The following is a 239,531-nucleotide window of genomic DNA, read 5'->3' as shown; positions in this document are numbered from 1 at the left end:
TTCCTATACAGTGCATACCTTTTGCATTAGGAATGCATACACCCACCATTACAGGCAGGTGTTGGAACATTCTTTTCTGTGTGTGACAACTCAAAAATCAGGATTTCTAGCTTGTACAGACAACATAGGACAATGAAAGGACTTTTGGAGTGAATATTCTGTACCGCACCATTAGTTTTACAGCACCAACAATTAACATTCACTTTGCAAAATCAACAAAATACAAACAGCCTGGGTGATTTTAATTCGTTGGATTTCCTTCACATGCTGGCATTCTGGATTTTCTTTAGCCATTTACAACAGAGCACTTGCTCACAGGTTTTGCAATCTGCATGTTCCATCCTTCAAAGCTCCAAACGCCACTATGCAACATCCTGGATGCTTTACCTGTGAGACCTTAATCTTTATCCTTTCCACCTCTCTCATTCAATGCGTGCTCACCATTTCAAAATGCTGCTGAAGAAAAACTGCAAGCTAGAACTTCTCTATAATATTAAAATAACAGTATTTTCCCCACTTCAGGTTGTTTTTTTTTTTTTCAGAGAATCACCTGCCACAAAATGGCACATGCATTAATTGACAAGTCTGCAGGTGCCTCATATTGAAAATGCAAGATTATACAGATATATACAATCACCTCAATGACATGGGTAACAGTACTGAAGCAGAAGGGTCAGAGTTTATGACAGTCAACATGACATGAATCACAGTGGCCTGCGATGCTCTTTATAGAGGACTCCTGGATCACACTCAGCTGGCAGTACAGCTCTGTTCTCACACACCTCAGACTCATCAGCCAGGAACCCAGTGGATGGAGAAGAACACAGCACCACCCGAAGGCTCAGCTGGACCATTCTTCCTCCTCCAGCATGGGCACAAAACACCCAACCAAAACAGAAGTATTCTGCAGGAGGGCACCAGTTCTGAACCAAGCCCACCTCCAGTAGGTATTTCCTCCTGCCTATGTCCTGCCACTTGGCTACACCTTGGACTCTGGGCGTACTCGGAAGCTATACACCGTGACATATGCCTACAGATAAAGGCATTTTGTACTAAAGGGCGTGGACAAATAAAAAAAAGTAATAAAAAAGCTCTAACACAAGCTGCTCTTCAGCTCAGCGATTTGCCTTCCAGGGTTTATCCAGGCTACTACTTTGCCCTGTAAGAGAAACAGCTCCATTCCTCAAATCTCATGTACTTAATGCCTACCACAAATACTGTGTAACAGTACACACATAGCCACAAAACTAGCATGGTAGTTAGTGCCATGAATACTTTTCATACATGCCCAAGACTGTTGCCAACAGAACAGAAGTAACAGAAAACAACACTTACATGGCAGCTTAGTCACAGAATCACACAGAATCACAATGGTTGGAAAAGACCTGTAAGATCATCAAGTCCAACCTGAAAAACAAAAAAAAACAAAAAAAAAAAAAACAACACACAAACAACCCACGCAAGCCAAGCACCACACAACAACAACAAGGCACAACACACCAAAAACCAACCCACCCAACACCACACAGCACCATGTCCATCAAACTACATCCCACAATGCCACATCCACACGCTCCTTGAATACCTCCAGGGAGGGTGACTCTACCACGTCCCTGGGCAGCCTATTCCAATGTTTCACTACTCTCTCGGTAAAGAACTTTTTCCTAATATCCAGCCTGAACCTCCCCTGGTGCAACTTGAGGCCATTTCCTCTAGTCCTGTCACTAGTCACTTGGGAGAAGAGACCAACACCCACCTCTCTGCAACCCCCTTTCAGGTAGTTGTAGAGAGCGATAAGGTCTCCCCTCAGCCTCCTCTTCTCCAGGCTAAACAACCCCAGCTCCCTCAGCTGCTCCTCATAAGACTTGTGCTCCAGACCCCTCACCAGCTTCATCGCCCTTCTCTGGACACGCTCCAGCACCTCCATGTCTTTCTTGTAGTGAGGGGCCCAAAACTGAACACAGTATTCGAGGTGCGGCCTCACCAGCGCCGAGTACAGAGGCATGATTACCTCCCTGCTCCTGCTGGCCACACCATTTCTGATACAGGCCAGGATGCTGTTGGCCTTCTTGGCCACCTGGGCACACTGCTGGCTCATATTCAGCCGGCTGTCGATCAACACCCCCAGGTCCTTTTCTGCGGGGGAGCTTTCCAGCCACTCGTCCCCAAGCCTGTAGCATTGCATGGGGTTGTTGTGGCCAAAGTGTAGAGCCCGGCACTTGGCCTTATTGAACTTCATCCGGTTGGTCTCAGCCCATCGATCCAGCCTGTCCAGATCCCTCTGCAGAGCCTTCCTACCCTCCAGCAGATCAACACTCCCTCCCAACTTGGTGTCGTCTGCAAACTTGCTGAGGGTGCACTCTATCCCTTCATCCAGATCATCAATGAAGACATTAAACAAGACCGGTCCCAAAACTGAGCCCTGGGGGACTCCGCTTGTGACCGGCTGCCAACTGGATTTCACCCCATTCACTACAACTCTCTGGGCTCGGCCATCCAGCCAGTTTTTTACCCAGCGAAGAGTGTACCTGTCTAAACCACGGGCCGCCAGCTTCTCTAGGAGAATACTGTGGGGAACAGTGTCAAAGGCTTTGCTGAAGTCCAGGTAGACAACATCAACAGCCTTCCCCTCACCCACTAGGCGGGTCACCTGGTCATAGAAGGAGATCAGGTTGGTCAAGCAGGACCTGCCTTTCATGAACCCGTGCTGGCTTGGCCTGATCCCTTGGGTATTCTGCACGTGTCCCGTGAGCGCCCTCAAGATGAGCCTCTCCATAACCTTCCCCGGCACCGAGGTCAGGCTGACAGGCCTGTAGTTCCCCGGATAAATATCAATAAATATCACTCCACTCCCTTTCACTGTTTAAGTCACTAAGAAAGGATTTCTGCCCTTTTAAACATTCTGTTCAATCACCTGTAATTGCTAAACTACTTAAATATGCATTTTAAAACATATAAGAAGTATCTAATACACAAAAATACACTTGACTGGAGGGGCTTCCAAAGGGGCTTTCAAGCTTACGGATATGGTAACTGTTTCAGTGTCTCCATTTCCCTATTATCTGAGGAGTCACGGAGAACAGCTACAAGATCGAGAATGCCCTCCTTGCAGGATCCCCTGTACCCCTAAAAGTTACTTGCTCCGAGTACAAAACGCAGTAATGACTAAATTTGAGGGTTCAGGGGCTTGTGAAGATGGATTTGGGCTATGACACACAGGCAACTGAGGCGTTGGTGCATATTTCCTTCTGTTGACTTACTAACGCAGAGGTGAATTCTGACAGAGGAAAAGGATCAACAACACATTCCGCTTACGCGGCATGATTTTATTTCAAGGCCCCTGTGGTTAAAAACTATGCCAGCCCACAACATGTTTCCAAATGCCTAATAAAATGGCACCCTAGCCACGTGCAACCTATTAGAAATAAAAGACACCTATTACAATAGAATATACCACATAACTTCGGATACTTGGTTTTTTGTAAAAACCCCTTCCCAATAACACTATTAAACATGCATAAAAAGGTACCAATGCTGCATAAAACCAGACTGTACTGACAAATCCCCTCCCTCCATCCATTTTGCTTATTTCAGCCTTGTCTCAGCTATATGGGAGATTCTACATGAAAACTGGGATGAAAGCAACAATCCCTTGAGGGAACAAAGTGGGGGATAATTTTAGTAGCAAGGCTGTTAGATTCTTAAAAAAAAAAAAAAAAAATCAACCATTTGCTTACACAGCCCCTATTAGTGATTTTTTTTCCCCACTCTAACCATTAGTCATACTGTGTACCAATACAATCACAGCTGAGCTCTTACTGATGGGGTGAGACACTCAAGAGAAGGAATGACGGCAACTGTGTATCTTGAGTGCACTGGATAATTTTTGTTTTTTCCTTTTTACAACACTTTCAAACTCATTATCAGTTAAACCACTACACTTAAACACACCCACTTTCACCCACTGGATTCTATGGATATAGTTACCTGCACAATACATTATCTGATATGCAACAGTCTTAAACAGCAGTTTGAACAAAGACTATTAGCATAATTGTATTATAATCAGGGAAATGTAAATATTTATAATAATGTGCTAATTGATGTTGCTGCTTTAACATCAGGTATTAAGGCTTGATATCTCTACCTAAGAAATGAAAAGCAAGTTGAAGCCAGTCACCAGAACAGTCACCACGATGCCTATGTGCAGATTTACCTATGGGTAAATCTGACTATTTTCAAAGGCTGAACTCTAGATTTGCTATCTTCTTCCATTCACAGGATTGTTTCAGTCCCTGTAAACTATCCAGACATTACATGAACCTCATTACTGTGATTTAGAGTATCATGAGTTGCACATGATAAGTCCATGTTCTACAGCCACTGCCTTGTGGAGCACTCTGCCAGCCTGAACATACTGAGTGAACCTTTTTGCTCTTTCATAGGGGGGAGGGAAGACAAAAGGCAGTATTCAACACAAATTAGCTAGAAAGGAAAATCTTGTGAAGACAAGACAATTTGTATCTTTCACAAGAGTTGGCAGGCTGTGATAACTAAGACTGCGTATGTTTTCAAGAAAAAAAACCGCTTGATTTAAGATGGCTTCCAGTTAGTGTTACATCATTAGGCATGTCAGGTTACATTACAGAAAATCAAGCCAACTGAATGCAAGATCATACACTATTGCAAAAGGGGCAAAATAAATTTATAGACTAATCGCCCATGAAAAGCCCTGCAAACAGAAGCACTCATAAGATATTACTAAATCACAATATACAGATTTTTCCTCCAATTCCATGAGACACCTGTTGTATGTTCATCAAGCTACATTTTATAATAATGTCGTGTCTTTCTCCTGCTATTTGCTTAGGATAAGAGCAGCTAAAATACTTTTTTAAAAGAACACCATACCCAAAGAGCAAGCAACCAAGAAGTCAGGGTTTGACAGGGGACACCCCCCACCCCCCAAAAAAACCCAAAACAAACCCACAGAAAAACCCAAACACCAAAAAGCAAAAGAACCCAATCCCTCAACACTTCCACATCCAATAAGCTCTCAATCTTAACACAAACAAAAAAATCTACTGTCTGCCATTGTTGTGAAACCCAGATATGACCATCCACTGATTAGACCACTAGTTAACATCCGTCCTTCAAGCTCCCCTGCCTACCCACTGCCAGCCAGAGAGATTAAAAAAAAAGTTCAAGGCACAAATGCATCAAGCCAGTTTCAGAAGCCAGAGCAGCCTGCTCACCACTGCTCTTTCTGACACTTAAGCTCTCTGAAGCCTGAGGTAAGTTATAACCTCAGTTTCTCCACTTGTAAGACGGAATAAAACCTTCAGAAGTTTTCTTCTAAAAAAACTCATAGGTTCTTATAAAATACTCTTCTCTTAAAATAAGTTGTATGACCTTACTGTTGCAAGAGCTACTCAGCAACTATTCACCTATTGAAACAATAAAGAGAAGAAAAGTTTGGACTGTGAAAAGCACAAGCTTAAGAGAATGCTTTAGTGCTTTTAGAGCATTATCCACAATCCTTATCCTGTTCTTCAGTTTTTGGATAAAACTGCTAACAGGTGACATTCATTTTCTTGTAGGGTACAAAAAAAACCCAACCAAAACCCACCAACCAAAAAAAACCCGCAAACTTCAGACAGGTCTGAGTCACAGTATTTGTAAAGTAAAATAAACACTGTTCTACTTCTGCTCTTGGATGCTGATTCAAGGCCTTTTAATATAAAAGGAAAGCTTCCCCTCAAGTGCATTTTATATCAAGAATTAGATCAAGGCAATATATAATTTTAACATATGCTCCTTTCCAGATTGCCAATATTTCATTAAGTTATTTCTTATTTTCTGAGTACTGAGATGTTCAGGACAAGGTAGGTATCTACCTTATACAGTAGCATCAAGAAAGGATATGGCATTTTGCATTTATGGACATGTTTTCCCAGCATGAAACAATAGCATTCCGTTAGGAACTGGGTTCCAGTTGTTTCTTTCTTGGGAAGAAAGATCAAGAAAATCAAGGTACAGTTAAAAGCTCCCATCCTGTTCTGCAAAAACAGTACACCAGAAAACTTCATTGTACCTACCCATCAAAACACACCATCATATTTTGTATGAACATTTTCAACATTAATCATCTATGTCAAAAGCTTTTTTTAAGAACTCATTTAAAAATACTTAATATAGACAGTGCCAGATCATAGAATATCTCGAGTTGGAAGAGACCCGTAAGGATCAAGTACAACTCCCTACTCCTCACAAGACAATGTTGGAATACATGGACACTAACTAAACTCCAAACTCAAGTTTCTCCCTTATTTCCTTCAGGAGACTCATCTCTTTGCATTTACTTTCTGCTTCACTAGGCTTTAAATCAGGCCAAAAGAACCAAGGAAGTAGAGCCGCCTCCCCCCCCTCCCCCATGTGAGAAAACAGCTATTTACTCAGCAAAGGACTAGAAGCCTTCTTTTCCATGCCATGTAAATCTAGGACAGAGCAAAATAGCCTTAAGACAGACAGGATTCCCCCCACCCCCGTTTAAAAAAAAAAAAAAGGCAAAAGTTAAGTTGGAAATAGCAGAAATAGTCACTTAGTCACTTTTATCAGAAAAAATACTTGCTTCCATTAAGCCAACCACTGTCTCAAACATCACTGTCTCTCAACATTTTTTCCACTGCTGCTGTTGTATTCTCTCTTGCTTCTACCTCTTGCTATCAAAAAAGGACAGAGAATAACCTCGTCTTTACATCTTTTTGACTAATGAGAATCCTGCTGTCAAGAGTATAGATGCACTTCGAATAGCTTTAAATAAGCAATGAGGCAACTCACTTCTAGAAGTCGAGAGTATAAAACCACAGCAGTTTCATGAACTTCATTCATCCATTGAATTAGGTGCTTCAACTCAAGAAAGAGAACTGTTCAGCCTTTCTAAGCAAACATCCACTCAAATATGTGCTGGAGAAGCAGACAGGAGCAGCAGTTAAGGTTCTTCAGAAAGCAAACATGGAAAGGCAGGTTCAGCTCTTTTCACCTTTCTCTCCTGGAGTTTGAACAAATATGTCTTTCTTCAGGTTTCGTATCTCACTATCTCCCTTTCCAATAAATTGAATTCAGAATTATTATCCATATCTGCCTAAAAGACAATTAACTTTAAGTAAGCTAGGTCTGGAAACAAAAAGCAGACACCAGGTCTTTATTTTCCTATCATCTACTCTGACTACTTTGGCTCCTTTAGCTCACCCATCTGCTTACGGGTCCTACCATATGCGTTGCAAAGACCATGCACATTCTAGGTACTGCTTTGATCAAAACAGTAACATGACATTCTTCAGCTGCAGAACTGTAGGTGCTAAGAGCAGCCATGGCAATCCTCTCGCATGATGTGAGAGACTTGCTTCTCCAGTCCCTACCTCATCCTTACCCAACGCAGTCCTGGTGAATCACAGGCAGACAGCTGAGCCAGCAGCCACGCTGCTACAAGACCCTAGAGCAGGAGGCAGCTCCACCAGGAAACACGCCTCTACACACATGCTCAGGCACAGAAGCCTTCTCTGGGAGGTGACCTCTTCCCAGTTTCAGCTGTCCCTCTGACATGCGCAGTGCCACACATCGGACCAAGGGACATTAAAAGCGCCTCAGAAGTGACAAGACAGAAGGTAAGCATTAACTGTTTTCCCTTCTGTCAATTCAAACTGAACCTATGTGCATTCCCACACATAGGAAAATTGAGGAGAAGGCTGGGAGCCCTGCCCTGTTCTGACTCAAACTCACACGAAGGTGGAGGCAAAAGTCTCATCATCCACAAACACTCTGAACACATACACACCAATAAAACAGTCAAATACAAGATGTACATTAACAAGTCTTGTTACATTTTTTAATTAAATGGATTTGCATAGTATGACTACCTATAAAAATTGCACAATGCATACCGTGATGAATAAAAATATATTAGATCATCCTTAGCCAACACTTTTTATTATATTTAACAGAATGATATTGGATCAGGCCCTACAGTAGAGCATATCATGTAACTTCAGCCAATGCTCAGTAAATGCTTTTTCCTTTTTTAAATAAGGAAAGGCAGTGAGGAATTGGGACTTCACAGTGCAGTAGGAAACAGGAATTCAGTAGAAGACAGAAGTCATCAATGCTAATTACCCTACTAACTAACAGCCTGGCCAGCATTGCCACTGCTTCTATCTGAAAAAGAACTTATTTTTTAAATACCTGGTTTGTATACATGTCAAGAGAACTAACAACTTGTAAAGCACTCAAAATTAAGAGACTTATGTACATACTAAGCTTTTTGGTAGAAATGTGAACATACTTCAAAGAAAAGGCAATATGCCGAGACCAAATTAAAATTTTCTCCATTGTTGTATTACTGACAGTATCTGATGGATGGAATCCTGTGAGCTACTTTGTGCTGTGTTCATTACCAGTGCTCTCCCGACATCTTACTTCCCAACACGTTTCTTCAAAGGTGACCAAGAAGTCTGGACTTTTGGATTCCATTAACTTGAAGGGAGAACATATTAGAGTATCAAACTCAGACATGAGAAATATTTGGACACATCAGTACTTTATTTCTCCCCTCCATAATCTAGCCTCACAGTGACCATCAATCTAGAACGTAAATCATCCCATCACTTGCATCTCTGAAGAATCTCTAAGTCATCAGGAGTCAGGGTTGCTAACTCCATCCATTCGGACAGTGAGGCAGCCTATCCCCCATATGTCATCTTAACAGACAACTTAAGGTAATTTTCCTTGAACTCTGACAGATCTCCTAGGATACATATTTTCAAGATTTTTCTCCAAAGCCACAAAGGGTATAAATACACCTTCTACTTATTTTAATGAAAGCAAAGATCGATTTTAATGAAAGCAAATACAGCATGACTCCAGAATCAATACTCAAGAACAGCTGCAGAATTAAATCTGAACCAGTTTAACAACTGCAGCATCTTCTCTTAGTCTTTTTCACCTTAAACATGTGTAACATGCATGTAGCCTATACTGCCACAGTTCCTAGCAGGCCACCGCATTTGTTGAATAGAAGTCACATACAGGGGATCTCCTTCCTAAAGGAAAGGTGGGTGTGTAAAGACAGTTACCACAACAACATTAGCAGCACGCTGTGGCTTGTGTTGTGGGTCTAGACTTATACACATTTTTTTCAAGTGGAAAAGAAAATATGAAGTTGCAAGATTATACGGTATTTACATAATTGAGGCAATTATTGCACTGATCATATTTAATTACCTTTAATACCACAAATAATTTTCAGCTGAAAAGTATTAAACTTGTTTATCTGTGATAGTAATAAACCAGCCATCATACAAATAAAATGGCAGCCATCTCAGATTACTGTAAATTTACAACTTTTACAGTTTGAAATAACACATACAAAAGAACATTCATTTTCAATATGAAGCCCAAGTAAAATGACAATGCATACTACTTTAGCTAGATTAGTAGAAGCTCTGTTCCTATAAGGGAAGTAGGACATAAGCCAGCTGCTCAAGTAAAATGACAATGCATACTACTTTAGCTAGATTAGTAGAAGCTCTGTTCCTATAAGGGAAGTAGGACATAAGCCAGCTGCTCCAGCATCATTTAACAGGCCTGATTTTTCATGAACTCCAGAGGATTTTGTGGCAGTGTTTGGGGTTTTTTTAATTGGTTGGTTCCCCCCCGCCTTTTTTTTTTTTTTTTTTTTTTTACACTGGCAGTGCTGGGAATAGGTGGGAGGAGAAAGACAGCCTGACTCACGTAACACAATATGCATACAAAAAGGCTTGTTCAAACTTTTCCACGGTGTGCAGTCCTTGCACAAACACTACTTGACCAATGAAAGATCCCAAGAGACAGTACTTCAGCAGCTTTCTAAAGCTGAGGGATGGCTTCTATGAGGATTTTAACCCTCTGATCCACACTTTTAAATTTAGTTTAGTTGTATCATTTCCATTCTATAAGCTACTGATAAATCAGAGTCTCTATGCATTCAGAGCTACAGTACTAACTCAGGAAATTATTAATGTAGGACCAATTAAGTAACTGTGAGATCTAGTACAGAATTTCAAAGTTTGAATAGGTTTTAATCAGAGAGGGGTGGCAATAGAAGAATTACAGATCCTTAATTTATATATTACAAGATAGGAAATACTCACAATAGGGCTAACGTTTAAATACTTACAGATGGAAATTAGAGTACTCTAAGAACATGCACACTTCCAACACTTGTAGCGTTTGTAAGCATACACTACCACGGCAATGTAACGTTTTGCTTCAAATCACCGTTACCTTCGCGACGCCTTGCTCTCTGCCAATCGAGAGTTAAGTTATGGGTCCGAGCAAAGAGCAATTGACGAAGCACGGGTAACTCCCGGGCCGTGTGCCGCACAGCGCGGAGAGCCGGGCCGCCTCCCCCCGGTGCCGATAGCCGGGCACAGGCCGCGGCGAGGGCGGCGCCCGCAGGCGAGCCGAGCGCGCGGGACCCGCCTGGCAGCGGCACGCAGCCCCGAGACGCCGTGGGAGGGACACCCCCCCCACCCCCCCCGGACCCACACCGAGACGGGAACACCAGCGCCCAGCGGGGCCGGCAGCTCCCCCTGGAGGGAACGGGATCCGTCTGTGCGGGGCAGCGATAAATCCGTGTGTGAAGATGCCGTGTAAACCCTCTCCAGCAAAATACTTTATCACCGCTGGGAAGGAGCCGTGGGGAACCGGAGAACATTTTACACTCCTGCCTACTGTATGCCTTCTGTACCTTTGTGGTTTCCCCTGTAATTTAGCTATTTGTTAAAAAACCCCAATGTGATAAGCTAAAAGTTGATTTATTCTCAGAGGGAGAAAATACTAGGATAAACAAGCGATAGATGAAAAACACTCTCACCAGCTGTTACAGAGAGAACACCTCAGCATTTGGCTTTAACGAGCCACCTGGCACTGACACCACTTAAAATGCAGACTTGCTGCGCTGCAAAAAGAACAGAATTAACAATATTAACTCACTTAGAAGAGAACACTAACTAGAAGAGTATGCAAAATCATTACATGAAAGTTTCTTTGCAACAACCCAAGCACGTCGCTCTGTCTCCCAGAGCCCATGCAAATTGTTACCTCTGCACAGCACCGGCCAAGGCGGCCCAGAGCGCACGTGGGGAAGTCTCACGAGCAGAGGCATGCCTATGTTTGTGGGTGGGCAGCCACAAAATGAGGTGCCTTAGAAGCTTCTCTCTTTGGTATTCCCCACAAGAGGGCCCCTCTCATCTCAGGAATCGCTGGAAAGCTTTTTAGCACTGTACGGTGCTCAAGTAACTGATTAAAAATTCTTACTGGTATAAGTTAGAGTACCCCTTTAGCACTGTACTCATTTTGCCATCTATGCATTTACGAATAGCAGAGTAAAAAACCCTCCCCCTGGTAATTAAGCCATTTACCTGAAGAAAGCTACTTAAGTGCAGCAGACCTTCTGCCCAACAATAAAGGGATCCACTTGTGACATCTCTCTGCGAAACCCTTGCAGTGCTGTTAAAGCCTTCCCCAGGATCAGCTCTGAACGCCTGTATATCTAGCCACAGGAAGGAAAAAACCAACCAAACACACACGCACCACAACACACACAAGGCTATTTAGCTGGTTTGGTTTGTTTTTCAAACAGGAGCAATAAGTCAACCAGTAGGTAATTTCACCAAACCAGGATGGGAGGTTGACCTTCCTGAGGAGCCGGATACAGACACCAGCGTTCCGCTTGCAGAGCAGACTGCAGCCGAAGCCATCCACACAGCCCTCCCTGGGGACACACATCTGCTCTCTCACGGACAGACCAAAAAACCACAGAGCAGCTCCCTGACGTGCTACGAGGGTATTACTGTTTGTGGATGCCTGGAAAGCAGCCCCTGTGATAACTCGGAGACCTAAAAGAACCTCAGACAACAAACAGCTTCACAGAAGTTGTTTGGCATTTCATGCATGAGGAAGTTTTGAATGAACTTTGACAGCACAAACCCATTTTAAAGTCAAAATACTCGACAACTCATGCAAAGAGATCTACCACCTGCCTACAAATACATCCTAATGAATAAAAATTCAACACAATAACACAAAATGAAACCACAAAGCAAACTCAGAATAAATCTTTGGCAAGTAAGTCCTTTTAAAACTATACGTACGTAAAATACATTTCACCTTGCAGCTCATCTCCAGTTTGGTAAGTGATTAAAAATACCAATAATATAGTTTACCAATAAATAATAGTAGTAAGAAAAAAAAGGAATCACATCAACAAGGTAAGGTAGAGAACTTGAGAAGAGTTTGTTAAATCTGGCTTTAGAAATACATTGACAGGCAGTTCTTCCTGTAAAAAGTGAAATTAATGGGGCTGCAAACTCTGAAATACATAGGATAACAGATGCACATCCTTTCTGAAGCTGAACTTCAGAGTGATGGCTGGGAGTGATTTGTAAAAATGATTTCTGAGCAAAAGCACTATACTTCTAACTTTAGTAAAGAAGAACAGCATTTGGATGGGACTGCCCACAGTTGTTGCTTGTGACTGCATGCCCATGTTATATAAAATATGTATTAAAAATATTATACTTTGGAAACACAGTTAATCAACCAACAGCCATATGGCCTATTCATATGTTGTTTTGATGAAAAACCTCACTCCGTGATTCAGAGATAAACTTGGACATACGTTTGAGAAGTGAAGGACTGGCAAAGGGTAAGTGGAATTATACTGTGGAAGGAGGAAAAAAAAGAGGAAAAAAGGAGAGGATTGAAAGCTGGAGTGAGACTTCACAGTCCAGCAAGCAGCACTCCCAGTGAACATGCCAGAAAGGCAACCCCTCCACTGCCTGCAAAAGCAAACAGTATCTGCAAGTACAACAGTAATACAGTGGTCAATCCGCTTGCGTAAGCCAAAATTTCCTCCCTGCACCCTCCTCGCCCTAAGAACAAAATAAAAGGGTTTTAAAATACTCTTGCAGCGCACATCCCATCTTAGAGGAAATGTAAAGACACCTCCCTGCCTTCCCTATAGGAAGTATGGGCTTGCGGAAGCCCGTCGCTTGCACGCCTGTACGGGGCAGCCAAAACGCCGGGCTCCAGCAGACCGCCCGCCTGCGGGGCGCAGGCCCCGGCCTCGCTCGGAGGAGCGCCTGCCGCCGCCGAGGCGCAGATACCAGGTACCTTAACCCCGCCGAGACCTCCCTTCTCCCTCCCCGGGGCTTACCTCGTCCCCGTTAGCTGGATGTTGCAGGTATTCACCCTAACGGCAGGAGCTCGCCCCTACCCCAGCTCTCGTCCAAAACCCACTGCCCTGTACGCCGCAGGCTGCCGCGCCACAGCCCGGCGGCCGCCCCCGCGGGCCCCCTCCCCGCCGGCCGGGCCTCCCCCGCGCGGCTCGGCACCCCCGCGTTAGCCCCGTCGCGGTGAAGGCGCCCCGCAGCACACCGAGCCCTAAAAGCTAACGGTTTCCGAACAACAAAGGGTGCTCCGGACACGACGGCACGCACCCGCCGACGCCCCTCCGCGGGGGTCTCGCCCTTACAGCAGGGCACGGGCCGCACGCGCCGCCCCACCGGCACGGCTCTGCCCGCCGCACGGGCCGGGCCGCAGCGCCCCTGCGTGGGGCTGCCCCTCCGCCTGGCTCCGAGCCGGATCTGCAGGTGGCCGTTCGCAGTGGGCGCTACCCGGGGGAAGGGAGGAAAGCCCCCTCACAGCCCGGCGGGCACGGGCAGCCGCGGGTCGGCCCCGCACCTGTTGCGAGAGGAGGCCGCCGCCAGGCCCCGCTGCGCCCCCTCTCCTCACGGCCGCCCGTAGCCGGCCGGGTGCGCAGGGGCGCCCGCAGCCGCCGAGCCGTACCGCGCCCCCTCACCCCAACCGCCGACAGCGCCTCACCTGCGGGGCGCCGGCACCCGCCGCTCCTGCCCGCGGCCTCCGCCATGTCTCCTCCTCGCCAATCGCGGCTGCCCCGCCCCACGGATCCGCAGCCCCAGGCAGGTGAGAGCGCCACGTCCCCCCTCCCCCGGAGGCAGGATCTGCCCGGGAGCAGGTGAGGGCGGGCCCGGCGCGAGCGGCGCCCGCAGGCGAGTAACGGCAGCCCCTCACGGGCACGAGACGCCGTCACCCTCAGCAGCGGTTATGAGGCGGCAGGGCGGGGGCGGGCGGCGGCCAACGGCCAACCTGCCCGCACGGCCGGCTCCCTCGGCAGCCCCGCTCTAGTCGATACACCGGCGTTTCCCCAGGTGTGTGTTTTTCTATTCAGAGGGGCTCCCGCCGCATTGGCACAGCTCATTAGGCACCGGCGCGGAGAGAAACAACAGGTTTTTGGGATGAGTACCAATTCCCCGCAGGTGTCTCGACGGTAGGTGGGAGGAGCAGTGGCCACCTCGCAGGCCCAGGCAGTGCGCTGCACCGTTTGTGAAGAACTGTACTGCTGTAGTCTCGTTACTACATATGGCACGCACTTTTAAACAGCTGGGTGCATACCGTAAGCTGCCTGCAATGCCTGGCTTCTAAAACATGGCTCCGTGAAGAGTTGTCAATGTACCAGGCCTTTCTGTACAGGTCATGGTCTTACCATCTTTCCTGTGAGTTTGCCTAAACTTGCCCTAAGCTGCTTTCTGGGGATCCTTAAAAGTGTTTCTCTTAAAAGTGTTCTAGGTCTGGATTAAAACATCATTTCATTTTGCATCTGCTTACAGGTAGTACCAATAATTGTAATAACAGCTGCAACAGGGTGAATGAATTGGGGAACTCGGGGTACACAGCTGTGGCATGCATGCAGGCAAGCAGCTGGAGAGGTGCAGCTCCCTCAGTCTGGCACACTGGACAAAGCAAACTTCTGCCACCATGCAGAATGTCCTCTTTTCTCAAACAGCTAAGTTCAGGGCATGAGGTCTTCTTCCAGGGGAAAGCAGGATGAATGTTTTGTTGCACCAAGAGCCATTTGTGCTTCAAAACAGAAGAAGCTGGGGCTTGGGTGATAAACAGGCCCTGTGGTTTGTGGGCAGGGGAGTGAGTGTTTGTGATACAAGAACAGTCTGGGCTCTACACTGAAAGGTGCAAGACACTCCAAAATTAGCACTGCCTTGGTCAAGTTTTCACTTCACAGAGGTAGAAAGGTGTCTCTCAGTCAACCTGACTCCCGGATTGCAACAGCACTAGTCAAGGACCAAGAGGGTATCCAAGCTCAAAGGGAGGGGTGCGTTCTATAGTCAAAAGGTTGCCCTTGGCAAAATCCTGCACTAAAACATAACATGTCCTTACACCATAATCTCAAATCCCTCAGTTGTGGTCCATGCATATTCAGGGAACCAGGCTGAGGAATCCTAGGCTGAGCTGTCTGATGGACCCTGTCCCGAAACATTTCTTCAGGGTCTGTCCAAGGATATAAAAAGTAATGTGTCTGGCACAATCTGTATGCAGTAACCTGAAGCAGGGATATGGCGCAAGCTTTTGTGCGCAGATCTAGTACACAGATGGGTAAGCTGTGCTGTTCAGGGAACCACATCCAGACCAGTTAATGATCTCTCAAGTAGCATAACTATACATGGCCCAGCCTAGGCATGCATCAGACTTGATACAGTTCTGTGTTCTCCACTGTAAGACTTGCTGCTGAGCAGCTCTGCAGAAGCCACCTCAGGTCTGGTGAGGCCAGCAGTGAACTACAGGAATTAATTCCCAGCTGATGCCAGGCTAGGTCTCATGGAGACATTAAAATGATTCCTCGATCACACTCCCTTCTCTTACACATAGTTGGCATTAGTGAGCACCCTGAGTCATAGATAATAGCGAACAGGCTGCATGCTTTCAAAGTATTAAGACACAAACAAAGCAATGCAATTACATTCTTGTCTATTCATGCTGCATGAAATCAAAGGTTTTCAAGCTGCAGTCATGGACTGATACAGGATCATGTTTCACACACACAAAAAATCAAATTAGGGGAGTTCATTGTCCTAGGGTCACTTTTCTATGTGTAGAATTTTTAGTTGCTTTGGGTTTTGCAAGTCAACCTCCACCACTGGTCTTTCCAGTGCTTAAAACTACATTGAAATGGTACTGTTTTAAGCTGTAAGAGCAGTAGAAATTGTTAAACACTAGCTACGTTTCTCCTGAAATGTAGTTATGTTTTTAGAATGAGTTGAAACTATCTGTGCCCAGACATAAGTGGAACCACCTTCAGAGTAAAAATATCTGATTAAAATTATTTAATTAACTGTTCTTTGTTTAGCCTATTTTTTTTATACATAATTGTTGGGTTTTAGTCAGCAAAAGTTACTACATACGTGTTAGGACAACATGTTCATGTTTAGAAAAAAGTACTTACTTTTCTTTGAAAATACTTGCAAGACCAGAAAAATTCAGGGCATAAGCTGTTCACTGATTACCAAGGCTTATGAAGAAGCAAGTCTTATTCACAATGGAATTTTTTGCAGCTGCTCCATGAGAATCTGATGACACCCAGTGCTACAATGCTGGAGTGACAATGAGAGTGGATCGCCATGAAAAAAAGATGGTGGATATTTCCTTATATATGAGAAAAGACACATTGCATAAACAAAAGCAGAAGAAAACAACAGGCCGCAATGACTATCAGTGCATGGAGGCAGGACATTAATTTCTCAAGTCAAGTAGAGCACCCAGAGAAGAATTTTGTTTCGCCCTAGATTGTCAGTGCAGGAATTAGATGAAACAGGAAAAATAAGAAAATATTCAATGCTATGATTATCAAACTCAAATCACAGTAACTTTAATGTGTCAGAAAGGTTCCCTTATACTCAGTATGATTTTTCTCCTCTTTTTTTATTCCAATATTTTCCAGTTTTACACCTTTATTATTTTAAAAGTCCAAAAATATAGGAAAAAGTATGTCTTAGGTTCTTTTTATTTTCAACTATGTATGTCAGAGATAGCTTTAGAACAAGCTAACATTACTGTGGTTCAGGTGTATGCAACTGGTACAGTTCAGTAGTACATAAACAACTTAAACAAATGCACGATGGAACTTAAATTACCAAAAATAAACAATATTAAACTATGTAGGGCAGTAGGTAAAACCAATTACCTTTAGGTCTTGCACACTAAAAGAAAAATACCTAATTATGATTGAAATTATGACGTTCTACTACAGATTATTGAGATATATTACACAGAAAAAGAAACTTGAGAAGTTGTTGTCACATTTTGGTTTTGTTCCAGTGATGTACAGTCACATGAAATCTTACATCAGTTTTTCATGAAATTAACATCTGGTTACTTTAACTACAATATTTCATGAGTTTATAATGGTTTTGGTGGGTTTTTTTTAATTTTTGAAAAACTTGCATGTAAAAACATTTAAAAAGTAAAATAATGTTGCAGGTTGTTTACAGATTCCTTATGGATTATAGGTGTAAAAGCAGTCAGGAAGCTGCAGTGTTTTTAACATTGGTAAACAAATACTGGATTAAAGTGCAACAGTCCTTCTGACAGCACACCTGCTCTGTGCTGAAAGGAAATATTTTCCCCTCTGCAGAGAAACGAAGAAAAATTTCAGTGTCAGGCGTGTTTCTCTCGAAAGTCAGTGATGGCCTTCCAGAGCGTGCATAGCATTCCTCCTCTGTAAAGAAAAATCATAAAGATGCTCAGGTACAAAGACCCTCTCTAGTCTGTAAGCATTCCAATTTAGGTGCCTTCTGATGTTCTTGCTCTGGTTTTGACCAATGAAATTCAGTGGGAAGGCTGACCAAAGGTGAAATTTAACATGCAATACTCAAATAGAGAACAGAGTCCTTTTCTGATTACAGTACAGAGCAATCTTTCCACTTTTCAGATGCATGCTTTCTGGAATTCAGACTTCTGGTCCAAAGGACCTGCATAACCCACAGCAGACTTCCAACGTTATGAAAGTTTCAATTATGAAAAAATCTTAACACCTGCCATATTTTTGTTTTAAATTTTTATTTAGTTACTTATTTTTAAACTGAATGGGCACACACACAGAGTGTTTGATAGCTTCTATTGTTTCTACTCAAAATTGGTTCTGCAGTGACCTGGCACACCATGCCACACACCTGGCATGATCAGGTGAAATCTAGTGTTAATTGCAGTCCATGAGTAGTATTTCTCAAGTTTGATGATGATAAACTACAGAAAGATGATAAACTACCTTTTTTAATAAAAGCAAGGCTCTAATGGGATATCCAGTGTCTCCAGGTGTAAGGTAAAAGCTTTAAAATTTTCCCTTTGCTTTCCTTTAATACAAAAGCTTATTTTAAAATTTAAACAACATCTGCTGTTTATCAGGAATGCATCTATATACAAAGACATACTGGAAAGTGTTACTTATTTTGAATTAATACTGCACAAGCCAATAAACAGAGACTTAGTTATTTGTTCTTGTAACAAAACACAACTCCTGCTCAGCACAGTTCATTTAACTGCAAAGCATTACCTCAGTCTCAAACATTTCAGATCATCTCGTGTAACATAGCAGAGAACATCCATTAATGTATAGTCTTCAGCCAAGAACTATGAAAAGAAGTTTACATGAACATTTTGTTAGAAATATAATCTAAGTTTCTAAGCTTTATATACCATCTGCCCTTAAAAATGGAAGTTTAAGTTTAGAAGAAACGTAAAATTGCACCCAAATGTGGTACGTGTAACAGATTAATCCACATTGTTTCTAGAAATACAGTGAAACTACTTAATTTTTATACTGTATACTCTACATTGGCATACCAGGCACAACTTGAAAGGTGTCATGCTTTTACAGCTACTCAAAACTTTTGTCAACTGGCATTTCTATTGTTAGCACTGATATGTCAGAGTCGCAGACGGCTATGAACACAAATTAGAGCATAATTAATACAACATTTCACCCATGAGGAAATTAAAAACAACAGTTAAGACATACCTTTTCAAAAGTAGCATCTACATTTGATGTACTTGAATTTGATCTGATGTGTAGGAGTGATAACTACACACAGGTTTTCCTAAGTCGCCTGAAATTCTGAGATGCTCAACACCTCTAAAATTATATAATTTGCTGCAGAGCAGACCTGTCTACTTCAGGAGATTTCACTTCAACACAGTTAGCTAAGGGTGAACATGTACCTTGTATCCAAGGGTATAATCAGCAGGAACTGCTGCAATGTGTAAAGACACTGAAAAATTATGAACCAAAGCGATACTGTCTATTTACCAAGGCATTTTATTCCCTTATTCCTAGTCAGATACAGGAATTATTAACAATACTGTATTTTTATGAAGGCCTTCATATTCATGGTTTTTTCCTGTCCCCTGAAAACAAATTTCTCTCAAAATGTGCTAAAGTAATTAAAAAGGTTTGGCACCTTCTTGCGTGGAGTCACAAAACAGTATTGCAACTGTGTCAGCGAGTAAACAGAACCATCGCTACCTTGTTTATCGTGGCCTCATCAGCTCCTTGAACGCTCAGCCAGTTTATGAGATCAGGGTCTTCAGTCCCCGTGCCAGTGGAATGACGATGACAGACAGACAATCCAGGAATATCTAGAAAAAGCGTTTTTGAGAAGAGGTTTTGTGTTGCCAAACCAACCTCTTGTCTTTTTTGACTGCTGAAGCAGTTCCCTCAGTGAGCTTTCCCTTCAAGCTTTAAATACCAGTATCCCCACAGATAAAAATGAATGTCAATTCCCAAAGCACACACTTAATTACCCTTTATAGACAGTTATACACCAATTCCTTTACTTGGTTAGGGGTAGTGTTAAAGTAGCGTGAACATTGATACAGATAGATTTTCTGTCCTCTTTGGAAAATGACTTTACTAGTACAAGGCACATCAATTTCACTGTAACTGTTTCTACACTAACACTCTTGCATCAATTTAACTAAACTGTTCAGCATAACTCATACAATTGCTGCATATGCAAAGGATCAGCTGCTTTTGAAAAGCAACACTTCTTTGAAGCACATTACACAGAAACGTCAAACTGCATTAGCACTTCCACCCTCTTCAGGGCAGATACATAGAAAACTCAGCTTCCCTCAGTAAGCTTTAAGTTGTATTTACACCTCACCAATTAGACCCTCTTGAACTTTCAGTGTAACAATTGGAACCATCTGTAATTCAAAGAACACATACCTGAACATACTAGATTATCCTTTTCAGAAATAATATTTATTCTGTAGGATATGAGCCTTGTACTCTTCCATATAACCACAATCAAAAATATTTAAATCATACCATTCCTTGTACTGTGACTACCAAATCTAGTGATTTGTTTCCACAACATACATTCTTAGTTCAAAGCAAACCCTACCAGAGGTAATATAATAAAGCATCTTTGCTGAGACTGGCTCAATAAAAAGAAGTTTAGCTGCCGCTGTCTTCATCTGTAGCCAGTATGAAACTTTTCCTTGAAAGCTCTTCTCACTTACCTATTGGCTGTGACCTAAGCCGTAGGTTTCTGATCTCTTGATCTTTTTCTTCTATAGCTTGATGTAAGAGGACTTGAAATTCTCTCTCCTTTTGAACCAACTCCTCCAGTAACCTGTGAAGTAACAGGAAGGAAGCACACATTTCCTTAAATAGTTTCAAATTTTCAGGAAAGCAAAGATCTTACTACACTTAAACTGGAAACCTTCTTGACAGAGACAAGGACAGACTTCTTCAGCTTTCATAGAAATATCTTCTCACTATAGATTTATTATGACCTATATCAAGACATAAACATTCACTGGTTTCTAAAGCTATAGCTCTTTAAAAAAAAAAGCCCCCAACACACCAGCCTCCAAATACACATCCACCCACTAAACAGGTGGTATGGTACAAAATTTCAGTGAAATTTCTACAGCCAGCATTCTGTTTTAAACAAAACTGTGTAACTGAGAAGAACAAATATCAGTGTTTCATAAACCAAGGGCTAAACTTTGTGACATAATCCTTTGTAAGGAAAATGCCATTTCACATCTCTCCAGCAGTCTTTTTCAAAGATATGGCAAGGGTGGAGCTGTGATGAAAATGTGAAAACTTACGGTTGCATTTCTTAAATGGGGAAAAAATGTTCTCATCCATACAAGGGCTCTCTCTTCCTCACATACTAGGCACTTTGTGCCTACCCTCCTATGCTATATGAAGAGTGAGAAAAGAGGGGGCAAAAGACCTTGTGTCCTCTCCTAAGCAATTACTTTTGTGAATGTCAAGCAAAACCAAATTGGAAACCATGTTTGACTTCCTTCATAACACAAATCCAGAGAGTAACCCAGAGATACTCAGTGGTCAGCACCTTCCAAAATGATCAAAGGAAAATAATCAGAATACAATGGAAAATTAGTATGTGAAACTGCTGCAATTTGTTATTTTAGAAAAGCGTTTCAGTAAAAAGGAGGACTTGTGAACAATATGTATTCAGGAACTTGGTCAGAGAAATTGGACACTGAGAACATACTCATAAACCTATCACTGACTTCTGAGTCTTAAGAAGTTCTGCCTTGATAGAATTGCAGCACCTTCATCCCTTCCTTGAAGCCTTCGTCAGCCAGAGAACTATACAACAACTGTTCCATTTTCGTATGATTTTGTTTCCTTTTTTAAAAATTTTATTTATTTATACCAGTTGAGCACTGCAACTTTTTTTCTGAGACACTGAAAGATAGGGACATTCTGGAATTCAGCTGGAGGATGCACCACAAAAGCACGTTACCTGTCTTTGCACAGAAGTAAACTGCATCTCATATGATTGCTTTGTAAAAACATCTAGCCCTACTTCCAGCTTGCATGCAGGCCTACCAGCAGCATAGCTGCATTTGCATGCTTCCACACCTGAAATAACAATTCTTAACAAGTCCACCCTGCATGTGAACAGAGATGCTTTGTGCCTCTACGCACACCCACAGCTTGGTTAATCTTCATGCAGACTGATATTCTGTCCAGACAGGTGTGCAGTCACCTTTCAGTTCACCTCCTTTATCCATTCTGGTTGAAAAAGGCCTTCGGGGCCAATAAAATTATCAACTATTTTCTCTTGATAACTGCTTGCTGCTTATGCCAATAAAGCTTTAATTAATACTTAAACAACCATCCATGTTATTTACCTCAAAATTTCTGCATGAATGACAGGATGTGATTATTTGGCCAAACGCTTTCCATTTGAGAAATTTACAAAAGCAAAGTGCTAGAAAACAGTACCTCTACAAATTGATCACTTCTGATGCTACTGCCCATCATAAACTTGGGAAGTAAAGTGAGCCAATCAAAATGATTTATGTATTTAAGTGTATCAATAAGGCAATCAAAATATTTCTCAGTAGTCATGTTACAATTCATTTTTTGCTTGTGATAAGAACTCGAATACTGATAACTTTATTAAAAATAGTACAGTCTAATGAGTTACTCTAATTATGGCAAAATTCCTGGACACATTTAAAAGTAAAGTGCAATTTCACATTTTAATTTAAATTGGAACAATAACTACAAAGACTGTCCTAGCAGCATAACAACTGTCTTATTGAAGACATTCTCTTTCTATCAAGGTCATATTCAAAATTTACTGAGGTTAGTAAGAAATTCAATGTCATAAATCAGATGCTGCAAAAGCTAAAATATCTACTTTAAACAGACTATCTGGTATATTTTAATGAAAAGTAAACAAAATTATATAAAAAATTATTTGGATAAAATAATGGAGACAGAGATTTGTCTCTGATGTTTCTTAAACAAAAAAACCCAAAAGAACCACTTCTCAGGTTTAAAGTGGAATACATATATTTCTGAAAAGAATCCAATATCCAAATTTCTGGCTTATTTCTTCGTTTAAACAACACATCTATTTTCCCCATCTTTCTCTGATGAACAAAACTTATTTAATAAAAAGGTAATGCTTGCTGGTAAGCATAGATCCTGCTGCAGTGAATTCTGTGCACAAAACAAGTCTGAAGCAGTTTCCTTGTGGAGTTCATGTGTAGCTGTCGACTAGCTTGAGTTCATTCCCCAAGAATAACTACAGAAAAGAACAGCAAGTTCTGCCTTAATGGAAACAAAACATAACACCATTCATCAGCCGTACACAGCATATGAAGGAGAGAAAAAGCAGAAGCTTGGCAAGAAGCTCAGTTTTTTCAGATCTTCCTTGAAAGGGCACCTGAAATCAAGACTGACCTTAACTAGCATCAGTATTGTTCTGAAATGAATAAAGGTAATGTAAGTGATCAGTCACAGCTAAACAATGACCATCATTTAAATGAACAACTTGCAGTACTATGGAATTTTGATACTGTCACTAGTATTGTAGTACATATATTTTAAAAGCAAAACAACACATACTGTCACAAGCAGGCTAGTGTCTCCTGATGTCCAGACTTACCTGTTTGTCTCCAATTTTAGCCTGCCCAGCTGGACACTCAGTGATCTGTGAGCAGCCTGGGAATCATGGGATACCGTAGAGCTGAGCGTGCTGACACCTGAGGTAGCTACTGCATCTTCCATGACAATGCAAGGCTGTTGGATAGTTTGATTCTGAGGCTGTTCATCTTGATCTTCTTCAACTTCTATATCATCTTGATCTGCTGTATCACTTTCAGATGCAAGACTAAAATGTGGCCTTAATTCTATTTGTAACATTAAAATATAAGCAAAAGAAAAAACATTCAAGATGTTAAACATTAAACCAAAAGCAGACCTAAATGACTATTCACAGATCATCCTACAGCTTTGGTTAAAACAGACCCGAAATTTCTATAGCAAGAGAACAGATGATATTTTCTAGGGGTTTAAAACCACTCAGACCATAACAGCATCTTAGTTTATGCTGATTATTATTCAATCTATCAAATGTTCAAAAGCTCTAAAACCCAAAAATCTGGATGAATAGGATTCCAGATTTGGCTAGCACTTCACGTCAAATTGTGCTTAAGTACTATGTGCAGCAGAAGTACCTTCTTTTGCTTTATTCCATTCACAGTGGTTTGTAATTTCTTACATGTCCGACCTGAAATGTTTTATTAAACAAGTAACCATTATTTCTCTTATATTCAGTGATTCTTGTTGTTGCTATTCTAGCATATTTAGTATTCTCTCATTACAAGAATACAGCGTTTACCAAAAAATTGTATCCAAAGATATAGAGGAAATAACAAACAGACCCCTTTCCCAACATTAAAAGTAGCACACTTCCCTTCTACTTACCAGAGAGAACACTGCCTATTTTGTAATGATGTACATCCACAAAACAGCAGACAGAAAGCTATACGTGTAGTTTGGTTTCTGTTAGTCCCTGTTTAAACTATCTACCAGAGCTTACCAGGTATGCAAGATTATGTACACGAGATCTCGTACTCCTACAAAACCTATTATTGCAAAAACATCTGTTTGTTAATTCTAACCATTTAACATAAATCTATCTTCCTTCCTTCCTTCAATTGTGGCTTCTTACTGCTGAGCACTCCCTTTAGTCTCCTCACCAAAACATACTTTTTTTCTGAATAGCACTTGGGTTTTGTCCTTTCTGCTGAAGAACTAAGTAGTACATTTCTCTTCTTTACAAAAGGGACATGCGTTCCTTGATCCATTTCATCTCTTCATTTCAATGCTACGTACCTTTTTCAAGGCTGAACATACTAACATCAACAGAGCTGTGCTTCCTCTAAATTAAAGAAAGTAGATTTATTATATAGCAGTTACCCAAATATTGCTAGGCAAGTGTGTCTGAATTTGCTTTGAACTTCTGCATCACGCTAATAAGAACAGAAGTTCATTTTGCCATTGCTCACCACCAGGCAGTATAACTATACAACATCTGCCTCATACCAGTCCTAAAACATCCCATAACTTTTAGAAGTGTTAAGGCCAGAGATAAATCTTCACATCATTTGGGGGGGGCGGTAGGGTAAAAAAAACAAAGTCAGACAAAGGCAAGAGGAAGCAATCAGAAGTAGGGTGAGATAACCAAGGAAGAGGTAGATGATCAATGCTTGAAAGCTACTAGGGCACAGGCACTTTTGTTTAAGCTTGACCATGTACAATTAATGCTGATCCTGAGCTGCTGGGGGAAGAAGAGTCTATTAAGGAGGAATTCTACAGTACTCCTATAATACAGCAATAAAGTACATGCCTGTTAAAGGTGTTCAGCATTCTAATCAAAAGACAGATTTCCCTTATGACTCAAAAGTAACACAGAAGCCCTATTTATGCCTTGCTGGTTGTTCTGGGGATACGGAAAATACCAAGAACAGGAAGAGCTGTAACTTTTGTTGGAATTTTCACATCCCCTTGTTGATAATTTAAGACTTAACCCACTGTAGAAAACAGGAACATAAGTATGCTGACTTCAAACTTAAAGCATTAAATCATATATTTGAAAATTTCACCATTATTTCCAGTGTAGGGAATGGTGGAATCAAAAGTTTAGAAGTTAAGAAGCAGCAGAGAAACTAACTCTGTAAATAGGTAGAGTAATAACAGAATGGGCTAGAGTTTCTTCTACACAGGCTCCTTCCCTCAGCTAAGCCATGCATTCTACTTCTACAACATTCAAAATACTATATTCAAACTGCAGATTTTTTTTTTTTTTTTTTTTTTTTGCTTTAGACAGCTTCTGACCAGGAGCCAGAGACATTTTTGAGTGCTCCAAAAAGCACATCATTAATCTGCACTGTGTAAAACACCTTCCAAAATCAGCATGTGCTGGCAAGTGGTCTGTCCAAGAGGCAGCTTTGTGCACCTCAAAAAAAATTAAGCCCCAGAGCACCTTAACCTACTACAGCTCACTGCGTTGCAGAATTGTTTAGATGATGCATCTTGGAAAAGTGGTTTCCGAAATAACTTGGACAATACACTGATTAGTTTTTGAGTTGCAAAACAGACAGTGAACAGGAAAAAGGCCACTGCTGGTTTCAAAAATCTTAAGTGAAGCATCATAATCACAGCTCTAAAGCACACTTGAAGAGATCAGCCAACAAATATTTGCTGAGTATTAAGAAATGACTCACCTGGGACCAGAATAGTAATAGCAGTCTGCACAGCTTTTCTGATTATGCTATCCAATGCAAACATCCAATGGGGCTTGATGTTATGATTTCGGAGAACTTTATTGACCTAGCAACAAAGAAGTCAGTTCAGACATTATATTATAGTTTTAAGTGGGGGGGAAATATATGTCAGTATTATATAAAGTGTTTGAACTTACAGATGCTGTATCAAAGCAGGTGATTAAAACTATTTCATATTGTCACTAAACGAAGAAAACAGCAACACTGCCAACTTCCACCATTTTATTACAAGTCATGCACTATTCTGTATTTCTTATCAAGTACTAGTTCCTGTGTTAGGTGATTTTTGATGACTGCGATACTGAAGTTTATTTAACCTTCATGGGTGTGGAGAGAAACTTGAAAAGAATGCGAGCAAGACAAATACCAGGGACTATATTATGAAAGACTTGTAACTTAAGCTAGTTAATCTTGTTATTTTTTTGGCATAATTTTCACTGCTTACTCTGAGCAATACTTACCTATTTTAAAGTACAATTGTAGGAAATATCAAAGAACTAATGTAACAACGGTCCTTCTTGATTCAGAAAATAGTTAATTAACATTAGTTTAAATAGTCAGGGGACTTCATTTGTATACTGTGCCATTTTCTCTTTCCTTCCACTTTTTCCTTCGTACAATGAGATAGTTTTCTACACTGGGTTGCTCCTAATTGCCTACAGGCCTGCCTTCAAACTGCTTTTAGCCATATTCCCAGGTGCCTCTATGGATGCCTCATGCCACATGCAAGAATGTCTCTACCTTGGGGGAATTGTTTTCCAACTCCCAAATGACAGAGAAGAAGCAGGTGGGGTGATAGTGCTACAACAAAACACCTAGCCACAGTAAGCAGCAATAGCACAAAACAGACTTGGTGCTGTTTTCCAGGCACAGAAGTAGTCCAAAGCAACAGACTCTGTAGGAGTAGAACTTGAAGTTGCAGGAAGATACAAACGTAACTGTATTTAGAAGATTATGAAGTAACTCAAAGCCTTATAAAAAAACCTAACAACCACTGTTTACTAAAACATGTGGCAAAAAGATACTTCACTCAGGTCTTCCTAAAAAGGGGATTAGTTTAATGCTCTCACATTGTGATAACGTCTCTGTAAAAAAATGACCTAAGTTACACCAATGATGCATTCAGAAGATATGTCAGAGTTAATAAATGTTATTAATCATATTATCACTGCCCCAAAGCAACACTATTCAGTAATGCAGCAATTTATGTAGGCACCTGTACTGGGTTTGGCTGGGATGGAGTTAATTACAGCAGCCCATATGGTGCTATGTTTCAGACTGGCAACTAAAACAGCCTTGATAACACACCGATGTTTTAGCTATTGCTGAGCAGAGCTTACACAGTGTTGAGGTCTTCTCTGTTTCTTACGCTGCCCCACCAGTGAGCAGGCTGGGGGTGGACTAAAGGCCAGGACAGCTGACTTTAACTGACTGAAGAAATACTCCCTTCCATGCTCAGCAATAAAACAAAGAGGGTAGTTTTTCCAACGGACCCATTGCTCAGGGACTGGCTGGGCATTAGTCTACTGGTGGTGAGTGATTGCTTTTGCACCACATGAAGGGTTTGGGTGTTTTTTGGGCTTTTTTCCCTTCACTTATTAAACAGTCTTTATCTTGACCCACAAGTTGTCGCTTTTTGCCCTTCTGATTCCCTCCCCATCCCGCTGGTAGGGGCTTTCCTGTACCTGCCAGTCAGGGTCAACCCACCACCGTATCTGTCTCCTCAGGTCTGTTGCCAATGGCCACAAGATGGCACTTGGACACTGTGCTTGGACTTGGAGAGCTGTCAGCAGCACCAGGGGAGCCTGCCCTGTGCCTGACACCTGGGCAGCAGCTGCCTAAGGGCCCCGAAGGCTTGCCCATGGCCCTCCAAGGGAGCACAACTCCAGCTTGCAAACACTCTGCACCTTCTCATACTAACTCCTAGCTAAACACGTCAATGTCTTGCTAAGTGCAGCCTATTTAAGTACTGAAGAAGCACGACGTAACTTTGTCAAGAACACAACAATCCACAGTAATGTGATTTAGCTATTTAGATTACAGCACAAAACTACTTTTTCTTGGTTGCTCCAATGAGGATATTGTGATTATTAAACCTTGTTACCTGAGATTACCTTGTTAAGTACTGAGAACAAGGGACTACTTCCCCTCACTTTAAGCAATATCCCAGTCTCTGCAGTATCTGAGGTCTTGATACTGATCTAGATTTCAGTGTTCGACTATAGAAATCTAATTGATGTCCAAAAAATTTAAGACTGGGCACATATAAAACCAAGTTTTTCTTTGAACTTTCTGTGGGCTATCTTAGCTAAATAAGAGAGACAGTAATGAAAGAGACATTTATCAGTTAAAAAACAGCAACTTGTAACTAAGTTAACAGAAGAGGGTAAAATTTTTATTGAAAAGAACATGAGTCTGGCAATTACCACTGAACAACTGATGCCCAGCAACATCTCCATCAGAAAACCAACCCAGATATTTGTGCTTTTCTCCCCTCAATTTTTTTCTTGACCTTGTTTGTTTGGGTTTCTTTATTCCAAGTGTCAAAACAGTAGTAGTATGAGGTTAAGTAGAATGGAGAGCTGAAGTGTACTTAAAGTGAAGACTCAAAGAGAAAACTTTCATTTGTGGAAACCTCTCTTTTACAGATACATTTCACACTTTAGGGTTTTTTTTTTGTAAACAGCATCTTGTCAGTGTAGTCTATGCAACAAACAGTTTACATGCTATGCAATCCTTCCTGACAGCTCCTTTACTTGTCAGAGTGCCCCAGGTTTAAATGCTTATAGAATCATCCACCTCAAATGCCTTCTTGGATTGTAATTTCATTTTTACTACATGACTTCAGTCTGGACAAGTGACGCCCAGGACAGCTGCACCCGCCCATGCTGGTTATTCATCTTAATCATTAAACCTAATTGCTTATGAACTAATATTTAAATACATAGCTTAAGAAAAAACATTTGCTTTCGGTAAACTAGCTATTTAAAGGGTATCCCATGTGTGTGTTTGGTTGCTCACTGTTGGAAATCATAAATTTTGCATTAATTATTGACAGAAAAGCAACCTATTTTTCTTCCTTCTTATCTTGCTTATTATAAATTGAAATGAAAATGTCCAGTTTGGCAGAAATCTGCAGCTAACCAAAAATACTAGAATAAGAAGTCAAGAAAATGTTATGAGGTAGACAGACAACTATTGGGGGTATAGAGTGATTTAATATATTAGTTTATAAAAGAAGTCAAGTTCAAGAGATCTGCATTTATGTAGGACAAGTCTGACATTCAGTGTTGGTCTTATTTACCAGAAAACCCTCCAAAAAAGGCTTTCCTGCTTTAGTATTATGACATAATGTTTACACAACTATGCTGAACCTTCTAGATCTTTAATCAGCAAAATCTCAACAGTTGTATTCATGGTGTGTGTCTTGCTAAAGGATCACATGACAACCCAACCAAGTCATGGCTGTGGGTTGGCTTTTTGTTATTACAGGTTCAAAGCCCTCAAATATTATAGTTTCAGTAACTCCGGATGAAAGTTAATGAAGTTCTGTTTGCTTCTGGCTTCTAGCTTCCCCCCCCCAGTTTTGGTGCTGAAAGTTCTTAGTAAAAACGACAACTTACAGCATCTTGAAAACCAAAGAGCACGAGCTGCACTTGACTAATACCATGGCTGTCAAAGTCTAACTCCAGTTTCAGTTTTGAAAGAGTGGTTGCGATGATTTTACGATCAGTGGACCGCACAAACTCTCTGAGGCTGGAAACGAGTGTCGTGATATGTTCCCATTTTAGCTTGGGTTCTTCAGTTCCCTGGTAGAAGAGAGAGGAAAAGAAATAGTTTTGATAGCCATCTTTTGAAACATACACCCAGAGGGACTTTAGCCAATAAAGTCAGTTGGCAATACGGATTTTCAGAAACTCTACTGCTACCGTTAAGGGAAAGGTGCAGCTGCAGGTCAGGTAATGGTAGCAGTGCAAGTACCACAGCAGAGTTCTATCGCTGAGCTCCCTGCTAATGCAGATTACTTGATGAGCAAGTAGCCAACTTTATTTTATATCAGTTGCTGAAGTATATGTGCATGCTATAGTCTGTATGTATCATTGTACAGGAAGTGAAAAGAGATGAATAAATGGACTGTGCACTGAATACTACAAATTACTCTTAATTGCAAGCAAACACGTACTTTGCAGTGCCTCTAATTTCAGAGTGCCTCTGAGAGACAACATGCAAACTCCCCCATTACCATTTAAAAGAAGGGATTAGTCAAAGTTACACAGAAGGCTTAGAGAGTAGTTCTTTCCTACATAATTTCCTTTGATATAGAACTTTCACACTTACCTATTCTTAGAGCAGGTATACAAATCTGTCACCCTTCTATTATAAATATTCATATCCCTATTTTTAAAAGCTTTTGTGTTTTTGCATGAGCTACCAGAGTAGCAAAAAGCTCAAAGGCATTCATGAGAATAACCAGCATAAGCAACTAGGAAGTAGAGGACTGTATTTACTCTCTAAAGTCATGTCAACTGAATACAAATTTCAACTCCAAATCTTAAAATTAAGCCAGAGATAGAAAACCATACTACTTGTTCAACAGGAAGTATTAGATACTTATTCTGAAGGAAGTAATTATTTATATAGACTAAAGATATCCAATACTGGTTTCCGTATCAGAAGGACATACGGTGTTTGGTTCTATTGTATTTGCCCATTTTATGCCATGAATGTTACAGCTGGCCAGACATCAAAAACTCTGTTTGCCAATAACATTGAGGTTTTAACTATAGTTAATTAATTCTGATCAGGATGAAATAAAGATAATTTGATTATTTGAGTCCCATTTGAAAATCACTGGCAAAATATAATATCATGAAACCATGTTTTCTGTTGTCTGGCCAGCACTAATATCCACGTATACATGTCGTATTTACAAACCACACAAAAGGCATATGTAATGCAGTATAAACAATTTTAAAGCCTATTTTTAATAGCCCCAATAAAACGATAAACTGTGAAAGCTTACATGGTGTATGCTTTCAAGTTTAATCAAACTTTATATTTTAATTGCTTTACTACGTGTAATTTCAAAAGTTCCAGGTAACTGCAGATAAATCTTCAAATTGCATAAGATTTTTGCTGCATTCTGAAATTACTTTACCTGAGCCAAAGCTTCCATCAAGTTCCTCACCACCTTCTCTTGGTCCTCAGTTAATATCCTGTGAAGGGTGGCTCTCCTTTCACTATCCTTCTTCAGCATGAAAAACCCAGAATCTTTCTCTTCAGGTGAAGGAGGTGCACTGTGATCCTCAAAATTTTCATCTGGGATGCTGAATAAAAGACACTCAGTGAAAAGAAACTTTATAAAAACCACCCCAATGCACACATTCCTAATCTACTGTGTAACATAAAAGCCAGACAGCTCTTTACCTCAAAAAAAGGGACCGGATTCCCTTCCCATCTTTTTCTCCACAGGATTTGGCTCTTGTTTTGAAAGAGAATGGATCAATTTTTAATTCTGTATCAGGTGAGACAGAACCATATTCACTGCTACTACTTGTATCTTCCACCAGAACAGGGACAGGTAAGGATATACTCCGAAGATACTCTATTTGTATAGGAATATTCAGAAATTAGAATTTAATAGTGCTATCACCGTTCTGAAGTGAAAAGGTTATTCTTTCAGAGGAAACAGAAAGACTCCAGTCTTCCCCCACACCAATACAAAATGTTAAAACAAAATTGACAAAAAACTCCTAAAGCTTATTCTTCTGGAATAGAGTTATCTTTCAGTTATGTTTTTATTCAAAAGCTTCCTGAGATATGGAAATGCTGGGCTCTTTGCAAGCTCACTTACAGAACTTCACCACTGAAGTGAATGTGCATCTCATCTCATCAGTACACACTTTAAACAGTAGCAAAATGTTTCTACACGGTAAGTCATCCAAGCACCTTTCGAGATCTTAATTGTATGTGTGTATTTAAATATATATATTGATATATACAATACGTATATGTACTATAACACATATAAGATACATTTCTTTAGACTGTTTTGTACAAGTTTAATTAGTTCATAGTCTTTGATTAATAATAAACATGCATGTTAAGTCAGAACTTTTGTTTTTAAATCCAGAGTTTGTTTTTAAATCCGGAGCACACATTACTGCTGCAAGAAACTATTCATACCTATTTCACACGTGCACATTTCAAAATGTACTTTGATAGCAACTCAGCATGAAGGTAACTATGTGTTTGTTCATTCCCTCCCCCCCACTTTCCCCAGTTCATTTCCTGAAAGAGATGAGTATCCTGCACCCAGGCCTGACAAGGGGTCTCAAATGCATTCTACTTTTTTCAATTATAGAATTTAGCTAATAAAAATCTGTGTTATCTTTCTCCACAAACCTTGGCTCTGTTGCTACTATAAAACAGCCATTTGGTTTCCTGTTCAGATTTCCACTAAATGACCCTATAACAACAACGCAGCTCTTCAAGTCTGTATTAGCCACCTGCCTAGACAATTAAGCCATAGTCTTGGAGGATTACAAATAGTAGTTTAAAATTGCACAATGAATTAGAGGTTCCTAATAGAGAAAAGTCACTGATTTTCATAATCGTGCCCATTTTTCTTTGCAGCATTTTACTGTGACAAATTATACCAGAATAAGTGATAACCATAGTATCTACACAGTTATGTTTTGATAGAGAAGTATGTTAAAACTCACCATTTGTGTTAGCTGAAAGAACTGTGGGAGAAAAGCAAAGAAAAAAGAAAGTTACATGTGCTGAAATTAACTGAGAAAATAAACGTAGTCTGAAGGATAACTCTCTTCCCATTTTTATGGACTATCTGGACTCTTCTGTCTGTAATCTCTGAAAGTGTAATTTATTCTGAAAGTGTAATTTTATTCTTTTAGGTATTATGCTAAAAATACACAGAAGATATTTTCATATGTATACATGCACACACATAGAATATGCCATTCATACACTCAAAACTCCTTTGTTACTTTCTGTAATTTAGGACACTACAGGAAATGAGTACGTGAAATAAAAATAATGCAGCGCATGCACATTTGCTATGGGACAAAGATTATTTTGCTCATGTAGAAAACTCCCCTTAGGCTCAATAGCATGTTCTAACCTTACGCAGAACGTACTCTATGCAAACATTCTTTGAATGAAAACATTTGCAAATTAACGAAAACCACAAAAGCTGCACAAAACCATAAACAGACTTTTAGAAACCTTATTAGAAATATTATATAAATCACCTCTGTGACAACATAACAGAATTCTGCTACAACAGTGTTTCTGCAGCAAGCTGCTAGAACAGAAGATTACAACTGAATGTTCACCTGGGAGGGAGATCTACTGTGTTCATCTTAAAGCCTAAATCAGCAGTTTCAGGAAACAGTATCATTGACAAGAGAAACATTCCAGATTGAGTTTAGCAACGCTTACCTGAGAGCTTTGATGGGGACTTCCTTTTTTTGCTTGAAACCTTCAAGAATTCATCTATAAGTAGCTCATGAGCAAAAGCTCGTTTATCAGGATCTGGTTCAAAGCAACGCAATATGAAAGCTTTGGCTTCTGCAGACATGGATTCAGGAATCTCTGGGTGTATTTTAAACATTCCCACCTGAGAAAAATAAAGGGAGAAACAATGGCCTACACTGTTCTTTTCCCAAACACTACATAGCATCAAAAAAGTGTTTAGATAGTAGAAGTGGTATATTGTTCTCAAGTTTTGGTATTATCTTTCTGTAACTAGTTTATTAATTCAGAGGAAAAAAATGCTATTACAAACCGTATAAATAATTACGTTAAAAACCTCACAACTGCAAGTAGAGGCTCTTGCAAAGCAGAAAACGGCTTCTTTTCTTGGGTGGTTTTTTCTGGTTTTTTTTTTTTTTTTTTTTAAAAAAAACCCAGGCTGCTGAATAGCTGCTATTGCTCCATTACTCTCTTCAAAACTACACAGCACTCCCACTCAGTTGAATCAGCTCATTCTTCTTAACATCCTCACTAACCAAGCATTTCCTTTATCTTCTTTTCCTGCAATCTCTAATTCTATCTCCTCCGAAACAGTCATAAGATTTCCTGTGTTTGCAAATACTGGTCTGAGTTGTACAAGGAAGATGTCTGACCTTAAACATAGCTGCTTGTGGTTCTCCCAGTTCATAAAACGGGGGCTTCCCTGTAGCCATCTCAATGATTGTGCATCCCAAAGACCAGATGTCTGCAGCCTTCCCATAGCCACGTGGCCCTTTGTCTATGATTTCTGGTGCCATATACTGAAGGGTACCTGTTTAAAACATACTCATTTTTTTACCTAGGTGCACTAATGATGCAAATACATAGCTAAAGGAAAAAAAACACTCTTTATTATTCAAAAATTTCCATATGCTTTCTACATAAAACTCAAAATACTATTCAAAGTATTACTTGTGCTAAAAGCATCCAGTATCATCTACTGAACTGATTATACCACGTTTCAGACTCAATGACAATTATTAAGAGGCTTCAATGAGCTTTGGATCAGACATAATTTTCATTTACTGTATATAAAATAAGGAAGATCACTCTGAATTGCATCCAGAGAGGAAAAGAAAGTGAAACCTGAAATCTGAACAGCAGGTGATCTGAACACTTTTTCTGAAGTAAAGGAATCAACCTGACACATCATTTTGCGTTCTGTTCCATTTAGAGCAGAAATTGAAGAGCAGAGGATAGAATTAAAGTAACAGTCACTCCTCATTGTGCATAATTATTTAATGCGGTGCCACTGCATGATTTAACATCCAAATCAAATTATCAAGCAGAATGAGGATCAAGTTAATGACAGGCTCTGTAGCTAAGCAATTCTGGAGATGAAGCCAGGATGTCCAAGCCAGTCATGAAAGAAAAGAAAAAAGGTTAGCCTTCAATCAGCAAGATGAAAAAGCCATGCACACAGAAGAGACAGACTCAAATACAACATAGGAAAGACACAGCTCTTCTGTTGTAGAGGACTTTCATGTCTCAAGTGGAACTTCCAATACAACATTCTGTTTGAACAGTGCATACAAGTACAGTGTATAGCTTAAGATTAGGCATACAAAAAGTTATTCTTGCAGCAGCCTTTTATATTGATTTGAAGTCAATGAACGTTCAGCAGCTGTGGATTCTGACCCTACAAGCACAGTTTGAGTGAGGAAAGAAAGCCTCCCCTGGGAACATACCAGTGAAAGTTTCAGTACATGGGTTGATTCCTGCAAGTCTCTTTGAAGTTCCAAAGTCTGAAATCTTTAACACTCCACTGTACGTGTTGATAAGCACGTTATCACCCTGAGGAACAGAACATTCAGAGCAATTATTTTTCTCTGCTGACTCTTCATCTAAGACTTCTTGCATAGCCTGTTTCTACAATGCACTCTTTAGAAATAATTACTTCCTAAGGCTCTTAAAAGGGGAGATGAAAGAGTAATCAATAGTGTTCCTGCCTTAAGTAATCCCATTATCAGAAACTTCATCTCAAAGTGAACTTCCCCTACTACCGGAATACTACAGGAATTCAGTTAAAGAATACTAAGAGGGAAAAAGGCCTTTTTTTTTTTTAAAGGGAACTTTTTCATCTGCAATCTCCTTGGCAAAGAACCTGCTAATATCCCATCTACAATCTTCTTCACTTCTAATAAGCTTTTATGAAAGTTCAATCATGTCATTGAAAACGGAAATAAAAATATCACCTTTATCACATCTTAAGTGGCTATGTATCAATCCTTCTAAAGTACCCACCCTCCCATATTTTGTTGGTGCAAATTCCAAATCAACGATGGTTCACTTACCTAACCCACAGTTCAGAATAGCAGAGAGGGTATGTGACAATGAAGAACTTTTGTGAAAAAAAGTTTTTAAATTACAGGACAAATAAATGGTTATGCAGTTACATAACACCACCAGGCTTAATTCTGCAAATTCTTACCTTTATGTCTCGATGCACTATTTGATTATCATGGAGGTATTTTAGTCCTTCAAGAATCTGCTTGGTGTAAAAGCCAATCGTCTGCTCATTATTTTTTAATGGTCCCCACTTTGATCGTAGAAGAGCAGAAAGGCTGCCTGTAATTTTGGAGAGCAAAAAAGTGAGAGTAAAAATCTAATTAAATTCTGCCTTCTCCCCCAAAGGAAAAAAAAGTAACAACAAACATCAATCCCAAACCAAGCGTAGGCACCTCTTCCATAACCAAAGGCCTCTCCAGGCAAATGCTTACTCGCATCGTCACCAGCTTGCGTAATTATAAAGAGAGTCTCAGTATCTCCACTGGCCTCAGCTGCAGCAGAGAAGCATATGCTTTCTCAAGCAGGCAGATCAGAACCCATTTCATCAATGTGCTCACCTCTCTCCGATGCCTGGAGAGAAGCTGCCCCAGAGGAATGTTGCAAAAGACTGAAAAAAGGTGGATGTGCATATGCATCTCTTTGTACATACACCAACTCCACAGTTTCTCGAAAAGCTAGGCTCAAGAAGCGGGATTTTTGTTGCATCTGGCTGCTGTAAGTTCTTTGGTCTCAAACAGAAACAACAATCACCAATTGCCTTTCTCTTGTGTTGAGTACATGAGGAGAGCTCAGCCATCTGAGACTAGCTACAGTCTGTCTAGTAGGATGACCACAGATCATCTCTGATCTGTAGCTAAAAGGAGCTCGCCTGCCACAGCAATGAGCTGAGCTGTATCTGTAAGCACATCCTATCTAAATACTGAATGTGAGGACGCAAGCAGTTTGAAGATACAGTTTCCTCCATTAATTTAGGAAAGAGATATTAAAGAATATTACATTTGCATGAAATGTATCTTGTTGCAGTACTATAAGTTTTTATACTTTTAAAATGTTAAAAAACAAACCAACCAACCACCAAACCAGTCTCCCCCACAACTTACCACCTGGCACCTGTTCCATGAATATCTTAATGAAGCCATTCTCACTAAGAGAACCTAAATACTGGACAATGTTCTTATGTTTGAGATGCTTATGCAAAGCTATTTCTTCATGCAGAGGTTGGGAGTACCTAGAAAGAAAAGAAGCAGTTTATTCAATATTGACCTTTGGGAAGAAAGTCTTGTGTTTACTGTTGTAGCTGAAGTTCTATTTTAGGCCCCATGAAACACATTTACACTGAAAATTACTATGTCTTAGATACATTTAACAACAGTGGTTGTGATCACCACATAACAAAAAATTATGTAATCACATATAAATACACATAACATATATAAAATATATATAATATTGTGTATATGTACACACACAAAATGTTATAAATGTACATAGATAGACAGAGCAAAACAAAATTTGTGGAAAATGAACTCCTCTCCAGCCTAATTCAAAGAGAATAAACAGTTGGGCAAGCAGCTGGATTCAGACTAGTGCCAAAGTGAACCAGTAAACCACAAAGTTAGTGTATAATTAAAAATCATCTCAATAATGAAAACAAATCACCATTTAAATTTTAATTAATTAAAGTAGGAGTCTTATCTGAAAGCAGGAGTGGCTAGCTATCAGAGTAAGAAAACAGGAATCATTTCATGGGGAGATATTCAGAAGAACTGATCAAAACAATTTCATCAAATGTAATTTAGCCCAAGGTAAAATATTTTTCAGAGATGTAAGCTTTTCAGCAGTCTTTTTGCCAAGAAGGTTTCTGGAGTCTGGATGCTTCTCCAGTGTGGAAAACCACCAGAGCTCAGCAGCTGATGTGCTCCCTGGGCCAGCCCTAATGCTCTTGTGCCGACCATGGGTGAGTTGGAAGCAGGTCAGCTGCCAGATTCTGTGTATTGTCTGGCACAACGTAGACAATATGCTGAGAGTCTAGTGGCTATTTTCACTAAAGCACTAACATCTGCAGTCAGACTCTCAGGGTAGCTAAAATAGATGAAGGACACAGACCTCCTTCTGTCAGTCCAGATGCGAGAAGGAGCTGTAGAGTCTTGAGCAAGTGGAAGACATATTCAGATGCTTATACTGAGGGAGTACTAAACAACTGCAAACTCAACCTTGCAGCTACTTGCCACAAAAAGGAATAGTTTTACTGCCACCTTCAGCAGGTTGCTCTCAGCATAGACTTTGCACCAGCTCTGGTACATTCCTGTCCCCTAATGAACTGGCAGAAAATTTTATTTATTTACTGGGAGGAGGGGTAGCTTCCTGCTGCTTCAAGTCCAGGAGTAAGCTCTCCCTGGACCCAGTGGAGTGCCAGTGCCAGGAATGCAATCAAAGCACAAATGCAGTTGAAGTTGTTAGGGAAAAAGTGCCTGTGAGCTCCACTCCCTTTTGGGGCAGGTAGTTACCAGCTCACGCTAACAACAGCATCAAGCTACAAGTCGAGGTTGAACGCTTAAACAAGTGGAGGGAAAAGAAAAAAAAAGCGGGCATCTGACAATCCCTCTGGAAAACAACTGTTGCAGAAAATAAGGAAAGTATTTGGTATAATGAAAAGTGTGATTATGCAACTCCAAGCCTATTTACTAAAAACTAATTTGAGTTTTGGCTTGCCTCTTCACACATGACTGTAAAGATTCTGACTACACTGTTAGTCATTCAGAAATGCAAAATCAGAGATTATATTCCTGAGTTCTATTAATGGGATATTCAGGCAGAGCAGCAACAGAAAGACCATTATAATTCTTCCCCCTGCACTTTTAAACTGCACACTTAATTGAGTCTTGAGCAACTAAAATAATTTAGCAAATAAAATAAAGCCATAAGAAAATTCTCCAGTGGGATGAAGCATTTATTATTTTACATCTTAGTCATTAGGAGACTTTAAATGGTACAAAGAAAGAAAAAATTCTAAATCCTAGAAAGCTAGATCTTATTATCTACCTAACATGATTTTACTTTAACCTGGAAAGTTGATATGGCCACTGGCGCTATTTTGTAGTACTAGAAATGCATTTGAGGGCAATGGCATTGCAGGAATGTTTCTTTTTCATTCAGAACGTGTCTCCATAGTCTAACATTTCCTGACAATTAAGTAAATTATTCAGTAGCTTACATTTAACATATAGCAGTATCAAAGACTCACTGCTTTTTGCACAGAAGTCGCTGCATTTCTGGCCATGCTCTGACTTGGAACTTAATTATTTCTTATGAATCCAAAAAGTCTTTTTTACTTTGAAAATGGTAAGAATTCACTTCAGAGATTAATCCTTTTCTTTCTATAGATTTCTTTCGAAGTGCTAAAAGATAAGGTTATAACTAATCAGAAATCAATTAATAATTTTTCTTACTTTGCCATTAAAAGATTAATACTTGAAATTTGTCCTGGAAGCCTGTAAATACTTTTGGAAGTCTAGATGAAAGACTAACAGCTTCTTAATAATCTCTTTTCCAGTATGCTTTGCACATTGAACCTGAAACCTTTGCCAACGAAAATTCTTTTAAAATGTGTATTGGAGAAGAAAAAGCTGGATTTTTTTTTTTTCCTTTAAAGTAGATACTGGTCTTTTCAGGTTATATTTCTATCAACTATTGTTGTTACAAACAACAAATTTCTTCTTAGCACATACAAAACTTGCCACTCTATTTTGAGTCAAGAGATTGTTTCATGTAGTGAGGCCATACTTTCTGAGAAATTATAACACATCTTGAAGTTAAATTTACAATGCAATATAGAGGATGGAAGGATTCCCCTTTCCATAATCCAAGTTCTAGTATCCTTAAAATATCACGAGTATGGAAAAATTATTAGACCACGCACGTATCCATACTGAACAGGCAATATATACATGGATTAAAAAAGATTTAGAAGGATTCATTATTTAAACGTTAAATAAAAGAACAACTAAGTGAGGGTAGGGTAACCGAAGGAAGGCCCACAAGAGAGACCCAGGAAAAAGAAACTGAGCTAGGGCACCAGGTGGCATTACTGACCTTCCAGTCTGTGAACTACACAAATAAAACTTTATAAGAGTTATCACACAGTGTCCTGTCAACATCTAGACTCCAATACAATTTAAACAACAGTATTTGATGCTGGATAGGTTATAGAGAATAATGTTCCTTTTCTAGAAATGGTGGTTTTATCCCCAGGGACATACATTCTAGATAAAAGTGAGAAGAGTAACAGCCACTGTGGTGGGTTAGAATGGCCTCTTATATCTACTGTTCCGAATACTAGCACTCTAAGATTTCTGCTATGTAGGGATGGGTAAAACCAGCTTCCTTCCTGATATCAGTTGTAGATTAAACACTGCACAAACAAGGATACAGTCATTTCCTCCTACGGAGGAAATGCAGTATGCCAAAATATGGGAAATCCTGCTGAAGGACAAGCTATCCGTTAGATCATAATAGTAAACCAAAAAAGCCAAATGGGGAAAAGAGGACAAGAAACTTGGAAATATGGATTCCACTCCCAACTGAAATGATGAACAAAAATTCACCAGTTGGTACACTTGATATTTTACCTCCATTCATTTAGTATACAATTCTTCCTGCTACCAAGCAGCGTTCTGTCTATCAGAAGAGCTTCCTTCATAAAAAAAATATTTCTTTAACCATTGGGAAAGGAGGGATTTATCTTTGTTACCAACCATGGCAATGACTTTATTTCCTACCTATCATAGCTCTTCTGAACATAAGCCTGAGTTACAGTCTTTGATAATATTTTATAGTCTGTCTGAGAGGCACTTTAAAGATCCAGGCAATCAAGTCACATGTTAAGAAGCAGCTTGTACAACACTTGACTACAAAAACCAAAGGCTAATATAGAATTTAAGAATAACTTGACAGTTTAATAGTCAGTTTCATTTGAAAAATCTTATCTTTAGACTTGCTATCACTTTTATCACAATACTTGTGGAAAGCTATGTATTCAAAACAGCATACACTGCCAGCCTCCAGATATGCAAGTACAAAGGACATCAAGTGTCTGGTCTTTACATGGCAACCTTTATAAATGAGAGAGGGCAACACATATATAGAGACTCTGCATTAAAAAAACAGTGGCCAAAAAGATCACTCCACATGATTCATTCTAATGTTAAGGGGCTTCATAATAAATGATGCACAAACAGGAAGGGAAAATGTCTGTATCAACAATTATGGCTCAGCATTTTGAAGGACTCTGCGAATCATGAATTTCAGTAGTTCTTTTATAAGGACATGCCTGAACATGCCTAAGTAGATAGGGCTAGGTGTTTGAGTGACATTCTGCACTTCGGCAATATTCCTTTTGGAAGGAAAAAGTATTATAAACTACTGGTACCAAACCCAGTAAACATGTAAATTCTCAGTTGTGATCAGAATCACAGAATCACAGAATCACAGAATCACAGAATCACAGAATCACAGAATCACAGAATCACAGAATCACAGAATCACAGAATCACAGAATCACAGAATCACAGAATCACAGAATCACAGAATCACAGAATCACAGAATCACAGAATCACAGAATCACAGAATCACAGAATCACAGAATCACAGAATCACAGAATCACAGAATCACAGAATCACAGAATCACAGAATCACAGAATCACAGAATCACAGAATCACAGAATCACAGAATCACAGAATCACAGAATCACAACGGTTGGAAAAGACCTGTAAGATCATCAAGTCCAACCTGGACTTCCACAACTTGGAAACGTCTAGTTACAAAGGTAGGGAACACCATTATATACCACAGACAGGTAATTTCTTAGCAGCTTTGGAGAAGAGGCAAACCTTTGATCAGCAAACTGGTTGATCACATTACTGATGAAATTACGTAACGCACAAAATTTGGAATCAGCCACAGTTACTATACCTGCTATCTCTCTCTGGGATTTCTTTAATAGCAATTCTGACTTGATTGCTCAAATCTCGTCCTGCATATACAATGCCGTAAGTTCCTTTCCCCAGAATGACTCGCTCACCATTTTCATCATATTCATAATCATACTGCAAAGCAAACAACAACATGAAATGAAACAGAGAGATAAGATTGATTCCATCTGACCTTGTGCTCATAACTGAGATGCTAGTTGCTTTCTGCAGACCATGGAGAGGGAAAGAAAAACACTTCAAGATGACAATTTGGATACTATGCAGACATGTCTGTATTTCTTCACTGACTGTACGGGAAGCACTAGCTTCTAAGGTAGCCATTTCGGACAAGTGCATAAAGCCAAGGTAGTCTTTACCTGTTCTGTGTAGTTACACTTGCATGTCTTACTCAACAGCATCTGCAATTCTGCTGGCAGGTGCTGTAAAAACGAGAGAAGGCGACAGAGGGCACCCTGCACCAAGCTGGGAACTTCGGCTCCCACACAGACACAGAAAGCAAGGCAGGATACACTTAATTCGTTCCAGATGCTCTCCTGTCCTGACCACATCTTCCAAAACCAGCACAACCTCAATTTTGCCAGTGCCAGGTCAGCCAGCAGAGCATGCCGATGGAGGTTAGTCAGGATTGCAGTGTATTAAGCCTGGTTTCAGCTGAATTTGAATTTCAAAGAGTTTAAGGTCAGTCCAGAAACAGTCATTAGATAGATCATCTGATCTGTCCTCTTGTGTAACACAGCCATATAGTTTCACACACTCACTCCCATGATAAACCCAGTAGCTTATGACTACATGAAGTATTTTTTATTTTCCTCCAAACAGAGACTGCTATCTTTTCAATAAAAGAGAGAATCCACTACTTCTTTTAGTACTTTGTTTCAGCAATTAGTTATTCTCATGGTGAAGTCATACCTCTTAAAAAAATTTCTTTGGTGTCACTATTTCATTACATTTTTCTTCAACAAATTAAAGATACCATTAGCACTTCGTAATTTTCCCTGTAAAAATACCTACCCGCTGTAATGAAATCACCTACTGCTTTTCCTTTTGCTAAAATAAACAAATTAGGCACCCTAAGGTTCTCATTATAGGGTATTTTTTTATCCCACAAGTCACTCTAGTGGTTTCTCTTTGTCCCATCTTCGATTTCAGATGTATTATAAAATGCCAACATCAAAACTGGGACAGAGGACTGTCTGTATTCATTACACAGCACTGACTCTCTCTGTTAGTTCTGGATATCTCTAGAGCTTCGGGACGACAGCTTTTCATGTGATAGGACATGGGCTTAGATATTCTATCCTGTTCCCTGCCACCTAAAAGAAAGCCTAAACACCCTAAGTACTGCATTGCACCCAATGGCCCTGTACTCACTTTTCAAATATGTGTATGTTCAGATAGAAACCCAAGGTGAGAATACAGTGTGTAATGGCGTACCCAAGCAAGGTATCACTTAGCTAACAGCGGTGGTAGCAGAAGTAGGGCATCCTAAGCTTCAGTGTGAGTTAGTGGGCTAAGGGTATAAACAGACTTCCAGCTGGACCATCATCATCTGAGTTCACTGTTCATTGCTGTGCTTGCCTACAGAAGGTAACTAGCAAGGACAAGCCTTCCCCTATTACAACTATATCCTTACTTGCTGTGCAGATGACCTGCCAATAATGTAAGTGCACACAATTCCAGTGATGCATGAAAAAGACAACAAGCAGTCTTTAAAATTTAAATATATGCTAAAGCTGCTTGACTATGATTACACTCTGAAGTAATTGTTACAACAGTCACTCTGTAATAAGCACAACTGGAGAATTCCAGAGGTGACTACCTTCTCAAACGAGTATGCTAACTGAAATACAAGAGATTTAGCTATGCTGGTTATAAAAACTACATGAGGACCATTAAAAAGCATCATTATTTTATAAACAGTAGAGGGTAAAATTTTGTAAACAATAACTTGTCTAACTTCTTCCAGAGAAGGGATGAAAAATTTACTGCCTTCAGTGAAATGCTACACTAGAAGCCCAAAATTCTTAGTATGTTGGGGGGGGGGGGGGGGTGTAAAAATACCTCTAGAGAGTCTCCATCACATTCCCCTTCCTCTGTAGTCTTCCCTATTTCCTCAGTGATACTGTTCACCATGTCAAAAAACCTGTTAAAAGGAAAAAAAAAGAAAAGCAAATACACACTTGAGACAGTACGGGGACAAAGAGAATACTTCTTCCTAAAGTAATGAATGAACCAAAAGAGGACTTAAATATAGTAAGTACAAACTCAGTGTAAAAATTTGTTGCTTGGCAAAAAGTAAAAAATACTTTTATTACATGGAGAATTAACAGTCAAAATCTGCAGTTTTCCTACTTATTTTATGTAATCCTTTTATACATGCAAGACATCCATGATGCCTGAAATTATTAATGGAATTCATATTTAAAAATCTATCTATCAGGTGAAATTATCATCCTATACCACCATTTCTTTATGCCCAACAAAAGCACTGAAGCATCACGAGAAGTACCTAGAAGTCTTGCCTACGTTTGGAGGAGTTTTTGTAGTGCAGGAAGGCTAGCTTCAAGTTTTTGCTTGAATGAAAAGGGGCTCTATTTTACAACTTCCCATCAAAAAAATATACTATTACATATGACTTCTACCCCTTTGAAAGAATGCAAGTACAAATACTATGTCATGCTAAGGTATTGCTTCTCGTCTTCTAAGACGCACTCAGATACAAAGGGGAATGAACATGGTAAAAGAACCTATATGAACTAGAATGGATCAGAGAGCAAGCTAGGGTTTGGGCTGGGAGTTGGCCACAGCCATTAATATGGAGTACTGCGGTGATTTTTGATAAAGTTGCAGCCTTTTTTAGCACAAGAAGACGTGAGAGTTCCTCTGGGAATGCCTTCTGGATCAATTCAAGACTACAGCCCTCAAGCTTATGGAGCAGAAACACAGCTTAGAGAAACTGAGACACCCCTAATTTTGTGCAACAAACGCTTGCCAAGTTCCCTGTAGGGATACTGGTACAATCTTACTTACGTAAACATGATGCTAATGTAAAGGAAATCAGGTGTGCTTCTTAGTAATTGTAAATAAAATTCTAGTTACAGTAAAAGAGAAATCTTGACCAGACCTTATTGTTAACCCAGAAAGTTGTTAACTTCAGAAAGTCCATTTTAAATTTAGGATGCTTTGTTGGATTGGGGGCATCAAAAACTTCCAGTAAGCCTTAACATGGTAAGTATTACAAAAATAATCCCACAAAGTGTGGAAAAGAAACAATTAAATTTGTAATCATATTTGTTTCTAATGTTTGTCTGAGCTTGCACTTTGACCCTTCAAACCGTATACATCTCCAGGATCACTAAGGATGCTCAGATCAACTTTCACCATAGTTCTGAAAGAGTCAGTCCCTGCTGTGCATGTAGACACCATCTACCCCATCACAAGCCATGTTTTTTCTGAAATAAGTGACACACCTCCTGCAATGAAGTTCTGTGCAGAAATAGATTTGAAAGTCATCAGAGTTGTGCAGCACGTATAGGAAACAGCATCGTTCTTCAAACTTCGAAATGCTGAAAGAACAGCCAAGCAGAAAATGTTATTGAAAGATGCATTTGGACTTCTACCAGCTATGTCAAACCATACAGATTAACCCATTTAATATGGGAAAGCAGCAGATTAAACCTAAGAAGCCATAGTTTTTCCTTATTGTAAAATTACACTCTTGTATCCTCCAAAGTTCACATTCTGCTGTTCGCTATCATTCAGCTTGCCCCCCTTGTCCACACATTGCCTAAGAAAGAGTAGGAGCAAAGAAGTTAATACGATTATTTCCATTGACCTGAGTCATTTTTGTCTACAGTCCATTTAGGTAAAGCCCTTGATTTCCACTCCTGCAGCCAGGATGAAACATCCTTTCACGATCACATTAGAAAGCTGGACTTCGAACTCAAATCATGAGTTCTTCCTGCTTTAGAAATCAGCCACAGCTCAATCCTGAACACAAAAACTTCTGATCAGCTCCTTATGAATAGGTACATTGATAATATGTTGGAAAAATATTTTAGAATTAAGTCAGCATCAAAAAAAGTGAGGTGAATGACTTTAACACCCTTGCCCACCCATACCTTTCTTCAATTTTGCTTTTATCTACTGTAAGAGGAGAACAAAGATAATCAAGTAATGAATAATGCCATAATGAAGAATGCCATTTTCTTATGGATGCATAGATGTCTCAACAGAAGAGCAGAAGAGGTGCAAACTCTGGTACAGTTTTCTACCTCAAGTAGGCTGCAGCTCTTGCAGAGATATTCATCTACCAGAACTGTTTTATATGCCCGTCATTACTGTGCTCCTCATAGAAAATATTAAACATTATTTTAAATAGCTGTTTCTGCAACTTTGTCACATGTTGAGTGCCAGGTGTCAAGCTGATGCAGTATAATTTATTGTTACTATATTAAAGAAGGGGAAAAAAAAGGACTAGAGGTGTTACAAGGGAATATAATGCAGTATTTGAGAAACCAAGACAAGTTAAGTCTTCTTATTAACATTCTTAAGATACTGGACAAAATCCACAGTCCTAGTGAAATCAATCTATTTTAGCTGGATCAAGATAGCCATCATGTTTTTACTTAATTTACAGCACAATAAAGTAGAATGATATTCTATGTTGTGCCAAAGGATTGATGATTTGATTAACATAACAGTTTTTCTTAAAATATCAGGAAATGCTTGTAATTTTCAACCTTTAATAGGTGTCTAAGTTTGTCTGATCCTTGCTTCCTGTTATGATTCCTCTATTATAAAGCCCTGTAACTTTTGATAAACAAATGGCTCTTTAGACAAGCTGGGGGGCCTGCCTTTCATGAAGCTACTTATGAGAAGAACGAGCTGCATTGTAAGAATATTTGTCTTTGGGTATGGTGACTCATTTTACGTTAGGAAAAATTCGTAAATGCTAAGTAATGTACACACCTGGGAAGACAGTCACTGTCCCCAGTTTATAAACTAACTTTTAATTCAAGTTTTTCAAGCATATAAGTAAACTCTCCAGATATAGAATAACTGATATTAACAGAATTACTCATTCAAGTTCCATGTGATTTTAAACATTTTACTGAATAAACTGTCAGTTTAAACCTGACGTGCACAGAAGCCACTGACTAACACAGCAGGGAATAAAAGGGTAAGAATGTGGCATGTTCACAGAGGGCCGGCAAATTCATAAATATTTAAGGCCTTTAAGTGAGCATTTACATTGCTTATACGTTGCTTTCCTCCCTAAAAAAGTTGTTAAAGTGCAAAAAAGAAAGACTAAAAAATACCAAGTTATAAAAAGAGACGGGATAATTTGCTCAGGAAATGCCACATTCTGGCAGTTCCCAAGCACACTTAGTACCCACTGACTTCTACAACAGCAGAATTGGGGCTGAATTTGCAAAACTCCAAAGACAAACAGGGAAGCACGATGCAGTGTGGCCTTGTGCCCAGCTCACGTGCATCCAGAACTCCCCTTAGTCAATGAGAAATTACTGCAAATGCTGCAACTACTGCTTACTAATACTTCCAGAAGAAGCAGCAGATAACAAACACTTGAGCATTGGCAGCAACCACAGAGAAGCAGCTCCGTGGAACTTTTGTCTCTTTTTTAGAAGTGTAGCAGTATAGACACCTCTCCCTGTCATAACTAACTAGTCTGACGAGATTCCAAGTTCCAAGAACTTGGGATGGAAGACGAACATCCTCGTTGTCAAGTCTTAAGCTATGAAGAAAACGAGATGCAGATCTGAATCACTGTTTCTAACAAGACATTCATCAGCATGACCTCTGAGGCACTCTCCCACGGAAACAACACAAGTAGCAGTTACTTCATAATCCAGGGCTTGTCCCGAACACTGAAAAAAGCCAATTTGTAGTCTAGTAACTTCAGTCCACTACTTTATTTTTTATTTTTAAATTGGAAAAATAAAGATGGTATCTTCTTGCTCATATGATATGATGTCAGCTCTGCAGAACACTGGAGACTTTTCTGGATAACCTAAGATGCAAAGCACCTTGGGGTAGCAGCCATGTTTCAAAAGCTCTGACGAAGCCTTTAAGGTTAACAGTACTTTTTGGCCTGATTCAATAGTAAACATCTGTGTTTAAGAGGTCAATAAGGCATATGACAAAAGCAGAGTTATTTACATTGGCACACAAACTGCTAATCAATGAGTTTGTTAAGCTAAACCCAATTACTGTGACTCCCTGCATACAGAGTGTGATTTAGCACTGTGCTGCTCAGAGAGCTCTATATACTTTCCAAGTCCCTTTGCAATTCTTGAAAGCTGAACTCTACTACTCATGAAATAAAACATTGATTACACCGGCTGATACATAGCACACAGAAGAAATGACCCCTCAGTAACATCCTTGAAGTATTACCAAAAACATTAGCCATTTCAATGCTAGATGTCTCTTCAGACCTGCTGTCTCCTTATGTAACGCAGTAAGTATTTATGGAAGCCTTTGCTGAAAAAGCCTCCAAGATGTACAAAGACCTGCCTTGTACGTTAAGGCTGCACCTCTAAAGCTGGCTCTTACTAGTCTAGAAAGGCTGAGAAACCTCATAAAGCTGGGAACACCCACTTCCTAGACTGCTTTAAGTCTAGGAGCTTCAAAGGAGCCAGAAATAGTCCGGATACAAAAATAGATTAGAAGCAGGCCTGGTTCTGAAAGCTGTCCCACTCCAAAGAATACCTACTTTCATAAAAAAACCTGAAAAACACTGAAAAACTAAGTGATCACAACCTTGTATATATTTGGAAGGAAAAAAAAAAAAGGAAAAAGAAAAGGCTTATTCAGTTTTATTTTTGCATAAGATAAGGATTTCCCCCTGCAGCTCCTCATGGAGGCAGCCAGACAGTTTTCTAAGAATTCACAGTGACTCTTGGCTCACTGTAAAGTCTTCCAAGTTGTTTTGGACATCTGTCCAGATGAACAGATTGGAAATCTAATTGACAAATTAAACTACAATTGACAGTTTAAACAACAAATGCAGGAGGGTACACCAGAAACAGTACTGACAACATGGTTTAATAAGGGGGAGGGTAAGGAAAAAAAAAACCCGCCGACAAATAAATACTTTTTTTTCTTTTTAGAAGCACACAAAAACATACTGTAACCAAAACCCAAACCAGACTGAACTAAGCATATCACTGCAATTTTTGCCTAAAAATAAGCTGAATCCCACAGGATTGAATTTCTGTGCACCTATTGATAGTTTGGTTTTTTAAATTACTTTTTGGAAGGAAAAAGAATCATCCATCTGTGCAAAAACATACTGCAGACATAGCAACAGCTTTGTGTGTATGGAACAGTTATTATTAGAACAGAGAAATGACTATTTAAAAAAACTGTAAGATTTCTGGACTTTTTTTTTTAAATTACACTAAAAGCAAACACCAAAGTGGAAAGTTGCAGGATGCTGAAGTATAGATAAATCCTAGAAACAAAGAGACTAAGATGAATAATTGATCCAAAGAAGTCACAGCAGTGGTAGAACACTACTTTCTTACTATCAGAAGATACAAATTGCAAGGCTGGACCCTTCCAAACAAGATGCACACTATGTTCAACCTGGGCTAGCAGAGCAGACCCACTAGCTCAGATTTGGCTGTTCTCTACTGACAATATGGCACACAGCCTGGACTAAACCCACCCTCCAGTAAAGAATTCTCCCTAAAGAAGTCTCCCTAGAAGACAGAAAACATTTTGCTCAAATCAAGTAAATAGATGGAAAAGTTTCCTCCTTTGTGATTATCTCACAAGCCCTGTCCCAAAGAGGGAAGCGTGCTGAAGAAAGGTGGCCTTGAACATATAACATCGTTCTCTTCTAATCCCGTCAAGCCAGTCTTGCATGTGTCATTCCTGATCCTATGATTTATTAATCCCTGTTAACCTAGTCCACATGAATCTTTGGGAGGTTTGGGGTTGTTTTTTCTGGGTTTTTTTGTTTGTTTGTTTGTCTGTTTGGGGTTTTTTTCCTTTCCCCCCCCCCCTTCTATTGACTCCCTTTTCTGTTCTCTCAAACAATCGTCAGTATTTTACTTTGTGGTCTAACCACCACACTGCCATTCTGCATTGACAGACTCCTCTCCTACGGGCCTTCTCTGAAACAGTTTTGCTGTCATACCAATAAACAGACACAGAAACAAACAAACAAAAAAAACCCCAAACGTACACACTCACACCAAAACCCAACAACAGGTAAGCAATTAGGATACTGCAAGACACCCTGATCTTGTCAGTTCCTCATATCCTCCTGCTCCACATCCACATGTTACTTCTTGGCTTACATACTCTGTGTGCCAGGCAGCTCCTAGCTATAACAGAACTCAGGTAAGATGACATGAAACATTGGCAGTTATTTTAATTCAATCTTAATTAGCATAAAGTGACTACCAACTTTTAGAAAATGTTAGGGTTTTTTATTTAACAGGCTGTGTTTGCTAATTTTTACATAATGAACCCTGCGAGCAGTCATTTCTGAATCCGGAGTAAGACTCCTGGGGCTTCACTTAGAGCAAGGCACCTGTGAAAGTACCTGCAATACTCTGCTCCAATTCTGTGTCTGCTACTCCACCAAGGTCTGGAGCAGCAGCTTAATATAATATTCATTCAATTACTCTTTTCATTTCAAAACATGAAAGGGAAAAAACTTACCTTACTCCCCTGATAGAAGCAGCACTGAAGTTCCACTCGTGGATACCTTTCTGTAACATGCAGAAGAAAATAAATAAATAAAACATTCCTTCTTACAAATGAAGTGCCAGTAGGCATGTCTTCTAGCCTGGAACTCAAGAGATGGAAAGAGAAATACTTGAATTATAATAGCCTATTATCTTTGAACAGTTGTTCTTAAGGGCATTTTTTTTCCACCCAAAACCAAAGGGACAGAAGTTCTAGATAGAAGTTTTGTGTTGTTTCTTCACTGTTTATTCTGCAAACACAATATACTATTTTAGAAAATATGCAAAACAGCAGATCAAAAGGGCTGCCAGTATAGCCTGGTCTGAGTGCTGAACTTGGGGTCACATGCAACCCTCTGGAAAGTGGGAGAAGAAAATTCCACCTCTGAGAATAACAAGAGCCTTCTCCGCATGCCCCATGTCCAAATGTGTGGGAAGACCAGGTGGAGCACGCTACAAGCAGGAAGTCTGACGCTGGAGAGCAAAGCGGGAAATTCTTGGAAAGTAGGAAGAATTGCCCAGGGAAGGAGCAAATCTGAAGGCCAAGCATCCAAAGAAACAGAAAGGAGACTATTTCCCTAGGAATCCAGAAGAGAGCAGTAAGAATGTACCAAAACCCCTAAGGGCTGCTGGAGTAATAAACAAGGCTGGAAGGAAGAAGCCACCCTATGAAAACACAAAGGGTCAGGACACACTTATTTATTTTCAGATCTTTGAAATTTATGCCTGTCACATTCAGCAGAACTGAGTTCTCTCCGTAGACAGTCATATTGCTCTATGTTAATGTTCTAATAAAACTTTACTGTAGGAAACAGAAGCCTTTTGTATCTTCTAATGAAAACATTCTCCTTTCAGGAAAAGGTGGAACTACACCACCTCAAAGTCCTGGCAACCTTGGGATACCACCACAATGAGCAACACATTTGAAGAACCTCTGCTTTCTAGAGCTGAATTTCATTTGGCATTTTAGTGACCTGAGCAATTAAAAGGCATGGAGACATTTCTTGCTGAGAGGTAATTTATAGCAGGCATAGTGTCAAACACAAACAAAATCAAAAAATTCCAAAAGACGACATGAAAATGTGTGGCTTATAAAACATTTCTGTAATATTTCATTATTCATGAAGTCGGAACAGATACATTGCCAAAATAGTTGCACAATGTGCAGGAAATGATACAGGAAATTGTTCTCCCAGCTATAACAGCTTTCTATAAGGCTTCCTACATCAATTTTCTCCTCCTCTGTAATTCTTTCCTTCCTGCTCAAATCATATTAAAGGTTGTGATGCTAATATAAAATGCCTATCATAACGTACCAAAAATACAGGCAAACATCTTTCTTGAAGCACAAGCTTCACACTATTATAATTGTAAAGTACAAAGCAGTAACTCCAGTATCTCTGCAATGTTAAATGGGGGGAAGGGTTCCTCCAGTGGGGTACAGGGACAGGAGAATAGCCCAGTATTAAGAAAAGGTGGGACTGCATCTTGAAGTAGGGGTACTAACTGATGCTAGTATGAAGTGTTTGTGAAACTACTATTCGAGTTGCCTGGTTCTCTTGCACGAATAAAGATCAACTCAATCCCTCTGCTAATAAGGAGGGTGTATCTGCACTGTCTTTTATTCCTCCCTCCATCTACAAACTCTGCCACTTTCCAATTTTCCATGCTTGAAAACTCTCTTCAGAGCTTAATTAGTGGTACTTGTCCAATTCCCACTATTGGGAATAATTGAAAATGTAAATAAGTTAAAATATACGTCCTGACAGGCAGAAATGCTCAAGAAGTATAACAAGAGGCATAAGTATTGTGGGTTTTACCTGCCATCTATGTGCAACTAATCTCTCACGGATTCATATCTCTTCTATTTACCACACAAAATTCTCAGCCAATGAAATAATATAAAAGTTATGTCCCTCACGATCTTGCCAAGTTTTGAATACACTGGAGTAAATATATCAGGCGTGCTATCCAAATTCAGCATCTGTTCTTTGGTTAGGCAAAAAAAACCCACCAATCATCCAAAACAAAACTCAAAATGGATTCAGAAGCCAATGCGAAACAGAGACAGGCTGTTCTTTTTCAAACTTGCAAACAGCACTGCTGCATTCCTCTAACCCCATGCGGAAAGGGCTGCTAAAATTAGGGAACTGCAAGGCAAAGGTAATGCGCATTCTAAAAAATACAACGCTATCTGATTTTTATAGGCAGTTGTTTATGTTAAACTTGGCATTATTAAAGGCATAAATGTTAAGATATGCTGCTAAAAGCCACGGAAAAAGAAAAGACCACATTATTTATCCTGGTATTGACTGTCATTTGCCTATTTGCTACAAAATTGCCGGCTGCAGGCTCCACTGAGTTCCAGTTTGGTTTTGAAACAGAAGTTCAGTTTCTTTGTGCATGAAAGGAAGTTCATACACTTCATAACCCACAATTCTTATTCTTAGAGCACTGGCTGAATTTTGGAAAGTAAATAGAACCATTAATTTATGAGCCAAAATGAACAGAAATCTGAAGCGCGACCTGGTAAAGTTCTGACAGACCTATGGTAGGTAGATTGAAATAGGTTAGTTGAAGAAGTTGAAGAAGTTTCCAAACCCAGCTGTCTAACCTGCCCTTGCAGGTGGTCTTTGCTCATTAACCAGCCCCTAAAAATGCCTGTTTTCAGCCCTGTAAGGTTTAAACCAAGAGTCTTCCTCTTTGCAGTGCGCTGGCAGATAATACATCAATTTCCTTCATGAAATCTCTTCTCAAAGACAAATATTACACTGGTTATATTCAACTGAAAAGGAAGCTGGTGCCTCCAAATTTTTCTAGTCCCTTTGCTCCCTGTAAGGTTTCTGATGGATTCTAAGGACTCTGACAAACTTGCAACAACAGAATATAATTGTTCAGCTGAAGGGGTAACTACCAAATTGCCCACTGCATTCTTTTGAGGGGTATTATGGCTCACAGGGCAAGGATGCCTGCACTGAGTATCAATCAGATCCCAGGCTACTGAATAAGCTCACCACAGTAAGGATTCTGACCAGAGCAAAAGTACTAGGGAGTGCATTTAAAACTGACCTTGTCTAATGCTATTGATTAACACTAGGGCAGCAAAAATAGGAAAACACTAATCTGCAGAAAATAGAAAAATACACTCTGCAAATCAGGAAGGAGGGAGGAAAAAAAAGAAAAAAGGTATACTATAAAGAAACTTTAAAAACTTAGTAAAAGAATTATAATAACAGAAAACGCTACAAAGCAAAGGTTATAACTCTGGAAGGCCAAAATACCTGCCTACTGAACACCAAACAGGTACAGATTAATACATCCAAATCTTTCTCCCAGTCACAGAATGACTGGGCAGTCAAGTGACACAGCTATGAAAAAGGCCATTGCTGAAAGTATCAAGCAAAATATCCCAGTAGATAAAAGATACATGAACGCACCACGAAATACCATTTTTGGAATATGAGTGCACATGCTTAATATTAACTCAAACTGGAACAAAAGAAATCATGGCAATGAGACACCATGTGTGGCCAGTACACCAAGCCTGCTTGTTTTGCCTAAAAAAAAAAAAGAAAAACCACACAACGAAAAACCAAACCCAAACAACCACTAAGAGATACTAGGATTCTCCTTAAAAATACTGTAAGGTAAACATCAGAGAGAGAAATGAACCAGTTAACATAAACACCATGTTAGCAAAAGAACAAGTAAGTATGAAATGGCAACAAACAAATTCAGACTGAAAGCTAGAAGACTTAAAGTAACACTTTTCTACTTCACCAGCACCCTAGGTGTTCTAGAGGTGCAGTGGCACTCTCAAACCACTTTCCAGCACAAACTGTCATCTGTGAAACCTACGCTAGTATTCAGATGGAGCTTGGTCACTTTACGTGAAACATTATATGGCAAGAGTGTCTGCAACAGAGGTGAACAGGACTCAGTAGTTCAGAAAATTCCTTCTAGTCCTATGTTCCTCCTTATACTATAGATAAGCCACTTAACAGAATAGAAAGTATTGTGTGGAGGTGAACTACATACACACAAAAAAAGCCTAAAAAACCCAAAACAAAACAAAAAGCATGTATAAGTAGTTTCTAAATAGACTAAGTTCTGAATACTGAACTTGCAGAACAGATATTTTACAATAGCAAGGTTTACTCTGTAGTACTGACAAATCATTATTTACTGTGTGGTAAATTTTGGTTTTGTCCAAGAATTGCATAAATTTATTTTTTATATTATTCTCAGAGACTGACCCTACTTGGAGAAGCATCAGTCAGAACAAACCACAAATAAACAGAAATTCATTGGTCTAGGCAAACATTTCAGTTTGTGCTTTAAATATGCTATTTCAGCCACTGTCGGTTTACATTTTCTCATGAACTTACAATAAAAATTCTAAGCAGTACAGTGTACCATATTCTGCATGCAAAAATGTGTCTCCTTTTACAGACTACAAGTACGAAAGCTGAAGGATGGATTACATGAAAAATAGGTCTTCACTGTCCTATCCTGCAGGCAAACAAAATGCTGCCACAGAAGAATGAACAGTGCTAGTTCTCACAAATCGCTTGTGTTGTGCCTCCAGGTGACTCGGCCTCCACTCACTCTTCATATACTCCCTCCATGTTCCCGTGCTCTCGTCCTTCTCCAAGGTTCTACGGTGTCCTTCCTGTCTTCACTCTTACCAACATTTTGCTTCCTAAGCATCCCAGAATGTAATAACCATTCTAGGTTTTCCTCTCCCCTTGCACCTCCAGATTTTCTAAGCTCCTTTCCAAATACGTCTGGCTATCTCACACCTTGACATATGGACTTCCCAGCCTTTTCAACTTCTAGACCCTCTGAGCATCTATCTGTCTATCCTTCTGTGAAATACTTCTTTTGATTGATTCCGCTCCTATTTTAAGACACCAGTCTCTACTACTTTCATATTAAAGGAGTATTTAACCCAGCTGACAAGCAATACTGCAAGTACAAGAAGAAGATAGTTCTGTTTGTATAAGTAATTTTATGCTACATTATTTGTATGATGACAGTATATTGTAAATTACTTATGAAATCTCAAGCAACAGACTTGTTGTATATTATACATTGGTTTAAAACAACCTGAAAGGAGTTGCAAGTTATTTTAAAAAATTATGGAGACAAAAAAGTTCCATTGAACAACAGGACAACGAAAAAATTAAGAATGCCATATTAAAAATAAAAAATAAAAAAATGCATGGCAACATATGTCCACAGCATCTTCCTATGTGTTACTAAAACACTTTTTTCCTTTGCAGAATCCATCATTAGATGCAACTGTTTACATGTTATATGCTTTATGTACCATGCATACTTGTAAATTGTGAAAAAAGTTACAGCTACAAACAACATCATGGTATACCTTGTCATCAGGCAGCACATGCCAGATAGATACAGTCTTTTCCTCAGCTTCACTGTTGATGGAGAGATATGAGGGCTGATAGATTTTTGTTGGTTCTAATATTAAAACCTTGTAGGAAAAAATTTTTAAGAGTTAGTACAAAATATGTAGAACTTTAAAAAGTATTAAATTCTGTTAAAACTATTTCTGTAGTCATACCATAGCAGGAAAAACAAGGGAAACAGAATGAAAAGAAAAATTTTAGGTACTGGGCTAGTTTAGTATGGCTGACAGTAACTTACGATAAAAAAATAAATTAAAATTGACTCTTTTTTTAATGTAAGGCTATTACGTGTCACTTGTTAGCACATATCATAATTTTCCAAATTACTTCTCTGCCAACTATCAGATTTCGAAATCTTTCTGTCACAATTCATTCTCTTGCAATGCCATTCAAGATCATGCATCTCCTGTGTGGACAGGATTCATGGTATACCTTTATCGTCTTTTGGTGGAAGTGCATTTCAGTAAATCAGAAAAACACATCAACCTAGAGCTAGACTGAACTGCTTTTGATTTAGACCACTGTGAACTGTAGCCACCAGATAAAATTATTTTCTGAAAAGCAACAAGCACCACTGCAAGAGGCTGACAGCTAAAGATTACAGAAAATTTCCTGGAATAAGTGAAACAAAAACTAGAACCATCACGTAAAAGAGATGGGATGCAATGCAGCAAGATTTAGTCTAACATAACCACTTAGCAAATTAAGCCAGCCACTCTGCCACTTTAACAGTGTTCTGCCAGAATTAATTCCAGACGTTTAAAGCTTCCAGCATGCTCTAAAGGAAGAAGTCAACAAAGTTTGGATATTTGAACAAGTGTGGTTTCTCATTAGAACTATTTATCTATTTTATATTTTCAGTGGCTAAAATCTGATGTCTAAAACACCAAATCAATATTGCCTGTGTTGAAAGTATTCTCATTCTTCAGAATGTAAATTATTGTTATTAATTCAAGAAAAAGCTATGCTCTTCCACTGCAGCATGCAGAAGATTTCCAGCCCTCAGTTGAAAAGACATTCTAGCCCTCAGCTGAAAGGCATTTATAAAATAGGACTAAGTTAAAGAAAGTTAACAAACTGATAATCTTCCTTCTTTCTTCTGCCCTTCCCTCTCCCATAAAAGCTCCAATCAAACATCATCTTCAAAATATCCAAGATACAGAATTGCTCATTTGAAAATTTTTGGAGTTCAAACAATTGCTTTAGGAAATAATGACTGACTGGGGCAATTTGGTCTACATCTATTTAAAAAAAATAATACATAGACACCTATGCAGAAAGTCTTGGAAAGAGCCATGGCTTAGAGTCAAATCTAAGCCACATCACCTCCTACAGAGTCAATGAGCACACATATACACTGGCAGAAGAGCAAGGCCAAATTTTGAAAAGTATCTAGGCATTTAACTCCATAAATGATGACCAGTGGGATTTCAAATGTGTTGCTTGGCATCTCCAGAGACTTACAATTTCTAAAATCTGGATTAGACCATTTCACAAATTGGGGTCAAGTTACCCACAAGCTATGTCACTTCTTCCTCTAAAGGCCAAAAAGAGGGTAATGACACTGATGCTACCAGATAAGAGAGTAACTGACAACTAAGCTAGTACCGATGGACAGTGAAGTCCGTAAGTTCAAGCTCTGAGAACAATTCACAATAAGGAAATCTGCAAAAAACTTTTTAGAATGAATTATTTGCAAGAATCCGGGAGAAGGGAGGGAAAAGAAAATTACTATGTTTCATTTCGTTGACTTTTTGAACGGTATGATTCTCCCTCTGAATAGGTACAAATAGAACTTTTGTATTATGACAGATCATGTATGTCTGTCTGCAACACCAGAATAGTTTCCTGTACAAGACAATCAAATTATGTGGTCACTGGGTTTATATTTTGGCTCATGCTATCGCAATGATCAGTTTCAGTTTGTCTCTTAATATTAATAAAAATCCAAACCATTTGACTTTGACAGTTTTGTAAGCCAGAGCCTATTTTAAGTATCTAATTGCTCCATTTCATCATCAAAAAAATCTAAGAACATGGCCATGTCTTTTACAAAAAACAGAGTATTCAAAATATTTTTTACTTCCCTGCAAAACTTTACGCCCATTCTCCTAAGAAGGAGAACCAGACTCCCTAGGGAGTCTCATGTTGGTTTCACTTTACTGCCTCAAGCTGTTGCTGTTCAACACCAGAGTCTTCCTTATGGTTTATTATCCTGTCTACACATGGAAGCCAGAAGAACTGTACAAAGCAACTAGTATGCACTTCAAGTATCTAGGAGGCAATAGCAACTGCTATTTAAAACAGAAAGCTGTATTTGCTAATGGTTAGCTAAAAGGAATACCCAAGACATTATTTCCTGTACATATGTAGTTAATAGGTTCAGGGAACAAAGATCTTTTTTACAGTATACTTTCAGGACATTGTACAACACCAGGGTATCTAATAAAAATTCTCAGCAAAATGTCTGTGGAAGAAATCAGAAAAGTATATATATTCTTATAGGGCAGTGTTGTTGACATTGTCTATTAGCTGGAACAATGGATTTCTGACTGCTTGGGCTGATTTTTAACCTCTAACAGAGCACAAGCTTAATTGGCAGTAGGCTATGCAAAGCCTGCTGAGCTAGAAAGAGACCGAAATTACGTATCTTTTCTTCAAAACATGATATAGTTAATATAGTATCACCTGGAATACACTGCAAAGGTTTGCTTTAGAAGTATACCCATTGGTAGCAAACACTAAATAGCAAAGTTCTATCTTGACTTTTTTCCTCATTACTTTCATATGGAACACACTGTGCAATCCCATTGTAGCCACGTGCAATCAATTAAAACCAATCTAATATGCAGACCAAATACATTTCTTCTAGACAAGCAGTTTATTGTCTGGCAATCTAGAAACAAGCAGCATTTTTGTTCATTTCCTTCATGTCACAATTTATTAAAACAAGCACCCCAACAACAAAACAACCACTTACTGGAAATCGAACTACAGACACATCTGTCTTTGTGGCTTCAACAAGGAAGTCCATCCAGAAGTCCACAAGTTCCTGTTTGGCCATATGTTGTTCTGGAGTCAGTTTCTTAAAATGCTGATATATCAAAATAGTCTCTACAATAGACTTCAGGTACCTGTGATCATCCAAGCATATATAGATAGTAAATTTAATACCATTTGTAAATAATAATGTCTCTACCTCTAATCACAACTGAAGCATTCACCACTACAACACCAAGGCAGCCAGTAAGATTTTGGTTCTCTAGGATTGCTTTTAGTAATAGCAATTCTCCATTTAGAACTGGAAACATAGCTACTATATTAGTAACCTGAAATACAAATGAGTTCTGGGACACTCCTTCCTGCATATATTCCTGATCCCATATACTGTCTTCTATCCTAAACCATGAAAGCTTCATGAAATAGCTAAATCCTCAGCCTATGGAACACGCTGAGCCCATGTCAAACTTGTTTCAGTAGTGATCAACCTCAAATAAAAGCTCAGGTGAAAAGTCCACTAGTTTAACTTTCTACACTGTTCTGTCTTCTGTATTATATCTGCACAGGCAGTTGTTTAACACAGATTTCTAAAACATGACACTTCTGGAATTGATTATCCTACAAAGATGACAACAGCTACGCTAAGCAGCCTTTTGGCATTGCTATGGAAGGACAACAGCAGTGCTGAATGTCTCCCCCAAATGCAGCTCATCCCTCTCTCTGATGTTCTACTTTCTGGGGCTGGTTTATGGGGCTCCTCATAACATTGCTTTCTCTTGGCACTTTTGAAAAAAGTTGTAAAAATAATCTTATGCAATTTTTATGAATACTACTGCAATTAGACACACATGCCTAAAGAGGATATATCACAGCTACCACCTTATCACAATTAGACTATTCATGGAAACTTTGTTTTCAGGCTTATGACAAGAAGGTACAATATAAACTCAGAGGGCCTTTTGGGAACAGTTCCATAGCTACGCATTTTCCAATCATCCTTCTTAGGCCATGGGGATATCTGGCTTAAGGTACCATACCTATTCTTCTTCGCACCAAGCGCGAACAGCAGGCAACAGACTAGTAAGGAATTGCTCACAGGAGAAACCCTTCCTGACGCACAAATGAGTGTGCTGTATTTTCAGAGTTTAATCCACAGACTTAAACTCCAAAGGGGCACGGGTACATAAAAACCTGACAACCAGACATTCATAAACTCCAGAAAACTCTACCAGGAGCCTTCCAGACAGTGCTATCCAGCTTCTCAGTAAAACATGCACATAGTAAAAATGGAAAACCTTGCACATAAATACACTGTAAACAACATTTATAAAATATTTGGTCAGAAAATTAGAGTTCCTAATTTTGACAGTTTCCTATGTTATATCATTATAGAAGCTTAGCATTTCCATATTTTAGCACACATACATACATTCCCCTCTGATCAGCTTTTGGAGACAGACCTTCCAGCCTTTATAAAAAGGCAAGAATACATAGGCTGCAACATATAGACTCTTTCAATTGGCAGAGTGACAACTTTTTTAGTCAGAAAGGAGTTTTGGTTCTCCCCAGCTAACAGGATCCCAGCCCTTGATGAACAGATGACTGGTCCTTACTTGCTGCCTATATCCAAAGCAGAACAGGTGCTGGGATCCTGCTGTCAGAGCACACATCTCTTGGCCTTTGCATAACAGATGTTGGAGTGGTCAGGCATTGGAACAGGGTGCCGAGGGAGGTGGTGGAGTCACCGTGACTGGAGGTGTTCAAAAAACACGTAGACGTGGCACTGTGGGACATGGTTTAGTGGGCATGGTGGTGTTGGGTTGATGGTTAAACTTGATGATCTTACAGGTCTTTTCCAACCTTAATGATTTTGTGATTCTGAGTCTACAGTGTTGTCTTTAACCCTAAGATTTATAACCTTCCTGTCAATTGGACTTTAATCTGCATTCTTCTCAATCGTAATGAGATGCACTCGCACCATGCAGCTCATTTGTGTTCAAGTTCCTAAAACAGCTGGTACATGCAATAACCATCACAGTATTCCAAGGTATATCCGTGCCTCTCTAGCCAAGCTGTCTGCACTCCCAAAAACTTTCAGGCAGTTATGACTAAACCCACCTGCCACTACCACTTCTCTTCAGCAGTGCAACCACTGAAGTACAGTGCCTACAAGCAACTCCTTTCCCCCCTTGCCCTCAGAAGGGCCTGGAGCCAGTGGTGACTCTGCCCTTCTCAGACGTCAAATTAAAGACCCATATCAAATCTATTCCTGAATAAAGGCAAAAGGGAAAGAGAGTCCCTTGTCTGGGTAAAAGTGCAGTGAAATAATACACAGCAAAATTTGTTAACAAACCAAAACCAATCTTCTGCCAGCTAAATACACTGCCGAATGTGAAAGCTGAAGGAGTCCAATGTTTTAATACATAGCAATGTATGTGACACATTTATCACCTTACCATGCTGGTGCCTTTAGCTTAAACAGCTTTTCTGAAGCCTGGATCACTCTTATATGGTCATTAGCCAACATACTGGCCCCCAAGAAAGATCCCACTTCCCAATAGCTCTGCAGTTTCTCCAAGCTCCCCTTTTTACCAAGCAGGCTGCTGATCTTTACTCCTGTAGTAAAAAGAACAATAGGTCACAGCAATGTATTAATGCAGTTTTAAAATAACCATTTCCCTGATTTGAAATCCATTGATTGCTTAAATTACTTCATTGAAATGGAAAGGCTACAGTAAGATGGAAATCATACTCACCAGTTAATGTTATATGCCTTCCAAACACCCTTAGCAGTAGCAGATTTTTTTTTTCCCCTCCCCCTCTTCCTAAAGGTTTCTCAGGAAAGGAACTTTAAGACATCACTGTCAGGACAAGGCCACAGTCAGATTACCTATGTTCTTGCATGGACCTCATCTGTAAAGGTAAATTGGGGCCTTAGGCTACACAACATAGCTGTAAAAACTTAACAGATGCTGAATAAGGCACCTATTATGTTTTTTTCTGCTTTGTTTTTTTGATTTACAAGCCCCAAGCCCCAAACTTACCTTTATAGACAAGGTCCCATGCAGAAGGAACAGATGATCCACTGGGCCTCTTCCAGCAGTGATGTTCTTTTAATTGCCGCAAGTCCTACCCCAATGAAAGACATCTATTAATATTAGTAAGTCCCTCAGCAACTCAAGACTATGGAGAGCCTCAGGTTTTATTTTGACTTGCTCAGTTTTCTGAGAACTACAAGTTCCCTGTGGCCTTCAGGATGATTTTTAGTTCATATTAGCTGCTACATATTTATAGCAAACGAGATATGCTACACCATTCCCCGCAGATGATGAAGTCTCTTCACCACCATAGTCTTTTATTCACTTTTCCCACACTACTCCACTATAGCAGTTTCCCTCCCACATCACTTTCCATTGTCCTTGATATCAAGGCTGAGTATTCACAAGAAATTTTGATGCAACTGTTGATCTTCATTTTTTCCTCAACCTTCTGTAAGTAGCTAGCAGACTAAACTTCATGCTGGAAGCTGCAATAAATCTTATCGAAATGGGTAACACGACATTAGCTACACTTCAGTCTACAAAATTAATCTTGTTTTCTCATATTGCTCACATTTTTATGTTACCAACATCAGACAATAAACATTTTTAAAATGTGAAATGGTATCCAAGTGGTCTATAGCCTATTTCACATCTATATTTCACACTTTGCGCTCTCTTGCTAACAAGAAATTGTCATGCTTGAGTAACATACAGAACAAAATAATACTTAAGTCATATAAAAACATTATTTGTTTGCTTCTTGGGAAAGAAGTTTGTTTAGTTATTCCTGAAGAGAAAAAATGCAACAGATTTTACAAAATATCTCAGATCTACCCGAGACATGATGCAATGCACATCACCTCCATCAACTCCACAATGTACAGTGGTGACCATCTCTATGCATATCAGCTCTGCAAGGCTTTAAGCCAGGGTGCTATATACATGCACATTGTCAAGAGACCACTTCAGGATGTACACGTACACTTGTTGGGAAAGGAGAGGAAGGCGGAATTTGCATTAAATGTGTTCAAGAAACCAAAACCTACATGCTATCCACACAACACAGAAAACAGAAAAAAATTTAATCTCCTCCAGGACCCTAGAGTAACACTATTCAGCAATATCCTCAAAGGCTGAAGGGCTCTGCCAGAACGTCTAAAACATTTGCATGCACATGACAGCAGCATACAAGAGCAGATAGACACCTACCAACTTCCACAGGCTTTGAACATGACCTTATCACAAGGGAAATAAGGAATTGGTATCACAGGGATACATGAATCATTCCAGACCTTCGCTGGGAAGAAGGGAAAAGGGAGCAATTTAACTGTGGGGAGGGCCTTCACTAAGTACTGGGTGATGGCACTCATAGCTGCAGTGACCACTGACAAGCTACCACAAGCTATTTGTCACAGCAAGCAGCAGAACTGGTCTCTGGTTCACAGGCTTATATACTCCACCATGCTTCATTGTGCCTGCAGGAACCCACCCCTCACAACCCTCCAGTGTTCCAGGTGTGCGATCAGAGCCAAAGCAAGGTACAAACTAGTGTGTGGTTTTGAAGACAAGTACAACTCACAAGTTGTGAGGGGAAGGGATTGGGATTACCATCATGGCAGGGAGAAGTGTTTGTTAGGAGGGTAAGTGATAGCAAGGATTTTGAGTCCCAGCTCACAGAATAAGGGAGAGCTATAGGAAGATGGTGGGAGAAAGGATGAACATGTAGCAGCAACGGTATCTGAGGACACCAAATTTGGTAATCATTACTGTTATGTAGCCTGGATGAATGGGAGGTTTTACCCAAGTATTCTGGGAAGTGGATCCTATTACCTCGGAGAAGACAACATCAGCCTCTCACCAAATTCTTCTGAGAAAGAAAAGGTACTCAGTGCTAAAACTCACCCTACTTTGCTGACTTTCCTCTACAGAGCTCATCTACAAACTTACTTAACCCTGAAAGGCAAGTTGGAAAAATGCAATTGCAGTGTGGAGACATTAGTGATAGGCTCAAAAGACTGTAACTCTAATTTATAGAGGTGGGGTGGTTTTGTTTTCCAGTGGGTTTGGTCTTTTTTTCGGGGTGGAGGAACAAAAACCTTTCTATGCAAATGTGCAAAGTGAACAACTTTATGAATTTCACTGAGTTTGTGGTCTCCTTGTAAAATTTCTCTTATCTAGTTTATTTTGATTTCACCATCTTTAAAAGTTTTTTGAAAGTATAAGAAAATCCAAGCAATGTCAAGACATTCTCTCCTTCCATGATAAACTTGGCATTCACAGGGGAAGAAAAAAAGGCAGCAGCTGAATTCCAGTATATTTTATCAAAAATATTTTGCCTTAAAAATAAACGAGCCAAAAAGAGGAACCATTAATGTCAGAAAAGCCATTGTTTTTATAAACGCCAAGAATATACCCACAGCTTGTGAAGAAAATAAGATATGGTAAGTATATATTACCAGTAAAATATTACTATAAAGGCTTTATTAATAAACTGCTTTCCTTGCTCAAATATTGACAGAACAATTCATATTACAGGATCCTTTGTGTGTCAAAGTTGCACAGCCTGCAGAAATCATTACTGTCAATGCAAAGCACTGCATTTCTGTTTTGGTCTCAAAGTTGTGCTATTTTGTACAGTTAAGAAAGCAATACTATTCAGAACTATCCTACTCTACTTAGCGCTTCTCAGGCCACACCTGGAATACTGTGTTCAGTTTTGGACCCTGCTATACAAAAAATATGTGGACAGGCTGGAGAGCATCCAGAAAAGGGCCACAAAGATGATCAAAGGACTGGGAAGCCTGCCATATGAGGAAAGGCTGAGAGAACTGGGTTTGTTCAGCCTTGAGAAAAGAAGGCTTAGGGTAGACCTTATCACCGTGTTCCAGTATTTAAAGGGTGGCTACAAAGAAGATGGAGACTCCCTTTTTACAAGGAGTCACATGGAAAAGATGAGGGGTAATGGGTACAAGTTACTCCTGGGGAGATTCCAATTGGACACGAGAGGAAATTTCTTCACAAGGAGAACAATCAGCCATTGGAATAATCTCCCCGGGGAAGTGGTGGATTCCCCAACAACGGCCACTTTTTAAGATTCAGCTGGACAGGGTACTGGGCCATCTGGTCTAGACTGTACTTTTGCCATGAAAGGCTAGACCAGATGATCCTTGAGGTCCCTTCCAACCTGGCATTCTCTGATTCTATGAACAGTGACCACAGTCTTATCAACAAGAAATCAATGACCAATGACACACATAGGGTCTATATTACAGATGAATTCGAAAACTTGTTTCAAAAAATAGCTAAGTCAGTCTGTGGCTTAAAGTATTTTGACAATATTTCCCAGAACAAAATAAGACAGATAGACACTAGTAGATAACAGAAGGGGTTGCTATATGGGTTTTCGGCAGACACCAAGTAAATGTTTACATAAGAGAGAGGCGCACCAACAGCTCAAAAAACCCCACCACCTTCCACCAAATAGCTACCAACTATTTCTCCACTAAATCATTCATCAGCTGTGGATGGAACCTTAAGTAATAAGGAACCTTAATTTCTGTAATTTTGTCCATACAAACAATAGGGAAAACAACACTGGACAAACTCACGAGAAGATGATACCAAACATCTGATCCCTACAAACACCCAGATTTCATCAGTACAATTCATTTGTCCAAATTTAGTTGGCTGTAGCCTCTATGCTATTGAGAAGTTTCTTCAAAATGGAGGGATTCACATTAAACTACACAATAAATATAGCCCAGCTTTGCTAAACTATCTAATTTAAAATTCAGCCAGCTGAGTGAATATTTGCAAATGCTATGTAGAAAGCAAAACATGTATTTTTACCTCCTACACTGGCACAAGAATTTGAATTTCAGTGTAGGAGATGAAAGTATTCTATCCAACCCAAAAAGCAAAATCTCACCCACTCACAGAAGGGCAAACACAGTAGTTGAGGCAACTCACAGAATCACACAGAATCACTAAGGTTGTAAAAGACCTATAAGATCATCAAGTCCAACCATCAACCAACACCACCATGCCCACTAAATCATGTCCCACAATGCCTCATCCACACGTTCCTTCAACACCTCCAGTGAGGGTGACTCCACCACTTCCCTGGGCAGAACGTTCCAGTGTTTCACCACTCTCTCAGTAAAGAAATTTTTCCTAATATCCAGCCTGAACCTCCCCTGGCGCAACTTGAGACCGTTTCCTCTTGTCCTGTCACTTGGGAGAAGAGACCATCACCCACCTCTCTGCAACCTCCTTTCAGGCAGTTGTAGAGAGCAATGAGGTCTCCCCTCAGCCTCCTCTTCTCCAGGCTGAACAACCCCAGCTCCCTCAGCTGCTCCTCATAAGACTTGTGCTCCAGACCCCTCACCAGCTTCGTCGCCCTTCTCTGGACACACTCCAGCACCTCAATGTCCTTCTTGTAGTGAGGGGCCCAAAACTGAACACAGGATTCGAGGTGCGGCCTCACCAGAGCCGAGTACAGGGGCACGATCACCTCCCTACTCCTGCTGGCCACACTGTTTCTGATACAGGCCAGGATGCTGTTGGCCTTCTTGGCCACCTGGGCACACTGCTGGCTCATCTTCAGCTGGCTGTCAATCAACACCCCCAGGTCCTTTTCTGCGGGGGAGCTTTCCAGCCACTCATCCCCAAGCCTGTAGCATTGCATGGGGTTGTGACCCAAGTGCAGGACCCGGCACTTGGCCTTGTTGAACCTCACACAATTGGCCTGGGCCCATCGATCCAGCCTGTCCAGATCCCTCTGCAGAGCCTTCCTACCCTCAAGCAGATCAACACTCCCGCCCAGCTTGGTGTCATCTGCAAACTTGCTGAGGGTGCACTCAATCCCCTCATCCAGATCATCGATAAATATATTAAACAAGACCGGCCCCAAAACTGAGCCCTGGGGGACTCCGCTTGTGACTGGCTGCCAACTGGATTTCACTCCATTCACCACAACTCTCTGGGCTCGGCCGTCCAGCCGGTTTTTTACCCAGCGAAGAGTGCACCTGTCTGAGCCACGAGTCGCCAGCTTCTCCAGGAGAGAACTCTACGCAGCCTATCAATTTCACTTCCATTATCTACGCAAAAGTAACCATCTCACTCTGACCTTCACACTCAAAAAAACCTCTCTATCTAGAAAATCACTTCAATATACAGTGCACACCTAACTTCTAAACTAGATCAGTGGCTCATTACAGACACATACTGTGTAGTGAAAAACATTGTTTCTTTCTCACTTGAGAACCTCCTCAGAAGACAGAAGGATAAAAAAAGACTTTACAGTAAGTCAAGAATTATACAAAATCATGGAGAAAAAATGACAGTTGCAAAGGATACATTACTACATATTACAACATTCAGTGCTTTCTCCCATACCTTCTCTGAAAGTATTACTGACTAATCTTGACTTTGCATTCTCCTCAGATCGAGCAAAATCACAAACAAAATGGACACCCGAATTCTTCTTTCTTAAGCAAGAAAGTTGTTATGACGAGGGTGGCGAGACATTGGACCAGGTTGCCCAGGGAAGTTGTGAATGCCGCATCTTTGGAAGTGTTCAAGGTCAGGATGAGCAACCTGATCTAGTGAAAGGTGTCCCTTCCCATGGCACAGGGGTTGGACTAGATGGTATTTAAAAGGCCCTTCCAACTCAAACTACTCTGATTCTATGAATACAGACATTCAGGAAACCTCAAAGAAAGCGTCAGAAGAGAAACATTCTCCTCTCAGCCCATCCCAAGCTCAAGTCAAGTGCATTTTCCCCACTCTTAGGATGGACTATTTGTCCATATTCCCTACAGTTCTACAGGGGGTTTTGTTTGTTTGTTTTATAGAATGCTAGCTGGAACTGGATTCCCCCTTCAGGTGTTTCCGTTTCACACAAACGATGCCATTGCAAAGAAGGGCTGTCTGTTCTCACTGAACTCCGGTAACCAGTTAAGACTTGAACCAGGTCTTCATGAAAGTGCTCACCTGCAATCAGGTGGGATCCGTGGTGGGGGGGGAGACCAAATTAAATGTTGGCATGCTCACTATCAAAGCATTAGTATATAACCATCAGATTTTTTCCCCCCTATGACAGTGGGTGGTGTCATACTTTCACTAGAATGCGATTTCACTGTGAATTTGCAAGCTATAATTACCAACTTTCCGCAGCTCAAAAGAAGTATCAAAGCAATGTCCGGCTGCCAGGAGGAGTACTGCATAATTAATTCCTGACTGTAATGTTGGCTCTGACTCAAATGCCTTCTTGAACCTAGAAAAAACAAACATACAAGTTTGCTTTCTAAATAATGCAATCTAATAGGAACATAGTTATACTTTTAGGTACTTTAAGTGCTTATCTTCTGTTTACACAGCAGGAATCCATGGAAGCAAAAATATTTTACCGTTTTCCACACATGCTTTGTGGGGTTTTTTTTAGGAGTCCATTATTTATACATCCTCCTCCCACTTCCCTTCCCCTCACACAACAAACACAGACCCTACTCATCCATCCCAGAAAAGTTATAGTATCTTACTAGATTTGGTATTTTTCATTGAGATTAAAGAAAAAAATACTACTATCAGCTTGTAAGAGACCTGTTTCACAGTTATGTTTATTAATGGATTCTTTAATTTACTCTTAAATATATGAATTTTCACAGACTTGAAACCTTAGATTCTATTGTGGACCTGCTACAGTGACATATAAACATATCAAAATGCATAAGCACAAAAGCAAGCAACACAAGAACACATTTCACATTTAGCTATGCATTCAGCTACTCCAAATTTTATGTCTTTACTGGGTGTCTCATTGGTATTGTCCTTGTGAGCCTATTCACATTAGAACAGGATTTGATTCTCCTCAAGGGGAAGTGAGTGAGCAAGAGGAACAGCAGTGGTATTCCCCTAGCCTAAATACTGTCTTAAAAGTCCAGGGGCTTCACCCAAACACAGCATGCACTATTCTCGTGCTAGCAATGAAAGTTGTGGTGACAACAGTGACAGCAAATCTACAGTGCTTTAAACTTGTTCTACAGAGTAAGAATATGTTTGGTTGCATATATATATATATGTATACACACAGACACACACTCCCCTGTAAGGAGAAGGCAAACAAGACTATCGTATGTGAGTTAAGGAGCACAAGAGATTCAGTCAACGTAACTCCACTACATTAAAAGCAATGGAGTTTAAAATTACTTTCAAAAGGATGGGAAAAATCCAGGCAAACAAATGGATTATACAAAAAAAAAGTGAAGCAGGTAGTGAGATTAAAACATAAGGAAGGAAAGAAAAATAATCTATGCAAAAACTAAGGGTTTAGCTTCCAGACCACACTTTGACATGTAAGCAAAGCTAAGACATTTTGATCCTAGCAGGCCAGATATATGGCTGCTTTTCAAATTTTTGTTTTATTCTGTTTGTTGTTTTTCCTGCTCTAATGATTCAGGACTTTGCACCCTTTACATAAGCTCTGTTTTCCAAAACTGCAAGACAGGCTCCTCTTCCATCTCCTACGTATGTACTCCTTCTATACTCCAGTTGCCCACCTCCAAAGAACTTAATAATTAGACAAGAGCCTAGCCCTCAAAAAAAACCAAACATGATGAGCAGAGAAGACTCAATCTCTTCTTTTCTTTCACCATTTGCCTTTCCTTTTGTACTGTGAGTTACAACAAAACAAGGAAGAAAGTACACAGAAACCATTTTCATTCACTAAAAAAACAAACAAAAACACAACAGAAAAACAAATCCCATAAAAACCCACCTAACCAAAGAGGATGACACTCTCATCAATTCTAAGCATACAAAGCTAGAAGAGACCCCTTGGCTGGCGTAATTTGTTTGGAGACATAGCAACATTGGGAACCGGACTTCCTTTTTTGCCCTAGAGATCTTTCATGCTGTAACCCTCATGCAATTATCAGGAAAAGGAGAGAGGAAAGATTGATGGAAGAAGAAAGAAAACCTTGACAATAAGTCTTTTTTGTTCCAATATAGAAAAGTCCGTACCTTCACTTCTTTGTTTTGCTCCAAAATGCCTAATTTCGGACATGACCACCTAAATTTCTCTAGGTCTTGGACAGATACATACAAAACTTCAAAATTTGAAGATAAAATAAGCATCTTTTATGCGTATCAACAGGTGGGCACATTTGTGCTGTAAACAATGTTAATCATACAGGCAATGGAGGTGGAGATGAGTTTAAGTTTACAAATTAGTTTCTGCTTGCAGAACCAATTGGCAAAACAGCCCCCAAAAAACCTTTAAATATGTTATCGCAAAGGCACCACCAGCATTGCTGACGGGCTCAGTTTTGGCTAGTGATGAGTCCATTGGAGCTAGCTGGAACTGGCTGTGTCCAACATAGGGCAGCTCCTGGTCTCTCCTCACGGAGGCCATCCCTACAGCCCGCTGCAGCCAAGACCTTGCCACCTACCCCCAGTAGACCAGACAGGACATCCATGAACTTCTCTTCCTGGGTTCTGCCCTTTTTTTCCAAGTTGCTTCCAAATCTCCCTTCCCCACAGCAGAAATTCATTTTTCTAGCCATCTTTACATGCTACTCGCACCAAGAAATACTAGTATCTTGGACCTCTGTAGTCCTATTTAACTCTCCTAAATTGTTACAACCAAAAGTGTAGTTTTATGTTTGGTGCAATCCTGTGCTAACATCCTTAAACCTGCCTTATATCCACATAGCCTGGACAGCAAAAATTTACAGACAAAAAAAAATTAAAATATAACCTGTAATAATCAATATTGAACAGATTAAAATATTCACAGTGTCCCAAACAACTCACAAGTCACATCTGTTGACTGAACTGATTTAAATTCAACTGATGCAATTACTGTACATTGTCATGCCCCAAATATCACTGCAGGAACCTGCGCAGTATCGTAGAAAGGTGGTAAGGTTTAAAAGTCTGCCTATAAAGTATAGACTGGCTTAGCTGATGCTACTATAAATGCCATCAAGAAATTGAAAGCTGACATCTGGGAAAATGTTGCAGTACAGACACCGAATTAGGAAGGTAGCAGTGAAAAGTCTTTTAATAAAGACTTGATAGCTTTGGTAAGTCTGATTTACACTGTCAGTATGCAACAAGAAAGTGACAGTTAATAATTAATCTTTCATCTCTTCTCTCATATTTATATGAAAGATGTCTTTTATTCTGCTTTTTAATTGTCATGAAAGCACACTGCCTGCCTTTTTTTTTTGGAACAGACCAAAGTACCTTGACATCACTAGTTGTTGCAAAACCAATGCTTTGGTTCTGCTACCAAATTCTCACTATCTTATGCAATTCGCTATACTTCTCTTACATCCTCGTTTCTCTAAGACTGAGATAATAACCTTTATCTCAACATAAAGTAACGCTATCACAGAGGCATTGTTCCTGCACACACCTTCCCCCGTCGTGGCCTGCTGTAGCTCTCGAGTAGGTCTCCTCCCTCCCAAGAGCCTTCCACTGAGTTATGAGTCAACCCTTCACTCACGTCAAGCCTGCTGTTTGACTAACACTAGAATTCAAATCAATATCCAGCATAAAGTACAAACCAAAAGCAACTGGCCCATCCGGTACAGCTTCCGGCCAAACTCCAGCTTGACTCAACAGAGATCAATCACCTTCTTCCTCTATGGCAGCAGGCACACGGAGCAGTCTGTATGGGGTCTTACTTGCCAGAGACTTCAGGGCTTATCTAGGGGCTGGCCGGTCAGCATCCAACCTTGCTGCAGTAGCTGCCAGCCTGCTGTCCTTTCCCAAACTAGTATGCCTGACTGCAATCACTTCCCCTCATCAAATGTACGAGTATCATGATTGCTAAGATGCCTCTATTAAAGTGTATTAAAATGGCTACATGAAATATCCCCGAAGTAATTATCACTATTATAGATTTAATCGTTCTTAGTTCAATTATGCTTGAAAATATCAACATTTATCTGTTCATAAGGCACTATGAATGAGGAAAAAGCAAGATGTACAATAGCGAAAGCAACTTCTATTTATTCTATTTAGCCTGTGATAATGACTAGTATTTGTATAGAGGACTGCAGTTTTCTTTTTATATTAGTCCATGATATTAGCAAAATATTTGGTTTTAAACAGAATCTTGGAAATTTGTTATGGGCTTTGCCTTGGAGGAAATGAGATTTTTCTTTAATCCAAAATTATGAAGGGGGGACGACGACGACGACAATATGCTGCATTCCTGTTATTTCAACATCTTTAAAAAATCCAGTAAGCATTGCAAAACTGTAAAGCATGACCAGCAATTATAAACTGTACTGGTGTTCTGAGGCCATACATGGTAAACAGTTGTATCTTATCTTTTACCAAAGACAGTTCTAATCTGAAGTTTACTGAAAACAAGCGATAAATGATGAAGGGAGAAGGTTTCCATTCTAAGCATTTACTTCAGTTGGCAGCTGATGAGCACAAGACCAGAACTAGGATCTGATAAGCAGTATACGTAAACGCAGATTGTCTGTGTCCTCATCCGAATCATAATGGAGACAGAAGTCTAGGATGGCGCCCCGTGCCTCCATTTTTTAACTTATTCCACATAACAGCATTTTAGTGCATTTCAAAAGCAATAAAAAACATAATATTTGCCTCTAAAATTAAGATAAGGTTTTGTCTAGCCTATTGTGTGCTGCTTTGACTATCGATGGTACTGTAGTCCACTGTAATATGAATATACTATATGGTGACAAGGAGGTGATAAAACTTTTGCCAGTATGAGTTTGGAACAGTCATATTTCTTGTGAGCATGGAAGCCAAGAAAAGACAGAATGGTCCATCCTAAGCATCAGTGCAAGGTTAAACCTCAGCACCTTTAAGCCTAGCTACATAATATCTATCAGATTGCAGATATGCCAATTAATTCACAGCTGATTATTGTCTGGCCCAGATTCCTAGGAATAATATAGTAAACAGGAGACTTCACATTTGGGAAAAAGGAGGAAAAGACACTCTGATGAGAGCTACTTCCAAATCTTTGAGGCACTTCAAGAACTTTGCAGAACCAGATCTGTGAACAACATAAATCTCTCATTCTTAACAAATAAGCAAAGAAGGTTAGAAGATTCAGTGTATCCCTTAAGGATGCCAAATATTTGGAATGAAAAACAGTTGAAATATATTCTTGTTTAAGGAACATTTTCCCAAAGCTAGCAAAAGGACATAGACCAGGAAAACAGTACTCACCAGAATGTCCCTTTGTCCCTGCTTTCTGTATCTATGAACCCAGATTCCAAAAACATGTCTTTGTAAATCCGACCAACTAGGCAGTACATATCTGAAGCTACTTGGTCTTCCTGTTCTACCAGGGGAATCATAATTTCTAGAGCTTTCTGTCTGTCTCCAGGCAGATTTCGCCTATTAAAAAATAAAGATTTTTATTAAAAACACAATAAAGTTAACAAGGAATACTTTTTCATGACCATGTTTGAATACACATGTATGACTTCATCCACGTCAAATGTACTTCTAGACACAATGGACTATATTATATATACACGCTTCCCCTCCCCCCCCCTTTTTTTCTTTTCTTAATATCATGGGACACCTTTATAAAAGCCCCCAAACACGTTTTCTCTCTCATGAAGCATCAGCTAGAGCAAAGCACTGATGGCAGCAACAAGAGCCTCAAGAGCAATTCTTAGAAAGATGACACATTACTTTCTTACAAAATAGAAAGGTATGAACCTCGGTTTCATAGCTAATATTTCTTTCATAGTAATTCATGCTTTAAAGGAAAAAAGATTCCATCTTCTCTTTGTGATTTTTTTTTTTTAAAAAAAGTATATACATTTTTGAATGTGAAGCAAAAAACCCAAAAAGCACAAACCAGACTGAATTCCCATGATAGGGAAGGTTAGGGAGTGAGGCCAATAAAGTAATATTAACAAAAGTACTTCAGACAAATAAACCACATAATTGCAAGCATTAGACACTTCCTGGTGACTCACAGTTTGGATACATACATCACTCAGTATCAAGAGTTTAGAATTTTTTATGTATGTGTGTACTGAACAAGCAAATGACTCCTTTCTCAGAAAAAACTACTCTTCAGTGGTTTGGGGAAAGTATTACATTCTTTTGGAGAAATTGCTTGTAATATTTAAGTAGCTACAATGGGAACATATAAAAGTGGTTTTGTATCTGTCTTGCAAGCTTTGCACTGAAGAAGCCTGAAAGAGAAGGCTACCTCAGGAAGAAAAAAAACACATCAAAAGCCACAGCCATCTTAAATCAGATACTACTTGATCAGAGGTTCCATAATGGATTTTTTTATTCCCCCTCTACAAGCACATACCAAAGTTTTGATGCAAGTGCACAGGCAGTGTCAATGTCAAACCTGAGAGATCAGAGCAAGTGATGCCTGACCTCATGAGCTCTGAGCTCATGTATGCAGCTCCAGAAGGGAGTGATGTTGAAGAAAAGGTTTAAATCAAGTAGAACGGGCAACAGAGGACAAATGAGCACTTACATCATAACAAAAATAATAAAGAAAACGGAGCAAAAGCACTTGTTTGAGCAAACAGTATAAATTGCTTTCCTGAGCAAAAAACTAAATACAGAGTGCAAGTCTATGTGCTGGGCAAACCTCTATTGATGTCTCAGCCTGATGAGAAAGACAAATGAAGCCCAGTGCTGTCTCTTCCAGTCCAGTCAAATTCTAACAAATTAGGAAAAGTCCCCTCAGACTACAGAGCTGCAGTAGGCTCCCAAAGTACTTCTAGAGTGGCACAGGAAGGCTGGTGTACTCATTTGAGATGAACAAGTGCTCCCACTCTCAGGCCCCAGGGAGAGAAATCAAGTGCTCCTGGCTGAGCAAGTAACAGTCTCCTTCAGGTCTGTGTTACTTTAGTTCCCCAGCCAACTGATCACTTGCCCAGTTGTTGAAGGTTTGCTTCCTTTTGTTTTCTCTTCTCATATTGACCACTCAAGTAAAGCAGCAAGGGTAAGTCTGCAGCTTATGTTTTTCAGCTGACGCATTACAGAAGGGCAATTTTCAGAACGGAGTTTCAGGTGGATAATTCTTCCACATCTTGTATCAACTATCACTAATCCAGATCAATAGCCAGCTGAACAAAACCAGTAAGGCACAACAGTGTTTTGTAGTATAAGCCATCTACACATTGCTGGTCTCCGGAGACAGAGGTCCCTACTTTTCTTTCTGCTTACTTTTCTACCACCAATACCCTCGCACACTTTCTTGATTTAGGTCAGACTAATCCTGACTAACTGAGCTGCTCCATCCTTCCGTACTAGCAACCTGGATTAGAAGCAAGAGGGACAGCTTCTTCCATGGCAAACATTCAGATGTGCAAAGTATTCCAGATCTGCCTTAGCCCAGGAAACATCCTCTATATTCCCAGTAAGGAGAAAGCTACAATTAGCCCAAGCAATTCCTTCTTGGCATACACCAAATCATGGATATTTTCATGGCTATTGTGGATTCCAGTTGAATGTACCATCTGGAGAAGGGAGGGAGAGGAAAATCTGATCTGAACTCCTTTGGAGGTACTGTGTAAACATTTTGTATGACAGATACCCTCAAAGGCTACATCTTACAGTCACATCGAGAAAAACAGACTTCTCAGTCTGCAAGAAGTCCCAGCAGAACCAGTGAAGTATCAGGATCTGCCTGAAAAGATTAAACTGCAGTTTTGCAGGTTTTTTAGTGCCCCAGTAAACTAGTCAAGTCCTGTTTTCAAAGGTGACTTTGGTTTAGAAAATAGTGACCTTGAGGTCTAAGTAACTTGTTAAAACTCCAAGGCATACCTAGTGACCTTTGTGAAGACTATGTAGAAGTGGCAGATACATGCTGGATTATTTAATCTGCAAAGCTCCACATATTTATGGCAAAGCAGACACCAAAAGGGCACAATATTTATATCTTCATTTACCTAGTATAAAGGAACAAGAAAGGATCTGGACATTTTATTCAGACAAAACAATGCCAGATAGCTGGTTTTTATTTTTGTTTCATTTTTTGTTTCAAAAACAGGTTTATTTTTTCAACTATTTACCTGTGACATATTTTGACATCACTTTCACATGATATGCAGTTTTGAGCTTCCTCAGCGAACCTGAATTACAGTATTCAAATCTGTGAGAAGCAGAAAGATCTGTAGACATTTTCTATATTTGAGAATTTCAATGCCTGCTGACACTTGGTCTACTCCTCTAAACGTCAATAGCAAAATGGTCATTGTGATAACAGCAAGGGAGCAGAAAACCTCTGTAATTTCCTCTGAAAACCTCCCCTTCTAGTGCCTTGTCCAATTACCAGTATCCTAGAAAAAAATCTAGGCTTGGGTCTCATTTAACCCAAGAAAGTAGCACATGTTGCTCTATGTGGTATGTTTCATGCATGTTATCATAGAACATGAAAAATTAGTTCATTGTTATAATAAAATCTCCTGACGGACATTTGAGGAAAGTTCTCCTCCTGCCTCCTGACACTACCAGAACTCAGACTTGAATGAGATGATGTCTAAATTCGCAATGCTGCAGCACTGCCACTCACACAGCAACATTAAAAGTGTATTTTACATAAGTAAAATACTGCTAGGTATTTATTCACTCCGATTTAGGTACTGAAGCGAAGAAATGATGCATACCTATGGAAAGACAAATCAAACACTCACACTAAAGGAAAAGGAATGGAATTTGACAATATGAGAGAAAAAGAAAGTTTCGGTTGATCACAAAGCTCAGAGTTCCCAAAGTTGCTTCGGTGAGAACCCTAGACCTGCATATGAAGATTCTAGCAGGGAACTTCACCCAGGATTACCAAGCCTGTGTGAAGTTTGCAGTTCCGATTTACTGTTCAACAGTGGAAGGAAGGGTAGATTCTTACCTGTTCAGCGCAAATGCATAATGAAACCTCACATGGTGGTGGGAAGCCAAGTCAAAAGTAGGCAGTTTTTCTAAAGTTTTCACCAGTTTCACAATGGAATCGTAATCCTTCCAAAAGAAGGCAATAATGAAGTTTTAAGTGGCTGTACTGAGGTATGCCTATATAAACTCCCCTTTGAACTAAGCACCTTTTATCTCATACTAAGAAGTATTTTCAGTTCATTGTAAGTTTTATGGATTTCAGTTTCTTCAGTCTCAAATTGTAAACAGCCTGGCACTCATCAGAAATGTGAATATGGACAGTATTTAGCAGGGAAACACAATTTGGTCTCCTGTACTGCTTCAACGTGGACCTGTAAAAATTTTAACACATCTCTTTCATGACTATAGTTAGCTTCAGGGGCTGGACACATACCAGAGTTCATATTGTACAGACATTACAATACTAACTGCATCTGAATTAAGGCATCCCAAAACTCTGAAGTAGGCATGAGGCACAAAAAAGAATGTTTCAATACCACACTTGTTAGAGTAGCTTACTCGCTGACATATTTAAAAAAAAAAAACAAAACCAAAACCAAACCACTTAAAAATGTTTAAGGAGTAACAGTTGAAATTATGTATAACAAAGTAAGCAATTACTAGCACCATTCCAGAAGCTGAAATGCATATGAATGTTATGTTTCCATGAGAAATGTCACAAGCATGGTGAAGAAGAATACATACAAATATCAATAGCAGAATGCTGCCATAGCCTTTAAGTAGGACACACTACAGGCTGTTCATCACATAGTAATGCTGAGATGGAAAAGAGTTATATGTCGTGTACTTTTTTGGTGCTGTTACAAAATAAGAACACTTTTCTGCTATGTAAAGGCACACTATAAACAGCGTAACTACGAAATAAAGTAAAAACCATCAGTGAAGATACTGTAAAATATTTTTACTAGTGTGCATTATTCGTATAGTTTGTTAGCAAATCTGTGCAAAAAACACTAAAAATTTCACTGAGAATGTAAATTAATTTACTATGTTTTAGATGATCTTAGAGCATAGGATTCATACCTGGATGTCTCTGTAGGACAGCAGCAAGTTTATTACAATGTCAGCAGACAAGACTTCAACATTATCCACTCGCTGTCGAATCCTTGCCAGCTCTGCTGCAAGCTCTTTGCCTGTGTAGAGGGTACGGGCCTTCCTGATGTCATTCAGAATGGATTCCCGGAAATACTGGCTGGAGAGGAACAACTTCACGTCAGCAATTTGGGACAGGCCCCTTGCATTTGTTTTTCTGGTGCTGCAGCTCTCCCACAATGTATACGTGGAACATTTATTGATAGAGCAGTGTTAACAGAGGGATTTGGTCAAGCTAAACTATTAATTATCAATTTGTCTCAACAGAAGGCAAAACATCACATCACCCCGAAGCAAGAGTCTGACATTTATATTACCAGCAGGAATATTTGAATTTTACACAGGGGTACTAAAAGACAACTCACCTTGAACTGGCCTGTGCCACCTTCAAGAGCTGAATAAATCGATCCACCAAAGGCAAGCATATAGGCCCAAGCAGCGACTCAAAACTGGGCTGCATCAGTTCTGTTAGTCCCTTCATAAAACTGCTATCACAGCAGTACACCTTGTTATGTGGAGTTATCATATAAGGAACAAATATGTAGTTACCAGTGCACATCTGTAGGGAAACAAGGTGCAACATTTAGGACAGTTATGGTTTGAGAAGTCTAAGCATAGAACAACTGCATATACTAGCTGCAGAATTTCACCTGCTAAAGTCAAAGGGAGATCTGCTGCTTACTTCAGCAAGACCAAGATTTTACCTATGAAGCCTAGGATTACATAAATTCAATTTTCATCTCAAATAAGATATACACCTGAAATGTATTCTTTCAGATATCTGAACTGCTTCCTGTAAGATGACTCTTTTTCGAATAAAATAGTCAGAACATTGGCTCAATAGCGAAACAATTCTGAGGACACACCTAGTCACCCCAACGCAGCATGCGGACTCAAGTGAAGCTGATGTACACTCTTTTCAAGGTGACTGATGTTCAGAAGAGAGCAAGCATTCTGCAATTTAGTATAGTTAGGCTCACAGATGTTGAAAACAATAACACAAGCTAGTTGCCTCACAACAGGAATACTGTAGAGACAAAATAATCCTCATATGAACTGCAAAATGACTCAAATAGTTCAGCATAACAAAGACGAATTAAATTCCCTGCTATGTAGCAAACCTTCCTGGCTAGTGGGACTTAAAACCACACATATTTCAGAATAATCACTTATGGAATGTCTTAGCATTGCTAAACTGTATTGAATTCTATATATCAATGTATGACAGATACTTTGCAAAAAAAAAAAAAATCATTAATCGCCCAGGAAAGAGGGAGGCAAGATGTCTGGTGCCTGTGGTATGTGTGTGAGTACAGATTTACACATATAGAAAGCTTGCTGAGTATTTGCAGTTCTGAAGGGTCTTAACTATGAGACAGCACACCATCAAAATCAGGAGGAGTTCTGCCATTTGGGTCTCAAAGCTCAGACTCCACTACTGAAGCGGCTAGCAGCCCAGGAAGAAAAGCCTTAAGGCAGCAGTTCTTGAGCCCCATCATTTTGGTACCCCTAAATTACTTCCAAGGTTAATTACTTTTGGGTCAGCTGCTTCTGCTCTCCCAGAAGTCAACACAGCAATGAGGACATCACTTCAGAGACTCCCCTGGCAAGCTGAGCTCCATGAGACAGCAGTGACTGAATAGTTTTCAAACACACAATAACAGCTGTGTGCTTAAAACATGCGTTTTAACATGCATTATTAGATTTTAAAAACATGGAAGGATTGAGGTACTCTAGTCAGTATAAATGTATGTGTACAGATATGTCAGTAAACGTTTGTGTACAGATCAGAGATTGACTATGAAAAGCACAGGAATTACTTTTTTTGTTACACCTATTATACTATGAAACTGTAAGACCTCACTATAAAGGCAATCCCACCCCCACACTTCTGAGGGATATAAACAAACTCTGTCAAATTTAAAAGTAATTGATGCAGGCATTTACATGAGATCTATTGAGCTCAACTAATCCAGAACTTGGTTGGAGATTATTGCATACACAAATTTGCACAAGGATGAATTTAGCCTTCCTCCCCCGACGACTGCAAACTATTACAGCTGAATAGCTAGGACACATTTTTCTGTGCATAAATGTAGCAATTCCAAAGGAAACTTGAGAACCGGGAAGTGTACGACAATATTTTTAACGAGCAATTAAGGAGTGTGATGCTAGAACCCAAACTGCTCGTCTTCACAATGGAGAACCGAAAGACACTTCTGCTCAAGAATATGCTAGCATGCAAGGTGACCACAGACTTTCAAGAGTGAATGGATGAACCTTTGATCCTGCTAAAACCTAGTGAGACCCACAGCCAAAAGCAGAGAGGAAATTATGAATTTGCTGGAAGTGGTTTCAGCAGTTACAGGACAAGGGTGGGCAGTGACTGGCACAGGAGCCACTATTAAGCATAGGCTGACTATTGTCCAACTTTAATTTCTTAAATAAAGGAGAAAAAGTTTGGGATGTCAGAGCCAAGAGAAAGAGTGGAGTAGCTACAGATGTCCTGGGGCAAGCATTTTACTTCCTAATGTTTATTCAGTGCATTAAAAATAAATTCAAAACTGCTTGCAAGAAGGCCTTCTCAGACCTCTGGCACACTGTTCCCAAAGCTCAAGTCTTAATTAAAAAATCAACTCTGAAAAAGGATATTTCCAGCTTTTGAAATCCACGGAACTCAACGCTTATCCTGGCATAATGGTCAGGCCACCTACAGAGACAGTACTGGAGTCTTAATAAATAATCGTACAAGCAGGAAAACTACTTTTCCTGCAGAGGTGCCTGAGTCCATTACTGAGCAAGAGCTCTTAGAAACTGATCCTGAGTGCACCTTCTGTAGGAAGTATCTATTTCAGTGGAACAAGACAGTCAGCAGAAATTAGTTTACATGCATTTTTCCTGTTACCTGAGGGGGAAAAGCAGCTGGTTATACTATAGAGCCTGCTACAGAAGACATGCAGACCCAGTAGCCTTTGGAAGCAGGGGACAAGGAAGAAATTAACAGTAAAACACAGGAGAAACCACTACATGGTAAGAAAACAGAAGAAAAATCAATTTACAGTTGTTCAGAGGACCCCCAGGGTTCTCAGGGAACTGTCTCAAGGTAGAATCTCACCTTGAACCTCGGTGGCAAGTAGTGTGGGAACACAGTGGCCTTTCCCTCAGCCAGGGCATTAATTTGGTTAACTTAATCTAGACAGTTATGTTTTGTGGGGAGCTCTGTATCTCTGAAACCTCTCAAATTTGGGTGAAACTCACCAGGCAGACAAAAGAGGCAGATGCAGAAAGACGGTGGAAGATGAAAAAAAAGTACAAGCTCTTAAGTTTCATTTCCTTAGGAAATAGGCTTTAAAAAAAAACAACAGAAAAAAGCCACATGCAGTGAAGTTAAGAAACGCAAGAAATATTGACCTAAATTTCACTTTCCTAGCTAAAGAGTACATTAGATATTTAACAACTGAACCTGACAAACGCAGACATGCAATAGCTCTGATGACAAAAGAAAAAAAAAGAAGAATCTAAAGTTACATATTATTTACTAAAGGTGGTGGCGGAAGAAAGATAACAGTGACAGCAAGACTGCTCTTGTATAATACAGTTTACTGTCTCCCACTATAGGGAAACACATTTTGTCACCATCACAAATTCTAACTACAAAGAGCCCAACCCCGACTGCATTTGGGCAACGACTGGGATGGGATCCTGAGAGGACCAGGCTGTGGGGGCTGCAGCTGAGGAGCTGCTCCAGTGTCAGACAGCTCTAAACGTTCTTCCCCAAAGCAGAGTGCATGACTGAATTCTTTCCTCATTCCCAGGCTATGCAACCTCTGCCTCAGCTGCTTGTACTTCCTTTCTCACCTTTTTTTCCTCAAAATATAAGCTACACTAACTTAAGTCAGAAAGGATCAGGTGGTCTTTCTGACACACACTTCCTATCTGCTGACACATTGCTTTGCATTTTGACTTAGTGCACATTATTCCACTTGGAAGTTTAAACATATTCCATGTATCCTATTAAATCCCTCCATCCCAACTCTGATCTCAAACTCTGATGTTCTTTCCTAACTCTAATTGCTTCACTCTAGATTCCAAGTTTGCTGAGCACCCAAGACAAAATTGTTTTCTTTTCATCCGTTCCTCTGACTCACCACACTATATACAATGAAAGTAAGAGAATCAAGCCATTCAAGAAAAATGGGCAATTTTTTTAAGGAGTAACACTTTAATGCCAATTGCAATATTCTCAGTTACATCAACATCCCTTAAAAAAGTGAGTAGCATAAAGGGGCTTCAAAAGTAGGTGGGAATAGATCCCCCTCAAATCAATAACAGGTGCTAGAAGTTTAATTTTTCAACCCTCTTTCTTTATAAATCCCTCATTATTTAAGGTTCAAAAGCCCAAATTACACTAATGAAAGTTACAAAGTGATTGCAGGTCACCTGAGTTGTAAACTGTAAGGCATTACTGAAAACATCAGGGGCTGGGACAGGCCATGAGTGTGCACACAGATAGTTACTATGGTTCAGCCTGATGCACAAGAACTCAGGACATTAGATAAGGTAAACTTGGCCTGAGCTCTCAGATCAGCTGAACTAGTTCTATCTAGGAGATATGAACACACGTATCTTTGAAGGCTTTGGGCCAGCACACTCAGTACCTGGTAACAGCAGGCCACCTTCTGAAAGATTGTCTGTGTCATAGCTCATTTCATCAAATCAGTCAGACTAATCAGAAGACAGAAGAACTGGCTGGAGCCAGCTACACATGCATAAATGCTTACCACTAAGTGATGAAATCTGCAACTCATTTTTGCAAATGTTTTAATTGGTTTATATTTTTCTAATATCCCTTCCTCACTTACTGAGCAAAATTAAACAATCCCAGAGTGTGCGTAATTTCAGTTTAAATACAGCCATAAGATTGTCTTAATAGCTCTACAGTTAGGGAGTTTAAGACTATGCTCCTCCTAGCTAGGTCTACTGGTCACTGGAACATTAAGCACTTCTTTCTTGTTCGATATCCTTTCCCAGCTTCTGAAAAGAAATTAATATAGCGACTATTTGTATTTAAGAGATAATAAAAATGCATAACAGTTATATTTTAATGATCACAATAAGAATATAAAACAGCCCTTCTTTCAATATCCCTCTCTAATACAGAACTGTTGCTTGTGAAAGGGGCAGCCTTTTGGAAATTCAATTTGGAGGCTATGTCTTATTAGAAAGAACATCCTGCAATAAGGTAAACACTATTCTCTCCCCCACAAATACATCTGAGATAGTACAGAAGATTTTTCTCTGAAAGTTGTACAGATAAAGACGACACTGTGCTATGCGAATGAGTATTTGAGTTCTGCCCAATTAATTCTCAGATCTTGAATTTTACTTCAAAAGGAGGGAGAAAATCTGCAAAATCCCAGGGAATCAATGGTGTGCAGTCCTCTTGATTCCCTGAGGCTCTTTACTGCCACTGCTCTGTTGGAATCATTTAACAGTCAAATATCCACAAACAGAAGAAAGCTGCCTTCAAAGACAAGATGTGTCAAAGAAAACAAAAATCCCTCAAAACATAACTCATGGATGGGAGAATCTAGCAGAATGTAACTTTTTTTTTAAAATAAATAAAATCAGCTGAGGTAATAAAAACAGCCAGTGTCTCTCACAGTAGGAACTGTTCTTCCTGCTGACTTTCCTCTAATTAAAGATCAGCTTTTTTGCATTTCTCCTACTAGTTCTTTGAGAAATATCTGCTCTTATTTCAATTCTTCTGATGAGATTGTTCTTAAAGGTAATTCTCTGACTGCACATAGTGTTACATGTAGCAGATGGCAAAATCCTAAACCAATTTATTAAATCTATTCCCTCCACCCCCCAAACACACAGTAAATCAACATGTGCTGATGTTTTAATGAATACAGACTCAGTCTGGGTTCACTTCAAATCCCACTCACATGAATGACAGCCTTACTATTGATTTGAAAAGGAACATAAGTAAGCCTCACACCTCAAATCAACTGAGGCACAGAGACTGGGTCTACTCTTAAATATTTCCTATTTTCTTTAGGAGTATATTCTTTCTTTATAGGCCCAGCAGTAATATTCTATTGCAACCGTGCCACATCCTAAATGCTTGTTAAAAATCAACATACACTCTATATGGTTCTTTCATTATATCCACATAGGAAAAAAAGTCCTAACTTTTTCCAAGGAAAGTATGTGCCAAATATAATAGTCAAAGAATTCAAAAAATGAAAGAACGAGCAAGAGATAGTGATGTATCATAAATAAGAATAAATACCACAGTTGTCATTATCAACAAAATATTTACTGAAGGTTACCACATAGCATTTTTACATACTTGGATACCAAAAATCAAACCACCCCCAAATAATTTGTCAGCTGGGTGAGGAGTATTAAAAATATTTCCCCCTATGGTGAAAGAGACCAATATCTAAAAGACATCCTATGAGATCTACAGTCTTCTAGCAGTACCTATACAGAGGCTCCAAGCTTGCAGATGCCTCTGGCATGCCTCATTCAGGGTCACTCATTCTCCCGCTCCTTCTGAAGGAGCACTACACCAAACTGTCTCCCAAGCTCCACCTTAAACAGGAGGCAGTTAGGAAGGGCTGTGGAAAATCAGTAAAAATTACAAACTCTGACACCCCCCCCAAATGTCAGAAAAGGAAGACTCTAATAAATGTCCCTAGCCATATAACATTGTTAACTGTTGCTTAACCGCTATTGCCTGCGAGTCAGCTGCCTAGCAGAACAGTTCCCATCCATTGCCTCCTGATTGCCCTTCCAATCAGGCCAGCAGCTGTACCATGGTCTCACACCCCGGGCAGCTCCCGAAGCTACCTATGACTCCAACCTGGTGCAAGCAAGCACCCTGAACTGAAAAGTGAGCACTGTGTCGAGGTGTTACTTGCTGCAATGGATTGCAAACCATATGTATAATGCATGCACATTAAGCTTCCTCAAATTCAGCAAGAAGTGAAATTAAAAAAAAAATAAAAAAAATTCGCATAAATGGCCACTTGGAACCTGACCTGCAACTTTTCCCTAAAGTTGATAAGATTCAAACTGGGGAGAACTAGGGTGAAATAAAAATTGGTGAGCTAAAACAAGCAAAGTACAGCCCCGTGCTGTAACCTTTATATCAATACCTTCTTGTGACTGAAACTCTTTACTAGTAATTTCTAGAATGCCTCTGCTGCTTGGTTGACCTCAAAAAAAAATAATCAGATAACAGCAAAAACTAAAGCTTTCAAATATCAAAGTAACTGCCTCCTGATGAAGTATCACTCCCTGTAAAAATGTATGTGTTCGGTATTACTGCAACATTTGGAAAAGGTCCAACTAAATAGCTATAAAACCACATATAACAGGAAATAAGCCTACGTTATCTTTCACTGCTCTGCCCTGACAGGCTCCAGGGAGCTTATCCTAGCTATGCAACATTGTATTGACTATTATTAGGGAAGCACAAAAATCCAGTCAGAACAAAGAACAAAACAGTTGGTAACGGTTTTTTTTTTTTCTCCCCACTAGTTCTAGGGATACAAGGTTCAGGAAAAGTAAACACAAGGCATTTCAGTTAGACAGATATATATAGATACACACACTTGTTTTGCAGCCTTTTTAATCCCCTGGTGCCAGGGATACCATTGTCCTGTTACCGCTGATGTTTGCATGCTATTAAAAAACATGTTCTAGAACAGATGGACTAGACTCCTGTTTTTTTCATATGTGAATTTCATTTTTTCATATTTGCAACCTCACACAATCATTCATGTAACTATTTTTGGTACGGGTGGGCATCAGAGTCACAGCCTCTCAAGAACAGCACCTTTGCCATACCCATTTATCCAAGAGTTTTACCATTTATGAAAGAACATGATTTTTGTGAAGCCGGAATTATATTCAATAGCTGGCATGCACCAACGTTGCAAAAAGTCTACTTCCAGGTAATTTGGCTGACATCATGCCAAAAAACGAGGAAAAAGGAGGAAAAAAAAAAATCAGTTGCAGAGTTGTTAAGCCAGTTTTACTGACTTCCCTGTTCTAATCCCTGGGAAAATACTTCCTCCCAGAAAAGATGTTATGTGGGTGTGCTTGAAAACATCTGAGACTCTCAAGGAACACATTCTTTTTGTGGCACACATTGAAACATTTCTACAAAGTGATAAATGACAGTTTCACAGCCACCTATCCAAATTTAAATGGAAAACAGAACAAGCCTTTCTCAAACAGATGAAGGCCAAGTTATCACACCTCTCCTTGAGCTTCAGGGACTGTCATTTAAAAACAGGACAAGATGACAACATCTCCCCTTTATTCTACTGTACAAGTCATCTCCTGCTGGTTTCCTGCTGACAGAGCTCTTCCCCCTAACCTCCCAGGGACATTACATTAGTCACACATCATTCTCCCTAGATCCTGGGTGACCAGAACGAAAATACAGAATGCAATACATTCATTTACAAGAAAGGCCTTACTGTTCTCTTTCTTTTTTTGTAAAGGACTAACTGATCATTTACCTCACTTTCATTAGAGAAAGGCGAGAGGTTTTTAGTCTAACACATCATTCGCAGTGTTCTGTGGGTCTCTGAAAAGCACTTTTTGATTATACAGAAATTCTATACGGAACCCTCCTTGCTTTTTTTTTAATTAAAAAATAATATGTAACAAAATGCAGTGTTAGGGCCAAAGCTTGCACTGTTTTTTAAGCCACCTTTAGAAACTCTATCAACCATAGTAGATAACTGCATCCTTTCCAAAGAATCATGTTTCATACTGGCAGAAGTCAGTACTTAAAATCCATGAATTTCACTGTTAAATAAAAAAGTAAAACCAGGAATACTGCAGTTTTTATGGCCGTTTTAACACTGTGGGAAATAAAACCTGACCAATTTCTAAAATTAAATATCTCATATGCCCATTAGAAAAGTTTATTCAAATATATGGAATTGTACAGCATACACATAGCACATCAAGATATCTGCACACCACTGACTAACTGCTATAAAATTATATCTTAGCATATATGGCTACCAGCAAGTCCCCAGTTGAAGCCAAGAGCAACTCAACGTGCCAGATAATATATTCTGACATGACTGGCCCTGCTGCTCCAGAACAAACCACACTGAAAAAGCAGTGTTCTCACAGTGACAGGTCTGCCTCCCTTGAACTTGGGAGTGAAAAAGGGAAGGGGGATTTGCAAGGCCAACCTCAGAAACCAGAGAGATGCCAAGGTGCAGAAACCTACATTTTAATGACTGGCAGTCACAGACAGACTACCGGGATCTGCACTGCACTAGGACTAACAGGCTCCAGGATGCAACTTCCAGAAATAAAAACACACACACTCTCTCTTTATAAATATATATATTTTCATAGCTCTAGCCATAGATTTCTAAAATGAGCATCAGTTTCCAAATAACTCTCCTTTTCAATAGGCTATTTTTCAAAAACACTAAAGAGCACTGTACAGAAAAAGGCAACAGAAAAAAAAGCCCAAAGTGACAGATGTAAATGGGCTGTGAAAAAATATGACAGACAAGTAACAGCAGCAAGGAAAATACCACTGATAGATGGAGGCAAGGTAAGAAGTGAGCCCGGTACCTAGCAACAAAGTGATATACACAGATTTGCCACTAGGATTTCCAGAATTCTACATTAACTCTGTAAAATACAGTAGGAGAGTGTTAAATGATTCCAGTGGAAAACATAAGATAAACAACATTAAATGGAACAGAAGTTTGGAATGCCTAGAATTCAACTGGCACCCAGAAATCATACTTACATTATTCTTCTGGCAAATAATTTCCTGAAATACAAAAAAGAAAAAAAAAAAATCACTGAACAACTGCTAGGAAAGATAACTGATCAGTATGACTTGCTAGTATTAATGTTTACAGACACGTGACAGGAAAAGGCTGATTGGTAGCTGTTGTCTATGCCTGTCAAATCAATATAAATCAAGTATTGTTCCAGGAGAGGCGAAACGACCATGGAACCAAGTAAATAGGTACATCCTCTGTATACACAGAAGCATATGTAGTATGTGCATCTGTATATACATATATATACATGCAAACATGTATATACGCCTCCTTATATAAATTTTCGAAGAGCGATGCTGTCCAAAAGTCGACTATTAATACACACCTATTCATATTTGAGAAGTTAAATATAGTAAGTAACGTTTTGCTGCCAAGCAGAAGAAACTGTGAAGAATAGTAAAAGCAGTATTCCCAAATACTGCAAAATTGGTTGAAATTCCCATTACTCTAGTAAGTCTGATGCAAAGAATGTATCTTCACATCTTAAATGTAAAGTTTCAGAGAACAAGAAGCCAGAGCACACACGGATGGAAAGAGCTGGTTCTTGCACACTAATCTGGGTAGTACAGCCCAAGTGTGGACCGCTTGTGGACAGTGACCTCACTTTCAGCAAGATTTGTCAGCAAGTTCTGATCCCAGCAACCGATAACCCTGCCAAATTTTTCAAACAGCTGCTCTACACCTCTGCCACTGGGACCGCTGAGCACCTTCACCTACACCACAGCAGGAAAAACAAACACAGCGTCAAACCAAGGCACCTCATATTTTCCACGTTGCATAAGTTAGGCTTCCAGAAAAATGTTCTCCCCTCTGTTGAGGGCGCATGTTTCACATATGACTGTTGCTAGCTTTTGAAGTGTGGGACATAAACATGTTTATATATATAAACATACAAACCTATATATGTACATATATAAAACCATAGGATGGTTCGGGGTGGAAGGGACCTTTAAAGGTCTTCTAGTCAAACCCCCCAGCATGAGCAGGGACATCTTTCACTAGATCAGATTGCTCAGAGCCCCATCCACTTGACCTGAATGTTCATATAGAGGAATATTCCACCAGCAAAAGTTTATCTACATTGTTTGGTACCCCAGTTAAATCATATGCTGCAGTTTTGTGTTTCCTGCATTCCCATGATAATTTTCAGTTTTTGAATTCACCACCTTCTATAGAGGATTAAAACTGCACACACACTCCTGCATTGCTTCTACTCTATATGCTGGCTGTAACAAATACAGGAACAAACATGGCCTCAAAAGATGCTCAGGCATGCCCACAACTACTTTTTTCAGGCAGTCACTAAATAAGATGGAAAAGGTCTTGCTCTCTGACAACTTTCCTGCAAACAATCAAAAGCACAAACATGAGCCCAGCTCAAAGCTAAAGGAAACCGAAGAGAGTCTTTCAGTGGGCACTGTACCGGTGGCAACTGGGACATCCAAGTCTCCCTGTGCAGAATTGGGCTTCCACTGATGTCAGTGGGAACCCTGCATGTGACACATTTGCAAAGTCCAGCTCCTAAACTAGTAAAAAGTTCTCCTAAGTGCCCAAGGAAGCCTGGTACCTCACTCCAAGTGATTTTTAGTGGGAGTTGGGTATTTGGCTCCTTACCCAGTACAATGAAATTCTGCTCATACTGTAGATCATTGTACTTGCATAATTGAATTCAATCCACAGAGACGTCTTTTGTCATTACCAGTTTTATTTTTAGGGCTTTTATTTCTATACTCTTTGTGTTGCAAAAAGAAAGGAAATAATTGGATTGCAACCAATCCAGTTGGCCGAGCAAATCTGGAGGGAAGAAACTAAGTTCATCAAGGTATGTCCCTCCCAATAGAGGGCCAAGCTGCAAATAATGGGACAGAATCAAAAACAAGTATCCTGCACTAGCCAGAAGCAGTGGAAGCAAACCCTTCATGAGAGAGGTGGCAGTGCCCAGATTGCAGTCTGACTCACCAAGCTGCTTACTAAAATGCTTCTTTTCAGCAATGCCTAGAATGAAAGCGTAATAGCGCAAAACACCTCCTGATCAGAGCCAATGAATTTGAGGGAAGTAATTGAAAAGACTGCCATCCAAGTTGTCTGCCCTCCCCCATCCCCATGGAAGTTACTAAACCTTTAGTAGAGTTAGCAGGAGGAAGCAACTATCAACTCCTTGGCTGACACAATTCACAGCCCCATAGGTTATCTTAAACCACCATCTTGCCTTAAAACACCCTACTGTACTGTGAACTGTGGTCCTGAGAACCAGGCACAAGTTTTGATTTTACTAACTCTGCTACACTGCTGGTAATCTCCAGCACAGCAATCCTGCAGGTACCTGATGTAAACACCTGTAACTCAGCAAGACATACCAGAGGCCATCTGGGGCCCCATCAGCTTTGGCCAGAAAACTGCTACTTAACATAGGAGCTAAAATGTAAGGATTATTTTGCTGTTCTTTACACACTACCATTCTCACCTGATTGTTACTACTGTAACAATTTACTCCAAACAACCGTAATGCCCTTGATTGACGAAACCATGTATTTTAACCATTAATAATATAAAACCATTAATTTCTCATCTGAAATTTGTCAAACTTCTGTTTCCATAAAATGCCATTTAACACCTAGGTATTTAACAGACTGTGATAAAGTCATCTAAATCTTTCTCTTGGGACAACTCAACTGAGTTTTTCAGCATTTCACTGTGGCCAGGTTTTCCAGGTCTCAGAATATTTTTGCTATACTTTCGTGAACCACAAGTGGCATCTGTATTTCCTACAGAAACAGAGAACCCATTTCAAGAGTTGGGCCAGCTGTGACTTCCCCCCAACACACCCTGTTCTTCCATTCAAAGCTACCTTCAGTGACTGCAGAGACTCCGCATTTGTATCACAGTAGAGGATAATGTTGTTAGCCATGCTGAAGCTCTCCCTGACTCCCAGGTGGTAGAACAGGGAAGGCTGACGGAAGGCGTCACTCATCTCTACGACAGCAATATCTGCAGAAAGAAATGAAAAATTGTCAATGCCACACACTTCTGACAGCCAAATACTTCTACGCCATGTCTCTTCACACAATTAGCTTTGATAAGAAGACCCGATTTTAAGTAGGAAATAAGAAATCTAGAGGGATTTCCCCATTTTAGCTGCTGTGTCTGAATTTTGAGTATAGTCAGCAGGATGTGGTTTAATTTTTTCCCTTTTCTTTCTTCCTTCCCCAACCCCCTTTCTTTTCTTTAAATGAGACCTTTATTTCCTCAGGTAAAAAGGGGTAAAACGTCACTAATCAAGAAAAGGCTAAAAGTTCATTTAGTGCCTTGGAGAATAAAATCTGTTTGGTTAATCTACACTTGATGATTGAGGACCTCATGGAAAAAAAAAGTTACATTTCAAGTGTATTTTCACCCTCTTTTCAAGTTGCAATAAAAATTAATGCAATATACAGTATGTTCTGCAGTGATGGACATATAGATTCTGTATTAGAACTTTTGAAGAAAACAGATGTGAATTGGAAGAAAGGCAAAAGTAAAGTTCCAATATAAATTACCATTCAGATCTATTTTGATTCATATAGAAAGACTAGAGAGAGAAAAGGACAAGGTACAGCAGAAGAGAAGGAAAGAGGGAGTGAATATGTGAAGCCATAGAAACTCCCATATAAGTAAGAACTTTATTGTGCAGAGAATTCTGTTGATAATAAATTTTACCTGCATGAAAAAATTAAGGACATGCACAAATGCTTACAGAACAAGGAATGTAGGCCACAATTTCTCTTAAAACTTGTGTTCCACTTGCCCAGATTCACATCAATGTAGAAGTAAACCCAGGCAATTACAAAGTATCAGCAGAAATAGTTAAGGGTTCTACTATAACAGGCAGCATGTCTCCTCTGCAGAAGTCTTGTGGGATCAAGAGAGCAAAACAAGAAAACTGACTCATCTCCACCTCTCCTGCAAACACCCTTCTGTCTCTTCACCCAATACAGTTTTTTCTTTTCTTTCAGGAAAAAAAAAAAACCAAACCCAGAACTGTATTTCTCTGAATTTTAAGAGCAGAAGGAAAAAAAAAAAAGCAGCCTGGTTTCCAGTCTCTCTCCCTGATTTCCCCTTCCTGTGGATGCATTTATGACAGAAAAGACAGATAGCAAGACAAGCTCTGTAGGCAAAAAGTTTACGTACCCTCAAATTTCCCTACTCTAATCGAGCTAATAAGAGATTCTACCTCTAACCACAACTTTCACCTTGCCTATTTCCTTAGATCATCAAAACTGTAATGAAGACCTTCAATAAAAGATAAGCCTTGTGGCCATGCTCTCAACTGCAAAGGCAGCAAGGATGTTTCTCCAACTTGTTGAAAAGTAACATCCCTGAGACATCTACTCTTCAGTCATATTTTACTGTAACTGGTCTACAGGCTTAGAAATTATTAAAAAGCTGAAAAAAGGATACATACACACAGGGGGATGAAGAGGCAACATTTGCCTATACAAGCTTAGGCTCTTCAAGAAACAAGATTAAAAGAGAGGAGACTAACATGATATAAAGAGAACATTTTTTTCCTCTCAAAAATAAAACATTCAATTGTGTTCTCTAAAAGTTTCATAACTGTGTTCTAAGAATCTCCCTCTGTCCAATTTCACATAAACATCTGCAGTATGGATTCCATCAAACACATTTTATTGAAGTATAAAAGGCAGTGCATTGCTAAGATCATACACATGCTGATTTTCAACTGAGACATCACAAAAGCCAAACAAGAATGACAATATTGCTACTATATTTTGTTTGGGTGAGATTAGGGCTTGTTTATTTTCTTTAGAATGTTGCCATAACACAAGCTCTATTTTTAGCTACTCTTATTCATACAGAAGTCTAATCTTGAGCAACTGTAAGTCTGTGGTACACTTCTGCTACATTGAACAGGAGGAAAACTTGTGCAACTTGACATGACTTGATTCTCAAATTTTGCAAGATAACGTGCTCTCACTAGAGTTGCAAAACTAAGATTAAAAGAGAAATAAAAAGAAATTGAAGTGATAGAGTGTGATCAAACTCAGAATACAGAAAATACTAGAGAAATCCTGTATTAAAATGGCAAGTTCCCAGGACCATGAAGGAGGAAAGAATAACCCTTTCAAAAATTTAAAAAACCCAAACCTCTCTCTATATAAATATATATAAAATATATAAATAGATATAAAAATATATATATAACCCTTTCAAAAATTAAAAAACTTTATATATATATATAAACATATACATTATGTATATATAAAATGTGGGTTTTTTTCTGTGTGTATATATTACCATCAAGATCAGCTGGTCAAATCCATTTAACATAATTGTTAGAACAGATCTGACCTAGGGCCACACTGCAAGAAATGTTCTTGGGTCCTGTCCTATACCTATCATAGCAATACAAAAAACAAACAAAAGCCTTGAGTTACTTAAACAGAGGAGGGAAGGATCACATGAATAAGGAAATGTTTGTAAGAAAAATTACACTAAGATACTGCTATAAACTCTGTCTTGGTACTTATATTTCTTAAGTAACTAAAGGGGATCTCTTTCCTTTACATTTTAAGACTTCTGTGAAATCTACATCTTCTGGATAATCTCATTTAATAAAGCAGTCTCTTCCTTAGAATAGGTCCAATTTCTGTGAAATTTTCCTTCTCACTCCAGCAGTTATATATTTTAACATTAAGTTGTCATTCACAACAAAGAGAGAAGACTTCTAAAGTCCGGGCTAGCCCTCAGGGCTGGTATCACAGTTTCCAAGGGGAACAGCCCAATTCTTACCTGCAGTTCCAACAAGCCACAAGAAGTATGTGCACTTTTGGTACCAGGTGTCTATCCAATTAAAAAACCCTATACCCTAAACCAACTCTTCTGACAGACCCATTTCTGACTATCTTCTTTCACAACATCAGGATAGAAACAACTCTGACCAAAGGAGGGATCGGTTTCTGGATGACCGATAAGAAATTCACAAGGCAAATACAAATCAGCAAATGGAAGCTCAGAAAAAAAAAAGGGTAGTGGTTATGATTCCTATAAAGCACCTGAAATGTACTGTCAATTGCACCATAAAGCAACTAAATACTCTAGTAAGTTACATAAAGTATGATGAGAAGTTTAGCAAAGCTGAGCAAGACTGATGGTTTTCAAGGCAAATCCACCTCAAGTAAACATACATCAAAATTCTCACTAGTTCAGAAGAGCCAGGATTTAGCTAAGCCTGAAAGAATTGTTTGGTCATCAATACATAAACTGTCAGAATCCCATTTATCAGGCTCTCACTCTCATTTCTCCCAAATGAAATTAATCTAACAGCCTGCTGCAATGAAAGGTATGTTTTCCATTGAATGAAAAGTACAATCTCAGAAGTGGCTAAACGGTATTTCAATGAAGGTGGAAGAATTATCTCTACAGTTACACTGGAATAAAACCCACTTATCAAAGTATTTGCAGTTTCATTTTCAAGGCAAGTAAAACACTAACTGACCAAGTGCAGGAATCAGAGTAGAGCCCTCTCAACACCTAAGCCCTCAGGATGAAGCACTATGATAGACCAGGGACTAACAATTCACTGCAAATGTTCTTGCACATCATCTTCGTCGCAGCAAAGACAGTCTGTTCAGGCTCCAGCAGACTAATGAGCAGGGTGGGTATGGAAGGACACTGCACAAAAACAGGAGCAAGAGACAGGGAAGTGGAAGAACAGAAATTTTTGCAATCCCACAGGTTGGGGGAAAGCATAAATTTTATCCCTTACTTTCGTCTTGGGCACAAGATTAAATTTCACTTTCTCTACCTTATGAAAGTGGACCTGGTTACAGATCACTGATACTATTTAAAGAAAACAGGGATAGTATGGTCTTCGCCTTTTGTAGTCATCTTTGACATCACAGCTAAAAGGTCTTATAATAAATCTTACAGTAAATTATTGCATCTTATTAGTTTACAAACCATAAAGTCAGTCTAGCCATTACCTTCTGTCCCATCTCCTTAAACAACTGACATGCCTACACAGATGTGACTTAAGCGTACCATAAGCATGAGACTAGAACTTAGCTCTGGCCTAGGTAGCAGAAGCAGCATAAATGTAGCAGCAGACAGTTCCGTAAGCTCTTGGTGTCCATTTCCCAAACCACCCCGAGCTCTACCTGCCTGCTGACAGCAACCAAGCTGCCTGTAATGAAGCTGCCTACCTACACATTAGATGGGTAATCACACAGTGAGCTGCAGACATAGCAACAACCACAGAGCAGACACACTCTATGTTATTAGGCTAAGTAACATTTATACCAACAACAGCTTGAAACACACCATCCACACATTTAAGAGAACAAAATACCGCAACACTGGGAATCGGCTTCTTATTATCCTGGCAAACCAGATTCATGTGATGGAATTGGAGGCAGTCAACTTGACCCTTCTTGCCTGAGAAGCAGTGGAACATCTCTGAAGCTTGGCATGTATTACAACAGTGTTAGCAACAATTCTTACCTGCAGTGTAAATCCACTTAGCTCTTTTGACGCTTTCTGTGCAAAGACCAAGAACTTCATACGTAAAATCTCTACTAATTAACCTTTCTTAAGAAATGGTAAAAACTTAAGTTTATACATGGTAACATGGTCAAGAAAGCTAAGTGTCCATTAGTGGATATAAAGCCCTTTGCTCTTGGCTATTACCAATGCCTTTAGTCACCAAGAAAGTGATAACTGAAATGCAGTGATCAAAGTTCATCTCCTACTCATTGTTTAAAATGTAACAGGGCAAAGAAGAATGTTTAAATAAATGCTCTGAGATATCATACGCGTACACCCTACTTTTTGATACTACCTGCTTACTACAGTGCTGCCAGGAAAAATAATGAATACAAACAGAGCAGCTATAAAACTAATGAATGTTTATGTTTGCTATTATCTTCTGATTAACTGGTATTAAACACACAGCCACTGCCTTACATTCATTGTCCCACAATTAATCAGGGCAAAAGGAAAGCTGATAACGGCAACTTCTGAGACAGACCAGTATTGAGGGTTCTTTTCCATTTGGGGGTTAAAAGCCATGGTAAGATAACTCTTCTGACAGACATACAGGAAGAAAAGGGCTTGTGACAAAATTTACTTCCGTGCAAGTATGAACACCAAGCATTTTTCACACTGCAGTAGCAGCTCTCCATTCAGAATTATAACAATGGTTTTGACAAGCCATGATGACATTTACTATTGGGTAAGCTTTCAGAAACAGGCAAACAACATCCTTACCTACTTCAGCTTCTTCATGGTTCTCTATGCTTGGCACAGATATCTTCCTCTTTACCCAGAAACTGCCTGCATGAGATAGGAAACCTGCTTTGGAAATCCCAGCACCATGTCAGTACAGCTTGGTATTTCTGGTTCAGCCATGCAAACCACAGCGTCACTGACTCGTCAGCACCACTGGAATCAGACATTTCCTGTCAAGAGCGTTTCCTACATCTCCAAGACAGGAAACAATTGATGGGAGCCACTGGGGTGAGAAGACCTAAACACAGGGGAATGGCTGACCTCCCAGGAAACCCATCCAGCTGAGCTAGTCTGTTGGGAGAGGCTAGCCAGAAAAAGGTGCCTGAGGCTTGGATATGGGGAAGGAAAAGCAGGTAATGACCATACAGGCAAGTTAAATATGCCATATATTACGGGAAAAGCATGATAATTGTAGAAGCTCCAACCGATGTGCAAAGTATGCACAAGGGCACTAAGACAGAGACATGCGATGGACACATGCTAATTCTTATCTAGCCTAAAGCATTATGGTTCAGGATCCTGATAGTAATCCTGGCTCAAGTAGTGTAATTTTTATGAAATGGAAGCAGAGACCCTGCACCGCTTAAGTAAAAACTGCAGCCAGTCCCCTCAAAGGGGAATTTCTGAGCACACATTCCCAGCAGATGTAACGCAAGCCCAACAGTCTGGTGGGTGTTCACTTCTGGATGCTGTGTAGCACAAAGTAGAGATAGAAATAACTAGGGCACCTAATACTTACCCAAAACCCAACAAGTTACTTTCAAATACAACAGTATCATGTTGCCCTCAGACTGGTATTAAGCCCACTGCTCCCTGAATAGTTAAACTGAGTTGAACTTCTCTTGAATTTAAAAGTGACCTTCTACACCTAGACTCACAAGCAAAAGGTACGATTTCATTTCAGATAAACTCTTCTAACAGCTAGCTGGAGTGGTCCTGACCCTCCCCCACATGTTTGTATCAGATCTAGCGTGGCTAATACTCAGTGAGACAACTGAGTAAATCTCTATTTGTTGGCTTGGAGGGTGGGGTGAGTGCGCATGATCAGTTGCCTCCCAGGTCAGTTAGATGATCTCACTTTCCATCTACACAATCACTAGGTCCTATATAAAGAATGCACCAGACACCACAATATCTGCAGGGATACAACAGAATACCTCCCTACTTCAGCTTAAAATTGAGAGCCATGTATTGTTCCAGTAGGTAAGGAAATTTTATCCTCCATACAGACATGGATGCAACATCCACTTGTTCAGGAACCCTAGATACAACATCATCACAGAAGGAAGAAAGTACAGAAAACAAACAAACACACATACACACACACCCCAATCCACCTCATTACAGATACAAATTAAGCATCTATACCCATACTGACAGACTCTGTATGTGATCCAATTTAGATCTCCGGGAATCTGCTCAATAACAAAAATAAATTAGTTAATCACTTAAAAAGAAACCTCTCCTCTTTCTAAAACATTGATAGTTGCTGATTTCTTGATAGATAAGGTAGGGAAGAAGAACTACTTAAGCTAAAGGATGACAGCGTGGCACAAGAGCAAATATAAGCTTCCCCTGTATAACTTTAAACCAGAAATCACGAGAAAGTTCATAACCCACAAATCATGATATTCCGGAGCACCTCCCCAAATGTTTAACTGATCCGTGGTGTTTCCTCTGCTGTCACACAGGAGCATTGCAAAACTTGTACTCTCTCCCACAATGCATCAAGGTGCTTCTTAGAAAAAATTGTGTGAATCAATTCCTGCCAACTTTTGTAGCTAATTGGCTCAGATCATTCTCATAAAAGCAAGTGCAAGACTTCACCAAGCAGAACCATTCAGACAAGGAGGAGGGAAAAAACAACCGATCCCTCAGTATTCTAGACAGAGAGCCTCTGAGTGAAACCCCAGCCTTGTTGACTGCACTATGCTTCAAGAATATGAAGGAAAAAGAACCTCTTGCTTCTGTAATCCAAGGCTGATGGGAGCAAAGCAGAGAACACTTACCGAAATAAAACAGCAGAAGCTGGCAACTAACTGGTAACACAAAGGAAGTTCATACAGATGTTAGAAAAGGAATGAGAAGGGGGAAGAATGTAGATGACAAACATAAAAGACTGTGTAGGCATTAACACAGCAAACTACATGGCAAAATCTAAATGACTGTATCAATTATCTGAAGACAACTGGAACAATATAGAAAGGCTTTCTGCTGAAGAAAAAAAAAGAAGAAAGCTTGAGATTCAAAAAATCCACTCTCTCTTGGTCCAAGACAAAGGACTGTGTGATGTTATCACATGATTCCAACCCCCAACAATTGGGAAAAAAACACTCTCAGCTTGATGCATGTGGGAGGAACTCATGATTAGGCAAGAATAAAAGATGACAAGCAAACAAAGAGCCATTTATTTAAAAATAACCTCAATACGTTCAGGCTCACTGCATCTGTATCAATCCCAGTGAAACAGGCTCCCCAGTGCCAAGAACACCAAAAACTAATATCTCAACTCCCAACTTTGCATCAGAAAAAATACTCAAGAGCCTAAAGAGATAACTAATGAGGCTCAGCTGAAGGCTTGAGCACATTGCAGGGCATGTAAGTGTTTTTCAACAATCTACAAACACAACAGCAGAAAAAGTCAAGGAAAACAAGGCAAGCTGTAGCAACTCAGTACATCTACATTTAAAAGTTTTGTCCAGAGGATCTACATCACTGGAAATTTTTTTCATAGAATCACTACGGTTGGAAAAGACCTGTAAGATCATCAAGTCCAACTGTAAACCTAACCCTGCCAAGTCCACCACTAAATCATGTCCCTAAGCGCCTCATCTGCACATCTTTTAAAAACGTCCATAGATGGCAACTCAACCACTTCCCTGGGCAGCCTGTTCCAATGCTTGATAACACTTTCAGTGAAGAAGTTTTTCCTAATATCCAGCCTGAACCTCCCCTGGCGCAACTTGAGGCCATTTCCTCTTGTCCTGTCACTCGTCACTTGGGAGAAGAGACCAACACCCACCTCTCTGCAACCTCCTTTCAGGTAATCGTAAGAGCAATGAGGTCTCCCCTCAGCCTCCCCTTCTCCAGGCTGAACAACCCCAGCTCCCTCAGCCGCTCCTCATAAGACTTGTGCTCCAGACCCCTCACCAGCTTCGTCACCCTTCTCTGGACACGCTCCAGCACCTCAATGTCCTCCTTGTCATGAGGGGCCCAAAACTGAACACAGCATTCGAGGTGCGGCCTCACCAGAGCCGAGTACAGGGGCACGATCACCTCCCTACTCCTGCTGGCCACACTGTTTCTGATACAGGCCAGGATGCCGTTGGCCTTCTTGGCCACCTGGGCACACTGCTGGCTCATATTCAGCCGGCTGTCGACCAACACCCCCAGGTCCTTTTCTGTGGGGGAGCTTTCCAGCCACTCTTCCCCAAGCCTGTAGCATTGCATGGGGTTGTTGTGACCCAAGAGTAGGACACGGCACTTGGCCTTGTTGAACTTCATCCAATTGGCCTGGGCCCATCAATCCAGCCCATCAATCCTCTGCAGAGCCTTCCTACCCTCGAACAGATCAACACTCCCGCCCAGCTTGGTGTCGTCTGCAAACTTGCTCAGGGAGCACTCAATCCCCTCATCCAGATCATCGATAAATATATTAAACAAGACTGGTCCCAAAACTGAGCCCTGGGGGACTCTGCTTGTGACTGGCTGCCAACTGGATTTCACTCCATTCACCACAACTCTCTGGGCTCCGCCATCCAGCCAGTTTTTTTACCCAGCTAAGAGTACGCCCGTCCAAGGCATGAGCAGCCAGTTTCTCCAGGAGAATGCTGTGGGAAACAGTGTCAAAGGCTTTACTAAAGTCCAGGTAGACAACATCCACAGCCTTTCCCTCATCCACTAAGGGGGTCACCTTGTCATAGAAGGAGATCAGGTTAGTCAGGCAGGACCTGCCTTTCATAAACCCACACTGAGTGGGCCTGATCGCCTGGTTGTCCTGTACATGCCGTGTGATGGCACTCAAGATGATCTGCTCCATAATCTTTTCAATGAAGACCAAGTACTCCTTTGGCCTGGTCAGGATCTTAAGTAGAAAAAAACCCAAATAAATAAAAGCAAAGAAATAAGTAAGAGATGTGATGGTATCTGTGTGATTATTTTGGTTTATGTTTTCAAGTTATGTGCCTTTAAGACAGGAAATGAAGGAGTGATTATTCATTCTCTGGAGAAGTGACTGAGACTACCCAAGAAGAAAGTACTTGTGGGACCACAGGTATGCTAACAGAAGAGCTCAGAGAAGAAAGAGTCCTACAAAAAGCAAACAGCCTGGCCTCAGAGGTGATGGAAAGATTTCCTAAAGTCTAAAGGAACTGTAGAGAGTTTGCTACAGCTCCAAAGGTGCAGAGTTCATTAAAACCAAGGCAGGAAACAAGAATCCACCTCAAGGACAGGATGGGCAGGAGGAAAGTTGATCAAAAGTTCTTTTTATTTCTGTTTATTCTGTTCTGTTTATTTATGCCTTAGTGACCTGAAGTTTTCTGCACCTAAGAAGAGAAGTATTCTGATTTTTATTCTAATAAAATCTTACTATTTTCATTTATAACATGGTCATATATTTGGCTTCTTTGAGCAGCTCACTGTGACAAGAATGTCTAGGCAGATCCACCTCCAAGGTTCAAAAACCAACTCTGGACTTCATCACAGCAGCTAGAGGGATCAGATCAAAGCTCTGTTTAGCTCAACGTCTCCTCTCTGCCAAGAAGCCCGCAGGCAATGTTGCAGAGATTGTAAGAATGAGGCAAATAAATACTGACCTTTCTCAGTCAGCAATCCAGAGACATTTTCAGAAAACTCTGAGCTAACTAGAAAACTGAATAGCAACAACTAATTTAGCGCTTAATATTGTCTGAATAATTACAGCTGCTTCTCTTCATATATGTTACTTTGCATTCACTACCACTGAACTTCAGCTGTCCTTTACCTGCCCATTTGCCTGGTACCATAAGAGTTTCTGCAATTCTTTACAGTTTTGACTAGCCTGCAAATCAGCCAACATTGCCATCATGCTGTTCACCAGCAGGAAGTTTCCAGATCAGCCACGAATCCTCTGAAAAGCTCAATTCAAAAAGAAAGTACAGAGCAATCCTTTCACCAGCACATTCTTCTACTGGCAACCTTGATTCACTGCAAAACCGATATTCTGTTCCATTCCTTTAAGAACATATTCATCTGAAGGGAGTAAAGATGTCATCTCCAGTCATTTTGTCTCTTAAAGAGTCTTCAGTAAGGTACGCTGTCAAAAGCTTTTAGACATCCCAATACACTGTCTCGAATGGACCACCCTTAAGTACAGGCTTATAAAAAAAAGTGCGATTTCCCTCTATAAAAAAGCCATGTCAACTATTCCCTACTGCCAGATGTTATCCATGTGTCTATGCAATGTATTCTTTATTTATATTTTCAGCCCATTTGTCCTATTGGTATTACATTATCATCTCCCTTTCCTATGCTGCCAACATCAACTGAAGCCAGAAGTCGTACACCATAATTAACAGCTCAGCTTGTTTCAGTTGGAGCTCCTTGAGAACTTTTGAGTCATCACTACATAGTTCCTCTGAGTTGCTACTGTTCATTTTATCAGCTTATTTTAAAATTATTTTAAAATACCTGGCAATTTAAATCTGAGTCAGGTCCTCAGCCTTATCCGTTTAAAGAAAGTCTTTCTTAAGTTCATAACAGGAAAGCTGCATCTTTCTCAAGTCCTCCTTTTCCATCTTGACTGCATAGGATCCCTACCTTGCTACCTGTTGGTGAAGCATTTGACAATGCTTTTTTTTGTAGACTGTCTTCAGCAAGTACTGCTGAAACTCTTCTGGAAACTGTCTTACTAAGGCTTACATTTATTTTGCCATAGTTCATGGGTTTTTTAACTTGTTTCCTCATCTGGACAAAAGTTCTCCCTTCAAAGAGCATCATTCCATGCCTCCATCCTCTTGGCAATGTCACTTTCTGTGTGTTACTTTAAAATCTCTTTTAATAAGTAGCATGCATTTCCTGGGAGCAATTTTCCTTAAGATGTCTTCATGCTATCTGAAAGCTTTTCTTCATTTTAGTTACTCCTTTCAATTTCTTGTTAAGAAGCTTGGTCATTTTTACACAGGTTCTAGTAGAAATGTGATCTGCACCAAGCCAGACTAAAAGGGTAAGACAGACCAAGGCAGAGTGCGTATACCCTTCTGTAGAAGGCCAGAGCCATGCCCATTAAGATGCTGAAAAAAATCCAGAAGCATTTCTAATCCGACGATGTAGAATTATTTCTTATGACATTTTCAAGTCATGGGAGTTAACAATTCCCAATCCAGTGATACCAAAACCAATTTAAATATAGAAGATTCATAAACAGCGAGCACAGACTGAAAAATATATAGTATTTCAAGAATATGATGAACAGCAGCTGGAATGCCTGTACAAAAATGGAGATCTTCCCAGGCTTCTGAAAATTTGGAAGGAGAAGTATTCTAAGAGATGCAAACAAACACACTTGTGGAATGTCTTCACTTAGTCAAGAAAATATTTCTATCCTGAGAAGAAAATACCTCTCATAAATAATACAGTATTTGAGAATTTTACGCCCCAAGACTCATCATAACCAAAGGTACAAAACACATCTGCCATCCCTGGTTCTTACCACCCTCTCCACAAAAATCTCTACACTGTAGCATTTTCACTGCTGTGTCCAATGTTTTCCCAGGAATAGAAAGACACTGAGAAAACTAAACGCTCAAGGGCTTAGGAGTCTCACATACTTAAAAGGTGCACAATCTTTATTCATTAGGCTTGATGCAGAAAGGAGTACATTCTTAGTAGCTCTGCTGCAAAGTAATCATAACAATTCATATTCTGTTAAAAAACTGGTATGAGAAGTTTCATCTAAGGTATCCGATCATAACTATCAAGCTGGCAATATACTGTGTTGCTTAAACTTAAGGCTGGATCCAGGACTCAGGAATTTAAACTGCTCATTCCTACTTTTTGCAGTTTTCTCTTGAATATTTTAAGATAAACTCCAAGTTCTGTAAAAACCACACAATTTTTCCTTACAGGATGAGAGTACTTACCCATGGTTCACTGTCAAGCTGCAGCACAATTATCACAAGGAACCGTGCAAAGTCATACTTGCATTCCTGACTTGTATCGGCTAGATATGGCTAGAACTTGTCTAAGGCACCCATTTGGGAAGCACCCTGAAGGACAGGAGGGGAACTTGCTCTGAAGTGAGACTGACAACATTCAGTAAACATATTTATTATCCCCTATGCTTAGGGGTGCTAAAATAAAAATGTAAAACTGTAAAGACAGCATACAGGAAAGAAGAAAAAAAACACTTTTGCACATACTAGCAGTCACAGAACGAATGAACCAGCACTGTAGGCTACCACAAAAAAAAAAACCCCACATTCTGTACTGTGTGAAGGGGAGTTTCATATGAAAAACACAAGATGTCATTATCCTCCTCACAAGGCATCAAATGAAATGCTGTGCACAATCTGGGGCATAACTGAAGGAAGAAAGTCAAACTGGCACAGTATCTAGAAGAAAGGAGCAAAACATCAGAGTGAGAAGAGCTTTAAAGACACATGATTAAGGAGGAATGACTGAACACACTAGAGTTCTTTCATCTATGAGAAAAAAAATTATTGCTGGACATGTCATATGACAACTCAGTGCATAAAAAGTTGCTGCCAAGCACAAAAGCAATTAAATTTCCCTGTGTTTGTGAACAGTGAAAGAACAATAGGACTAAATAAAAATTTACTTAAAATATAGAATAACATTGTAGGTATTTTTAAACATCTCTTAGAATACATTTGCTTCCAAAGTACAGGAAACTTAGAGCAGATTTTGGGGAAAACCAGTCTATCTTTAAAGGGAACTGTCTCCACGCAGGGTTTTAGGGAGGTTGAAGACTTCTTGCTACTGGAAATTTCCAATAACAGATTGGATTCCTCATGGTGGGGTGAGGACATCAATACCTGATCCATCCCTGGAGTTCAAGGTGGATTAGTGACTACATGGACTCCCTGCCAACCCTACATTCTTCAATGATTTGCATTGCGCTTTTTGTATTTGCAAGCCACACTATTCTCATTTAACAAAAACCATACTGCACTGCTGCTTCTGATGTCACGTGATTAGGACGCTAACTTTGTCAGTTTTCTTCATGTTTAAAATGCATTCACAACAGTTTAATTAAACCTAAATAAAATAAAATAGGAATGCTTTTATGCCAATATCTACACTGCAGGTATTCCAAACAGTCTGTGTGCACAGGTCTGATCTAGTACATTTTGATTATGTATCAGAGGAGCTCTCATGAAATATAGAAATTAATATTTACAATAAAGAAGCAGACAACAAACACCTTCAGCAGCCTGAGACACGATTTTATTGACTCTTTACAAGAATGCTCTTATCTGGATCGGATGAATGAAAAGGGGTAGAGAACCCTCCTTTCAAATTTCTGTGAAATGAAAAGACAAAATGGAAAATTTGCTCAGACCATGTTCAACTGCATTGTAATTTGTTTCAGCAAATTGCACAAGAGTAAACCAAGTTGTCCCATGGAAAGTGCTTCTTTTACTCCAGCATGTTCTAGATGTCTCTGATGTACTTTTAGTGTTTCTGCACAAATTAAGGGTTGCATAATACCCTCCACACACATCCCAACCAAAAGAAGTTCCTAGAGGTACCTTCTACAAAACCTTCCTCATGTGTCCAAGTTACAGAACAGTTACACTCTAGGAGGTGTAATGAAGTATATTACTTTCAGAAGTACTCCATAGTAACCAAACTTTTTCTTCCACTTAAGTCAAAAGGTAGTTACTGAAGGGCAAAGGCATTAAGTTACTGATAAGAACTTTTAAAAACAAACAACCCCTTCCCACTGGCAGAAATTTGTCCTGGGGCAAAATATCCAGAGATTTATTGCCCTTCAAAGAGCCATGATTAGTTTGTATTCTTTACTAACAACAGCTACATCAACAGAAATCCTTTTCACTGCTTTTATCCACCTCCAAGACATCTACAGGCACCACTTTAACCACGAAGAGAAAAATATAGTTGTCAGAAACTAGACTGTGGAAAGCGTGTGCTAAAGCATCCCTAGGGATAACCCCACCATTACAGAGCCTAGTCACCAAGAGGAAATCAAGTCAAGATAAGCTTCCATTTCACCAGAACCCAGGTTGCCTCAAGTACCTACAAGGTCTCAGCACATCCTAGGGAGGTCCTCTCAGATACACTCAGCAGTGGATCCTAGTCCCCCTCCTCCTGACTCTGCTCTACAGGTCTCAATTCCAGGTTGCTGGAATCCACGCTTCAAAAAACATGAGCTTAAACACTGAATTCCCCAGCTTCACTTTGAAGGTGACCCACAAATTAAAGATGCAGACCTACTGCCAGAGAAAAGCATCCTGACAGGATAGCTCCTGGAGCTCTGCTGTGATGAAGCTAAGGAGGCCATCCAGGTGGCCGTGCAACAGTGCACAGAAAACACATCCCAAAGCCAATCTGGCACTACACTCATGGACAGTCTTCCTGCTATTTCAGATGCCAGACTGATGGCAGATCTTCACTCAATGTAAACCACTGTGCTTCTGTGAACCAGGTTGTAGTAGCTGACAATCTGTCCCCACCTGGCATTAAATACATCAGCCTTGTTTATCATCATCATTTGCATCTACTTCTGGAAAACATTTACAATTTCATTTGTCTAGCAAATTAGTTAGAAAATTTACATCATCTGTTAAGGAACTGTGTCAGTTTGGTCTTAAGGGTAGCAGCATTAAGTCAGATCAAAAAGTCCATCTAGTCCAGTATCTTATCTCTGCCACTGCCAACAGCAGTTATTACGGAAAAGAAAAGAAACAGAGCAACTGCAGAGCCACCTGGTACATCCTCAAAGCTTCTGGAAGAGCTCCTGAGTTATTTCATGTGTCCACCACACATAATAGGTCTCAGCAAACCCATCCCTCATGAATTTTCGTCCTTTTGAAGACTATGTCCTTCTACGGAAAAGTGTTTCCTTTATCTTCTTGCAGATAAGAGTTAGAAGGCCAAAAATTTAAAATGAGTAATTGTTCCTTAATCATTCTTTCCTTCCCATTACTGATTTTAAATTATGTCACCTTTCCCTTTGTTTTCCTTCTGAAGAGACTGTATCTATTCATGCTCCATCTGCATGGAAACAATTCCATGAATGCTTCTGATAATCCTTTTTTCCCCCTTGTCTGTGTCTCCCACCAAGTTACAAATTCAATTTTTGAAATGAGATGAGCAGAGATGCATGCAATAATAAAGATAAGACAAATCACAGATTTATACAGCAAGTGACTTTTCTAGTTTTTCCCATTTCTTTCCTCGTAACTCCTGACATTTTTATTTATTTATTACTCCCATGAGGTTTTCAGGAATTTAGTCACAATAGCTCTAACTTCTGTTAGGCATCCTAATAGATCAGAAAATAAGCATGCCCAGCAGCATTTAGTCCTTTTGTGTCTCTGTCTATTAATTTGCTTTTAAAATTAGTCTAGTGACCACACTGACCAATATTTCTCAAAATAAACCTATATAAACACCAGTTTATCAATTGCTTCATTGCTCACAGGTTTCTAGGTAGCAAAGCATGTTCTTTCCCTACAGGCACAACAATAAATTCACCATCTCTAGCACACCAATTTATTGTCATTTATTGTTTATGTGCAATGTCCTAAATATTCATTGTTTAAATTCAAAAGATGATTTCTAGTTTTTCCTACTCATCTGCACCTTACAAAGCCTATTTATGTCCCATTCAAAGAAATCCTTGAAAAACAGAAAGATATATCCATCTCTGGTCCCATACCTCATATACCTTATTCATTTCCAGCTGTTCCTTTTAAACAGAAAAAATAAAAATAAAAAAAGAGAAACCACCACCACTTTCTTTCATCAACAAAAGCAAGCTACAGAATTACAGTTAAGTTGCTTTGTCCACTTAACACCAGTACTAAGGCTTCACAAGTCAAACACAATTTGTAAGCAGGTAGGACAATCCTCCCAGGGTTTGGTCAGACCTTATTGATCCCTAAGTCATAAGCACAAATTTTGCACACAGCCCTCCTTGCAATTTAGCAGGGAAAAAATCTGAATCCTTTGTGCCACCTGCAGCACTCAACCACACAAATCAATCTACTTCAGTCAACACAGGGAAAGTGCAGTGTAAACACTACAGACCTGATTAAACTTAATTTGAAAGCTCCCCTGGGCTCCACCAAAAACACTGCATAAAAGTATGTGCTTCACACAGAAAATAAATTCTTAAATTTAAAGATGAGACTATAGTTTGGAATATTCAAAAATTAAAAAAAGCCCTCCATCGGAACCTGACAGGTGTCACTAATGCAGCACATGCATTATTACTTCTATCACAACAATTCACAAAAGATTTAGCTGGAATCAGTGTCCCACTTAGCAAAGCATACCATGGTGTGGACTTAAGTAATCTTGCCCTGTGACACAAAAGCCTCAAATACTTTTAAAAATTTGAAGGGCCTTGTTAGAAGCTAACAAGGACAAGGGAGTTTACCTCCAGCAGAAAGAAGCAAAGTTGCAGCCTTGTATACAGTTGCAGACCTACAAGTTCAACTACAGTGCAAGTATTATTGCTAGCTACCAGAAAGTTTGTAATGTCTGTCCTTTTGTAAACCTCATCTCTCACCAGTTCCCAAGGGCAATAATTACAAAAGTTTTGGATAAAATAAAATGTAGCCCTCATCTAGGAAAAACTGGAAAATCTGAACTTTCAAGAATATTAGGCTAACAAAATATAAATTATTTTAGAAAACATATTCGAAGCTGAAGTATACCAGTTTTTCCTGCAAGTTGTGATTCTGATCCAGCTTCTTAATATAGGCACACAGTGCACAATCACTGGATGTTTGGAACTGGTAGCACAGCAGCTTTATTAGAACCAGAACATCTTTAAGTTCAGACAGACACAGATTCATCCAGACTGCTTTATTCAGCTTAAGTTCATCTCCCTTTTACATAGATCAAGTTTGTAATTAATTTCAGAATCTGAGATATGACTCTGCTTTAGCCAAGCGGAGCATGGGTCCACAGATCACATAGCTATCCCTCATGTTTTAAGCCTGTCAGGGTAAGAGTGAGAGTATCAGTAAAGGGGAGAGGAGATACATGCCTTATTCTTATTAAGGAGGACAAAACTTTACACTAGTTGCTCTACCAAAATAACCTCATGTGTGCACATAAGCAGCTACTTAGTATTTACGCTCCTGGATTTTCACACTCAAATTTCCTGAGAAGCAACTACTAATTTGCAAACCAACACAGAAAATGCTATATACCTAAAATTACTACTGCTCACACCACCCCACCATCTGCCACTTAAGGCAGCTCCGATGCCCAGCCTCACAAGTAACTGCACTATTGCATCCCACAACAGAAACGGATATGACTCACCCAAGTTAAATTCTTAACGCTTGACATGATGGCTGCTAATTCTGCAAAACAAGATTAAACAGGTCTGATAAGCAGGTCTGCATTTGGCTTTGTCAATGGTAACTGCAGGTGGCCTGCGACAGCTATGATTTCTTTCTCATTCATTCTGTTTCACAGCAAAAAAGCATAGTCTTGACTTACTCTTGCTTGTCACTCTCTGTATGAATACACGAATGCTCAAACTTTACTTCCAAAGGCAAACCATTTTTGCATATGATTCCAGTACCAAAAGCTGCTTTTATTTTGCTACAGCACTGATTTAGAATTACCCCAGCAGAATCTAATATCCAACCACTGTGTAAGAGTTTTTAAAACTTTTCTTCTGATTTGCTGTTAAGGATCATTGACGTTCTTGTCTCCTTAACAGAAATGAGCCATATCTAAATCATCAATGATCACAGCAGCAGCACATCTGATCTAGCTGGCAGCTCACCAACTCAGGAAACCTGACTTCTCTCCTAAGCTCTAGGTAAACTCTACTGCCAAACCTCAGGCAAGTCACTTTACTCAATATCTTTCTGGTTTCACTATCCTTAAAATGTTGTTCCCTCTATTTATTCCGTCTATAAAGTGCTTTAAGACCTATAAAAGAAGTAGACATATTACAAGTCGACATATTACCCACAAACAGGAATAGCCTGTATCGTTGCTAGTAGAGGCAACTTCAAGATAAAACACTTAGAGTGCTCCAAGTGTTGAATTTGATTCTGAAGCATTTATATATGGATATTCACCAAGCTAGCACAGTGCCGAACTTCATGTTTAAAAAAAAATATTGTTCCAGTAGCAGTTTTTGAAACATTTTAAGTGTCTTGCATAGCATCATATTTTTGAGTAAGAACAAGGGCCAAAAGAATAGGAACACAGTCAAACATTTTACTTGAGAAAATAGATTACGAACTAATCCATCACCTAGATTTCTTGAATCACAGCAGACCGCAAAAACGCAGGCTAGCTAGCCCACAACTGAACCAAGGAAATGAGACTAGAAGCAGCTTACTGATTCATCAATTCCAACTGGCTAAATCAGTAGTCCAAGAGAAAGTTTGATGACTGGCATAGGTTAGTAGAGCCAAAAGGGTAGGGATGATCATTTGCACATTTAACAAGTGATTTATTTAATATTCTATTTCTATTCCTTCCATATTCTATGTATGGGTAAAAATGTTTTCATTAGAAATAATTTCTGTAATTCAATTAGTATTCCAAGTGGCCTGCTACAAATTAACTAAAATAATTCAGTATGCAAGATCTAACTGCAAGATTCAACGTAGGCTTCAAGGTCCATTCAAGCTGAAGTGATGAAATGGTAAGATAACAGTCATTTATGCTAAAAATAGAATTTTTTTTTTCCTACAACAATTACTGATGTGAATAGGAAAGCTACACAGATGCAAGTCTTTGAATAATTGCCAGCGAAATAGATATTCAGCTTTATACAAACTGAATAACCAACACAACTGGTAAGAAATGCACCTCAGTGTGCATTTGCTCAGTATTAACACTTGAATTCTCATGCTTCAGCTTCTTCTTCAACTTCTAAAGAGGGGAAAGAGAATCATTTAGGATTAAGAAACGTTTTGAGATATTGCAGAAAAAAAAGTGACAGTCACCACCTACTCACACATTCCTTTTCAGCAGAGTAACCCTCTTTCACTTTGAGGAATACTGAGATTTGTTCAAAAATACCTGGATACAAAGGCCAGCACATTAAACCATGAAACGTAGGAACCAATTTTGTCAGCATTGAACAAATCATTTACAATAGTATGAGTCCAAATTTTCTTTTTTTTGAGTCCAAAGTTTCTTTTGCAGTCAACCTTCATTTTCCACAATGAGGCTTTTCAGTATAACTGCAGTAATGCAGAGCAGTTGTATTATGCTGAAATTAATCACTGAAAAATATTACATCTTTCATCAAAACAGGAACTGAGAGGTGCTCTCTCAGTTATGCCTTACAGTTGGACTGAAAGTCCAAATGTACTAAAATGGAAAATAAATTTTTTACATCACATTCAGTCATGACTTTTTGCATGTTACATGCAGATACAAAGGAACTGATGATCCATGCTGGAGAAGATTCATAAATGCTGTACTTGCAATCTAGTTCTATAAGGTATTTTTTAGAAAGATTCCTTTTTAACAGACAGCACATTAGCAGATTATTTGCTTGATGACTATTGAGGTCTAAGACTTGCAATAGCTACCCACTGCCCTTCATTCAGTTTAAGGGCTCCAAGAAAGACTGTGAATTTGGAAGCTAAGATAGCTGCTGGAATTGTGCATTCACAGATGCAATATCTTTAACCCACCTCGCTGAACAGATATGGCACTGCAACTCTGCAAATCCTCAGCTGTCAAACCAAGCTTCAAATCTCTTCAAAGAAGCACACTTGTTACACCTAAACTAGGAAACCAGTAAAGCAATGCTGATTGATTAAACATACCCCAGGCCCCACTTCTGCATGAGGACCAAGTGGCCTGGAATGCCTTACATCCATCTTAAATTCTCCTAGCCTTGGGTTGCTTCCTTCAGACTGGCCACTGGGAATGCTACTGAGACTGCACTAGTTGGCAGAGGCAAAAAGCATGCCAGAAGTGATAACAGCAGCACAGGCAACTGAACTCTGGTATCCATGAATGCTAGCAGAGGTGCAGTCACAAATTTCAATTCAAGTGGCAGAATCTTTGAACTTTCAGCTGATGAGATGTCCTGAAGTTTTTGTTCCAATCCACAGCAAAACCCAAACAATGTTTTCAAACCTTCCCGTAAACAGAAAGTTTCTGAAAAACATCAGGCTGAGAGCACAAACAGCTGGCACAGCCAACATGAAATACACTCCTTAGCCACCGTTACCGGAAGAGGAAAGGATATGAGGCAACCCACAACGAGACAGGATCAAGAATAACATGAAACCACACCTTTAGGCAATCTCAACTCAGGTTGCTACAGTCCTGCTTTTGGTCCGTCCTCTGGAACATGTGCTCAGCTCGGAGAACTTACTCAACAGAAAGCTAACCAGAAAGAAACAAAGGGGTCAGGTAGCAATCAGGTTGGCTCCCTGACCAACCTCATTGTGTAACTCTGAACACTGAAAGTGGCACCAGGGAGAAGTGTGTTACTCCACTTTTTCATCTACTTAAGCTTATCCTCAAAGGAATACAATATACTCAACTCCTCCAGCAGTCCTACTTCTTGAGAGTAAGTGCACACAAAAACTGATTTTATCATCTTCTTACCCTACTTAGAACTGCAGCTAGAGAGAGGCAGCAGTATACCCTTAGCAGGAGGATAATTCTCTTTTCCGATACTGATATGCATATTGCAGTAACTGTCACCTTACTCACATTTATCAGCACTAAAGATTATCTGAAAACATGCCATGTCAACTAGGCCTTTTAGTGTTGGAAGTCTGAGACCATTCTACTGCAAAAGTACAGCTAGGAATTACTGTGACAGTAGCTCTAAATCAATAGTTTCAATTCATAATGGATAAGGAATAAATAATTTCTTATGAACTGAATTAAATTCTGAAGACAGGCATCTGCCAGTTTGCAACCAGCCACAGCATAAACGGCAATCCACTAAGGGTTGGGAAGTCTGCCTATCAGAAATTTTTTTTCCACTGGAGCTACTATTAAAGTACTTGAACAGAAAAGAAAGAGAGACAAAATATCAGGTTGTCAACACAGTGATCATTCAAAGCAGAGACACTTCTGGGACACTGCAGAAAACAGACCAAAATGCAAACAGTTAAGCAACAAAAGGGACTGGAAGTTTTCCAGTTACACACCCACCTGGCAGGGTTTGCTACAGAAGCTCTTACTTTAGATTAGCCCATTTTCCTAGAGCTTTTATTGCATTTTGGCTTTCTTGCATCAGCTGGAAAAGGAAGATCATGGGTTCTGGTAATAGAATTACTGGCAAGAATCCTTATTTTCTTGCTTCTTTTATGGGACACTTTTAGAATGCATACTTTTAACACCTTCTCCATTTTCCTCAAAATTGTGAAATACATCCAAGTGTGTTGAGATATTTAAACCAAGTTAAAACCACTTATCACTTAATGACCTCCACAAAGTTCTTATTAAGCCTCAAAAAAATAAATGCATCTGAGTAAAGCTTCAATACAAGCTCTTTGAGTGCCAGCTAAATCCAGCCCATGAGACACTTGAAAACTCATCTACAGAGAGTTCTGCAATACACCCCAAGCCTGGTCCAGCAAAAAGCTGCTAGCACAGCTGGGCTGGGCTGCATCGTGCAGTCTTGACCCTGGACAGTGCTGCCCATCTGGGGTCCAGCCTAGGAGAAGGCTTGTCCAGAACCCAGCGTACACCACCCATCCCCAGCTCTAGCCCAGGCCAGAGGGCTTCCTCCCTCATGCTGAGAGGCTGAGGAAGCACTTTCTGTCCAGCTACAGACCTAGACTCAGTAATGTCACGTGAAGCTCAGACTACACCACCGGAGATGGCCTTCTATGGCTGTAGTAAGTCAGGGTACCCACATGCTGCCCCTGGTCTGCAAGAGCAAGCAGAAGAGGAAAAAACACCAGTCCTTTGCTCACTGAGACCTATAAGTAGGAAAGAACATAATCCCTCAAGAACAGACCAGAAGCAAGTAGTGCTGCAAGGTCCCAGCACTTCCTCAAAGATAACAGCACCGGCCACATCAGCCTGCTCTTACAAGGGTAATGCCTTTTCTCCCCTCCTCCCTTTAGAGCTGCAACACCAGGGAACATGTTCTTTCCCCCCCTCTACCAGCGCCCTTTCAAAAAAATATTAAATCCTGCTTTGTACAGCAATGCTATAACTGTACAGGTTGTTTTGGAAGTGCCACTTTTTTTCTGGTTTGCCCTGGAATGTCTTCTATGCTTCATATGTGCAACACTCACTATACCCAGAGTTGTTACTCCTGGTTAATAAATCAGGAAAATCTCCAAATTCATTGACAACCCCAGAAGACATAAAAGGAATAAGAACTCCAGCAGAAATAAAATGAAACTAGAACCACCAAGATTGAGTTACACAGTTTCAAAAAAAATAAACAAGTCTAAGAAGTTCTGTTCCTCTCCTAATTTACCCTCCACAACTGTTTTTATGTGCATATGTTGAGTCCTATAGGCTTCACAGTCTTAAAATGTAAATAATACACAAATATTGAATGAATTAATCAGGGAAGTTTACCTCCTGAAATAAGTTTCATCATCATAAGCAAAGAAAATAGTTTCTGCACAGCAGTTTGCATCATTTGCAAGGTCACTGAAAACCCTCGTAGGAAACTACATGTTAAAGTACTCCAAGTATCATATGAAGTACATTTATTATTATATTAAGTACCAGTGGAGTTCAGCTCTGCAGAAAATGAAAATTGAAACTGACCTCAAGGAAAAAGAGAACATAAATAAACGGGACTTCAGTTTATTTACACAGGTAACAACCACCTCTTTGCTAGTGAAAGTGATTGGGACAGCGTCACTGAGCCTTTTGCAATTCCACTTGACCCAGGAATGGTGACAGTGTTCGGAACTGACCAAATTCTGCTCCCAAGGAGACTTGGAAGGATTCCCAGCTCTTCACACCAACCGCCTGGCAAAAACTTCTCATTTCCAACTGCGATCTGGAAGACAACATTATGTTCAGGAGGCAAATAGCTTCTGCCCTTCTCCACAGATGCCACACATCACTGCCACTGATGGCAGAAGCTGCAAAGAAGAACTGAAGACAGGATGCAGCACACAACCAAAAACCTGGCTTTGCCCAGCATGCCACATTATTGCCAGCATGTGGAAGCAGGATCAGTGGTCAGCACACATACATTCAGATTAAAGTCAATCCTTTTCCATATGAATCACCTGTAAGGCTCCTGGAGGAATGCTAAGAAACCTTATCTTGGTACCACATTGAAAGGCAGTAATAAACCACTAAAACACAAGGTTATGGCATACATCTAGCATGTTTCCCCTCAGAGATAGTTTTCTAGAGGGGGAAAAACAGTACTGTCATGCTTTTAAAAGCATGTGTAGCTGTAAAAATCATACTGAAGGTGGACATAGGAGCTTTTAATCTTATGGGTGTGCCTCTATGGTGGAGTTAAATGAAGCACTTGGCTACTGTGTCAACATAACTGGATAAATTTATACCAAGCACGAGGGGCCCCACTTCAGAACCATAAATAAATTCCTGCAGCATTACAAGTGTTCCTTTCATCTTGGTACATCACTAGTCTCCCTTGTTCACACCCAGGGCTTTCTGTGCTTTGGTCAGACGACTAACTTGGTGCACTCTTGCACACTGCAGAACACACTTCTGTTGGAAGCACTTAAGTCCATGGGAAGGTGCTGGAGGACTTTCAACTCTTGACAATTCTTTAACCTGAATCTTCACACTTCACAGACTGCAGGTTTCAGTCTATAGTCCCTAGTAAGCCAGAAAGACTGCACTGAAAGCAGCATTATACCTGTATCAGACAGGTATTGTGTAAAGGGAAAGAATATCAGATAAAACTCTCTGCAAGAGCTGCAGGTAGCTCTTCTGTGAAGACATCACTGAAAAGCTGTCTTCACCACTGAAAGCACCAGCTGCTTACTCACCCCGACTGCACTCTCTGCAAGAGACATCCACTGATGCCATCAGCAAGCAAGTCCCAGAGCAACTCATTTACTTTATTACAATAAGGGAGAAATGCAGAGCCAAGTTTTTGCAAGGGCATCTAGTTCCTAAATCAAAACATATGTTTCTGTGGGATTTGAAAGAGTGCCTATTCCCACTGACTTTAAACAAGTTGGTCTGTGGGAAATCTTTAAGCCCCATGCTACATCTAAATGCATCCCAAAGGTTATGAATAAAGGCAGATATGATTTAGAAGAAAATTCAACTCTGGCATGCCGTTGTTAGTAGAGAATCAGCAGCTCTTCATAACTGAAAGAAGGATTATATCTGCTCCAGTCAAAGAATAAGTTTGGTCTCAGAGAGAAAAAAGTAATATACACTAAAAAGCAGCAGCCTGTGCTTGTGTGTCAAGCTCATCATGAGCTTCATTTTCTCTTGGAATACAAACAATTACAAACTTCTTACAGAAATCTACCCATCACTGATTACCAGAAAATTCCCCAATTGTCAAAACAGATTTTGCTGTCATCTGTCACACACACGTTCTGCTGTACAAGATGACTTCACTGACTGCTTCATATGCCTGCCTCATTCTAACAAATGCTGTACTTCTGAGTATGTCTGTATCTTTGAATATAAACCCCCAGAGAAGCCATACAATATAAGCAGTAGGAGACTACTGTGGACAGTGGATGTTCAGGGACAATCTGAAGCAGGGAGCCTACGATGAAAGACGGGAATCCTAGCAATAATTTCCATTTTATTAAACACAAATGTGGAAAATCCCTATCATTGTTGAGCCACTGAGTTTTTTTTAGTTTCTTTGGGTATAACTTACAAATACAACTTGCAAGTTACCTATGCAAATCCAGCAATTCTAAATAGCGACTGTTCCAAAGGGCTGGGGAAAAAAAGGAACAAGTTTTAAATGACCAGCACTACAGAAGATGCTTAAAACTCAGCTTTTCTCTACTGAGAGACAAAAGAAAATGAACTGCCATAGAACTGAAGCTTTCACTTGCTTAACTTAATTTTATTTAAGACCATAACAAACAGGAAAAATTACTGAGGATAACGGTGCTAAATGATGTATTAAGGCCTTTTTACTTTTCACTTGATCCTTTAGGCTTTAACACAATTTGTTCCATTCTGTTGTCACTTGCTACATTTACAGCTTTTTGTATTATGCTTTTTTACTTTAGAAAGTGACTAAAAACAGAAGTCAAATTCTTACCGTGGCTGCGGTAAATTCAGGAGTCATTTCTGTACGACACATCCTCTTCAGAGCCACAGAAATGCAAACTGCAGGAAAATCAGTCACAGACTTTCTTTTGCATTACTCAGAAAGCATTTATCTAGCTCTATTCAGCCTTCTCTCCATTGGGGAATATATTTTCATTAGTTCTGCTCATACAGGTGCCTTATGATGAGTTTTCCATCTTCACTGTATTTTATAACCTGCATTTCTCCCACCACTTCAAATGCTATGCAGCACATAGTATTTGAAAACTAGCTCTAACACCCTGATGCACCTAACAGAGAAGGTAGCATTTCAAAAGCCTGTAACTTCTAATAATACAACAAAAGCCTGGATGTGGACTGTGTGTCCAGGTGTCTCACTGATATCACTGGGAGATTTAGTAAATAAGCACTGCAAGAGCATAGCCTTAATATTATTACATTATAGAAATGGCTGGAAAGTCACACTGGCATCAGGGCTTCTATGCCCAGGGCACCCATGCTATATGTTCTACAAGCCTCTCAGCTGGGGGAGAGGCCTAAGGAAGCTCTTGCTGCACAGCAGAGCCACAAACTGCTATGACAGGCCAGTGACTAAGTTTGAAAGAGAACCCAGGTCTCACAGCCCACATATATAGAAGGCATGTTTGGAGAGGATGTATCTTCTGTGCTCCTCCTACTTCATACAGAAACTGATGGGATATCAATCTTCCAGTCACCTATTGACAAGTAGCCTGATACATACAGTACCAGTATTGGAATCTGGTTCTAAAATTTACAGCTGATCCAGCAATGGAAATATTTGTGAATATGTTATTTCAAATCCCGTAATTTCTTCATAAATTCAGAAGTTCTCCACTAGCACTAACTATGACCAGACAAAAGAAACTTTAGATCAGGATTATATTTTCTCCCAGACTCATCATCATTTTTGTTGTAGATCATGTTCAGGTGCTTCAGAATGAAATACTGTTTTATACTGAAGACGTACCATGCATTTGTTTTAGGTTCCTAATGCTGCCTTCTATTAGAGTCTGGAATCAATATCCAGAGTCAAAAGGAGCTTTAAAACCCATCCCATTTAAATGTTACAATATACACTACGCATTCAGACACAGAGATTCTGTACTCATAATACCTCACATCCCTGACATGTCTATCTTGAGAGTATGGCTATAATCATCAACTCTATTATGCGCACCATCTGCATTATTAAGTTACTCAGCATTTCTTGCTCCAGCTCATCACTTGCAACACAGTGCTGCTGAAATGCAAAGCTCTTTCAGCACGTGTTCCACTGACATTGAAACTAGACTTTATTTCAGTAGTTGCCCTTGGCTCTGAAACTGGACAAGAATAATGCATCAGGATAACTACTTCTGCTACATAACAAGAACTATCATTTAGAACAGGGATTCTCCAGTCATGATGCTATAGAAACAGCAGTGGTTATTCAGCAGCACCTGGGGGATTGGGGGTGGTGGTGGTGTCAAAAAAATAAAATAAGTGATGGATGCAAGTGCTGCATAATCACAGAAAGCATGTGCAGTATTTCAAGTGTCTGACAAAACTCTGTTAGTGAAATGAAAAAATAATAATCAGGAAATACAGAGAAAAAGGTGGTAAAAAACCTAATCATTCTGAGAGACACTGTGGAATAAAGCTTGCAGTTTCTCTCTGGTAGTGTTTTTTTTTCTCCTACAAACAGCTAATATGGTAGGAAGCATGCTTTTTTTTTTTAACCAGGGAAAACATTTACATCAACTGCTAGAATCAAGAACATCAGTTTTGATAAGAACATCACCTCCTTTGGGCTTAAGAGGAGAGTCTGCATTAGTGTACAGAACTTCCAGGAAATTTATATAAAGGCATAAATCACTTCAAAAAACAATTTAGCATCATAGAATTCAGCATATTTCAAGAAAAATAGGAAAAAACTGCAAGAATGCAGTTGAACCCTGGTACTGCTTTACTGCATTTCTGTGTGCCTGTAAATGTTTATAAATGCACAATCCACAAACACTCTGTAAAGTCTGCAGCAACAGTTTAGCTGTAGAACACCTTCCAAGCAAAGTTCACTCTCACACAAGTGACTGTACAGGTTCTCTGAAGATTTTGTATGCCAAGATTCTCCCCAAGCACATTACACAACATGTTTCTAAGCCCAGTAAGACACTAACAATTTCTGGCCCAAACCTGCATAGATTCTAAAAGCAACGATGCTGAATTCTAGAAACAAAGAGGCTAAACCCACTTTATTATCTGTTATTTGATGAACTCTATTTTAGTCAATCATTGCTGTTATAGGGAATTCCCTCAATAGCCCCACACAACAGTGTTAGTACAAAATAATATCATGAGGGCCATTTACTCATAAAACTTGAGCATAAGAAGCTGAAGAAAAAAAATTCCCTAGTATAACACAACATTAAAGTTACAAGGAGAGTTTTGTATGACAAGCACACCAGTCAAGCTGTTTAGCTTGAGAACCATCCTAAAACAAGTGACTGTACAGATTAGAGAACCCAGATCCTCCTCAATCACCAATACAAAAGTCAGAATGCTTGATACTGTGCTTCTGACAAATTACCATTCTTCAAAAAAATTTATTTTGGAAGCTTAATCTTGCAAGGCAGACCAGCAGCAGGAATACACACCTGAAAATACTAAACAAATGACCCCTCTATCCATGCACCGTAAGTCAACAGAAGTTTCTCCAAAAGATGGTGCAAGGTGCTCCAGAGTAGGACAAAATTCCGATAAGGTTTCTCTAATGCCTTAAGATTTATCTCCCCAAAATATGATACTACTAACCTCTTCAAGAAGAAAGAGCACAACTTTTACCTTTACAGTACTGTACTCTACAAGTCATTCCAAAATCCTCTCTTCATTATTTACCCTGGTTTTGACACTAGTACATCACTTGTCTTGCTAGTCAACTGAACACTTACCCCTAACCTACCCTGCCTTTTAAAATCAATACAACTTAAAAGCAAATGCCAGATTACAAGTCAAATGAGTTATTTCTTTGATCAACAAAAATCTAACTAATCCTGAAAGCCTGTGTGAAGAAATTAGCTTGACTTAGAGCACCTCCCTCCCATGAAGAGCTGACCCAGATTACCAATTCATGCTGGTTTTTCCTTCTATGGTACTTTTACCTTTTTTCTTTTTCTAAAACATTCTATTCAGCTAGTCCTTGATGCATCTGTGTAATACAAAATTACTGTGTGAAGATCTGCACAGAAAGCAAATCATCCTAATTTCGATTGCCTAAAAAACAATGGGAAAGGAAAAAAAAAAATGAATGTTTACCTAAACCAAACAAACTCTGAAGTACTCCATACACATTTATGGCTGTTTTCATAAGAAACCGAGCAATTAAAGAAAAAAGTCACAAGGATATGCTGATCTGGTCATTACAATGTAGAGAAAATAGCATTTAATTACAAATATCAATGGTTATAGTCATGGTGTTTTAAAAGTCACTGTCTACTGCACTGTAGAAGGGTTTCCCTGCTATATTTTGGCATGTCTCTAATTGCCTGACTCTTCAAACATTCCTGAACTGTTTAGAAATTAAGCTGAATTTAACAGAGCCCTGCAATTTACCTGCAGCAGCTTACTACAACTGGAGGGGGGCAGGGCAGGGAAAAACTCTGTATCCTCTTCATGAAGGAAAAAAAAGCCCTTGAGACAGCTGATCAAACCCAGATACACTGAGTTTTGCAATAAATGAGAAATGCTAGAATAGGCTCATTCTTAATATTTCGTGCCTGAATGGTTCAGTTATACACAGCCGAGACCTACTCACTAATCATATGCATTGCTAATTATGTCTCAGCATTTAAGGACCATCAGTTGACTGAAGCTGGCAGAAGAAGATTATTAGTAGGCTAATCTACATTTAGAGCGGATGATGAGTATTTACATCTGAGATTAGATTTTATTTAACACTCCTTGAAGTTCTCTTTGAAGCAGTGAAAGGCATGAAGTGAACCTACCTCAGAGATCACCAAGAGTTCAGACCATGTTATACAAAGCAGAAACAAGATATTAAAAAGGGAAGTCTTGATGATGGACAGATACATCATACTGTAGCTCTTCCCCCACCCCAAATCAGTTGATTTACATGCATTACAAGAGTTGAGAGGTTTATTGGTTTATGTCATTCAAACACAGTTAGAAGCTTGATTTCCCAAACCTTCATGAAATCACATCACTCCGTACTCTTCATACCTTGAATAAGATCAATTAACCATTACTTAATTTGAAAGTACTTTTACTGCTAAATTCTTATTTGACATTCAGTCATGCTGTACTATTTTCATACACTGTATTATTCAAATATAGTGTGCAGACATTCTTCATCATTATTACTAATACCGTCTTTGATCACTGAAAGAACACAGGAAGAAAGAGGACAAGAAGGGGACTAGGGAAGGAGTTTAGGTCACCTACAAATGCACCCATCCCTCCCCCTTAAAGCAGTTTAAAAAAAAATAATCTATACAATAGTTACACCCTCCATGACCATTTTGGCTTTGTTCCCTACACTGCTCCCCATTTGCATTCTTCAGCTTAAACAGCTTCTACTCTTTAATGCTGTTCTGTTCCCAACCTGAGAGCCATTTTTTCGCTAGCTTAAAGTTCCTGGAGAACAACTAGTTCTTAAAAAGAGAGAGTGTGTGTAAAATGCAACAGGAATAAAGAAACAAGTATGGAAACTCACAGATCCTTCTAGACCTAAGTTAAGCCTTAGAGTCAGCAGCACAACGTAGTTTTGGGATGGTAGCTTGTTTATGACTCGTCAGCTCAGACAGTAGAGAATATTAGTGGAGCAGACACAAGCTTTTACATCCTGCTCTCTTCAGTCCAGGAGCTGGATGTTTCTCTCCTAGTTCTTTATACATTTATGGGCTTTGCAACTAAAGCAGAATGGCAAAGCACTTTTCCTGTTTTGCAATACTTTGACTAAATTCCCATAGCCAAACAGTACTGAAAGAAAAAGCAGTGTTTTCACATTTACACAATTTGCTCAGAAGCCATTGAAATAAGCAAATTATATTACATAAGTGTGCAGTTATGTAGCACTATGCGCCAGACGCCTACTGCCAGATTTAAAAGGGGCCCACTTCAAGTCAAATCTCCCATTACAAGAAAAGCCTCTGTGAACTACCGAGACCCAGCCTACCGCACAGCTCGGAGTCTAAAAATTAACCAATGTAAGAGGCACAAAACCATGGATAATTCAACTCTGTGAGCCTCACTACGTGGCAGCTTCCACAACAGAACCAAAAGAGACTCTCAGGTTTCACCTGTCCTGGAAAGGAGGGGTGTCAGGGTGCTTGAAATCTGAAGTCCCTCTTATCTGTGTGTGGAGAGTATAGGATCTATAATGAAGCTCTCTACAGCCTTCCTATTTCCACCTGTGAGAACAGCCCCTCTGACTTCTGAGAACATTACCTCTAAGGCCACAGCTCTGCGAGAATTGCAAGGAATCAGCTGCAACTGCACGCTTCAGAACGGCCCACCTCACTGAACTGCAAGCAGCAGTCCATGAGGAAAAGCTTGGGGAGTTTCAAAGAGATGACGTGCATACACATGTCCACACTGAAGAGTCTTTTGTGGAAACTGCCTACAATACCATCAGGGTTTTTTTTTTTCCCCTCCCCCCTGCCCCAGGGGAGTAGGGAGCTACACTACCAGGCAAAACTTTAAATGCTCATTTTTTGTGTGTATTTCACATCAGCAAAACCCATGCCACACGACAAGCTGAAAACTGTAGGTCAGGTCAATTTCCTGCTTCCAATTTTTTAAGGCAAAAACCACATTAAATTCAGTACTATAATTTTAGTTGTGTGATGTCTTTACAAGGCTAGTAAGCAGGCTTTTTAATGCTACATTCACGCCACGTATCTGTCAATAAAATAAAAAAAAAGACAGGGGGAAGATATTTGTTATTTTTTTTAAAAACGGGGCCAGGTAAATCACAACACACAACCTTGGGTCACCACATCTTCAAATGAAGGTGTTACAAGTTTATTGCTGGGAAAGCTGGCAAACTGGGGTGAGAGGATGCAGCACAGGGCACTCATGCCGACTAACCGAACCGGTGCACGTAGCTCTTCGTTCAAGCCCGTGCATCATAAATGTTTTATGCAACCAGTACGTGAAGCACAAACTTCCAAGCACAAACACACGGAGCATCCCAGATACTGTGTCAGCACAAAGACATTGTCGAGCTACACGGCTGGTGGCAAATCTACTTTTCAAAGCTCGTGGGGCCTCGCAGCTCCTGCCCGTTTCAGCCAGAGCTCCGTGCATTAGCAAAAACTTACACCCCTGCACACTGTTGGGACCTTAGGAGAAAAAAAGCCAGGTCACGTTTAACCCACAGGTAAGAAATCACCAGTGCCGATTCACAGCACGCTTGCTGACAGAGTTCCTTCTCCAAAACACGGGGCGGGGGACGGGACGGGGACGGACACACAAGAGCAGGCTCTGACGCACTTTTGCCTCTCCACGTAACCGCCGCGGCCGCCCGAAGGGTGTCACCGACGCCCGGGGCCAGCGGGGGCACGCCGGGGCTCAGCCCCCGGAGGGGGCCACGGCCGGAGCTGACCCCGCAGCGGGGGAGGGCCACGCCTGCTCCCGCCGCCCCACGGTGAACCCAGGGCGGCCCGGGCCAGGGAGCTGACGGCGAGCCCGGGCCGAGCGGCTCCCGCGGGGGCGGTCAGCCCCGGCAGGTCGCTCTCACCTGCGTTGTAGAAGCGGTCCAGCACCGCCGTCTCGCCGAAGTCCAGCTTGCCGAAGTGCAGGGTCTCCAGCGCGGCCCCCACCACCTCGCACGCCTCCCGCAGGCTCTGCAGGGCGCCGCTCTCCGCCGCCAGCAGCGGCCCCTGGCTCGCCTCGTTGATCACGTAGGTGACGGCGGTCCGCCTGCCGCCACCCTTGGCCCGCGCCGCGATGCCCGGGCCGGCGGCGGCGCCGTCCTCAGCCCAGAGCGGGCCGGCCGGCGGCGCGGCCAAGTCGGGCAGGAGGCTGCGGGCGCCAGCGTCGGCCCCTTGCGCCCGCCTGCCGAGCACCTCCTCGCAGGGGGGGCCGCCGCCGGGAGGGCTGGGCACCGGCAAGCTGATGATCCCCTCGCTGCTGTCGCTCATCCCGGCGGAGGAGCAGCCGCCGCCGCGGCGCGTCCCGGGCTCTGCCGCGCTGGCCGGGGTTAGGCGGATGCCATGCTGCGCCGCCCGCCCCGGAACGGTCCCGCCGAGCTGCTGGAGGGGAGAGGCGGCCGGGCTGACGCGACGGGCTCCCCTTCGGGCGCTAGCGAAGGCTACCGGAGGTGGGGAGACGAGCTCAGCCTCCTTCGGCGTCTGCCGCCGGCACCATGGCGCGCCGCTCTCTTCTCCCCCGCACCTGCAGAGACTGCCCGGCGAGCCGACCGCGGCAACCCGGCCTCCTTCTCCTGCCGCCCCCGGGACCTGGCTCTTCCTCCGGCCCCTTCGCTCCCCGGGCGAAATTACTCGCCGGCGGGGAGGAACCACTTGTGGGAGCGCTCTTCGGCGCCCCCGCTTTAGCCGAGCGACAGCTGCGGAGCCACTGGCGGCGCGGGCTGAGGCGGCCCCAGCGCCGGGCGCCTCCCTCCGGCCCCGCCCCCGGGCAGAAATAACCACCCCCCGCCTCGCCGTCCCGCCGCCTCGCGTCCCGCGCGGGAGCCCTCGGGGCGGCTGAGCCACGCCGCGTCCCCGCGGGGAGCCCTCCTTTCCCCTCGGGGCCGGCCGTGGGCCCCAGGGGCTTTTCCGCCTGACGCGCCTGTCCTAACTAGCTGGTCATGAGTAAGTGCTTTGGGCGTTTGCGCTGAGTTGAGAGCGCTGGCAGGATTTAGTAATCATTAGCCCTTGTCTTCTACTATTATTCCCACCTAAACCTCCCTCTGTGTTCCCAAACGGCTTCAAGTTCACTGAAGGTTCTGTGGCTGCTTTCAGCAGTATCAGCCTCATGCTTTTCAAGTGCTGTGCCTGGAAACTGGAGAACTACCCCTGCATGCTGATAAAATACATCGGTTTCTTACATTCACCTGGAATTTACCTGTCAAGAACACTCGAGTGCTTGATAATTAACAAAAATATTTCTTCATGGAAAAGGAAACTAGTTGGAATAACTAGCATATAGCCGAAAGCTGTGCTAACTTTCTACGGTCAGCCACCCAGTCGAGGAAAAGATCCTTTGACATTGGAAATAATACATAATGTGAAGGGTGAACACCCTAAACTTTCAGATTATTTGCAGGCCCAGAGTGAATCTCTAAGGAATTCAAAATGGATTGGAAAAGGAAATGACAATGAGACTTCTGCAGTCCGTTTTTGAACAGAAATACCGTGAAATTGGATGATTTAATCAATTTTTTATTTTAGTAGAGGTTTCTATTAAATAGGTACAGGAGAAAAGGAAGAAAAACAGTATTCCACATATTTATGTTTATATGTCATATCAATAGGTCCATCCATTGATCTCGTTAAGGCTAATCAGCTTGTTGGCACAAAGCCTGCTCCTGTGTCATTGTTTTCCATTACCTCTGTAGGCAGAGGATCAATTCTGGAATAATTAGAAAAATTAGTCACCGCAGGACCTTTAGTAGCTCTGTTTGCTTTCGCGTTGAGCAGTCCCTTTTTTTGATGAGGTATGCCTGGCATTTGCTTCTGCTGATAAGAAATGGGTACATGGGGTAGGAAGATGACGAGCAAACTAAAGACTAATTTACAGGGAAAAGTTAATATTTGCTAATCTGCCAGATACAGTAGGTTATTGTTTCTTGCTACAGTCTGAATGGCAATCAGTGTTTTCCTAAATAATGTCGTTTTCCACAAAATGCAGAATCAGTGTTAATCCATTCAGCATTGCAGTTACATCACCTTACAGGAAGCAAGAACAATATGTCTCTGTTGCTCTCCAGAACAGCCCGTGTTTGTCAAGTGCAGAAGGAAGTCTCAGGCTGAAAGGAGGCGGAAGCAGCATGCTATTCCACTTAGCATTACTGACTTGTGAGGCTTGCTTCATTATTAGCACTGCGTCTATTCCAAATTCAAGTTAGTTTTTCTATTGATTTGGCTGGGAGTGAGGTTGGGCCCTAAACCAGAAAAATAAAATTATCAAAATGCTGTTGAATCTGGAATAACAAACACAAATTGCCCACATTTTTATACAGTGAAAACATACCTCTTAATCTGTTAACTCTTCGAAGTGAGCGATCAGACATTTGGAGCTCTTCTGTTTTAATGTTTGATTAGGAGATAATAATTCAAAGGATTGTTTTAAAATCAAAATAACACCTCATTTTTTATAAGAAGTACGCTTACCTTGTTCACTTGTTTCTCAAGTGCTAGAAAATCAGCATCTTTAGCACCAGATGGTTTGCATATAATCACGATTCAGTATCGCCCTGTTCCAGCTCTGTTTTTTCTGATGACAAAAACTTGTAACAAGCAGTTAGCAGTAAATTTGTTGAAAAAATGACCCTCGGTTCTTTATATGTTTTTACAGCTATACATCATTGGCCTCTAGGTTTAACCATACTTACAATTTTAACATCCAAGAATTTGCCAACTTTATTAGTTGCAAATATAAACGCAATTTTTGATGAGTGACAAACAGCATATAACAGATGCCACAGGCTTGATTTAGCCACTCAAACTAGTGTAAACAAGATGCAAGACCAAAAAAGGCAGTTTGAATGTATCCTGCTTTACAGAGATGAAATCTAAAACATACGTGCATTTAACATAACTCTGTCCAACTTACATTTTTCATGTATTACGGCCATCAGCATCTGGTGGAGGGAGAAAAAAGATTCTAGACTAACCTGCATTTTGAATTTTTTTATGGTAGTGCTGATGGAATTGACAGAATGGACTAAAATACATCGCTACAGATACTGGGTTTAAAATGGATGCTAAATTTCATCCATACTTCAAGGTCCTCTTACTTAACTACAGAATAATACATAGGAATGAGAGATTGGAGATACACTGTAAACTCTTCACTGATAAGCAGGAGTAAAGTCCAGTATGCTTCAATTATGGGTGTAAAAAAAAAGAATGTAAAGAAATTTGCAGGTACAAAAATCCGAATGAGATACTGGAAGTACATAAACTAATGCAATTTCTGTAAGCTTTAGACCAGAACTCTCACAAGCAGTAGAAATTATTAAAGTGAAATAAAAAACTTGTTTCTAAAAATTGTCATAGAAAGTTAGACTAAGTATATCACTGTAGACAATCAGAAGTAGCCTTTATGTTCAATATATAGAGGGCAGTATTTTATTATGAGGCAGACAGCTGCCAATCTTTAAAAAGTGGTGAATCTGTGATTACACTGAACATTTAAAGCAATATTTATGTACAAAGGGGCAGGTGAATAGAGACTGGTGGCCATTGTGTAGGGATCCAGCTGATCACAGAACAGTAATAACATGAGGAATCCACTTACAAAATTATGGCATGGTGCACATAAATGGCAGTCAGCAAAAACTGATGGAGCAATGTGGATGCATCGTTGGGGATGGGTATTTCATCAGTCAGGACTGTCCTTGGAGCTCTTGTCTTGTGAGCGTGGTGAAGAATATGCACTGTTCTTGCTTCATACCCTGTTTCCCCACAACAACTCTCACGCTTCTTTCTAAATCTCCTAGTCCAAATCTTCCTCTGCTCCAGCATCTTTCCCTCCTCTCACTTCTGTTCTTTTAAGCTTCCAGAAAAGTCTCCACGCTAACTGCCTCTTCCTTCCAACTTGAACAACCCTCACTTACCCCATATGAGGGGGGCCTTTTCCCTTTGCTTTCATTCCTGCAACCCCACTTGGGTCACCTTTATTTTCACTATTGCCAGTTTTGCAATCTTATCAGGAACCTTGGGACACTAAATGCTTTTCTTAAAGCTTCAACTCGTAGAGCTTTATGACTGTATGGGAATTTCAGCTGGGAACATCTCTCCATTTCTAGTAGTCAATAAGCATTCACTGTTGTAGAAGAAAATCTTGATAGCATGAAGCCTAATGAATGGCTCGATAACTGAAAGACAGAAAAAAGTTTACTGCAGTCCCCGAGTATTTTCAGTGTTTTAAGCTACCTTAGCTGTCCTTGCACGTGGGGGAATAGCTCACAATCTACTTTCTCTGGTAGAAAAGATCTTCTCACAACTTCTTGTAACACTTGGACTCGAGCCTTCCTGATAACTGTTTCTGCTGACCGGCAAGGGTTTTGTAAGGATTTGTGTATACAGCAGCGATGGTTACCAGCCCAACTCGGACCTAAGCTAGCTGTCAGCCAGCAAGCTGAGGAAACGACAGACATGTTTCTAGCAGAACAGAGCTCAGTGGGCTGAAAAGGTGGTGAACTGGACGCAGAGATATTGCTGCAAGCATCTCAACTGGCTGTTCCAATGCTAACGAGGAGTATGACTGTGAGCTGAGCTCAGAGAAGTGACTGCAGGATAAATACAGCCTAAGTTACATAGTAAGCAACTTCCATTTTTTTGATTCATGTTGGGTTAGGAAAACAAATCTCCGCGTAGTTGGGGAATTTTTAACGGTCGGCTCCCAGTTTTTACGTGGAACGTGGCTGCCACCTACCGCTGCGCGCGGCAGAGGGCTGTTCGCTGTTCGTCGGTGGAAAGAGCAGGCTGACAGACCGTTCGGTTTCCACAGCTGCATATAAAATGCTACGGAGACCGCTGGTCCTTCATGTTTCCTGAATTTACCCAGCTGCTCAGGGGCTGAGGAGGAAATACAGTCATGCTTAAGAGTTTTGGGGTTTGGGCCCTTCTCTCTTTGCTTGTAAAATAGCTTTCGTGTCTTTAGTTGTTACTCTACCTTGAAATCTTCTGTGCAAATACTTTCACTCGCCGTATTATTTTGCTTCCTACTTCCAAGGAACTTCAAAACCTCAACTCACAGCTTTTCTGTGGAAAAAAATATTTGTGAACTAGTCCTTCTCTCAGGACTTCCTTGTAACCTTTTATCCACTTCTTGATCTTTATGTCTACGAAAATTCTTTTAATCTGTCTCTAAAACAAAGCTGGGCCACTGATAAGAACTGCTTCCTGTTTGCGTAACCTCTGTGGAATTTCACTCATTACAAAAGAACAACTAGATTTGAAAATGCACTCGGTGAGATCTTTCCAATACTGAGATCTATCAGTGAAAAATTGTCTATAGAGTAACTGGACTTTACACCATCAAGCACCTGACTCCAAAACACCACCGCGCAAATGGCCGTGTCCAAATTTACTTACTGCACCACTGTGGTGGCTGTACATCTTTTCAAATGTTGCTACTGACATCTCAGTCACAAAGGGCAATTACTTTAAAAACACTTGCTAAGAGAATTGTCTTGTAACTTGCATTTTGAAAAGATACACTGATTTAAAAAAATTCCACAGAATCTTTTTAAAAAATTCCACCAAATTGGTGGCACCAATTTGGGCTGGAGCAGCCAATTCAGTAAGATATTCCTTTGCCCCATGGTTAAAAAATCTGATCTCATATGATGTCTGTCAATACTTGCACTGAATTTGGACTTATTTTATTCTAAAATCCTGGAGGCTGTTTGATAAATGTATTTGTTTTCATTTTTACCACAAGATCAAAGAATTAGTAGAACTGCCTAATTCAGTGATCTGCATTTGAGTGCCAGTTTAAGCAATTAGATATTTGTGTGGCTTTACAATAGATTTTGTAGTCAATGTTTTGTTTTAAATATAAGGCTGAGCAGCAGGAGTACATGACTTTCCTCCAAGCTCCATGAAGTAATCTTGATTAAATAATCTAATTGGCCTTTGCTGTACCTTCCTAATGTATAAAATAGTATGTCTGTATTTTTATCTCTACACACATAGATGGGTCATTATAACTAATTAGGGTAGTCTGTGTCCAACTAGAATAACCTCTGTATCTGTATTTTAAAGTCCTGTATATCACACACAGGATAGAATATAACAAAAGTGGCAGCTGCTGTTCTGCCAGAATATTTCTTTTCTAAGCCTGAACTGCTCCCCCGCTTCCTTTCAAAGGCAAAATTCCCACTGACTTACAGAGAATTTGTCACGGGTGTAAGGAAACTTGAGTTTGTTCATAAAAGGACTTTGGTAAAGCATAATTGCATCACAAGAAGAATGTTAAAATACACAGATCTATTCAAGAAATTAGAGAATGAGATAGCTTAGAAGAGCTTTTTAAGAGGAAAAATGACAAGTAACATGCATACTTGTACTATGATTGAAACATTTCATGTATTCAAGCTGATGCACACACAATGAGATGATGTATATGTCTTTGAAGTTTGGTCTCCTTCTCACCAGAAGGTGATTTTGCAGAGTTATCATGAGAAACAGGCAGCGAGGGGTTGGATGCCTCGTCTGGGCCAGATGACCTTTAATTACGAATCACACTGGGGTATGTAGGAAAGCCTAACAAGTGATAAATTTCGCAGTAGGCCCCCCTAAGTTTACAGCTTTCCTCCAAAGAGGTCAGAGGACAAGGCTGCACCGGAGGGATAAGCCACCGAGGCCCGAAGCTGCAGCTACCACCTCTGCAGAGTCGGTCGGAGCAGGACCCGGCAGCCGCTGCGGCCGGTCAGCGCTGCGAGGCAGAGCGGGACGGACCCCAGGACCAGCAGCAGTTGCCCCGGAGCCCAGGGGGCCCTCGGAGGCGGCAGCGGTGCCCTCTCCAGCCGGGCCTGCTGGTGCAGCCTCGGCGGACGGGGCTGTGCCGGCCGGGCTCGCCACGCTGACAGCGACCCGGCCAGCCCTCTGCCATCGCCAAAGATGGCGGCGGCGCCGCCGCAGCCTCAGCACCGCCCGGCGGGCGGGACGCTTCCGGCGGGGCCGTGCGCGCGGCGGGGGCGCGACGGCTCCTCCACGCCTCAGCCGGGGCCCAGGCGGGGGCCATGGGGACGGCGGGCGGTGGCGCCGGCACGCTGCGGCTGCCCGGGCTGCACGGCTACGCGGCAGAGTTCTCGCCCTACTGGCCGGGGCGTGTGGCCTGCGCCGCCGCGCAGCACTACGGCATCGCAGGTGCGGGCGAGGCCTCCGCGGCGCCGGGCGGCGGGCGGGCGGGTAACCGTTAACGTACGTTCGCGGTGGCGGCTCCTCCCGGGGCTCGTGGCTGGAAGTCGGGGTGTCCGGAACGACCCTCAGCGTCTGCAAAAGCGTTCGGGGATTTCCCTTTCCGTTGCTTTTGCTTTGCTTGGGTACAACGTATCTTCTCCGTGAGCGGGCCGGGCTGGTGCTTGCCTCGGAGGTCCCCGCCCGGCCGGGTGCTCCGCCGGACGAAAATACCAACCCCCTGTTCCGGTGGTGGTGTTCACAAGACCCTCCCGCAAGACGACTGGTTTTATAGGGTCGAGAATAAATATAGGGGTGGAGACATACACAATGTGAATGAAATGTCGGAAAATGTTTTCTCCTTGAAATGTTAACTCTTCCAGTCTCAGTCACCGAGTGTCCAGACAGGCCCTGGTGACTCCGCGGTCGCGCTGAAGAGGCAAGCTGAGCTTTTCTCAGCGTTAGGACCTTTTTCGTTTCCAGTGGGAGTATTGCTCCTGAAAGCATTCATTTTAAATAAAGTCTCTAAATGTGGAATTACTTCGACAATATCCCAGCCATATGGGAAAGCAGTACCCGTGTGTGTTTTCTCGGAACTGAATTATTTGTTTCTTTTTTGGTGGGCTGTGTTTGTATTACTAGATTCAGGGAGAAAAAAAGTGTTCTGTCTTCTGTGTTATCAAAAAGGAACCCTGTGCTTCTATGTCTGTAACATGAGGCTCATGGGGAAAATGCACTTTTCTGCTTTATAAGCGAGTTGTTTCTTTTCCGACCTCACCTGCAGGTATACTGGAGTGAAAAAAAAAACCAAAAAACTATCTGATGTAAATTAAATACTGCTCTAGAGAACATGAGACAAGGAAATGTTTATTTGCAACTAATTGTTTGGCCTCTTAAACTTCAGATGTACTTTGTATTTGCACACTGGACCTGCCTCAGAACAACATTAGTTTACTTTGGCATGGGGGAGCTGGTTGCAATGTTTTGTTTTATTTTGCTGGTTTAGGTTGTGGAACTCTGGCAGTGCTGGAACAAAATGAAGCTGGGATTGTTCTGCTCAGGAGGTAAGATAGGTTTATATTTTATTTTTGCAAGAGAAAAACTTATGTACCTGTGAGTACAAGACACAACCCAAATATTTTGGGTTATTGTTAGGGATAAAAAGTATTGTATCCATGCTATTGTATCTACTGAATACACGTCTTTGTATTTACGTACAAATGGATGTTTTTGTATTTACATAAAAATGATAGGTTGCATAAATTGCATAGATTTTGTTATAGGAAGTAATCTGGATTGCATCCTTTCTATAGTGTAAACCATTTTATAGAAAACTGACAATGTAAATTAAAAGCAGCCTCTCTGCCCTACCTTGAAATTAAAAGTTTTAGCTTTTTAGGAACAGTGCATTGCCACCTAAATCTATGCCCTTGTGATTGACTTATACTGAAAATAGAGCAGGAAGCTGCATAAAGTCATGGAGGTCCTTCCTAGGAGATGCAGTATTCTAAGGGTTTGAGAGGAGTCTGGTTTGTGTTCTGGATGGGAGGAGGAGAAAGGTTAGCATGGAGGGGCTTTAATACTTGACCATCATTGACCTAAAATTTTTTTAAAGAAAGTTTTGAAACAGCAATTGTTTAGATTGAGGGAGCTGAAATAGAAATGCTTAACAAGTAGTTAATCATATTCAGAGAAACTGGTTTTAATTCATAATTATAAAGCAAGACTCTTTGAAGCTGTTCAACACTGTTAGTTCTGCTAAGTGCTCTGCTTTAGTACTGTTCACTTCTATGTTTCCATGGACTCCACTTATTTTGTTGTAGAAAGTCCTGTAACCATGAGCCATAACAAGCTGTGTCGTTTTCTCTATCAAAACTTTCTCTGTGTGTGCCTTTTCCTCTTCATTACTGCAGGGTGCCATGAAGTTTAACCCGAGCTTAGCTGAACCTTTGGTGAAAAGGGGGTGAATAAATTCATATTCACCATCAGATAACAGCATGGTCACTGATAGTTGTTGCAGAGTAGCTAATATATGGTATCAGATCCCATATGATGAATTGTTGTTGTTGTCTTGAAAACCCTTTTAAGGGAGTGTAGAAATGTTTAACATGTTCATGACTGTCTTTCTGTTGGTCTTTCATTGTGACTCAGCTTCCTAATGGTGTTGTGAATTGGATAGAGCCTTCCCAACACAGTTTTATTTCTTTGTTTAGCACAGTTGTTAGAGACAAAGGGCTCCTACCTCTGTAGCAACATCCTGGAGAAATGGTAGATCAGACTGAGATGTGTAGTACCTCTGTCTGTTTGCCTGGCAAGTTTAAGACTGAAATCAGATTTCATTCTCTGTGTGTGGAAGGTCCTTGGCTTATTTATGCTTTAACTTAATCAACCTATTCTGGCATACAGCTGTAAAAGTTGGCATTATAACAAGTAAGTTACTTGTAAGATATACTGGAAACTCAAATACATGAAAATGCTGTTTAGAATGGTAAAGAGGGTGATTTAAAGAAATACTGTCTTTGCATGTAACTAGTCCAGACTTTTATGTCATGTTTTCTTACGGACAAATATCTTCTTTGTTCTGATTTAGTTTTGACTGGAATGATGGCCTGTTTGATGTGACCTGGAGTGAGAATAATGAACATGTGTTAATCACTTCTAGCGGAGATGGATCTCTGCAAATCTGGGATACAGCTAAAGCCAAAGGTCTGCTGCAAGTCTATAAAGAGCACACTCAGGAGGTAAACCAGGCAAACTTGAAAAATTTAATGGACGATCTGATGTTTGAATTATTAAAAGATTTATTTGTGGACTTATAATCAACAGTGGGTTTTATTGTCTATTTTTTAACTTTGGGTCCGTGGTTTGAATTTATAACAACATTATTTTTGACTCTAAAGTGAGTTACCTATTGTACATATTCGTATCTACATTCATACGCTGTAGTAGGTACCACTTAATTACACAGATCTAATATATTCAGAAATAGCATTTGTGGTTTCTTATAGGCTACGTAATCATTGTGTTGTATGAAAGTACAGCAGCCATTCTGTGACTTTTAGAGAGCATTATTGGATAGATCAGACAGCTGATGTATAGAGCAGTGTTATTATCCGTGAGGATATAGAGTGATACACATTATGCAGATCCTTAGGACTTCTGTTATATCCAGGAAGTGCTTATCCTTTTCCATCCTAGCATCTGTGAGATCCTACTCAAATAACAGTAGTCAAATATTGGGACAGCATGTATTTTTTTAGCCTTCGTTTGATACTGTTGCATTTGTTTTTCTTAAAATGTCAGTTTCTTTATGCAGTGCAATATGGGTAGAGAAAAATGTTATACTCATGTTCATAAATGTATTTGCATATTTTTAAGGACATTTATGCTTTAGTATATTTATCTTCCCCCAAGTGATTTTTCTACCCTTTTTTTTTTTTTTTTTCATGCTTTCCTTCTAACTCTGCACTCACTTCTGTCAAGTCTTTGAACTTTAGATGCAATCAGTTTTAGCCTGGATTACTGACGCTTTATCTAAATGACATAAATCTGAATAAAATAACCTAGTGGATAAGTGGTCAATAAAAAATGATGGAGGAAATCCAGTTTTGTATTCACAAAGACCTCAAGATTTTTTTCAGATATGAAGCACAAAGCTAAAAGCTGAGTGACTGCAGTTATGTGACAGTCCATCTTCTGTACCTAATTTCTTTGTAATTTTGCTACTTTGGTTTAATACATATACTATGTAAATAAAGAATTTTGAGAGATGAGTTTGTAGTTGTGATCAGAATTTTATGATAGTGTTCAAAGGCTGATGGTAGTAACAGAAAGATGTCGGCAAAGCATAATACCAAATTTTTTTTTTGTGTGTCTATCATTTTCTCATTGAAATTCTGTCCGTAAGTTTTATTTTTGTTCTGCTACACCATCTGTTGTTTGTGAAGTAAACATTTTTGTGTCCAAGTCTTAGCTTAGCAGGTAGCATGGGGAGGTGGATGCATTCAACCATGAGTTAGAAAGACAGTATAGGAAACATGGGCTGAGTGTTTATGGTGTGATATGTAAGGTTTGTATTGATTCTTTACAAACATGCATTAAAAGGATAGATCTCAGAGGGAATATACCTAATAGTTTGTGGTAAACAGTGGCAGACAGTGCTCTTCAAAATGATTGACTAACTTCCTAATCCTTAATCCCTGTCTGACATGTCTAATGACAATTTTGTCACTGCATTTTATAATATTTCTAATGCAAGATTGACAGGGATCTGTTTCTTGTTTTCTAAATGAGATCATTGTCTGTCCTTAAAAAGAATGTGCATTTTTAATTTAAAAGCACACCTTTATTATCAAAGGACAATGAGTTTTATTCCAGCAATAACCAACTGCTGAATCTCATGAATAAGTTAGTCTAATTTACTTTGGTTTTGATGAAGTCTCACTGGAATGTGAGACAACAGAATGCTTGAATTGAATTTTTCTTGTAAAGTGAACTGGAACATTTATTTTGAACTATTTTTTATGTTTTTACATTTTTTTTCATCATCTTTTCATCTTGCCTGAGGCATTTCTTGCTGCTGTTTAGGCATAAACTAGTATTGATGTATTTTATGATTGAAAATAAAGCACTAGAAGATGAACAGCTAAGGTTTATGCTGTGTTACTAGTCTTTCCCAGTTGCTCAACACAGCTTCTATTGAAATGTCTGTAAATATATGTTGGATGACAGCATGAAAAGGAAAGAAGAATAAAAGTGAACCGTACTTGGTTCTCCACACCTTCTTCTCTTCATTCTCTTTCCATTACCTGGACCTGTCACATGCCAAATGGAAAATAGCTCTTTCTTTTTCTGAGCCTGTTGTCTATTCTGTTTGTAATTCTTGCCTGAAGGAGAATTTGCCCAGGTCCCATTGCCTCCGATGCAGCTGCAGAGTGCTGGGCAGTCCCAACCGTGTCTGCCAGATGTACACAGATCTGTGTCACAACACGTGTTCAACAGATCTATGTGCTGATAGCTTGTGAGCAAGCTGTAAGCCATATGTGCGCCTTGCCTTATCTGTGCAGTAGATCTGATACATCCCAAATATGTGGGGCTAGGTGAGTTGTGTGACACAGGTGCATATTTCTCAGAGACTTGTTTCTTTCTGGAAAATCTTGGACATGAATATGAGAGCCAAACACTTAACTGAGCTGATTTCATAGGGCTGTTGTGTGAAAGAGGCATACTACGTAGTGATACATTTAGGGGCATTTCCAAACAGCAACAGGTTAGGAGTTGAACACAGGCCATCACACAGATTCAGGGGGAAGGAGAGGGGCTAATGTTTGTGAGGAGCTGGGGAGCCACTTCGGAGAACCGGGATGTCTTTCATTCTTAAAATATGAGCAGGTACTTGTGTGTCTCTTCTGTTATTATTTTAATAGGAGGAGTCAGGTTGAAAGGGAGGGTGTTTTAATGAGCTGTAGTACTGGTAGTTAGCTGACAGAAGTAGAAAAGCCAAGAGGTCTAAAGTCATGGTTTGGGAAAACAAACGAAAGAATTACCTCTCAGTTTGTTATTTGGCTTTTGTCAAGTACAGTCTGAGTGTCTTGTACATTTGGATTATAAACTCCACACGGAAGGGAGCTAGCACAAAGTGGTGCCAGAGCAATATGCCTTTCAGTATATGGGAAGTAGGACATTGTAAAATAAAAAAGGAAAATTGCAGATAATGCACTTTGTCTTTTTGTGGGCAGTGGTTGCCTTCAACTTATGGGAAATAAGCAAATAGATGAAAAACAGTTCATTTAAGCTGGATCTAGCATAGATTGAAATATTTCTTAGGAAGGAAAATGTTCAGAAGTAGCTAAATGATACCTCGATTTCCTTTTTCATACAGGACACTTTCCATAGAAGACTTTGGCTTTTGTTGGATTTTTTTCCAGTCCACCTTCTCTGCTTTTTTGTCTGGTGACACAGGTCCAAACATTTTCACCTTCAAAGCAGGGTTTCTGTCATTTAGTGTACAATTCCATCTATTAAAGACAAACACAGCATCTAGTATGTTGACTTGCAGATTAGATCCAGTGCTGTGCTAGAACTAGATTGTCCCAGCTGGAGTACAAATCCTTGGTGGTTAGTGGCCCGACTGTTGAGAATTGTCACCTACTACTGGTAGGTAGTGGCCACATTTCTGAGAAGTGTCATGGAAGGTCTGATTGGGTCAGGAGGCAAAGCAAATAAACTGTTTCAGCTAATACTTATCCACCTTAGCACTGAAATGGTTCGTGTTGCACTGCAGCTTATTGAGCCATTTTGGTGTGAGGTAAAACTAGACAGAATAGAATGCACCTTCCTTCATATACGTAAAGATACAGTGCATTTGAAGGTGGAAGTTGTACATGTTCTTGAAACTTTCAGATTTGAAGATTTGAAGTAATTTGAGAACTGCCTTAGAGCAATCAGCAGTGAAGGATGGAGTTAAGGCATCCTCTGTAAAGGTGGGGACCAACGTTAGAATAAACTCTCAGAGAAGAGGGAGCTTATTTCAACTACACAGTGAAAAGCAATTTTCTTAATAGCTGAAATGATTAGTCACGAGGGAAGCTGAGTTTTTTATTTTGTTTTATTTGTTTGAGGATATAAATAGTAAAAGAGTGTCATAGAACCTGGAAAAGATGAAAATTGGGAGTATTTTATGGCATGTATTTCTTATGAGAATTAAATATCATTAAAAAGCATTTCTTGTTAGTCAGCTAAAACCTCAAATCAACTCTGTAGTCTGCTCTAAAGAGAGATGGCATTTACATTGCTAGCAATTAGAAACTGTAGATATTTGAATAAAATTGGATCAGAGATAAGAAATCAGTCTGAATTGTGGCTTTTTACAGTGGTAGCAACTTCTAGTCATGGTCGGTGTATGTGGATTTTGTTAGAACTTTTTTTTTTTCCTTCATTTTGGCCCGTCTTTATTTTTCTGGATACTTTTCTGAGCCTATGTGTACCTTTAATGCCAGACTCAGATGTTAAATTTAATTTTTGTTCAGGTAGATGGCATTGTTGGCAGTTTTGTGGTGCTTGACTGGTGTGGTTTTTTAGCTGATTATGATACAATCTGCAAATCCAAGTCTGTTTTGTGAATCTTTGGCTAACTGGAGTTTCAAACTTGTATTCTAATACTCTATCTAAACTAGGCTGTTATATCATTTATAGGCATATAGTGTTGACTGGAGCCAAACTAGAGGAGAGCAGCTAGTGGTGTCTGGTTCATGGGATCAAACAGCCAAGCTGGTATGTTGGTTTTCTGCTGAAGGTGAAAAATGTGATTTGTTTTGGATCTGATAGTTCTTTGTTAAGAAACAGCATTGATTCACTTTTCCTCTTTATTTTTACACTGAGACTGAAATTCTGTTTTAACTGAGATGTTGCTTTATCCCTCAGTTAGTATCAGTTGAAGTATACAAATGCTTTTCATGATACGTGGTAAAAATAAGTTAATTTAGTCCTTTCTGTATGTATAAAGCTTTTTTATGTATGAAACCCTTTCCTTTCTTATTGAATGTGTACCTCAACAGTTTTCTTTTTACTTTATTCAGTGGGATCCAGCTGTGGGGAAGTCATTATGCACTTTTAAAGGCCACGAAGGGGTCATTTACAGCACTATATGGTCTCCACACATCCCAGGTTGTTTTGCATCTGCCTCAGGTAAACATGATGGTAAAGGGGTTCCTCACAACAAAAAGCCCTTGTATGTTATTGGATTAGTTCAGCACTTTGTCCAGCAGATGGTAGTGTGTGTCATACATAAAAATGGAAGAAGAAAAGATAAGGTATTGCTGCAGCTGGATATGTAGGTTCTGTTACGATCTGTAAATCATCCTCTTGGCCATTTAAACAGGGATCAACAAGTTTTCTAGCAGTCACTTCAGTGACCTTGTGGCAATTGTTTCTGTTATTTTATGTAGCTCTCTTCCATTCACCTCATTCTTGTTATTGATCACTGAATCATGTTATATGCTTTATTTTGTGTTCTGGCTTACATTTTTGTTCAAATTATCTCAAGTGTCAGTAGACTGTTAGCTCTGTGAGAAACACGGTCAGTTCCTGTTCAACTGTTTCAAGTACTGCTGGAGATCTCTGTGCCTTGTTCTTTGGGAAAGGTAATCATCAATTTTACTTTGCTGCTTTGGCCAGTGCTATGAATCTTGCTGGTCAATACAATCATAATTGAGTTAAGTGTACCTAGAGGCAAAGAGACTGTATGATGAGGTGGCAGTGTTTTCCAAACACTGCTGCTGCTCCAGAGGTACAAGGAGAGCTCTGGCGTGAGACCTGGAGCCTAACTGCTAACTAACTGGGTGAGCGGTGCTGTGAGCCATGGAGTTTGCTTGGGAAATAGAGGGGCAGTAAGACACTGCCTTAATAGAAATATTGGTGGATTAACTCCAGTGGCCTAAATTTCTCTGATTCCAAGTCTGTTGGACTTCTGTACTGGTTTAAATAGAGGTTGTTCAGCTCTTACATCAAGAGGGTAAGCAAGTATAAATATGTTTTCCTGTCACTGAAGTTAAAGCGAGACAGTGAGTACACACAGATACAGGTCTTCCCTATTCTGTGGGAAGTTTGATGAAAAAGTGCACATGGCTTTCATAAAATTTCAGTCTGGCTATTTCCATTCGAGACTGCTTGCAGAGTTGAACTAGAATAACTAACAAGTTACATGTATTTGTTGTAATGTAGTAGTGCTTGGAAGCCAGATGCTGGTGCACAGATATTTCCAACCTATTTGAAGATTTACTGAGGTAACACTTAGTGAGGTGCTTATCTAATAGGATGTGCAGAAACTTACAGGATTGAGCCCTGTACGCTGTATGAACAGTTCTACTGAAATGCAGCTATATACTACAAAATACTAGCGAAGTACCATTTGGCCAAAGTTAAGTGGAGAAAACAGTGCTTAGTGTTTTTTGCAAATTCTGGGGGATGTTATGATCTCTTTAAAGTCCTGCTCAGAAGCCTTCCCTCCATGGTAGTCTCACTCACACAAAATTTCTGACATTCTAGGTGAACAAAAGGGCTGCACTAATGCAGCTAGTTATTTCAAATTTGATTCTCTAGGCTATGAAGCCAAACTCTCTTCTAATACATTGCCACTTGAACAATTTTGGGAAACATTGATTGTTACATAGTCTATGTGGTGGTACTTAAATTGCGTACAGCAACGTACAATTGATCTGTTCTTTGAGTGACTCAGTGGGTGCAGCTGTTGGAAGTTTTGACTAAAACACTGAAGAGTTCCTATTCTTTTGTGAATTTTACTTTGACTCTTGAAAGGGACTAGCATACACTGCTGGAGCCTGAAGCTAATCTCAGTCAGTTTTCACCGATTGATGACTCCATAGTATTTTATAGGAAAAACAACACGCACAAAAGACACAATATTTTTCTTCTGTAAGTACTACTCAGGTGTGAAATAAAAATCTTATAGTGTAATGCTAGGTGTAAAATCATTAGATAAGAGAAAACTAAGTCTTCAAAATGATGGTGAACTTTCTTACAGTTTCTGAAATAAAACATCTGGTGTGCTTCTAAATGAAATAACTTCAAACAAAAGATCTTGCATAAAAATCGTGACATGCTGATGTGGAAAAGGTTTCTTAGTTTGCTTTTGGTTTTAATTTACATTGGAATTTTCCCATGGTTTAATTAGATTACTTCACTATAGAAAATGCATATTGGGAATTTTCTCTTTGGTCAGCAGGACTGTGGGTAGTAGAATACTCATGACCCTCTAGCTCTGGGTATAAATGCCATTTCCTTATTGTAGGAAACGTATATCAGACAGTTTATGTTCAGAGAGTTTACTTCACTGTTTAGCATTTAATGGCATTCTACTCTGTCAGTCAAGACACGTGAAAGTCAAGTGGAAATGTTCAGGAGGCTGGACCTCCTCATTTCAAACTTGCTATGGTCCACACACTTTATAAGGATGACAGAAAGCTTAATTTCACTGATGACTGATCTTCTATTGAGCTAAAGTTGGAGTTGGAGAAAAGCTGCAATCTCAACATGATAGTACTATGTTGAATTTACAGCTGTTCCCTTCTTTGATACACTTGCTGAAAGGGTTGACTTGAAGTTTTGTGGGCTCTTCTTTTGCAACTTTGTGTTGTCTTGAAAATTAGTAACTGAAAATGTGTCTGGGGGGAAACATTTTGTACTTCCTTTCATCTCCCCTCGTTTTTTAAACTTTTTTAAACAATAGCTTGTTGAAGGGTATTGAAACATTCCCTTTTTGAAGGAGGCTGTGCTGCTTTAGGATTGTAGCGTGTGTGTTTTCTTTCTCTCTTGTCCCTCCTGTCCCCTTTCTCTCATCCCACCTCACACATACCTACTCACAACCACATACTTACTCATATCTGAATAGTATAAAGTCTTAGCACTTCAGACCAGAAATGAACTGTTTCATGTTGCAACATCTTCAATTTTGCATGTGTTAGTAAAATAAGTTAGGTATGTTGTTAACCATAGATGGGAAAAAATGTTGGTCTTGAAATGCGTACGATTTAACTAAATTTAAGTAAAGCAATGCACTTTTTTTTTTTTATTTTAAAGAAAATAAGCAAGAGGGAAGGAGGTTTAGGAACCTTTCGCATGCCTCACCCCTGCCCTTTTTCTGCCTTTATTTGAATTCACATAGATGCCAGCGGAAGTTAGATTTCCACTTAACTAATTAGTTTGTGAACACTGAAACAGAAAACCAAACAAAACTGCGAGCCACAGTAAAATAGCTGCGCAGAAGGACCATTCTGTGCCTAGACAACTTTTGCCTGAAGCTAATAAGGTTGAGTCTTTGCTTTTAGAATATGGCTTTTTCTCAAACTATTATGACACTAGAAAAATAATATGAGTGAAGAAAATGAGAAATCTAAGACTGTAATATAAAGCAGTTGAAAGAGAATTTGATACTAAGTGTGGTTATTTTGCTTCGTTAAGTCTCTGATCTGAATACATACAGGAAAACTAAGTTTGTCTGCAGTGAACAATAAAATGCAATTGAATTACTGAAGATAAATATGTCTGATGCTTCAGTTAAATGCTGAATGAAAGCTAATTTAATACACTTCTATTTAACACTTACAGGGATGTGTGAGGTACTTTACACTCCTGTTGTGTTCATGTACAATCATTGGTACTCTCAAAAAGCAAGTAAATGTCTTATCTTTTTTTTGTTTGAAATTGGGAGATAACAGTAACAGAACAAACTGTTAATTCTGTATAGGTAAATAACTGTTGTTGTGATGTCAGTAACAATTTCTGAGCTGATAAGATAAGCAGCATGTTCAGGTGTACGTGTGGCACCAAACCAGAGCCCTGGTAAATGTCTGCCTTACACTGAAAAAACAGTGATGTGGAAAATGTCATTAAATAATTGACATAAATGTTAAACAGCATCTTCATGGCTAAAAGGTTTTAATGAGTCATTGTGTCATTTGCCCATAAGGTCTCTTTTTTCTTTCTTTTTTTTTAACCTAGAGAGCAAATTGGTGAGCACATAAAGAGTCAAATGCACACATTAGTATATAGTCAAACGTAAATCAATTCTACTAAATGATTCTCCGTAACTGCAGAGTAGTAGGCCTTGCTCAGTCCTGTGGTTTATAAAGAAAGCATCCTTTATAGTATCAACTGTTTTTATTGCCCTTTAAATTTAACAGTGGGAATTAATTAATGAGTACCATTTTACCTTTATCTGCATAACTGTAGTATTCTTCGATGCAGATGTGACACTGGCAAATGAAAATATGAATGTTTTGGATTTGTCGTGGTTTAGTCCCAGCCGGCAGCTAAGCACCACACAGCCGCTCGCTCACTCCGCCCAGCTGGGATGGGGGAGAGAATCGAAAGAGTAAAAGTGAGAAGACTCGTGGGTTGAGATAAAGACAGTTTAATAGGTAAAGCAAAAGCCACACGCGCAAGCAAAGCAAAACAAGGAATTCATTCACTACTTCCCATGGGCAGGCAGGTGTTCAGCCATCTCCAGGAAAGCAGGGCTCCATCATGTGTAATGGTTGCTTGGGAAGACAAACGCCATTATTCCAAATGTCCCCCCCTTCCTTCTTCTTCCCCCTAGTTTATATACCGAGCATGACACCATATGGTATGGAATATCCCTTTAGTTAGTTGGGGTCAGCTGTCCCGGCTGTGTCCCCTCCCAAGTTCTTGTGCACCCCAGCCCACTCGCTGGTGGGGCGGTGTGAGAAGCCGAAAAGGCCTCGACTCTGTGTAAGCCCTGCTCAGCAGTAACTAAAACATCCCTGCTTTATCAACACTGTTTCCAGCACAAATCCAAAACACAGCCCCATACTAGCTGCTATGAAGAAAATTAACTCTGTCCCAGCCAAAACCAGCACAGATTTGGAATGACTGCTAGCTTTTATCTTAGCTACTGGGACCTCAGTTTTAGTGCTGCATTAATTTTTAAATCATTACTACACTCCTTAAGTTTACTGATCAGGGCATACACATAGTTTTTATAACATCTTAAACAAATCATGAATAAGGGAAAGAAGTGTTTCTTAAATCTGCAATATTATGCCTGTATTCAGATTTAGATCAATTTATTGTATTCTTTGCTCAAAGACTTATTTTTCAGATGGAAAGCCCAGGGTGAAAAATTTTCTCATACCACAAGGTGTGATCATTTCTGAGAAATTTGTATTATGTTGACAAAAGTGTTGGAACTGTAGCTTTGCTGGTTTACAAATGAACTTGTAAATCCAGCCTCCACTCTTTGTAAGCCCTTGCATTCAGTGCTAGACTTTAAGGTTAAAATTAAAAAACATTGTTTGTCTCATATTTTGTTTTATTGCCAGCCCTGACGTAGTGAGTTGCCTTTTAGAAAGTTTGTCTTCTTGCCTACTGGTCTCTTAGTGACAAATGTGTGTAGTTAAGGGGTTGTCAAGCTGTAGTTTCATAAATCAGTCTGGCGTGTAGTCTTGGCACACCTTTCTGTGTTTAGGATCCAAACTGTGAAAGAAAACTAAAAATAAACAAATTATTTTGCATGAAATAATGAGCTGGGGCAGGTGTACATCTACTAAGAGGATGGTTACTGAATTAGTTGGAAAGGAATAGCCTTGAATGCAGCTCCTCAGTAAAGGGGTGTTTTCCATGTGTAAGTTCCTGAACCAAATTCGGGGTTGTCAGGTCTTTGACTTTGGTTTTCTGAAGCTTCAGCTTACATTCCTGCTTCAGAAGTAGCACAGGGCAAAACAAGGAGCTGTTGGGGAGTGGGGCTTGCAGACAAGTAATTCCAAAGATGTTTGTGTTTGTTCAGGTTCCTAAAAAACTGAAGCAAATAATCTTCTGTTCTGGTATGACAGCGGTTTGTCATGAGTTCCAAAACACTTTACTAGAGGTTTGTATTCCATTAGTCTGTGTGTGGTGTGGGTCCGCTCTTTGCTTCCTATGAGTTCTTTCCTGGTTATTTGCTTGTTGAACGTGCTAGAAGAAGTGCCATCATGAACAAGGTTCAAGGCTTTGCAAAACTTGGTCATTTTTGGAATGCAAATCCTCGAGGCATAAAAGAATGAGAGGCTTCAATTTACTGCGTGGTACCTTGTTGTAGAAATCAAGCATCTAGAGAGCAAACTGACTACAAAGTTACCGTGTTTTGTTGCAGTTTAGCTAAACTGCTGTTTATGCTAGAAGCTATTAAAATACAATTTACTTGCTTACTTTGTTGTGTCAAATCTACATAATGAAGTGAGGTGGGTGTTTTCATTTGCAATCTATTGCTTCAAGACATACTAGCACAGTATTGAATTCATCCAAGTCTTGTGCTCAGTAAGCTTTACTAAATCATCCTCTAATGTGCAAGCTGAAATATTTCTCAGGAAATTAGTTTGGCCCTCAATTTATAGTACATGCTAACCATAGTAAAGTATTGTATGCAGCACATGCTAGAATATAAAGCACTTTCAGGTTATAATATTTTGTATTAGAATCTCATATTGTAAAATATTGCTTTAGTGTTGAGAAGAAAAATACAGTAACAGTTTTTTACAGTGAATTAGTATGGTTTGGGTCATTTGGGTTAGAGTTAGCTATCTAGCCAATATTGCCATTTGCTGAAGAATGGTTTAATAATAAGTCATAAGTTGGGACAAATTTTTTATTTCAAAATTGACCTAAGATTTATGTTTAATCATCTTGGAAAACACTGAAATAAAAATTTGCACTGTTGGCTTTTTTTTTTTTTTTAGAACAATTTACTCTTTTCAGAAAAAGACAAGACTCTGTTGAGGTCTTCTCTGAAATAACTTACAGCTCTTTTGATTTTCAGCTTTACAGTATTTTATATCAGGACCAGTTGGAAAGGACGTTTCCGCTGATAATTATGTTTACTTGATATCTAGGTTGTACTACATGGAAATAAATTCAGTAGAGTCCTGTTGGGTGATCTGAATAAAGCTGCTGTTTGTGTCACTCTATTTCTGTCTCTTTGTGTGGAATCTCATGAGCTTTATCAATCCTTTTCTAGGTTCACTATATACTCTCTATGATAGAAACGGACAGCATGATCATTTTAACATGCCTAAAAAGATTGTTTTTGAGAGTCATGAGAGAGATTTGGGTTCTGCTCTTTATTCTCACACATATTTTCTATTTGATTCTGGCTAAATAATTTAATCTGGTTCAGTATTTAAAAAATACATACAAGTAAGCAAGTAATGTTAACTTGTAATCATTCAATGGCACTGCAGAAGTAGTTACTTTAACCAGGATTTCTTTGATGTTATACCGTATATGCGAATACTTGTGTCTTCTATGTTGAATTCTTTTCCTACAGTAAATGAAAGATATGTTATTTAGGTTTTTTTTCTCTTGATGAGGGAACAGTGTCAGAAGATCAGATTTATTGCTTTAGAACTTAAAAAAACCCAAACCAAAACAGATTAATCTTTTTAAGTAAAACTTGAAGCTAACTACTTCGGTTCTTGAAAAACTTTGTATCTGTCCTGGTTAGAATCCTTTTTGCCTTCAGGTAGTGTTTAAGGTTTCTTGGGTTTTTGTTAATCTCCTAAATACCTCACTATTTGTTATAGTTAATGTTGTACCTCTGCACTGTCTGGCAATGATTGCTTACCTGGTTGTTGTCACAGGATTTAGGAGATTATGATTTATGGATTTGGGTAAAATACATCTGTGAGTAAAAAGCCAGTATAAAACCTAAATTAAATTTAAATCTTAAATAAACTGTATCTTTTCACTATCGTACATTGTCATTCACATTAGCAGTCTTTATCCCATATAGGGCGATGATGTACTTGTAGATTAGCATCTCTTTCAAAAATTTTGAATAGATGAGTATATATTGTGTAGTTCTATTGATTTGTCCAAGATTTCACAAGTATTCATTAAAATGAAAGAAAGCAAGTACAATATACAAACAAATCTGGAATCATAATTATCTAACAGACCAGCAAAAATCTGTTGCCATAGAGAAATTGCTTCTTACAAAAATAGAAATATTTTGTGGGGGAAATGTTGGCCACTTTTGTGGTTTCTTACTTTGGGATGCCAACTGGAAGTGGCTGTTAGCGAATATGATTGTACTAGGTGTGCTTTACTTGTACTTTCTATTATTATTATCCTACTTCTGCTTTACCATACGGAAGAAATGCATCCTTTGTAATGCAGATTTGAAGGAATCATGGAAATGTGGAAATTCCAAAGTTTTTAACAGCAATTTTTGTTGAAATGAAATGTAAAAATATATATACACACACACAGAGTGAGGTCATGGAAAGATGTTTGAGGTAAAAAAAAAAGTTTGTTAAAATGTGTAATGTGTCAGGATTACACTGTTTATCAGCTTTTTTTATTAGTCTGATTCTTCCACTTACAGCTTAAATGGAAAAATGGGATTTGCCTTTGGCTTTAATTCAGTCTGTTTTGTTCACAGAAAGGTTCACTTGTGTGTTACGTTACTCCATTAAAAACATTTCACAAATAGTGCCAGCCAGAATTAATAACAGCTAAGTATAGCGTTTTCAAAGAAATAAAAAAAAAAAAAAGGGAAAATAACTCTTTTTCTCATGCATCAGCATTTTCTAATAAAAAAAGAAGTAATTGGGGCAATTGTATATTTAGTGTCAAAATTGTTATTGGCTGAGTAGCTTACTTTTCCAAATGTTTTTGGCCCTCATAATGCTACTGTGGCCCATCTCTGTAGCAGTTCATTCTAGTTCACCTGATTTTATATATTTATTTGCTTGGGAAAAATGATCCTGTCTGTAGTGAAATATGTGTTTCCCCTTCAAGTCTATGTTATCTGATGAAATTAAAATAAGAGCTTTTTAAGAAGTCCATTATAATATCTCTGAAAGACTTAAGACTCAGACTGAAATCTGTCCTCTGCAGCAAGCAGATTAGCAAGACTAATGGTGGGTGGATGGGCATAGTACCTTTTTTTTGCCAAGACCCTGCTGGTCATGTTTCTTCCTCTCCATATGTTGCCCTGTTCTTATAAGCACTGTAGTGATGTTTGGGGCTTCAGCTGACTGCAGGGTGCCATTGTCAGGAGTGCTATACATATACTAAGCAGCAGTCTTGCTCTTGACAGTATTAAAATAGGCAAGGGCAGTGAAAACCATGAAAAATCATGTGTTGTTCCCAGCTTACTGATAGGGAGTTTACCCACCAGAAGTACAGTATCTGTCACAATCATGGAGTCGCTGAGGAAAAGCCAACAAACCATCAGAGCAAAGCTTCCTGTGATCTGTGTCGTACCACAGTCATAAGGCCAGTTTTGTGTCATGTAATGGAACCAAGCTCTCTCCAGCTTCATTTTTTGTATTCAAACTTTCCAAACATTTTATGTCTTTTTGCAAAGTCTACAGGGCCTGGTAGTTCGTGCAATAGGAATATTGTTGTTGTGGCTCTAGGGATGAATTTGTTTGAACTGTACCAGTTCCTCGAAAAAAGCTATGATTTTGTGTGCCCAGCTGTACATTTTAAGGCCAGTGACCAACTGGGCACTAAAACCATCAAAATGCTTGTGTCTAAACAGCATAAAAATCATAATTATTGACGATAACCAATTTGAGGATTTCCAGAAGTGTTTCTGGTAAAGAAACAGCAGTGGTTTCTTCAGTAGCAAGGTAAAACAGTGTTTTTTTAATTTAGGTAGTATTGATACAGGCTTTCTGTAGAAATCATGGGTGTTTGGATACAGCTTCTGGTGATTTCATTTGTCTCTTGAATGAACACAGACATAATAATGAATTCTAATTAATTTTCTCTCTCTGTAAACAGATGAGCTGGAGAATCTCTTTTTGCTGATACAAAGCTAAATATTCAGGGTTAATGGGAGAATCATGATTAAAAAAAATTGAAAAGCGTGGTTGTCTTGTCAGCTGATGCCATTTTCCATGTCTTTGTAAGCCATCAGGAACTGAATTTGTAAGAAGGATATACACAAATGCTAAACATCTTTAGGGGTAGAAGACAATTTATGGCTGGAGGTAAAGAGGGAAGCTCAGGTGATTCACAGCTCTGAAGTTAAGCTAGATTCCCTTCATTGCTCTCTGAAGACCTCTGTGCGTGTGTGCGTGTACATGTGCAGGTGTGTGTAAGTGCTCTGAGGGTAAAGCAGACGTTGCCTTTAGTATGTGTAACAGTTACAGCAGAATAACTTTATCTTTTGGTATTTCAATAAGTGAGAGTAACTGTGCAGGTTTTGCACATGATGAGTACAGGTAATGCATCTTAAATTTTCCTTTCATTGAAAGAATCTGGACAGAAGTCGCATTTTAAATACTGTTCCCTTTTCTGCATGCCAAAAGCATAAGTCTAGGTACTTTTTCTCAGCTGGGTTGCAGAGAAAGTTTTTTCATGATTCTGGTCTTCTAAGTCCATTTTTAAACGGACCTTAAGCTCCTACTTTAATTAAATGTTATTTAAGTGTTTTACCCTATCTCATTTTAATCAAATCAGAATTTAAAAAATAATGAAAGTGTTAGTAATAAAATCAAGTTGTGTTTTTTTTTTTTCTAATGAAAGTAAGTTATGATTCCCTTTGTGCATCAGTCTAACTTCTGTGTCTATAATGTGCTTGCTTTATTTGGCATTAGTGTCCTCATATAATAGTTTGTATTTCATACAGCTAAGAAACAGTTGTCTACTAAGTACTAGTGGATTAACTGTATCCCATAGCTGATTCAACAATGTTGAATCAATTTCTCTTCATTTCAGGTGACCAGACTTTAAGAGTTTGGGATGTGAAAGCCCCAGGAGTCAAACTTGTGATACCGGCCCATGAGGCTGAGATCTTGAGCTGTGACTGGTGCAAATATGATGAGGTATATAAACCTGTTCATCAAACTGTTTTCCTAGTTGAACCACTCTCATTAAATTGCGGGTTTTTTTACTGCAACATTAATGCATCTTCTCTCTATAAAAATATGTCTAGTTGCTTTGTTGCTCCTATTCACTACTACATTTTTAGAAGAGCATTGTTCCAACAGATAGACGGCCCAAGTAGATCAGAGGGTTTGCTTATTCTTTTGTATGGTGGACAGAATAGTCCATAGTGGAGAAACAGTTTGTATTTCTCTGTTCTCTTTCATTTACACACTGGAGGCCTCATTTATGATTTATTCATCTGTGTTGTTTGATTTATCTAACTTTTGTAGCCAACATACGCATCACTGCAATTTAATAATTAAATTGTCCTGATATATCTGTGTTTTATCAAATCATCAGAACTTGCTGGTAACTGGTGCAGTTGACTGTAGCTTGAAAGGCTGGGATTTGCGGAACATCCAGCAACCGGTGTTCATCTTGCTTGGTCATACCTATGCTATCAGAAGAGTAAAAGTAAGTTATATTTTATTCCCCATTGACCACCACTGAATTGGTACACAGATTTTTCTGGAAAGCAGTAATATTTTTTTATTATCTAATAACTAGGAAAAAACCAATAGGTGTTGAAGATTTTAGGTGCTACAGTGACTGTTCTTGGAAACCTTCAGTTTAGCACTGTAAAACATTTTGATGTTTAGCAGATTGCTGGCATTTCAAAGTAAATGATATCTTCAAAATCAATATATTTCCATGAGGAGTGTTTGGGAGCTTGAGAGAGAGCTGGGAGGTTATATGGGAAGCTAAGTTATATGGGAAATTTGAGAGAGAGAAAATAACCTTCCCTTATTCATTTTTTAAATGGTGCTGTGCCTTTTCCTTTCCATACAAAGGGTCAATATTCACATAAGGCAAGGTATAGAACTTGTTGTGAATATGTATTTTTGTGTATACAAAGAAAATGTTAATAAGTTCAAAGAGATTTTGAAACTTTATGCATGAAAGGCTACAGATGACTATACTGGATTTGTGTACTACTAGATCACCCACCGATAGGAATTTGTTCTAGATGCATGATGACATTTTTTTCATATTAGTCAGTGCTTATTTTTTTTTTTTATGTTAGCCAGATAATACCTGATCCTTTTAAAGCCTTTCAGGAACATGTTTGTTTAGTAATATTTTATAGCAAGTCTAAACTGTCAGAAAAAAATTATCCTGGGTTAGTGTTTTGCTTCACATGCCCTTGGAATTTTTGATGTGTTTTTAACAACTTTAAAAGTTACTGCGCTTAGGTTGTAATTTGTCAGAAAAGGGTGTGACTCAGCGAGTGGTTCCGTATCACAAATCCTGTTTGTGGCCAGACAGCCTGAGAAGCTCCTGCTCCTCCTCATCCCAGCTACCCTTGCCTGCTCTCCCCACTGGTGGTGGCTGTCCAGTCTTTTTTTCTAATTTAATTCCTGCACGACCATGCTCTAATCTGGCTCTGTGAAATGTTCTTCATAACAGAAGAACGTTTAGCAGTGGTGTTCGAGTTTGTTTTTTCTTGTTTTTTCAAACAAGATCGTTTTGCAACTCCAGTTTGACAGCCATTAAGACAGATGAATCAATACAGCATCAATCAATACAGACTGTCATATTCTTACTCTCTGACAGTTAGTGGGACCTTTTAAAAACAGCTCAGCCAGTAAGGGATTCATAGCACGTTGTCTTCATAATAAAATGGAGAAAGTGAATGCAGAATTGTTCCTCACCATGACATGTGATAATAGAACTAAAGGACAGTTGATGAAACTAGTAGAAGATGGGTTTACAAACAGATGGAATTACTTCTTTTACACATCAGATGGTAAACTTTTTGAATTAGCTCTCTGCACAAGAGGTTGCATAGGCAGGCAGTGTCATCAGGTTCATGGATAGGACAAGAGGTAACAGGCACAAACTCGGTCTTAGGAAGTTCTGTCTAAACATGACGAGGAACTTCTTTACTTTGAGGGTGGTAGAGCACTGGAACAAGCTGCCCAGAGAGGTTGTGGAGTCTCCTTCTCTGGAGATATTCAAAACTCGCCTAGACGCATTCCTGTGCAATCTGCTCTAGGTGAACCTGCTCTGGTGGGGGGGTTGGACTAGATGATCTCCAGAGGTCCCTTCCAACCCCTGTCATTCTGTGGTTCTGTGATAGCAGCTGGTCGATAAACAGATACTAGAAGAGCTAGACAGGGATAGCATCTCTAATTTCTCTACTCTCTATCATCCTGGGCTGCATTAGTGTTACCAGCAGGCTGAGGGAAGTGATCCTTCCCCACTACTCACCACACCAGTGAGACCATGCATGGAGTGCTGGTCCAGTTCTGGGCTTCCCAATACAAGGACACACTGGAGTAAATCCAGCAAAGGGCCACAAAGAAAATTAAGAGACTGGACCCTCTGTCCTACTAGGAGAAGGCTGAGAGAGCTGGGATTTGTTTAGTGTGGAGAAGAGAAGGCTTAGGGATGATAAAAGAAAGCCTGACTTTTTCTCAGTGGTATCTAGTGATAGGACCAGAGGTGATTGTTACAAACTGAAATACAGAAGATGCCATGTAAACATAGAGCACTGGGCTCAAAGACTGTTGGCCTGACCAGGTAGAGTATTTTTTATATTCTTACTCCATCTCATCTGAGTTTCCATTTTATGGCCCATCATGCTCCCTGTTTTCTTAAAATGCCTTGAAATGATTATTAGGAGTTGGCCAGCAGTAGAACTTTCTTTGCACCAACCTCTGAGATTCACTAAGTGGCTTCACTAAGGAGATGGTGGGGAGACTTTATATGCATACACGTGCAAAGGAGAGGTATGTGAGAGTCCATGACTTCTGTTCTGTCTTAGCAGGCTTTTATAGCTTCCATGTCAAGATAGACAAGGTCCCTGTGGAATAAGATACGAGAATGTGGACCTGCACTTGAATCCCTCAATTCTGCCATAGTAAAGAGAACTCTGTCAGCAGAGTTCAGCAGGCAACAACATACACTGCTCTCTTGGCAACTTAAGCAGTTGTGGCAATAGCCCAGGCTTGACTTTTGATTTTGTAGTGGCTGTGAATAATATTGGAAGTCTTGCAGGAAGAATCTTACCTATGAATCGTGATGTGGAGGACCTGCATTTTAAACTGAAGTCATGTCAATGACTTGTGTATTTCCTGTTGAAAAATACAGAACTTAAAATAGTTGGAAACTGAGGGTTGCCAAAAAGCAGGAGCTGAGGTGAACAATTTTCGCCTGCCTGCATCCTTATTGCTGCAGTTCTTAGACCTGTCTGCAAGAGTCCATAGAAAAGTGTGTCCCGTAAAATGCCCTGCAGGAGAGGGGGAAATTATGAAGTGACGTTATAATGCCTTCAGTTTTTCAACTTATCTCCAATTTTCCCATTTCTTTAAATAATTTCAAAATTTTAGGACATGGAACTGATGACAGTAATATATCTTACATTCACTGCAGTATGGCACAAATTCTCTCTCTCTGAAAATAATAAACTGGTCACAAAGCTTTTCTGAAACTCGCTTTATATAATGAGATGATAGTTGGCTTATCAGCCAAAAGCAGAATTTAATGACTGTTTTATATGACTGTCCTAAAACTTCTTAACTTTACAGCAGGGTTGTTTGGCACTGCTGTAATGAAATCAAACCAAACCAAACCAGGATCCCATAGACCATTCCTTGTAATTACAAGCATGGTGGGGAAATTTGTTGATGTAGTCTGTTTTGTTGCAGCATGATGTGGTACCTACCAAGACAATTTAAATAGTTAAACTTCGGTAACTTTCTACTTATAGTAAGTCTGTATATGTTCACAATGTTTTTACTTTAAAAGTTGTTCTGTTTTCTTGCAGTTTTCACCATTCCATGCAACCTTATTGGCCTCTTGCTCCTATGATTTTACTGTGAGGTACAGCATTTTTTTTTTACTAGATAAAAATGAAAATATAATCTATTTTAATGTGACTTGCAATAGAAAACAGTTCTAGAGTGGACATACTGAAGTGCAGTTAATGTTGCTATCGGATGTTTTCTCTCTTCATAAGCTCTGTTGAAAATGCATGGGTTCTTCAGTTAAAGGCTAGCTCAGTCACTCTTCTGCATGATATCTGCTTTGACAGATGCTTTCTGTAATCCTTTTCACATCATTATGCTGAACGTAGTTGTGTCCGGCTGTGATAGTGTCTGATAAGAAGGTAATAACCTCTTAAATGAATGTAGGTGGGTGACTTTGTATGTTTCTGTGATATATTTTTATTTAAGATTTTTATGAACAAAAGCTGATTAAAAGTCCTAAAGAAGTTTGACATCATATTAGGACTTCTCTAAGATACACAGTGTCATAAGTCAATACACTATAAAGTACATTCCAGAATATTTCAGTTGCATTCTTTGAGCTACATTTTAATTTTATAACATGGACTGAATATAGCAGGCAGTACATTTACAAATGGGAGAAGCCCTCTTGCCTCCACAAGTGACTGCAAAGCTATCCCACTTGCCCAAATCATCCCAATTAATGTCAGTTCTGGTTGTGTCCTAAGTGGTCTGACACCAGACATAGAAAGATTCTGTTTCCTAGGGAAACCTTGCTAACTCTCAGTGCCTGTACCTGTTTCTAAATCATAAATATATGATGTTATGGCACAAGACTATATAGAAAGTTGCATTGTGAAATTAGTGTGTTAAGCATTGTAGGAATTTTGTATATTTTCAAAAATCTTACTGGAAGAGTGGTATAGTTGGAATACTCTTTTCATCTAAGCTTTTGGTCGCAGCTCCTAGAACACAGCTAACAGAAACATGCAGGGGTGTAAAGGGGCTCTGAAGCTCTGCTATAGATGGTGTAGGACTGCTTGAGACTGTACAGTGACAGTGGTGATGTTCCACAGGGAGACAGTTGATGGAGCACTTGTCCTTGGCACATATGTGTCATCAACCTCGGTACCACTAGAGAAGATGTTGCCTTCCAGGTCTTAGGCTGCAGGGAGTGCCTGGTGCCTCTCCTGGGGCTGGGGGTGGTGATGGCCTCACCTGTAGGAGATACGTTTTCTTTGAGGTACCGAGGTGAAGGAGCTGCAGGAAGAGATGAGCAGACTGCGTACCGTCAAGGATAGTGAGTGCAAGATTGACAGGGTCTTCACAGATATCCTTCAGAGGTGAAAACCCAAATCCCACAGTGCAAGGAAGGGGAGGGACAGTTAGAGACTATGCTTCAAGCAGTAGAGAATAAGGATAAAGATTCCCATGATGGAGGAGCCTGGAAACTTGTGACTTCTGGCAACACAAGTTGGAGCTAGAGAACAGATTTAGTGCCCTGGAAATGGGTGAGCAAGAACAAGCTCAGTCTGGGGAGGTGTCAGAGTCAGCTGAGCCTGAATCAAGTGTCTGCACTAAAAGAGAAATGTGCATTATCACTGGAGACTGCCTCCTGTTGCATTCCCTCTTGAAGTATCTGTCTGCCAACACAGTTTGATGTCTTGGAAGGTTTTGTTGCCTCCCTTGGGTTGAGGTCCAGTAGGTTGTGGAGAGACTGCTAGGGTTTGTCCAGATTCAGAACCCTGCCTTTTCCCACTTGACCTGTATGGGTTCTCATGTTACTGAAAGAGGTGACCATGAGTATGTCAAGAGTGGCTACATGGCATTGGGGGCCCAGGTGTTCTCCTTGATCCTGACAGTGAAGGAGAAGGGTTCAGGTAGGAAAAGACATCTCCAGCAAGTCAGCACTTGGCTGCATAGCTGGTGTCACAAGCAGGGCTTTGTCTTTCACAATCACAGGGTCCTCTTTTAAGCGATTGGGTACTGCGAGGCAAGCATAAGATCCATCTGACAAAGTAGGGCAAGACTATCTTTGCCAACAGGCTTGCTAACCCAGTGAGGAGTGTTTTAAACTACAGATAGCAGGGCGGAGTGACCATAACCTGAAGAGCATTGAACGCATGAGGATCAGAGAAGAGTGTGGGGAATAGCGTAATGCCAGAGGCTTTTGCATTTCAGTGTGAAAGCAGCCTGACACCTGTATACAGCAGAGGAGACAAATGGGGAATTAGAAGTCCGTGTGCAGTGGCAGAGCTGTGGCCTCTTTGAGATTATAGAGAGATGGTGGGACCACTCACAAGACTGGAGTGCTGCAATGGATAAAGGCTCCTCAGGAAAGAGAGGCTGGGAAGGTGAGGCAGTGATAACGGTAAATCTGTGAGTTTAGTAGTCCGGTCACTCCTTAAATTTTCAGTCCCTGCATGGGCTTGTTACTTTCAAAAATTGTGCCTTCTTCTTGTAGATTAGAACTGGATGGTGAGTTTATATAATAATCCTGTCCCCCATAGGCATGTCATTATTTCAGTAAAGGACTTAAGTGCTTGAGAACCTTTCCTAAGTTTATGTTAATTGTTATTCTTTTGCTTACTGTAAGAAGGGGTACTGCCTTGCCAGTGATATCCACTGTTGTGTGGTTGGTGCCAGGAGCCTGACAGTGTAAGTGCCGTGATGTCCGTATGTATATAACTTTCTAGACTGCTGTACCAGCATTCTGTCTTATATAAAGTGCTTAGTTTTATTTATGTTTAAAATGCACTTCTCATAGAATACTGCACAGTGGTCTGTGGAAGGTTATTTATGGGATCTTACTTAACATCCTTTAGTGATGCAGTGCCAGCTGGTTTGCAGCGTATAGTTTCTCAAAAGGCTTCTAGGTCTAAAATAAAAAGTGGTAATTGGTTTCTTCCAGTGGCCTTGTCTGAGCAATAAGACTAATAATCAGCATGCTGATGCATTGAAGTGACTTGATTATATTGTCATGCTCTTCCCATTTTTGACACCAACTATATATCCTTCAGGTTTGGCACTAATGTGCTTCATGCAGTACTGAAATGTAGTGCAATTTCAGCTCTGACATTTTCATATGTGGAAACTGTCAGTAAATATAAGGAGAGCTCCTAGCTCATATACCAGGGTGTCTGTAAATGCAGAGCTTGGGGACCTTTTCACAAAATGCCACTGTCCAAACAATTAATTGTTGTGACTAAGGACAGAGGGCAGGGTTGAAGAGATGAAATACAGATTTTTAGCAGTTTTCTAAAACTATTGGTTGCTGGGTTTGGTATGAGTGAACAAACAACAGAGAAGGCCAGGTGAAAGTCTTTGGAAAAGGTGGCACGAAATACTCTGTATAACGGAGGAAACTTGTTACTGCAACACTTTGGGAATGTGTCTTTTAAAGAATATAACATGATGACTATATTGTATCTCTACCACATATCCTGTAGTGTCATTTACAGGAAGGAATGTAGCTCACACTAAGAAGTAGAGTTCACTTAGAAATGTTCAGAGTTTGACTGGATGCACCACACGCTCCACATGCACATACATGCACGTGTGCTGTCATGTATGCACATGCATACACACACGTGTATGTGTGGACATGACTATACACGCACATATCCATACGTTTCAATTTAAAATCAAAAATACTTAATAAATACATAAAAGGTGGAAGAGAAGTAGGAATTCCAGTACATGGTATCAATTTTGGATCTTGTTGAATCTACTCAAGGCCTGTGACTTTTTAGCCACATTTGATAGTAATTCATAGAACAGTATGGTATGGCAGTCCTTTCAAAACACATTAATTGATAAAAGCAGTATTATTTTAATAGCAGCTTAGTTATGATATTGTTCTTTTGTTTTCTTTAACATTCCTGTTTGAAGCTCAGTATTGTCTGTAGGCATTAGCATATAGTAGATAACCGGATACAGCATAGCTTACTGTTTAAGCTCTGTAATCTTAAATGTTACTGAAGTTTTATAGTTTAATCAAACGCATGCAAATCTTGGATAAGATTACCAAACTGCCATGCAAGAGGCAAGGTTTTTGTTTGTTTCAGGTAGAAGAGCTAGTTTGGCACATAATCACAACTGGCTATCTAAAAGCAAAAAATAGTAGGTTGAAACCAAAGTTAACAACGCTTAGCTTCACCCTTTGCAAATAGTATAATGATTGCACGTGTGCACTATAGTCAAGCTACTGAAAAGAAAACTAGTTCACATGCCAACTTCATACTGGTGGCTAAGAAAAACAGGGTGAGGATTTGAACTTGAGTTTTTACATACTAGGGTATAATGATTTGGATTTAACCCCTGTCTAGTAAATGCCTCATTGAGACAAATTTTTTCAATACCATTTCCTTACTCTTTGGAAGAGTTCAGGAAAAATGTAAGTTAATTAAAAAGCAGTTTCAACACAAATGAATCATTAAAATGCCAGGAAATGCACAAAGTACTGTAACATTTCCAGGACTTATTTAGGTCTGCATGCATGTTCTTAAACCTTATCTCTATCAAAATTCAGTTTGAAAGAACATCAGTGTCATCTCTTACTGGAATCACTGTTTTATATTTTTGGACTCTCTTCAGTGTAAAAAAAATCTTGGTGCATTAGGCACAGACAGTGCTCACCAAAATCTAAACAGAAGATCTGATAGATTATAGAGCTTCATTAAGCTGGTATCAGGCCAGATCTTGAAATGCCTCTGAGGCAAAAAGGCGATTTTTGTTGATAGTTGTACTATACTGGACATAATCTCTGCAAGACAATTCAAGGTAAAGCACTATCTCCAGCTCTCCATCACTATGTACAAGTTCAGTAACTTGGATCACAAAGAAATCTTGAGAACTTCTGGAATAATGCTGCTCATGAAAGAAACTTTTTCACTTCAGTTAACTATCCTTGTCTTTTTTGTTTCTCTTTTTTTTTTTTTTTCCTCCCCTTCAAGGTGAAAAGGTGGGTATTTGCTCATTTGGTCTCTTTTTTTCTTCTTTTTTCCAAATGGAAAATGTCTTCCTGCTGATCAAAATGCTTGTTACTGGTGGTTTTCAGTGTGAAAGTGAAAACTCTGCAGTAGAAGAACCTGTTAATTTGAATGTCTCAGCTGATGATAGCTCCTGCATCATTATAAAAAGTCTCCTTGATAGCAGAGTTGCTAGTAGTAGTCAGAGCTTTGGGCATTACATCTGGTGAAACTAACAAAATTCAAAACTGATTGTACTTTTCAATTACAATTTAACTGTTTGTTGCAACTATAGAGTTAGAATCACTCATACACCAGTGTAAAACACATCTGTTATCTTACGCTTCCTTTTGGATTAAAACAAGAATTACAATTTCATGGTAAATATTTTGACATATAAACCCATGCCCAGGTTCTTGTATTTTTTAAATTCACTGGCATTTTCCTGCCTGCACATGCTAGTTTTCTTTGAAGTAAGTATTATGAGATGGAATTTCTCTTAAAACTAGGAAAGTGTTGGCCACAGGAGCTATTCATTAAATGATTCAACCTCATAAATAGATTAGTATCTTTCATCTATGAAAACAAATTTTCTGGTGCTATGAATAGCATTGTATATATAAGCAAAGGGATATTTGTATTTTTTCTTTTTCATTTCTCTTAATAAACAGATTTGTATAAGTGTTAAACATTTGTAATTAAAACTTTCAAGTATTTATACTTGAATATTTAAGTATGGCAGCATCTGAATATTTTTTTCTTATGGAAAATGCATCTTTTCTTGTAAATGAACCCATTTTACTTTTTGGTTGTGAAACTATTATTTCTGATTGTCATACAAATACATTTAAATCTTTCTCTGCAAAATGTATATGGTCTGTCTGAAAGGCAAAGTTAGGGTTTTTTTGTGGACAGATGAGGAAACAGAAGTATTGAGAGAGACCACACATACCTACAGTATTATCTGTATGTTAGTGACAACCACTTCTGTATTTCTCAGGCATCTGACTTATGCATTTTTAGCCAGCCGACCTTTACCAGTGCTTGCTGAAGAGTGGTGCATGTGTCAAAGTGAACTGAAGCTCCAGTCTAGAATTATGGTACTAAAGGATGGGGAATATTTAGAAGCTCTGATGAAACCATATATGTCCCAAAGTTAGGGGTTTGTATGCCCTTTTAGTTAATTTGTGTTTTGGGGAGAAATCAAGGAACAAAGAGTAAGCTGGATAACTTCACTCTCATTACACTTAAATTACTGTATATCAGCAGCAATGAAGTTGTTACTCTTGTACACCAACCAGCCTGTATAGGCTCATGTCTTCATCCTTCAGCATTAGAGTAGCACATGATGCTGTATCTTGGGCTGCACCTTGTATTGATCTAAGCTAAAGGTACTAGAGAAGTCATGTACTTGCCTAAATGGAGTTTTTCACTTGGATTTCTTAAATCAGATTGAACTTTTTAGTGACAAGAAATATCTTCATTTTGTGAGCATGCCCTGTTTTTCAGGGCACTCTGTTTCTGGTTTAGGATCTTTGGTTGATACCTCAATCGAATGATGATACAAATACGTTCTCCAGTTGGCTTTAAGCACATGATGATGATGAGAATTATGCGCAAATCATTGTTTGGAGGAAAGTATTAAAGTTACTGGAAGTTTTGCAAATTTGAAGATCTTCAAAAGCAGAAGGGATATTACGAAGGCTAGTAACTAGTTGTTCTTAAAAGTTATTCTAGTATATCATGGCAGAAGAATTGAAACAAATATAACTTGCAATCTGCCATTTTACTTTATAGAAAAATGTTTGTATGGAATTTCATTGTCAGGACATCAACTCACATGTGTAATAAGAAACAACAGTGGTGCATATGCAGTTCTATTAGAGTAGGGTCATAAATGTGTAAGTGGTGTGCTTTGTTTTCCCATACACTACACAGGAAGTAAACTAAGAAGTTAGCATTTCAGCAAGAATTACTTCGAAATAAAGCATGTGAGTTGAGTCCGTCGGGAAGAATTATGCTACTGGAGCAAACTCAAAAGTAAAACCTATTTCACAATTACGTTTTTGGATCCTCTTCCATTTGATTTGGCTCTCAAGCAATTCTTCCTCTTTTCTTTGATGCTTACGGAAGATAATACTTTGAATAAAGGCTTTCTTCTATACCTGATCTGCTTCATAATGTTGATACTTTACTGGAACTGTAATGAAATAATCTCTTAAGGATATTATTGTGGAAATAGTTAGATGTCCCCAGTTAATGCCTGAAGTAACTACATTGCCCTGATTGGCCTGTATCCAAAAGTAGCTTGACACTAAGTTCTGCTAAGACAGAAGTTTTTCTAGTTTGCAGAAAGAACTTTTACAGGTAGCTATCTTTGCACAGGGATTAGAGAATGGGAGCAGGAGAATGAATTGTGTGATACACATACAGTAAACTAACACTGAGTTCTGGGTTGCTCTTGAAAACTTCTTGGTTTTATAAATCCATATGCTACTGTGACTTCTGCCTGATGTGGTTGCATGTGCATGGTGGCGTTAGTTGTTGAATGGGCTTTTATGGAAAGCAGCCTCCAAATAGCTGATTCACACCCACCTAAAAATACAATGTATGAAGACATCTTGTATTTGAAACCTAAGAGCAGTAGTAAAGCTTTCATGCATAAATATTTATCATAAATTTTTTTTGTTGTTCCCCAGAAGGAAATGGACTTGAGGGGTTGTGTTCTTTATGCTTCCATCTGTGCATTTTCCCTGAATAATTTCCTGAAGTAACTTTTTAACCTATTGAAAACTTAATTAGATTTGACAGGAAAGTTGTAGTCTAAATTTACTAAGCTTGTAGAAATTCAATGGAAACTCATGAACATAGAGAGGGAAATCCGAAGTATTACCTTAAGGAAGGCAAAAGATGTAGCGTGAATTCACCACCTGCCTAATCTGCTTGCTGATCTGGTAGCTCCTCAGTGTGCAGCAACAGGCTGCCACAACACGTGTGTTGTACTACCTTGTACAGACACTGGAACCTGAAATGATACTGCCTTTTTTACCCAGCCAGTGGTGAAGGTGCAGGGGCAGGAGGTAAGGGTAGAGTGGGGAGGAGGACATGGTAGGAGATAGGTAGGAGAAACTGTATTGGGGGTTGGTAAAAGTGTTTTGGTAGGGCAGCACAGGAGATGTATGTAGCAAGATAGATCTCTGTGATGTTGCTATGGGTGGTACAAAGTAAAAAATCCATAGGATGACAGGCTTTTTCTCTTCACATAATGGCTTGTTTAGAATAAGCAGTCCACTTGCAATGTATGTGCAGCTTATGAATTGCATGTGAAGTACATGTAAAACATGTAAGAAACTGTCAAGAAATGAGGGAAAAGGTGTACTTTCAACAGTTGCAGTGGAAAAAAGTTTAAGAAAATGCACTCATATAGGTTGCAGTGTGTCTATGGTCAGTGCCGATGTGACTGCAGTTTTGAGTGCTAGTTTGAATATGGGTAAAACCAGCAGTTCTGTCTAAGTGGCACACCTCTGATTGTACAGGCTGTACAAACCTGTAATGGACCCTAAAAGTGTATGTGGTTGTCTGGCCCACTGTTGAAGTTCATGCTGCCAACTGCGCATACGCCTACAATTAAAGTAATGCAAGCACACCTATTTGTGCTGTGAATGCATCTTCATTTTGCTGTACAGCTATCCTGCTGGAGTAAACACTGTCTTAGAAAACCTGCATTGCGCTTTAAGTCTTCGGAACATGACGGAAGTTCACCCTGAGCAAAATATTGTTGTCACCATTTTTGGAAGCTGGGCTATAGATAGTGTTTTTCACTTTGGACTGCAGAGTTGTTATGAGAGCCATCATTAACTTGTCCTCAATGGTTCTCAGTTCTGAGACTGTACATTTTTTTTGAGTTTCACTAGTAATTATTTTTGTATCAAAAAAAGATAGTCTGTGGAACTTGAACTAAGTTGCAGTACTCTTAAACTCTATACTGCTTCTGACTTTTTGCAAACAAGACTCTGTATGACAAACACCAAGTTGTCCTACTATTTTTAGAATTGATCAGAAAGTCTTTTCTAAGTTTTTGTCCATGTAGATCTGAAGTTGTCTCCTTTAAGCTTAGTTTTCAGTTATGAGCATCTGTCTTTCAAGAGTTAGTAGAGAGCTGATGTGGTAAGGAAGGCTACCACTACTACTTAGAAACAACAAGATTTGTTTCCTTACCTTCTTATGAACAAATGTGGGAGGGCGAAAATGCTGAGATGGTCTTTTGCTCCTCTCTCCTGCAAAATAAGTTGTTTATCTTAGATCTCAGGTACTAGGACAAAGTTAAGAGGGTTGTTGCTATGGCATAGCCATTGTGCTGATACCACTCTGCTCGTTTATGAAGGAAATAACATCTACACGTTAAACAAACTGACCCTGCTGGCTCCAGTGTTTGCTGTTTTACCTGAATTGGTTTGAACATACAGTGCTTTCAGTGTAGCTGGTCTGATAATGAACTGTTCTTATTAAGTATTATCACTTTCGCCAATAGGAGCAAGGCAGCGAGATCTCTGCGGTTGTTACAGAAGTAGTAAAGCATATGATTGACCACTGTGAGAAAATTCGAGCTGTAGAAAATTTGATTACAGCTGCCAGCCACAAAATGTGCTGTGCTTTGCAGCCTGTGGACTTTTCTAAGCAGTGTATACAACACAAGAAAGAAAAACAAATCTTTCTTTTGTGCCATCATATGGTGTCTTGTCAGTGTGTTATTATCTGAAAGTTCTATTCCTGAATCCTTTTTTCATGACTGAGATTTCTTGTACCTATGCTTTCATCCCATCTTCTCTTATACCTCTCTTATCCTTGCTGTTAACTGCATTGACGGACATTGCATCTAACAGGGCAGTAGCTGCGAGAAGTGGAACACTTCAGAAATCTATTTTCTAAGCATTTATATCAACCAAGGCTGGAAAGAAAAATTGCTTTTTGAACTATAAATTAGTAGAATTAACTGTGTGATGCAACTGGTCTTTGTAGTACAAATTTATTATTAAATTATAATATTAAATTCTGCTTTACAGTAACACAATCTCAAATTTGAGGCTGGGAATGACCAATATCTCTAAATGAAGGTGTAATTTTCAGTAAACAAAGACCTCATAGTGAACAATACCAAAAAATGAGAAAAATCATAAATTGTGCTGTTGTCTTTCAGGGATAAAATTCCCCAGCCATCAAGAAATATAACGAGTATTCCAGCCTACATTTTGTTCTGTTTTAATAATGTCCCAACAGCTGCTCTTTGGTGCCAACTTTGATCTCAGTTTCTGCAACAGGAGACAAAGATGTTTTTGCCCAGTGGGGTTTAATTTATGCAAATCAGCAGATGGCTTTGCAGGAATAGCATTTGTTATGTTTCCTAAGTGGATGAGTTTGCTTTTTTAAATACCCTGGCAGCAACAGATTTGTCAATATCTTGCATCATATTTTTGAAATGGCCTTTCAATTACTTTAATTGTGGTTTGTTTGATTCCCACCTCCCCTCCCCCGCCTCCACTTCCCTCTCTCTGTAGATTCTGGGACTTTTCCAAGCCTAACCCTTTGCTGGAAACAGTCGAGCATCATACTGAATTTACATGTGGACTGGATTTAAGTCTTCACAATCGTGGTCAGGTAAGAGCTGGGATGAATTTACTTTTCACTTGCCTATTATAGTCACTATGGTCTTGACTGCAGGACTCAGATCCTGAATAAGAGCCACCAGATTGCAGAAGGCTTCTGGAAGTGAGCCTGGCTAAATACTTATTAAATAAACCTCACTTCAGGTCCATTTTTTTTTTTTATAAAGCCGTTACTTGCGTTGGCTAGGAGAGGAGGGCAGGACAGACAGAATTGCAAAATCAGATAGCTGAAAGCCATGGTGAGCTCAAGGAAGATGAGGTAGGTTTGTTTCAGAAGGAAGGGCCTAGAACGCCAGGCAGAGATATAGAGCTCTCTTTCATCTGCCTAGAATGTCAAGTTAAAACATTGGTAGTGTCACACATGATACGTAGACCTGGTTTGTCATAATATTTGGCGTACTAGAAGAGGCTTAATATGTAGTTAGAATTCTAAAACCCTCAGCTATTGATGTGAATGAGTGGCATCCATTTTATCAGGGGCACTTATTTATGTACTAGTTGTGGTAAGATTCTCCTCTGTTTCTGTTGCTACAATCGTTTCTGTTTTGTAAACAGAGGATTGTTGTTTGTAGTATGACCTGTTTTTTCAGGCAAGAAAGGCAGAAAAACTAAAGTTAATTGTTTGCTTTAAAACGAGAAAGCCTATAGCTTTCACACAGAAATTACTGTCACTGAGTTAACTGTAACTAATGCACTATTTAATGTGCCACAGATACCATTTGCATCTAGATTCCTTTCAAATTCCCAGTGAAATTAAAATTTTACCCCAGATAAAAATGTAACATCTGAGTTGAAATTCTGATTGGACAAAGCAAATAAAACCATCGTAATTTCTGCTACTGATAAAAGGACACAGGAGAAAGGTGTAAGTTTGGCAAAATACTTAGCTTAATGCATGTGGAACTATTCTAACCAAATGCTAGCTTGAAGAGTTTCTTGCCTGGTTGCTTGTTCCCTTAATTCTGTTGCCTCAGAGGTGCTGCAGTAACTGTTCATGAGGCCATGCTGTGAACCACATAAGGGAATTTGTAAGGCTGAAAAGAAATTCTCAAGTTTCAGGTTACTTTTCATTGGGGCAGGGCAAGAATAGCTTAAAAGCCAGTTGCTGGGAATTAGAACTTCATTCCAAGTGAGCATAGGTACGATTCTGGCTGAATTGGGTCCAGAGGGAGCAGCAACCATAGCATAGTACATTAGAGCCTTAACATTGCTACATCACTGCATGCTCTGAGCACAGTTCAGCTCTCCATGAAGTTGGTGTGGGTTTTGCCATGGATCTGAATGAGGCAAGAAGATTTTTCTTTGTTTTGTATGGAGGATGTGATTACATCTTGATGGTAAGCTTGTCGCAAAGAGCCCTGCGTGTTACAGAATGGGTCTCAGTGGATGGTATTTCTGACTGTCTGGTAGGTATGACTTCTTTTTGTGTGATTTATCTGTCAGAGTTGGAGCTGCTGCTATGTGGATATTCTTTCTTTTGTAACTGCAATGTATGGAATAGCCTTCTTGGAACAAGGCCAAGTAAATGCTCATTGATGATAGATAATGAATTGAAAGCGAACAGCTGCACATGTACTTGTATGTTGGAAAAAGGAAAATGATGGTGTGCATACCCATCTACATTAGGGCATTCGTGCATCCTGGTATTTTTTTTCCACACAGAAATTCTACAAGTCCAATGTTGGGCATAATGCACAAAGTCTGTAAATGTGGGGTACATATCCATATACATTGCATTCCAATGTGCCTTCCAGACGGAAGTTTGGCATCTGCAACAGCTTTAATATTTCTCTGTTTTTTTCTATTGAGTTGATTTGATGTATTGTGAGGGTTGGATATCACAGCAGTGCAAAATGTAAACATTCTGTTTTTAAAAAGAAGTTTAAAAACCTGTGATAGAATTAAACTGTAACTGCAAGATAAAGAATGAACACTTACTGAATAGTTGCTTCCAGTATGAGCACTTGCAGCCTTTCCCTGGCTTCTACATCAATCCAACGAAGATTATTTGCTTAAATTTTATGCTGCTGTTCCCAATATGTAGGTTGCCTTCATGTCTGCTCTCTATCAGGACCTGATAATGAGCCCCATTCATTGTTGTTCTTCATGCATTTATATGATTTGTGATTTTCACTGTGTGCTTTATGAGAAGTTACGACTTGAGATTTGAACTGCTTCTCTCTTCCATGCATGCAGGGTATTTTATTCATAATGGACAAGCTATTCATTTATAGTCAAATTAAGTACCATTCTGGTCATTAACCTTTGCTTTCGTTCTTAATGATATTTTTGTTGTCTAGCCAGATGATATTTTCTCTGGCTCTGCCTGATGAACTCCAGCATTTTTGAAGTATCTTTTACATGCCAAGGAAAAAACAGTCTGTACTTTTGAAAAAGTGTTCAAAGTAGATACTGTGATTAAGTATCTGACCTAGGAATTACAAGCCATTCCTGTGGAACTGATCGAGCTTTGAACAGAGTCCACAGGCAGAGAGTAGGTACATGCAGGCAAGCTGGTTCTTGTACAGTATCCTGCTAAGGGGAGGCAACATGTGGGAGAGATATCTGGTCAAAAGGAATGGGTCCCAAGTTGTGAAGGTAAGTGTTAGCTAGATGAAATAGCAAACTCCTTTGTGCTTAATTAAGATTCTGATATCTCTTTTGGGGTATCTGCCTCTATGTAAAGTAAGCATTTGTGGAAAGCTTTGCATTTTAATAAAATCAACTGTTGTTTGGTTTGGGGTTTTTTCCCACCATAATGTTGGTGTCAGGTTCTTAGCAATTTCAGACAACTAACAAACTTTCAGGTGCATAGAAAAAAAAATGCATTTTACAGTGCAAAGCATTAACAGAAATGATCCACATAATATTCAGAGTATTTCTTTGTTAAACTGCAAGTGCTGATGTGAGACCTTGCAAGACAGGCTGTCTAGGAGAAAATACTCCCAACTCCAGCTTTCAGCAAATGTAGCTTTGGCACACACAAGAACAGTGACAAGACCCTAAGGACCAAAAACCTTTTAAATTTGTAGTGGTGTACAGTATTAAGAACTGAACAAATCCATTTACCTTGTCAGCAGTATGAAGAGTATGCAGCTTTTTAAACCAGACATGACAGTTCTTCCCAAAGTTTGGGGATAAGAAAAACAGTTAAAGCTTGCTCCTTTCTATATACACTAGATAGGCATAGGATGTATGTAGAGAATATGAAAATTGTAATCAGCTATATACTGTTCCTCGCTAGGGGCTGATAATGCTAGAGCACATATTGGAATTGTACTCTGTAGCTCATTGGATTTCTTATTTCTCTCCTAATACTTACTTTCCCTGTATGTGATCTGTGAATGTTCTGATGAATTAAAATATAATACTCCTTTAAGCCTAGCTCTTACTGGGATTTTGTTGTGCTTACCTACAGCATGTAAGCATGAACGTAACTCCTTTCGGTATTATTTGTGCAGCTTTATTTAAAAGCAGCCTTTTTCTTCTGTTGTAGGTTGAATGCGATATGGCAGTCATGAATTAATTTTAAATGTCTTTTAGGCAATCCATCAATGACACAGATAAAAAGTACAGATACTGTGAACATTCACTTCTTCTTGTCTTGATTCTGAAATTATTTCAATAAGTATATAAAGAATAGAAAATACATATATACCATGAATTTCTTTAAATTGTGGACAAAAAATACCCAACCCTTTCTGTTGTAGTTCCAAAGCTGTGTTTTGCTTAACACAAGTGTAAGAAAAACTGAAGCTCTGAATTTTGTCTGAAAACCTTTTTCAGCCTACGCCTCACGTCTGTTCTGAACTCTGTAAAGCAGCCAGTGGACAGTGTAAATTAATGCTTTCCGTTGAGCCAGGCTTTCTGTCTTGCTGCTGAGAACAGGATTAAGTATCTAATAGGAACAAGAGAGGAATCTTTCCATTTCTCTGTACTTTTACGCTATGAAAAATGACATTCCTAAATTGCAAGGATGCATGATTTTCAACGGAAGAGGTGGGAAGTAGTGTGGTGGCTTAGAACACTTGATACGTGAAGGAGAACATTAGACATCTGTGACATGCCAAGTCAGAACAGGACTTCAACGATGTACAATCCTGAGTTGTTCCCTTTGGAAATTAAAATTGTTCTGTACCAAATGAGGATAAACCAAATGCCAGCTCTCTCGTCCAAAATCATCTGTTATCTGAATGCATGTTAAACGCTAGGTTTTAGAATAACTCACGTTCAACACAAATATAGCAATCACTTACAATTTTCTTTTACTGTGGTTGTGTGTGTTTGGATGGTAATTACACTATAAATGGCAGCTAGCTGTCTAAATAGCTGTTTGTGCGAACATAGTTTGGGAGGCAAACTTGTTTTCTCTAGCGCTCTGTGTGGCTGCACCCCCTTGTGTAAATATTCCCCCGGAGTAGATCACATACAACTGGTTTCTCTTATTTCTTCAAAGCACCTGGAGCTCTGGGACGTATTGATGCAAGAAAGGGCCTGGCCACAATTCTTCTGTATTGCATTTGGAGACGGTGAGGGGTGATAATGGCAATATACACACATGATACCAAATAATACGGAAACAGTGATAATACCAGTGCAGTACCCATGAAAGTAGTCTTGTGCTCTGTGTTACACTGTCCTTGTGATCCAGCTTCCCTGAACCTCCAATTTCTTCTCCCTAAAGCTGCAGGTATCACCAGCATGTTGGGTCACACCACAGCCTGCTCCTTCTTTCCACCTGGCCAGAGGCAGTTACCACTGAGCAGAGGTGCTTGCTTTGTAGCATCAGTCTGCTGATCCCATGAAATGTTGCTGTACTGATGGTATCATGACTTTTCTTATGGCATCAGTATCACTAAAATTTTAAAAGCTGTAATTTCTTACTAGTTGGAGGGAGGTTGTAGCCAAACTGTATAGAGTTGAGCTGCATTCCCTGAAGGTAACTGAAATCTAGTTCGAAATTCTTCCAGCTTTATGGAGAGATTTTTGATGATCTGTCAAGTTTCGGTGTAGAGGTTTGTTCTGCTGCCTGTCTTCTATGTGCAGCTTCTGCAATGTGCTGCATCTGCTTGCTGTGCTGGCATAGCTAAACAGGCAGGAGAGGAGCTGCTGAAGTTGGCTTAACAGGTATAGCCAAATATAAATGCAGAAGATGTCTTCAGTGAGGCTGTTTTGCTATGTATTTTGCTGTTCATTTAAATTAATTGTGCACCCTCAACAGGGCCAGAAATGTTGACTGTTTCATACAAAAGTGGAGTTACATTTTGTGGAAATATACAGAAAAATAGAGACTGTCTCTGCTTTTTTCGTTTGATCGCTTGCTCTTATCTTTTACAGTTAATTGCCAAGGAACTGATAGCTTCCACCCAGCTGTTGTGGCTATCACACTGCTATAATTATATCACTATCTGTACTTCATTTTAATCTCTCCTTATGGTCCTTCTCCAGGATGCTACTAAAGTTATGCAGTTAGTGATCCTTTGAGATAAAAAGATCGTACAGCATCTGTTCTTTTACTTAATTTCAGAGTGGATTTTTGCATGGAAAGATCAAATTTAACCAGCTGCAAATGGTAAAACAATTTGAACTCCTTCACAGAGTTGGAGGGGTGAAAAGGAGGTGGCATTTCTTACTGGTGCTTATTTTATGTATTTCCCAAACTGTTGAACTTTCACTGCGTAAGTCAGAGTTAGCCATTCATGAGTAGTGGTCACTCTTTGCCATTATCAGCTGAAGCCTCATCCTAAGGTGTTTTGAAAACTTGCTGTCTGGCACGACAAGTCTGTAAAAGCTGTGTATTGGGTTTGCATGGCAAGGTTTTGGTAGCAGGGGGGCTACAGGGGTGGCTTCTGTGAGAAGCTGCTAGAAGCTTCTCCTATGTCCAACAGAGCCAATGCCAGCCAGCTCCAAGATGGACCTGCCACTGGCCAAGGCTGAGCTAATCAGCAACAGTGGTAACGCCTCTGTGATAACATATTTAAGAAGAGGGGGAAAAACTGGGAAATGGCAGCTGGGGAAGAGAGGAGTGCGAATATGTGAGAGAAACAACTCTGCAGACACCAAGGTCAGTGAAGAAGGAGGGGGAGGAGGTGCTCCAGGCGCCGGAGCAGAGATTCCCCTGCAGCCCCTGGTGAAGACCATGGTGAGGCAGGCTGTCCTCCTGCAGCCCATGGAGGTCCACGGTGGAGCAGATATCCACCTGCAGCCCGTGGAGGACCCCACACTGGAGCAGGTGGATGCCTGAAGGAGGCTGTGACCCCGTGGGGGGCCCACACTGGAGCAGTCTGTTCCTGAAGGACTGCACCCCGTGGAAAGGACCCACACTGGAGCAGTTTGTGAAGAACTGCAGCCTGTGGGAAGGACCCACATTGGAGAAGTCTGTGGAGAACTGTCTCCCATGGGAGGGACCCCACACTGGAGCCGGGGAAGAGCGTGAGGAGGAAGGAGCAGCAGAAACAACGTGTGATGAACTGACCGCAACCCCCATTCACCGTCCCCCTGTGTCCCTCGGGGGGGAGGAGGTAGAGAAAAATTGGGAGTTAAGTTGAGCCTGGGAAGAAGGGAGGGGTGGGGGGAAGGTGTTTTTAAGATTTGGTTTTATTTCTCATTATCCTACTCTGATTTGATTGGCAATAAATTAAACTAATTTCCCCAAGTCGAGTCTGTTTTGCCCGTGACAGTAATAGTGAGTGATCTCCCTGTCCTTATCTTGACCCGTGAGTCCTTTGTTATATTTTTCTCTCCCATTTGTAAGTGTACAAAGAGGAAAATGCACTTTAGTTTTGATTCTGAAGTACTGGGAAGAGGTGGGAGGCAGCAGGTTCTTACTCAATAAATGTGTTGCTTTTGCGTTGTATTTGATTCAGTGGCTTACAAATACTTGCTACTTCTGTGAGCCTTATCTTTTAGCCAATGATGTAGTGGATTTTGTTTCTTTTCTTCATGATCAATAAATCTGTTGGAGAAGTCCCAGTGAATTGCACTAGTGAAACTCAATGGATGACAACAGGATTTTGCAGCTGTTACCAGAAACATTGTTTGTGATTATATCCCAAAAGGATGGAACTTAGCTTAACTCTGAGCTGAAGGATGAGTTTGAAGATTGGGTAGGGTCATTAGAAAACACAGTTTCACTGCATGTAAATCAACTGCATTTGGGGTCACCAAGGTTAGCATCAGCACAGAAAGGCATTTTGCAGTTCCAGCGTATCTTCTACAGAACTTATGATTGACTTTACCAATTAAAAACAGTTCTTGAAAGACTGGGGAGATGTTTTTCCCCTTATCTGTAGAGTACAGAGGAATTGCCACATATTCTGTGGCGATTCCAAGGATTTCTCTCTGATCTGCCGCTCGCATCTCAATTTCCTTTACATCTTACTGATGAAATGCACTCTCAGAAGACTTGCGTTCAGAAATGTGTAGCACAGCTACCAAGTCATCTTCCTGTGGCCCATGTCCGAGCAATGAAACAAATGTTGAGACAGCTCCCTGTTTTTTAAATCTGTTCTTTGTGACATACCTTTGCAATCTGAAAAATAATGTCCTTTAAGTCTTCTATATTTTCTCTCCTTAAGTAAGAAATAGATTTCTTAAGCAGTATTTGGAACATCTGTTTCTGATAATTGTAGTTTGAACCTAGATCTTTATAAGAACTTCCGGTCCAGGGTCTGTTTTATTTTGCCTTACTGGAAATAATTACATCAATGTTTGTTTTTTCAAAAGTAAATTAAAAAATTATTGGTGTTATTGCACATTGAAAATAAAAAGTTTTAATCTACAAACTCCCATCACTTTCACTCTCATGTAAAGGTAGGTATCGCGGGCAGTTCACCCCAGCTACTGTTGACCAAACAAAAGGCCGTGGTAGTGGTTTGGATTTTCTAATACAAAATAGGTACTGAATGCATTTAAACTCATACATGATCCATTATGCACTTAACCAACCAGTTTTAATGATCACCTGTGAAAGTAATTTCATGAGTAGCAAACCTAATAGCTTGCTTTATCTCCACTTAATCTTCATCCCACACGCTTACAGAGGATGCTCAAGACTCCTCAAAAATACATAATAACGATATAAATAGACCATTGAATTACATATGAAAAGACATGGAAGATAAGAAACTAGAAGAGGAAGGGAAACACAACATTAATGGAAGTAAAGAACTGAATACTTCTTCCACTGTCTCTTCTACAGAAAAAAAGACAGGTCTTATTAGTTTTATTTGAAAATGGGATGGGATGAAGAAAAGCTGAGAAGAGAAATAGGTCACTCTCAGACACATTTGCGTATTATCCTATGATTTATTAGGAGCACTCTGGAGGCTGAGTGGCACCACCATACTTCTGGAGATACTAAGCTAGAGAGGGCTGTACTTTCTTCTGATTAAACCCGTTCATAAAGGGGTTACTGAACTCAAAGTTTTTAGTTGTTCTTTTGAATGTATTTAATCTTGGTTATGGCTTGGGGGTTTATTATGCCTTCAGATATTGAAAGAAGTTAGCTACTAATGGTAGATTTCTCTTGTTTTCTTGCTTCTTCTGAACAGTAAAGAGGTAGAATATCATCCAGGTAATTGCACTAGACTGAATGGATTGCCCTCAGGTGCTGGAAAAGGTCTAAGTCTATTGCAAAGCAAGACGATTGTGATGAATAGGAAACAAGAGGGCCTGTCAGAGGAGTAGATCAGTTACTGAGTCAATGGAAATGGCTTTGATAAATGCATGGATGTCAATATTAAATCAGTTGGTGGGAAACATTGTTATACTCTGGGACAAGGATAAACACTTCAATAAAATACAGGATAGCTGTTTCATTTGAGCTAAACTATGATTTTCTAGTCAAGCAATCGGCTTCTGTGATGACTGCAGTTTTTTGTTTGTTTGCTTGCTTTTTGGCTTTACTTGAAAGGAAATACAGTGATCCCCATTTTATGTGCTTCAAATAGACTTGCTTAAACCTCTACTGGCAGATAACTTGGCATGATGTTTATTTTGCAGTAATAACAGTACAGTACCCCTAGCATATATACTAGTACTGCAAATTTGCTACTGAAATAAAAGCATTAGAGACAAGTAGTAAATGTAACTTTGTTAAACTGCCTTTGTCCCATATAGCTTTAGTTATAATTAAAATGACCAGGTTTAGAATGCTTTTTCTATTTGCATTATTTCTTGAAGTAATTTACCAGTCAGTGTAAGGTAGAATATTCTTGTTTTACAATTAAGCTCCAGTTATTCTCCTTTTCCCTGCAATTTCTGATAGTTAAAAGTTGCTATAGTAGAATTTTATTCTATAGTTACAAGAGCAATTTAGTATTCATAAATGATAATGAAAATTGCATGGCATACAGGTGTCCAAAATATTCAATAGTATAAGGATATTACAATTTGTGCAGTTCTTTGCAACTGAAGTAAACTGTCTTCTACTCTGTTTGCATGTCAGCTTAAAATAATATCTAAATAGTGCACCCTCTAAATACTGGAATCAGTGAGATTGGTTTCAATCTCAGAGTAAAATTTGTCCCCAGGACAGTGGAAATTTTCACAGAAAGACAAACCTCCATGCCTTTGTGTTCCTAATGGCAAAGACTTTTATCAGATATGCAAATAATGTGTGAGTCCATTTTCATTTTTCCTTTGTCCTTCATTCTACCACAGGAGGATTTTCTCCACCTGTTAGTAAGATCATCTCATTGATCAAAATAGAAAGTCTAGAAACTTGCAGATTTTTTGATGCCATATTTATTTACTGTGGTGTGCTAGATCAGCCCTCATCCCAATGGAATTTCTGCTGCTATTTTAATATTTAAATTAAGTAGCATTTAGTTTATTTTTTAAAATTGGCTAAAGTGCTTTAAAGTATGTATTAAAAATGTTCATATGTCACATGAGAACTGACATTTCTAAATGCTTTTAAAGCACTTATATGCAATAGCCTATGTTCCCCTCTTCTGGGGAAAGGCATACAAGGGTCATAAGACCATTATATAAGACAGGTCATAAGAAAAAAAGCAAAATGAAAGGAGAAGACATTTTGTAAACTGATGAAGTAGTTGCATGAACAGGCCCTTTTCTTTATCCCAGGGTTCATTTTAGTCATTTGTATTTGTATTTGAGGCAGTGATAATCTATGAGATACGTGCAAAGGGGCATGGAGCAGCTGTCCGTCAGTTAATGCTGGCTGCCGTGCTGTTAGCTTACAGTTGTCCTCTTTCTCTTACATTATTTGGAGAAGTATTATGGAGAAATGGAAATGCTATTGCATTTTGTAATGCTGTTCCATGCTGTAGTGTCCCAGTTTCCCATATGTATCTGTTTGCTGTTCTCTGCATGTGTATTTTTATCAAGGTTTCTGATATCTGTATGCCATTATAGACTTTCTGCTGCACAGGAGAACTTGATACACTGTTATTTGCTTTAGCTTTTATTTTCCTTTGTTTGTTGGTCATGTTTTCATCTTTAATGTGCTATCATTAAGTCAATGAGTTGGGCAAATTAACACAAGTGATCCTTTTCAAACTCCCTTTTAATATCCCCTGTTTATTTTTAGTGTTGCTAGATTAAATGGTTCTGTAACTATATTTGTTCAGAGGCTACTTCAAGGATGCTAAATTACATTGATAACAGGTGGGAATTCCCATGGGATTTTTTCCAAATGTTATCTCTGTTTCCTGTTTATGAAAGTAGAAAGTGTCGCCTATAGAAATACAGATATTGATCCAGAGCTTTGGAGAATATTAAAAAAACCTGTGTTTTAGGTGATTGCCAGTTTCTACATAGCATTTAGTGGAGAACTCAAATTTTCTTTTCGGTATGATTTGGGGGACTGCAATGCAGCAGAGCATTATATTACACAAAGCCCTATTATGTGGTGTGAATAGACAGACATGTTGTCAAGAGATTTTTTGATCCATTTAGATTTATATGGAAAGCACTTCAAATAACTAAGTAGAACCAGCTAAGGAAGCAATAAAAATGAGTAATAGTGCAGTATAGTAAACACAAAATGGGCTAATTATAGTCTGAAATCAAATATTGAAGTTGGATTTCCAAATTTTTAGTGTGCAGCTGTTCATTCTGGCTCTAGAATGGAACAGGAATTGCAGTCTGCAGCAGAAGGAAGCTTGTTGTGCAGAGGATCCAATACTGTATCCTTTATGATCCCAATTGGAAAGGACATTGTAAAGATAATGCAAAATGGATTCAGCCAGATTTACTGGCATATATTTGTGGGGCTAATCAGCTTTTTCTCTTTAGCTCTCCTTTTTTTTTTTTCCCTGCGTCATTTTGGTCAACAACTTCTTTGTTTTTCCATTCCTCAGCTCTCCATTAGGAAAATGTCTACAACAATTTACCATACCTGCAAGTATAAGAAAGTTGTTCAGATTTGATCATGAAGTGTTTAGATACCATGGTAAAAGGGTCCTGAGGCCCTGTAAAGAGAAGAAACACCACAAGGTCTGGACTTCTGTGTGTCCTTCCTTCGTTTCATTCTCAGTTACATTCTTTAGCGTATTTGGAACAATCAGTTGAAACCCAAAGGTTTCCCTGCTTTCCTCATGGGGAGTATGAAAAATAGGAGATTATTAATTTTCATGCATCTCAGTAAAGTTAAGGCAAAGTTTTAAAAACGAAAACCAACTGCATTATTATATAATTTTGAAGCATTGTAAATCAGAGTGTCAACCAGCATTAACTCCACAATATGCATGAATTTCTTCTAAGTTCCTTCTGTTTTTCGTAAAAATGACACTTACGAAGGATCTAAATAGATTTTGTTTGCTTTGTAGGTGGTGGACTGTGCTTGGGACGAACTAGTTAAGATCTATACTCCGTCATGTCTGGCAGTTCCTGCCTAGAGAAAAAGTGAAGAAGACCTGACACACCAGGAAACTTTCTCTCTTCCCCCACAACCAGACTTGTGCTAAAATGTCAACTGTGTCACTAATTTTAGTGTCTCTTTTTAAGTAAAACTCTCCTTGAACGGAGTGTTGTGCACTTAAGCATGTGGAGATTTTAGGGCTTGGTTTACTGTACAGGTAGTACTTGAGCCAGCAAAACGTTGAACAGCTACTGCATGGCTGAAGAGTGGACATAGCTGATACAAGCTGGCATCTTTAGAGTAGAATCATCAACACAATTCTGTGAACTGTCTGGCTAATGATGAGAGCAGAGGCCTGAATCTTCTTGATCCTTATAAAGTAACTGGCAGTGTATTTTGAAAAAAGTCACTGTAGAAAAATAAAAAAAAAAAAACGTGGCTTTTCACTGTAAAGTACTGTAATGTCAGCTGAGGTTTGTATCACTCGGATGCATTTATATTTATGTTTTGCTGTGACTCACGTTGCATTATTTTCTTGTGCAATATGACAAATACTCTTGATAGACAGTAAATGTCATAGTTTATAGCCAGCTGATTTGTTTGACCTTTTTGATTGCCGCTTCACAAAGATGGTAGAGATTATTTTCATACATTTTTTTCCCGTTAGATCTCCTTGAGTAAAACAGTTGATGAAGTCATGCAGAAAGATACTGTGATGAGAAACACTTTGGAAAAAATTAAATATATACAACAGTAATGGATCACAGTCTTTGAGATTTAGAGATAGGACAACCATCTCTTCTATTAGACTTGTCTTCTGTTTTCACTTAGAAAGTTCTTCCAAGAGATAGAAGAGGAATGTGGCCATATATTCAGTGTTTCTGGACCTCTGACAGCCTGGCCAACGTGAGAGCTGATGTCCAGATCAGTGGAACCTACATATATGCAGATTAACTGCATGACATAAGCATGGCAGATCCAGTCTGGCCAAGCTATTACATTTACAAAAATATGCCCAACATCTTACAGGTATGTTGAGTACTTTGCATGCCCACTTTGACTTCTCAGCCCACATATTGGTATTTTCATCTGAGTTTTTCTGGGGCAATTAGAGATGTTCAGTTTTTATCCTTCTCCAGTCTCCTTTCAGGATCCAACTCTGATACTCCTGCAGTTCTCATTGGTATATGTTAGGCTTCTCTTCTGGTTTCCTGCTAGCCTTTTTTTTTTAACCTTCTTAAAGCTGTTTCCCTTCTGCTGTTACCCCATTTCAACAGTCTTTACCATCAAAAGACCCTTTGCAGATTGGGTCTTTGCAGATCTTTGGTCAGGTTTTCATAGTCTCCTGTTAATGAATGCTGCACACTTCTGGGTTGTGCCACTCATATTAAGCAATAGCAGACACTGCCAGATCTGCTGGATGCTTTGAAGAAATGAGAGGAAGAATTCAGCAGAGGTAAGGCCTGCAAGTTGCAAGGAAAGAATGATTGTGCTATCTTGGAGAAAGAGCCAGGGAACTAGCAGGTAGCCACAGGGAGATACACATATATTGATTTGGTGTTAGGGCAAGACGGAAAGAAACCCTCTTCTACAACATGAGAATTGGATTCCGATAGGATCTTACATTTTTCTGGGTCAGTGCAAACTGACCCCAGAATGCCATCTTCTCGAGCTGAATTAATAACAAAAAGTAGCTTTTCTTTTTTTCTGACACTGTGTTGCACCAAATTCCAAATGTTTACTGCACTTTAATTCTGTGTGCTGAGGAATAATGCAACAATAAAGCTGTGCTGCGTACAGCTTTCAGCAATACCATGGGCCATAAAATCTAATTTTAGGCATTAAAACTGATTATTTCAACCTCAATAGTTACTCCACTCTTCTGCTTTATCTCCCTTTTCTGCTTAGACTACAAGTTACTTGCCTGAGTGAGTGGAACATTTTGGTCGTGGGTATGTATTTTATATGTGTGTTTCTGGGGGCAGGGAAGGAGGGAGAATATTCCAGAATGCTGCCATAGCCTATTGGTTGGAAGGACAAATTTAGAAAACCTAGCATAGAGGGGGGAAAAAAAAAAGGAATTCTGAACATGCACACTTGACACGTGGATTAAACCTTCTCGTAACTGCCTTCTCTCCCCTCATGTCCTGGTTAACTTCAGTGCTGAGGGTTGCTGGGTCCAGATTTAATTCTCTTGAAAAATTGAGCACATCCAGAAGATGCACATAGTAAATAAAAACTGTGGCCTTTAATCTTCCTGCATGATCTTTGAATGGAGAGAATGTGCTGTAACATTTCTGCACTGTAACAGAAAAAACAGTCTGGCAATAGTTGTTGCTGATTCTTAATTCTCAGGGAATGTTTGCTATAATCGTTTTAAAGAAATACTTTTTATTTTATGACAATAATACTAGCTTCTAATCTTTTTTTTGTTTACTGAAACAGACCTTTAATGATAACAATCTTAAAGATGTAATGTGTTCTACTTTTAAACTTGCTACTGTGGAAGATTTTGTTTTATGGGAGCCCATAGATTTCTCCTTGGTTCAAGAAACTTACTGATTAATCATGTTCTAAAGGAGTGGATTTGCTGTTCTACAATGCTATTAAATTAATTGCACACAGTATTTTTTGGCTACACTCTTGTATTCACTTCCCCAACTAAGAAACATCGATCAAAAAGTAAATGCAGTGAAAGATACTGAGAGTATCTTATAAGTAAAGAGTATCGTAATCACCGTTTATGTCTTGTATGAATACTGGGTGATGGTTGCGTTTTTCCTCTGTACTTTTAGAGACCATACTTTATGCAACTTTGCCTAGCTGTACGTCCCATCAGGTCTGCATTTTGATAAAGGAAAGCTCTTTTAAATGGTTCTTCGTGCCTGCTTGTGCAGACTACATGTCAGTGATGAAGCGATCTCTTTCTTCTAGCCAAGTACAGTGCTGTATTGGGTTTGCGTGGCAGCGCTTTGGTAGTAGGGGGGGGCTACAGGGGTGGCTTCTGCGAGAAGCTGCTAGAAGCTTCTCCTATGTCCAACAGAGCCAATGCCAGCCGACTCCAAGACGGATCTGCCACTGGCTAAGGCTGAGCTAATCAGCAACAGTGGTAGCGCCTCTGTGATAACATATTTAAGAAGGGGGAAAAAAACCGGGAAGCGGCAGCCGGAGAAGAGAGGAGTGAGAATATGTGAGAGAAACAACTCTGCAGACACCAAGGTCAGTGAAGAAGGAGGGGGAGGAGAGGCTCCAGGCGCCGGAGCAGAGATTCCCCTGCAGCCCCTGGTGAAGACCATGGTGAGGCAGGTTGTCCCCCTGCAGCCCATGGAGGTCCACGGTGGAGCAGATATCCACCTGCAGCCCGTGGAGGACCCCACGCTGGAGCAGGTGGATGCCTGAAGGAGGCTGTGATCCTGTGGGAAGCCCACGCTGGAGCAGGCTCCTGGCAGAACCTGTGGAGCCGTGGAGAGAGGAGCCCACGCTGGAGCAGGTTTGCTGGCAGGACTTGCGATCCCGAGGGGGACCCACGCTGGAGCAGTCTGTTCCTGAAGGACTGAACCCCGTGGAATGCACCCATGCTGGAGCAGTTCGTGAAGAACTGCAGCCCGTGGGAAGAACCCACGTTGGAGAAGTTCGTGGAGAACTGTCTCCTGTGGGAGGGACCCCACGCTGGAGCAGGGGAAGAGCGTGAGGAGGAAGGAGCGGCAGAAACGTGTGATGAACTGACCGCAACCCCCATTCCCCGTCCCCCTGCGCCGCTCGGGGGGGGAAGAGGTTCAGGAGTGAAGTTGAGCCCGGGAAGAAGGGAGGGGTGGGGGGAAGGTGTTGGGTTTTTTTTAAGATTTGGTTTTACTTCTCATTATACTACTCTGATTTTGATTAGTAATAAATTAAACTAATTTCCCCAAGTCAAGTCTATTTTGCCCATGATGGTAATTGGTGAGTGATCTCCCTATGTCCTTATCTCGACCTACGAGCCTTTTCTTCATATTTTCTCTCTCCTGTCCAGCTGAGGAAGGGGAGTGAGTGAGCAGCTGTGTGGTGATTAGTCCGGCTGGGCTTAAACCACGACAAGTGCTGGCCTCAAATTTTGCTGCATAGGCATGGGGGTACTAAGCCTTTCAGTAGTACTGCTCAGTTTTGGATGTGCTCAGGGTCATGTGATGCGGAATGGATACAGCTCTGCACAACGCTTTCCCTATATACCTCATGGTTGCATTAGACTCTAATTAAAGCATACTGTCCATTAAACATTTTATATAGATCTTCACCATTTTCATCCAAGAAACCATTTTAAAAAATGATGCCCTTAGGAATTTGACACCAATGTGCTCCCCATGTTTTTTTTTCTCTCACCCATGTCATTGTACCTCGGTGAAATGCAGCACTGAGCATAATTTGCATCAAAGGATTAGAGTTACGGCATCATAATCATCTCATTACTGTAAAGAACCACAGAGCTATTCATTACTATGATCTGTGCCCCACTGATAGGTCAAAATTTTGTAACCGACTCAGCTTAGGAACTGAGCACCCACTGCTGTCTCTGGACACAAGAACAGCTAGTGTGAGGGAAGTACCTTCACTGCAGTGTTACCTCAAATGATGTCTCTCTGTTGCTTTATCCAATTCTTTCCCAGCGAAGTGCAGGAGATCCTCTTTTCTGAGTGTGGTGTGGTGGAGAGGCAGTGGGAGACTAGTACTGGGCCTGGCCTGAATCCATCTTGAGAAAGGGCTGGTTTGGCAAGGGACAGCCCTTTCCCCTCTGCCCCACCTTGCTGTGTATAGACAAGACTAAAATTAGGAGCACCGTGAGAGATCACATAGAATCACAGAATCATTAAGGTTGGAAAAGACCTTTAAGATCATCAAGTCCAACCATCAACTCACCACCACCATCCCCACTAAACCATGTCCCAAAGTGCCATGTCTACGCGTTTTTTGAATGCCTCCAGTGATGGTGGCTCCACCACCTCCCTGGGCAGCTTATTCCAATGCTTGACCACTCTCTCAGTAAAGAAATTTTTCCTAATATCCAGCCTAACCTTCCCCTGGCACAATTTGAGGCCATTTCCTCTCGTTCTGTCACTAGTTACATGGGAGAAGAGATGTTGCAAGACAACACCTTGGCCTTGCAACACAGGTGAGTTCCAAGAGATAGGATATGGTACTTGGCACACGGACGCTTGAGTTCCCAAATTTAGTCTTAGCGTGGCCTCACCTCGAGTACTGTGCGCAGTTCTGGGCCCCACTATTTAAGAAGGACGTGAAGGTCCTTGAACATGTCCTGAAGAGAACAACAAAGCTGGTGAAAGGGCTGGAAGGAATGTCCCGTGAGGAGCGGCGAAGGACTTTGGGCTAGTCTAGTTTGGAGAAAAGGAGGCTGAGGGGCAACCTCATTGCTCTCTGCAGCTCCCTGAGGAGGGGAAGTGAAGAGGGAGGTGCTGAGCTCTTCTCCCCGGGATCCAGTGACAGGATGTGTGGGAATGGTTCAAAGCTGCACCAGGGGAGGTTTAGACTGGACATGAGGAAGCACTTCTTTACCGAGAGGGTGGTCAAACACTGGAACAGGCCTCCTACAGAGGTGGTCGATGCCCCAAGCCTGTCAGTGTTTAAGAAGCATTTAGACAATGCCCTTAATAACATGCTTTAACTTTTGGTCAGCCCTGAAGCAGTCAGGCAGTTGGACTAGATGATTGTTGCAGCCCCTTCTAACTGAAATAGTCTAGTCTGTTCAAATTTTTATCTTTCCGATACACCTGGTTTTCTGTTTCAATCAGGGAAGTATTTAGCCCCCAATGCAGAATTGCAGCCTCATCCTCTGCAACGTCAGAGACTCTCTCTCTAGTGATAATTTCACTGGTGAGGGGACAAAGTTGTTTCTTCCAGAGGTTACACTTAGGTGGAGTCCCAATTACTACATTATTTCCGGAAAGCATGATTACATTTTTTTCTATCTGCACTTATTTGGCAGAAGGAGCTTTTTTTCCTCCCATGTGCAAACACTGTCACAGTGATCCACACGTTCCTTTAAATTGTGCTGCCTGTTGGCTTGGGATGAGTCCAAATGGAGGCTGATGTAAATGCATTGGCACAGTTCTTCAGTGGGTTTTGAAGCCACACTTGGTCTCCAGTAAGTTCAAATGAGAGTTTCAACCTTTATATGCCTTAATATTTCAGGCCACATACCTGCGAGTTTACATTTCATGCTGCAGCACAGCTGCTGAAGTGGGTGAAGGCCCCCGAGGTGGAGCGTCCCTTGACACCAGGGAGGTGACCACAACTGACATGTCATTTTGCCTGAAAACTTCTGGGTTTCGGTCCATGCTTTCTTCCCACCCTGAGTTAGCAAAGATTAAACTTCCAAGTATCCTGGTTGCACCCATGGCTTTTGTGACTGAGGTAACCCGAGAAATTCAGATAGGTGTTACTCTCACCTTTTAAAAGGAGGCATACACACAGAGTCCCGGGGTTTTTTTCCCCGTGTTTTAATATTTCCATCAGTGGAGTTTTTAATCAATCGAAATTTAAGTACTCAAATATTATTAAAACTAAAGATTTGCATGTAAAAAGAAGATGAAAATACACCTGCCTTGGTAAGAACCAGAGAGAGAACAAAATGGAAAATAAACTGTCGTGGAAAATAATTAGGGAACACTTAAAGTCAAAAGGGAAAAATCCAATTTAAAATTATAGGTATCAGGAGAATCCTCCCATCGATTCTGTAAAGATGAAGAAGAGAGGAGATGAAAGAGGAAAAGAGGCTGCAGTTTTGAGTCAGGTGAGTATTACAGTGGTCCTCACAAAGTCAGTCTTGTTCTTGCATTAATGTCAGGCTCTGTAATGGGAATGGGGAAAGGAAGGAAGGTGAGAAACTGCCAGGCAAGAAAGAGGGAGTGAGAACAGTAGCTTGATAAAAAATGAATAAATTGAAGATTGAAAAATAAAAAGCAGGCCAGCTGGAGACAGCCTCTGGTGAGAAAGAGTATTTATCCAGGAACACATGTCAAAAAGTAGAAGGAAGCACTGCTATGTCTGCCTCAGTGACAGGCAGGGTTGACAGCAGCTGTTGGCCCCCTGGACAAGCACGGCTGATGGCATTGAAGGGCAAGGTGGACTTGCACTCAGCTCCCGGCTTCTGGAAGCAGACTGCAGGTTAGACTTCCAAACATCGCTGCTGTCTCTATCCACATGTTTACCCCAAAGGCTGAAAAAAAGAAGTTCCTTTGCTTTTTGCTTAGAGAGTATTATTTCTCTTGTGGGTTACCCCTGTTTAATTTCAGCGGTACCCACCGTTTCCTTTCCCTCATTACCAATTTTCATCTTCACACACTCATACCTTAATGTGTACCTCTGTACCTTGCCCTGCCTCCTTTCCCTACCTGTACCAGCTCCTCTGCTAGCTGTAACCCAGGAAATTTCAAACACATCCCCTTTGGCGCAACTAATCCCCGTGACCACCGAGAGCCCCTTGCTGCACCCAGCAATAATCCTGGGCACACACGGCTTCTCTTGGTTCAGACGAAGAGCCCAGCGCTGTGGGTCCGGTGTGTTTTTCCTGCCGCTCCTCCATACTAGCGTGGTCATTTTGTGCACACTCGCTCGCCTGGCAGTCCTAATGCCTGCCCTGCTCTTGTTGAGAGCTGTTGGCATCAGCACCCCCTTCCTGCGATTGCTACCAGTCTCACCTGAACACTGAGCTGTACAAGAGTTTCCAGTGTAATGACTGGGAAGAAGTATAGCTGGCTTTGGAAGCTGGGTATGTCTAGTGAGGTCTATGAACGGAACTGAGCCTGAAATGTAACATTTTTGTGCAGAAATCTCTCAGAAAATAGTTGTCCCTTTTTGACACTGCTGAAATGCATGCTGTGCTTGTGCTAAAGTTCGTACAAGCCCACCAGACCTGGCAATCCTTGTCAGGATCTGGTCCACTCTTTTTATGGTAAGTCTTCCAAAAACAAGCTTCGGGTGTCAAGTGTGCCATTTTCCCCCCAGCTGGTTCTTTCTAATACTGTTCCTGTGGAGAGGGGAAAGGCTGGTTTTGTTCAAAATAAAGAATAACTTTGCTAATCTCATATTGATGGGTGACAGGTAGTCAGTCTTCCTGCTAATCGGGGAGAGCTAGCATGTACGATGTTACAAGGCAGCTCCGAATAAAAGGACAGTTTTTCCTTCCCTTACATTGCCTGACACTGCAGGAGACTGTCCGAGAGAACTGCCTTTGCTTTTCCTTAGAGTCGAGGTGATCTATTGCAGCCTCCTGTTAAAACCGTCATCTGACAAGTCGCGAGAAGGGATTAGCTTATTTAAACTTCACCAGGCTTTAAAACATCACTTTGGAAGACTCGGTGTGGTTAGCAATTTTCAGCGACTTTTCAAGGAAAGTCCCCCTGCTAGACACAGGTTCTCCCTGCTTTCTTAGCAGCGGTTCCCGTCTCCCCGCAGTTCCCCGCCCGAGAAGGGGTCCCTTCGCCGAGCCCAGGGGGGCTGTAGGCGGGATGCTGCCGGCAGGCTCCATGCATGCTTCTTCCTGGGGGGCCGTACGCTTTTGGGGAGAGAGAAGCGGTACTGTCCTGCTTGTGCACGCATAGCGGGGTTTGCACTGACCTCCCCGCTCCGGCAGACGTGGGGTTTCCTGCGGGTCTCCCACGTTATTTTCGGGCCGGTCGCGCTCCGCCGCGATGCTGCGGGCGCCCCACGTTTGTCCCCCCGGCTGAAAGCGCGGCGGTGCGCGCTGCCACCGCCCGCCCCTCCTGCGCCCGGTCGGGTTTGGGAGCGCTTGCGGGCGGCGGGGGGGGGGGGGGGGGGGGGGGGGCTTCCCACCCCCGCTGAGCCGGGCCCTGCTCCGGGGGACGCCGCAGGGCGAAGCTGGAGGGACACCGGGGGCGGCGGCGGCGGCATGGGGGGGGACACGGAAAGCGGCGGAGACACTTTGGGGACGGCGGGGGGACACATCGGGGACGGCGGCGGGGAGGGTGCAGGAGGGGCGGGAGCGCGGGGAGGAGGGGGCACACGTCGGGGGCGGCGCGGGGGGGACACGTCGGGGGCGGCGGCCGCCCTGCCGGGAGCGCGTCCTGCCTCCGCCCGCCCCCTGCCTCCGCCCGTCCCCGTCCCCCCCCGCCGCCGCCGCCGCCGCCGCGGCGGGTGGCCGGGCAGGTGGCCGGGCGGGCGGCAGTGCCGCGGGCCCCGGCGGCGGGGCCGGGCGCGGGCAGGATGGGCCGCTGGCGGGGCCGGGCGCGGGGCGTCGCGGTGGCGGTGGCACACGGGCTGTGCTCGGGCTCGCTGAACATCCTGCTGAAGTTCCTGCTGGCCCGCTACCACTTCGCCTTCCTGACGCTGCTGCAGTGCCTCAGCAGCGCGGCGGCGGCGCTGGGGCTGGAGGCGCTGCGGCGGCGGGGGCTGGCGGCGCTGCCGCCCTTCGGGCCCCGCCTGGCGCGCCCCTTCGCCGCCGTGGCCGCCCTGGCCACGCTGCAGTCCACCCTCACCCTCTGGTCGCTGCGCGGCCTCAGCCTCCCCATGTACGTCGTCTTCAAGCGCTGCCTGCCCCTCGTCACCCTCCTCACCGGCGCCCTGGTGCTCCGCGACGGCATGCCCTCGCCCGGCGTCCTGGTCGCCGTCCTCATCACCACCTGCGGCGCCGCGCTGGCCGGTGAGTGCGACCGCGACCGCACCGGAGGGTCGGCACGGGCCGGGGCGGGCGGGCGGCCGCGCCGCGGGGCGCCCCGACGGCGGCGCCGCCTCTGCACCGGCACCCCCGCCGCTCCGGCTAGGCTTCGCGGCGGGACGGGGCGGGCAGCGGCAGCCCGCGGGAAAGGTGCGAGGATACGGGGGGCGTGCAACCCCGGGGGGCAGCTGCAACCCCGCTGTGGCAGGCGCAGCCTTACGGGGGTAGGTGCGACCTTGCGGGCGTGGATGCAGCCCCGCTGTGCCGGGTACACTCTTACAGGGCTCAGTGCAACCTCACGGAGGTAGGTGCATCCTCATGGGGGGTCGGCGCAGCCCTGTAGGCTCCCTTTAGGTGTAAACCTACGGGAGTAGGTGCAGCCTTATGAGAGTAGATGCAACCTTATTGTAACCCTGTTGGGGAAGGTGCAACCCCATAGAGGGAGATGTGGTCTTATGGGGGATGGGTGCGACCTTGCAGGGGTAGATGTCATCTTCTGGGGGCAAATGCAACCCCATGGGGGCAACTGCAGCCCTGCTGGGCTGAGTGCAGTCTTACAGGTGTAGGTGCAACCTTTGGGGTCAGCTGCAGCCCTATGGGGCCAGGCGCCCTACCTGTGTTGATTTCCAGCTGAGGTGTAGGTGGGGTGGGAGGCAGAGCTGGCTCTGTGTGGCCCCGCAACACTCCTGGGTTGGGGGCTGCCGCAGGGAACAGCACATACACGGTGAGTAGCTTCATCTGCAAAGAAGCCCGATTGGGGGCTCAGCAGGGAGGGTCTTGCTGTGAGGGCCCCACACAGCTTGGCCTTGCTGGGGGGAGCAGGAGGGCAGAAGGACGGCCGGGGGGCTGGAGCCTGGCCAGCCGGAGCTGCCATGTGCCCGCACTGGCAAGAGGATGCCCAGCGTTGTGGGGTGTGTGTATGATTTCAGCTGCAAATCTCCTGTAGTGTCTTCACAAAAGGGAGAACGCAATCTGACTTTGGCTGCAGGATTTAGGGGGAGAGCTGATGACATTCAATAGGTTTGCAGCACACACGCACAAAAAAAAAAAAAAAGATTTATCTGTTGGGAGGTTAAGTGCATCCAGCCTTGGGAAAAGGAGGACAAATCTTAGGAGTTATGGAAAGGGCACTGGTGCCTGTTTCCTAAATATGTCCCCCAGCCCAAAACGGTGCTCTCTTTCTGCCTCACATGCAAAAGCCGTGCTTGTTCTTTTCTGTGACTCTCCCGACAGGAGCTGGTGACCTGACCGGGGATGCTATGGGCTATGTGACAGGTGTGCTGGCCGTGCTGATACATGCTGCCTACCTGGTGCTCATTCAGAAGACCAGTGTAGATAGTGAATACGGACCCCTGACAGCTCAGTACGCCATCGCTGTTTCAGCCACCCCTTTTCTCATCATCTGCTCCTTTGCCAGCATGGATTCCATCAACGTCTGGTCATTCCCAGGGTGGAAGGACCCTGCCATGGTATGCATCTTTGTCGCTTGCGTCCTGATTAGCTGTGCCATGAACTTTACCACCCTTCATTGCACTTACATTAACTCGGCCGTGACCACCAGCTTCGTAGGGGTGGTGAAGAGCATAGCAACCATCACGGTGGGCATGGTGGCATTCAATGATGTGGAGCCCACAAAGTTATTTATAGCTGGTGTTGTGGTCAACACCTTGGGGTCTGTCATTTACTGTGTGGCCAAGTACATTGAGACCAGACGGCAGAGCAATTACGAGGACTTGGAGAAAGAAGCTAGAGAAGACGAGGGGAAAAGGCAGGCTGGGGACCAAGCACTGCTTGCAATGGAGGTGATTTCCCAGGAGAAGGGGGCTGAGGAAGCAGCAGCAGAAGGATCAGCCACGGGGGACAGCCGGAGCGGAGAGGAAGAGAAGGACAGCACTGAGAAACCTGCCAAGGGACCAGCGCTCCAGGGGAAAGCCACCAGCACACAAGAAGTGAACAGGAGCTTGCTGAAGGATGCCTATCTTGGCGTATGGAGGTTGGTGAGGGGTGCAAATTATATAAAGAAGGATTATTTGATAGAAAATGAAGAGCTACCAAACCCTTAAAAAGCAGGTTTGAAAACCTATTGCTTGAGGACAGACACCTGGTTCTCTGTACAGGGGGAAAAGCAGAGCATACATTTCCACATCAGTGCTGACAAATCCAAATCATATAGGATGACTTTACCTCATTGTCAAAAAGCAAAAGGTTAGAGTTTGCTCATGGTCTGGGCTTGCTTTCAGCTGCTTTCAGTACATCAGTTTAGAGCCACCACAGCCAAAGGTGCTGAGTCCTCTGCTGTGGATACAGAGTTGGGTAACGGCAAGTCACGGGGCACTTGCCCAGCAGCCTGGGCCATGGGGGACACCAGTACCATTAAGTTAGTCGGCAGTGCCGGTGACACGGCGGCGGCGGCCTGTAGCTTAGCTTGTGCCTGGAGCCTTGTGATTTTAGCACCATTCGGAGGCTCTGTCAATGTGCTTCCGTATCTGTATCCATCCAATTATAGGTACTCAATATAAATATATTCCTGCAATATATAAGCTCCTATTAACTGTACTTTTATGTGCTCCTCTGTGTCAATGCAATTGCGACAGAGCTAGAGGTTGTGCCACTTCAATTATATTGGTGTAAAATCACCCTCTTAACTGAAGAATTGGAACTCTCCCTGATTTTATGGCCAGGCTGGGCCTTGGACCTGGTTTACATTGGGTGGTTTGTGTCTTCAGTAGAAATACGTTTGTCTTGTGGTGGTGTACATGAGAGCAGAACCAAATACGAACTTTGGAGAAGCGGTGGTCAGCAAAAGAAGGATGCTTTTCTATGAGCTTTAACTACATGTAGCATTGGAAATATTAGTTTGACCCAAATAAAAGGGATTGGAAATGTTGGACTGTATTGATTTGATTTGGGAGGGCTATAAAAAAATAGGGAGACAGCATGTGCCTTGTGCTATCCCCTCCTTGTACCCTAAAGCTGGGTGAATCAGAGCCTGGCCTGGAACCTCGGTGTCCTCTCCATCTCCCTCTCTCAGAAGTGCGGGCTGATAGGAGAACGGGGGACACCACCTCTGCCGGGGTTCCCAGGACAGTTTTGCTGTATCCTGGCCACTTGTTGGGACATGGCTTTGTGCGTATCAGCCCTCGCTGTCCCCGCGCTGCGGTGTCCAGTGGAATAAGGCGCAGGCAGGCGGGCGGGCAGGAGCTGCAGCATGCTTTGGCAGATCGCACGGCCGAGCGCTCGCGGGCCAGGATGCTTGGTGCACTCGGCATCGAGATGGCCGTGGCTTTGGTGGAAGCTGCTGCCCTGTGCTTAGACTGTCCCCGCTGCAGGGGCTGCGAGGGGCAGCGCTGCCAATCCACCCTGACCCTTCCAGCGCTCCTGTGGGAAGTGGGAAGCAGGCTCTCCAGCGGGGCCTCTACTGAACATGCTAATGTTTTGTACCACATGCATTTAACGGGAAAGACTGGGGAAACAAGCATTTGAGCATTTCTTAGCCTGGGCATACCCTTTCAGTAGGTGGGGGTCCTTGGGTCAAACCTTTGCTCAGAACTAGGCAGAGAAGAGATTTGACTGAGTCTTCCTCATCCCAAAAGGCTGCACTGGCCATGGGGCCGTCTTCACCACAGGCTGAAACAAGTTGTTATCATCTCCTGAAAAAATGAACCAAGTTGTTTATTGTTGTTGTTGTTTATTGTTATTATTTATTAAGTCACTGAACTGAAAATCAATTATTCCCACAGCCCTAATTAAGCAGTGCCTAGCCCAATGCCTTCTCAAGCCAAGCAGGCAGCATTAGCCTGACAGCGCGTTCAGCACTGAAATCCAGAATGAGCAATTTACCCAACAGGGTATATTTGCAAAACTGATCTCTGGGGGAGCTTTAGGTTCTTGTCAATAAATGCAGGCAGAAACATCGGAAGCGACAGTATGTTTTTTGAGTGAGTGCAGAAGTTGGTTGACCTGGCATCACCCATGAATTTTGAAAGATGTTCAGGCTAAAAGCCTGTAGCTGCTGAGCTGGGGGACGGGGCATGGAGATCCATACATCACATGTTATGTATAGCTTGTCAGTGTGGAGAGATACCGGCTATATGCTGAAATACGTTTACTTTCTGCTCAAGCTCCATACAGCATCTTTTGCAATAAAAGCACTATTTATTGTTTATAGACTAATGTAATAGGGGTTTTGTTAGTTTTTCAAATGCATCCTAGACTAAAGAAGTTTGTGCCTATGACTTATAGTTGCTGTATTACTGAACTCATTACGATATTGAACTGCATTGTAATTGTACAGATGGCTGAAGAGAAACCCACGTTTCTGATCTGTCCTCACTGTGCTCAGTGTTTTCTGTCCACAAGAAATGGGGATCTTTTTACCACCTGGATGCCAGTCTTAGATCCGTAGCGTACACTCCGTGTCTGGCACATGCTGTAGAAAGCTCTCCCCCTGGACTCTCATTGCAGGACTTCTTCCTGGGGGAGCTCAATGTTTTTCTGCTTACTGTTGTGAAGTATTAGTAGAAACTTGTGGAAATTCGAACAGTTTTGACTGTTAAAAAAGCTGCTGTTACACTGTTGTACATTTGCATGTATAGTCAAAATGTGATTATATTGTATTCTGTTTATACCTGTAAATTCCCTAAATTAAAACGGGAATTTGGCAAATGCAATCCACTTTTTCAGTAACAGAGACTGTCGCACAATAAAATAAAAATACTGCCTCGTGCTGAGGTATTTTAATAGCATCAGTGGAAGACTGCAGAATGAGATGTGGGAATAAAATGCACTGCTTTCCAAAAGCCTTCTGGTTTTCTTATTGTTACTACTCCAGGGTGCTCATTTTTGGTTCATTTATGGTTATTCTTGTGCCTTTATACTGTCCAAGTTTCCTCCGCATGTGACTGCACACTATAAATACTGTCATGGACAGAGGGACTGAGGACAGACAAAAGAACACAGGAATCTGAAGTGGCTGAGTCCTCTGTAAAGCTTGCAGTTTCTGTGGTTCTCAGCAGTGATTTTTTTGGTTACATATTTAAGATGATTTAGTGTCACTAGTGTAACTGCTGTAACTTTAGAATAAATAAAAATAAGAGGATGCTCATTATTAATAGTTATATTATAAAATCATTGCATTATTAAAGGACTTAATATTGATTTTATTTTACAATGTTAAGTATTTGTATTACCAGCTGTGTCACATGGTAGCCCTAAGAGATGACTTAAGTGTTATTTTTTACCTGTTTGCTTCGGATGAAAGGTACGTAACTTGCCTGTGGCTGAAACTGGGTTGTGCCAGACATTGGGGCTGGTGATTACTGCAGAATACATCTTAGAGCTCCACACAATTGTGCCTGCAGGGTGGTTTAGAGAAAGAAACTGTCCTTGTTCCAGGACAATGAATGAACCTGATGCACAATGACTGCTTTGAGAATAAACATTAATTTCAGTGTCAACACATCATCGAGTAACACCTGCTCTAGCACTACTATATACGCACGCACATGCACATGCACCCACACAAATACACGTGCAACAGGAAAATGAAAGCCAGACTGGCTATCTTTTCTAAAACACATTCTTTTCTCAAAGAAATTAAAGAGAGGCCAGAGTATTTGGAGGCAGGGACAGTTAAAATTTCTAAGGATAAGTAAAAATTCACATACATCACTGGCAAACCAATCCTGCATTTACTATCACTTCCAGAAGGAAAATGAACAGCAACCTACAAAAAAACAGGTGAGAGTGAAAGAAATTTTGCGGTTTATTAAGCAACACTCCATAGCCCTGTGTATGTCTGGGGATAGTTTATTGCCAGTGCTTAACAGCCTCCTGTAATTTGATTATGTCTGTTTGCTGCAGGCAAAGGCTTCAGTAGGCAGAAAGGTGCAAGCCCTTCAGCTCTGGGCTCTAAATTAACAGTTGAACATTTTGCTGCTTGTCGTGGTTAAGGTTTAACACCACAGATTCCCGTCTCCTTGCCCTCTCTGCCTGTGTCCCGTATAATTTCACCTATCGCTTTGAGGTTTATTCCGTGTTTTTTTTAACCTGAAGCCTCTAAGTGCAGTGCAGGCAATCAGCTCTGCCTCTCAATTAGCTGCTATATTCATGCTTCATCAGCTTGTTGGAGGTCATCAGGAAGCTTTTCACTTCAACCTCGCTCCTGTTGGGAATTGATGAGCGTGCACATGCCCTCCTTTCTCTTCCCTTGTTCCTGTTGTATTTCCTGTATCTTGTTTCCAGTGTCCAGCCTGAAAAGCTCTGCCGGTGGCAGAGGACTTGCCACAGAGGCTTCTGCCATATTACTATTTTTTTCCTTTTTCTAGAAGGGCAGGGAGGGGATGGACCAGCGGGGTCTTGTATGTCCAGATTGCTTCTTGCTACCTTTGTGCGTGTTTCTGCACACCAGCTCCCTGCTTACCAACTCCCTATATAGCTCAGCCATGGCTGCGTACCAGCTTCTTGTGGATCTGGGCCAGGGCTCCGTACCAGTATCCTGCAGAGCTGGGCTGTGCGCAGGATAGACGCAGGATTAAGGGCCCTCATTCTGCCAGCCAGCCAGTACCCAAATCTCCCGGTCATGCACTCCAGTGTGGATATTATACACGTAAAACCAGAAGGAGATTTTTTCACAGTAAGACCATTTTGAGTAATAAAGTGTAAACCTGAAAAGGGGTTGCCATCATTATTGCTGTTGAGCCAGGCTCATTTTTATTACAGGTGGAGACTAAGAGAGCCAGTCACACTTTAATGCTAGACATTGTGTTTGAATAGGAGAGAGACCGTGCGTGAGATGAAAGCCCGGGTAGAGAGCATGAAAACACTCCTCAAAGAGGTATGGGATTGGGTTTAGGATGGATGGGGAAAATATGAGTTACAGATTAGGACTGATGGGGAAAATGTGAGTGCAGAAAAGCAAAATGTTTCAGTTCGTATCCCTCTCGTACACCCGCATCCCTGGGGAGCTGGAAGCCAGCCCCTGCACCAAATTTCAGTTTGTCACTGTTCTTACACGGAAAGAAATAGTGACAGCATCAGAAACCCAGGACCAAACAGTGCAGTGAATCTGCAGTGAATGCACTTGAATTTGGGGCCCTGGAAGAGTGGTACACATGAAGGAGAGAGGCAGAGTGGGGGATGGATGGGGGAGGATGGGTGGATCTACTCTTTGTGGTCCTGTGATTTTTTTTTTTACTGGACAGACGTAAGGAATTCCGCTCTGGGCACATTAATTTTGTTGATAAGTTTGTCCTTTATCAAATAAAAGCAATGTCAGTTCTGTTCTCAAAATTACACCTTTTTTTTTTTTTTTATTAGGTGCTATTGATTTTGTTCCTGACAAAACAAGACAGATTTCAACAATTTTTTAACAGAATTCAGGATTTCTCTGAAAAAGAGCTATAACTGCTAAGGTCACAGACTGTTTCTTATCTGACATGTGAGGGAGTCAAATGAGAGAGAATAATGAGCTGGAACTGGTCATGATAGTAAACCAGTCAGGTTTACCAGCTGCTGTAAATATTGAGTATCATCAATAAATAAAAACAGCTACAGGGTGCTGTGTATATCACCATTAACTCCTTGCATCTTGAATTGGCTTAATTCTCTTGAGTGAATTTTTGGTCTTCAGAGTATCTCTGCAAATCTGTCCTTATGGTATGTCCAATTCCAAACCATGTACGCTTGGTTAAAATGTAAAATACCGATTTTCCCTTCTGATTATCACACCACTAGCCGACCCGGGCTCTGAAGAGGAGAGAGGTTCCCTCTGTCAATGTGTCTTCTTGAGTGAGTGAACATTCAGTGGCACAGAAAAGGTCTAACAACATACGTTATTACAAACATAAGAAAAGTGGTTAAATAAGTCCTTATCACATTCTTACAGAAAAAAAATTGCATTTCCTCAAGCATAGTGGCTGACAGGCCACTGGTCTGAATATTCGTTGAACAGCAGAAGGCTGATGCACACACGACACACCACAACTGACAGTGCACAGTCACACAATTTTGGTCCTGGGATTTACAATATTTTCTAAACCAAAAGAGGCTAGGTTGTGTTTGCCTAGCATCATGGAAGAAATTGCTTAACTTAGGAAAGCTGGGGTGCAGGTCTCTGTGAAGAGCTCCTCTCCAAAGAAGCATCACTGCCAAGCCCACAGCGTATTTCAAGGATTCCTGAGACAGGGTTGGACTTCCAAAATTGCTCAACTGTTTTTTTGGTTTTGTGGTTTTTTTTTTTTAATTGATAGCAGTTAAGCATGAGCAGAATGGTTTGTAATATCTGGTCATGTCCTGGGGTGCCTTCTGAGTGCTGAACTCTTCTGAACCACTTGACTGTTGCAGTGGCTTGATCAAACCAGGGCTAATCATGCTGCATCCAGCTCTGCCATCCAACATAACCAGCACAATTTCTTTTTCCGTTTGGAGGATCTACTTAACTGTGATTAAGTATACTTGTATACTCGTAAAGGTCTTTTATAGAATCAGCTGCTCCAAGTATTCAATGCTACAGTTCAGGAAGGATACTAAGCTACAGCTAGCTACTGAAGAGCAGTCTTGGCTTCATGTGTATGTATCACATGAAACTTCTTCCCTCGGGTTTATCATGTTTTCCTTTAAGATGTGGAAGATGAAAAAGACAGCCAGAACTGACTTTTTAACAGAAGATTTTGCAGGAGGAGTTTGGGTTATTTGCTATCCAAGCTTTAAACTTTCCCCAGCTTTATCTACTTCAGTGCCTATCCTCAAAACTAGCACATTTTGGTCTTGACTGAGCTTTGGTGTTGATTTGGCACCATTCATTTTTATTCTCTTTCTGCAAAACTTTACCTCTGCCTGTTCCCCTGTGACTGGTCAGGTAGGGCAGAACGTGGTCCCCAGCCTGGCATGCACCCCGTGAGTCCTCTTCAGGGTAATCAAAGTGGCAGCCAGCAGACAAAAAGCATCAGAACCCACTCTCCCAGGCAGAGGCACGGACACGCTGTTCTGTGATTGAGCTTCATTACTGATTTATACTGATTTATACTCATCATGAACAAGCACAGTGAGTAAGGCCTTCAAAGCCAAGGAGGCTTCACTGCATCCCTGCATTTAAAGCATTGGTTGAAACCGGGGGTTATTTCTTGATGGGGCTCCTCTTGGTGCGTTATATAGATCCAACATCCTGGCACATAAATTGGCGAGCTTTGAAGACTCGGGCAATGTAGAGCAGTCACTGCAACACCTTCCTGGTTGCCATCACGGATCCTCTCATTCAGTAGTCCTCACCTTTGTACCAAAACATTTAAGCATATGTTTATTTTGTGCCTTGACTGAGCCTTCATTCAGTAGAACACAAAACTCAATGAAAGCATTTTGCTGCATTAGGCGCTCAGTAGTGGCTGGTGTTTCAGCTCCCCAACCCCAGGAGAGGGTTAGAAGTGGGATTTGGGATTACCACCAAGCAGAGGTCTGTGCTTCAGGAGCTGACGCTAACAATTCCAGCAATGCAAAGTCAAAGAAACACCCCCTCCGCCCCAAATCTATTTACTCATATTGCTGTGGCAGGACAACCAATGGCAAAAGCACCTGCTGCAGGAGAAGGGAGTTTTTGCCGGCTCAGCGTGTGCCATTGGGTTGGGTGGCACAGCCATGCCACCGGGGAAGGGCCACAAGCCACTGGGGCAGTGCTGGTACCCTCGAACAAGCACAGCTGTAACTGCAGAGGCTTCAGAGAGCAGCTCTTTGCCACTAATGCTGTATGGGTGAGTGTTCTCCTGTGGGGTTAGGGGTTTGCTCCTTTCCCAAAGCACCTGAGAGGGAGCTGGCACGCGGCAGCTCTCCCAGCCCCTTTCCCGCGCAGGGTAACAGGTCAGCTCGGGTGTTCAGTGGCATCGTGGTGAGGGAGGGGAGTGGTACAAATTTTACCTGTGCAATCCAGGCAGTCTATTACTGGAGCAGAAACGGCTCCTTTATTACTTTTTTCCCCAGTCACAGCTCCCTTTATATTTCTGAAAGGAAAAATGCAAATCCGCTAATAGGTTTTTTAGAAGAAAAGATTTATTTAAGAAGCAAGTTTCTGCTGGCTGAGCTTGCAAAATAAGTCAATGTATGGAATGGATTAGGTTGTTGGCTGCCTTATTTTCATTGCCTTCGAAGTGGCTGGGAAAACGAAGATGTAAAAGTAAGGACTGTAATAAAGAATGAGTTCTGTAAAGTGGCTTTGCTACAGCAAACCTTCAAACCCATTTGAAAACGTCAGGGACTTAGCATTATTCTTGAGTTGACTTGACAAACAAAATCTGGCATCTTTAGAGTTGAGCCTTAGGATAAAAAATGCCATAAATTCAATCTCCTGCAAGATAAGGAGTAGCCAGCTGATTCCCAGGGCGCAGGCAGCACTGATATGCCCCTGCTATCAGTGCGCTCTGCTGCGATGGGCTATCTAATTTAGGTAAGTGCATTTCCAGCATTAGGGCGCGTGAAGTCTGACTATGGGTGGCTGCCAGTAGAGACACAGAAGATCAGTTTTGCAGATTCACCCAGAAAACTGCTCTCATTTTAACTAAAATCCTAAGCCTGAGTAATAATACAGGAGTATTATAAGCTATCAACAAAAGGAGGAAAGCCAAAGGAAGGCAAAAAACTAGAGTCCCAGAGACACATTTCCAAAGGTTTACAGTGCTGTTGCTCTGCAACTGTCAGTCAGAATAATGAATAAACATTTCAGTACTAACGAGATGGACGTAGATAATTTGGATTATTTTAAATCCAGCATCACTATCTGATCCAAATGTAGATGCAGGGAGCCCATGAGGTGCTTCAGCAGGAGCTACCTGGGTCTGAGCCACCAGCACCCCAGCGCACCACAGCACTTTTAGGAGCCCACAGCTGTCTGGAGCAGCCCCCGTCCATAGCACGCAGGGACCTGGGAGGCTGTAAATAAATACAGCTGCTGCCTCCTTCTGTCCAAGGATGCCTTTGTGTATCCAGCCAAAATTTAAAACTTCACAATCATTTCTGGTTGGTGGTCCTGTTTGCTGCCCTTTTTCTTCAGGGACAAATCTCTTCACACCCACATATTTTCTGTGACAGTGCCTAAACTGGCATTCACATTGCAGTATTGCCAGAAAAAAAAGCAAGCCAGAAGTGTTGATTTTTTTTGGACCACAGCTTTCAGGCTAATTTAGTCATCTTTGTTTCTGCTAACTTGCTTTCTTAAAGACTTGTGAGAATTTGGGTGAACTGCTCTATTCTCTTTTCGTCTGTTTGATATGTGAGATAAAGATTAGATGACCCACTGAAGCTAGCATTTTTCTTACACCAGTTGTGACAGGAGTTGCTGTGTTCCAGGACTGGTGTGTACATTTAAATAAAGTCCATTAGACGTGGACTATAGCCAGGTCTTTCATTGCTGGGCTCTTTTCAACTGTGAACAGAATTGCACTCCCTCTGAAATTGTGCTGTCACTTGCTTTTGCAAGAGGAGGCATGAGTATTTGGGGGTTTCAACCATTGATTTGTACTGTGGGTTAATTCTGTAGATTTGGTGAGATCAATGTGCTTCAAAAACAGTAAAGAGCCTGTTCTCTTCTGCTACACTGGCACGGTCCCATAATGCCAATGAAATTGATTGGGAAGAAGTTGGCTCAGGACAATAGGTCCTCATGAGTTATAAGCATCTCTCATGGTTAGGAAACAATGCACATAAAGCTGCAGAGATCTCTGCTGTGGCAGCAGAAAGGAGCGTAAAAAAGCTCCTGTGAGGGCAGTGTGTTTTGGTATACCTGTCACAGGGGCTGCTGAGGTGTTGCTCAGGATTTTTGCCTTGTTACAAATTCCCATGTTGTGGAGCAGTTTCCTGTGGGAATCGTTGTCTACTTGCATTTAGGGATGTTGAATGGAGACCTTTTTACTGACTATTATTTCTCTAAGCGCTACACAGTTTGCTGTCATTTTGTCATTAGTTAAGGTTTTCACCCTACTCCCTGTGTCCAACCACAAACTCTTTCTGGGAGATACTTGCCTCCTGAGCTCAGATGCAGTCTACAAGTTGTAGATCTGCTACTTGGCAAAATTCAGAGGGAGGAATGTCTGATGCAGGAAATGGGGAGTGGATGAACTCAGTGAGGGCTAAAAAATTCCTCCATCAATGGCAGATCCACTTGAGGCGATAACTGCTCTTCTCCTCCTTCCAACTGCTCATTGAAGGGCTCCTCATCTCAGTTGCAGGCTTCCTTGTAGCTGGTCCTGAACAAACAGTGTATGGGGCTGGGGGACAGAAACCGTCACTGCATGGTGGGCAGAGAAAAACTGTAACTTTAAAAAAAATATAAATTTCTTAAGTTTTAAATTTTTTTTTATTAAATATTTACTAAAATGAGCAAATGCTTACGCACTAAAATTAGCTTCCCTATTTGTACTGCAGCTATGTGTAGACATCATGATGTATCTCTACTGTGCTAGGTATGTCAATTCACTACCCTGTGAATTCCTGGACAGTGTTAGACACTGGTAGAAGCAACAGGAGCATTAGACCCTGAGATGCCACCAACCCTGAACTGCTCAGCTTCCCACATTACCTGACACACCATCTAGGTACACATTTAACTGTTCTGTCTGTTGCCACTCCTGCATGGTGATCAACAACAAATAAAACACACATGGCTAAAAGGATGCAGAAAGGAGCTGTCCTGCATTGACAGGAGGAAGCTGATGATCGCATTTCGGTAACCCTAGAAATGTTTGTGATTCAGAAATTACAGAAATCTAAGAATCCTGTTAGACCTTAGATGAGTAAAGCCGTTCTGCATTAGCAACCAGCAAGCTCAGCAGACCATGGGTAGCGTGGTTTTGTACAACAGCATTTGCTTCAGTTATCCAAATGGTCCTTTGGGTGACTGCACGTAGCTGTTAACTCCATCTGAAACAGCAAGGGGCTAAAAACACTAAATAATGCAATCCATAGACTGACTTTAAGGGCTTCTTCTTTTACTTGTCTGATCCCTGCTAAGAATGTCCAGTGGTACAGAACCGTTCCTTGGTTGAATTAATTCTGACCTGGTGGTTCAGTACCTTCAAAGTGAAGAATAGGACATGGGAAAGCTAACAGACTAAAGGCAGAGCATTAATATTGGCGTTAATTGGAATTAATTGGCTTTAAGTAGGAGCATCTCAAATTAAAATGATTTAGTTGAAGATCTGAAATGGTTAATCTTTAGTTTAGCCAAAAGTTACATTCTTCTATTCTTTACGGTTCTGCTGCATTTCACATTGTCAAATCTTGGGCCTGTCTTGCACCGTTGGCCCTTCTGGCCATATCTACACTGCAAGCAGTGCAGAGTGATTGTGTCCATGTTATATTCAGTGCCATCAAGGGCAGACTGGCCTTGTCAACATTTGGCCCTGAGTTTTCTTTGGGTTTCATTGCCTTCAGGCATAACCATCATTTTCATTGTGGCTTTTTTTCAAGTAGAATTAGCTGATGTAACGTGAGGACTGTGCTGTAGCTCTGGGTTCAAAAGAAATGGAAATGCCCTTCACACAGGAGGCAGTAGACTGCTGGCACTTGCTGCCAAAGGATGTAGTGGAAATTAAAAGTTTACTTTACAACATAGATACATGGAAGAGAACTCCACAGAGGGTTAATGAATATAGAAAACCACATATAGATCAGGAATTCCTTTGAGATGGAAATATGTTGAGTCTGGGAGAGTATTCAGAGGATGTACCATGCACAGCCTCTTGTTCTCATCCCGGGCACCTGCTTATGGTGCTGCTGAGGACAGGATACCAGGGAAGACGGACCTTCAGTTTGATGCAGTATGGTCATTTGTATGTTTTCTCTAATGCCTTCTCTAGGAAGAAAACCTGTAAAAGTTTCCTCAAAATATTCTCCATCTTCAAAGGTCTTAGAAAACTTGTCCTTCAGCAATTTACTTACTCCCTTCTGCCCCCGATCCTTATTTTAACAACTGTGCTTACCTACTGTTAATTTCTCTGTTGCATTCTCTGGCTTGGTTTTTACCCTCTGCTGTGCCAAACAGTGATTCAGCATGGTTAGAAGGAAAGAAAGATCCTTGCAAAGGTCATTAAAAGGTGAAAAAGTTCACCAGCACTGACTGCTTTTGAGTGTATGCCCTGCTGGAATCCCTCACCTCCTCAGCTATTAAACACCACAGTAATCACAAACAGACATACAATATTAAAAATTATAATGGGCAGTGCCCACTTACACCATGTTCCTAAGAGAATACCCTGTAAGTGAAAGATGTACCTGCTCCAACCCCCTCAAGGAGCTACTAGACAATCCCCAGTTTACAAGCAGAACATGGAGCTGTGTCAATAGATTGTCATCAAAACGTCCATTTTACTACTCCCACCTATCATGTCTGCAAAACACTTAACTGGAATGGGGCTGGTGACTTGCTGTGCAACACTGAGCAGTGGCTTGCAGCTGTAGGAGGTAATGGTCTTATACGCTTCCCCTTTGTTGTATCCACCATTTGCTTTCTGCTCCCACATCCTTTGCAGGCACCAGGTCTTTGCATTGCAGGATGGAAGAGATGTGCTAGGGCTTCAGGGTACTTTGTAACACAAAGAATACTCAAAAGTTGCTCAAAATAATGATCTGGATGATGGATCTAGCTGGATCCTACATGTGGCAGCAGACGACAGTTTTAAACCAGCGAAATCCTATAGCAAATTTTACATACATGAGCGTTTAATGACATTATACCCCAGAGCCAGATGCCTCCAATACTCTGTAAGTCCCTACACCCAGACTTTTGAAGGCCTAAAGTCAACAGAGAAGAACCTCGATCTAGCCAGGCTTAAGGCTGTACTAAATCAAAACTTCCTTCACTGTCCTTCTGCTCTGGTTTTCCCTAGTGATGAGCCTACACTTGACTCAAGGATGGTTTGGTCTCCAGTAAGACACACACAGCCCAGTACCAATCTACAAGTACTTCCTTTTCAGAAATTTCCCAGCTGGTGAGGCCTGTTTGTTGACCCAGCAGCAGAAAACATGTACGTGTCATGGGCTGCAGATGAATGTTCAGGCGTCAAATTTATGCTGTGTGTGTTCATCCCAGAAGTATGTGATCCAGATGAGCAACGGCCGTGTGTGTGTGCAGAAGGTAAGTGGAGGCATGGCTGTAGATTGAAAGATAGTCCTGCGCTCCGCAGTCAACCATAGCTGACTGAAATCTTCAACTGCATCTCTAAAACAATCCCAAGAGTGTAATAGTAAAATGCTTCCATTGATTTTTATATTTAACATTTTAATTTGAAGACTAACACTTGATCTGATTTGAAATGACTGGATTCAATGGCTGGAAGATCTATTAAAGCACTAAAAGCTGAACACATGCAGGGCTGAACTTTCCAGAGGCACAAAACAAAACAATGGTACAAAGACATGCGGCCATGGATGGCAAAAACTGATTTTAATTGTTCTTCCCCCTGTGGAGCTCTCCACCCCTACATTAAAGTGACCAGCCCCTCCCAGGGGCCAAAGGTATGTATATAGGCTGAGTAGATGAGATGCAGGCTTTCCTGAGCTACATGTAGCCAATACGGCTGCAACAAGCAGGACAGGGGCAGTCATGTGTTGCATCTAAGGCTCGGAGCTCACCAGTTGTCTCCTGTGCCTCGGAGAGAGCTGAAACAGTCACAGTCACCATGGTAATTTTCTAACTGCTGCAGCAAGGAGACCAGAGCCCACTCAAGAACACGCCAACACATGCTCCTTTGGTGCAGGACTGTAGGTTGTATCAGCAGCTGAGTAGGTACCTGTTCCCCCTGGGACTCTTTGTTCTGGTCCCTTTCCTGGAGCCAAGGATCTCAGCTGGTTCAGCTGCTCATCTTTCCATGTCTGCCCAAATTAGATACGCTACTACAGTGCTCAACAGAATGGGGTGATGGAGACACCTAGTCTGGGTCTTACTGGCAATGGTTGGATGTAGAGGTGGAAGCTGGTAGTAGAACTGAAGTGTTGTAGGTGGTTGGTGGTCTGACCAAAGCTATTTTGCGTTTGGCCAGTGGCAGAAGATTCAATGACTATGGACTTCAGAGATGGGCAGCAGCTGAGTATTATTTCTGTAAACACCTGGACATGTGTGTGTGTGTTTCTCCTTGGGCATATAGCTTTTATTTTTTCCTTGTGCTTTTGCAGTAAATGCACAAAGGTTTAATTTTGTAAAGCAATTGACACAACACCAAATGCAGTATACCAGCTTTATGCAGTGGAAGGACTCAGGAATAATTCAATCTTGTGGACTGATAATATTTAGAATTTGCATCCCAGAAGGGATGTGTCTGGAGGACACAGACAAAAATCACATCCCTATTGTGTTAGGCTCTGCTTATACAAGAGATGGTCTCTGCCCAAAGACTTTGCAATCAAAATAAAATGTTGAGTGAGCCTCTGCAATGGTATATGCTACTAGAAGATAAAACTGCATCAAGTGCATAGTAAAATTGCTCACCATTCGCAAACCTGTCAGGGCACGTAGATAGCATTGCCTCATCTAATATGGGTTTCCATCTGTGGGTAACCTCTTATTTGTAAAATATATTATGCAATGTTCCTTAACAATTCATAATAGCTTGTATCTGAAGAGAGGAAGAAGAACTAATGAAGAGGGCTCACAGGTGTAGAAGTGAGATAATGAAGGTGCAGCAAGTCATCCTGTAAAGCAGCTGCCCAGATGCTCTTTTCCTCTTTACAGAAAAGTCCTCTGAGCCCACAGTGTATTGTAGTGAAAGGCTCAGCTGAGCTGTCACTTGGGATTGTATAGTCTAGTGTTCTGTAGCAGTGAGCTGAGCATACATATGGCAGATAGAAAGTGTTGCTGTTACCTCTGACAACACTTTTCCCTCTTTGGTAGAAGAAAAAAAATTTCTGCCTCTGACTGTAAACCCAAGTAAGACAGAGTAAAGTGTGGGGTTTTTTTAACACTGTTTCTTGCTTCAGAGAAATACTCCTGCCTATTGAGTTACTGATCACATAGACTTGGGCATGTATGAGCATCACTTCCTTTAGAAGATACATGGAGTGTGAGTGGTAAACAGCTTTTCTTACGTGCTTGTTGTTTGGTTAATGTGAGTTTTACAGATGATTCCAATGGGACCAAACAGACCAATAATGAGTGGTCATTTGAAAAATGCTGAATTTTGTACTGTGACAAAAGATGTTTAATGCGTTTCACTAGAAAGTATTAGTAGTCTATGATATACTTCTGTACTATGAATCCCTCGTGTTTTGGAGGCTCTCTGCTAACTATGTTTTGGAGATGATACTTCTGTGGTAACATAACAAAGAGCGAGCAGTTACAGGATGTAGAGGACACAGGTTAGCCCTCATTAGCTATGCAAAAATTACCAAATGGCAAACTTCAAGCTATGGACAAAATACCATGGGCACCAAGCGAACAAAAGAACTGAAATACCTTGTCAACTGTGATCCTCAAGTGCACTGCCCTGTTTAGCATTTCCTATGCTAGCAGGTCCTGGCTGGCAGCATGAGTCTCTGACTCCCATGCTTTGGCACCCATCCCTGCCCTGAGCCACCTGCAGGCCTGCGTCCCTCCTCGGGGGCAGAGGACTCCACCAGGCAACAGGGAGCCTTGAAACCAGGCACCGCTGTTCCCAAAGCCTTCTGCAGGGCTTTGAAGTTCTTGTTCCTCCTCTGTAAAATGGGTTGTGACACTCCTGGGTTGGTCCGCTCTGGGGATTAGTGTATGAGTTACTCTCAACAATTCCTATTTGTTCATAGGAAGATTATCTAAAGTACAGATTGCCTCAGGTGCAGAGATGTCTGAGGTAGCTCGGTGTGACAGCATGGGATTACTTGGACTGATTTACATGGGTGTAGCACCATGTGAACAGAGCTGCACTGCTCCTGAGCTGCCCAACTCACACACATGTCTGGCCCCAAAAGCCCCGGTGAGGCAGCTTTCTGTGCCTCCGTAATGTTTTGTCTTTTTTGTTTTCTTTAAACCAGGCTATCTACTATTCCTGATAACAGAGACCATGCTATGGGACCTATAGAAGTAGCTACCCAGACATCTGTTACAGTGTACCTGCCATCCTTGTCACAGACAACTGCTTCTACAGCAAGGAACAATGTAGCCTCCAGAAGCAAATGAAAATGGATGTGAGCACCATATGCTGTAGATGGAGAGTGATGGGGTAGTGACTATCAGAAAGTTGCAGAAGAATGGGGAAAAACAAGTTTGTCTTCCCCAGAGACCCCCTGTGTGGCCCTCAGTCTGGGGCTGTCCATGAGAAAGGAAAAAACCCTCAGTGGGGTCAGGCTTCAGGCTACTATTTCCCTGTCCTTAGAGCCAGAGGGTTTGGGAATTTGAAGTTTGGAGCTAGAGCCCTCATGGGAGCGCTTGCGTTTCATGAGAGGCAGCAGATGGTTGCCCCGTGCCAGGGAAAGCAGCAGCAGCACTGCTCTGTCACGGCTGAGCATAGCAAATTCTTTTCTTCGGATCATGCTGTCACTGCCATGTTGCGCAGCAAATGCAGCTCCTGGCTCACGCCATCCCTTCCCAAAGTAACAAGCATGGCAAAGGCTTGAAATATGTTGAACAGCAAGTAGCTCTTCCACTTAATCTGGTATTTGCTGTAATACATTGCATCGCATTACAGTTCTGTGCTCCAGCCTCAGATTTTCCTATGGCCTCTACAGCTTTTCCAGTCTCTGATTCTTCCTGAGTGTTTATGTGAAGCCACTGAGCACTTGTGATTTCTCGAACAATGTGTCTCTGCAAAAGAATAGGCTCTAAAAATAAAATGAGATTTTAAAAGCGCTATAAAAAACTGAGTCATTGACTGGATCTGGATGATCTACATGAAAGAGAGAACAATGTTCAATTTGTGTAAAACCCCAAGTTCTTCTCAAAAGGCACTATAGAAAACTCTTCAGAGGCATAATGTAAATTAGAAAGCCACCAACACAGTTCATATTTGAATGAAACTAATTCACACAGGATGCAGCAAATACGGCATAACTACAGCACCACTATAATTTTTTTATACCACCAAAGCCTTTCTTTCCTTTGAAGACGGGTAATTGTAAGGAATACAGTACTTTTGACTTCCTATGTTGAATTATTCTCCCCAGTCTCTCTAGGTTGCACAGTGTATTAGCTACAAATGATTAAAGCTGGCCTCCTGCCCCTTTGGTTGTTTTTCAGAGACTGTCAGTGTCTCTGATGGGCTGAAGATACGTAGCAGAAGATTCTCCATATGAACATAAAAGCACACTATTCATCTTCAAAGAGAAAACCAATTGAGAAGTCTTGACAGATCTCTTGATTATCTGGGTTTCTCTGAAAAAGGGATTGCTTTTATTTAAATAAATTTTAAAAAGAAAGTAAACTCAAAGCAAAATACGAATTACCGGTATTATTACCTCTGTAGGATTGCTACCATGCCCACATTCTCAGTCTACCTATGGTGTTCATACTTCCTGAAAATTTGTGAATCTTGAGCCATTGATTCAAAGTAAGATCAGGTTGTTTACAGCAATCTGAAATTGTTCCAGGGAGCCTGGGCAGTATCAGCTTGATCTTCCAGGGCACTTGTTTGTAGCTTACCCTTCCAGGAACAGAGCCCCCATTTCCTAGCAGTTCCATGAGGAAAAAGATGCAAGCACTATAATTCATTCTTTCTGATGCACCAGCACAGAAACTAAGAGGACTCTATTGTGGCTACATGCCCAAATGTTAGTGCAAAGTGAACACTGTTTCCAGGCCTCAGATGCACTGTTGTGGCACTGCTCTAGCGGAAGGGGAAAACACTCATTGTAGAAGATGTAGCCTACCCATCACCATATGTGAGGTGTCGCCACTTCCCTGGCTTCACAGCCTCATGGTCTGGTACTACTGTCTCCTCGTTGTAAGAGTTGCAGGACATGGAGGATTGCTGTCAGCATCCATTTTTCAGTATGATGGTAACAAAATGTTCCCACTTATTTTGAGGACTCATGCCTGCATGTGACTATGCAGGAAACAAGGAGATGGTCCAGAATTTGTGTGAAACATATTAATTATAGACCACAGCCAGGAATGGGAACTTCACCCATATGTAACCTAAAATATGAAGAACTGGAAGCAAAATTTGACTTTGTCTGCATTATTATTTGCTCTGAATTAAATATTATTCTATTCTAACTATTTTTCATCTGCAGGGTGGTGATTGTGATTAGCCTCTCAGGGACTTTTTTGAGTCTCTGTTCCCTGGTTTATAAACATGAACCTATAACTGCTGAGGATATCTAGGGCCATTTTGGTCCAGTCTTAAGTATAATCCCCTTCACTGATTTATGAAGCTCTTAAAAATGCCCAGGTTTGGGCCCTTTGCTGCTATTGAAAGACCTTTCCAGAGCTTTAACTCTCCAATAGTGAGAAACTTTGTTCTCATTTCTAGCCCATTTTTTCTCTCTGTGATTACATGCTCTGTTTCCAAATCATGGATCGCAATTTGCAGTTTAGCATATCCATCCCCTTGAGCCATTTTGGCTATGTCATGTTCTACATCATCATATTCGTCATGCTCTACATCATCATATTTGTCATGTTCTACATCATCTTCACTAGTAACAGCTGAAGCAAAGGTTTGCCACCATCCTTGGATTATCCCTGAGTTTATGCCTGTTTGTCGAAGCCCTTCTACTCTCTCAAACTGTAATAGTATGGGATCTTTTCTTACATGGTCGCTATGAATCCTGCTTCCTTGAGACAACTTTTGCTGTGGAATGTCTCTGTCTTCTACGATTCCTATCCTTTGTTGAAAGAAAAAAGTACTTTGTTGAAAATATTTCTTCAACAGCTGGAGGTATGGTGTGTGTGGAACTGGGGTATTTAAGTAAGTGGTGAAAAAGATAGATAGCTTCAGATTTGGAAGCATCTGAGTCTTGGCAGGAGACATACTTCAATTATGTCTCAGCCTGACTAGGATCCAGAAATATTTTTTTTTCCTAAATCTCCCTACTGGCTCTATCAATTTGTTCTGAGAATGTCTCACACACTGACAAGTTTGGTCTTCCCATAAATTGTGTGCTAGCTGCTGTGTTCTCCTACAGGACATCCAGAGGAGTCGCCATTCTTTCCGTTGTAGGTAGAATTTACATTTATAAATAAAACAAATAAATAAATAACCAGTACTGAGAGCAGAGACGAGAACAGGTGATTTCTCGTTACTAACAAGAAATGACACAGTTGCTTCCTCTTGTGTTCTTCAAGAGAGATGGAAAGTTTTCCCCCTTGAATTGCTATATAGCCACAAAAGTTTCCAGTGTGAGGAGTGTTCAAATTGGTACAGATTTGGATCCCTCCTTGGGCAGAGGAAGAGCTTAAATTCTGCGACCCACTTCCTGGGTGAATGATCCAACCTTTCAAACATACTAGTGACACCATTAACACCCAGTGATCCTGCTTAAGAGAAGACTGAGCCCTTCTTGCTTTGAATACCTATTTTCAGAAGGTATTTCAGGGCTCAGGATACCGAGTGTAGGAGCTTCCTTTCTTTACACCTAGCACAAGGTGCTGCCATCTCAGAAAGGCATGAGATTACCCCTCGTGCATATTCCTGTTTGGTGACTTGGCTTGGTGACTTAAGATGGGCTCTCTGCCTCTTGCCATCGCTGTGGCACCCCGTGAGACACCTAACTGTCCCTATTCCTTAAATAGCAACTTTGGGCACCAAGTCAGAGTTCAGAGTCCACTCTGGGGCGTGTGCCTGCACTTAAGATATTTATTGGATTTTGCTTTGCTCTCACTGTTTCTTAGGAAATTGAGAAATACAATTCTCAGAAATAATGAAAAAATAGTGACAACCCACTGCATTTGGAGCTATTAAAAATCTCAGGCTACATCTCTGCTATCTGGAAGGAGGAAGCCAGTGACAACCCTCAAAAGGAGAGGAACCTGGTGAGGAGGTTCTAGACAGACAGATGTATTCCTTTCTGGGAACTGCTGTCCTCGACCTATGTGCAAGCACCTCGTGGGCCTCTCCTGCCTTTCCACGTGTTCGTCAGCCAGCGTGTTGGTGATTATTGTGTGTGATTTAGGGAAGAGATGGTGGCCCTTAAAGGAGCTGCATTTAATCTACTTCCCTTTCCAAAATCCTGCCGATGTGCAGACATTTGTCACAGATTCCTCCCTCTGAGAATAATAAAGAAAAAAATAACCCCTCCAAGGCTGTTTCAAACCTAGGCACACTTACGCAATTAGAATACCTGCCAGGGAGAGACTGTACTTCACTTGGAGGATACACAGCATAGCTGGCTTGAGCTGTATTCTTTCTGAGCAGATACTGGAGCTGTTTTCACCAGCTTAGGGGGAGACCTAAGCAATGTGTGTGTTTCTCTAAGGTGGTGGGAAGTGGAAGTCCTAACTACAGACAGTCTGTAGAGATGGTTCCGGAATTTAAGGAATCTTCATCTCAGAGGATTAGCCCCGAACCAGGTCAGGTAACGGCTAGAACCTGCCTGGTAAAATGGCTGCAGTTTCCTCCCGACCCCGTAGCAGTTGCCTTTCTTTACTGAATGAAGTGCCGATGTGTGGTGATGGCGGCACTCCACCTCACACACGGTTGTGTTTGTGTTGTGTGAACTCATTCCCCTGAAGCCCTCCTGGAGACAGGTGGGGATACCGAGGCTACGGGAACCTCACGAGAATTAGGCGGCTGGGGGTGCGGTGGGCCCCGCAGCACGGGGGGGTGCGCACACTCGCCCGCCGCCGGTGCAGCTCGTTACTGCGCGGCTTGAAGAACTTTCGAAGCGCTGAGGTGTTAAAAAATACACAAGAAACACGTACCTGAGGGGTTGGGGGGAAGAAAACGTGTTATTTTTTTTCCCCGCTGCACGGGTTGCCCCGCAGAAGGACAGGTACCGGTACCGGGCCAGGCCCCGTCGGCCCCGCTGCTGCCCGCCGCGACCGCCAGGTGGCGCCACGCGCCGCCGGGCCCCGCCACGCGGCCGCGTGGGGGGAAGCGGGGCTTGGCGGGGGGGCGGGGCTTGGCGGGGGGGCGGGGCTTGGCGGGGGGCGCGGCGGGCGGGGCGGGGCGGGGCTTGGCGGGGGGGCGGGGCGGGGCCGGGGGCGCCGCAGGCCGGTAAGCGGCCTCTCGGGGTGGTGAGGGATGTGCTCCGGGGGCGCTGGAGGAAATCCGTGTTTCTGGGTGGAACGGTCTTTTTAAAAATCCTTCTGTCTTGAAAATGTAAAGGAATGAGGGAACTGACCGGTTTCAGTTCAAAGACGACGACTGACTTCCGACAAAGAGTTGTCAATGGCAAGCGTTTTAGACAGGCACTGGAGGCCGCGGTTGTCTCTGCCAGGGCACCCTAAGCAAGCTGAATCTAAATAGAGTTTGGGTACGTGCTAAAATACCACCGTCATTTTTCAAAATTTGATCAAGGATAACATTCTCCACATAAAGACCGAGTACTTCAGCAGAAAATACTTTGAAACTTTTGTAGGTGTCTCTAAAAAGAATACCAAGGAAACTCCTTGGTATTTTTTCCATTTCCCACCCACCTGCCCGAGCTCTACAAGTGCAGGATGGCAGGAGCCACCCAACAGGCATTTCGGAGTCTCACAGCTGAGGCGTGGAGGGGACAACGAGCTTCAGGAGCCCAATGGGTTTCACTGTGCTAACCCGCTTCAAAATAACTGGCACACACAAAGTATCGCAATGGAAAAAGCTGTCGCCCCACCTACAAGCTTGTTAACAGCTGGCTTGCAGGAGGATGGATCCCAAGGGCAGTTTATTTACTTGTGGGTTTAAACAGGCAAGTCTACCTGCCAGTTACCTGGTTGAAAACAACTTCCCTTGGATGCTGGGGGGGAAAGTACAGACAAGCCTGGAGGCAGCTTCTCACCTAGGGGCCAAAAAGGAGAGGGAAAAAGGTCTGCGAGGAGTTCTTGTGGATCCCTGTGGTCACGTATGCCAGGTCTGTGAAGGTGTTTGAGTCCAGGTGTATAGTAGACATGTGTTCTTCTGAGGTTTTCAGGCTTTCCTGTGAAACTGCTAATATGTCAGTAATGAGTCCTGAAACTTTCCAGAACCCTCAATCCGTACCTTTCCATGTGCTGTGCCACACTTAGCAGGCGTTCTCATAAAAAGACCTTTTCAAGAAGCCCTGGGTGACATGATTTGCCTTTACGTCACGGGAAAGGTTTGTAGCTGAGGTCGTATCTTTACTACACTGATGAGCAGAATAGGGAAAAGTTTAAAACCTTGTGTGCAGAGAAGCCTGTCTTTCAGTCCCTTGGTGTTACCTACTCTGTGAGTGCAGAAATAGTCCTGGCAGTTCTGAATTTGTAAGTTACAAAGCAAAATGCATTTCAGAGATACCAGTGCCAAAGGCATGACTGTTTGGTGACTAGGACCATTGTAAGTATTGTTGTAGCAAGATGCTGGGCTAGCTAGTCTTGCAGAAAGGGTGTAGGTAGGGCAGGTGAGCTGTTTGTCCTGTGTCTGCAACAATGCTTCGAGCTGTGTTGTTTGGTGTTTGTCCCTGGAAGAGTTTCTAGCAGGTCTGTACTGGTTTTGGCTGGGATGGGGTTAATTTTCTTCATAGCAGCTGGGATGGTGCTATGTTTTGGATTAGTGACCAAAACAGTGTTGGTAACACAGGGATGTTTTAGTTCTTGCTGAACAGTGTCAAGGCCTTCTCTGTTTCACACCATCCCCCCCAGCAATTAGGCTGGGGGTGCACAAGAGATTGGGAAGGGACACAGCCGGGACACCTGACCCCAACTGACCAAAGGGATATCCCATACCATATGACATCGTGCTCAGCAATAAAAGCTCAGGTAAAGGAGGAGGTAGGAGGAACATTCATGGTTATGGCGTTTGTAACCATTACGTGTGTTGGAGCTCTGCTTTCCTGGAGATGGCTAAACACCTGCCTGCCGATGGGAAGTAGTGAGTGAATTCCTTGTTTTGCTTTGCTTGCACACAGAGCTTTGCTTTCCCTGTTGAACTGTCTTTTATCTTGGCCCACAAGTTTTCTCACTTTTAGCCTTCCGATTCTCCCCCCATCCCACTGGAGGGGTGCTGAGTGTGCAGCTGGGTGGGGCTGAGCTGCTGGCTGGGGTTAGCCCACAACAAGGTCTTGTAAGCACAAAACCTCAGATGGCACAGAGAAAAAAAATTAAAAGGAAAAGAAAATCCACACAGAAACAAATATATTTAGGAAAATGACACAGAGCATGTCTTGGCTGCTCTGCTTTCTGCTTTTGAGATACTGAAATACAGAGCAGTTGAGAAACGAATCTTTCCTTTACCTTCACCTCCCCTGAGATCCAAGCCTGCCCGTGTTCTGCACATGGCAGTGTGACCAGAGGCCCCCAGCTCAGTACTGCAGCAGACCTGGCAGGTGCTCGTACACTTCTCTTCCCCACCCCTCCACCCCCCCCCCAAAAGATGACTCTCCTTGCTGAATATGAATGTCTGTCTTCAGTCTCCAGTTTCTGCTGGCCTGCTTGTGGATGGATGAACTTCTGGATGCATAGCTGGATGAATGTGTCTGAGGTTTGCCTCAGCTGTGGTGAAGAGATGTTTCCTGTACAGGAAAATTCCTGGCAATGCTGAATGCCTCATAGATAAAACTACCCAGCTAGTTGAACCAGCTAAAACTATTTAGCTAGGCACACTAATTTTGATGACGGAAATCAGACAAGATTGTAAGCGGTCCTTAAGATTAGATGCAAAATTATAAGCTAGCCTTCCCAAAGGGGTCTCGTTTGGAAATGAATACAAATGTATGGATGAAAGTGAGTCCGAACAGTTTGTGTGCTCATTTGTGGTTAGTTACAGAGCCAAGACTGCTCCAGGTTTATGCAGTAGCCTCAATTACGTATCACACTCATGCTCCTTTGGAGCAGGCTGTCTGGTTTAGCCTTCTAACATTACTGTATATTGTAATGTATTCATCTGGGAGACATCCACTTGATTTACATTTTTAGATACTGAAATAGCATGTGGATTTCACCCACTGCAAGTTTTTGGCTCTGTAGATGTGCTTATTACACACCAGAAGGTTCATGTTGAATCTGCTATTCTGCCACTTTTGTCCTTTTTATGTAACTGAAAAGATGTGGAGGAGGTGAGATGGGTCTAAACTGTGCTCCGAAGCTCTTATAACCTGGACATAAATAACATAGAAATGGAGTAGCTGAGAAAAAAGGGAGTGAACAGTGGGATTCAGCGTAAGTCAGTGTGAGCAAATTCTCAGTCATCTGTTCTCCTTGAAACTCTGTCACTGATGAGTGTCTGGCTCTCTACTTCCTCCTGCGCTGCTGGCAGCAGCTTCAAAATGTCAAAAAGCAGTAGCGGATTTAGCCCATCCATTTAGTCCATCCATTTTGTGATTTTAACTTCCTATTCTGTTTGCAAAGAGCTTTTCATTCAATGGGCAACTTCCCTGGGTGTGCTGGCACCGCTCAGCAGCTGTCGCATGGGAAGACTCAAGCATCCTTGGTTTCGTTAACGTACAAACTGCTTGGACTTCCTTCCTCTCTCCCTGTGAGAAAGCGAGGGCTTTGAAAGGTGGGGATGTCACCTCATCTCGGGGCGTTCATGGACCTGGAGCCAGGCTCTCAGGTGCTGCCCTGAATCACAGAATCAGAATCCCTGGCCTCCCCACTCAGTATTATGACACATTTCTGCCAAGCAGCTTTTCTGGTTTAGAGAATGAATCAAAGGATTTCCCCTGCAGCTCCTAGTGTTTGTTGTAAGAAGCTGCAACGTGACTTGGCAGCTGAAATGCTCCTGTTTCCTTCAGTTCTGCTCCAGCTGAATGAAAACTGCCTGAGGCAGAAACTGAGTCCCTGCATGTCTTGCACTAGGCAGACGAAAGCTGAGAGAGGTTTGGGGAGCTTTCTAAATAATAAGCACAGAGTAACAGAGGCTGAAATAGAAAACAGGAAGAAATAATTTGGTTTGCCTGAAGTCCTAGCGAAGTGTGTTGCAAGCCTGAGGATTAAATGCTAAATCCCTGTTCTGGATCTGAACAGCTAACAGTTTTCCCATCCCTAACTGAAGCTACTTGTCCATGTTGGTATTTCTACTGTGCTTGTTGCTATGAGGTTTCTATTTTTAATAGATAAAATTCAGACTACCTAGTTCAGGTGCTTCATTTAACTGAATTTCAGCTGTGTACACTGGCTTTTGATGTTTCTTTACTACTAGGAGCAGTGGAGAGGGCACTGAATCAAGGAGTAACAAGATTACCTTGGTGAGACTGTTAGGACGAGGTCCTTCCCAGCTAACTCAGTGTGGAGTCTCATGTGCTGACTTGCAGAAGAGACCAAAACAAACAGTAATCAAATCAGACTGAAAGAAATCTAGCCATCTGCCCTGTGTCATGGTGACCAGAAGTTAGAAGATAAGCAAATTTACAAACCTAGTCTCAATGAGGTTGCTTGGTTTGGTCTTTATAGATGGCCTCACTATAGCAGATAGCTTGCTGATAAATGCTAACGAAGTTACGAGGAACAGATCTGCCTTCTCACTAATGAAAAACATAACAGTAAAAAGCTAGGGAAAAGAAGCCACAAGTGGTCCATCCACTTAATGGATTTTGATTATTGCCATTTACTGGAATATTTGGCTTTGGATCAGTCAGGAGCCTTGAAGGTGCATGTTTCATCTCTGTCGAGCACTTAAAACGCTAATTTTTAAGGGAGCCAGTAGTAACATGACCTGATCACTGCACAAACTACAGATGATAGGTGGGATGGTTTTGCTTTTACAGGATGGGCTTCAAAACAATTACAGGTATTAAGAAGACACCTAGTAATGAGAGATTCTGCATTGCTGAATGCTACAGAAATGTCAGGAAATTGACCGGTGTTAGAGTGCTCCAGGCATTCAATAACAAAACCTTCAGTTCCCATTTTCTGTCTTCATTGCATCTTCAGGACAAGAGGAAGTGGCCTCAAGTTGTGCCAGCGGAGGTTTAGGCTGGATATTAGGAAAAATTTCTTTACTGAGAGAGTGGTGAAACACTGGAACAGGCTGCCCAGGGAAGTGGTGGAGTCACCATCGCTGGAGGTGTTCAAGGAACGTGTGGACGAGGCATTGTGGGACATGGTTTAATGGGCATGGTGGTGTTTGTTGGTTGATGGTTGGACCTGGTGATCTTACAGGTCTTTTCCAACCTTAGTGATTCTGTGATTCCATCAAACGTAGGACTGAGCCCCCTTTCATGGAAGAAGGTGGTGTTTCTCTTCCAAATGCTCTAATCCCTGGCAGAAGCGTCCAGCGCTCAATGCAATCACTGAGGATCTCGGGTGCTCGCCACACTGCTTTTCAGACTCTTCAGCCCTGGCAGAAGCAAAGGATATTTCTCTCCTTTTTCATGTGGTGTTGAGAAGGAAGCTGGCAATTTGGCAATGGCTTCTAAATGTCCTACTTGCTCCGTTGGCCAGGATGCACACTGGATCTGAGAGAAGCACTAAAATGTCAAGATTTTGCTGAGATTTCCTTTGAGGTTAACTAGGAAAAGACAGCTGTTGTTAACCCTAACAGACTTGAGGAAACGTAGCATGACACAAGCAACAGGGTAAAACATCTACTGCTATAATAATGTACCACTGCCAGAAGAATGGAAAAAATAGAGCATATATTGTTTTCAGACCTAAGGCCAGCTGTGATGTAATGTCGTACAGCTGTTCTGCTCTAGAGGGAGGTTGTGGGTTGGCTGCTCTGTGTTACTTAATCTTGGGTCAGCTTCTTTTTATTAATGGTATTGATACAATCCTGGAAAACAGGAGTATTTTTTTACTCCATAAGCGTACCCTGCATTTTGAAAAATAAAAAGTTTTGATTTCTCTTTAGAAGCAGGCTTAGATCAAACTTGTGTTGATTATGGAAAGGTTTCTATTAAAGATAATGGTGTAAGTGGGGTAGAACTGGTCCCTCCTGAGAGACCTGTTTATGAGAAATTTATTAGTTGGCATAATGGAAGTAAGAGTCTTTTCTCTTTGCCACGCAAATCAATTGTGTTTACTAATTGGGTAAAAGGTGATAGTCTTGCCGCACCTCGGTGTGTGAGACTGGAATGTGTTTACAGAGACTTGGGACTGTTTTGACAAGGGCCGGGAGGCTGGGTAGTTCTGACACATGCGTTTTTGATAAACTAGGAGTACAGTTGTCCCAAAAGATTGTGATGAAATATTTGTGATGGCAATGAGAATTTAAGGATGTTGCAAATACAGGAAGGCCACAAATGCAAGTAAACTAATATTTAGCTAGTGGCATAAATTACCCCCAAAGTATTGTGGACTACCCATCAAATGATGAATACAGTAGATGGTTTGGAGGGCATGTTCAAAAATGTTTAGGTTTTTTTAGGTTCATGCTCACATTCATGTTTTAAAAGCCATGGGGTCAGTTTGCTGACAAACCTCTGCTTCCTTGGTAGGAGAGGAGCATACAGAGCAGCTCATTGCTGGTTCCAGTGGGTCAGCAGAGCAGGTGACATTGCTGCAGGTGACATTGCTGCAGGTGACATTGCTGCAGGTGACATTGCTGCAGGCCCTTTCTCAGCAGCTGCAATAAAGTCCCTTAGCGAGCAGGAGACTGAGAGAAAGGAGTGGGAGTCAGATTTCTTATCACTAGCCCTATCGTTCCCTAGAAGTATCTTTGCTTGTAATCCTTACAGAAACAGTTTGAGTGCCAGCTTCAGGCAGAGGCTAACCTTGTAGCTGTAATTAATTTCGAGCTCTTTGCCAAATGCTTTCATTACTACATGTTGAGAATCCTAGTAGGTCAGTGCTGGGATGTAGGCACTCCTATTTCCAGGTGGCAACAAGTTCCTACCAAAAAAGAAGAGGGTAGAAAGCTCCTGCCATTGCCCCAGGACAGGCACAGGGCTTCTCTGCTCATCTCCATCATGATTAAATTCCTGATCCAGTAGAACAGAAAACAACCCTTAAACAGCTTTTACTATTTTCCTTTGCTCTTTGGCAACTCATGCCATCTTTACCGCAACCAACTGCACTGCCTGATGTTAATTTTGCTGGTTATCCCTGAACAATTGCTGATTATCCCTTTGCAGTTGGTAACTGCTGCCTTACTCTCAGGCTGCTTTTTGGCTACAGCTTAAAAATGTGAGGCCCAGGAAAAGTGGCAGATCTTTAAGGATGCTTCCCGTAGAGTGTGAGAGCTCTCAATCCTCAGGTGTAAGAAATCAGGAAAGGAAGGCAAGAGACTGGCATGGCTGAGTTGAGACCTGCTGGTCAAACTAACGGGCAAGAAGGAAATGCACAGGCAGTGGAAGCAGGGACAAGTATCCTGGCAAGAGTATAGGGACGGTGCCTGGTTGTGTAGGGATGGGGTCAGGAAGGCCAAGGCGTGGCTGGAGCTGAAGTTGGCAAGGGATGCAAAGAATAATAAGGGCTTCTACAGGTATGTCAGCCAGAAAAGGAAGGTCAGAGAAAGCATACCCCCCTGATAAGCAGGACTGGCAAACTGCTAACAATGGAGGAGGAGAAGGCTGAGGTACTCAACAACTGTCTTGCCTCAGTTTTCACTGGCAACTTCTCTTCCCACATCTCTCGAGTGGATGGACCACAAGACGGGGACTGGGGGAGCAAAGTCCCTCCCACTGTAAGAGAAGTGATTTGAGACAGCCAGCAGAGCTTCACCAAGGGCAAGTCCTGCCTGGGCAACCTAATGGCCTTCCATGATGGAGTGTCTACATCAGTGGACAAGTGAAAAGCTACGGATGTCGTCTATCTGGACTTCTGTAAGGCCTTTGACATGATCCCCCACAACATCCGTCTCTCTAAATTGGAGAGATATGGATCTGATGGGTGGGCTGTTCGGTGGACGAGGAATTGGTTGGATGGTCACATCCAGAGTGTGGTGGTCAACGGCTCAATGTTCAGATGGAGATCGGTGATAAGCAGTGTCCCTCAGGGGTCTGTATTGGTACCAGTACTGTTTAGTATCTTCATCAATGACATAGACAGCAGGATCGAGTGCACACTGGCATGACTGAGAAACCCGAACACTGGTGGAGAGAGCCCCATCGCAGCCCAGACAGGGGTTTTGCGACAGCAGAACCACTTCCCTCAATCCATGCCTCATCTAAGGCCAAGAGCAAAGGAGAGGTGTAGAAGCAGTCCCACCGACAGCTTGACTGCATAGTGAGATTTTTCTTTGCTGTTTGTGTTGATGCAGCTTGCTGTAGAGTAGCATGGGCTGGCAACACTGATATAAAACAGGAGCAGTTCATTTGATCCTTACCCTGCCCCCTGGCAAGACCAACTGTATCTAAACCACCCCTGACTGATGTTTCTCTATTTTTTTTTTTTAATTCTTAAGGACTGTCCGCTCTTCCCAGGCTATCTACTCCACTGGTCTACTTGGAAGAAAGCAGTTGTTCAAAATAAACAAGCAAACAAACCACATCCAGCAGAACACTGTTAATGTAAGCATTAATGAGGTGGTGGGACAGAATGGGCCAGCATGGGGGCAATGGGGAGTTCACCCCACTCAGCACAGCAGAGATTAATGCCACATTAAGATGGCTGCTTGGCATGGCTTGTTATCTTGTCTTCCCCAGAGAGTAGTTTTCCTAGATCAGTTTGGTTGACTTTGCCCTGGGGGTTGCGTTTGCCAGACCTCTGATCTGCTTGTTGGTCATCTCTGGACTCTGCAGCTGGTTCACATACTAAATTTTCACCTTGAAATTTCACTTTTTTAATTTAAGCCAAACTGTGTGTGTGTATAGCCTTTGTACTTCCAACAACTCAGAGTAACCTGCACTATGGTGACATACTGGTGAGGGGAACTGTGACCTTAGCGGTTAATGCATGGCACTGGGGAAGGGGGATCTGTGTTTTGTCTTCTTCTGCCCTGCATCCCACACTTAGTGTATGATGGTTTTCAAGCCATTTTAGCCTTTCCATGTATCAGTTTCCCTGTCTGTAAAACGGGAATAGCAACTCCTCTTTCTTTGTATTTAATGACTGTAAAATGCTTGGAGGGCCTGAAATAGGAACAGAAATAAAAATCAAGGCCAAAATTAAAATACACAAATGATGTATTGAAGTGCTAACTTTCCTAAGCCGTAACAGTCAAAAACGCTTAAATCTTTCAATTTCTGTCACACTAAAGGTGTCTGGGTGTTTTTTTAGAGTTCCCTGCTGATTTCAGTACAGGGTTCTGCTGAACACTTTCCTCTACTCCCAGCTGCCTGCAATGACATGATCATTGACAATTTAGAAACCCAAAGCAATTTTCTGCCCTGATCTTGGGCCACGCTGCTGTCAGCGTGCCGACTCACTTTGGAGAGCTGGAAGACCTTGTTTCTTAATGCCAGTTTTTGGAAAGCAGAGCTGACGATGCACATTTACGGCACAGGCTGCTACTGCTAAAGCCACTACCTGGGAGAGTTTCTGTGAAATGAGAATGTTGCTGGCACAACAGGAGTAACTGCAGCTGAAGATGAGCCAGCAGTGTGCCCAGGTGGCCAAGAAGGCCAACAGCATCCTGGCCTGTATCAGAAACAGTGTGGCCAGCAGGAGCAGGGAGGTGATGGTGCCCCTGTACTCGGCCCTGGTGAGGCCGCACCTCGAATACTGTGTTCAGTTTTGGGCCCCTCATGACAAGGAGGACATTGAGGTTCTGGAGCGTGTCCAGAGAAGGGTGACGAAGCTGGTGAGGGGTCTGGAGCACAAGTCTTATGAGGAGCGGCTGAGGGAACTGGGGTTGTTCAGTCTGGAGAAGAGGAGGCTGAGGGGAGACCTCATCGCTCTCTACAACTACCTGAAAGGAGGTTGCAGAGAGGTGGGTGTTGGTCTCTTCTCCCAAGTGACTAGCGACAGGACAAGAGGAAATGGCCTCAAGTTGCGCCAGGGGAGGTTCAGGCTGGATATTAGGAAAAATTTCTTTACTGAGAGAGTGGTGAAACACTGGAATAAGCTGCCCAGGGAAGTGGTGGAGTCACCCTCACTGGAGGTATTCAAGGAACGTGTGGATGAGGCATTGCGGGACATGGTTTAATGGACATGGTGGTGTTAGTTGGTGGTTGGACTTGATGATCTTACAGGTCTTTTCCAACCTTAGTGATTCTGTGAATTTCGGATGCTGGCAGACAGCATTTGCTGAAGCTGCTGTCAGAGATGAGGAGCAGTGCTTTGTACTTGGATGAATAACTCCTTGTAACTTTGACAAGGTAATGAGGAAGGCAGAGTGAGATCTAGGAGGCTATCTTGCAAGTGATATAGAATTAGGACTGTTCCCTTTCTGCAGGTTTTTTAGCCTGCAGAGACCTTACAGAGTTGTAAAGAGCAGTGGCAAGCAACATGCATTCAGAGCAGGAACAGCATGATTGAAAAACATTGCTGTAATGCAGGATATTGTTCCCCCAGCAGAATGGATGCAAAAGCCGAGAGCTGAAGAAGCGCTACTGGAATGTGCGTCTTCTCTCAGCGAGCGAGGGTTTTCATAGCTATGTGGTGCTAAGGAGCAAGCCCTCTCTGAAAACCTAACTTAGTCCAGGAAAATCTGTCTCAGCTAAACTGATTCTGGAGGTTTTAAGAAACGGAAGTCTGTACTTTTAGTTCTCTTTTTTTTGTACCAGAAAGGGAAAAAACAGTGAGAAATTAAGGAGACCAGCTTAGCATTATTGCTGGTACAAATTACCAAAAATCTTTATGGTTTCTAGGTGACACTAAACATGAAAATGACTTCCTGCACTTGCTGCTATGTGATCCTGGGCTGATGAAGCTTGAAACCTATATGCAAAACCAAAGCAGAAAAATCTTGACTTATTGCTGTGTCTTCCTTTTATGGAGAACGTTGGTATTTTGAATGGACAATGGGAGACAGCTGAACAGGTTTAAATCTTTGACTTTGCAAGAATGAATCACGTCAGACATAGAAACTGCAATTGTTCAAAAATATGGTGCTTGGAAGAACTGGGTTTTTAACTCCACTGTATAGATAAGCCAACATTTCTTATTTAAAGGGGAAAAAAAGGATTAATGAGTTTTAAGACTTGACAGCGTATGAGCATCATTATACCATTCAGCGTATTCCAGGCAAGAAATGTCACCCACTTGTTAGCTTTATTGTTGAAGAAGGACACGCCAGTTTGAAAGACCTACAGGCATTGGAGAATTTTCACAGTCTTTGGTAAACGTCAATTGTTCTTGTTTTAAAATGTTCAAACCATGCTGCTGTTCCATTTTAAGTTTCACTTGCTTCCCATTCCAATCATTTTGACTGGTTAAGCCTGTATTTGGAGGTTAGACCTTATGGAAGTCATGACTTAACTCTCTTTTGATAAACTTTGATAGATTTTGTCAGTTCCAAATTCAGGAATTCTTTCCTCTTTAGGGAAATGCTAAAGTATAAGCTTAACTTAGAATTTAATTTTAATTCAGTAGAAATTGAGCATGTTTCTGTGCAGTCATTTATTAATAATGCCATTTGAAGTATTTCCTTGCTCAGGATGTTTTCATATTTTGCATTTTCTAGACCCCGAGAATGTTTTTCAGAGCACTTGCTGGACCTACCTTAACATCCATAGGAAAATATATGCTACCTGATTAACAGTGTTGTTAGCTACTCTTTCCAGAGCCCACCTCTCCTTCTAACTGCTGCACTACTGGTGTGTTGTAAATTACAGCGGGTCACTCCAGGAACTCCTTCTGATCCCACTTTCACAGAGAACACCCTCATCTCAGCCTTGTCCAGCCACCCATGTTCCATTAATAGTCCTCTGGTGAGGTGATCAGAGAGCCCCGTGAAGTCCAAGCAATCCAGCTATTTGCATCCAGTGGCTGTGCTATTTGGTTTTCCTTCTAACAATTTGATCATTTCCCTATGCTTCCTTCACGTTACAGGTTATCCTGCGTCATGTATTATGTATTCCTCACCTGGCTAACTTCATGCACTGGGCGGGCATTCCAGCTGCAGTCCTTATCGTGCCAGGCACACAGCTCATACTGCATTTTTGCCTGCCATATTTGGACTTGTCCATCTGCTCGTTCACATTGTGCAGTAGTTTTTCCGAGGCCACTGTAAGTCAGACCACAGGTATCCTGCACTCAGCTGCCTGTTTCAGTCTCTCCTTCAAGAACCCTGTCACTCTCTCTGCATTGTAGGCAGCAAAACCACACTTAAAAATTATAGTTCCTTTTCCAAAACAGTGTCTGCCCACACCTAGCTATCAGTTTCATCACCATTAGATTTCATTTTGATAGCTAGGCTTCCTGTTTTTCAAGCTCGAAAGAGCATTGCCTTAGCCTTTTATAGTAGTATTTGCCTTCTATCTTCATAGCTTGGCTTATTTTGTAAATGGGATGCAGTTTTTCCAGTAGTGGTCACAACAGCCCTGCAGACACAGGTGAAATTCTATTTTCATTGCCATTGTAGTCAAGAAATATACATTCTTTTGTCCTCAACATACCACTACTTAGTTCTATTAATCTCCCACATAATTTGCAAAATAATTGATTTGAAGGCTGCAAGTAGCCTTATGTTTGAGTATAGTCTTTGCTTCTAGATATATGACCTTGCTTTTGGCTGCATTAGGTCTATTAAATGTGGCTAACCAAAGTTTAGTAAAGTGTAATAAAGACTAGGAACATGTCAGCTCTCTTATTGCTTGGATCTTCTGTGTAATTAATAGTTGCCTCTTGTCTGAAATCTTGTAGGTAGAATTGCAATTTTACATGGAATTATTTTGCCCCTTGCTGACTGTTTGGCTTGCTGAAGATACCATGTCGAATCAGTTTCATTTGTTTAATATCATTAGAAGATTTTAAGGCAAAATAGGAGTAACTTTGAGGATATTAAAAAAGTCATCAACAATTTACTGGTATTGTATTGATGGGCATAGGCACTATTTTTTTTGCCTCATCAACTCCAGAACTTGACTAGCTAACCTGAAAAATTCTTTTGCATATAAAAGAAAGTTCTTAGCTTCATTTACTTTTTTTTTCCCCCCAGCCTTTTTTGCTGTGATTATACTGAGAACACTTTGAAAGTACATCTTATGAATATGAAGGACTGTTTGCATAATCTAGTATCAGTTCCGAATTTAATGCAAATGCAGATCAAAAGGAAGCAACAGTGAAAGTGCTGCAAACTTCTATTACAAATATTTTGATCCAAAAATTAAGTACTATTTCAAAGCATAAATTTGCCATGCAAATTCATCTGTGATTGCAAGAATCTCAGTATCTCATGCCCTGATCACAAGTAATGTTAACTAGGAAGGTGATGCCTTTTCAAGTACAAGAGAGGAAATAAATGCTATACAACTTAATTGTAACTGAAAAGTAAAAAACTGGGGTAAGATGCAGAGAAAGGAGATTACAATGACCAAAGCACTGAATGAAGTGAGATTCTATGGTTTAGTTATCAAGTTTTCAAATTTTAATCAGCAATGACTTGATTACACTATTTAAGTGTCCTTGCATGTAGTAACTGTTGGGGCAAGGCTTGTTTATCTACAAAATAAGCAGCAGCAGACACCAGCAGCTGGCAAATAAGGCCAGAGGAAATATAAACCAAACATAAGGGATACCTTCCTCTTCAAGGAAGGTTGGTTGGCAGCTGGACCAAACTACTGAGGGAGCTGGAGCATCCTCATCCTTCCGTATGGAAGATAGACACTAAACACAAGCGATAGATCTTAGCGCAGCAGTAACTGGGTAAAATTCAATGGACTACAGAAAAAAAGTAAATACTTTTTTCCTGCCAATCGGTTAGACCCCCACATTGCAAAACACAATTATGAGACTATGTGCAAAGAGGTTAGTTAAGAAAACTTTGGGAAATACTGGGAATGATTTTGGATGGCTTAAATGAGGCTCATCTATAATAGTGGAAATTTTGCCCTTCTCACATCTGTTCAGGTGACCCTCTCCAATTATTTTCGTCTTTGACACTGAGCTATAAGCCTCCTCTGTAAACGTCCCAATGCACAAATGTATGGATGTAAGTATTTAGGTATAACATTGCTACATGATCTATATCTTTATTATAAAAAGTTGAGGACATTTTTTATATGAGATAAGGAGTCATCAGCATGAAATATTTTGTTGTCATTTCTGGTTTTAAACTCATGACTGTAACTGAAATATTTCAGAGGATGAATAGCCACAGAAAATGCCAAGGTCATGCAACAAAAACATTACCCGAGAGAAAAGATATTGGTAAAGGTCATCTTTCAAAAATACACCTAACCATGTACGTAGTTTGGAGGGTACAAGTTTTAAACACCATGGAAAATTTTTTTTCTCTTTTTTTGCGTCTCTTCTTCAAAACCAAACAAATCATTACTGTGATTTTTTTTTTTTTTGGTGTTCAAAAAAAGGTCCATTAAGTAGAAAAGTGACAGATAGGCTTTGAAAAGAAAAGTATCACCTGCCCTAGTAAGTAATTTCTAGAATATCCTGTAATTTTACTATCTTAAATGAATATCACATGATATGAAGAAAAAGTGAACTTGTATCAGAAGTCCTGGTCAGGACATCAGATAAGAAAAGAAAACCCATGGGTACACTTTCTGGGTCTGCCATGGCAAGTGGGTTGTGTCTGAAGAAGCAGCGGTGTGTCTGGGGCAGACTTCTCCGTCTCAGCTAGTCACGCCAGCCTGCCATTCAAGTCATCAGAGAGGAACAGCCACTTGCAGGACATGAGTCATACAGATGCTGTACTGCGAGTGTCTAAGGCTGAGTGAGATGTGATCCATCCAGTAAGATTATAGGCATTTCACTGAATCCCTCTGTGCCACATCTTCCCCCAGTTTAAAATAAGATTAATGGTTGGTTTCTTCTCCTTTATGTGTGTTGAGCCTGTAGGCACACCTGCTAAAAGAATCATCGCTGGCTGCGTATCTGCACAGCACAGTATGGACAGGACCCCGCACCTCAGACAAGTCTTTCAAGAAAAACACGTAAGAATGTCACTAAGTAGAAGAATGTTTATAAAACAGAAATGAAATATATACTGGAATGCCCTTAACTTCCACAGAAGTCAGCTCAAACCATTACATGTAGCAAGAGTGAGACCTAGAAAAGACTGCATTGTGTCAAGATACATGAAATAGCACAGCAAAATGTCATATTATTGCTTTTTATTTGCTAAAAATAACTGCTTTCAAATGCCAGTAATTTGTTTTGGTAGAAATTACAATGTGAAAATCCTAACAGCATCCTCTGTAGTAGAGAGTCTCATAACCATCATATTTTACCTGAGGGGTTTACAATAAGAGTTGAAATCACGTACATCACGTCTGGAAACTGTTATAAATAACATATAATGAATAAGTTGTTCAACTGTGATGGTTCCAAAACCTTTAATACATTAAGATGTGTTTGCTCCACTGAGTCCATCACTCCCTTTGGCAAAGGAAACAAGATTTTGCATTTAGGAATATTTTAGAAAATTACTGTTCAGTCTTCCATTTCTACATGCAGTCCCCACTGTTCCTTGAATTGCAGGAGATACATTTCTTGGTCCTCTGATGATTCATCAGACACCTCCTCCTCATACAGTCTGGACAAAATTCCCTCTTTGTCAGGATCATCACACTTGAATACTCCTTCACACACCTGATTTTCAACACTGGAGAAGGTAGGAATATACAGTCTTCCAGTGTGAGGATCCCAGTCTACTAATATGGTCTGTTCACCCTCTTTCTCTGTGAGGCCCTGTGCTATTTTTTCCAGCTGAGGATAGGATGTCTGCCCAGATTTTTCAGCATCCAAGTCCACCAAGTTGATATGGGTCTCGGCCGGCAATTCATCTGCTGCATCAACCATCTTCAAATTAAGTTCCTCTACTTTCTGTCCCAAACAAGGGTCTGCTGCCCTCACCTCTAGTTGGGGGCAATATGGCTCTCCTGTTTTCATGTTAACCAAGTCCCCCAAAGCACCTAGTAGTCCCCTGGGGGCAGAGGTCTGCTCTTTCAAACTGAGGTCTTCTAGTTTCTGACCAGGACTGAAGTCTTCAGCCCTTACATCATGTTCATACTCTACAGTCCCTGCATTTTCATGTCTCAAAGTACTCTTTGTTGCAGTCTGGCCATAAGATGGCCAGTTCCCAGTTTGGTCCCCTTCTGCTAAAATATCTTCTTCGAGTGAAATATCAAGTAAATGTTTTGTTTCCAGCACTTCTTTTGAAGGCAAATCCTTCCCTTCGGTGCCATTGTAAACAGTATAATAACAGGGACTTTTCCTTTCTGATAGATGATTGGATTCCTCAGATGGCTTGTATTCATCCATGTTAACAGTAATAAGGTTGACCATGATTTTTTCACACGGTATGAAAACCCTTTCTTTGCATTTGTCAGTGTACTGCCATACCTGGAAAACAAAAAATATTTTGGTTTGAGTCACGTATAATAAAAATACCATCTCACTGCTTGCACACGGTATGAGAAACAAACAGGATGAACTGGAAGCATTGGTCAGCTCCCAGAGCTATGATGTCATTGGTATTAGTGAGACTTGGTGGAATGAGTCCCATGATTGGAGTACTGGGATGGAGGGCTACAGGCTGTTCAGGAGGGATAGGCAGGGCAGGCAAGGTGGAGGTGTCTCACTGTACGTAAGGGAGAGGTTTGATTGTACAGCCCTTACAGTTAGTGATGAAGTGGTGGACAGCCTCTGGGTAAGGATTAGGGGATGGAAAACAAATGAGATGGTGTCTTGGCCACAGTGATCATGAAATGGTTGAGTTTAAAATTCTCAGTGTAATGAGAAAAAAGGACAGGAGAGTTGCTACCCTGGACTTAAGGAGAGCAAACTTTAAGCTATTCAGGGAGCTATTTAGCAGAGTGCCCTGGGAATCTGCTTTTGAGGGCTTAGGGATCCATGAGTGCTGGTCAGCTCTGAAGAGCCACCTTTTAAAAGCATAGGAGCAGGCAATCCCATGGTGTCATAAGTCAAGCGAGCAGGGCAGAAGACCAGCTTGGCTGAACAGGGAACTTCTTGTGGAGCTCAGGAGGAAAAAGAAATTGTATGATCTCTGGAAGCGAGGTCAGGCTTTGCAGGAAGATTACAGAGTCATGGTTCATATATGCAGGGAGAAGACATGAAAGGCCAAAGCTCAACTGGAGTTGAAACTGTCGATGGTTGGACTTGATGATCTTACAGGTCTTTTCCAACCTTAGTGATTCTGTCCAGTATTGTTTCAGATAACAAGAGCATTTTTAAGTAAGTTAATAGCAAGTGGAGGTCTAAAGAAAACATTGGACTAATACTTGTTGAAGATGGTCATCAAACTAATAGGGATGAAAAAAAAAGCGAAGGCATTCAATGCATTTTTTGCCTCAGTCTTTAATAATACTGATAGACCTTGGGCTGCCCGGTCCCCTGAGTTGGAGGCCACGAGTGCAGGAACAGTGACTTTCCATTTGTGGATGCTGAAATCATAAGGGACCAGCTGTATCAGCTGAATGTTCACAAGTTCACGGGGCCTCAACGGGATTCATCCCAGAGTACTGAAGGAGCTTGCAGATGTTATGGCAGGACCCCTTTCCGTCATTTACCAAAGGTCTTGGGAGTCTGGGGTGGTCCCTGCTGACTGGAAGCTAGCCAGCATTATTTCAGTTTACAAGAAGGATGTGAGGGAAGACCCAGGGAACTACAGACCTGTTAGTCTAACCTCAGTACCTGGAAAAATTATGGAGAAGATCATACTGGGTGCTATTGACAGACATTTAAAGAATAATGCAATCATCAGGTACAGTCAACATGGGTTCACAAAGGGAAAGTCCTGTTTAACTAACTTAATATCCTTCTATGATAAGGTCACCCACCCGGTGGATGAAGGGAAGGCGGTGGATGTAGTTTTTCTGGATTTTAGTAAGGCTTTTGATATTGTCCCTCACAGCATTCTTCTGGACAGACTGTCCAACTGTGAGATGAGCAGGTACCTGGTGCTCTGGGGGAAGACCTGGCTGAACGGCTGGGCTCGAAGTGTTGTAGTGAATGGGGCTACATCTGGGTGGCGACCGGTCACCAGTGATGTTCCTCAGGGCTCAATTCTAGGGCCAGTCCTGTTCAATATTCTTACCAATGATCTGGATGCTGGAGTTTAATGCACCGTTAGCAAATTTGCCAATGATACTAAACTGGGAGGTGCTGTTGACTCTCTCAAGGCACAAGAGGCCTTGCAGAGGGATCTAGATAGATTGGAGCACTGGGCAATGATTGTTTAACAAGTCAAAATGCCAGATTCTGCACCTAGGATGGAGTAACGCCAGGCACAAGTATAAACTGGGAGAGGAGTGACAAGAGAGCAGCGCTGCAGAAAGGGATCTGGGGGTGCTGGTCGACAGCAGGTTCAATATGAGGCAGCAGTGTGCCCTGGCAGCCGAGAGGGCAAACCGCATCTTGGCGTGCATCAAACACAGCAAAACCAGCCAGTCAAAAGAGGTGATTATCCCGCTGTATTCAGCATTGGTGTGGCCTCACCTCGATACTGTGCGCAGTTCTGGGCCCCACTATTTAAGAAGGACATGAAGGTCCTTGAACGTGTCCAGAAGAGAACAACAAAGCTGGTGAAAGGGCTGGAAGGAATGTCCCGTGAGGAGCGGCGAAGGACTTTGGGCTAGTCTAGTTTGGAGAAAAGGAGGCTGAGGGGCAACCTCATTGCTCTCTGCAGCTCCCTGAGGAGGGGAAGTGAAGAGGGAGGTGCTGAGCTCTTCTCCCCGGGATCCAGTGACAGGATGTGTGGAAATGGTTCAAAGCTGCGCCAGGGGAGGCTTAGACTGGACATGAGGAAGCACTTCTTTACCGAGACGGTGGTCAAACACTGGAACAGGCCTCCTACAGAGGTGGTCGATGCCCCAAGCCTGTCAGTGTTTAAGAGGCATTTAGACAATGCCCTTAATAACATGCTTTAACTTTTGGTCAGCCCTGAAGCAGTCAGGCAGTTGGACTAGATGATCATTGTAGGTCCCTTCCAACTGAACTATTCTATTCTATTCTATCCTATTATACTGTTACAGATTTTTAAAATATAAGGCTAGGCTAGAACTTAATAGGATTCCATACGTCAATTTAGGGAAGAAGGAAGTTCATCACATAAACCTCCAGAAGTGTTAATATGCTCCACTTTTTTAATTCTGTCCAAAGTAAAACTACATTATGATCAGCTCTACTTTCCCTTTTCTCATCTTCCCCATGTTAAAGTAACGGTTAGAACAATTCTGCCAAATTCTGGTTTTGTTTCCACCAGCACATACTCAAGTGACTTTGGAGAAAACACCAGGGTTGTCCTTGGGTCACAGATTACAGAATCTATTCCACTCTTTTTAACTGGTGAAGAGCAAGTGCAGTCCAAACCACATCCCACAAGCACAGAGTCAGGTACCATGTTTAGTTATAGCTTACAGGGAATTAAATAACATCAGGCTTCCATTCAGAGAGGAAGCTATACATAAGGTTGAAGTGCATTGTATGGAACCTGCATTGTGCAGTCTGTCACAGGCTGCTTTTGTGTCTCTGTGATAAATCATCTAGTTAAAGAATAGGAATCTTTCTGAAATGAGTAATATTTCTAACAAAATAAATACTGTATGAGCAGTCAGTAAAGGAAAGTGCAACACAAAAACAACCAGAAACTGCACTTCAGCGTTTTCAAGCTTGAATGGAAGACTAAGACCACTAACCTATGTACCAGGTAGTCTGAAAACTCCCCCAAGTCAGAAGTGCTGGACCAAGACAAACTGCTTATTCCACCTCCCCCTGACCACACGGGGTGCCCATGTGGAATAGTCTGTAGGTTGGGAAGAGCAGTGAGCATCATTAAAATACAAAGTCTATATTTATTTGTTATCTTAACACGAACTGAACCCTTAGTTGGAGAAATAAAATTGAAGCCTTCAAGGTGGTCATAAAAAAGTGCAATGGACATTAAAAAACCCCCAACATATAAATAATACATTTATAAAAGAAAAGACTCCTGGAGTTGTTTAGTCTGCTGTTGAGTGGGAATTTTTCACTAAATAGGCCTTTATGTTCTCTGACTGTAAAGACTTCTGTCCTGCTAGCTCTCCAAGGGAGACCAGGCTATCTATCTCTACCATGCCCTGTGTCCCAGGATAAAGAATAAAGAACAAGAAAGACAGAGAAGGACTTTTTATCAGGGCCCGTAGTGACAAAAGACAACTGTTTTAAACTGAAAGAAGGTAGATTTAGATTGGACATAAGGAAGAAACTCTTTACCACGAGAGTGGTGAGGCATTGGAACAGGTTGCCCAGAAAAGTTGTGGGTGCCCCATCATTGAAAAGTCAGGTTTGATGGGGCTTTGAGCAACCTGATCTAGTGACAGATGTCCCTGCCCTTGGCAAGGTAGTTGGACTAGATGATCTTCAAAGGTCACTTCCAACCCAAACCACTCTGTGATTCCACGATTCTGTGATAAAGCTGGTGCTTCGTCAGGTGCAGGAGGTGTCTCCGTGCACATCTGAACGCACTGCAGCAGCAGCTGCTCTACTCCTTCTGCACCCTTCATGAAGCATTCAGTCCCTCTGTGAACATTTCTCCTATCACCTCTGCACTGCTCTAGATTTCTTCAGAAACATCAGCATGTTGAAACCAGCTCCTTTATACCTCCCATGTCATGCAGATTGGATTAACATCAAAGTATTCATTCATTATTGTAATTGCATGTTTACGGTTGAGCAACTTGTTTAGAGATAGCTGTGAGAAAGCTCTGCTGGACTCATGAGCTGGAAACCAGTAATGTTTCTTAGTCTTTATGTGTTCTTTCTAAAAATTAACAAACTTCGTAGCTCTAAGAAACTTGCAAATATTTTAACGTAGAAAGTGTATTTGGGCTGTCTAAATAACAGAATGCGTTTGTTGGTACATTTTTGGGTGTTAGGAAACACTGCAGTATTTGAAAGTATTCTTGAAATCCAGATTAAATTATCTGTATGACACACATGTGCTAAATCCTTCACAATCACAATTAAATGGTAAAATGTAATACCCAGTAATAGTCCAAGAAAACATCATGCAGTTTCTGCACTGCTTCATTATCTTCTCTTCTTGTTTCTGATTTCAACCAACTAATAACTTTTGTTCACTGAATCTCTACTGTGCTTCTTGCTAGATAAATTTAGGGAGTGCTGACTTCCTAACAGAACTTGCCTCAGTGCACCTCAGGCCTTGCTTATGGCAATGACCCTTCCCAAACAAACAGCTCTGTTCTGGTCCTCATTAGCTCTAGTCATCTTTTCAGATCTGGTCATCTTTTTAGACACAGTTGCTAACTTGAGTTATTACTCTGTTTTTCTTGCATTTAATAAACCGCAATGTGATGTTCTTTTCTTGATCTGAGTGGCAACTAGAGCTTTTATTTGCAGCTAGCTATGGTTTCCTCCCAGCCGCCCCAGAGCCCCAGAAAACGCACAGCTCTGCTGTGAGTGCCAAGGTTGGCAGCATCATCCAGCAACAAAGAACACTTACCAGGTTTGTTGGGTGTTTCTGTTTGCTGACATGAATATATCTGTGCACACAATAGCATGTCATTGAAATAAAAAGGACAGCCAGCATGATAGGGAGAACATATCCAAATACAATTGTTATAGTCTCATCTGCTGTTTTATCTGTTAACAAAACAGAAGTTTTCATTGTACAGAGCAACTTTTTAATGTATTCAGATAGCAATGAGCATTCACCACATTCTTTTTGGCTATGGGATGCAAATGTATTCAATAAAATTTCCTGCAAATTCCTTGTTTAAAAAAATGACACTTGAGCTACAGGACAAATTTTTATTATTATCTAGATTATAAATGAAACTCTAAAAAGAAGTAACAACCCTTCCCTCAGGTTCTCCTGTTGCTACCCTCAGACTGACCCAGCTCTGCCACTCCCAAACCTCATTCAAGGAGAAAAAATATTCTCTATTAACTAAGACTCAAAGAATCCTTTTCTTCAGAGTTACTGTTGTACCTTCCAGTCAGTAGATCCCAGATATGTTTTATTAAAGGCAAAGATTTTTTCATCAGTACAAATGCACAGAGAGGTGGGAAACAATGCTAGCTTTTCACCCTCAGAATGGATACATATAAAACTTAAACTCAATCACCATGACTTTTTCTAACTTGCATCTTCTTTTTGTAATTTGCCAGCTTACACATACCTTTCAAAGTAGCAATGCAATATTCTTTGGAGAACCCACTGTGCAAAAGTGGTGTGGTGACATATATCTGTGCGCTGACACAATAAGCTGTTCCAGGTTCTAACCACGGCACAACCAAGGTGTTGTTGCTGACAGAGAAGAACCACTGGAAGACATTAAAAAAGTGGGTTTTTTTCCCTTTACCTCCTCACTCACAGAAAAGTAAAGATCTTATATACAAAATGTGTCACAAGCACACAAATTTTCTGGAAAGAATAATGATACTGTAAGAACTGCCAGCTGCATCCTTTTCTTCCGAATGCAATCAAAACTCAAGTTATTTATTAGGTCATGTCCTCTCTGAATATTTTATTTTCCAGTCAATTATTCTTCTACCACTACTGAACAATTTCATGCTTAATATAAAGTAGGACTGCGTGCTACCACTAGCCCACATTCTCACGCTGATGTTGCAATAGAGCTAAAAGCATCACTCCAGCCCTGTCCTGACACATAGGCCAATGAAAGGCACACGGTACGGTTCCACAAAATCTTTCAAACTGGGATGTTCTGGTAAAGATAGGAGCCTTAGAATAATGAGTGTTATGTAGATCTTGGAGTTCAAGGTAAAGTAACTGCCCTATGTTAAGCATCTTTATTAAACAAACAAACAAACAAACAAAAACCAACCCCCCCTTTTGTATACCTCTAATTGCTAATCTTGGCATTTTAATATCCCCTTTGAGAGAAGGTGACCTTTTTTGGTGTAAGGTTTCTGTCTCTTTTCAGGAAATTCAGAGATCTGCCAGACAGAGATTGTGCCTGGTGCATGGGAACAGAAGAATGAATGGTTTTGCAACCGACCACTGAACTCTTCCTCATCTACCATGTTTATGCTGGGAACTACTACTTGCTAATGACATGTAAATCTGCAGAGACAGATGAATGAAGATATTCAGATGTGGTGGCAAAGCATGCACTCTGTCACGATGTGTTGCAGGTATTGCCAATAGACTGGCTGGCCAGAGAACAGCTCCGCTGAAGAGGACTGGGGACAGGCAGCAAGCTGAATATGAGCCAGCAACGTGCCCTTGCAGAAAAGGAGGCACACAGAGGAGGCAGTAGATGGAGGGGAGGGATTATCCCCCTCCACTCAGCGCTCATCAGACCACATCTAGAATACTGTGTCCAGTTTTGTTCCCCCCGATACAGAAAAGACTAACAAACTGGAGTGGATTTAGTAGAGGATCATCAAGATGGCTGGGGCTGGAGCACTGTCCTGTGAGGACAGGCTGAGTAACTGGAGCTTGTTCCACCCAGGAAAGAAGAGATGGCTTCAGGGGAACCTAACAGCAGCCCCCAGGATGACCCAGGGAGGTCATCAAGAAGATGGAGCCAGGCTCTTCACAGTGCTGAATGGTGGGAGGATGAGAGACAATGGACGTAAGTTGAAAAAGGGAGGTTCAGACTGGATATGAAGAAACACTTTTTCCCCCCAAGAGGACAGTCGAAGAGTGGAACAGGTTGTGTAGTCTCTGTCCTTGGAGGTTTTCAGGATGCAACTGGACAAACCCTGAGCTACCTGGTCTGAGCTCACAGCTGATCCTGCTTCGAACGTGACTTTGGACTAGACACCTCCTGAGCTCCCTTCGAACCTGAATGATCCTACAGTTCCTAAAAGGCTGTGAATCCTATTTCAATTCTTGCTGTTACGGACAAAGCACATTTCAGGAAGCACAGAGCACAGATTTAACCAGTGCAGTTCTACAGCCTTGTCAAAGCTTACCCGCTTCTTTGTTTTTTTGTTGAGGACAGACACGTTGTATTGCAGGCCAGGATACACTTGAAGCAGAGATACGGATTCTCCCTCAGGACTCTTCCACTTCTCAGGAGCAGTCAGAATGATTGAAATAGATTTCTCAGTAGAAGATACGCTTACCATGGGTGGATCAATTTTAGCTGGAAAAATAAACACGTACAAAAAGTAGTCAAATGCAGCAGAGGCACACTGATTTGACCATGCAGTTTCTTAAAGTGGATGATATTAAATTTTTGTAATGTTTTGGGGAGTCTAAGTAGGACTTCAAACAATTAATTTATATTGGTAGAAAATTATTTTATCAGATAACTAAGAGAATCTTTACAGTGAGAAGGTGAACACTGACCTGGAATTTTGCCTAGGAATTCCTGTGACTTCGCAGGATAAACAACCTTGAAACTCAGTTTGCTAAAACAAGCTAAATTACTAGTATGTTCTCAGATTATCTGGCACATATAAGAGATATTGTGCTCTACAGCATGATTACTGCTTGCTTTAATAGAGCCTTTTCAAAATCAGAGTTCTTTATACTGTGGATGTGCCACAGCTTTTATTTGCCTTGAGTAAAGCTTTACGATAGCATAAAAGAGTATTCAGTAGATATAAGACCATATATATAACATACACATATCCAAATTCTAATATGATTATTTCAATTACTTCTGCCAAAAGCACAAATGTGAAACAACTGCAAAAAATCTAACCTCATGTTAAAATTAAAATATCATATGCTATGAAGGCACAGGCAGTCTGAGCATACAGTATTAATCAAGGCAGTTGAACATCTGGCTGTGTGATTAGCTTTCCTTACTGTCTGTAAGAGGGTTGAATCGTGTGGTCTCCATCCAGTCAGAACACATCCCATTTAAGAAGGCTTTAACGCTCGCATAGTATTGTTCTTCGTAGTCAGAGGTCTCACTGGAGAGGTCACACCACGTTCTGTTGATATTCCTGCATTCTGGCTTTCTAATCCATTTGCCAACACCGTATCTATATTGAAAGAGAAAGGAGCTGTACAAAAGCTATTGCCATGATATTAGTCACCTGATAACATAGCACAGAAACTGATATTACGGCTGATAAAACAGTTTGCTTGTTTTATAGAAATCTGCAATTTCAAGGAATTCCCAACTTCAGCTAAGATAAACACAAGATTTCCACAAGTTTTTAATGAAAAATAAATCAGAGTAGGCCCTATCCAGAAGAGGCCATACGGAACTAACTGGGCTGTTACTGATACCAATCTAAGTCCAGTTTTGCTTACACAGACCAGAGATCTCTCAATTTCAGTCTCCACAGCTTTAGTTTAAACTCTAAACACAGGACAACAGAGTCAGGATAACTATTTATATAGAGACAAAGAGTTCTGTCAGAATGGTCAGCGGCTCATCCTGGTGTACGGAGACAGATGATGCTCAGGGTCTCCAAATGAGTGGACAGAAGACTACTCATTGCTGACTGTTACTTCTTTTTCTTCTTTAATTCTTGGAATACAATGAGCTTCAGAACCCTTCTAGTTGAAAAAGGGGCATATACATGCTACCAACAATGCCTCAGTACTGACCAACTCTTATACACTAGTAGAAGAAATCGAGGTTTCCTTGGAAAATTCCTGCCTGGATTTGCTCAGAAGCTCCTGCTCCTCACATTCACATTATGCTGAAAAGAATTCCCCTTTGGCTGCTAATTAGTAAGGGCATGTGGCAGCTTCTACATGACTCCAAGACAGTATCACTCACCACCATTTTCCACCTAGCTCAAGGCCTTGCTCTCCTAGGCAGGTAGAAGCACATAGGAATATTTTTGCCTTCAGTGTGAGAGATGGCAATACCTATGACTACAGACTCTTCCGCGGACCAGCTGACCCTGCAGAGTCAGCATAGCTAGTGCTTTCTGAGCATTCTACCTTCTACACAATTATCGTTCATTTCATAATTACTGCGCACTCTCCCCTTTTCTAGGAGGTCGACTATACTGCTCCTCTGTTAGCACAGCGAGCAAGACCTGGGCAAAAGAGGTTGCAGTCTCGGACTGTAGAAGCAACTCCTTGCTTTTTTTAGTAGCCAGTACAAGTTACAGCAAACTTCTGGAGATATAAATTTGTTTTAGTGTCATGAAAAAATTACTAGACTCAGGGAAGTGTTCATATTAGAGGTAAAGATTGTGAGCGTGACATCAGCCATGACTACAGTGCTACACCTATTTATAAGCTAAACTTCCAGCACTGTCCTGCAGAATGACCCAGTTCTCTCTCAGTGGGAATAACGGAAATAGATTCTGGTCCTCACTCAAATTCCTGGATAGCCTGCAAAGGTGCAGACCTTGAAAATAGAAGAGCCTGATTCCAATCACATTACTTGGTTTTCTGCGATACTTGATAACTTCAGTGGATCTTCTCCTAGACTAGAGAGGCTTGTGGGATCAGAAGAAATCTGTGGGAGTTGGGTCTGTTAGAAAAAAACAATGAAACACTGGGTGCTGTTAATATTCTATTAAATACTACATCTCCAGATCTGTTTAAATGTGTACAGAAGGCTAATGTGTACAGATGCCAATTCACAGCACAGTCCTTGTTCGTCCTTCTGTCATTTCTCAGGAATGCCCCTGAAAGCTTGCATGTTGCATCCTACACTTCTTTAATAGGAAGAAAGTCTCCTTATAAATTTTTTAAACTGGATCTGAAGTAAGCAGTACCAGAGTTAAAAGTAAAAAACACATTGCTTAAGTCTAACCCACATTTTAGTCCTCCTTTTTTTACTTTTTAGCAACCCTATCTTGCATAAAGATTTTTTAAATTATTTAAAATGCTAAAGTAAAAGTCAGGGGGGGATAAAATAAACAAGCCAACTTACACTGAATACTTCACCTTGTAGACTACTCCATCTCCTGTGCCTTCTGGTGCTGACCAGTGAAGGACATTTTTCATGTTTATAGATTCAAAATGGACATTCTTAGGGCTGGGCAAAGAACAATACAACTCCCCTGAGAAAGAAAATAAGAAAGGAACAACATACACTAAGAATCTGCAAATACATGCTTCCAAGTTAACGGAAAAAGATACTTATTTTTAAGTAAGCCATAAAATTCTACATACTGCCTTTCTTATCATTAAAAGCACAAGGTTGTTGGCCATGGAAATTCATTTTTTTCAAAAGTGTCCCTAGCTAGTGCAGTCCCAGATTCCATCTGTATGAATGTGTTTTTTCTCTAGCAAAAATGGCTTTGCCATTTATGACAGACGTTGGCATGGAAATATCCATGGACTGGAAGCTAAAGCTAGAAAAGTTTGGCCGAGAAGAGACATGCATTTTTAAAATTGTAAAAGTATTTGAATATCAGAACAATTTAACACTGGAAATTGTAAAAATATCCTTGATGCTTCAGTAGAATTCTTGTTGTAGCTGAGTGGACTTTTAAAAATCAAACCAGGTATTTTTAAAAAGACACGTGGAGTCTACTGCAGACACAGATTTACAAACAGAAGTATGACTTCACACTGGAGAATCAGCCTGGATGATCACAATAGCCCCAGCATCATTTGATCATCCATGTTGATTCTCCAGAAAGTCAGAAGTGAAACCTACTGTTAGGTCACTCATCTAAATTGCTGTTCATTGAGCCAGCTTTTGAAATGAATAAACAAGCAAGTCTGGGGCTCTTAAGAACCCACTTTCACGTCTTCCTAATAGACACTCCTAATCTAACAAATTTAATGGAGACGCTCACATTGCTAAATTTCTGGCAAAGCGGAGGCCCGTGGGCCCAGGGGCAGAATCCCAAGCTCCGAGTTGTGACTCAATCCCCAGCACCTCCTGCCATGAGAGCTATGCCCATGAGAGCACCCCCGAGACCAGCCCTGAAGCTGCAGCTGCTGGGAAGGAGCTTCTCGCTGTGAGTGGCCACGAGAGCATAATGGGGAAGAGAAAAAGTGAATCTGTGGTTCGTCAGGACTTTTCAAAACCCTTTAAGCTCTTCTTCCAGGGATGCAATTCTAGTTCTTAATATAAGAAAAAGAGACAAAGAAAGGGGGAAATAAAGCATATTAACACAAACAGCGGGAACCTGTCTGAATTAATAGTCCTTGACCCTTGTTACTTCTTTAAGCAGACCTTAAGGGTTTTTTTGTAGTATATTTCACTATTACTAGAGTAATAACGTTCATCCTCCTGTACATGTAACATATAGTTGCTTTTGTAAGTAAGTCACCATCGTTGTCCTGATTAACTTGCAGACTTCTAGCTGTCTTTGAGCCAAACAGGAAAAGCTTTTCTCTTCAATACATTTATTAAAGCAATCTCCTTGCAATTCTGTAGATACCAATTACTTTAAACTGTCTCAGTGGAAACTCTGGATTTTCCAAGCCTCTGGCTGTATGTTAATGTTCAAAACAAACTCCGGTATGTGCCTGCATCTCTATCTTCAGATCATAAAGCTGTATAGGGAGGGTATTTCTAACGTTGCTCTCTTTTATCTCTGACAGCTAGCTAGTGTTCAGTGGCTTTCAAATTTTTTCTAGTCAGAGAACAAGTTTTGTCAGGTATAGTCCTCAGGGCAAGCTTATTTATTTACAAAAAGTATGTAGAAATTCCCATTTCCTTGAACACTTGGACACAGAAATGCCCAGTGACAGTCATCTTGCAAGACCTCAAACTATAGACTCAGTTATAATGAAATTAAAAAAGTTTCAGGATGCCAGGGGATGTGAAAGCAGCAGAAAGGGGTCTCCAGGAAACTGCCTTACTCTAACATTAGCTTCCAAGTGGGAGATAAAGAACTTAGAAAATAAAAGGTTTTGATTTCCCCCCAAATAAGTGTCCTCTGCAACTGGTTTAGGTGAAACTAATCCAAATGTAAAGATGAAGCTGCCCAACAGAGCAAAGAAAACAGCCTAAAATTTGCAACACATGTTCAGTAAAATAGAGAAGCTCCTAAACCACTAATGTGCATGCTACTAAGAAGAACAAACCAAAACCAGCATTACATGGACTACGAGAAATCATCCATGCATCAAGTTTCATTCTTTGTACCACATCCCAGCACTAAAGTGTATGAGACTTCAGGAAACCCATCAACTGCATAATCAACAACCGGGAATAAGAGATTTTTTGAAAATAAAAAAACCCCCAGAGGTCACACAATCCTGCCCAAGCCCTGAGAAAGGCAACCAGGCAATCCATGTAGAAAGGGAAGGAGGGACTAAGGCACAAACAAACTCTCTGCTGCAATTCCCAAGTAGGAGGAAATACGACGTAGGTATTTTCTTAGATTGCTGGGCATCAAAGCCATAAAAGGCTTCTCATTAAAAAACAATGAGGAAAAACTAAAAAGTGCAACAAGGAGAGATTTAAGAATAAAACAGAGTCTGGAGGAGAATACAGTATATACTGCACGGTCCAAAAACCTCCGGAGGAAAGATTAAAAAATTCTAGCCCTTAAACAGCAGCAGATGAGAAGGAGATTTGTCTCTGGTAACTTGGGCTCTGAGCAAGGCATCTACTTTGCAGTGGTCATAAAGAGCAGAGGAAGATAAACTCTTCCATAGGTTGGTTCATCTCTCTAGTTAGGCTGGACCAGACTGGGTGCATCTCTCTCCCTCCAGTGGAGATGGCAGTCAAGCCCATCAGCCTTGATCTCTGCTTCCTCGGCAGTTAAGCTTATCAGAGATGCACCTCGTCCGGGAAGGAGTGGCAGGGAACACTGTAAGTCTTTATATGAGGAGGATAATCCATCCTCCATGTCCACCACAAACAAGGAGGAAAAGGAACAGAGTTCAGTTTCAACAAGAAAGGAGGCACTGGGAGTAACCCCCTGTGGGAAGAGGAGCGACACGTGAGGATGGGTCACCTGGGAGGGCTGCTGGATGTTTCGAAGGGCAGATTAGAGAAACATCTGCCAGAAATGACACTAATTTAGCTGATTCTGCCTAGGAGTAGTGGGACAGACTGGGTGATCTCTTAAGGTTACTGCCAGCCCCATTTTGATAGGCCTTCTTATACTATCTGATAAATCTGGCTTCGCACTGTGTAGTACTAAATTTGGCAGGGTTACTGCTGAATCAGCTACAGGACAGCTAAAAACTTCCCTAACATATCACTTTTCACACCTTTTTTCTTTAAAAGATTTTAAAATGCATACTGCTTATCAGGCTAATCCATAGTCACTGAACTGAACTGGCCGGAGGCAGACAGCTCATCACAGACAAGGGAAATTACTTCCATTGGTTTTCGGAATAGTTTTTGTTTGCCTGTACCTTTCGACATTTGTCCATCCTTGCATAAAAACATTTATAGTCCTTGAGCACATTTTAGAGTAGTCATGCATTTGTCTGTTACATTAAAATATTTTTAAACTAGTAACATGTAAAGGTGGTTTTTTGTCGATTTTTTTTTTTTAAATTTCCCTCCTCCCAGTGTGGTTTCTGCTGTGGTAAATGAAGTTTCAAAACAGAAACACTGACTGCAGCAGATGAGCCAATCTCAGCACGCAGAACCCACAGACTGTATCTTTACAAGATCTAAAGCATTACAACACTGCTGGCGTGCTCCCACCTGCCCCCAGCTCAGTGTGATTTGGAAGGCAGAGGGACCGAGACCGTTAACTTTCCATTTGCTGCAAGAGCAGAGATTTGGTTTCTATTTCTGGTTTTGCCCCTTTAGTAAAGGCTTCTGTTTGCTCTTATCATGAAAGTTTTTTATTCCTCAATTCTGTATCTGTAAAACAAGAATAAAACTACCATACTCCCCTATTTCTCCACGAAGAGTTAAGAATAAACTTCTTCATGTCTATTCAACGCTCAATAGTATCAGGAGGCATGCATAGAAAATAGATGATACATAGAGCTTGTATGTTCCATGGTTATCAGTAAGGAAAGGACTCAAGTATGTCCATCAGATGCTTATTTCAGTATCTTGTCTTTAAACACAATATATCCAGTTATATTCTGATTTTATTTCCATTAACCGGGATTAACGGCATGGGTGTCACATGGAGTATTTTCAGTTTGTACTGGCCTACGTGAGAGCAGAAATCAGTCATACACGTTGCTTTGCTAGGTTTAGTCTGTCTCACCAACAGTCTGCAATGGCTGTCATCACTTCCCAGTATAATCAAGTCACTTTATTTATTTGTTGCACGGAAAAACCTGGAGCCCTTATTACTGTCTTTGGAAACGCTGTAAATCAAACCTTGAGTAATATCATTCTTTACATCTTCATAACTTTGCACACATGGACTGGAAAGAAAGTAATAATATAGGCTTGCAAACTTCACCACCACAATGAAGAGCCAAGTCCTGATCTTAGAATAAGCTATTGCGAGACTCTCCAAAATAGACATGACTTAGCCTGAAAACACCTTCACGTGTGAGCAAAAAACCCACTGACGTCAGTGAGATTATTCACATGAGTAAAAGACTGCATGGCAGGTCCCTCATCTTCTCTTTGTGAAAGTGTCTGCCGGGTTTAAAAACGTGGTCAGTTTTGATTGCATAGAGCTCCCTGCCAGGTATGTGCCTTGCTCAAGTTGGTACTATTCAAAATGTAGTTTTCCATATCTATCTATCTACCCATGCATGCATACAC

General features: G+C 41.0%; 4 protein-coding genes across 4 annotated transcripts; 2 read left to right on the top strand and 2 right to left on the bottom strand.

Moving 5' to 3' along the window:
- Nucleotides 1-16,814: 16,814 nt before the first annotated feature.
- On the bottom strand, nt 16,815-123,783 carry MAP3K5 (mitogen-activated protein kinase kinase kinase 5). The gene is made up of 30 exons (XM_059835849.1): nt 123,381-123,783; nt 90,774-90,913; nt 87,886-87,909; nt 78,443-78,636; nt 78,009-78,177; nt 76,945-77,051; nt 73,281-73,451; nt 68,222-68,334; nt 61,473-61,632; nt 58,997-59,150; nt 55,974-56,081; nt 50,559-50,608; nt 45,329-45,424; nt 43,920-44,001; nt 41,839-41,972; nt 36,966-37,093; nt 36,008-36,144; nt 35,265-35,370; nt 34,191-34,348; nt 33,505-33,682; nt 32,766-32,786; nt 31,468-31,645; nt 31,199-31,367; nt 29,664-29,849; nt 25,981-26,086; nt 23,358-23,601; nt 20,434-20,546; nt 19,433-19,545; nt 18,464-18,540; nt 16,815-17,629 (listed from the first exon to the last, which is right to left on the bottom strand). Exons 1-30 carry the CDS (start codon nt 123,781-123,783, stop codon nt 17,569-17,571), a joined length of 4,080 nt encoding a protein of 1,359 aa, XP_059691832.1. The 3' UTR covers nt 16,815-17,568.
- Nucleotides 123,784-130,559: 6,776 nt separating this feature from the next.
- Nucleotides 130,560-177,987, top strand: PEX7 (peroxisomal biogenesis factor 7). The gene is made up of 10 exons (XM_059832315.1): nt 130,560-130,686; nt 131,723-131,780; nt 133,307-133,457; nt 137,911-137,988; nt 138,294-138,402; nt 148,960-149,066; nt 149,470-149,583; nt 152,939-152,994; nt 163,426-163,525; nt 175,329-177,987. Exons 1-10 carry the CDS (start codon nt 130,560-130,562, stop codon nt 175,395-175,397), a joined length of 969 nt encoding a protein of 322 aa, XP_059688298.1. The 3' UTR covers nt 175,398-177,987.
- A 6,586-nt stretch (nt 177,988-184,573) lies between these two features.
- On the top strand, nt 184,574-187,087 carry SLC35D3 (solute carrier family 35 member D3). Its single transcript, XM_059835819.1, has 2 exons — nt 184,574-185,009; nt 186,258-187,087. Exons 1-2 carry the CDS (start codon nt 184,574-184,576, stop codon nt 187,085-187,087), a joined length of 1,266 nt encoding a protein of 421 aa, XP_059691802.1.
- A 36,356-nt stretch (nt 187,088-223,443) lies between these two features.
- On the bottom strand, nt 223,444-234,931 carry IL20RA (interleukin 20 receptor subunit alpha). Its single transcript, XM_059835737.1, has 6 exons — nt 234,804-234,931; nt 232,763-232,941; nt 231,919-232,091; nt 230,154-230,298; nt 229,475-229,614; nt 223,444-224,355 (listed from the first exon to the last, which is right to left on the bottom strand). The coding sequence occupies exons 1-6, from the start codon at nt 234,875-234,877 to the stop codon at nt 223,444-223,446; spliced, it is 1,623 nt and encodes a 540-aa protein (XP_059691720.1). The 5' UTR covers nt 234,878-234,931.
- Nucleotides 234,932-239,531: the final 4,600 nt, after the last annotated feature.

Source organism: Gavia stellata, chromosome 2 (genome assembly GCF_030936135.1).
Source record: "Gavia stellata isolate bGavSte3 chromosome 2, bGavSte3.hap2, whole genome shotgun sequence".
NCBI classification, from domain to species: Eukaryota; Metazoa; Chordata; class Aves; order Gaviiformes; family Gaviidae; genus Gavia; species Gavia stellata.
The sequence above is the reverse complement of the archived record's forward strand: the minus strand, read 5'-3'. Positions and strand labels throughout refer to the sequence as shown.

Bases quoted from the DNA above. Each gene is read 5' to 3' on its own strand.
- MAP3K5 (XM_059835849.1), bottom strand. From the start codon at position 123,783: ATGAGCGACAGCAGCGAGGGGATCATCAGCTTGCCGGTGCCCAGCCCT. The intron at 50,609-55,973 runs GTATACCATGAT...TGCATGTTACAG, and splicing joins ATGTGCTGCCTGATGACAAG to AAAGGTATCCACGAGTGGAA. The intron at 41,973-43,919 runs GTATTTTTACAC...TTTGCTTTGCAG, and splicing joins GTGATGGAGACTCTCTAGAG to TATGATTATGAATATGATGA.
- PEX7 (XM_059832315.1), top strand. From the start codon at position 130,560: ATGGGGACGGCGGGCGGTGGCGCCGGCACGCTGCGGCTGCCCGGGCTG. The intron at 149,584-152,938 runs GTAAGTTATATT...GTTTTCTTGCAG, and splicing joins ATGCTATCAGAAGAGTAAAA to TTTTCACCATTCCATGCAAC. The intron at 152,995-163,425 runs GTACAGCATTTT...CTCTCTCTGTAG, and splicing joins TCCTATGATTTTACTGTGAG to ATTCTGGGACTTTTCCAAGC.
- SLC35D3 (XM_059835819.1), top strand. From the start codon at position 184,574: ATGGGCCGCTGGCGGGGCCGGGCGCGGGGCGTCGCGGTGGCGGTGGCA. The intron at 185,010-186,257 runs GTGAGTGCGACC...CTCTCCCGACAG, and splicing joins CTGCGGCGCCGCGCTGGCCG to GAGCTGGTGACCTGACCGGG.
- IL20RA (XM_059835737.1), bottom strand. From the start codon at position 234,877: ATGAAAAATGTCCTTCACTGGTCAGCACCAGAAGGCACAGGAGATGGA. The intron at 230,299-231,918 runs GTAAGCTTTGAC...AATGTCTTCCAG, and splicing joins ACAAAAAAACAAAGAAGCGG to TGGTTCTTCTCTGTCAGCAA. The intron at 224,356-229,474 runs GTAAGTGTTCTT...TTTGTTTTCCAG, and splicing joins AGAAACACCCAACAAACCTG to GTATGGCAGTACACTGACAA.